Source organism: Gymnogyps californianus, chromosome 3 (genome assembly GCF_018139145.2).
Source record: "Gymnogyps californianus isolate 813 chromosome 3, ASM1813914v2, whole genome shotgun sequence".
Taxonomy (NCBI): domain Eukaryota; kingdom Metazoa; phylum Chordata; class Aves; order Accipitriformes; family Cathartidae; genus Gymnogyps; species Gymnogyps californianus.
In genome coordinates this window covers 96,888,134-97,176,491 of record NC_059473.1, presented here as the reverse complement: position 1 = coordinate 97,176,491, position 288,358 = coordinate 96,888,134, and positions in this window count along the sequence as shown.

The following is a 288,358-nucleotide window of genomic DNA, read 5'->3' as shown; positions in this document are numbered from 1 at the left end:
AAGAAACAAAAAATGGTCAGGATATCGTCAGTTTGGGGATGGATTGAACAGGGCCCTGAAAGACAGATTAGTATGTGTCGTGGTTTAACCCCAGTCAGCAACTAAGCACCACGCAGCCGTTTCCCCCTCCCCCTCCCAGTGGGGTGAGGAGGAGGAAAGGAAAAAAAAGTAAAACTCATGGGTTGAGATAAGAACAGTTTAATAACTAAAGTAAAATATAATACTAACAATAGTAATAATGAAATATAATAATAGTAATGAAAAGGAATATAACAAAAAAGGAAGGGGGAGGAAGGAAAAAAAAGCCAGTGATGCACAATGCAGTTGCTCACCACCCGCTGACCGATGTCCAGTTAGTTCCCGAGCCGCGATCCGCGCCGCCTGGCCAACTCCCCCCTGTTTTTGTACTGGGCATGACGTTCCATGGTATGGAATACCCCTTTGGCTAGTTCAGGTCAGCTGCCCCGGCTCTGCTCCCTCCCAGCTTCTTGCACACCCGCTTGCTGGCAGAGCATGGGAGACTGAAAAGTCCTTGGCTTAAGATAAGCGCTACTTAGCAACAACTAAACCATCAGCGCGTTATCAACATTATTCTCACACTAAATCCAAAACCCAGCACTGTACCAGCTACTAAAAAGAAAGTTAACTCTGTCCAAGCCGAAACCAGGGCAGTATGTAAAAACCCTACTCAAAGTGCACAAAAGAAGCTTCTGACTAAAGCAAACTTGCAATCTAAAAATGGTGTCGAAATTGCAGTGTCTATGGAAACTGCGACACTAAGATACGAAGAATTTTATTCAGGGACAAGCAAGTGGGCAATGTCCATAAAATATGTACCACATCGAAAGCCAAACAGTAAACTGGAAACAGCAAACAGCTAAAGATCCTGACATTTGCTACTGCTGTGGAAGAGGGTCAGACATCCATTCCAAAATTGTAGAAACTGTAATAAAAAGGACATATCTGAAGTGTAAATGATCCAGCAAAGACTACAGTAGAGAATAAAAATTATATTGCTATTGATATATGGATGATATCACATTAGCTAAGAGGCTGATAATCCCAAAAAGCTCAGTAAGAATAAAAATTACAACTGTACAATTAATGGTTAAAATAGGAAACTAACGTTCAAATTAGGAAAATGTTCAGGTTTACCAAAAGAGTAGGTGAATCTCATTTTGACAGAATCAACCATGGACTTACAGTTTACTCAGAATGTACTGAGAAGCATGGATTTGATTTTTGACTGTGTTCCATCATCACAAAAACTTTGTTTCTGATTCAGAAGACAGGGATAGCATGTCACTCTGCACAGGTGTAAGGAATTGCATATGGCTGATTCAAGTCCTCAGCATACTCTCCTCAGTGTGATTGAGAAATAACGCAGCTTTAGATTAACTGATCCCGTCTTCCATATTTTTTGAGTGAAAAATTTACATTAAATTCACAATCATATCTGCTTGAAGAGCATGTATAGTACAAAGATTACTATGCCATCCACAAAACTGGGAGGGAAGAAAAAAAAAGAAAAAAAAAGAAAAATGTTATACAATTGAATTATATAGAGACAGGAAGCTGTTTTCTTGCTGTATCACACTGATATCATTTTCACTTTCAGCAGATCCATTTCCTACAAAAGTTATTCTTCCTGTTCAAGGCCAGAATTAGGATCATTCATGTAATGCTTTGTTTTTTGAGGTTTTAAACAGACGCATTTTTAATGCAAACATGCATAGATATGCATAATAACAAAAAAAGTTTTATGATTGAACGTAAATCACAATCTTTTCATTGTTCTTTGAAATGGTATAACTCCAAATTTTACTTTTCCAGAAGAGTTATCTAATTGTCCTAGCTTTTCTTTTATGCCTGAAAAACATTTCAGTTTCATGAACAAAAAGTTCACTTGTAAAATAATTTCTTTCTTCATTCATGCAATTTTCTTTGAATGCAAAACTTTCCTACTCTACTTTCATTGCCTAACTATGGGATATTGTAGGGTAACAGCTCTATTGATGAGTCACATCACGTAAGTAGTAAATACATGTCCTTTGGATCAGAGACTGGAGATCAGAGACTAAACGTCTCAGCCAGTACTCTGGAGAGTAATTCTTTCTCCTAGAGGTTCAACACTCACTTCTGTGTTTCCAACCAAGTTCTATATCTGCAATCACTAAGGATTTTCTCTTTAGAATATGTAATAATTTGGTAAGTGATGGGTATAAAAAAGGTATAGTATCGGTAATGGGTATACTAACACACAGGCTTGTGATTCCTATGAAAATTATCATGTTCATTTTAAGAACAAGGAGATTTCGCAAGATAGAGCAAAGAAGAATTCAAAAGGAAGAATAGGGTTTTGGTGGTTGAGGTACAAGAAGTTGAGGTATATTATATTATTAGAAATGTATATTACTGAAAACACATTTTTCACTGAACACAGTAAGTGATTGAATTTCTAAGATGATGATTACAGTCCTTCTGGGCTAAAATAATATTAGGGGCAAAATATCGGTTCTTACATGTGTACGTTGGGGAGGCAGTACCAAGAGTAATATGGTTGAATCTCACTTTTTTCTACAGTCACAATCATAAAGTTTCTTCAGGATTCTAGCAGTCCTCCACAGTAGAGGAAACCATACCCTGACCTTGAAGATATTGTCAGGAGATTATTTTTAATTAATTTAGAATATATAGAGTCATAGCAAACTGTGGAGACAGGTAGCAGACAAGGGACACTCCCTCCAAAATCTTTTAGATGCCAGTATACTCACTACAGTTACGATAAGATGTGCTTACTTCCAAAGAAATGTTCACATAGTTAAATGTGGATTTCAGATGCCGCAATTGTGCATCTTAATGGGTAGCTGTACAATACCTGTTATGAGGGGTTTCAGCATGGACAACCAAAAGAAATGAGATATCTTGAGCACTGAAGTGTTAGATGGAAGTATGCATGAAGGGAGGCCCCAAAAGTATATTGTGATTCATACACAGCTGCACATGAGGATATGTCATATTAAAATCAGAGTCATAGAATCATAGAATGGTTTGGGTCAGAAGGGATCTTTAAAGATTATCTAGTCCAACCCCCCCTGCCATAGGCAGGGACGTCTTTCCCTAGATCAGGTTGCTCAAAGCCCCATCCAACCTCACCTTGAACACTTCCAGCAATATTAGAGATGCTGCTAAATGGTGTTATAATTAACACGTGTCCCCTACTTTAATATTGGTTTATGTGACTGAAAGACTGCTCAAAACTGTTCAAAGCTGTAGAAATATTTCTTAACTCTGCTTTTCTGTTTTTCTGTTTCACTGGGTAAGATACTTTGCAATCAAGACCATTTATTGAAAATGGAAAATGTGTAAAAGGGCAAATCCGTGAAAACAGAGAGAGAATAAATGGACAACATCTGCCCATTTCAGTTCATGAATTGAGCTCCATCAATCACTAAGCTGTCTGATGGTTGCACTGAGTGTAGGATGTAATAACAGAGAGTGAAGTGCTCTTGCCAAAGCAGCTGGACTGAACTAGGGCCGTTGACCTTTGATCACCAAGATAAGAAGATTCTTCTGCTGCTGTCTTTTGTTCCTCATGTTTCCTCTCAGATCTGCCACATCTATTGACAGAAGACATTTCCTTTGAAATTTTCCTTCTGATATTTTGGATGTGTGCAGTGAGGGTATACTGTAATCTAGATGATAGTATATAAATTTAAGTTTACTGATTTCTTAATTTAAACTTCAAGGCATTTTCAAATATTCTTTTTTCTCACAAAAACTATGGTTATTTTCTTATTCAAGCAAAATAATGTAGAAATTAAATTCTGGTGAGAAGAAAAGAGAAGAAAAGAAAGGAGAAGAAAGGAAAATAAAAAGATGTGGCAGCATATGTATTTGAATTAATAATCTTTTTAATTTAAATTTGATGATAATTAAAGTTTCTGTCATTTTAATTTAGTACCGTGCCATTGTGAAATACACAATATTATAAATATTTGCTACTTGCTTTAGATTGATTTTTTTTGCCAAGATGAATACTTTGTAAGTAGTACTCAATTAGAGTTAACACTCTGACATGATATTTCAAGAGAGTGTTACTCTATAATCCACTTTATGTTAGGTAATTATTTATTACTCTCCCCCCCCCCCCCCCCAAGCCTTTAGTTGCTAAAATGATCCCAAAGATTCTTCTTTTATTAGGACCTATGTTCCTAATTCAGTGAGGTTACTTTGTCATTTATATAATTTCCTGTAATGAGGTGAGAGGAAGGTGTAAGTGCATGCTTTATTTTTCATTACTTAAAGTACTGAAAGTGTAGTAATTCTAGTGTAGTGGAATATTTGTAAAAAGTTACAGGCATTTTTTATTTTTGCCAAAAAGTTTATGAAAGAGATAATACTTAATCTATAGAAATATGGATATTTAACAAAAAAAAATGGTCTCTATGACTAAAGGAATATATTCATACTCTTACACCACATATGAATAAGAAATTGCTTCAATTCAGAACTACTTACTTTGAAAATCTAAAACACAACCCATCAGACAGGAAGAGAAAATACGCACAGATGAAAAAAATAGGTTAGACTACCCGTGGACCAACAAACTTTTACTGTTAATTTGATTCATATCATAGCATCTTAAAAATTCCCCAGAGTGAATCCTTGACAAATTATGTAACTAATCTAGAATTGATGGAAGCAAAACTGTAGTCAGAAAGTGTTATCAATGGATCACTTTCAAACTCGAAGTACATACTGAGATTCTCTTCCCCTGGGTTCTATCTGGTACTATTCAATGCTATTCATTATCCTTGAGAGTAACTTGAATGTTGGAGCAGAAGTGTAATATTTATTACATCCATATACGGCACCACATTGGGGGAAACTGCAATTGCAGGATGACTGGATTAGTATTCCAACCATTTTAAGAAACTAGAAAACTGATATGAAAAAAAGGAACAGTCTTTAATGAAGTCAAAAGCATAAGTCTACACTTAGATGGGAACAAATTATTTCACAAACTGGAAGAACAGTGTGAGGGTAGACTGCAGTTCTCCAGAGTAGTATTTTGGGATTATGATACAAAGTAAACTATAGTGAACTACTGTTGAACTAGCCTGCTGTTCTGAAAAAGACAAATATTATGTTGGGATGTACAATTATGTGGTGTCTGTAAAGGTAATGTCTCTTCTCTACCTGAACATGTTAAATTATAGTGTATACTCTGTCTCTAATATGTGGATCAGCTGGGAAGAGTCAGGGGTAGAAAAATGTGACTTGCAAGAACAGTCTGAAAACATTTGGATTATTCGCTTCAAGGGGGAAAGTTACAGCCTTCTTCAAATACACAAAAACATGGTTGCAAAGACCAAAAATAAAATAAACTGTTTTGCATACCCACAGTGGAGTGAACTGGAAGTAATGGATATAAATTGCATCAAATGAGAACTTTAGTTACAGATTAGGAAAAATGTAAGCTATTTTTAAAACCTGTAATAGACTGCCTACATGCATTATGGGCTTTCCCTCACTAGAAATTAAGAACATGTTGATCCATCAAAAATCATTCAAGCAGATGAAGAGGTATAGGTTTGATGCCTTTTAAAACCCACTTGCCATATTTTGTGAGCCCTTTGTTTTTGATCGTTTATATTGTGAACATGCTAAATATGGATGGTTCTTATCTATTACAGTGCTAATAGGATGCACCAAGATACACATTGAGAAAGAAGGTGATTGATAAAAATGATTTTCAACAATTTGAAGCTTTTAGATATTGTTAGATCTGTTTTTGAGTGAAATGGTTAAGAATCAAAATGGATGATTTAAATGACTGGTTTTCTTAAAGTATATGGAAAGAAAAAGGAAATGCAAAGTTGCACAGCTGTGGGCTGGGAGAAAAAATATACATTCCAAACAGAAAACTGTATCAAAGACCCTTGGTTTAAAAATTTAATTTTCTTGGTTAAGAAAAATATATTTGCCAATGATTTCTCAATAAAGAAAATCAATATTTTAATTAGATGATAAAATAAGAAGTTTTTCCATTCAGAAGCTCTGCTTATTCTGTGTGAAATTCATTCCTGTGCAGGTTGTAAGGAAAATGGGAGAATATTTTCCTCTTAAAATGGTGGTATTTTCTTTCTTATAGTGATAGCAGTGCAGGGAACATCTAGCAGAAGATAAGTAAGTGAAATATAAAACAAAGTATTCAGTACTGAACAATAATACTATCTTTCTGCATTCTGTTAAATAAAGGAAATCTAGCATCATGCCATTTTAATATAAGCAACAAAGGGTTACTGTTAAATTCTGTTTCAAAAAGGTATATCTTTTCAAGACATTTTTCTTGTGGGTGGAAAAATGCCACATTTGGCCTCTGAGATTGTGACATTATTTCTGTGCTTGAGAAATACTCTAAAACCTTTTACTTGTCTAGGCAAAGGAAAGCTTTGACCTTTTTTCAGATGAAGTACCTGAATAATATGGTGATGAGGACCATATAAAGAACCATAATGTGAATCTTCACTTTCCCTGAGGGGAGAAGCTGATCTCACAGGTTACCTGTTCCAGATCAGAAGCCAAAATAAGATAAAATCTTTTCCAGCTCCACTGTGTGCTTAGCTCTCTCCTCTATAGTTTATGCTGTTAAATGTAACTTTTTAACCTGAACCTTTAGCTTGGGACTTTAGTTATTATTTAAGAACCCATGTAGCAGAATTTTGAATAAAAGTGTTACATTAAAATTTTAACCTTTTTTTGAAACTTCACTGTTCATGGAAATTGTTTAAGGAATTTAGTTCTTATTTTACATAGGTATACAATAAAATAATCTGTATTTACTAAATGTTTCCTGGCTGCTGATACTATATTTTGGATGTTTGTAAATGTATTACATTCATGGAGTCATTCACTAGAAGTGAGTTGAAATCAATTTTATGCACTTAATCCTTTACCTGACTAGACGAAAACAGTATATTAATATGGAAATCTTTTTATTTTACTTTTCAATAATGCTTTTCAAAAAAGAATTAGCTTATTGAATATTTGGTCAACTGTACATAGTAGGGATATAGCATATTTTCCTATTTAGGCTAAAGTAAGACATTTACAGGTGTACAAAATAAGTGAATTTCTGGTCAGTAGATTTAAAGTTAAACTTGCAATGTCTTTACAGTTCCAATTTCTAAAATGTTTTAAAATTACTAAAGTGTTTATTGATTTTCTTCTTTCTAAGTTTCAGTTATACGTTCCACTGTATTTCTATTACACATAGCTTATAATAATGTAATGAATTATTAGTAGGAAGTGTGTCAGTATCATGGGGCAGAAATGGCTACAAACCCTCGAGAAAAATTTATGTGGGATACTTACAGGCAATGATCAAAGCAATGTATCAATGTTTTGGGTTCTGTGACACTCTCCTGCTACTGATCTGAGAGTAAATCACATGTTAGCTATTTGTTATTTATAAACTAGATCTAAATATACCTTTAATATGATCCAGGACCATCTGTAAAATACTTTATTACTTAACATTAACTAGTCTTCCCCGATTTCCAGAAATGTGATTCTTAATGTCTCGTCGTCCATGTAACCTACGGTGGAATTAATTTCAAGGGCTCTGAAGCAATGCACAGCAGCGTTTGCTGTGGTGTCAGGCACTACTGTGGTTAGTAGCACCAGCTGGCCGGTCTCACGGTGGGGCTCTATTCCTGTTGAATAAGCATCCTATGACCCAAGGAGGCCTCCCATGCTGCTGTCAGTGATTCAGCAGCCTGTAAGTGACTATCAATACACAAAGAAAAAGTAATTAAAGTCCTTGTACCACTCTGCTCATGGAAGGGAAATTTGACTCATTAAAAGTAGTGACATTGATTGCATTGGTATGTCTGAATTTTGTTCAAGGTCTTCCCAAAGTCCCGTTGGCTATGTTCGCTCATAGCATAAGAAAAAGATGAAAATTCAAAAGAAGGTCAAATGATATTTATGTTAAAATTTGATTTTACCTGCCTCATCTGGAAGTAAACTACCCACAATTAAATTAAAACATTTATTTTCTTAGTGAGAGACATGCAGAAAATCAGTGCTTGCTTCAGGCATTCTTCAGGCTTCTTCCTGCATTTGTTAGTCCAACATGATCAAAGTTTAAACATTCTTTTTTTTTTTTAATCATCAGCTAACAGGCCATGGGAGCATTATAAATAAATAAATAAATAAATAGGAAATAATATTTATAAATAATACAAACACATATTTTGTAATAAATAGATCTATCTTTCTGAAGTCATAGCTGACTGCAAACAAAATTAACAAAAGCTTTTGCTTCATATGGTAGTTTATATTTTAAGTGTTGTAGGAAACCAAAGTTTCTCACTCATCTGCAGAGGTAGCAGTAAAGAAGATCTGCAGTATGTGAAGGCCTGACTGATACTGGGAGAGGAAAAAACCCATGAGCAAATCATGTGTTAAATTGCCATAGCCAAAAGCTGACTGTATCATTAAAGTAACTGAACTCTCAACATTAATGTCCAGTGCTAAGAAGATTATTAAATTCTTGGTCCTGTGCATATGTGGTGTGCAGAGGTAGCCCAAGTACAGGAATCCTGCTACTTCTTAAGTTAACTCTGCATTATTGTTCTAGTGTATTTGAACAGTGTAGTGGGAAACAGAGATCACAAAGACTTCTTGTACTGTCTTTTCTTTTTACATTTTCCTGGAACAGTTTATCACGACTGAGTCATAAAGGGAACAGATTGTAATACTGTCTTGCAAAAATCCATTGACCTTGGTAGAATGTCTTGTGAAAGAGAACTCAGCTTAGTGTAAAACATAAAAGCAGGGGCACTGAGTGAGTTTCCTACACAGAAAGAAGTGGTCTTAGGATATGGGGTTTTTTTCCTACAACAGAGCAACCAAGCAGCATCTTTCAATTAATACAACTATTTTGAATTTGGCTTAAAAAGATTGTATCAAAAAAATTAACTCCTTTCTGTTCTCATGCAAGCAAATATTCTATTTGTCTACTGGAAAACAATCTATCAGATAAGTAAAAATATGAATCTTGTATTCCTGAACCAGTTACTTATGCAGATTTTACTCCAAATGAACATAAAAAAAAAAAACTTCCTTGTCAGTTGTAAAGTAGGAAAAGAGAAGTAAAAGCCTTTATTCACCACATTAGTTGTGATTAAGAACTATGCAAACCCTCATCTTCAATCAGTTGTTTCAAAATTAAACCTAAAGCAAAATAACCCAAAAGCTGCCCTGCAAATCTCTCATTACAGTGCCATTTACAAATGAGATTTCCAGCTTAACTCCAATTGTGTTTAGTTAAACAAGCTGTCAGATTGCAATTGGTATTTTCAATGTGGAAGTTATTCAAGGGTAACATTCTGAACATATGCAATAATTATCAGAAGGAAAGATATGTGATGTATTAATTTGGTTTCCATTACAGAAAAAGCAAATGTGAACTACAGACTGCAGTAAACAAAGGAGTTTGACTTGTCTGTATTTGATCATTTCTTATCTGAAGAAAGGAAAAGAATACACTGGGTACTCTTGATCTTTATTTTAAGTCACCAGTCATCAGTGTAAATGGCTGTCTGTGTTAGGGATCCACTGCTGCAGGAGAAGGTCAAACTACATATTATGATTCTCAGTGGAGAAAATACCTGTTTTACTACAACAGTACCTATTTCACAGTTGGAATCTCTTTCTTCTCTTAGGTGTCCAAAAACATCTGAATTTATAATATGCTGTTTCTTTGATTCTTATCAGAATTTTAGAGCATGTCTAGTATATCCCCTAAATAATTCATACTTAAAAATGCCAATTATCTAAATGCCAGTATTTTGAAAGCAGGTTGACCAACTCAACTGCCGTTGAAAAAAAAAAAATTAAAATAATAATAGTAAAAAAATCGTATCTCTTCAACAAACAGGAATGTAAGCCCAATCTTTTTCTTAGTGTTTAAGCTCCAAAATGGAATTAATGGTCTTGGTAAAACTTATATTTTAAATAATTACAAAGAAAGAGTTTCTCTGAGTTGTTTTTTTTTTTTCCCCATGTGATACATGTGGTTTCCATTTCTAGGTGAAATGAATCAAAGATGAAGTATATAGTTGTAATTAATATAGTTGTATAGTTGTAAGTTGTAATTTTTGTAAATTTACAGTGCAGAAGACCCCACTGTTTTATGTATTTCTCAAAAATGCATAATAACATTTCCTGTTTTCTTACAAATATTCTTCACCTTTCACGAAAGAGCTTCTTAGAAATTGTTCCTAAATCACTGAAACAACTATCAGCTGGGCTTTCAGGGTTTTTAAATAAAAGTCTCCATATTTTCTTGCTAATTTCCTTTCTACCTATATTTTTCCATAGGATTACACTATTTACACTACATTGTATTATCTATAGCATTACATGTATTATGATCTTTCCAGTTAAAAACCACGATCTTCAGTATTAAAGACTTATTAAAATACAATACCTAAAACCTAGTGTTTCCCTCTATAATTTTTTTTTTTTTTTTTTTTTTTGGTCTGAAATCAGTGGTATTCAGTTAAGGGTTCGAACATTCCAGGTGACAAAGTAACATTTCTCAGGCAGCAGATATTTCTCATATATAGCATAAATACAAAAAAATAAATGATCAATGGCACTACTAAGGTGTCTATAGGTAATAATGTGTATATGAGGTTGTTACAAGGTTGACACCTAAGAAATATGTATTCCTCCAAAATCAAATCATTCACATGAATAGTTCTTCTATTACTTCAATGTATGTTTGTTTGTTTGTTTGTTTGTTTTGTACTAATAACAAATATTGCACAATTCTAATCAGAATAATAGTTCTATTTTGGTGGGGTTGAGTAAGTTTGGCTTGTGATGGATGAATATATGTAATAACTCTGTGTATATAATCAATTTTTGATTGCTTTTACGTGTATGCTAACAGCATATCATATAGATTGGGATAATTTTACAGATTGTATTTCACATAAAATTTTACAGAAAGCTAAACTGTAGATTGGCAGGCTTGGATATTGTGATATTGAGTACATGTACAGATGTGACAAAAACTTTTTAAAATTTGCTTAGATAAAGCTTACAACAGTTCATTGCATGTTTGTCCAAAGTTAATATAACAAGTATTGAGAAGGTACCAGTAATGATCAGAGACACATAAAGTTATAGCAGGCAAGTGAAAGTTTTAAGGACAAGCATTGAACTTGTATGTCTGTGGAGTCTTTCCATTCCTCTGCAAAATAAATCCCATTTGCTTATCTTTTCATAACTTCTGCTTTCTAATACAAGCCAACACGTTTTCTGCATCAACTTATGTTACTAAGAAGGTTTTCTAGGGCTGAAGAACTGAATACTTCGGTTCCTTCCTCAATTTGGAGCTGATAAGGTGTTTAGCTTTGAGGAAACCATATTCAGTAAATGTATATTATCTTGGGGGTCTTGTTGTTGTGGTTTTTTTCTTCTGAGAAACATAACAACTTTAAAAATCTTCCAGTACTGAATTTTTGAAAGGGGAAGTTTGATCTGCTAGTAAACTAAGAATCTGTTACCTTCAAATGTCATCTGGAAGAAATGCTAATAATATATTCAAATGTATTTTCCCATATCTGCAATAGTCCAAATTCTACAGATCTTGTTCACCTGATGATTAATTATTCAGGGAGCTATACAATCAATCTGGTCTTTTGTAATGACAGCATTATAAAACAGATGCTGGATTTATTTATGTGTGAGAAGAAAGGGAGAGGTGGACAAGGGGAAATATAAAAAACAGACAGCACTTACTTTGATTAATCACAAAAAACAGAAGATTGTTTCCAATTATCTTCCGGTGTCCAAATATTTCCTGTCTGAATCTAGCTATTTATTAAAGTATGATGACCAGAACTGATATTATAAAAATATCAGCCTAAACTGATTTAGAATTTCCTTTTGTCTATGGCCCTGAGATATCTGAAAGTTTGCCATTTAAACCCAACACTTCAGTTCTGAATTTCTCTTTAAGTACAAATCTATTAATTCCCATTTCCTGCTGTTACTTTTCCCTTTCCATACATCTTCTGTGTTTTCTTCTCTCTCCCTCTTTCTCCCTCTCTGTGTATACAATCTTTGACATATCTGTCACCTGTGTAAATTTCTACTTAAATGGAAAAGTGCTCATATAACCATTATTGGTTGTTGCAAAACACAAATAAAAGGTTCCTAAAATTTCTCAAAAGAGCATGAATCAGCTGTGTAATTACAGGAAGCCACAAGTAAACAAAAAAACTCCACAAACTTTTAAAATATAATAAACACTGAAATACACTGATCACATTATATAATTTATAAATAGCTGGTGAACAGGAAATAAAGAATTCTTTAAATTGTATCCTTTGTCCAGTAACTCATGCAAAGTAATATCCCTAATAATAAATTTGCTTAATATAATATCTCCTTCTAATTTGCATATGATAGTTTTATAGCATGAAGTCCTGCAATTTCTCTTTGGGGGGAAAATAAGTGCTTACAGTGCTGCTGTGTCCTTGCTATGACTGGTCAAATTTATTTTGAGGCTTCTTATTTTATTAGTATGTCCTTTGTTACAGCAGTGACTGGCTTAGAATATTCCATCTCTGTTTTCCCATTCATAATATTCCTGTTGTACAAAAAAGGTGTTGTTTACTTCTTATGTGATACATGAGTACAATGCTTTATGTAAGACTTTCATTTGAGTCAATTTTGTTTAATTTAGAGTTCAACAACTAGTATTGTCTATTTTCTATGTTCTCTCAGTGCCATTAGTTAATTGCACAAGTTTTTTAACTCTCCTGAAGAAAGGGAGAGAGGTCATTTGCTTCTGTATAATAGGACTGAGAAGTTTCCCACAAGTCATATGAGGTTTGTACCCTATCTGTCAATAAATTAAAAAGAAAAAAAAAAAGAAAAAGCATAATTGGATATACCATATATGTTTTGAAGACTGGTTTCATAAAACAGTGTCCTGCTATTAGGTCTGATATAATACAGTGAAGAAAGAAAAACCCTTTTCTTTTGATTAACATTAGTAGATTTCACAACCCATATGTATACAAAATGAATAAAGGAAATTATAAGCATAATTTTTAATTTTTTTTTTTTCAATTAAACTCACAAGTATTTCTATGATAGTTTTCTGGTTTTGATAACCTCATTTCATCGCATTTAGGTACACAGTTAATCACAGAATCACTTAGGTATTTTTTTTCCTAAATAAAATAAATTGTCCATAGCACCATAATCCTGAGTCCCAACAGCAGAACACTGATATTACTAGCTAAGTGAAAAGAAATGTTGGGGGTTTTTTTCCTTCATAGAAGTAATGTTTCATATTTTCATCAAATTTCCAAACTAAATGGTTCATAATTTCATCAAATATACCTACTAGATGGAAGTCTTTCTTTTAGGGCAGATCTCCTTTGCGTCTGAGTGTGCATGTATGTATGCAATGTGGAATATGTATTTTTTTATGGAAGCTTTTTTACCTCTTATTCTAGTGTCTGATGCATTGCCTGAATTTGTAATCTTGGAAGCAAGCGAACTACACACAGTGGGGTGCTGAGCTGTCTGAAGGAAGGGAATCTATGCTGTCACGTGAGCTGTGTGGAAAAGCATAACAGCTTGTAAAAGCACACAACATTTAATGAATAAAAGATAAAGCCAATTCAGAAAGGTGTTTGTGCTTTAGACTACAACTTTCAAGCTGCTGTGTATAAGATATGTCACCATTTTTCTTAACTTTTAATATTTTGTGATGCAAATTTCCCATCTACAATACCTTTTTGTTTAGTTTTATTGTAATATCTCATCTTTTCATTGAATCCTAATGATTCATTCAAGAAATTGATGAAATGTAATAATGAAACATAGCAGCATATTAATGAAACATAGCGGTAGAGACAGAAGTTACTGAAATTTAAGAATATCAAGACCACAATGCACATACGTGTTGCTTGCCCCAATAATTGTGACATTCAAATATATGCCTACTTTACCTATTTTGTAAGGATGGATGCCCACCAGAGACTATTTTCTTAGACATAAAATCCATGTGCTACTATACGTGCTTAAACCTTTAACAAATCTTAAAAAAAAAGAAAACACATCTTTTTCATATCATTAGAAAGAAATACTATCATTTAGGATAATGATTAATCTGCGAAAATGAGACGAGGACCCTAACTTTAATGTGTGTTCTTGCACAAAATCTCACTGGGCTTATCAATCCTGACAGCTTTAGTAGGCTTCATTAAGCATTAGTTAAATTAGCCATAACTTCTTAACATTATTGGCTAATTGCTTTGTGAATCTGAGATAACTCCAGAGTATACTAAAGCTCCATATCAATACAATAAACTTGTACTTCTCAGAATGATATCACACTATTTAAATCTTGATTGATGGTTGGTCTTCAGAAGCTGGAACGGACTTTATTTAATCCCTAAATAGAAAGAACTGAATAGTAGAGTGAAGATTTTATTGCCTGGTGCAAATATAGTTTTCAATATGCTGAAAATACTGGTGAAGATGACCAGTTGGAATTTGCAGAAGTGGCTATTGGAAAGTATTCCAACACAGAAAAAAACCCACAAATACTAAAGATAACAATACCTTGCATCATTTGTTGACTACAATATTGTGGTCTTCTTCTAACATAAAACAGTATGGCACAAATTCCAAGTTGATATTTCAAGCAACAAAATGTTTCTGAAGAAACATTTCAGTTCTTTCTAAAAAATGTGTTGTAGCTTGCCCAGAAGTTATGAACTTGACGAAGAAATTACTGAATGAGTAGTCTAACTGCTTATACAGGCAGACAGGTAGAAGAGTTACAGTTACTTATAAACTTGCTACAAAAATAAAGCAAAGCAGGGATGATTCGCTTCAATCAGGAAGAGCAGAGCATTTATCCTGTTCTTGTCTTTAGGAATTATTGGGGTAAAATTTTGAAGATAATCACGTCTGCATATGAACAGATCAAGGATGAGTCCACTAATGCACCTTGATGCCAAAAATGCCTTGATATTACACTTCAGGCATCTTAGAGGGTTTAGAAACCCCTCTAAGAGGGTTTCATCATAGAATCATAGAATGGTTTGGGTTGAAAGGGACCTTAAAGATCATCTAGTCTAACGCCCCTGCCATGGGCAGGGACATCTTTCACTAGACCAGGTTTCTCAAAGCCCCATCCAGCCTGGCCTTGAACACTTCCAGGGAGGGGGCATCCACAACCTCTCTGGGAAACCTGTTCCAGTGTCTCATCACCCTCATAGTAAATAATATCCTTATATCTAATCTAAATCTACCCTCTTTTAGTTTAAAACCATTATTCCTTGTGCTATCACTACAGGCCCTGCTAAAAAGTCTCTCCCCATTTTTCTTGTAAGCCCCATTTAAGTATTGAAAGGCCTCAGTAAGGTCTCTCCAGAGCCTTCTCTTCTCCAGGCTGAACAATCCCAACTCTCTCAGCCTTTCTTCATAGAAGAGGTGTTCCAGCCCTCTGACCATTTTCGTGGCCCTCCTCTGGACCCACTCCAACAGGTCTATGTCTTTCTTGTACTGGGGACACCAGAGCTGGACGTAGTACTCCGGGTGAGGACTCATGAGAGTGGCGTAGGGGCAGAATCACCTCCCTTGACCTGCTGGCCATGCTTCTTTTGATGCAGCCCAGGATATGATTGGCTTTCAGAGCTGCAAGTGCACAGTCAGCTCATGTCTAATTTTTCACCCACCAGTATCCCCAAGTTCTTCTCTGTAGGGCTGCTCTCAATCTATTCATCACCCAGTCTGTACTGAACAAATATGAAGTACTTGGTTGTTTTGTCCATGTCTTTTTGGTATTTATGAAAACAACTCATGGCTGCAAAGTGTATGCCGGTCTATATGCTGGTCCTTTTCTGAGAATAAGCACCTATCAGTGCTTCTAAACAGTAACAGTTCCAGTCCAGGAACATGAGGTTCAAACCGATAGCTTGAAACCCAGTACTCTGAGAAGAATTCATTAATCACCAAATTACTGAAATGCCTTCCTACTTCCCTGTTGCAACTGTGTCATGATACAGCAGAGAATTAAAGCTTTGTGGCCTGAAAATAAAAGCAGAACCCTGGCTCTGTTGCTTAGCATTGAGCAATGTGCAGTTGGGAAGTGAAGAATCTTTGATTCCAGTCGTTGGTCCTGGAGTACTAATGCACGGTACGAACATTTTTATCAAGAGGTGGCTGCAACTGGGGCAGCCAGGGAAATTGTATTGCTTGCTGCTCTTTTGCTAAGAAACAGGACACCCTGGCTTCTATAGCTACAGCAGTGCAATCACTACAGCACTGCAAGCAGTGCTGAGGGGCAAAGCCAACAAAGGAATGGCACAGAGAGGCTGACCTCCTGTATCTTCTGGTAGATTAGAATTTGGTCTTAGGTGTCCTCTGGTACCTGAATTCCTCCACTCTTCAAACAAAGTTGACAGTGTTGTGTGGATAATGCTCAGGCGATAGGGGAGTTTTATCACATCCTTTCGGAGTTGTCCGAATTCTCAGCCTTGTCATTGTATCTGGGTAGCAGAGGCATTCCAGATAGCTAAACAACTCCTGCCAGCACTCTGGGCTATGGCAACAGCTTCCCACAATGGGCCAGAGAGCTTATCCTTGCTACCCATGCCTCAGGAGGCAAAGGGCAAAGAAGGAGTAGGAATGTCCCTGTTTTGGTGATTATCTTTGTAGTCAAGGAGCTCAAGAAGACAGAAGGTCTCACATGAATATAAATGGTTTCCTAGAAATAAAGGCAAAGGCTAATTTCCTTGCTGGGAAATCAAAAGTGGACAGAGGAAAGTACCAAAAAGAAGGTTGAAAAATTTCTCCGCTATTTTTTTATTCTGTAGAATGGCACCTGGTAACCCAAGTGAAGTTTTAAGAACTACCCAGTGAGGATTTTCATGTGGCAGAAATAAGTGAATGAGATGAGGGCACTGGAACACTGAAATGAAAACAAAGGAAAATCAAAGCTAACCATGTGTTTTGCTTAATCACCCATCATGTTAAATCAGGGATGAGGTTACACAATTTGATTAGAGAAATCTGAATCAAGAACTGTTAAATATGGGGATGGGCAAGGAAATGACAGAAAAAAAACCCGTCTTCAGAAATAGGATACATCTCATAAGAGCTGTTATGAAGGGAATTGTTCCTTAAATGAGAGCTTGGGATGTATGGCTGGAGACTGTGAGCAAATGGCCCCAGGAGGTAATCCTGTGAGACTTCTGTCTGGGAGGTGTGCCATGCAGGTGTGTTACAGCTAGCACATGTCCATTACACTAGAATCAGGCTTCAGAGGTAAAAATCTACATCCTACAAAAAAATAAATATATGAGAGTGTGTTGGGGTGACTTTGGCTGGCTACCAGACCCCCACCCCTCTGCTCTCTCCCTCCTCTTCCTCAACAGGACAGGGGGAGAAAGTAGGATGAAAAGGCTTGTGGGTCAAGGTAAAGACAGGAAGATCACTTACCAGTTACCATCATGGGCAAAACAAACTTGACTTGGGGAACATTAATTTAAATTACTCTATTAATAAAATAGAGTAAGATAGTGAGAAATTAAGACAAAACTATAAACACTTTCCCCCCATCCTCCTCTTCTTCCCAGGCTTCCCATGACATTGAACTTTGTTGTTGGCTATTATGCAAGAAGGCAAAACTATCTAGGTGATACCATGTTAGCTGTAGTATAGAAACAACACTGACTAAGACTTCACTCCCAAAATTCATTACAAATTCAAGGTTAGGTTAGTAGCAAGAATGTAAATCTGGGACACTGATAGGCAATTGGACAGATGTCTGGATGTTGTTGTGCTATGCAATGGAATAAGGAATGAGAGACCTGATACCAGTGAGATATACATGTTAAAGTCCAATTCACTTCAACAATGAAATAATTGTGTTTGAATGGTGCACTGTCAGAGAGAGAAAACAAGAGGTGACAAGCCCTCCTAGCCCTACTGAATAAACATGATTATCTTGAATCAAATGCAGGTAGCTCAAATTTGTGTTACCCTTTTTCAGTATTTCACAATCACAATTAGTGTGGGCAGAGGGAGCTCAGGTCAGTCTGTCCGGTGGTGGTGTCACAGGCAGAGTCCCTTACATTTCTTTGTGAATCCAGTCTTGAATAGCTGCAGTTGTTTGTTTTTTGAAGTGATGATGAAAAATAGATTTTGACATTGTAATTGCCAACACACTTCTTTTTTGCTTAGGTGTGAATCAGGGATGAATTCAATACATAGCTTCAGTACATGTTACAGCATCCAAAAGTGAAGACTTTTTTCCCCCTAGATGGCCAATAATTCATCAAAATGGTCTGGGTGGGCAAGTGTGTATTATGTCAGTAAATACACCTATTAAGTTGTACATGTGTCCTGGTTTCAGCTGGTACAGAGTTAACTCTCTTCTTAGTAGCTGGTACAGTGCTGTGTTTTGGATTTAGTGTGAGAATGATGTTGATAACACTCTGATGTTTTAGTTGTTGCTAAGTAGCGCTTATCTTAAGCCAAGGACTTTTCAGTTTCCCATGCTGTGCCAGCAAGCAGGTGTGCAAGAAGTTGGGAGGGAGCATAGCCGGGGCAGCTGACCTGAACTAGCCAAAGGGGTATTCCATACCATGGAATGTCATGCCCAGTATATAAACAGGGCGGAGTTGGCCAGGAGGTGTGGATCGCAGCTCTGGCATCAGTCAGCAGGTGGTGAGCAATTGCATTGTGCATCACTTGTCTTTTCTTATTTCTTTTTTTTTTTGTTGTATTCTTTTTCATTACAATTATTATTATTATTAGTTAGTAGTGTATTTTTATTTTTACTTTAGTTATTAAACTGTTCTTATCTCAACCCATGTTTTACTTTTTTCCTTTTCTCCTCCCCACCCCACTGGGAGCGGGGAGGGGGAAGCGGCTGCATGGTGCTTAGTTGCTGGCTGGGGTTAAACCACGACAACATGAGACAGGTTACTTGTATATTCAGTCACACACATAATTCCAATTCTTATCACAAGCTATTGTTCATAGCGCTTTTTCTATCAATACGTTTTCTGCCTGTTATTCTTATGTATCCACATTCTCTATACGAAGTGAAACTGCACTTAAATACAATGTATGGAATCTTAGAAATATAATGAGGTTTTTGGTATGTTTCACTATGTCACCACAACTCACATTAGCTACTGCTAGAAACAGGCAATTCTGAAGAATGCTTCAAGCTAGTGTTGATGTTAAATGTGCGTGTTCATAGATAAAGATACGTGATATGTTTCTTAGCAAAGGGCAAAGAAATAGAAGAGCATGTGGCTTTGTTCTTATACATTTTCTAGTAGTGAACTGAGCAGGCCACAAATATTTATTTGTTTAAAATGGCAAAAGAAAAAGAAGCTGAAAGAAGTGAAAGTTGGGGACACTCAACTTTGAATGTCCTCAATTTTCACTTTCCTTTTAAGATTTTTAATTGAATAACCTCTTTATTACCGTTTTAACCTTTCAAATGCTTTCCAAAGACAAAATATTTTCACTATAATCTCTCTGTACATTTTATATAAACCTGATTTTATAAATTGGTAAATTAGAATATTCAGATCTGATTTGTTGAAGAATTCATATCTTTATATAATATCCTAAGACTTAGCACTTACACCCATATTCTTAAACAATATTGTTGAAGTATTTTGTGTTATGAGGAGTTTTACAATGTGAAGGTGGATAAGTGAAAAAGAGAGTTGCAACATGCAGGTTTTAATTAAATAAAAATCACATTGGGCCCTGTGGCTTCAAAACCTTTGTAGCTTTTCCCATGATCCTCTGCAGTAGCAGGAAGTAGGAGGAAGTGAAAAGCTGCTATAATGCAGAAGCTATTCCTTCAATACTACATTGCAGGGTTGCTCATTAAAAAAACCCAAGCCTCAAAATGTTATAAATACAGAGTATATCTGTGAAAAAAATGAATCTCAAATGAGGAGACAATTCTGTTTCTCAAAGCAAAGCAAATCAGTAAAAAGTTGAAATGGCGAGAAATTAAAAGATGTAGGGTAATACATTTCACTATCTGGGCTTCCCTGAGGTCACAGTCTTTCCAATAGATCTTCAGTCTGAGATTGTAGATAATAGACTTTCAATAATTTGTGAGACTAGGAGGATTAGTGGATTAGTGCACAAGTCTTTGGACTCTGAAGAACTAGGTTAAGAGATCTGCTTTGGGTCAAAAGAGAAATGAGTTTGATAATCTTTGCTTAGTCCCTGGGAAACATTTGTACAAATCACAAAACCACCTTTAAGCATTTTCTACTATTGAAATTCTTTACTTACAAAGGTCAAAGCTGGTGTTACATGCAAAGAAAATCATCCAGCAAGACCATGTCTTTCTGATTGAAACTGAGCTACGAAGCCAAGGCGTACTGAGACACTCGAGCTGTACTCAGATGGATTATAACAACTCATACAAATCAAACATCTCTGGTTAAATATCCTTTTTGCTTTTTCTTTTTTAGAACATCCATTTCACACTTGTTATTTTTCAGTTCATGTAGTGAGGCAGCCAGTGGGATTCACTCAGTCTGTAATTCCATTTAGAAAATTGGCATTAATATTTTTCAGTGTAGACTAAAACAAACCCAAGCAAAACACTTCTAGCTATCTGTACCGGATGCAGGTGCCCAGGTACTGCCAGCCGCGGGGGGCTGCAGGGCGGCCTCTGTGAGGAGAGGCCAGGGCTGCCCCATGTCGGACACAGCCGGTTCCAGCCAGCTCCAACTGACCCATCGCAGGGCACAGCTGAGCCCAGCAGCCAAGGTGGTGGCACCTCGGGGAAAGCGTGTGTAAGAAAGGGCAAAACACTGCACCGGTATAGTGAGGAGTAAGGTGGGGGAAAAGAGTGAGAAACAATCCTGTGAGCACCAAGGTCAGAGAAGAAGGAGGGGAGGAGGTGCTCCAGGCACCAGAGCAGAGATTCCCCTGCAGCCCATGGAGGACCCCATGCTGGAGCAGGTGGGTATTATTTCCTGAAGGAACTCTGGCCCATGGAGAGCCCACGCAGGATCAGGGCTACAGGACTACAGCCTGTGGAGAGGACCCATGCAGGAGCAGGGAAAAGTGTAAGGAGGAGGAAGCAGCAAAGACGAAATGTTATGGACTGACCACAACCCCCCATTCCCTATCCCCCCTGGGCTGCTTGGGGTGGGGAGGAGGTAGTGGAGTCTGGAGTGAAGGAGTGAAGTTGAGGCTGGGAAGAAGAGGGGGTGGGGGAAAGGTGTTTTTAGTTTTGTCTTCATTTCTCACCATCTTACCCTATTTTAATTGGCAATAAATTAAATTAATGTTCCCCAAGTCAAGTCTGTTTTGCCCATGATGATAATTGGTAAGTGATCTCCCTGTCTTTATCTCATCCCATGAGGTTTTTCATCCTATTTTCTCCCCCTGTCCTGTTGCAGAGAGGGAGTGAGAGAACAGCTGGGCAGGGGTCTGGCAGCCAGCCAAGATCAGCCCATCACAAACTATTTCTGAATTTTGTGAGTCCAGCTAAAAACATTTTAAGACCACGGCTATGAAAATAAGCGCTGTACCAGGAGTTGTCCTCAGACCACTGCAAACTTATTCAAATGCTCTTTTATGATGGAATCCTGTATCACAGATAAAGGAGATCAATCAAATTAAACTAGAACCTACCTAGATTTGGAAGTCTTCCAGATCTGCATGTGGAATCTATTTCAAAGTAATTATATTCTCAGGATGAAATACTGTTTTAAAATAATTATTAATGATCTGTTATGTCAATAAATTTGACAGCTGTAGACAAGTCCTTACAGGCCCACCTTTTCAAAAGACAGTATTTCTGGAATCATTTCTTTAATCAGTAATGAAAAAGGGAATAGATTCAATAAAATTTGAATTTGATGTATGGTAAGACAGGATCAGTTACACCAAAATAGCATTAATGCCAAAACTGCTGTTGTCATTTGGGCTTCAAGTCTAGTAACGTATTTAGCAGTCATATGAATAACAACAAATGCATCAGAACATAATCCCAAACCTTTCTGAAGACATTGTCTTGCTGTTAATTTCACTGGGCACTGAAAAACAAGTGATTCTGTGACTGTTATAACTAATTATTGCAGAGTATGGCATGCAATAGCACTAGAAACAGTTAAAACCTGTTTTATACTAACAGTGAAGTATCAGGTATCTTATCATTATAACAGTCCAGGAAACAGTCCATTTTTCTTTAGGGATGATTTTTTTTCTAGCTGTGTTTATATTTGCAATTCAGTAAGAACCAAAATATGAATCCCGTTACCAAGGCTATTAAATTAAACAAGCTTATTTTTATTAATATTCTGCTGCCTTGAGCTCACTGTTGCATCACTGTGGGTCAGATGACAGCTTCAGTTTTGAATCCAAAAAAGTGTTAGAACTACTGTAGAAATGGAGCTTTATATAAAAAACCCAAACCTTACTTATGTGAAAAAAAACATTTACTAAATCAAAAAGACTTCTGTGTAACATGGTTATGAGGCCATATGTGATTGTATATAAAAAGACATCCTGGATCAGACTAATAAATTGTTCAATCTTTCATTACACACTTGGGATGTTTGGTGAAGGAGCCAAAACTTCAGAAGAAAACTCTACATAAAGTAGAAATCAGTCCCACTCTCAATGTTAACAAGTTAAAATAAAGATAATTGCAATTATATATAACTACGTCAAATACAGTAACTTAGTTATCTTGAGAAAGACTCTGAAAGATTAAAGTGAACTATGGTTCTTGTGAAAAATCAACATTAATTATAATCACAGGTTGGACTACTTCAGACAGTAGATTTATTCATGTTTTCAGATAAGAATATACTTAAGAATTATCAAGTTCAGGACACATTTTACTTATGTGGAACAATACTAAAATAGTTAAGTAACACCTATTTTACAAAAAGATTTTGCTCTTAAAAAATTCAGACTCAGCAAGATCACCTATGTTCTGAAAACACATTTTTAATTATTTTAGGAGAAAAAATGTCTGTACTTTTTGTACAGTACCTTTTTACATCTGATTTTTTTCTGCATAATCTTGTCAGTACACTGTTAGGTTCATTAAGCTTTTTTCAGTTTTCTATTTTCACCTAAAAATAACGTCGTAAACATTTTGTTTACCAAATCTCCATGAGAAATCAGCCATTTCAAAAAATAAATTAAGCACAAATATTAATTCAGTTATTTTTAAACAATATTAAAAATGGCAATATTACTGGTACAATCATATGTAACAAAATGGTATTACTGTAGGGAATACTTTCAAAGAAACAGAAGAAAATCATAACAATTGATTTTCAGCGTCACAGTGAGATGTACTGAAATTGAACTGTGCTAGTAGCAAAGCTGCAAAACAATGTATACTGTAGCAATACATCAAAGAAATTATGATACCTTTCATAGGAACATAAAATTTAAAGTGGCCTTTGAGGTCATGTAGACTGGTCCCTGGCGGTGGCAATTCTATTGAATAGAAACACTACCCTTGTAGGAGATTGTTCCCAGATCATTCTTATCCTAATAAAAGTTCTTATCCTAATAAGTTCTAATTTCCAAACTGAATTAATTCATGCTTATGTTATAACCATTTCCCTCATGACATCATTTCTCCATCAGCTTAAATAGCTTTTCTTCTTCTTCAGTATTTGTCTCCTTAACGATTTTGGGACATTCATCATATTCCTCTGATCTTTTTTCTTCCCTGGGCTGAACAATCCAGGTTTTTTCGGACTGCTTTCTTAACGAACAGACCTGTTTAGTAGTTTACCTGAATATTTGCTTTACTTTGAATATTATTTTTTTTTTAGTTTTCTACAACATTTCAATGTTATTACAGGCTTGTAAAATGGCATGGTACTTCTGCTTTTCTTGGGTTTAGCAGCATCCTAAGATTATTTGCATTTTTCGTGGCTATGATGTAGTCATGACACTAGTAACTGATAACACGTCCGGAACTTTTTTCCTTTTTTTTCTTTTTTATGTGTGTGTGTAACTCAAGGTGTGAATCCCCAGTTCATTTGACCCACAATGCTTGAAGCCACATGTTATACTATTCAGTCTCATTTCCTTGCCTCAGTATGATACAGTTTCCTGAGGCTAATATTACTCCTTAGTTTTCTGCCATTCTCGAACTTCATTACACAATTGTAGATTATGTGCAGAGCAAGTCAATGAAAATATTAAGTATAAGAGCTGCTCCATAGGGAAAGAACACTCTCTTTACTAAGAGAGCGAGTATTTGTAAATTATTGTCATCTCTTGGTTTCTCCTAATTACACTAATCTTTTCTTCTCTAGGGAACTGTAATTTCTGATCCTTATTGTATCAGAAGGCCAGCTGAGATATATTGTACTGGTCATATCTAGTCATCAGGAAAAGATTTAAAATTTATCAGGCACAAATTACCAGATATAGTAAACCTCGTATTTTCCTCAGTTCTATTTTCATGTAAGTTTACAATGTAAATCCTTAAGTGACTCATGCATATCTCTTTTGTTTGAAATGTACTGTTGGAGAAATTATCTATATGAACATGTTTTAAACAGAGATGCTGATTTCTTACATATATTTATTACCAATGCAGATGTTTAATAACTCAGCAGTGTACCATACTAAAATTAGGATTATAAAAGTAAGAAAAAAGTAGGTATCAATGATTAAGACCTCGACCTCCAAATTTTTTGGAATTAAGCTTCCATAAATAACCTTGTTTGACCTTCTGTCCTTATTCACATTCCTAATTCTTCAAGACACTTAACACATGCCTACTTTCAAGCACACATTAGCCTCACCACAGCTAATAAGGTTATATCAATTTAAAATTAAGCATATGTGTTAAACATCTTGCTGGATTGTAGTTCCTTATATTGTCATGGAGTTTTTGAAGAAGGCCTTTTGAAATTCAGGCAAATTTTCAAACCTGTAAGTGCAATAGTTCTCAAAATGCAGTACTCCATACTGCTTTGATGTTTTGACTTGATGCTCATCTGCTAGAATTTTTGGGGATGGGGGCTCTTACTCATAGTGAATAACCTCTGGTTTGATTTTCTCTTCCCACTGTATAGCATCCTTTTACTGGCTATGTGGAAAGAGAATGGTGGTAATACGTTTCAGTGGAATCTGTATTACTGGTGAGCTAATAGGAATTCCAAGAAATTCAGCAAAGGCAAAAACAATGTCTCACAATGAGGACAGAATAGCTTCATGTACCAGCACAGGCTGGGCTTGCAGAAAAGGCACTGGAGGTCAGCAACTTGAACATGAGCCAGCAGTATGCTCCTGCATTGATCAAGGCCAACGGCATCCTGTGCTGCATTGGAAAGAACATTGCCAGCATGTCGAGGTAGGTCATCCTTTCCCTCTGCTCAGCACTGGTGAGACACATCTGGAGTGCTGGGCCCAGTGCTGAGATCCCCAGTAAAAGAAAGGCTGTCAAATTAGAGCAAGCTGTCTGGAAAACCAGCATGATGGTTGGACATCTGAAGCCCATGAGGTACCAAGAGAGGCTGAGAGAGTTGGGATTGTTCAGGCTGAAGAACAGAAGGTTGAGGCAATGCAGCTTGTCTTCAACTCTGTTGCGGGAGGATACAGAGGAGACAGAGTCAAACTTTTATCAGGGCTGTACAGAAAAGTTTGAGAGAGAGTGAGCACAGGCTGTAACAAGGAAAATACCAACTCAGCGTGAGCAGAGAATGTTTTACAGTGAGATTGGTTAAGCCCTGGAATAGATTGCTCAGACAGCCTGTGGAAAGTCCATCTAGGCCAAATCTTACTCACACTCTTCAAAATACTATTCTTTAAAAGCTATTCATCAGATATATTTGCTATTAGCACCTCTACAGAGAGATCTGTGAAAAATAGATTTGATTTGATTTGATTCTAGAAGTAAGATCTGAGCTTCACTGACTAGTTGGGAAAAAAGTCCTATTTAGTTGTATTATATGGTGTGACTTGCTAATAACAATCAGCTTTATATAATCTAATGTATCTGTTAAGACCCTTATAGTAGGGGAAAAAAAGATGCTACAGCCAATTTGTAATAAAAAAATCAGCTTAAATATGACATTAAGTGCCTAGTAAGTCATTATTTCATAGCCTGGATGAAGATCTCGTTCACTTCTGGATCCACTTCACAGTTCAGAAACTAACTTTCAAAATGTTAATAGGATTTGTCAATTAATTCAAAATACCTTCTGCAATACCACAGTCAACTTTGATCTGCTTTTGGTTTGAAAACTTGAGTCCAGTCCAAAGTGAAAAGAAGCCTTGGCTCATTGACTTTAGGAGGTTTTGGATCAGTTTTATTAAAACTAATAGGGCTTGGATACAGACAGGAGCAAGAGACAAGCTTTCTTGATAGCTGGCTTTACACAGAGGAATAACTTGATTAAAACTGAAAATAAAGCGCACAATGAATCACACACTTGGACAGACATATTTTTCTGTAAGGCGCCAGCTAAGTGCTTACTTAAACAGTACCCTTGTGCAGTCCTTGGTGGTTTAACCCCAGCCGGCAACTAAGCACCACACAGCCACTCGTTCACCTCCCTCCCGCCCCCATGGGATGGGAGAGAGAATCAGAAGGGTAAGAGTGAGAAAACTCGTGGGCTGAGATAAAGACAGTTTAATAGGTAAAGCAAAAGCTGCACACACAAGCAAAGCAAAACGAGGAATTAATTCATTACTTCCCATCGGCAGGCAGGTGTTCAGCCATCTCCAGGAAAGCAGGGCTCCATCATGCGTAACAGTTGCTTGGGAAGACAAGCGCCATCACTCCAAACATCCCCCCCTTCCCTCTTCCCCCAGCTTTATATGCTGAGCATAGCGTCATATGGTATGGAATATCCCTTTGGCTAGTTCAGGTCAGCTGCCCCGGCTATGCTCCCTCCCAGCTTCTTGCACACCTGCTTGCTGGCACAGCATGGGAAACTGAAAAGTCCTTGGCTTAAGATAAGCGCTACTTAGCAACAACTAAAACATCAGAGTGTTATCAACAGTAGTCTCACACTAAATCCAAAACACAGCACTGTACCAGCTACTAAGAAGAGAGTTAACTCTGTCCCAGCCGAAACCAGGACACACTGAGTCAGCTGTGCCTATCTTGGCTACTTTTGCTTCATCATGTACCAAAGCTATCTCAAAAGTACTTTCACCTCCAAGTATTTCCATGTCACTGCTCCATAACGTGTGACATATATCCTTAGCAAAACATTGCAGAAATACCACAATATAAAGCTGTAACACAACTCTGACATTATTTAAAGTCTACCCAACTGAAAACAATAGACTAAAAATCTCTCAGTCATATGCTCATTGCAAGGGTTTGAGAGAAAAGGCAGGTTAAAAGTGATCCAATGCTGTCATAGCCATTCTGCTTTAGAGGTTCACATTGAGACTATGAATATGAGACCCTGTGCAACACTAGTCTGAGAATAGGACATTTCTCTGTTGGTATCCAAAATGAAAATATTTTAATATTTTAGTCACTGATTCTAAATTTTGCTGGTGTAACCTCCTTGTGTCAGAATGCTCATGCATTTCATTGTGTCCACATTTAACTCCAATCTTGGCAAATTATGAAAATTATAACCTGTATTTGTTTTGAATGACAAGCATGAATATATTTCTGACTTTGGCCTACAAGGAACAGTATTATTACATTATTCATTGTTCCCCACAGATGGTAATGTATAATTAGCAAAATAATAGGATATAGCACATTATAATTTTTATGGGAATTGTCATCACTGAACACATGTAGCTGGTCACAAAATATTTAAGTAAAATTTAGATCTGGACTTTTTCCCTTCCCAATATTCCCATGTAGAAGAAAACAGATGGTTGAAATTATTTAAGTATTATAGAATATGATTTATTTCTATTTTATTCTTTGAAATTTACTATCAAAGTTTTAAGAAAACCAAAAAGGCCAGAAAAGGGAACTTGCATTCTGTGGAAACTTTTTTTTTTTTTAAATTCTTCTATACTAGATACCATTAATTTATTTAGGAAGCAGGCAATCCAGATTAATAACTGGATGTAGAAACATAGTCAATAGTAAATTTAATCTTCAACAACTTTGTCCCGTTTGTATGAAGAAGTCTTTTTTAATCAAATCAACATTCTCAAAGGAAAAATATTTTACTGCAAAATTTTCTATTAGCTCTATTAGAAATATGTGCTCCTTTATAAGTGAGTTTTTGACTTTCAGTTTGCGTGGCATGAAACGAATAGCATTCCAGAGGCAGATGTACTAACATAGCAAATTCTTAGATCAAACCTAAAATTGGCACCTGAATCATTATATACGTATTTGGAGTGGGACTTCCACCATCAGTTCCTCCAATGAAAAAATAAACAATTCATTTCAGAAACTGCATTTATCTCAGTACTTCAGCTAGCTAGTTTAATTAGAACTTTGGTTAGTCTAATGTGATAACATATTAAGTGACCCGAAATCTGGTTTACAGGCAATTTTGGACTCCTTTAAAAATCGATAAGAAGTATTTGGTCTTATTGTCAGATGTGGGAGCCATGTGCTGCAGGGTATATCACGTATTTCTTAAATAAAGCATCTATTTTGGATTGGATATTTTTATTTTATTAATTTACAGAGCCTTCAGATTAGTTCAACAAGATTATTGCATATGGAAATATTATTACCAGTAAAATACTCACTTTGTTCTCAAATTTCAGTACCCTGGTGTCTAAGGTACAAAGCTATGATGAAGTGAGTCCATTGCATATAATCTCTTAAATTCTTTACGTGCCTGTAGGCACTCTGTGCTCACTCTGAATCTCAAGTTGACATTCAAGTATATCATAATCTGCTTAGAATATATATCAAGTGTGTTGGGGGAACAGGAAGAATGATTTTGGCTTCACAAACTTGTACCATAGCAAAGCTCAGGCTATCTATAATCTTGGAAGGACTGTTTATTTCAATTTTACATTCAGGACTAAAAAAATTTCTGGAAAAAGGTCTTGATTCTGCACAATCTTATTAGAAGAATGTACTGCTCCATTAATGAACAGACAAGTGTACCAGTCATGATCTATCAAAATTTGATATGATGCTCCATTATTAACTAATAAAAATTACAAAACCCAGAAATAACTAAATATAACTGAATTGGCACACACATAATAATTAACTTTTTTCCTGTTGGCTAGCTTGAGAAATAAACACCTAGGGCTTTTTTTTTTTTTTTTTTTTACATTTGTATAATATATCTATGAATGGTTTTATTTAGGATTATATTTTCCCTTTTTCCCAACATTCTACTGTTTTCTCAGTTCTACTGTCTGGGCAGTTCAAACATTGTTGCTATCTAGACTGCAACACTATCATTGTCATCAAATAGATCTGTTTTTCTGGGATTGGAAAATAATGGAGATGGGGAAAATCTGAATCAAACTAAATCCAAGCACTTTTTAGGGTTGTGAGAAAAAATTTTTCCAGGGGCTAGTCAGAAAAAAGTTTTTTGTAACTTTATACAGGTCTGCCAGATAAGTGAGGTTTTGTGACTGTGTGCAAAAATGTAAACATAAAAATGTTTAATAAATCCATCCAATTAATACAAAATTTGTTACACAGATAGAATACTGCCAGTCAGAATCAATATCATATAAAAAACAGAGGGTCATAAGCTGCAAGAAATACTTCAAAATTTTCTAAACTGCATCTTTTCTGAGTGGGGAACAAGTCCTTATAAAGACAAGAAAAATTATTTATAATTGCATTTTAAAAACTCAGTATTTTTGGCATTTTATTCAAAAAAGCCCCAATATCTTAAAAATACAAACAATTCTGAACCCAAAAACGTAACAAGTACATGAATGTTTTTTCACACCATTTATGGATAACAATGGTCTAGGATCATTTCTTATATCTATACCTATGTGAATTGGATAACAGTGTTAAAGACCTTCTTTCTCTAACAGGTTCAGGGAGCATCACAACCAGAGTCTTTTGATTCTGTCGGAGCTTTTCATTTCTGTCTATACAAGAAAAAGTTTTGTGTTTTAAAAGGGAGGTAAGAGTGTGGGAGAGAGAGGGAGAAAGAGCATTAAAAAGGAAACCCATCTCAAGACTGACTATTGTAGAATATTAGTTTAAAAATCTTCCCACTGGATTTAACAAAATTTTCATTTAAAAGTATTTTCATCTCCAACATGAAATATATGTACAGAATTAAAAAAAAATCTAAACTCTTTTTACTGTCCTTTTCTTTCTTCAGCATGAATGAAATACTGTGACTGGAGCATTTGTGTTTAACTTGTGTGACTCAGGACATTAGTCTGAATTGCTCAGTGTTCAGTATTCAAAAATGAATGATCCTTCTAAAAATCTATAACATTATCCTTTGTTCAAGTTGCTTCTCCTTAAACATATAACTCATATGTACTGCCACATTTCAGATTGTTCTTACTTCACTGCTTATCTAGTATAAACACCGTGCACCTTTCCTGTTTTAATGTTTGATATTTTAATGTGTACTGGAATATGAAATTTATTAAATATCTAGCAGAATTTTTTTCTTTAGCAATGTTCACTGCCAAAAATATTTTCAAGTATTTCCAGGTTGTATACTTTATTAAAAATAATTTCCAGTCCACCTTGTTACTACAAGGCTAAGTATTTATATTTTAGAACTTCCACATTCCACCGTTCTGCATAACCCAGCAGTCTTATTTTTTCTTGGCACACCAGTAGCATTACTTGAAAATACACTGGCTACAGCATTGGCGATAACATCTACTGGCTATGGTTTTCTATGCACTTTTCTTCAAACCAAGCTAGAACATAGCTGTCTAGAATATTGGCCACTGCAGCATCTCTCCAATATCAATAACCATACGTATCAAATTTAACCTGGCATATTGTAATATAAACTCAACATTAAACATTCAGCATTCTATAGTCTTTTCAGATTGCGGCACACACTTGCATTCTCTTTCTTTTGACATTCTGCACAAGGAAGAACAGAGTGTCAAATGATTATAAAATATATGCCTCCTGTTACATTCTTGACATGGCACAGCTCAACCTAATAATTTAGCAGTCCTTCAACCATAACAAAGATGTATATCACAATCATTCTTTTTGGCAGAAGTTCCGTGCTTTCAGCTGAAGAACACAAAAAAATTGGTTGTTCTGTACTATCAATGTTAAATTTTATTGACTATTAATGCTAATATATTTGAAATATTGAAATTTAATTGGAAGTTAACTAAGTTTATTAATATTTTGCTGTTTATAGTATCCTTGTTGCATTTTTACTTTGATAGCCTAACTTGTACAACTTCTCTCTTTGGTTTTGGGTTGTTCTTTTTTTCAAACTTAGGTGTTGATAAAAGTTCTTTGCTCACTGTTTTTTAAAAGATGTATTAGAAAATTCACTCTAAGTGTTACTTGTCTTAAAATATCCACTAGTGCATGGCAGAGGTAGCACTGACTTTAATGAATATCCAATCAGCTTCTGTTTCCCTCTAGTAGAACAGAAGTTAAAACAACCAGATGGAAAAGGCCAAAAAAACAAACAACAAGAAAAAAGAGAATGTGATCCAGTGATCTGAACTAAACTCAGGAGTTCACATCTTTTGTCAATTCTGCTGTCTGTCTTGTGTGAATGGCTTATATTATCTTCCTTAGTTACCTCTGTGAAATAAGGGCAGTTGTACAAAGCCTTGCACACATAAGGCATTTGCTTCATATTTCGAGATATTGTATGACAGAGAATGAAGCATAGATTCTGAATTTATTATAGATATATTTCTTCATGACAGGGCCCACAGCTTCAGTTCTGTAGAAAAGACTATAACCCATCAACTTCTGTTCCCACAGTGATTTATATCTGGGTTTATCTTTGTTTCTGGGGAGTCGTTTTCCTGAAATCGATACTAATATTGGAACCTTAAATAATATTTTTCTCTTGGTGGTATCCTTTCCTCTCCCCTAAACTTTTTGGAGATTAAAACAATATATGCTGTTATCTTGAGATAGCCCATAAAAGTAAGCTTTTCTCATTTTTAAACAGTATGAAGTACTGTACATATGTTGTGTAAGAAAAATTTAAAAGGTTTATTGGACTTGAGAGATCAATATATTCTATTTCTCTGCATCTCCTCTTCTCTGTAATAGAGGAATTCCATCAAGAGCATCATAGCATCCAGATCAACAATCAGTTGCACAAGAGTAACCAGTTTCAATGCCTTTCTTCATCAGAAATCTGTGACTGAATAATTTCACGAAAAGGAGATAGCAATAAACTTAGAACACTATAGAGCATCTACGGTAGGAAGAGGCAGAACTGATACAAGCACAGAATAGAATGTGCTCTATAGAGCAGGATTAATTAGTGCAAATGTTACCACCAACTGGTAGAAGAGGCAGGGCAGGGAAAGTTCAGTAACATTGAGTTCCTAATAAAGTTTTGAGCTATTTAAACATGTCAGACGAAGTTATCAAAGTTAAGTATATTTTTTACCATTGGATTTTCTAGTGTTAAATTTTATCTGAATAATAATGGGGATAACAAAAATAACTTGCTTGATTTGTAGACAAACTAATATAAAAAAAAAACCAATCAGTTTGGAATTTTTATTTGCTCACTTGCAGAAGTTGCTTCCCCAGGTAGAAGACGACAATAGCAAAGACATGAAAGAAAGAAAATGAGAATTATTTCCTCAAGTTCTACCTACATTACGTACTTTTGAAAAATTGCAAGTTTTCCATGAGCATTTTTCCATTTATTCATTTCAAAGTGAGAAGATAGCTATAAACCACTCTGGGAAAGATGTGTTAAATTAATTATTTAACAACTTGATGGAAAGATATAACATTTATTTTAGAGAATATACATTTACCTAGAAATAGGTTGTGTGTTGCTCTGTATTTTGGAATGAAAGAAGGTTAACATTGCGATGCATTTATTTTATTTTTAAAAACAGAGAATCTAGTTTTGATGCACAAGTAGAAGATACTGAGAGGCTGCAGTTGTCATGTTTCTATTGAATTCCTCTCCGCTAAAATGAGTTTTTAGTGTAAAGTTAATTACTTGCTCTCTACTGAGTAGCAAAGTTAAAAATGAAATTCACAAAGCATGTTTACAATTTCTTTTGGACAAGAAAGAAATGCTTGAATACTTGTAATGTCTTGATATGCTGTAAGTAGTAAGCTAATGTTGATATTCCGTTTCCAAAGAGTCATTGTCCATTCCTTTGTTATTGAACACGAAAAGGGTGGGATGACAAAAGCTTGTCTTCTAGGCATTTGAGTTCTGGAATTAAAATATTTTCTTACCTTCAATGTGTTTCTAAGGAGACTGCTATATCCTTAATTGTCAGTAAACAGTATATGGGAAATTTTGGGGACATTACCTACTAAACCTTAATTGTTCATATGCATGCACCTATACAAAACCTACAGATAAGGCCATGTAGAAAAGTTGAAGGACTTGCAGGGAGAATCCCAAAAGCAAAAATCTAGTATACACAGATGTAATTTACTTACTCCACCTCAAAATATCAATAATGGCTTGATGTATAATTCAGAATTGTTCCTAATTTAAAGTATTATAAAATAAATCAGTCAATAAGGAAGTGATCATTAGCCTGCTTTTCTGAACCTCTTAATCTTTTTGTCTTTCACTTCTGATTACTCCTATCCAAGGACCTAGCATTGATTTGACTACAACAAAATTCAGTAGGAAACCTGCTTGTTGAACTCAAGAAGTTCATGAGTGAAAATGCTGGAATTCTGGGGAACTAGCTTAGCCTGTTATACTATTTGCCTAAACTCCCCTTGTCTGGAAAGAGGGGAAAAATTTGTGATTGGAAGTCTGGGAGTGATATAATCCAGAACTGCAGAGGGAAAGGATTTCGGATAAAGAAATTGTTGAAGGTAGATGCACATGAAGGTGGACAAAGGTCTAGAGAAAGAGGAGCATGAGGAAAAGAGATCTATAAGGTAGAGTGAGAAAGGACAGGAAACAAGTTTGGAATGAGGAAGAAACTGGCTGGAAAAGAAGTTAAGAAAATACATTGGGAATATGAACTTCAACAGGACTAGAAAACAGCTGAAAGGGTGAACATGTCTGAGGAGGAATATCCAGGGCATATAGGCAATAGATTATTAGATGAAGACCCCAGAGAAGGAAAGAGCTGAAGAAAAAAATGGGCAAGAATGAACTACATAGCTAAGATCTGAGAGTTGTTAAAGACTGAAGACTAGAAAGTCAATAGCAGGAGGAGGTTAGAGAATCACATTACCATGAGATGCTAAAGGTGAGTGAAAGTCAGGAGTGGGACAAGAATTTCTTTATCCAAGAAAAAGCACACCTTAAGCTTAAAATGAAGTGTTTCTGATTAGACTGTTACTTTTCTTTCAGTAAACATCTATGAATTCAAAACTGTTCTGTCTCCATCTAAAGCCATTCCATACACTCTCTTACTGGTATTACTTACTCTCTCCAGTTCAGTGGTGTTGGTTTGTGTGGGAGATCCTAAGTTTTCAACCCTGTTGATGAAACCTACCTGGAACTAAAAAGACCTGGATTCTAGAGCTCAGTTTTGTCTCAGTGACTGTTCATATACTTATGGCAGGTACACCTGCCCTGATTGAAAGCGAAACTTCTCAGCCAGTGAAAAGAGAAAAAAACAAGAAGCTGTGGTTTGGGGGTTGAGCCACTCCGCCCGCATGGTAGAGTCGGGATACGACCGCCAGGTACACACTTCGGTCAAGGAATAAGGAAGTGTTGGCCCTCGGCCAGTGAGGGCTAATGTGACATTATTTGACCACAGATCAGATTCTACTAGGGCATAAATGGAGCCCTGCCGGGGGGCAAATTGAATCAGTCCTTCTCGGAGCAGCGGGTCTGCAGCCGAGGACTCTCCCCTTGGGTTGGGACGCTGCCCAAGGTAACTCCTGCAGGCTGAGAGCCCTCATCTTTTAGGTGAGTGATATGCGCATTTTGGGTTATCATTTCTAAAGCTTAAGAATTCTTAAGTTGGTTGTGTAGTATTAATTTCCCCTTACATCATTGATCTTGTGGTTTACTAATGTTGTAGGAGTTCTAAATGATTTTGATTGAAGAAAAAATTTCTATGAGTTTAACACCTGTTTAATTTGATTGTGTGAGCCTCCGTGACAATACTGGAAGCTAAAACTATTCTCAAATCTATTGTCAGACTTAGTATAAATTAATTAATTAGTCTGGACTAAAAATAAGTCAACAAAAAGATTTAGACTGATTACTCCATCCACATGAACCACTCTATAACTTGCAAAATAAGATACCCTAGATAGAATCAGGACTTGAATCAAGATTTCAGACATTCTCAAGTACAGAAGAAAACTAAAGCCAAAAATCCTTTACTTCTCATGTCCTACTTTTCAATGGGCAAGTCACAGAACCAATCCTTTATTTGCTATACATTTAAATAAAGCAGTTAATGATCTTGGTATTTCAAAAAAAGTGGATTTCTTTGGAAGAAATCTTTGTCTACAGGAGAGCTAAGGTCAGAATGCAGAAATTATACTTCTATATCTCTGAAAAAAATATTCTGAAATGCACTTTTTCCTAATTCCTATTCACAGAGTAGCTTTTGTGAATCATATTTTGAAATACATCATTTTCCACATAGCTTAGATAGAGAACATGTATTTAGCTTATTGTGGCAGACTGCAGTATAAGAATCAGATTCCTAAAACTTTGTCTTTGAAATACCTAACATCACCAGAGTTAATCCCCATGTGAATCTGAATTACTGCCAAATTTTCCACAGGTTTCTTGTTTTAAGGGTGCTTGATTTGAGGAATTTGGTCCTAATTTGTGGAAAAAATCAGTACTCAACAATAATTCAATCAAAACAGCCCTTAGATTTGCATAAATAATCTATATATCCTAAAAAAACCCCACACAGCTCCTAACCTGTGAAAACTGAACACTCCATATTATTTTTTTAATGCTAAAATTTTGCTGCTTTGCTATACTTAAATTATCCATGTGTAAAAGGGCGATAACATCTTTCATACTGAATAAACTAACAATGGCAATTTGGTCACTGAATATGTCTCCTGCAGTTGTCAGCACATTCACATTAAACGTTGAACTAGTGATCCCCAGAATCCTACAAGCAAATGTGTATTGTCGTTCACAGGACAGAGAAACAAAACAGCACAAAAGCTTTCTGAAGAGATCAAAAGCTTAGCCAGTGCTTTAAAACCCAGAAAAAGAGTGAAATATGCCCAGATGATCCTTGGAAGTGAAACATTCTTCATACTACAGATAAAGGCACAAAAATCCTAGTCATTCTGCTAGTTTCAAGTGGAAGAAAATTCTTTCTTCCCCAATCTCTTGTGATCATTTTAACAAAGTGCTCAGACTAACATAACATCTCTTGGGATGGTTAATCTTTGATCTGTCAGTCTTAATTTCTAAAAATAGGAGCTTTGTTTTCTGTCAATAGCATGCAGCCTCAATAATTCTTAAGAACAAGATTAACCAATTCATAGAAAATAAATATGATTCAGCAAGTACTGCAAACTCAAAAGTGGAGAAGTATTCTAATATTGATCTTTATGAAGAACAGACTAAATGTCTATAAACTAGCTCATGAAAAATAAAAAAAAATGATTTTAGATCACACAAGATTTGTATAGTAAGGCCTCATGCTACATTCTGAATAATACATAAAAAAGAAATATTCAAGTGCTGTACTCATAACCTTTAAATCTGCAGTCATATTTTTAATGATTATATGATACTACATTTATACAGCTGGACAGATTTGACTTTATTAGGCAAAAGACTATAAGATATGTCATGGAAGAATGTTGGCACAAGCTACCTAATATGTAATATTGTGTAGCTTATGTTACTATGCACTGCAGTCTACAGTTCATCATACACTTTATATATAAATACGTATGTAAGAATATTCAGAAACATTCTGGTAGAATGGAGGTTTTGTCATAGTCTTCAAAGGGATCCAGTTTCTACTGTCCATTTCTGGGCAATTAAGTGTTGAGGTATTTTCTATCCAGGTAAAGGATCTATTGATTTTTTTGATAACTGAATTAGTTAAAATGTTTTAACTACATGAAAAGACAGATTTTCCTCCATTAGGTCATTGCCTTGATCTAATGCAAATCTATATATCCTCTGATATGCCAATATATGGTTGGAAAGCAGCCTTGCAGAAAAGGACCTAGGGGTCCTGGCAGTCACCAACTTGAACATGAACCAACAATGTGCCCTTGTGGCAAAGGCGGCAAATGGTATCCTGGGATGCGTTAGGTGTATTGACAGCAGGTTGAGGGAGGTGATCCTTACCTTCTACTCAGCACTGGTGAGGCCACACCTGAAGTACTGGATCCAGTTCTGGACTCCCCAGCACAAGAAAGACATGGACATACAGGAGACAGTCCAGCAAAGGACCACAAAGATGATTAAGGGTCTGGAGCATCTATGCTCCTATGACAAAAGGCTGAGAGAGTTGGGACTGTTCAGCCTAGAGACGAGAAGGCTCGGGGGGATCTCGTCAATATCTACAAATACCTGAAGGGAGGGTGCATAGAGGACAGAGCCAGGCTCTTTTCAGTGGTGCCCAGTGAGAGGACCAGAGGCAATGGGCACAAGCTGTACACAGGCGGTTCTGTCTGAACATCAGGAAACACTTTTTCACTGTGAGGGTGAATAAGCACTGGCACAGCTTGCCCAGAGAGGTTGCAGAGTCTCCATCCGTAGAGTTACTCAGAAGCCATCTGTACATGATCCTGCGTAACTGGCTGTAGGTGACCCTGCTTGAGCAGGGGGGTTGAACCACATGACATCCAGAGGTCCCTTCCAACCATTCTGTGATTCTGTCATTCTGTGATTCTATAAACACAATTTTCAGAATTTTCAAGAAGTTTGTAATTTTTATGTTTATTAATTTTGTTAGTGAATATAACAAGATGTGGGCTTGAAAATTGATTTGAAGAGATTGGAAGTTACTTTTAATTACTTTGTTGTTAAAGGAGTGAATTGAAATCACCAACATAGAGTTGACTGGACACATTATAGAAAATATGTATGGTTCATCATTTGACTTAGGCATCCGTAGTGGGTTAATACTGGCTAAGGGACAAACTGCTACCCCACTGCTATCTCATTTCACCTCCTCAGTGGGACAGTGGGAGAAAACAGGATGTGAAAAGTCATGGGTCTAAGTAAAGGGAGATAACTTGTCAGTTACTGTTGTAGGCAAAAGAGACTTAACTTGAGGAAAATTAATCTAATTTATTGCCAATTAAAATAGATTCAGGTAGTGAGAAACAAAGACAAACGTTAAAACAACACCTTTCCTCCTGGCTCTCCAGAGTTCAACTTCACTCCTTAACTCCCAACTCATCTAGCCCCCGCTGAGCAGTGTAGGAGGTAGGTGGCATGGTTAGTACACAGCTGTTTCTTTCTGTTGCTTCTCCCTCATAACTTTCCCCTGCTCCAGTGTTGGCCCTCTCCACCAGCTGCAGTCCCTTCAGGGAAAAAAATCTGCTCCAGCATGAGCTCTCCACAGGCTACAGTTCTTTCAAGAAATACCCAGCACTCTGGCGTGGGGTCCTCCATGGCCTGCAGTGTGGTTATCATCTGCTCTGGCATGGAGAGCTTCTCCTCCTCCTCCCGCTCTGACCTTGGTGTTCCCTCTGCTGTTTCTCACTCTTTTCCATTCTTCTCTCTCTGTTTTTCCTGTGTTTCTTCACTTTTAGCATTGAGAAATTTTACTTTCGATTTTAGCATTAAGGCCTTCACTAAACATTTCCTTAACAGTACTTTCCAGGATTGGGCTAATTAGCTGATATTATAAAAATGTTTTCTTTCTTTACATTTCACTTTGTTCAAAGCAAAGCATGTAAAATAAAATTATATAATCTCTCGGAAAAAAATGTCAATATAAACTTTATTATTAGACTAAGCAAAGGATAGGATCATTTAATTTCATTTTATTCATCCATCTGAACTTTTGTTCCAAACTATTTTATTAAACTGTGGAGTTATTTTTGTATAAAATTAAGAAGAAAAGGAGTAACCACTGAGGAAAAAAAAAATCTTCTCTAATAGTAACAGAACTTTGTTTCAGCAGCTTCAGAGTCAAACTATCACTATGTTCTGGCACTCACAGATTTGGGTAACATTTGTGGGGTAGTTAGAAGGCTATAATGGTTTGTAATGTTCTTTTGTAATGTTCTGTCTTGGCAGGGATTAATAAAATTAAAGCCTCTCTGAGTAAGATTTTATTTCTTATATATTGTTAAGTTGAGCAAGAATCTGAGTTTTAGGGCCAAGTCTTTATTCCAGAGACCATCAGTAACTCTACTGGCACACTTACAGTCAGATGAAGTAACACAACAATTTTGAAGAATAAGCGTAATGTGTCATAAGGTATGTTTCACATTATGATGAGTTAAAATCTTTTGGACTCAGGGCTAACCAATATTGAATTCAGCCAAAAAAGCCAGGATAAATACTTGACTACTTTCTTGGGCTCTCAGGGCTTGAAAGGTTTATTTTCTTTCTTTGGTATAAGAGCAAGAATTGCAATTTGCCTATAATAAATGATCATTTGCTAATTTTACTTCAGCTTAAGGTTTAAAGTATTACCCTCATCTTTTGGTTTGTTCTCTGTTGCTGTTCAAATGAATAACTGTATAGTCCTTCCAGGTATGTTCTTAATATTATCAGAATTATGAAGCCATCAGATCAAAGTGGCTTAGATAAAGCCACAGACTTAACAGCAACCTAATCAAGCAAAGGCACATGCTTAGAAAAGTGGTTGTCATACTTTGTGTAAAAAGCTAAACAGTGAGCAATGAAATTTCTTTTCTTCACTAGCTTTTTTCCAGACTAGTAATTTCTACAGCAACAAAGAATGAGGAGGATTTGTAGCCAGCCTCAGAGAGCCAAATTAAACAATGCCTGTTACAGCAAGGTCCATTTTTTTCTCGCCTGGTTTGTTTCTTTTCACTGAATATTATCCTTCAGTCAAAAAGAGCCTCTGCAAGTCTAGCAAGACCTGGCAATTAGTGAGCTGAAATATAGGAGATATTCCTTCTTGGTAAATAAAGAAGGAATTCAAGATACTAAATCAAACAAACCAAGGAAAATATGTGCTCAGAATCTTAATTGCTATTGTCTGCAGTCTTCACTCATTCCTAGGGAAGGTAAAAGCTTTTCAAATGAAAGGAGTAAATAATGAAGACATTGGTGTCATATCAAGAGGAGATAGATAACAGAGAATTAGTCTAAAGACATTCCCTATATGAAAAAAATATCCTAAGCAGCTTGACAGAAGAGAAGGCTCAAAAGATGTATTTATTTGAAAAATATTCATGTCAGGAAGCTTTTGACGAGTAGTACCAAAAGGACTAAGGGAAGAAAAGGTGCCAAAGCAAAGAGAATTGTTGATTTAGTGTGGTATGTGCTTAATATACAGCATCTGCTCTTGCCAATCAGCACAGTCATTTCAGAAAAAAATATCAAAAAGGTATTCTTTTTCTTGCTGTCATGAGTCTTCCTTCAGATCTTAATTAACAATAATGTTTTCAAGTTTTCAGTTTATTAACAAAAGATCTAAAAAGATCAAGGGAATGCACCAGGGCTTCAACTCTATTATATCAGTGACCTTGTAATTCCCCTGACAGATGTGTTTGAATATTCTAATGGACCCTATCTGATCACAGGCACATCAACAGTTCACAGATAACAGTTCCATCATACATTGATTGTGGGTCTTTTCTGTCTCCCCTTATCATATATAAGAGTATTTAGAGGTAAATCTCTGCAAAGTGAGTGTATTGAAGTACATGCACTTACATAAAACCAAAATTTCTTGCTCTGCATTTATTTGTCACACCTTCCCAGTATAACTACGATTTTCATTGCTTTTGCTTTTTACAAAACAACTGAATATATCTAATGTAATCCTGTGAAGCAGGGCATGCACTTACATACCATTTCTTCCCTCAAACATCAGCAGAGCTTTGTTTCCATATGCAAATAACTGAATTTTTCCAGCTGAAAAAAAAAAATCTATTTTTTTCTGTGATGTTGTTATGGGGAAATAGTCAAAGGAAGTTTACTTACTGTTCCCTTTAAAATATGTGAAATATTCATGGAGCAAATGAAGTATCACATTTTTTTCAAAGCAAAGTCTACTTAATAATAATTAAATAATGATGTGATTACTCTCTAAATGAATATGAATTACTTCTTGCTAACTACTTTTTTGGTAATGCCAAGTTTAATTACATGATTTACAGGACATAAATAACAAAGTATGGGAACAAAGGAAAGGCAGGGATGATATTGCACTAGCGTATGGCCTGAAAAAGTTACACAATTACAATCTTAAATCCATGATGAAAATATTTAAAAGAGAAAAAAAAAAACCAACAACCCTCAACAATGCTTTCAATTATTACTCCTATTTTCACAGATCATTTCTTCTTTTGAAAAGTCATTGATATGCATGTAAAATGCTATGATAAAAAGCCTGAGTTCCTCTATATACCTGGAGAAAGACACAGTGGGTCCTGAGGCAGACTCATAAATCTCATTTCTGCATTGGAGAGAATTCATCTTTTTAGGTAAGAACAAAATTCTTTGTTCCTTTAAGGGGAAGCATCAAGGACCTGCATAGCAATTTGCAAACACTCTTGTGTAACAAGATGCATCCTTACTTGGCAAAGAAGTAAACTGAAGCATGACCATATTAATTTTTTTTTCCATGACATGAATGAAGCCTTTCTGTTTAGAATTGCATCCTGAAAGGCTCTGAATGCGTATATGGTAACTCAGTTGCTTCACCATTCAGCCCTTAGCAATATTATGAAGAGTGGGAGAATGATTACTTTTTTTTTTTTTTTAAAATATAAATGTTTTTCTTCTGTAAGTAAGATTTTTGGCTATCACATAATTTTACATAGAAATGCACGAAGCACTGACTTTCATTCATTACCAACCAGGAATGGTTTTATCTACTGACCTAATTATAGTCCCATTTAACATTGTCATCATCCCTTCTGCAAAGTAATCCCTCCTGAGCTGTTTCTTCATGCATGTTTTTAGTGAAACAAAATTTCTAAAGGTTCAACTCTTCCTGCCCCCCATACCTATTTATCTATCTTATTAGTAATTGGCTTTTTTATGTGGAGGATACTTGTGGATGTAAGCAGATGATTTCATTGTAATTACAATGTGCCATATTGTGCTATGGACATTGTATGGTGACATGCACTTGCCTTTCTAAAGATCATGTGTTTGCCTTTTTTTTGTGGGCCAGACATCAAGAGCTATAACCAATGAACTCTTTACTCAGCTGTCATTTAGTCACTTTAGTATGCAAATGGCTACAGCCAGATTAAGGCAATGAAGCTTTGGGTTCTGACATATTAGTGAGCATGGCTTTCTACAGGAGGGTTATGGTTGTTCTTTCCCCACTTGTTTTTTCATTTATTTTGTAGTTTCCCCTTGCACAGTGTAAAATTAGCTCAGGACTTCATCTAACAACTTCTGAACCACAGCAGTCTAAATTCATCCTGTAAGGTGTCCCAAAATTTTTGCCAGCTTTAATACATTCACTCGCAAACTGCAATGGAATGGCGCGACTGCTAATTACAGTTGGTATACCCCTGTAGTGGGAGTGAAAATTGCCATGTGGGTAGGACAGCTGAATACTGAAGTTATGACTGAAGTTTTACATCCTCCCATAGTACCTGACATCAAGGATGTGTGAGGGTGCATGTGTGTGTGTGTGCTTGTATATATACCACATGTTCGTACGTTATTGGGACTTAATTTAGTTGCCACATATGGGCATCTAACAGCATCTCTGATATTGTGGGGTGTCCAAAATTTCTGGACAGGGTTGGCAGACATGACACAGGAACTGTAGGTAACCCTCTCAAGGTATGTCTGAATGACAGCTGGAGCTCAACCAGTGTACACTAGGACAATTCAAATGGCACTCAGTTGTCTGTATGTAGGCAGCTAAACTAAGTTTTACATGTTCAACATGGGATTCCAGTCGAGGTTAAGACACCTACTTATAAACGCCTACATGTAAGCTAGGTGTTTAAGTTCCTATTAAAATCAGTGAGAATCTAGGACTGGATTTCTTTGCTTAAATGTAGACAACTATCATCCTTTTGTTTGAGGCAGTATATCCTTTTTGGCTTCTAGATTTTACTGTAGAAAAGTATAGATCTCCTGTAAGTCCTGTGAAATATTTGCCAGCCTGCAGAAACATTTTGAATACAGGGCATTTCATTCAGCACCAGTTCCTGTATATATGTAGGCAGTTGAATTCCACTCCTAGTCCATTCAGTCAGTGGAGCCTAAAGAGTGACTCAGCTCACTGCATAGACAACACCAACTAGTTAGTCAGCTGAATGACTGTCTAGGATCTATCAATTGTATTGATGGGGACTTTTGTTGCCTAAACATAAGTATGTGGTGACATTTTAGATGGTCTAGGGTGTCTGATGCATCAGCATCAGGCTGACAGGTAGGACACAAGATCCATGGGAAATCCAGGCTCTTCTGGAGCTGGAAGCTAGACAGTATATGCTAAGTCATCTCACATAACTTTACATGCTTCTATGTGTTTAATGTTGAACTCAGGTCTGACTTCAGTGTTTTATACTTTAAGAAGAGGTAGCCAACAGAAATTATCTTGGATGCTGTCCTGGTTTCAGCTGGGATAGAGTTAATTTCTTCTTAGCTGGTACAGTGGTGTGTTTTGGATTTAGTGTGAGAATACTGTTGATAACACTCTGATGTTTTTAGCGCTTAATCTAAGTTAAGAATTTTTCAATTTCCCATGCTCTGTCAGCAAGCAGGTGTACAAGAAGCTGGGAGGGAGCATAGTCGGGACAGCTGACCCGAACTAGCCAAAGAGATATTCCATACCATAGAATGTCATGCCAACTATATAAACAGGGGGGAGTTGGCCGGGAGGGGCAGATCGCTGCTCGGGCATCGGTCAGCAGGTGGTGAGCAATTGCATTGTGCATCACTTGTCTTTCCTTAGGTTTTATTTCTCTCTTTTTTTTTTGTTATATTCCTTTTCATTACAATTATTATTATTATTACATTTTATTATTATTATTTTTACTATTATATTTCATTTTACTTTAGTTATTAAACTGCTCTTATCTCAATCCATGAGTTTTACTTTTTTTTTCCGATGCTACTCCCCATCTCACTGGGAGGGGGGAAGGGGGAGCGGCTGCATGGTGCTTAGTTGCTGGCTGGGGTTAAACCACGACAGATGCCTAAGGATTTCAGCCTTATTGGTAACAGAAGGCTGAACACTAGCTATGGGACACTATGCATTACCCCTAAAGAAGATCTTGTAATTAAAACAAATTTTTTGTTTGCTTTTAAAACTCGATTAGGAGAATTTTTTAAAAGAGGAGAAAAGATGTCAAAAGGTGTGATTTTAAATAAGAATCTTTTTCAAAAGAACCTTCATCTACATTCTGCTAATCCATCAATTTCAAAAAGAATTTATGTTCTGATGTCAATTAGAGATTTTTATTCAAAAAAATATCTCACCCAAACTAGTAATGAAAAGGTGATGAAGCATAAGACAGTATTCCTGAAACACTGGTGAGAGTGACAACACACTTTAAACAGATTGGACTAGATAAGTACTGACAAGCTAGTTTCAGCTACTGCATGAGTTCAGTGTCACAAAACTTCTGAAACGTGTATCTTAATCATGTACATTGGATTAAGACCTTTTTATATCGTTATAATGAGGTAAGCACCATAGTATGTCACTGAAATGTAGCCTTGGAAGTCTGACCAACAAGAATTGCTCTTTCTCTTTTCCAAACAAATTTTTTTTTAATGTTTATGTGCTATATATCCATTTTCAGGGGTGATTTCTTTTGATGAAAGTTAGAGACTCAAGATGATATTTTGGTTTATAATACGAATTCCACTCAACTGTTCAACAACAGTACTGACCTCTAATAATAATCTGAAGTCTATATTTGCCACATAGTATGTCTATGTATAAACTACTTTGTTTTGTGTAGAATAGAATCATTTAGGTTGGAAAAGACTGTTAAGATCATCAAGTCCAACCGTAAACCTAATACTGCCAAGTACACCACTAAATGATGTCCGTAAGCACCACATCTATAAATAGTTGAAAAATATTTTTATTAATCCTTCTCACAGTCCATAGGAATATGTAACATAAAAAACATGAAGTGATACAAACATGATGCAAACTGTTTATTCTCAAGTATGTAAGCAAACTCTGCAGCTGAATCAAATGAAAGCAGAATACCATTGTAAAGTAATATGCAAATATTATTGTGAAGGCATCAAAAGCTGAAGTTATTTCTTGTGCACTGTAACATTCATAATTCTAAGAATATTTCATCCCCAAAGGATGTAAAGGTGAGTGGAACAGAAGTGAGGTATATCTTCCTTACGTTTACTGGAAGTATTAGCAGTACAGAAGTGGGAATTGCTATATTATTATATATAAATGTTAATATTTATAACTCTGGACATGATCACAGAATAAGTTAAGGCAGCAAATGAAGTGCATGTGTAAACAAGACAGTAGTCTCCTGGTGAATTATAGAACTATTCACTTTTTTTTTCTTAATTCCTACACAATGGCTTTTACTGGATTTTACACCTATAATATAGTCACATAGAAAACTATGTATATACTATATTGTAGCTACTACAAGTTACAGAGTATACTGAAAAACTAGTATGGAAGTAAGTATTTATTTAGAAGATATTCTATCTTTAGATAAAGAAAAACACTTTTTTTCCCTTTTCATTGAATAATGGTAAAGGCAATGGATAAAAGTCAGTCGGTATTTATATAACATTTGTTAATGTTCCTAGATAGCTAGAGCAAGCCATATCTTGTCTTGTACCTAATTTAGTAGTCAACGTTGTCACTATTCTTATAAAAGTCTAATTCCATTTAGATTCATACTATTCCTCTCTTTACAATAATTTACTTTAAAAGTACTTTTACTGTCCTAAAAATTGATGCCATTTCAATTTCATGTAAACTGTTTCTGTTCTGTGGAGAAGACCAACAGGAATACCCAATCTAACTTACTTTAGTCAGTTAAAGTAAAATGAAACTGTGATTATTCTTGATAAGATTAAAATGTTTAAAATAAACAAGCAAAAAAACCCTAGGCCCTTCTTTAAATTTATTTAACTTGGTACCTATTTAATTCTTTCATTTCCTTCATGTTTGTTTATTAAGATATTAAGTAAATTCTAAAGTACAGCTTGAAAAATGCCATGTACTGTATAAATACATGTTCTCTTCTGAAAGGATAAAAGTCATATGTAAAGGGTGAACAAAGGAATAAAATATACCACAAAGGCTGAACACTGTATATTTATTTTTGCACCATCAACTGGAGAGACTACAGTTGTAGCTTTAGAAGAAATGAGAAATTGTTACAATTCTTCAAATGACTTTCCCTTCTCAGCATAAGAGATTCAGTGATTATGATTTTTTTCACAGTTAAAAAGCATCGGCTTCAGTCAGTTACTGGCAGGGATAAAGTAAAAAATAAAAATATGATAGGCAGACAGTAAGACAAGAACAAAGAAACTAGTAGGTTTATAGGGACTAGAAAATTACAACTGGTTTCTTACAGATTTGTCTGTGGTTGACTGACTTGAGTGACTAAGAAAGTGCAAGTTTTCCCAGAAAGCCTTCGTTACCACTGGGACACTTACAAGAGCTCTCTCCCCTCTGCCTAGATGGCTATTTCTCTGAAATTTTTAAGACTTGATACTTCTGTTCTTTGTAACGATGTAATTGGTTAGAGTATTGCCATAAGCCTTGTACTGAACTCGCAAGGCCTCAGGTCTGAGGCTCATCAGGCTTGTTCTGTCTGTGCTTTTCTTGACCTGCCTGCAGCTTGAGAAGTTTCCAGAACAAACTATGAAGGGATGTGCTCAGTTTAGTTCTCTAGATGGACAGTATTAAATAGGACTTCTCTTTTACTTTATTTCTTAAGTATTCTTTTGGAGGTAGTTGTTGCTATATAGAGTTGTTATATTACCTTGATTCTTGACTGTTGTTGTACTCAGAACCTACCCATTCTACCCACCTATCTAGCAGGCTGAAGTCAGCCCAGAGAAGGGCTCCTGAGTTGATGGTATGAATAAACTCAGAAAGAAAATAGCAATTAAAAATGTACTTGGAAAAAACAAACAAACAAACAAAAACAAACAAACAAAAAAATCCAACCATGACAAACAGTTACAGCCATGTTTTCAGAAGTCAAGAAAGGTAAAGAGAAACCTGAAAAAAATCAACCTGAAAGATCTTATAAAACGTATAAAATACAGCTAAATGGCTTCTAGACCTATAAATGAAAATGGAATAGAGATATCTCATCAGAAAGGATGGACTAGAGGTGAATGATAATCAGAACTAGATCAAGGTTTTCAGGAAGAGTAATAGTTACGGCTGGACACTAATGGAACTAAGTACACAGAAGCAGAGCTTGCTACATTTAATGAGACAAGTGTTAACTCAGATGGGGTAGGTAGTAAACTGTGCCCCACCTTTCACAAATAACTTGAATTGCAGAAATGAAGCAAACTATTTTATAGCTACCATTCTGTTAGATTATGCATGATATGATGGGAAAATATGTTGCACTTATGTTTATGAAATAGAAAACTGTGATCTAGGTAAGTATGGTCATGTTAGTCCAATATTAACAATATGACAAACTTTAAAACTATTTTGAAGGAAAAATAAATATTTTTAATATTTTAATTTTTTAAGAGAAGTTTAACTGGAATTCCTCAAAATGGACCATTGTATTTAAAACTAATTATAATTCCATATTGATAAACATTTCTGAGAAACAAAGCTAGATGGCCATCTGTAGAATAGGACTGCATACACAATCTAAGAACTATCAAAAAATCCTGAGAACCTTTCATAATAGAATTGAGTATTAGCATGCATTTAGGAATAGATATAGTAATATACCTTTTGCTATATCTACTTACCAATTTCAAATATGTGATAAAATAACCTACACCTAGCCACTCATATCCAAATTCATAATTTGTCTGTTTGAAACTCCAAGTATGGTGCAGTCAATGCACTGTAAAATATCTGCAATAAAAAAAGGATGAGCATGCATAAATACACAAATCAAAATAAGGTTATACTCAGGATAGAAATGGCTCTAGTCAGGATCTTTTCTCCATTCACTCTTTGCAATTTATTATAATCATCCTGTATGGCAGCACCCAGCAGAGTTTCTATGCTGTGCTTCAAGCTGACTTGCTGTTTCCACCATAGCACTTTTTTATTGATTTTCACTTCACCGTTATATTCATCTTTTCCTAAAATTAGGCACATATATTTTCAGGTTTATAGTCTTCATCCTACATCTCACCCTTCCCACACTTCCTTCTAAATCACTTTACTAGTGCTTAGCAGTAAAATGGATGTTTATCATAAATTGGCTTAGCATTTACTGTTGTTGGAGTTGCACATGGAGAGAGAGGAGGTGACTGTAGTCTTCACCACAGCTATTTTATAGTCAAAAATACACAAAAAATGATTTAAAAATGCAATATTTTCAGTTCTCTTCATTTTGAGCACATTAATATCATTGAATCAAAACCTTACCTCATACATTTAACACAATTCTGCTGTATATGAAGATGTACCTCCTTCCTCTCTAGTGAAACCTACAAGAATCAGTTAAAGACATGTTTTGATTAATTTCACTAGGATGATTAAAAATGACAATAAAAATGAATAAAAGCTTATGCATAATAAAATCATTATTCAATTGCTTGCCCAAGAAATAAGATGCTTCAAATCTGAGCTTTTTCTCAGTTCCAGCACTCATTCTAGGAGTGTTTGCCTAACCGTGAGGCTAAGTGATATGCAGGATTGGAGTACTTCCATTCTTGCTGTTCAAATGAAGCCCATCTGTACCCAGGAATGCCCAAATACTGGAAGTAAAGGGAGGCAGATAAGCAGAAAACTGACTTCAACCTACTAGATAGGTGGAAGTACAGGAACAGGTAGGTTCTGAGTACAAGAACGTTCAAGAATCAAGGTAAAATAATAACCCTATTAAAATAATAACCCAACAACTACCCCCAAAAGAATACTTAAGAAATAAAGTCAAATAGTAGTCCTATTTAATACTGTCTGTCTACAGAACTAAAAAATCTGAGTACATCCCTTCGTGGTTTGTTCTGGAGACTTCTCAAGATTGTACCTAAAAGATTATGCCCAAGACCAAGGTCTCAGGTTCTCTGTAAGAGGTTTCTTGAGAAACCTAATGCTATTAAAACAACTTAAAATGACCTTAGGTCCACCAGGAGAGCAACTCGGGTCACTTGCAGCTCGCAATTCAGGAGCCCTGAAGTGCTATATTGTCCCAGTACTACTCCATTCAGGTTAAGCCCCCACTCTGGGTTGCCAGACAACTAAATTTCTGAGGTGGGTTGCAATCAGGACTGAATAAGTCTCTACTGGCTCATCTCCCATCTCTCCAGGATTTTTATGTATCCTATTTAAAAATACTCTTAACATACCTTTGTTTAAGTTGTGGTTTAACCCCAGCAGGCAACTAAGCACCACACAGCCACTCGCTCACTCCAATCCCCGCAGGATGAGGGGAAGAGAATTAGAAAGGTAAAAGTGAGAACACTCGTGGGTTGAGATAAGAACAGTTTAATAATTGGGGGAAAAAAAAAAATTAACAATAATGTAATGAAAAGGAAAATAACAAAGAGAGAGAAATAAAATCCAAGAGAGACAAGTGATGCAAATGAAAACTATTGCTGACCGCCAACAGAATGATGCCCAGCCAGTCCCCAAGCAGCAGCCCCCGGGCTGACCTTCCCCCTAATTTTATCGCTGAGCATGATGTCATATGGTATGGAATATCCCTTTGGTCAGTTGGGGTCAGCTGTCCCAGCTGTGTCCCCTCCCAACTTCTCACGCACCCCCAGCCTACTCACTGGCGGGGTGGTATGATGAGCAGAAAAGGCCTTGACTCTGTGTAAGCACTGCTCAGCAATAATGAAAACATCCCTGTATTATCAACACTGTTTCCAGCACAAATCCAAAACATAGCCCCATACTGGCTACCATGAAGAAAATTAACTCTACTCCAGCCCAAACCAGCACAGTTTAAAAGATTCACACTCAAGGTGACACAGTGGAAGACACATCAGCAAAACAAAACACACTGGATTTTGGGTGACCTACTGTGTAATGCCAGGCAGGCTTACATTTCTTTGCAAGTTTCTTCTTCTATATGGCTCATCTATTTAAAATACAATTTCTATGCTTATACTAAGAAATTTAACTATAGGTTCATGTTGCTAGATATGCTGTTTTACTTAAGTTGGGGATTTCAGGGGATTATTTTTGTACAACTTTAAATATTGTTGCCTTTAAAAAGCAGTAACATGTTGAAGCAATAATGGTTTGATGTAATGAATATCCTCAAGCGTCTCACTTCCAGCTACAGTTGTCAGACAGCTGTTGCTCATTTTTGCCCATGGTTTTTCCCTGCAGTACCTAATCTTTACAGACACTGAGTGTTTACAGCAAAGCATCCTCTACCATGATGCTTAGGGAACTTGTTGCAATCTGTGAATATATATGTATTAGATCTTTTAGACTAAGACAACTGTGACTGACCAAAAAACCTCTACAATGGAAGAAGGCTCAGTGGAGAATGGGCAGGGTGATGTGCCCATGAAGGTCAGGGAATACGTAGAGTGTGACTGACCACAGGTGTTGTAATGAAAGCTGACTTTATCTCAACACAGAGGGCATCAGCAGGTAACTTTTGTTTTAGATAAAATGCTGTCAGTTGAGTAGATCAGCTGGTGGGGTAAATGTTTTTTCTTGTGTTCATTAAGAGTGTGAATGTATCCCTGAGTTAGCCAACCAGCACTGTGAGAAGAGTATATGTGGCTCAGCCCAACATAGAGTATAAAACCTGAAAAACTACCAAAAGTATTTTGAAGACATCAAGGGGGTTGAGATAGTGTCAGCCCTTGTTTTCCTTTGTAGCAAGTGGGGGCATCCAGTGTTGTGACAGTGAGTATATTATAGAGACTGGTAACAGGGATCACACTGGTTTTGTGATTGAACTGTGTATTGCCATTGCTATATTTTGTTAAGTGTATAATTTTACTGTGTTTTCAGTATATTTTGTATTACTCTGATAAAACAGAAATCCTGTATAACATCAACTATCTTCAAATAAGTAAATTTGATGTTAAACTTTGCACCCGTTACGCATGGAATATCTAAAAGACCCAAGTCAGAGAGTATTGGACTCTAACAAAGACCTAGAACCTTGATCTCCCATTAACTGAATATGTTATGTTAAACTACTCCTAGAGGTAATATTACAACCCAGATTATTGTATTCTTCTCTCACTTCAATTGTCTTTTTCCTCACGGTCTCCATCTTTTTCTAAGTCATGATATTTTGCAAACAGCAGTGAGTACTCCTGTTAATGCTGGCTGTGTTTCAACCTGAACTCAATGTTCTGTGTGTGTGGTCAGACATTAGCAAACCCAGAGAATCAACTTCTTATTGGTTTTGGCTGGAGTAGAATTAATTTTCTTCATAGCAGCTGGTATGAAGTTGGGGTAAAGTTAATTTTCTTCAAAGTAGCTAGTATGGGGCTATGTTTGGATTTGTACTGGAAACAGTGTTGATAATACAGGGATGTTTTCATTATTGCTGAGCAGTGCTTACACAGAGTCAAGGCCTTTTCTACCCCTCATGCCACCCTGCCAGCAAGTAAGCTGGGGGTGCATGAGAAGTTGGGAGGGGACACAGTCGGGACAGCTGACCCCAACTGACCAAAGGGATATTCCATACCATATGATGTCATGCTCATCATATAAAAAGCTGGGGGAAGAAGAAGGAGGGGGGGGAGGGGGATGCGGGATGCGGGATGCGGGATGCTCAGAGTGATGGTGTTTGTCTTCCCAAGCAACCATTACTCATGATGGACCCCCACTTTCCTGGATACGGCTGAACACCTGCCTGCTGATGGGAAGGGTGAATAAATTCCTTTTTTTGCTTTGCTTGTGTGCATAGCTTTAGCTTTACCTATTAAATTGTCTTTATCTCAACCCATGAATTTTACCTTTTTTTTTTGATTCTCTCTTCCATCCAACTGAGGGGTGGGGACTGAGCAAGTAACTGTGTGGTGCTTAGTTGCTGGCTGGGGTTAAACCATGACAGGGAGTTATCTCTAACCCTCAAACTACCTGTAAGAGGTGACAGGTGTCTGTATAAAAAGGCCACAAGCTAGCATGCAAGGCTGTAAAATTTTAGATGAGTCAAAAGGCTTTTGCTAGAAATATTAAATGATTTAGACAAACAGTTTAGCTAAAGTAAGGTTTCTTGCTTTAGTCTTCTGATTTTAGAAATTTTCACTTTGCCTAGAGTGTTTTTAAGATGTCAACATGCTATTCTTTTTTTCTTTTCACAGTTCACCTGCTCACAGTTCTCCTACTCCACTGCCTCCTGTTTTTTGGTTTGGTTCCCCCCCCCCAAGTATTATTCAGATCCTTCATGAATGATTGTGGTTTTGTTTCTTCTTGACATTACTACCAAGGTACCTAACTACCAGTTTAAGTAAATTTTATATGCTGCTTCAAGAAAAAGAATCAACCTTTACTGATTTGTCCTATTAATGATAGGACATTAGAATAAATGTTTTAGAATAATAATGCTAATTATTACTCTAGTTTACCAGTAGAAAAGTTAAACATGTGTATGCTGTGGTTTTTTACAATTCTTAGATATTAAAATAACCAGGAAATCTACACATCTCTGTGTTTTACAACTAAGTTTAGAAATTTTGAAGGGAATTGATTTTGAAAGTCCTTAAAAACTACTTTTAAAAACTCTTCTCAACTGTCTCAATTTCAATAGGAAGAAAAAAAAACAAACTTCAGATTATTAGTTAAATATGTTGGGCCACATTTTCAAAATGCATGTTACATTTAGTAATGTGTACTTAGACTTTAAAAAGTGCCTTTCACAGGGCAAATCCCTTAGAGCTGTGCCATTGCCAGCTCCTTGTGTTGAAAATATATATAATAATAAATTTCAAAGACTGCCTTGTAAGATACTAGGAAATTATTCTGACAGAGATTCAGAATGGAGTTCATGCTTAATTTTTTTTTTCTATTATTGTCACTGGAATGTATTGCAAGTGCTATACATCTTTGTATTGCTTTTCCAGTATAAAACAAGGTATCCTTGGGTTTTTTTCAGGGACTGATTTTGTGAATATGTACACAAAAAGAAGTGAAAACATTGTGATGATGTTCATGAACTCTGTGTTTAATTCATTTTTTATTCACTTACTGTAATGTCAAGTTCCTAACTGAATTTTTAATGCTGTATTGAAAATCCAAGAAGGGCTTGAGATGAACCACTGCTGTTCAAAAAAAACCCACAGAAATGGAACAGTCAGAATGAAGCGCTTTTTTTTTCTTTCCTTTTTTCTTTGAGAGCATGAGAATTTTACCAAAATGTTAATATGTAACTCTATATTATCTTATTCTTCTTATACTGATTTACGAGAGCTTCCTTAAGTAATATGTGAGTAAAACCTCACAGTATAGTTCAGGATTTGATCCTCTGAGATACAAAGAATGCATATACTAGTTTTAGATCTATGAGTGAAATCAGTTTCTGTCTCTTTTAAAAAGAGCTTATACCTCAACTTACTCTCTTTTATTGGTTTTAGTGTATAATTACTAAGTAACTGCTTCATAACTCATATATTCCCCAGTTATCAATTACAACCTCATTGTATCTTGCTAGTGGGTTCATATTATTAGCTCAACATTCTATGTACGAATACCAGTCTGCTGAGATGCTGATTTCATTTTGACTAGGACTGATTTGCACAAGTAACTGGAAAAGTATCTTCTTTCTATAGAAACTTTCCCATTTGTATACCTTAGACCTATGGATTCACTCTCACTTGTCCAAAAGTTTGGCTGATTCTTTTAGAGAAACTAAGACACCAATGGTCTTTTTCATTGCAAAAAGATCCCCCAAAACAATTTATTTGAACATTTTTTCCTATTAGACTTTTCTCAGGTCATGATTCTGCAGTCTAAAAGCCCCTATAGACCTATGGCTAACACCACAGGTATTCATAAGGGAAAAAGTAAAGACTACTCTTTTTAACAAATATTTCATAGACAACATTAAGTACTGTGTTTCCTGAGGGCCAAGTTGTTCCCAAAACAGTGCATATATGAATATTTCCAGATCTAAGAACTATACAGGATTTCTAGGTTCTATACAAGGAAATCTCCTCATGTATGTCTCATAAGACTCGGCATGTGCAATGAGAAATACATTGTTGAAGAAACGTGGACAGATCCACTGGCCAGTCACAGATAATCAGAAGCTACTGCAAACTCCAGGTTTGAGAATTCATTGGATTCAGAAGATCCTGGTTTTGTCACAGGGCAAAAATGCTCTTAACAAACAAAACACACATATCTTATATACATGGGCAAGAAAGGAAACACAGCCACTAGAAAAGTGCAGATCAAAAAGGTAAATTAGCTCAGCCAATCTCTAGTATAGTTCTTTCTGTCTCTATATTGTCTTTAATTCTGTGATATCCATCTGTCTCTTGGCCTTTTTATTAATCTACCTCATTGAAGGTTAAATGCCAAAGAGTAGTGTAAAAGCTTGCTCATTTCATTTTTCACAAGAATGATCCAGTTGAAGACAGCTTTTGGGACAGTAGAAAATAAGCAATAAAAAACAAGCCTTCAAACTACAAGCTTTATTTCTAAGCCTAGAACTATGGAAGACCAAGTATTAAATTAGTTGTAGCAGTGTGAATGTCACAGAAATCATGGCCTTGTCTACGCTAAGGACAATTTTGAAAAAAAAATCCCATTGCTGTTAATGTTAGCTTAGCTGAACTTACTGGGGCCTTAAAGATATCAGAGGAGCAAAACCCAGAGGAGCCAAGATCAGACAATAAATCATCTTTAGACAGAGCTTCAGGATCATCAGAAAAGCTAGCTTCTGTAATACAAATAGCAGGTGGAGAAATAAAAGCAGGCTAAAGTTTGTTCCAAGGTTTTAAACAGTGTTTAACGAATCAGTCCAAGACAAGAACAGAAACCAATGTTGAAAATTTTCAGCTAGTAGATCTTTTCCTTCTGGCTTCCCATGTAAAAAGAACATGACAATTTAACAATTGAAGAAAATAGATGTATTTTGCTGGCTTCTGACTTGGAATTTTGGTGATGAACATTCCCTTATCAGAAATTTTAAATTATTGAAAAAATAATCTATAACCTTAGGACTTCCAATACCCTAGCTGTTAGACAGAAACCTTTGGAATGACTGTGTTTGTTGGTGAAAATTTCTTAAGCCTTCATTCTTTTGTGTTTAGATTTTATCCACATCTCTGAAAACATTTATCTGGTGCTATTTTAAATCCCTTCCATTCAATAAATAAATAAATATCTCAGTTACATACAGATAAATAATACCAGCAGTTCAAAAATAAATTTTTTTTTTGAGATGAAGTATGAGTATGCAATCTCAGAGCCATCTAAATTTCATTTGAGATTAAACTTTCAAAAATCTATGCTGGCTTTGTGTGCCTTAGTTATGAGTACCAAGTTGGACACCTGGGAGTTGTTTCATTTTCATGTGATAGGTATTAAAAAATACGTCAGCTATTTATGATGTGTACTAAAGTAGCAGAAGGAATGATGGGAACACAGAATACCTATTTCACTGAACTGCTACATATCAAAATTTATCCTCATTCTGAATAAAAATGGATAGTTTAAAACCTAATTTTATATAGAGTTTTTAAACTTTGAATGTATGTAAAACTTGGAAAAAATTCAGAAACTTTCATTTCAAAAGAGCTTTACTCACATCTGCTATCTCCACTGTTCAAAATATTTGTGGCCTGGGGAAAGCTGGAATGTGTATCCCTTCCCAACATTTTGACTTGGACTCTGCAACTTCTCAGTTGAATCCTACAGAGTCGATATCAATAATAACAATCTGCAATGGGGTGAAGCCTCCCTGAAAGCACTGCTCATGTAGGTGGGACCTTGAGCATGTCTATCTAGCTTTAAGTCACTAGATAATTCTCATAAGTGTTGGGAAAACAAGGAAAATAACAACTTTAATGAGGTGAGGCTTTCCCAAAAGCTGTGGACTACATCTTCCATGTTCTAATGGTTTAGGCATATACCGGGGGAAAAAAAAACAAACACAAAACTAAACCCACAGATGAACTCTTAACAGCTTTATATCTGTATAACACATTTGGGGTAAGAGATGAGAAATTGATAGTAACTCAGGTAACAATTGACTTTTGATATAGAGCAAGTCACTGAGATTGGTCTGGGGTAATGGGACCAGTGAGGCTATTGGCAGCTTATGAGAAATTAGAAAGCAAAAAACAGGGAAAACAGTAGTCCCTTGCAGGAGACACATTCACAGACATCCAACAATGTGCTGAAGGCTGACCCAAGGTGGAAGGGCTATGCATAAAGTCCAACCCACTAGCCAGGACTGAGACTCCTCCACTGGTGGGAGTGAGTGCCCTGTCTCTCTGAGTCTGTGGTGTGGTCTGGAGGAGACAGGGCCTTGGTTGTTGTGAGTGTGTGGCTCAGAGTGCTGTGGCTACACCACTCTGAATTTCCCTGTGGCAATAAGGAGATTGTGGTATATGATTACGGCCAAATTTTTTTAAAGAATGAAGTCAACAGCTAAAACACAGCTCTAGAACTTTAGCTGTTGCAAGAACAGTCCTCTGCTTAAAAACTTCAGCTGCAAAGCAACTGTGCCTTCTAGTGCCCACCAGGTGCAGAATTTTCTAAATACTCTAAAAATGTCATCAGATAAACATATCCCTACTATGCCTAAAAAATTCTTATGTGAAACATGCTCCTCAAAGATTCTTGTGTCTGCCTCTTACAAATTTGGTAACAGTTTTGCCTTTCTTTATGTACTCAGTGGTTAGAGCGTACCCCCACAAAACCAAGGCTCTTACCACATCTATTTGCAGATAAGGGTGACTCAAAACCAGTTTCTGAGATGCAGGACAGTGCCTAACCATCCATTTATGGGGAAAAAAATAATTAAATGGATGTAGAATAATGCTCCTGCTTCCTGTTCAACCATGGCTATCGCGCAGAAAGTAACATAAGATTCAGTATGCCAGAAGGAGAACGAGTACTGGCTGTACTGAGAATCAGAAGCATGATTTTATTTGTCAGTTAGTTACTTAGGAAAAGGGAGGACTGGGCTGACCCTCTAGGGTTTTTTTATACATTTCACATTTAAATCCCTGGATTTAAAAAAAAAGTCAAAACCACTAAGTCAAAAAGTATTTTCTTTTTTTTGTGTATACTACTCTAGTCCCACAAATCTTCTATTTATTTCTGAAATTTCAACTGAATATTAACCCTTCCATTTTAGCCTTTCTCACAAGGCAGATGGGAGTTTGTGTTCTTGTAGAGATTGAATTTCACTTACTTAAATTAAACCTTGATCTTCATGGGAGGTATTCTAACTACTACAGAGTGTAGTTAGCATCATAACTCAGTAACTTCAGAAAAGAAGTCAATATTTTCAAAAAATACTTACTGGTACCTCGCCGCTGTAAGAAGGCAGCACTTTCTTCAAGTCCTGATTCAGGCACTGAGGCCCTGGAAAGACTGGTATCGGAGTTTGATGCTCATCTTTTTCCCTATTGAGTAGTTCCGAGTTGTTCCTCACTGGTGAATTTTTCAGATCATCTTTCCAAGGCAGCTGTTTCTTTCAGTGCACAGTAGTCTGATTCCAGTAGCTGCATTACAGGCTCCAAATTGTGTTCCAGGGATCGGTCACCTCACTCATAACTTCAAGGCATCTGGTTTTGGTTACAACACCTGGAAGTGTAACAGATCTTAACAGCTATATATTGAAAGATCGGGAATGAGCTATACATTAAAACATGAGGTCATGAAAAGATCTCTGCTATTCACCTCAATAATTTTGGCAGAAAAAAGGGAAACAGAATAAATCTAGAGGGAATAATGGAAACTCAGTTGTAATTGGCCAAGAAGTACTTTCTCATTACAGTTTAACAAATGTTTAATTAATTAAATGTTCTTGCATACCAATATCAAATTACATATTAGAATTTAGAGATATCTCTGTCTAACCAAACTATGTCAAAGAACCCAATCTCAAATAATAACAGTAATTTTCAGTTCATTGGTGAACACTATGCTTTCAGAACTGCTGTACTTCTATAATAATATACTACAGAGAAAGGCCGAAGTAAACCAAAGGGATATAATTAGAGTTAGTGATTCATTTCAGTTTGTACAAATGAGCTCTTAATTATTCTGGACATTTTCAAGACTGTATCCAGTCCCCGTGTCTCTGTGTAAGGACCTGAACTAGGTGGAGTCAGTATCCTCAGCAGCTGACCTGCATATTCTTCTACAGCTATAGAAACCAAATTCACCCTCTTAACTAGATTTGAAATTTCCTTTCCCTTTCTGGATGATACAGACTAATTTAGATTTCATAGTGTCTTTTGTTATGTGCGGATTTATTTTGCCTGCTCTGAGGTCTGATGATCTGGTAGTCTCTTGAGGAAGCCCAGATCACTGTACCTACCTAGGATACAACAAAGGCTACTGTTGCAGCCCTGTGGGTTATTTGGCTGCTGATGGATGAAAACACAGTATTTTAACTCTGGAATGGGTTTGTGCTAGAAACTTGGTCTCTGTCTAGCTGACCAAGGTGACAATAGGTGCTGTTTATCCATTGCCAGCCCTTTCTTGTGTGCAGTAGTGGAGACAGTTCCTAAAATTATAGTGGTTTTGTTAGTTTTGTTTAGAGAATCTGGAACATCAGGCAAGAAGAATAAGGATCATAATCATTTCATTGGGCTAGATACAATAAAGAACTTGAGTACTCAATTAGAGATTTAGGCAGAAACTAGGTCTGTCAGAAGCAAATCAGAAGCTGCATGCCTACATCTGAAGTTGTGAACTGCCCAGGAACAAGTCTGGTGGGGGAATCAGAGGTACTTTAGCCTGCTAATGGCAGTAACTCCCCGCCTGCCCCCTTCCCCACCCCCACCCCCCTTTGGCAATAGGAGGTTGCACATTAGAAATGCAGCGCTGTATCCACATTACAGGATAACTGAGAGCTCTGGGGCAAATTTCATTATTCAACCAAGGAGGAAGTTTTCAGGATAATGTCATGAATGGGTGATTTAGATTGCTTAAAGAACCACTGTCAAAGGTATTAGCAAAACTGGTTTTACTATAATGTTGTAAAAGTGCGACTTAACAAAGTTTGATGGCAAGGTTCACTCTATTACTGTATGGCACAATCATTTGAACAATGATTCAAAATTACTAAGACACAAATCAAAGTTACCAAGTCACAAATCAAAGTTACCATACTACAAGGTTATGCACACTATTGGTTGCTTACCAAAGATCTGCCGTTGGTAAAAGGTCTCTCTGCCTCAAGGAGCAACTTTGAGAGGTGTCCCAGCTCAAGGGGAAATCACCGCCAAGCAGCCACACTGCCTAGCAGCGAGAGCTCAAAGAAGGCTCACTTAGGCTGTCATATTTATGGAATAAAGTGGTTGGCTTGTAGTCAAATTACATGCAATGGGAAAGGTATGCATGAGACTCCTTGTACCCACAACCTTCTTTGTTCCTTGATAAATGAGTCTTGGAAAAGCCACCCGCTATTCATGTGTTAATCGCATAATCGGTGTTCCAAGCTCATATGCATTGGTGCTCACTGTGCTCTGCTCCTTTGTGGGTTTCCTAAAGGAGTTCTTGGCCCGGCTACGGCTCAGGCCTTTACCTACTTTGGAGCCTGTACCAAACTACTGGTAGTTTGGTTAAGGGGTCAAACGCATCCGTCACAGATAACAATGCAACCAATTGAACTATGCAGCAAATAGGAACTGACTCTACAAATTATAAAATTTCAAAAAGGATCAGTTCATATCCTGTGCGTTGTTCAGTTAATTGAATTACCACTTGACATTAAAATTAAAGGACAGAGTTAATTTCTACCTGACCCATGCCATTGGAAAAATTAGAAGTACAACTACAGAAAGAAAAACGTTAATTTAGATTTTATTTTACTGCAAGTGAGTGGTTTGTCCTAAAAGAACATTTAGGAAATTAATGTATTCTATCATATTCTTAAGATTAAAATTAAACTTTTTTCAGTACCTCTGTCAGGTACTTTGAGAATCAGGTAAGAGTAATCTTAGGTCCTCCCATTTATAGGAAGCCATGAGAGGAAAGGTGAGAGGAAGGAGCCCATCTGTACTGCTCTGTCCTACAGTATATTTTCAGATGTTCTATGTCATATTATCAATGCATACCACTAAAAATTATCAATCAGACGAATAAAATAATATTTGAAATGGCATTTGGAAATTTCAAAATGAAACTGCAAGTGTTTAAAACTCAGGAGTTTACGTTATGTTTCATAGTAACTTTTTTAAACATTTGCATGATTCTACAGAGGAAAAAAATCTAGTTTCATTGAATCAGCTTTTACTGGTAAAACAGTTTCTTTGAAATTTATTGCAATAAACTCTGTTATACGCACACTTAGCATCAAGATGTAATTCACATTCATGCCTGATAGATACTTTTCCCAGATTTGCCCTCTTCAGTCTCTTAGGTATGAAGTATGTTTGCGTGTGTCTGCATTAGTAATTCAGTGTACAAGAGTTCTTTTTCAGTGCAAATTTGTGCTCAATTTGCACTCAATTTGTAATCAGTGTCCTGAAGCACATAGTCAAGAGCACTCCTGATACATGCAAAGTAGTTTAGCTCCCAGTGGATGCACTACTGAAGCTGGACATCTGAGTACCACCTACAGTGGCACCTGCTGTGTGGACAAGAGGTCCTCCAGAAGGTCTTCCACCTCTACACTTGCCTGATGGAAGTGGACACCACTGGCGCAGATGCAATGTGGATTGGCAGTGGTGGAATGGATCACAGATAGTGAGCCCTAGCCTCACTCCCCTTTTGGTGGGAGGCAATATCCTATAGAGGTTTCTTCTTGTGATCAGACCAGTTTGGGAGTCTGATGTCTGATACCTTGAAGTCTGTAGGGTGGCCAGAAGCTCTCCAATGAAGATGTAAAAACATTACTGCATTCTGAAATACTCTCTGTTGTTCCACCTGTCATAACATGCAAGATATACTCTGTTCAAAGTTTACTTAACTAAAAACTGCTTTCTTGATTAATATTGTATCCTCACATCACTGCACAAATGTCTCAGTGATATCTACTGTACTTAGAGGCACTTTTCTGTGTCTCTCCATGGTTTCTGTTGGCTTGTGATTTAGCTGTACTTTTATCGTAAGCCCAGATATGACGAGAAAGTATTGTTGCACAGTAAGAACACAACTAACAGGTTTTTTTTTTCCTCTTTCTCTGTCAGTCCCCTGTATACAGAAAATTTCTGACAGTAAATGGTATAGACAGCTAGCTTTATGCCAGTGCAACCCATAAGCCTCTTTTGCTAAGACTACATGGTATTTTGGGCTTGGAAATAAGGTGGTAACATTCACCTCCCCTTTACACGGAGTACAAATTAATTGTCATGCCATTAGATGAGTTTATGCAAATCCTCCAGGAGAAAATACAGTTTATGATGTCACCCTCTAGGACACACTTATCTGCAGTAGACATTGTCAGGGCACAGCTAGGGACAGTGGCTCCCTGAGGCTGAGGGCTGGGAGTGGCAGGTGCTCCCCAGGGATCTGTGAGGGCAGGGCCTGGCAGCCAGGGCCTGTCCCACCACCCCAGCCATGAGCAGGGCAGCTGGGGGGCACTGGGGCAGCCCCAGCCCTGGGCATTGGGCACCTCCCTGGAAACAGGGATGGGCCAAGGCTAGGCCGGGACATGGGCCCACAGGTGACGATCAGGATTGGGCCCAGTGAGGGGAAACAGGGTTAGACACAGCCCCAGAATGGCTGGACAGGGCTGTGGGGAACAGAACAGGCCAAGGCCATGGGAGGAGGTCAGCCCACAGGTCGGGGTCAGGGTCAGACAGAACTCAGTTTCTTCTATGCAGCATGATTTAAGGAATTTTCAGCTGAAGCTGAAACAGGTATCTGCTCTTTCATATACTAATTCTTGGATCATTGACCTTTTCCATAAAATGTGTTTGCCACGTAAAAGATTCACAGGTCTCCGAACAATAGTCACAGAACGTGGAATCTTAATTGGCCATCTGTAGATATCCATACACATCCTAAAATTAGTGTTAGTGTAGTTTATTTTTAACTTCAGCTTGCTATGTAGTGTCCATCTCCTTGAAATACGTCACATGTTTCAGACTGTCAATAAGAGGTCATGGTAACTGTCCCTTACTCTCATGTCTATATGAATCTTCTGCTTCAATCATCTCTGTTGACTGCAAACATCCGGCATCCAGCAGAGCATGGTGTGTCTTTCTGCCAGCTGTTGTAAACTCCAAGCATCCAGGCTTCTGTAATTTTCTTAGTAGGATGGATTTTTTTGCATTTTTTAATCTACTTTAGTCCCATGTTATCTAATATGTTTATAAATCTGTGTTGTCAGGATTACTCATAGCTGGCTTTGAAGACTAACTGAAATCAAGCAGGTCACTGATCTATTGGTTGCAAATTGTAGCTTGATTGCAGATATAGGTGCTAATTGGCTGGCAGTTGCCTTCTGCAAAGCATATTTGTTTAACTACAGGATCAGCTAGAGGCACAGTGACAATCATGCTCACTATTTGAAACATTTCCTTCCTCAAGCCGTGAATATGTTTTTTTTTCAGAACCCCAACACCGATGTCCATTCACTGAGTATTTTTGTATCTGATATTAGTGCTGTTTTCCTAAGCACTGGTTTATGATGCATTGGGCACAGCTTAACCAGCTTTGTGTTGTTGCCTCTTTTGCTTTAGCTTCAGCCCACATATGCATTCTGTAGTACTTGCTGTTTTCATACTTTCCCAGCATAGTTCATTACTTTGGGGAACGTTTTTTCTCGTGAAGAGAAATAAATCACAGGCATCTCAAATTTGCACATTAGAATATCTTCAGTATTTTAAATGTTACATATGGTTGTGAACACTGTAACATATCTGTTTTCTCTTCTAATCTTCTCTTCTACTGTCTTTGATGTCACATTTAAAAACACAAAAAACCAAAAATGTTTATGTCTGTAGTGTTTTTCTGGCATGAGTCATAGAATTTATCAAAATACTTTCATCAACTGTTTCAATGTCTGAAGGAGGAGTTTTTGGTAAGAATTGCCCCTTGTAATGTAGGAGTTTCTCTATTTCACTCTCTAATCTCACAGTTTACATTAAACTATATACTGTTACTTTTCTTGCCCTGTATATATACTCTTAATGTGGGATGCAGGACTTGAGGCTGATTAATAGTTCTTTGTACATAGAAGACCGTCCCGTTATGGAGCCTATATGAATCTGGAATAGAAGCTGTTCCACATTTCAAACTTTAAGAAGCTGTCTATCCTCCCTGGAAACAGCTTCTTGTTCACTTTTGTTCTTTTCTTTTGCTGGAGCAAATAATAATAAAGTTTTGCCTTTTTTCCTTTTTCTCCCATTCATCAGTTCTGTAAAACTCATTTTTTCCTGATAGAGTTTCTATGCTTATGCAAGCCTTTTTGTTTGTTTGTTTTTTTAAATGATGATTCAGCATTCCTTGTGCTCTAAGTTTGACCACATTCTTTGTTCTGTTTATAGGAGATGCTTTGTTTGCCTAGTGTACTCTCTTGCACTGGGATTAGCTATGCTGAACATTTCTACCTTACTTTAAATAATGTTTACTGAGTAATAAGATAAAAGTTTTCTGCGTCCTAAAATTAAACAGGTTCTTCATTAATTGTTCTTATTACACATTGGCCACAACTGCTGACTGTTTCAGGCCACATATAGAAACTTACTGACTTGCTATTACCCACTACAAATCTTTCTTTTTGTAGCCTACAGGCTTTCTTCCAGCTTCCAGAGAGATTACTGCAGATGAACCTTTAAACAACCTGCCCTGAGCTTCCTAAATCAGTAAGTCAGTCAGTAAATTGTGATTCACTGTGGCTCAGCAGCTCACCTACTCAGCCTGATCTTTCCACTTACGACCAGTTTTCCATTTCTACACACTCTTATGAGGACTGGAGGGTGAGCCCTTGTGAGAGAACACAGGTTGCCTAGTGCAAAGTTCTCACCGAGAGCAATTTCCCCATTGGGTGGCTATAGGACACGTGTCAAAAGGCCACAAGACACAATTCTTCATAGGAAGTTCCTTGGCCTGATTCACATCAATGTCGTTTAGACCTGGAATAAGAAGCCAGTGAAAATTATGACAATAAAAATTATATATTAGCCTTCTATCATGAGTGTTTGCTACTTCCTGACCCCTTTTTGTTCTCTTGAACTACACAGTTTCTGAGTTGGATGATAATTACAGTATCTCACTATTTAGTACAACGTGCAAATGTCATTAATTCTCTAGCACTTAGACATTTTAGGAAAGACGTGATTTTCTGAGCTGCTGACCAGTACTGAACCATAATTCAGTGTGAGAAGACAGTGACTGTAAAAGTCATGGCAATCCACCTTTTAAATGTTATAGTAGCTTTTCCTTTTGATTATTGTTAAAGAAATATGAAAGTCAGAGTGTATTTTATGTAGCAACAATGACAGATGAGCTTGGGAAACTGCGATGTGCATGTGAAGTCAACCTTAAACGAGCAGGAGGATTGTAAAGCACTTGTCAGAGCAGCAGCCAAGTATCCAGCATGGTTCAGAAGGATGCCTCAAGGCTCCACCAAAACCAAGTTCATTCAAATTTGATCTTCAGAACTAAAAACATATCTGTGAATGTCCTCACACTTTTCACCTATGGAATGAGGAATCAACCACACAGTATTTGTAAAGCTATAAATCTTCCACAAGTTCTTTGAAGTCTTGGGGGTGGATGTATACACACTTCTTTTCCATCTGCTAAATGTTTAGCAGGTAAATATTATCCCAATTCAGCCTGTGAACACTTATAGATGAAGTCAGAGTGCATGGTTGAAGATCATGCTGCTAGAGACAGCCCTGCCTCCTCTTACTTTGTCTTGTTTTACCATTTTGTTGTTGTAGGTTTGGAAAATCATTTTGGTGGTACAATAGATTGTTGCCATGACATCCTCATTATTTGCACTGCAGAGGAATTAACAGAAAATAACATCCCTGCAACTGCTGTTGTTGCAACATAGTAATCCTCCCATTGCCCTTACTCTAAAGCACTGCTAGAAATGTGGGCAGGGTCTTCAATTCTTTCATTCTAGACTTCAGACCCTTATTATACTTTATATTGTGTGTTTGCCATTCTTTTATTCAGCTCTGTACTAGTGGCACACGTATATATACGTGCAAATACCTGAACTCCCTATACGTATTTGAGCATCAATGTATTTTATATTTTATGCTACTACTGATTACAGCTCACATCCCTTTTCCCTCCCAGCTGTGTATTCAGTGCTCAAAGAGCTTTTCACAATGCTTTACTTGAGCAGAGGAATAATAGACCACATTTTTCAACCTTCTCTCAAATTCTTACTGCTTGTTGCCAACTACCTGCAGATTTTGCATGTCATGGCTAACATCTTATTAAGATGATGTTTGTCACATAGAAATTAAAAGCAAAAATCCCAAACACACAACTCTGCAATGCAGAATGATTCAGGCATGATGAGGAGGTGGCAATAAATATCCGACATTCTCTGTAGTTATCTCCTCCACCTTATTGGGTGGCATGTTTTTCCACTATATTTTATGATCTTTATCCGTATTAGTTGGTGAGGCGTGCAGCTGCAGCAACACTAAGTTCTGTGGCTGAGCGCTAGATTGAGGTGTACAGGGTGGTTCCTGGAGCCAGGGAAACCCAAGGAAGAGCAGAGAGCCCTGCCAGGAGCCAGCAGCTCTCGTGAGAGAGGCTGATGCGGCTTGGGCATTGCCAGGAGCAACTGCAGGAGATTTATATGGCCCTAGGGAGCACTATTGACCAGGAGCGCTGTGAACAGGGTGTGCAAACAAGGATCGAGAGGGTGCAGCAGCTTGTGCAGAAGGGAGCGTGAAAAGGGACGTGCACACTGCATGTAGGCCCACAGCCCAGGGAAGTGCTCTAGGTCTCTGCCATAATGGTGAGCACTCTTCTCAGAGTTAAAACCAGTGTTTCTACACAGAAAGCCCCTGAGATGTCTGATGCTTCCACTCAGACAGAACTGGTAAGGAAGAAGACTTCAGTAAGGACAACAGATTGTAGTAAGCGCCCCAACCCTTATCCCGGAGAAAAGGTAAGTACCTGCAAAAGATATGCACAGGTTGATGATCTGTTGCATCAGGTGGCCGAGTTGAAGGAAACACTTAAAAGGCTGTGCAGTGTTAGAGGGGCTGAGACAGAGATAGATAAGTGGTTTCAGAACCACGCTCCTGTGTTGGACACCACAGAGAATGAGGCACCTTGGACCCTGATGACCCACAAAAGCAGGACTCTGCTTCAGTCCCTACCCTCCAGCATTGCAACCAAAACCAGATATGAAGCTTTAACAGCTGTAGACACCCACAAGCAAGGTCTGCAAGGAGAAACTCTACCAGCAGCACACAGTGGATACTACAAAAAGAAATGATGAGTGCTCGTAGTGGGTGACTCTGTTAAGGGGCACTGAGGCACCCATCTGCCAGCCTGACAGGGAGTCACAAGGGGTATGCTGCCTTCCGGGAGCTAAGGTCCAAGATGTTGCCAAAAGGGTGCCACAACTTGTCAAAAGCACAGACTACTATCCATCACTACTCTTTCATGTGGGCATGAATGACACCGCAATCTGGAACCTGGGCAGAATCAGGGAAGACTACAAAGCCCTGGCGGTGCAAGCGAAAAGTATTGGTGCCCAAGTTATCTTTTCTTCCATTTTACCAGTTAGAGGAGAGAGTACAGCCAGAAATAGACGTATAATGCAAATCAACTTCTGGCTTTGTGGCTGGTGCCGTCATGAGGGTTTTGGCTTTTATGACAACAGGACATTCTTTGATGACTATAGCCTGTTAGGGAGGGATGGGATTCACCTGTCTAGAAGAGGGAAGGGAATCTTTGGCAGCAGGCTGGCCAACTTGGTGAGGTGGGCTTTAAACAGAAGGACTTGGGGGATGGGGTCCAAAGTGGCAATGCTCATGCCATTGCAACCAACTGGGGAATAAGCCAGGCCAATCAGAGCAGCAACTAATGTTCCTTTGCTGCTTCCCAAGATGAGAACCAGAAGGCCAACCACCTCAAGTGTATGTATAGCAATGCACCCAGCCTGGGGAACAAACAGGAGGAACTGGAGCTCTGTGAGCAGTCAGAAAGTTATGATATCATAGGAATAACTGAAACATGGTGGGACAACTCACATGACTGGAGGATCGTGATGGATGGCTACAGGCTATTCCATAAAGACAGGCAGGGAAGAAGAGGAGGAGCTGCGCTCTGTGTTAAGGAGAACCTTGAATATATAGAAGTCAACTACAGCCATTGTGGAAGCCTTATCGAATGCCTCTGGGTCAAGATCAGAGATGTTGTCTCCAAAGGGGATCTTACAGTAGGTATCTGCTACTGACCTCCAAACCAAGATGATAAGGCCAACAAAGCAATATTTGGGTCACTTAAGCAAGCTTTGGGTCAACAGAACCTGGTTCTTATGGGTGACTTCAACTACCCAGACATTTGTTGGAAGAACAATACAGCAGCTCACATGTCATCCATCAAGTTCCTGGAATATGTAGAGGACTGCTTCCTCATATAAATGTTAGATGTGCCAACCAGGAATGAGGCACTGCTGGACTTGCTACTCACAAACCAAGAAAACCTGCTTTGTAATATCTCAGTTAGTGATAGCCTCGGCTGCAGTGATCACAACTGTGGACTTTGGGATCTTGCTGAGCCTGCTGAAGGTTAGTACTAAGACAAAGGTTTTAGATTTTAGAAGAGCAAACTTCAGCTTGCTCAGAGCTTGGTTGGGAGGGATTCCATGGAAAGTTTCCATGGAGGATAAAGGAGCTACTGAGTGCTGGGAGTTTTTCAAGAACGGGCTCCTGGAAGCACAAGAATAGTTCATCCCCTTTAAAGATAAGGGAAGTAGGTGGAGGAAGAGACCCGCTTGGCTTAACTGCGAGCTTCTGAGACTGCTCAAAACCAAAAAAGAAGCATACCAGAGATGGAAAAGTGGACAAATACCCGTTGAGAACTACAAAGGCATTACCAGGGTGTGCAGAGATGCAGTTAGAAAAGCAAAAGCTCAGCTTGAATTGAAATTGGCCAGAGATGTCAAAAACTACACAAAAAGGTTCTTCAGTTACATAAACAAAGAGCAGAAACAGAAGGAAAATATTGACCCACTGTAAAACAGGAGAGTTGAATTAGTCACCAACAACGCTGAAAAGGCAGAAGTTCTCAACACTTTCTTCACCTCTGTCTTTACCAGCACTGTTGGGCCCCAGGCCTTGGGAAAAAAATCCAGGTTGATGCAAACACAGACCCACCATCAGTGAAGGAAGGGTTGGTATGTGAACTATTACAGGAGCTTGACCCCTACAAATCAATGGGCCCTGACATTGTCCACCCAAGGGTGTTAAGAGAGCTGGCTGATGTCATTGTGAGGTTGCTCTCCATAATCTTTGAGAAGTTGTGGAGATTGGGGGACATCCCAGAAGACTGGAAGAAGGCTAATGTCACCCTCATCTACAAGAAGGGCTTAAAGCAGGATCCAGGAAATTATAGGCTCATCAGTCTTACTTCAGTCCCTGGAAAAGTTATGGAATGAATCCTCCTGGGGGCTATCACAAGTCACATGAAGCACAGGATTGGGAAAAGCCAGCACGTATTCACCAAGGGCAAATCATGCTTGACAAACCTGATCACCTTCTATGACAAAGTAACCTGCTTGGTTAATGTGGGGTGAGAGGTGGACATTATCTGCCTGGATTTCTCCAAGGCTTTTGATACGGTTTCCCACAGCCTCCTTCTAGAGAAACTGATGTGTTACGGTCTAGATAAGTGGTCTGTGTGGTGGATGGGGAAGTGGCTGACAGGCTGCACCCAGACAGTGGTGGTAAATAGCTCCTTTTCGAACTGGCAACCTGTCACAAATGGGGTCCCCCAGGGACTGATATTGGGCCCAACGCTGTTTAATATTTTCATAAGTGATCTGGATGATGGGATCAAGTGTACCCTGATGATGTTTGCTGATGACACCAAACTGAGTGAGGAAGTGGATGCTTTGGAAGGGAGAGCCACCCTGCAGGAAGACCTGGATAGGCTGGAAGAGTGGGCTAACAAGAACCTTACGAAGTTCAACAAGGACAAACTTAAGGTCTTGCACCTGGGAAAACATAATCCAGGAGTGCCGCACAGGCTGGGATCTACCTGGCTGGGGAGTGGCTTTGTGGAAAGGGACCTGGGGGTCCTGGTGGACAACAAGCTCAATATGAGTGAACAGTGCACTGCTGCGGCAAAGAAAGCCAACAGGATGCTGGGTTGCATCAACAAGGGCATCACCAGCAGAGAAAAAGAAGTCATTATCCCACCTCTACTCAGCGCTTGTCAGGCCACACCTGGAATATTGTGCTGTTTTGGTCCCTGCTATACAAAAGCCATGTGGACAGGCTGGAGAGGGTCCAGGGAAGGGCCACAAAGATGATCAAAGGACTGGGAAGCCTGCCATATGAGTAAAGGCTGAGAGAACTGGGCTTGTTCAGCCTTGAGAAAAGAAGGCTTAAGGGAGACCTTATCACCATGTTTCAGTATTTAAAGGGTGGCTAAAAAGAAGATGGAGACTCCCTTTTTACAAGAAGTCACATGGAAAAGACAATGGATTAATGTAAAAGTAATGTAAAAAAAAAGTAAAAAAATGTAAAAAAGGTAACGGGTACAAGTTACCCCTGGGGAGATTCCAATTGGACAGAAGAGGAAAATTTTTCACAATGAGAACAATCAGCTGTTCGAATAATCTCCTCAGGGAACTGGTGGATTCCCCAGCATTGCATTCTTTTAAGATTCAGCTGGACAGAGTGTTGGGCCATCTTGTCTAGACCGTGCCTTTGTCGAGGAAGGTTGGACCAGATGACCCTTGAGAGCCCTTCCAACCTGGTATTCTATGATTCTGTGATTCTATGATTCTATATTTGTAACTGTGAGAAGAACCTTAAAAACGGAATACTGAGTGGATAATTTTTTTCAAATACCTCGCTCTAACTTATGCTACCATAAGCTGATAATTATATTAATCCATTAGCTTAATCTGTCACAGTCATTAACAATATGAACACCATTTTTTCCTCAGGTTTGTGAAGTTTAGTAAAAAGGCTGGGTCCACTTGCATGAAAAGTTGGAATTCCTGTGGACTTGTGACTATATCACATGAGATGCAGTATGTGTACCTCTCGAAATTTTTAATAGAAATGTTATAGCTCATTTAGTTCCATCACTGTCTGTGCTGGTTTTGGCTGAGATAGAGTTAATTTTCTTCATAGTAGCTAGTATGGGGCTACGTTTTGGATTTGTGCTGGAAACAGTGTTGATAATTCAGAGATGTTTTCGTTACTGCTGGGCGGTACTTACACAGAGTCAAGGCCTTTTCTGCTTCTGACACCACCCTGCCAGTGAGTAGGCTGGGGGTGCATGAGAAGTTGGGAGGGGACACAGCCGGGACAGCTGACCCCAACTGACCAAAGGGATATTCCATACCATATGATGTCATGCTCATCATATAAAAAGCTGGGGGAAGAAGAAGGAAGGGGGGACGCTCAGACTGATGGTGTTTGTCTTCCCAAGTAGCCGTTACGTGTGATGGAGCCCTGCTTTCCTGGAGATGGCTGAACACTTGTCTGCCGATGGGAAGTGGTGAATGAATTCCTTGTTTTGCTTTACTTGCGTGCGTGGCTTTTGTTTTACCTATTAAACTGTCTTTATCTCCACCCACGAGTTTTCTCACTTTTACTCTTCTGATTCTCTCCCTCATCCCGCCAGGGGGGAGTGAGCGAGTGGCTGTGTGGTGCTTAGCAGCCGGCTGGGGTTAAACCATGACACTGTCCTCTACAAAATAAATGAGAACTTGGTTACAAGCACATATAAGAGAGACATGAAGTTTTTCTGTCAACAGACAATTCTGAGTTTTCAAAAAACTCTCCCTTTTTATTGCAAAAATATTGAGTTTTTTTCAGAATCTGAAGGACACACATGCCCTCTTCAGAATATCTAACATACTAGTTATTAAAGGATAAGAGAAATACAGGTGCAAGTTCTTGTTTGGTTTACTTGTATATGATGAAACTGATGAAAGCGTGCCTCCTATATGCCATATGTTCTCTAATCTCCAGGTTAGTGAACAACTAGATGGAATTATGCCTGTCTTTGCTGATGACGCTGTTTCACTAGGTATGAATAATTAAATAGCCAATACTTGAGAAAGAACAGATTCAATAGCCTGGAAGTTAGAACAGTTAAGGAAAATTGAGGTTAACATCCTTGTTTCAAAAAAATACAATCCATTTTCTTTAGAAAAAGAACTCAAATACTGAGGTTGAGATTAATCATTTAGAGCTAGCTCATGTTCATTGATTATTAGAGACTAAGTCAGAATAACACCAACTATAAGATGGGAACATGTGCTTTCTATATCCTGTATGAGGATATAGATACCTGGACTTTTCTAAAATTAATGAGGGTATATTTCTCTGGGTTTATGATTATGAATTCCATTCTAGTGTTGAGAAAAAAATCCTAATTAAAAAAATATTAAAACCAGATGTTACAGTATCTCTTAGTAAAAATGTTTAGGAGGCCATAATCTTAAATTCAATACCACTGCAAATGTTTGATTATCATGATGGTATTTCATGTCAATATCTATGTCCCTTCTACCACTTGTAAACTTCTTCTTTGAGGATATCAAGGTAACAGATTACAAATAATTTTGTCTTTGCACAACAGTCTGGCAAACAAAAAATGAATATACTGGGACAATGAGAACTGTGGAAACTGTGTTATTCCAAAGTTTTGAAAAGCTGTGGGGCTTTTTGTTGGGTTTTGTTTGTTTTTTCCCCCCAAGACAATGATAAGGCCAATGTATATCAACTTGAGAGGTGGTTTGCAGTTTCAGGAGAGAAACAACTGTCTTCCAGGGAGCACTGGCAGATGAGAAGACTCTTTGCCACAAAGATTTTGGAATAACATCCTAACCCCTAGAGTTCATGAGAAGTTTCTGACATATGCTCCCACAGAGTATTTAGGTTTGATTAATTTTATAAAAAAAAGTCTTTGTTTGAAAAAATTCTTGATTGATTCCAATTACAAATTAATGGAGTGACATGTCAAGAAGGGTGTAGGAAATAATGGGAATTAGGGCCTTCTTGCTAAAAGATTAGGTATTCATGTATTCATATATGCAAGTGTAAACATGATCACGATGTCATTTTCTGGACCTGAGATATCCTGAATTTCATGAACAAGGAGTTCAGGCACAGGAAGCTTCTGTTTGTCAGGAGAGATAGGGTTTTTGCTTTAAATGAGTTTGAAGAAAAAATTGAGAGAAATTGTGTGCACCATTAGTCTGAAATGAGAATGATAAAAATGAAGACAGGAACATATAAGAAAGCTTTGCCTTTAGGAAGCATCAAGGCCAGCTCCAAGCTCAGGTGAATGAGACAGTTGCCTTGGGAACAGACTGCTGGGGCAGCAAAACTGTTGCCTGCTTGCTCCTATCAGACATCAAGGAAGGATTTCTCTCTGTCGCCTATGAGCTGTGTAAGCTTGGGGTACATAAACTGACATCTCCTGATGAAGGACGGGGAGAGAGGTGTGATCCTTCCCAACAGCTGCAATCATTGCCCAACTCCCATAACTTCCCTCTAATGGTCACAGAGCAAGCTAAGTCTCCAAAGCATTTTCTCCTGTCTTCGAACTTCCCTTTCTCATGGCAAGAGAAGGCTGGTTCTTCATCTCCAGAATAGCAATGATAATTCTTTGTCATACTTCTGAGGAGCCTTGAGCTAGTTTTCTGAAGTAGTTATTACAGAAAAACAAAAAGAGAAAAGGAATTCCAATTGTTAAGTGTTTAATAGTATAACCCCAGATTTAACAACAGGCAGTAATCCGATCCAAGAAATTATAAGGGTACACTGAACATCTCTAGATATGAAAAATTTAAAGTGGCAGGTCCCACCTTCATGAATTTGATTGAATTTTCTTAAAATATCTGAAACAAAACCAGGTATGCCGGTTACTATTTATTTTAGCACTTGTGTATATGTCATATAGTCCGTCCAGCAGCAGGTCTGCCTTGAGAAGTCAGAGCCATCATTGGTAACCTATTCAAAAAACTTTTCATGTGCAAATCCTTAATGCTAGCATTCTGTAGGCTTGGGTGAAATCAGACAAGATTTCTACAAGTCATGTACCTTTTCCTAAAGGCAAACTCAGAACTGTCAGCTATGACATCTACAGCACCCGAGTCTATAGATTTCTTCTGGAATTCACCTTTTTCAGGCAGGAGGCAGATGAAATGATCTTTTTGCATTCGATACGTTTTCTAATGTGTAACAATACTACATTCCTGACACTTATATAGTTGAAGAATTACATTTCTTTACTGACAGGTTCTTGAAATATCAGAAAAGAGTTTTTATCTAAAAAAAATAACCCAGTTAGACAATAGTGCAGCTTATTTAATTTTTATTATAGTATTCTATCAGATTCTGGATCCACACTGGTTACTTTACATCAAAAAATGACAAAATGTAAATTAATTTTCCAGGTGGGTGTAATCTCTTGCATTGCCCTAACATCATACTAATTCTTTACTTTTTAAAATGTTTGGAGAAAATTGCATCTGGATGAAGCATGGAATACTAGTATGCAAAAATCATTTGGCTTTATATTCTTAAAAATGTATATAATTATAAATAAGCTAAACAAGATAGATATAGAGATATATATACACACATGCATAAATTAAGTATGTATGATTGATAAGAATGACTCAGCAGCCTGGATAGCAGAAATTGTTCCATAATATGATTGCTGCAGCTCAGTCACTTCCTTTCATTTCATCAAGAATTGGAAACAGATCTTATTTTAGTAAATATGTTGTATTTCAAAAAGGTATCAAACATGCTGTACTCTGCTCATGAACGGTGCGCAGAAAACAGTCACCAAAATTTTGGTAAGTATATTTAAACATATTCTTAAATGTATTCAGATACATACATTGCCTAAACCAAGAATATAGCTAGGGATCACATTCACTAATATCTTCAGAAAACAGTGACATTTTACCTGAGAGACATTTTGCCTTAGATTTCTCCTTACGTTTTGTTCCAACAAACTTTGTTTCTTTTTTGAAAATTGTGTCAGACTCTATCAGTTTTAAATCATCATAAACAATTCAAGATAGCTATCTCTGGGCTACATCTGACAGTGATGTAAGCAATGTTGTATGTGTGCTAGCGGAGATAGATTAACCCAAAAATAGTTGGGGCTGTTAAAGTGTATATTGTAAGTCAGCCAGGCCTTCCTGGATTGTATACAGTAGATGTAGGTTTTTTATGACTGGAGGCAAAAGGAAAAAAAAGGGTGCAGCAGAAAAGACACTAATCTTCTAGACAGAAAATGATAGGAAACAGTATTTCAATTATCACAGAACTGAGGCTATGTCTCTTGCATATCCAGGGAAGGGCCAGAACAGCAGTGACACTTTGTTAAAGAAAACTATCCCCAAGTCTAATAATCTAGGAAATTCTAGAATTAAGGTTGCTTTTCAACTCCACACGTCCTTGTAAATTTGCAACTATAGATAAATTGTGCAATTGCATGCTTTCCTCCCCACCACCTCCTCTCCCCCCAGGACTATCTCATGAAGTGTGCAAAATGGATGATCCTCATGGAAGAAAAAAAAAAAAGGTATTCAATATTTTGTCTTATCTTTTTATTTTCACTCTACAGCTGTATATTTCATTTATTAGACTTTATTGGAACCATGTCCTCAAGACAGTTACTGCTTTTCTCGTAGCTTTTTCTATCACAGTCATCACTATAGCAACAGAGTACTTCACAAGCATGAAGAAACTAATTTCACAAATTTTTGCAGAAGTGAGGTTTGTAGCTGAAGTTCTGTATTTAAAAAGGGAAAATTGATAAAGTAAATGAACTAATAAATTAGGTCAGCTGTACTGAAGATCTTAGTCAAATAAATATAAAGAAGGTTTTGAGTTTTTCTTTTAAATTGAAATTTGAACTGATTGTATCTTAAAAAAATAAAACTTGAACATTAGAGCTACTTGAATATGTAATATTGTAAAGAAGAATACTAAGAGTACTCAGAAACCTGTAACAACTAAAAGGAAAATTGGGCAGACATCAGAAATTATGAGCAGATAGTGAAAATTCTCAAAAGTCAAAATGAGTCATTTTTTGAAGAGGAAAATAAAGCAAGCACTAGAAACCATATTAATACTTTTAGTAATATAAATACAGTGGGAAAAGTAGCATAGCTGCTATGCATGAAGTTAATAAAGGCTAAAGGGACAGGAAAATGTTATTGACCGTAGGGTGACATAGGCAGAATAGGAATGAGAGGTGGAAATGGAAAGTATCGCTTAGTAAAACTCAGAAGCATAATAAACTCAAAATTACAATACCCCATCATATCTATTGCTGAATTCTGTCTAGGAAGCAATCAGAATGGAAGGAAGTTATTACAGGTATTCTTCAAAGACAGTTTAGGAGCAAACTTCATTTGATATTTTCACTAATTAAACATAAAAAGTAGGAATGGCTGAATGAGATTTAACGACAAAGTGTGATCAATGCCAAGTGCAACTCTGTTATAATGTAGAAAAAAATGTGATGACTTTAGGGCTAAAATAGTAGAAGCAGGTTAAAATATGATAATATGAAATGAAATGTCATGAAATCAGACATTCAGAAAAAGAATGTATAAAGTTTTCTTGGAAATATTTAAGGAGAAAAAGATATGGAGGTAGATTTGACTTACAAACTATGAACCACCTTGTAAAAAAAAAACCAACATAAAAATGCAAATGATGTATTTGTTTCAGAAGAAGGAAGTTCTAGTTCAAGAAAATGAAGTGAATTTTCAGTGTTTTGAAACCTTTTCATTTAATTTGTCTCACTGAACAGTTCTCAGTCTTCCCTGGGGAGGGGGAAAATTACCTATCTGCAGTTATTAGACTGCATTCTAAAAATATCTTTCCTAGGAGTGTGGAAACTATTCAGTATCTTTTGGCATGCTCACTTTCAGAAAAGTGAAAGTTTCCACTCTGATGTTTAGTGTGATACCTGCTTATAAGAAGGATAGGAACAGGAGGTCTACTTTTAAAATAGAACCTGACAGATCTATGAATTGTTTATTTTGAGTGGACACCTCCAAAAGCATGGGATTAAGCTAGCTGGTTCTTCCAGTCCTCTACATTACTTCAGCTAAAAAGAAATATTCAGCTGACAAGTGGAAGTTTCTTTTATTCTTAATCAGAGTTTGATTACATTTTGATTTCTTCAGTTAAAAAAAAATTCCTCAAGAAGTAATAGTGCTGGCATAAAACTTTAATTCCCAATAATCAGAGAGGATTCAAAAATACAGTAGAAATTGCATTAAAAGAGTTCTAAGTCAGTATGAAATGCTATATAATGCCACTCAGAGATAGTTTATGGCATGTCAGCAGTGCAGGCAAAATTGCATGTTGTTGTTAAGAAAGAGGGAGCTAGAGGCTCTCTGTAGTAACCTGCTTCTACCACAGGCAGGGGAGAGAGAGGAAGAAAGAGCTTGCAAAAGGACTGAGCGGAGGACTCCTGGAGATTTAGGCTCACTGTTCCTATTGGCCTCTAGGAAGGGATAAAGTTGAGATATACTGAAGGGAAAGCTGATCTTAAGCACTAGCTACCATCCTACAACTGTATCCTCCTTTCTTGGGATTCTGGTAGAGACATCCCAAGGGTTATTATGCCTTAATAATAGCCTACTTTGCCTATGCCTGTTTGTCCTGATGCTATTATAATTGAATGATGCTCCTATATACAAGTGATAAAAGAATTGCAGTTATTTTATATTACACATAATATTACACATTGCATGCTACATTACATACGAGTATTATATTACATTATATTATTTATAACTGTATTTACAGGTAAATACATATAATGTTGCCCTGAATTTGCTATAAAATAAATAATCCACATAAGTCTTTGAGAGTTTGCTTTCCACAGAAGTTGACCTAGACCATCCTACAGCAGAAATGTTGTATAGTTTCACTGTAAAACTAAAAAAGAGTAGACATATCCATCTCCCTTGAATTTCTCTTTGCCATGCCACAGAAAAGTACTATGAGACTCATCACAATATTAACACTATTTCTAAAAAAGTCTCATATATTCTGCATGTCTAAGTTTGATAAATCAGTCTGCTGAATTTGAGTCTGAATTCAAGAAGGGAATTCTGAAGTTGGAAAGCATAGTCTGCTATTGATTTCATTAATAACTTCATGTTCAGAACTGAACATATCTGCTGTGTTGGGGATCTAGGCATTAAACAGCTATTAAACATCATCCCCAATTTAATGCATAAATGGAGCATTATCTCACTGGGGTCAAGATGAAATATTATAAACATTATCTTAAATGATGATAGTTTTAATTATTAAAATTACGATGGAGGGTACATTTGTTAAAGATAATTTGATTGATATTGTAACCTTTAACATGCCAATTAAAACACTACATTAAATATATTCAAAAGAATGACAGCATTAATTGTTAAAACAGCAAAATATAAGATGTAGTCTACTTATTTTTACTGGTTATAATAATAGCTTTTTGGTTCTGGTTTTGTTTGGGGGGGGGTTGTTCCTGTTTATTGGAATAGTTAGTAAATATAATACTGACATACAGGCTTTATGCATGCTAGAAAGCTTTTGCTCTTACAGCTGTTTCAGCAAATCCCTCTTCCTGACACTATTTGCCTTATGTAGGCAAAAGATATTTATATCAGTATAAGTTATATATATATTTCCCTAATTAAATTATTACATCAGAAGGACTTTGGAGTGTCTTTGATAAAATAGCATCTATAGGAAGTAACAGTTTGTCTTGGGCAGCTGTATTTGGTGATTTGTGATTGTGATTTTTTTCCAAAGTTAAAAAAATTGTGATTTTTTTTCTTATATCCATCAAGAACTCTGATTCTTCCTTCAGTTTAGATTTACATTGAGTCCACATCAAACCCAATGGTAACTTGTGCCAATAAGGGACTAGGTCTCTTTCTCCCTCTCCTAGATTAGCTGATTTGCTAGAAAATTCCTGAGCTTTAATCAGTTTCCTGGCCTCTTAGAGACCATTCTCTCATTAACTGCTTGACCCATTAATAGCTAAAAGAGTGTTAAAGCACTCCTTTTACTGAAGTTATACCACTTTTCTGCTTTTGATAATCTACTTTTTTACAATACTGTCTACTTTGTCATTTACTAGAACTGTCTCTAATAGTGCTCTCATCCCTGGTAAATAAAAACATCCATAGACATTATGACTGCAAGTTTGATTTGCCCTCAAATGCAGACTGTCTACATGAATGATCACTCACTGTCTTTAGCTCAAAGAAAATAGCTGATTGATGGAACAATTTCCTGGAATAGGGCAAAACTAAGTTCTGAACCTTGTTCACAAGAGCCATTCATGTGTTTTGTTCACTAACTGTTAATATAAAATAATCCCTTAAGCATTTAATGGAACCAAGGTCTCCTCTTTCCTGAGTGAATGCCTTAGTTGCTTTATATCCTCTTCTTTCATCTAACTGACCTTAGATTTTTTTATTCTTATTTTGCCTAGGGAAAAGGATTTAGACAGAGAATTGGAAATATCATTCCCAACCTCAGAACAGCATATAATTTAATTCAGTTATTCTCCTAAGAGATTAAAGATGAAGGCTAGAAATCCAAAAGACTGGGGAAGGTTTTAGTACTTGATCTTCACATGTTGGACATATCCTTTAATCATTTGTGCTTTAGATTACAACTGGACCAGTACTGCTATTTCTTAGGCCTGTTGTGAATCTAGGCTTGAGATACCACAGTTATGAGAATTCTTGAGTTATGTCTGAGTCTTACAGTTATGATATCTCTTGAGAAACAAAGGCAGAGCAAAATCTCATTAGAATCAGTGATATTCTTTTACTGCTTTTGAACTGCCTCTTATACTGATGAAAGCAACCAGTGACTGAAACCTGATAATGATAACATGTTTTTGTGTTATATGCCATATCAATGATGGCATATGTTCTGGCAATTTAGAAGCATAAAACAGGTACGTTTGGAAGTCCTAGATGATGTGTGAAAACATATGAAAAACACTGGATGAGCAAACCCAGAAGATATTTTGTAGTTGCATGAATAATCTGCTTTTATTTTATCACTGTAGCCCACTTAGGAAAAAAGTAGAAAATCCCTGATTGCACCACTGCAGAAAAAACATGTCAAAACATCAACTAATGCAGGAAGTTCCAGCGTATTGAAAATCTATTTATTACATGCTTGAGTGACCTTGGAAGCAAAGGAAAGATGCAAGTAGGCAGAATAGTACAAGATAGACAAGGCTGACAGTGTACTGACTTCTGCTGTTTTTAATCTGCTTGCCATTTTGATTATCTCTTCTATTGTTGCGATGGCCATTTGAGAAATCAATTCAATTATGTATGTTTATGCTTAGCAGATCCTTCCAGACATAGTTTTACTTGGCAAAACTTGGACCTTATCTGAGAAGGAACAAGGTCCCTAAGCAGTAGCTTCAGCAGGGAAAAAAAGCAGAGGGAAGAATAAAAGAAATACTTTATGTATTTACAGAATTGTGAATAGTTGTGATCCACTTATCTACTGGCAACATTTCTAAATTCAGATTTAAATAAGAAAATTAAAACCACATCTCAACAAGAAGCAGTTTTCAATCCACTTCTATCAAAGAAATGATAGAGGCCATGACATCTTTCTCCAGCTCCTCCTTCACAGGCAATACATGCATTCATTTCAGGCAGGAATTTCCTGATGCAGAACATGAAAAAGTGACGCAGAAAAAAAGTTGTACCTGTTAAAAACGCAGAGTGTGTTTACAGCTGTATTGATTTCTAAGGAAAAGTGGTGAAAAAAGAAGTGATGGTAACTTTTATTAGATAAAGAGAAAAGGGCTAATGTCCCACTTTAAACATATCAGTGTTCAGTTTCCCACATGGCACTATCATATAGAAAATCTTTAGGTGTTTTGTGGGACTCTGTTGAAAGGTTATCATTTGCTATTAAATTTTATAAGTGGCTTGGAACAGGTTTTGTACAGAAAAATGGAGTTTATTACATCCAGAATGATGAGTTTCCCTGAAAATGTGGCTATTCTTTATGAAATGCTATTGGGAGTTAGATTCTTTTAAAACTTAGTCTAGCTTGCAGCTGCTGAGCCTAGTTGAATATTTGGTATATTGCATGGACTATTCCATAGACATGAAAAAAGGCTGCAGGATCATGTCAGCTAAATTAGGAATTCATGACAAAAGAGCATGGTACTTCTATTAGTTTGCCAGGCTGCAGGGATGTGAAGACTCACTATCAAAACTTCCCATTTTGGCTGCATATTAATACCTTTAACACTCTGTGCCCCTGCTCATTTTCAATGCAATTCATCTAATTTTCATGTCTTGAAATTTGTAATGCAGCTGGTTTAGGCTTTGCTTGGCACTCTATTTCGTGTTAAATAGTTTAAAAACACATCCAGCACAATAATTCTATTGTTTTCCATAATTATTCCTTTTCTTTAATTCAACTAAAATAATAAATTATATCTGCCTGTCATGGAAGTATTTTCTTTTTAGTTCAAATAGCTGAAATTAATGTAATTGCCAGTAGTTCTTTCAAATTTAAATTCAATATACTTGTCCTGAAATAGCTAATACACTGATTTCTTCAAGCCAAATGTTATAGAAACTGCTATTTTAGGAAAAGTGCAAGTAATATTTTCAGTTATACCGGTTATCGATGCTGTACATCTATGCCATATCCAAATGTAATGTAAACCTTACTCATTTCTTTGATGTTTTAAATATATTTTATATGTATGCTGTATGTCCATACATGTACACATACATGCTTTGTTCTCTCTATATAGAATTAATAACAATCCAGTTTCTTCATGTGTTTTTTCCTGTTTAATTCACATTTTTTTTATAAATATTTTTTCCCTCTGATAGTCTTTTTACAAAGTTTTCTTGTCACTGATGGTTTCCTCCTGAAGGGTCTCATAGGAAAAAAGTTTTATGACTATAAATCACATGTGTGTTTAGCAGTTTTCTCACTGCAAACTGCTGCTGTGTGGATGTCTAACTGTCATCACAGAGTCTACCCCTTGGGCTGGCAGTTCTCTTATCACTGACTATACAGTAATTGATCTGAAGGAAAATAACTTTTACACACTGTGTTTTCTCTTTTTTTAATGAGTGCTCTCAGGCTGTCTGCCTTATAAATGATAACTTGCTCCAATGTAAAACATTAAAAAGAAAATATACTATACATTAATTATTTTATTAAAGATGTAGTATGGTTTTAAAAATAGTAATTTATTATAATTAATGTTTTGGACCATTTCATTTCCTTCCTCAGGGATGAAATAATGAACTCAAAAGCTTTCAAGTGAAGTTGAAACTTGAACCAAGCAACAGCATTACTGTATGAAGAAATAAAAACACAATATTTTCTTAGTACATAGATAAGGCACTGAGGATGATTGCACAATCTTATCAAGATTCAGCTCTATCGGTTATGATTTGAAAATTGTTACAATAAGTGTTGTATGGATAACTAGCATCTATACTTATATTTAATAAAATGATGATTCCTTCAAAATACTACATGTGATAGCTATTTAATTCTTTATTTCATTATAAAAAGGTTCTGGAATGATCAGATTCAAATGCTTAGGTTACAGTATGGACTACAATTTATTTCCACAATAAATTACACTTTAAAAATTGTAATGCAAGTTGATTTGTATTGGTTTCATGATTTCTTATGTTAAGCACTTCTTTTTAAGCCATGAAGCAGACACCACTGAGGACTCCTGAAGAGACAATAGACAATCAATTGTCCACAGACTGTTTAAGCCAGCAATGAAATATTTTGAACTTAATGGAATTTCTGTATATTTCATGCTGTAGGAATGTTTTCATTTGATTAATATTTTGTTGACTGAAGAAGAACAATAATGAATGAGATTTTTATGATGGGAGACTTGTTTTCTTTCCAAGTTTGAGTTGTTTCCCATAGAAATTGATAAAGGACCAGCCAGTCTGCTGGCCTATCAAACATAAAAGGTTTAATTGTCTTTTCTGGCCGTGTTGGCATAGTGGATGGAAAACCTGCTGCTTTGGGAAAGGAGCCCATGGCAGGGCAGGATACTGCTCCACTGAATTGTTTCTTCTTTTCTCCTGCCTGACCCTCTTAACTCTTCTGTTGAGAGCCTGTGAAAAAATATGGAGGGAAAGAAGGTAATCAAAGCAAAGACAACAAGAAAAAGAGTTTAACAGTTGTATGTGAAAATGTCCAAAAGCTCCAGAGCTTGATGGATCAGCTAGATCTGACTTTATCTGGCAGCTTTATCTTTCTCATTGGATATAACAGCAAGAATATCAAAACAGTTGTTGCTGGTGTGCTCCTCCCCCACAACCTGCCCTGTATTTCCCGTAACCGTGTTCAAGTGATAACCACCAGTGGCAGTCGTAATGGGTGCGTCTGGTCCTGATGGCTGCATCCAGCTCAAAGTTGATTCGGGGGAGACAGATAACAACACAATAGCCAAGGGCTAACTGGAACAATGAGCCCACTTAACCACAGTGCTGGTCAATGTCTGACTCAAACCAAATTTGGAAGAAACTATCATCTGTAGTCAGTATGCAAATATGACTATGAGTCAATTATCTTACTCTATAAATAGTGGACAACCCAGGGCCTGTTGAGCTCTTCTGAACAGCAGCGGGCTGCACACCAGGATCTCCCCTTGAGTAGGGACACCTCTCAAGGTTACTCCTCGAGGTTGAGAGATTCCTTGCTGCAATAGATTCTTGCTAAGTGATTAATAACATACTAAACTTTGAAATCTTATCTAAGTGATATAAAGGATTGATTGTGCATATATAATCCTTCAGACATAAATCATTGACCAAGTCTGGGACTGGGAGTGGATCCAGCCACACCTAGACTCCTCTTTGAGAAGCAGTTTAGAAAGCAATGGGCTCCATTCTGAACCTCGTGACTCAATGGGAGGGTCTCCCTGACAGTTTTGTCTGACCCTGTCCTCTATGCAGTAAATATCAAGTGAACCTTGCCGTCTTGTTAAACCACAGTTGCATTTACTATCAAACTTTGTTAAATCGCTGTTTTATATCAATAAACATATTGCTACTTCTCTCTTATGAGTGAAGTGAGTCACTCCATCCACGACACCGTTATGTGTCAGATGTTTGTATTTGTTTCTGACATACTAGTCCTGCATGGTATTTTACTGGGAAAGTTTAACTGTGAAGAAAATGTCAAAGATGATTACCTTCAAGGCACACAAAAATTGGCCTCAGCTACACTGAGGTAAGCTGTGCTTGCAGGTATTTTGATAGCATGGTTTGATGACTATAGGTAACATGAACTGTGGGTTACAGCTTCTGTGGAAGACAAATGATGTCCTATTTTTTTCAGAAGAAATAGTTTTGAAATAGCTAGCAGGAGAGCATACAAAGGAGGGGCTTGGAAATAAAGGTAATGGGGGAAAAAAAATAGAAAAATTAAATTGCCTTTTATACATTTACCCCTTCCCTATGTTTTGTTCCAATAAGGAAAGTCTCTGGGACTCAAAAGAACAAAAGATTTAAAATTAAGTGTATTTTTATCACAAAACCATTTTTTTCCCCTTCAACATACATTATATAAGACATGCCTTTCAAAAGCATGAAGAACTCCAAGTTGCTGTTCAAAAAAACAGAAATGTAAACAGGCAGAAAGTTGTTATCATAAACTACTACTTCTAGAAAAAAAATAAGCATTCAAAGTAAGTGCTATTGTTAAATGCTTTTTTTATGATGCATTTCTTTGTTTAGAGATATTGGAAAGAATTTTCTTATTTCAATAAGAAAATATTTTCTAATTTCTTACTCATCTTATCTGAAAATAAATACACCTTTGAGGTAGATGTGTAATTACAGGATAAAAGGGGATTTTTCAGGGAAACCCTTGCAAAAATATTGGCAGCACATCACTATCTTTTTGTATACTCCCCGAATTTGTCTTACACAAAAGAAAAATTGTTCTGGATGAAAAAAATATTGAGAGACACAGATAAAAAGGAATGTCACATTAGTATTTACTTCTGTGATTTCTTTGTACTTGATGGAAAAAACTGTGCTAATCTTAAATTACTTATATGAGTTTATCACTATATCAGAATTCCCTATAGTCTGATGCACATGTATTTATATATATAAACATACAAAAGTGAAACTCATAGGAGGCAAGTTATTTGAAAAGAGAATATGCTTTAAATTTTCAATATGAACTTTACAAATTAAATCAGAAGAACAGTTCTGAGTATTTATTGCTCCTGAAGTATGGATTCTCTCTCTTCTAACTTTAAAAAGAATTTACTTTATTTGTAGAAACATTGAAATCTGTGAAACAAAGTGAAATATGTCATATTCAGGAGCATTGAACAGGTACTCCATAGCCAGTATGCTACATACCCTATAATTAAATAAATTAGTGAGAAATGTATTCTACATGAATACTTTCTTTCCCAAAGTGAGCATTGCAACTGACAAACCTTCTGTTTGCCACAGAAATGTCCTATAGTCAAGTACTTTTCTTGAATGACTGGAGATAAAATATGATTGAGAGACTATAATTCTACAGAAGCAGCTTGGAGATTAAATAATTAAAAGCATACTGGAGACGCTAATACTATTATATATTATTAATTTTTAATGCCAGAAGGTATAACTGAGATCACCTACTCTCACCTTCTGTATGACACACGTAAGAGGGGACTGCAGATAAGTTCGAGTTGCCACACCACGTTTTCATATATTACCTTCAAGATGTTTCCTAGTGTTCATTTAAGATTGTATTCATATCATCTAATGACACCAGAGACTATGAAATGATGCCAGAAAGGGACTTGCAGCTCATGGTACACAGCAAATATTACGGCCTTGTGGAAAAGGTGGTCAGATGCATTCTGGTCTGTGTCAGCAAAAGTGTTGCCAGCAGGTCAAGGGAAGTGATTATTCCCCACTATTCAGTGACTGTGAGGCTGCATTTGGAGTACTATGTCCAGTTTTTATTCCCTGGTGCAAGAAAGATATTGACGTACTGGAGTGAGTACATCAGAGAACCACCAAAATTATTAGGAGGATGGATCACAAAATGTTTAAGAGACCGAGAAACCTGAGTTTGTTCAGTGTGAAGAAGATAAGGTTTAGGGGAGATAATGAAGTTTTATGCGGAGGACAGAGACAGACTCTTCTTGGAGGTGTACAGTGATGGACAAGAAGCTCTGGACACAAATTACAATGAGAGAAACTCTTATACTAGGAAAAATAAACTAGATATTAGGATAAAGTTTTTCAGCACTAAAATAATCAAAAACTGTGACAGGTTGCCCAGAGAAGTTGGGGTGGACTCTCCATCCCTGAAGAGACTTTAAACTCTACTGGCCAAGCCTCTTAATAACTTGATCTAGTTGGTGCTGCTTGGAGTGAGATCTTAGACTAGATGACTTCCAGAAATTCTTTCTAAATGATTCTATGATTCTGAGATACATTAACTTAGGTGTCTAAATTAGGAAAATAGCTTCCTTGTATAATGTCTTGAAAAGCCAGGCATCTCTGGAGGGCTTAAGAGAAATGTAATGTAGATGCCTCAGATGGCTTTCTGGAGGATTAAGTGTCTCTCCAGGGGTAATAAAGGAAGACTGGGAAAAGCATTGCCCTAATTTAGAAACATAGATTTTCCTGTGATTACTAAAGCAAGTACAGTGCGCAAAGGATTTTTTTTAGACTAGTTTCCAACTCTCAGTATTTGTGTGTGTCCATTCTTTAAGAGCTTCAGCTGATATGAATATAGCAACTGCATCAGTGAGATGATGAATGGAATATGGAAGGCATACAGGGTATAGAACATATAATACAGAGTAGAGGAAGAAGACTATAAGGGAGATGATTGGATTTTAGAATCTCCTTTTCTCTGGCTGCATAAGGCTTGGTATGGAACTTGTCACATTGACCAAAAAAATCATGGATAGTACACATTTTTTCTCTTACCGGGTGGGTAAATCACCAGAGGAAATAACATCATATTTTTCATTTTTCCATTCTGCAACACTGTTTTGTATCACAGGTTATTGATTGTTCATTTTCTTTTGTATTTTGGTAAGAATATTCTATTGAGTTAGAAAATGAAGTTTAAAACAGGCAGAATCACAAAAGTGCAACAAATGTATAGTTTAAGTTCTGTCTATATTCTAAGATAAAGAGTCCTAGCCATGCTTTGCAAAAGTATTTCAAACCAATACAAGAAATGTTATGTATACATGGTCTAATTAACAGATTAATCTTCCTGACACAAAATGAGAGTAACCATAAAAAATTATGCAGAGGTTTAAGAAATGAGAGACCATAAAAAGAAAGGACAGCATATAAAACCTCCCAAACCCCCTGAAGAATATCCTCTTGGGTTTTGTTTCCTCATGTATATTGCAATTAGGGACAGAGTAACTATTACCTCCCATGGAACACAGGACAGAACTACTGTTCAGTATAGTGTCACATAGTGACAGAGAAAAATGCTGACCCCACATATGCCAACAGCTGACATTTCATTGACTGGACTCATATCATCATTTCATCCTTTAGTCTCCAGCATCCCAAACACCTTCCTTTTCCTTGAACTTTCCTGATTTCCCGGAATCAACCAGGAAAATTTATTTTAATTGAACTGAAAAACTATTGAGATTTCAAATGTTTAATATGCTTTGAGCCGTACAACACATCTTATGCAACAGAATCCCAGTAAGGATCTGATTTCAAGAAACTTGGGTCATATCACAGTAGGCAGTCACATTTGCAAGCTAACAAAAGCAAAATGAGATGAACAAAGTAAACTAAAATTAGTAACAGCATGTTTCTTGCCTGTGGCAACATATATAATAAGTAATGGATGATGACAGATGACTCCTAATTTTTCCTCTTACTTCTACTAATGAAGCAAATAAAAACATTTTATCAGTAACACTGAACCTCTCCCTCTCTGTGTGGGCCAGGAAACAGAGAATTTTAACCCACAGATCTTTTTTTTTTTTTTTCCTCCAAGGTGTAGAGCAAAATGCCACTGTAATTAGTAGTAGTAATATGGCTTTGTAACACCTGTGCTAGGTGAGAATGAGATAGCCAACTTTACTAGTTGAAGGAACTATATATAGACACCATCAAACAGCAATATTTCCCTTCTCATTCTGGTGACAACTCCATAGTTGTAGAGATTTTTCTGAAACACTGCATTCTTATAATTAGCTCTTTATCTAATCTTAATGTGATGTTTTGCTTTTACAGTTCTTTCTAGTTTATAAAAAGCAATGTGGCAAAACACTAAACAAAACCCAAGAAATGTATCTTAGTCCACAAACCAAAAACTTTCAGTCTGAGGCATGCTCGAGTAGGAGTTTATGGTTGGAGGTCTAAATATAGAGATGAAAAAGTTATTATGCACCAAGAAGATTGCATCAGAAATAATAAAATTATTCCATTTTCACTAGCTCATTTATACAATACATTTAAAGAATTTGAAACATAGAATTGTTGGTTGCATTGAATACCTCAGTTTTGACTATTGCATAAGTCAGCCATGAAGTGTGGAGCCTATCTCAGCTAATTCCAAGTAGGTAATCTCACTACTTTCCTTGATAGTTTCTTTCCTTAATAGTCTCACTGCTTTCCTTAATAGTATCATTGAAACTATGGTGGAAAATGATAGGAAAAAATTGTAGGAATTCCACAGTAAAACACTTAGGATAATCAAAAGTTACCAATTTGAGAAAATCTAAATGTTAATTATAGAAAAATGCACTGTCCTAAATTTTAAACCTTATCACAGTAAAAATCTTATCATGTTAAAGTACTACATTTTTGTTTTCAATTGTATCACTGATACATATCATCAAATAAAATACTTGATTAATAATAATTTTCATTAGTGCATCCATCATCATTTTAATAAAAATATGGAAAAGACAAGGTAAATGTTATAGCAAGATATCTAGGCAAAATTTACAGGCTTTTAAGTATGATCTCAATGGATTTACAGAATACTTTTTCTGAGTGCATACATTTATTAAGATAAAAACACAACCAAGGTATATACAGTTTAATCTTGTAGGAACTTCACTGAATAGGTGGGGTCTGATTCTCTTTTCTTCTCTATTAACCAGTATGGAACAATTCCTGATTTACTTTCCACTTTTGCTAATAAGAGGAAATAAAGACTATATTGTTGTCCATTTAGTTCAAATCAGTCCAATTAACTCTTAATTGTATGAAAAAGTGTTTAATCAATATCTTCTGGGTTTTGCAAAACCGATGATCTCAACAGTGCTTTCATTGAGGAATGGGGTGAAAAGTCATGAAATCAGTGAGGTTCCAGGGTGGGCTGTTTCCTGTGGAAGCAGAGTATCTGGTGCCTGTGGAAGGGCCTTTCCTGTGAGAATTGCATATAGTATCTCCTCATTTCCATTGCGCCAGCTGCCTCTTTCCAGCCCCCGACTGCACTCTGTACTCTTTGCTGTATGTTCAGAGCAGCTCTGCAAGGGAGCAGTACTTTTCTGTCACTAATGGCATTTTACATCTATATCAGCAAAAGGAAAAGGACCAGAATACAAACCTGAACACTAGTACAAAATTGTCCATACAGTTTAATTGTAAGGACAACCCTTTGGCTGTGGCCCAAATTAGCTGGCATTCTGTTGAAAATGCTCAGATTTTGTCTGGGTAGAATATTACTGGTGAAAAACCACTTCTTATGGGCAGTTTGGATGCAGCCACACAGACTTTTTTTGGATAGTGCTGAAAAAAAGGTGAGCTCTATGAACAAAAGTTGTTACTATTTTGATAAGGGCCCCCAAAATAGTCTTTGACCTATTTTATTTATCAGACATTGTTATTAATGGACAATAACATCTTCGGAGATAGAAAACTTCCAATAGAAAAAAAGAAAAAAACCAGTACCTATAAGGCTAGATGAGTCTTCTCATATTTATGTACTTTGGCTAACATTATGTCATTAATATGCCATTCATCTGGTCTTTGGCTGGGGAAAATTTTATTCATGCTTCTTCATAGAAATTGAAGACATTAAAGTAATATGTATTATTAGAATATTATTTTTCAGCTGTTTCTATAGCACTTCACTATCACTTTCTTCTACTTTCTGATCTTGTCCTTATACCCCAGAAATAAGTACAGAATACTATTCTATCTTCAGGATTAAAGCAGTTTTCTTTCTGGCACTCTAAAGCTCCCCTTCAGGCCAAGGAGGGAATTAAATCTAAATCTTTTTCTGCCTGGATTTTTTAGCCACTAATCTGCTTTATTTAAAATAATACACAATAGCATCCACAGCTTTTCTTGTGCCTGTGCTGTTTTCTAAAAAGCAGCTTCTACTGGAAGAAAATGTATACTATTACTTTCATTAGGCATGCTTTGAGCACACACACAGCAAATAGGGCACTTCAAAACCCTTTGTACTTCAACCCCAATCACAAGTAATTGTAAGGTAGGTGCTAGACTGTACGCAATTTGGATGGTCTTAAACTGTGCAAAAAACACAATAGGAAGCACTTAAAATAGGAGTCACATAAAGTAGAAGCCTTTCAATCTAACTTCAGCCATCTAAAATTTAGGCAAGCAGTCTTAAAAAATATCATCTAGACTTCCTTTAGAGTCTTAGATACCTGTCTTAGGAGAAGTTGACTTGGTGACTAGCTGAGAAAAATGTATAACTATTAGAGGGTTAAAATGAAATTATATCAATCCTATTCTTAGAAAACAAACTCAGAAGAGTATCTATTCTCATCCTTTTTGTACAAAAGCTAGTTGTTAGTGTTCTACATCAAATAGGAAATCCAGATTTGACCTCAGAGTATTCAAAGCTACAGCTTTCATGATGAAAGAGACTCAAGCTGCTTTGTGGGATCTGTTCCTCTGTACAGAAGGAAATGAGATTCCAAGAGCAAGATGATAACCAAGACAGAAATGAATGATGTCGATAGCTAGGACACACCATCTGTGAGTACGGGACTCAGGTCTCTAATTATTTCTAATTTTTCTCTGGTGACTGCTTAATACAAATATGTAAGTAATCCAGACAATAGAAACCAGGACCCTCTTTATCTTGGCTGAGAGTCCTAGAGATAGACTTTGCATTCTTTATGGTTACTTTCTCTAACCTCTTGATTCTTGCATTATTTATTTGATAGTAGTTTGACAGGAAAGATGAAGAATTCACCCAGATCCTTCAGCCTGATAAAAGTAATTTACAAATTAGTGCTGAGAATTTCTATTCTCTTTAATTTTTTTTTTTGTTCTTGCAGCCTGCAGACTAGCAGCCTCTAGACTCTTATTCAGCTCCAACCATACATTGTTTTAGAGGAAGGTGGTTGTGATAATTGTATTAAACATTGTTTGGGGTGTGTTAGGTGTACTAAGAACACAGTAAAAGCACCAAAAGTTAGGAAAAATGTACTGCTGCCTAACATGAAACTTTAAGAAGCTTAGCTATGGAATGGGTTCTGAGATGCTTAGCTCTACTCAAATGGCAGCAGCTTGGGCATGACCAATTTTTTTTCAGAAAATTAAGCATCATAGGCAAGCTTATGGGTGAAAGTTGTGTTCCTATGGACCATAGAGGAATGGTTGAGAGGTTCATTTCTGTTCTGTGATCGCACCTTTGGCTTTAAGTGTGTTAAGTCTGAGTAAAATCTAGTGTAGATATTTAGGTTCTTCACGTAGTATGTCACCTGAATCTTCATATTAAGCTGAACTACCTGTCTTTTAAATTTGCATACAGATCTGATTCTGAACATTAGTTTTCCTGTGTAGAGCATCCATATATTTCAAAACATTGAAGAGTGAAATTAACAATATAATTAAAATGCATTTAATTGACTCTTTAAAATGTCATTTATTATTCTCTTTTGTAATGTTCCAGTAAAATAAGAATATATTAGGTACTTATAGAGTAACTGGTGAATTAGTTTACATATGCTCCTGCTGATAACCTTTATAAGAGAACACTTGACATTTGAAATGATTTGTTCACACTGGAAATCTAAATGTGGCAAATCTCTGTAGATGTGTCAGCTAGCATAATTCTAAAAAGAAATAAAAATATATTTTAAAGGAGAATTTGGAAACTGGATGGATTGGAAACTGTGGGTGCTGTTTAATGAAGAAAAATAGTTCAACCAAATTGAATATATTCTGTCATAATACTTGAAGAAGAATCTAGACTCCTTAACATTTATTTACATTAGTGTTTTGAAGAAATTATATTATTTTGGGAAAAAAACCCAAAATTGCAAACTGCATATGAATGGACAAGACAGTTCATGTAATATTTTTAATCCTTCGTCAAAGCCTGGCATTTGTGGAGGTGGAAGGTCTTGATAAACCATGATTTTAGACAAGGAGTTAAGGCTCTAGCACCATTTAGGAAAACAAACACATGCTTTTCGCTTTCAGCATGTACCTCTGCTGTTTTAGTGGGACTTAAGTGTTTGCTTAAATACAATAAGAATCTGCAGCTGTTCTTTTTGACTTGAAATATATCACCACCTAGAAGATCAAGAGGAAAGAAGTAAAAGTAACATTTATAGTTCTACCTATGGCAGTATATATGGCATATATAACATAGTATATATGTTAAATGCAGACTACATTTTGTTTTTTCATTGAGCTCACAGTAAACAGAAGAAAAATAGGCATAGCTCTTCTAGTCTGTTAAGCTAAAACATGAAAATTGTCACTTGTTAAATTAAACTTGGTAATCTGTTTAAAACTGCTATGCAGTCATACAAGTTTGCATTTATAATGAGTAAAAAAAGTGTACAAAATAAACCCCATAGAACTATGCCATATTTCTGGAAGACTAATTTTCCATGAATCTCTCCAGGAATCACTAAAAGGACTTATAATAAAAAGATATTGTCCAGATGTCCTTGGAAGTGCATTTGTGTGAGAGATGAAAACAAACTTGACAGTAAATACCAATAGCTTCTTGAAAGTTATTCTTCTTTCTTTTTCTAAGGGATTGACAGCTATAGAGCTGCAAACAAACAAAATTCTTAATATAATGTGTTTTTCTATTTGATTAAGTTCTGATGAAAAATGGAAGGAGGAACTTTCACTTTCCCCCCCCCCAGAATGAAAATTCCATTACAGATAACAAACCATTCAGTGTCTATTCACCTCTAATATGAACAGCACTTATTCAATCTTCTTTTCCGAGAAATCCATAGAATCTACTACGTAGCCAAAAGTACCTGATAGTGTTATTTAAAAGTGTTTTGTAATAAAAACCCAAACAAACCAGTAGTGATATATATAAACACTTCGGACTTTAATGTCATGTTTTGACAGAAATGGCTGTAAAACCACAAATGCCTCCCATATGTTGCATGATGTATATTTAAATAAGAATATGGATAGACACGAAGCTTTATACTGTGCTGATGGTGCTCATTATCACAGTGATATCACTGGAATGTATGATGGTTTTTGTTCACTATACTAATGGCTGAGGCTAATAAATCACAGTTTACAATCACAGCTGTATTCTCTGTGTCTACACAAAACTTTGGTCTGGAAGGCACAGTATAAGGACTAAAAATAAAATAACCTGAAATAATAGTAGACGGAAGAAATGTTTGTTAGAGGTGAATCTACTCACTCAATGTGCCGCTACTTAAAACCTAATTAATGGAAGTAACAAATTGTAAACTCACTATAGGTGCTAAATCATACTAGACTGACAAAACAGTGAACCAGACAGCAAGCAGCAAGTAAAATGAAAAAGGACTGCCTATCAACTGCTGATATACAGTATTAGTAATTAAGTCAAATTCTGATTTAAGATATTGTGTGGTCACCCAGGAGGAGTTTGTAATTTGTGAACACAGCAATTCCATTATAAGCTTGATAAATCCTTGTGTGTGCTCATTTCAGCAATGACCACTGTCCACAGAAGTCTCTCTTTATTTTACCTTTCAGTAGAGGCAGAAGGTTAGGGGATTTACATTATCAGCACACTTGTAACTGACAAATATGAGTGGAATAATATTAGATACATACAGTGTGAAACTAAAAAAGGAGAAAGAAACAAAACCAAATCAAATTATATTAGAATGTGAATTCTTCAAATTCATATTGAGTTCTGGGCTAGTATTCTTAAGTCAGTCAGTTTTTTATATTATTGTTAATTTTTTAAGGTGACTTCTATTAAATTGTTGAAAAGTATGGAGGAGGAAAATTAAGATAATGAAATGAAAAGAAATGGCAGCAGAATACTTATCAGGAAGAAGTAAGATTACACAGCTCTTTGGTAAGAGTCATCTTACAGAATATTGTGTTCCAATCTGTTACTAGCAATTTTTTTACTTATTGCAACACTTGAAATATCATGAAGAAGTTCAATAGAGGGGTGCAAAATATGAACGGTGCTTTGAATAACCTATGTATCCTAGAGGAAGAGAAATCATAAGAAGCTTTAAAAATTTTTGTAGAATCTTCAGATAATAAAATGGTACCAGCTGTAACTGGTATTTTTAAATTCCAAAATGGAGGAAAAGAGGATATAATTAAATTCTTATGATAAATAAATGTCAGAACAGGATGGTTTTATCTATGTGGAGGTATAAGTAGCTCAAATAAACAACTAATTATTCCTGTTGCAGAAGATAGTCTTACCACGATGTGCAGTATTCTAGTTGTGGAAACTTCATTCCCAGCTCCAATGCACCCAGTAGAATTATGCTTTGTTTCTTTTTTTTATCTCTTTCTTTTTTAAAATGAGTTGATTGAATGTTTTAATGTTTGAGGTAAATTTATAGCACATGTGTAAGGTGATTTGACAGAGCGGAACAAATTGTGAAAGGTTACAATTATCATGACCTTACTTTAAGTTCCCCTGGGATAATAGAAAAATGTTGAATGAGGAATGTCTTCCACACAAAGAAGACATGTTTTTCTGAAATTTAAACAAAGCAGCATTTTTCTTATCTTTCATATTCAGTGTTTCAATGTATATCAAAATCTTTCATAATAAAGCCACCTGTCTTCCATTATTCCATAAAGTCCCTTGCTTTTGCCACTGTGCTTTGAGAGCAGGTTGTAGCTGAAATCACAGTCTCATAGTCTCATGGTTTTTTTATGATCCTTTTTTCAGAATAAAGAGAATTAAATTCTAACATTACATCTTCATCCAGACTTATCTCATTTTCATCCACTTAGCTTCTTTCTGTGAAATTCAGGGAATTCTAGAGTGAATGAGGCAGACTAGAGTGCTAACAAACCCTTCTGCCTTTACCAGCCAAGATCTTGTGAGTAGAAGATTCCTTAACTCATGAATAGTCAAAATCCAGTGTTAAGGAAATTGCAGTCTTGCAAGATTTGTAGACACACACACATACACACACACACAGAAATGAGAGAAAACAAATGAACTGCACAATTAACCTGCAACATACTGTAGGCTTTGCAGAGGTAAAGTACAAAGCTAACTTGCCCTATGAATTTATATGCAAATTTATGAAGCCATGGCTCTCAGAGAAGGCTTCCGATTTCAGAACTGTAGATTCAAAACAATATGCAGAATGCTTTAATAAGAAAATTGTGTTAATAGGATAGTTGTGTTAAATGAGTTGCTTTTATCAGGAGGAAAATGTAATAGAACTGAGGAGTTGATTGAAATTTGCAGTGATAACTCAAGAAGATTAATGTGTTCTTTTGTGTTTTAAAGGAAAACTCAGAAGCATAATAGATAATTTTTTCTGACTCAGATACTGTGATGTGACTGGAAGCTGAAGTATGTTTCTTAATATCTTATTGCCTAGAACGCTGATATGCCAGTGTAAAATCATCCTAACTTGCTGTTTTCTTTCATAGGCCCAAGAACATTTCTCTGTTTCATAGTTACAGAGGTTTCCTGGATAATGGCTCCAATAAGAAGAGGGAGGAGTCTAAAAGAGTTCTGCAGTGCATCTGAGGAAAATGAAGGTCATAACTGGTTTGGGATGAGTGATCATATGAAAATCCTGAGGTTGTTCAGATGAGAGCATTTGAAAATAGAAAAACTATTCAAGATGACCCGTTGATAATGTGTTTTTTGCTTATTTTTCACGTATGATTTTTTTTTTCTGTGGTTGGATTCAGTTCAAGATTGATATCTCAATTCAGGTATGTATATGGGAGCTAAGTATTTAAGCTCCCGTTATGGTCAATGGCGATGAAGTCATTGGACCATGGAGAAACTCAGATCACATACAGCGCACACCTTGGTTGCATCCCTGCAACCTTAATAGTTTCAATGTAAGGAGAAGTTGCTTTGGTTAGAGTCTTATCTAGTACCATGGCTAGAAAAAGCCATTAACAGTTGAAATATCCTAGGTCTATTCCTGAAATGGGTCTTTCAGTGTAGTTTCAGCCAAAAGGAATCAACTTTGTGAGCTCCAAGACCATGCTAGTATGCAAAATAAATTGCAGTATGTAGATACAGTTGGGAGATTTGTTGCTTTTTATGTAAACTAGAATATTAATGTAATTAACTTGTGGTGCCCATCATTGCAACTGTGACACTGTTCTAATTTACTAGCCTACAGATATCTCTGTGCTTAATCACTGAAACAGCTTCCTGCAATTCGCTGACTGTGTTGACCAAAATCAAGATTCAGTCATATAAACATAGCCTTTTAAAGATATCCAAGACACTCTACTGTTCTTTGTCCAGTCTCTAGTTGCTTCAAAGCAGTGTGGCTTCTCCATAAAAGTCTTGTGTCATATCTACCTATTCTAGAACTCTAGTAGCAATGTATCCCACTACAGCCTAACCAATAGAGATGCGGTGATAAAACTCCTCGTTTTAATCTGGGTTTTGAGGAAATTTAGCAGGTATTCTCTGAGTTATAACTTGTTGTTTATATTAGGAGCTTGAAAATAATGAAATACAGGAAATATTCTGTATCTCTTGGTATCATTACTTCCGGGGGGGGGGAAAAAGTGCATTTTTTCTAGTGAGAATGAGATGTGCCATTGGCTTGTCATTGATCAATCCATTAGCTAGAGGGCCTTTATAGCTTTACTTGTTAACTTTACTGATATCATGTAAATACAAGATATAACAATACTTTAAAATTATATACATTTTTGTGAAAAAAATTAGAATGGTAACGTAATGAAAAATGACAGTCTTCTTACAAGGACATCTTATTATACAGTTTTCCACTAAACACTCTTGACCAAAACCACTTCAAAAGGTGCCTCATTATGTAACTCACTAATGGCATTTCAGACCCTCAAAAATGTCAGGAACTTCAACATTGAGTTCATATGGGTTTTGAACTCAACTGAAACAGGTTCCTCACAGCTTGTGATCATTAATTTGCAAGCTATTTGTCAGTTGCATGGTAAGCAGATGGAATGTACTCATCAGGGCGCAACTTAAATGTGAAACATATAAAAAAAAGGAAATTGAAAATTGTGTCACCAAGCTGGCAGGACATCCAAAGACTTCCAATCACAAGAATTAAAGAGAACTGAAGTTGATATAAAAAAAAGACAATATACAGAATGAAATAACTTTTTCTAATCTAGTTCCTAGCTGCATTTTGGGAGCTCTTCCGTAAAAAGTTCTAGCTACTGACTTAGACTCAGGACAGAAAAAGGGCTTCAGTAATGAAAAATAGCTTCAAAGATTTAATCCTTTAAAATACAACACATATTCTAACTTTTTTTTTCATACTAAGGTGAATTTTTAGGCTTGATATTCTAAATCTGAATCAGCAGTGCAGTCTTCAGTGCATTCTCAACACTGGACAAAGGATGAACTGGCTTTGTAAAATTAATTTAAACATATGTGACTCAGAAACTACTGAGCTAGCTATGAAAGCAGTTTTCCAGTCCTTTCCTGAATTGTTGTGTTGATTTAAAATCTAACCCAGCATCTTCTTTGATCCTATACTCTTATGTAAACCAAATTGTAACAAAGTCATGAGCATTAATCTTTTCACTCTTTAAACTTTTTTCATCAGCACTTAGTACCCTTCAGAACTGATGTGTAGAAGCTGAAGTCTTTATGTTGGTCACCTCTTTCTTGACAGTTCCTGTTTGTAACTTGTTGTCTCTGATAAGAATAGGAGAATGTACCATAAAATATGAGAATACATACTAATAAAGTTGTAATCAGGTAAATTTAGGGATTTCTCTTTTTTTTTTTTTTGTGAAATATAAAAGTTTATATATATTCTGTTTATGCCTGTGTATGTAAGCACATGCATATGTTACAATGTGTCTCTGTGTGTGTGTTTAGGTAATTTATACAGTTCTGAAGGCAGATTAGGCTTCAATTCTTCTGTTATCTGTCCTGCAATGTATCTTTTTTTTTTAATAGAATAGATATATTAATTAATTAATTAATATGAGACCCTAATTCCAGTGTGCTCCTAAATTAAAATTTTTAGTCTTATGATTTAAAGGAGAAAAAAAAAATAATCCTAACAATAAAATAAAGTTGTTGTAGGATTTTTTTTCCAAATCTGTATTTTCTATTCATAATTCTAAACATCTGGCTAATTTAGGGGACACTATAGGACAACGGCAAGTTTTCATTTCACTATTTCATTAAGATATTATATCTGAATTTAGTCACTTATCACAAATATAAAATGCAATTTTCATTAAAATCAAAATCAGCTTTGGGATTTCATCTTTCTTGATTGGTTGGAACTTCTACAAAGTTTATATGGGCGATGAAATTAGATATAATTTATCCAGTTTGATATATCTCCCCAGTCACATTTACAAAGGAGGAACTATGTTAAATGAGTTACATAGATGAAGAAAAGAGAGGTCCCTCAAGAAATTCCCTTTGATGTATATAATTGAATGTCTTGTTAGAGACAACTCTAGTGATTCTCTTCTGTTAAAACAATATTTTCTCCTAATTTATTTTAATTAAGCAGATGATTGTCATGAGGTCACTTATTTGGCTATTCATCATTCTTTGAAGTTCTTTCTATGAACCAAACACAAAGTGGCACAATTATTCCTGTCAAAGCAGAGATTTTCTACTTCAATATTGAATAAATTGAAACTATTCTTTTCCATTATTTTCATTATTTCAGCAGAAAAATCACTGAACTAGTCATGTCAAGTGGTGAATAATTTGGAAAGTGAACTATATGACACATATTGCAGAGGAAGGAACATCATGTCTAACACAGGAAAACCTCAGTAGCAAAACGGGAGGAACTGTTGCACAAAACACCCCCTCCCAGGAGGACCCCTTCTCTCTGGGTTATCCTCATGCCTCCATTGTCCTCAGCCCCCCAGCCCCAGGCACACAAAGGGATACGGTTTGTCAGGCAGTGGCTGGGAGGGGTTGGGTGTCACCCCTTCCCAGTGGGGCCAGTACTGAAGCTGGAGCGGGGAGGCAGCAGTCACTGGCCCTGGTGTGGGGGTTAAACCAGCACAGGGGTGAAACCAGCGACACCCAGCTCAGGCCACAGCGAGTCTGAGTCCCTGCACTGCCTGGTTAGTGCACAGACGGGCCTCCTTCTGCTGAGGGCAGAAATCATATCTACTGGGCTACAAGTGAAGTGCAGTAGATATTCCTGAACACCTCAGAAAGCAAATTATGTGCACTTGAAGGAAGGAATTTAAATTTACGATAGTCACAGTTAGATAGGCTGATTTCCTATAAAACTTTTGGCTACTTGCAACTGACGTGAACTGAAGCGCTAGAAGAAGGAATAGGAAAGGCAAGTTCAACTGAAAAAAAATATCTTCTTGCCTGATAATTTAAAGAGTTTGAGAGTCCTCAATCTAGTTGCATTGTTACTAATTCAGATTAATAATCTTCCTGTAAGATATGTAATTTCCAAGTGGAATAAGTAATCTGAGGAGAAGTAAAAAATAATGAATAAATGTGAATAAAGCCATTCTTGAAACTGTATGTTATTTATCAATAGTGTAGCTATGTATAGGTCTTCTTCATCTGGCATTAACATCGTTGGTTTTTGCTAAGGACTGAAATTGGCAAAAGAGATAGTAGGTGTTCACACTGTGAATAAAATTAAATATTGTACATTGAAATGAAGGTTACAATGGCATAGAGAGATGATAATAGGATAGTGGACTAACTTTTTTAATGTCAAATATTTTGTAATCTAGCTTTTGCAATGAAGATGTTAGTGCTTTATCTACCTGCTGATTGAGGAAACAAAATCACCAGCAGTTTCCCAGATGCCTTCTTGCTAATCTAATCAGAAAACATGGATTTGTCTTTCTCATCAAAACACTTTCCCACTCAAATAGTAACTTCTACTCAAAAGGAAGAAAGAGAGAAATAGAGAGAAAGAAAGAAGGAAGGGTGGGGTGGGAAGAGAGGGAGAGAGAAGGTTAATATTCATGTCGGAAATGTATTACGCCAGAACATGTTTGTTGTAGATCTTCCCATCAGATACAGGTCTGAAAGAAATCTTACCTGCATCCATGACCAGTCCTCTTCCATCACTGACAAGCATATCATGTACTCCATTTAGTCATAATTTACCCAAGCTCCATTTTAAAAATAGCAAAGATTTTTTTCCATAGTAATCCTGTAGGAAAACTGTTTCTGAAACATACTTATACAGTGTTTTAAAATTTTGCTTTAGTCTTCAGCCTAATACAGACATGATAATTTATGTTCATAGCTTCTTTTTCTTTAAATTGTTCTTTATTCCACTGATTGTTTTGAAGCATGTATAGAGAGTATTGAAACTGAATATTTGCAAATATATACCTCTGTATGTATTAGGTAATCAGAGATTACTGTGATGGGAGTGTTTTGGACACTGATAAGTGAGGCTGGTTTTAAACTTCTAACTTTAAAACTTTAAGACTAAGTTCATTCATTAACTGCATTCTGTGCTGATGGTTAGTTTTTGCACAATATTAATCATCATCACTACGTACACAAAACTGTTAATCATTTATATCTGAAATTAGCTGTTAGTATACAATACCATGGAGCTGATACCATATAGTTAGTGCGATGGCTACACTCCTTGGTGGTTCTTAGTTATTGAGGTTAAAGTGATCAGGCTTGAGAAATCTTCAACAAGTGAGCTTGTCTTCTTTTTCTCCATTCTTCCCCTTCATGCATGATGTTTTTATGCTCCTTGCCCCCCTCTCAAAAGGGAGAGCTTAGTTGTTCCCAAAAGGGAGATCTCAGCTGCTCCCAGTATTGCTTCTCCTTTTTGGTTCTGCCAGTCATGCTTCTTGTGTATTCATCAACATGTTCTGCCTATTTGCAGTCTCTTGGGGTTTTTTTGTAATTCTTATCCTGTTCGTTATCTTGAACTTTTTGCTGCTTGGATGGCTCTATGTGCAAGTACACATCCTTGTTTGCTCCATTGGTGGCCAGTTTAACAGTGTTCTTCTGCTAATCTATCAGACCTCTCAACAGAGTTTAATGGTAGGAAATTATTTAAATATTATTGGATATCAACATAATCAAATAGATTACACAACTCTGTCCAAGAATTATTTGTTAGCAGAACATTTGTCATTTTGAATCAGGCCAAAAGTTCATCATGCTCATATATTGACTCCTAGAGTGATCAAAGCTAGATATATGGAGAACAGTATTAGAAAAGGGCAAGTTTTCTTCTGTGGGTCTAGTTCAACTTCCAATCATTTGTAGATCAGGGAGTTTCTGAATCAAATGTAGTATCTATGTATTCACTGTCACACAATAGATTTCTGTGAACTTCTCTGCTGTCCCTGGAGCCCATTTATACTTTGACCATCCACAACATGCTATAACATTGAATTCCACAGCTTATCTAGACATCATGTGAGGATTCCTCTGTCTTTGTTTTTTGGTTTCTTTCTACTTCAGTCTCCTTAGGGGTAGGTAATGTAGCCCATCCCTCCACTCTAGTGACTCTAGCTTTATTTGATGTCCCTGTTAGTGATTAACATTAAAAGTTATGAAATCTGAGCAGCTCCCTAATTTTCACTGATACTTGTTAGTCCCACTGGTCAATCGCTTAAGAGTGGGAACAATTCTTTACACTGCAGAATGAAAAATCTGAAATCAAGGGGAAACACAGGACAAATGCACTTTTAGTCAAAGGAAATTTACACTTACAAACACTTATTCACATGGGAAAACATTCCAATAGTAGTAGTTGATTTGATTATATGTATTTATCTCATTAACCTAGTCTGTGCTCTGATTGATAGGGGGACTGGAAAGATTATTCTTAAAAAGGAACACATAATTTTTTAAATATGTCAGTGTCCATTGTTTTAGGAGGTGAAGTGACAAAATTTTGAAATAATTCCTTGTCAAAGTGTCCGCTATACTGTTAATTTCTTATTTTATGATCTTCTAATGTAAACATATCAACTAATGCATTATTCTTTTTGCTTCTGTGTTTAAATTTTTTGTTTCTTGGTTCAGTGAAATTCATTATAAAAATAATTTGTAGAGTGGAGGTGAGCTACTAGTCTATTTTTAACTCTGTAGTTGTCGATTAGTAACCTCTGCGGCTGGTGTTTCCTGGTTCATAGTGAAAAAATGTTTCAAAATTTTGTTGTTGTTGGTATTTGCTAAAATATTGTATTTGGTATTTTCTTTTATTTCTAACTAAGGAGATAAAATTGGTGTTTCTTTGTGCTTCCAGTATATCTTTTCTGAAAGACATTGAACGTTCAAGGAGGTTTGAATAGTCACAAAACCAGTGTTAGAAGCCATAGATGGAGAGACAGCAGTTTGTGTATAGCTTCAAAGTAAGAAAAAAAAGCTACTTTTGAAGGCAGTCCATTCCAGACTACTGGCTACAATTCAGCAGTTCTTTCTAGATAGCTCTGCTGATCTGGGACCTGACCTAATACCCATAAAGGTTAGTTGTAGTTTGTCAGTGTAAACATTAGATGAGTTCTGTGAGGATCTTTTGCTGTGGAAGAAAGCCTTAAGATTGAAATTGGGCATCTCTGATGATAAACTGTTAAGCAAATATTGGTTACATTATAGAGTCGGTGGAAAGAGAAAGATATGATCAAAACCAGCTGTAAAGAAAGGCTGGGAAGAATGATAACTCTAGAAAATCATGGAGGTATGCTGTAGGGCATAGGGGAATTGAGTCTATTGATTTTTATCTTTTGCACTATAACTTTTGTTCACAGCTAGATGATATTTCCCAATATGGAGTGAACTATTTGCTCTTCTTTTTTTTTTTTTTTCCCAAGAACACAAGATATTATCATATGACAGTAGTGTGTGATTTCTTACTCATTAATGTCTGTCATATTTTGTTGAGTGAATTGGACACTGGAATCAAGATCAGCATTTCTTAAGTTGTACCAAAATGCTCTGTGAACTGTCTTAATTAAATGGCATTCTAATGTCATCAGTAAACTGTATTGACTGAAGCTCAGAACACAGAAAGTTTTAGAACACAAACTCTATGAATTCACACTTTAACAATTTAACACGGCTTTGCTAAGGCCACTATCATTTTACTTTAAGCTACAAGTTCAAGGTGTGAAATTCTCACACAGACAGGAACGTTATATGCTTATGTTGGTTTTGATGGAATTTCAGCTCACAGGTTCGGTAAAGTATACATCCGAATTCCAGGATTATCATGGAATGAATCAGATTTAAAGGGGAGGAAAACCTATTTCTGATAAATAGATTCCACTTAACATGTATGAATTAATGAGTCAGAGAGTGGGAGAATGAGTAACTTGCTCTTGCACTCACCTTAAATGCTTCAAATGGAGACATTGGGTAGATTCAAGTCCTCAAGGGCTAAGCACTTCAGCATTGGATGTTATGTGAGACAGAGGAATGACTAATCCCTGGATTCCAACAAAATGAACTGTGAGATGCTCAACTCCATGAAGTCTGAGACATTCTTGACAGATAAGCAATCGAAACTTAATTCCTCAGAAAACTGCATGTGAAAGAAACTATAGGACCCTCTTTTGGGGTCTATGTTTTTTGTTTTTCATATTTTGGTTTGTTTTGTTGTTTGTTTTTTTTTTTAATTCATTTTACTAGCTGGGCTGGAGCAGCGAGGAAAAGGTTATTTAACTTATTGTCCTGGTTTCAGCTAGGACAGAGTTAATTTTCTTCCTAGTAGCTGGTATAGTGCTGTGTTTTGGATTTAGTAGGAAAATAATGTTGATAACACACTGATGTTTTCAGTTGTTGATAAGTAGCGTTTATACTAAGTCAAGGATTTTTCAGCTTCTCATGCCCAGCCAGCAAGAAGGCTGGAGGGGCACAAGAAGCTGGGAGGGGACACTGCCAGGACAGCTGACCCAAACTGGCCAAAGAGCTATTCCATACCATATGACATCATGCCCAGTATGTAAACTGGGGGAGCTGGCTGGGAGGGGCGGATCGCGGCTCGGGAAGTAACTGGGCATTGGTCAGTGAGTGGTGAGCAATTGCATTGTGCACCACTTGCTTTGTATAGTTTAATTCTTTTAGTATTACTATTGTCATATTATTATTATCATTATCATTGCTTTTCATTCCTTTCTGTCCTATTAAACTGTCTTTATCTCAACTCATGAGGTTTTTTTCCTGATTCTCTCCCCCATCCCAGGGGTGGGGGGGGAGTGAGCGAGCGGCTGCGTGGTGCTTAGCTGCCGGCTGGGGTTAAACCACGACACTTATTTGTCTACTAAAAGCTCATCTGCATGTTAAGAGTTTCTGTACAACAGCTGCGCTTCTAGAAAACTGCTTCCTGCACAAGCACTAACTAATAGCACACCTTTTCTTACCTTGACTTCCTTGCAGATTGATACAGATTAATACATTTATTCTATTATGGAAATTCGTTCTTAAAAAATATTTTCAGGGAAATTCATTCTTCACTTGTTGAAAACATGAATATATTTTTCAGTCATTAAATAAAATTCCTTTCCCCTCATGTCTTTTTTTACTTGAAAATGTGCCTGTTGTCCCTATTAATTTTTTTTTTGTTCAAGGGCTAATACAGTAAGAGATTAAAGGTATTTCTGTATGATACATCTTTGACTTTACTACTGCTAATGCCCTGCCTTAGCCATGCTGTATTGGGATCAGGTAGAGCTAGTCTGGTTAGACTTCTTCTGAAATCTACTTGTCCAAAATTAGCCTACCTATTTCTACACAAAACTTCATTGTGCCGTTTAGACAGGAATTTAATTCCTCCAAAATGTTGGGACACTTTGGAGAGAGTGAAAAAAGAAACTGAGGATGAAGAAATTGGCTTGAAAGTTCAGGGGCCTATCTTGAGTATAGGAGTATAGATCTGTAGGTAATAAAGTTGCACCTTTCAAGCTACAGAAAAAGACTTGTGGTTTATCTGGCATTGATCATGTGGATATGAAAGAGCGACTGATCCTCCATAAAACTTCAGGGTAGATGTATTCATTAAACAATTAAGTGAATCAAGGGCAGACTGAGCATTCCCTGTAAAATAGCGGGGGAAAAAAATGAGAGGCAAACTGTCCTTGCATTTAGTAGACAGCAGTAAGAGCTGAGACTTAAAGTGCAAAATCTGATGTTCTTACTTAAGATGAGAAAAACTTTATTCAAGAAACAGAAACAACAACTGTAGTCAGGAGTGAGGTGGTTTTGGGTATCCAGTTAAAAAAAGGGACTCAGCATGACTCTACATTGGTGGTATCTTTGTAAAACATGTATTTCCAAGTTAAAAAATATGTCTTTCAAATGCTCCCCTCCTCAGACAAGTGGCTTGGCACCATTTAGTTAGAGAAAAATCATCTGTAGCAAGAGTATTTCATGAAAGTAACAGTTTAAATGTTTTTGTTGTTGTTCCCCACGCCCTCACCCTCCTCCCCTCAGTTTATGTTAACATATGATAACTTAATATGAAAATCACAGTATATGCACAGAACCAATGGGAAGAAGATAATATTATGGAAGGTCAGGATGCATCTGCTTCACCACACAGGTGAAGCTCTGCTCCCCACACAGGATCCTTGGCAGGATCTCTGGACATGGGAGCACAGGTGTAATGATATCCTACTATCAGAAGAGCGAGAGTTCAGGACGATCACTTCTCGATTCTTAAAATAAAATTCACTTCTCCTGTAGTATGAGACTGGTCTGTTACAAATAGTCTTTCCTTCAACAACAACAAAAAATAGTCAAAATTAATTCTTTTTTCTGATTTACTTGAACATACTGATTTTGCCTGCTTTTAGAAGTAATTAAGATCATATAATAAACCTTACTGGACAATTTCTGCATTGGATTAGTCCCCAGGGTATTTCATTCCTACCTGAGGTAGAATTTTGGAAATCCTCAAGTATTCCACTTATATATAAATCAAAAACTGTGGGTTTTTTTGTAAAACAAATATATCGCATCATCTTTGTCTCAACATTTGCTGTGGTTACATAGTCTGAATGGTGTAATAGAAAAAATTAATATGCCTCCTACTTTATGTTTCCTTAAGTTTGAGTAACTAACCCAACAGGTACTTTCCAAAGGTTTTCAAAAAAGGTTCTTTGTATAATAATTCAATATATTATTGTTATTTTTACGTAATTATTTATCTTTCACAACTGAAGAAAAAGTTTGACATGTTAATAAGAAAGGATAGAGAAACTTCAGCAATTAAAGGTGAATCATCAGGAGATGCCTGTTCTCTAGAGTACCACAATCCATAACAGTGTGTCACCACCAAATGAAAGAGAGTAAGTGATGTTTAATGGCATACAAAGAAGTCATTATTACCACCCACTGTTGCCTCTAATGTATCACAGAGGTATTTATAAAACAGCTCTGTTAATCCTATGTCATTTGCATCGAAACATACAATGACTACTACAATTCAAACATTTTGCCTATAGTAGTTAAGAAAAGACGAGAGAATACACCTCATGGGGGTTTTACTGAAATAGAAAAAAGGACTTACTTTTGTTAAAACAGAAAAAGATTAATTCAAGTGTAAGATTATTATTTTCCAAGGAACCTAAAAAAAACTAGTGAGCAATAGACAGAATTTCTACTATTAATATTTGTGTTTTTTTCTGAATCTAAAAAATTATATAGATGCAAAATAAATCTTCAACATTATTGATTTATATATAGATATAAATAATATAAATAAATACATACAGATACTTTTTAATATGTAAACATAAGTTAAAAAACCATGGCTGTTAATGACATGGTCTCCATCAGAGGGAATGAATAATTTCCATAACTTGAGAAGCTTATGGACTGGCTATTTTCACTGTATGTTAAAATGTGTTGATATGCGATGACAACTCTTCAGGATGGTGAACACACTGAAGTGACAGCTTTCTGGGTAAAAGAATAGGTATTCATTTAGAAGTTTTGCAATGTGTTTTATTTTAAAATAACATTTGCCCTCTTCAGTTATATCAAAAGAAAAAAGCAGGTATATTCTCTGTCCAGAATGAGGACAGAGAAAGATGTCTGGGCACAGAAGAGTTTTTAAACATATTAATGTTTAAACATACTTCTCTCTCCATTAATCATTGCACTGTGATCCCACTGCTCTTCATTTAGTTTTTTTAAGACCTCTCTTTCTATGCTAAAACCTTAGGCAGGGTTAGATCTTTTTTTGAAAGAATCAGGTACCAAAAAGTTATTGCAGCACCTAAGTTTAGTGTCTAAGTTGTTTACCAAATTTAACAACCGTAACTCCCTACATTAATTTCAGTTTATGTTTCAGCCCAATATCTGCACATATGAGAACTCTCTTAATAGTCTAATTGTTCATAACTGAACCCTGATACTAGTTGCAATTAAAAAATACCTCAAAATATCATGACATTGATGTTAAAATTGTGAAAACTTGAAACACATACTTTTACAGGAAATGTTCTAAGTTGCATGTCTTCCCTTGCAGGGGTAATGCTTATGCCATATGTAGGTGAGTTTTGACCACTACAGAAAAGTCAGAAGCATTCAAAACTTGAAGTGTGCCACCTTTGTTTATTGATGATTCTCCTCTCTTTAAAGAGGATACTACTTCTACATTCTTCACAGTCAGAGCAGGATATCATTATGATCATCTGTACTATTATTCTGAGCTAGAAAGACACAAGGCTCAACCTAGGTAAGGTATAAAGAGGCTAAAAAGGTGACAAGAGCCTGAAGTCTGACGCTAGGCTTCAGGAACTCAGAGTGTGTACAATGTGATTCAGACAGTTCTAGCTTATATGAGTCTTGACAGTCCCTCCAGGCTATCCACTGAACGGTACCATTGCCCAAACCACATTCAGCTTTCTATGCCGAAGGCTACCTTCCATGCCCAAATCCACTGTTTGATCCTACCATAGGAATTGTGGTGGATTCCTGACAAGACTTTTTTCCTTATGGGTTGAAACTGGGAAAATACCCCTTCCAGCTGAATAAGTAATCGCTTGAAGAAAAATTGGTTCTTATCTTCAAGGAGCTTCATGGCCTGGACCTAAAATTTCTCAAAGTTCTTATAAAGCTTTAAAATTAAGATTTTCATTAGCAGCTAATTTATTAGACATTACAGAGCTAATTATCAATGTTAAAGCTAATCTTACAGATGGCAGACTTGAAAGGAGTCAAGATCTCCCTTCCCTTCCCTTCCCTTCCCTTCCCTTCCCTTCCCTTCCCTTCCCTTCCCTTCCCTTCCCTTCCCTTCCCTTCCCTTCCCTTCCCTTCCCTTCCCTTCCCTTCCCTTCCCTTCCCTTCCTTCCCTTCCCTTCCCTTCCCTTCCCTTCCCTTCCCTTCCCTTCCCTTCCCTTCCCTTCCCTTCCCTTCCCTTCCCTTCCCTTCCCTTCCCTTCCCTTCCCTTCCCCCAAAAAATCATCTTATAATTAAACACAATATCATTATGTGTCTGTCTATGTGAGAAATTGCAGTTGTACCACTAGCCTTAATTTTGGCATTTCCCAATTTAACTGTTGACTTTTCAGCCTTAATATTGCTTTTCTGTACTCGTACATATGTTGAATATATGGTTTTATGGGTAAGACAGCTTTAATTGTTATGAATGGGGAATTTCCAGAACACTAAAGCCAAACAGAACAGTAGAATAATCCATTTAATATATTATAAATAAACGAATAAGCACTTAAAACTAGTTCTTCAATTTAATCAAGGTTTCCATGAAATGTCCATACAGAAATCTTTACTACAAGACATTTTAAATTCACAGCTTTTAAATGGAAAATAAATGCCATTCAAATAGTTTTGCTCATATTCATGCATATTATCGTTTCTTTGTTTTTATCAACACTACAAGCTTTCTCATTTTTCATGGTTTCAGTTTCTTCATGGTACAATGAATAGATGTTCTATGAAAATTATGTTAAAATAACAGAGGAATGTCCATGAATATTCATAGGACTAATTATTATTCTTGTTTCTTGATTGTGAGGGAACATGGGAAAGCTTGTACATGCAGGAAATAATATAAAGAGGGGTTTGGAAAAAGGAATTTGTGTGTTTTGTGTGTAGTTTTCAACATTTAAATTTCTGTTCAGGTTTAGCTTTTAACAAAAAAGTGCCAGTTACTTTGAAGGGGAAAAAAAAAGAACAAAAAGCCCATCAACAAAAAATATGTGATACATCATTCAGATAAAATGAAAGAATCACAAGACTATCATAACTCTTTAGAACTTAGAAGCTAATATAGTAATAATGTTCTTGAATGGATGTGGTCTTCCTTCCCTGTTTGATGTGCCACAATGACCTTCAGAAAGTACTGAGGTCAGCTAAGAGGCTACAGAAAAAACACAGAAACATAAAAACAGAGCCAATCAAGTGCTAAAATAGCATATGAAGTGCAGTTCTGATCTGCATGAGGAAAAGGGATCTGCTCAGCCTCACAGGCACTCCTGCAACACCTTCTTCATTTGGATGGTTTCCACGCAAAGGATAGGTCCAACTTTCAGTCCCATCTGCTGGGTATGCCCCGGGCTGTGTCCTAGCTGCTGTTCAGGGTGGGACCTGGCTGCATGCTATACTGCCACATGTATTAACTGCTGTTGGGAGGCAAACCAAACATCCTGGAATGGTGAATGCTTGTATACAATCCCTTTATTAAATGACAGGAGGAAAAAGACTGTGAGGCACATTGTACAGCATACTTGCCCTGCCCCTGTAGACAGTCATGTTGTGCAGGAGAGAGCTAATGAAGATATTAAAGTTCCTTTGTTCCCTTGTACAGCTAAATACCAGATACCTGTAACATCACAAAAAAGAATCAATAAAATTCCCTACATTAGTGCATTCATGTGTGTGTAATTAGTTGTGTGCATGAAAAAATGTGTATGTGTTTATGTACATATAGTTAATTTACTTCCTTTATGGATTCTTATTGTCCAGGGATTAAAAAATTTTCCATTCTAAAAAAAAGTGTTCATGAAGAAATAGTTGATGAAGAAATAAAATGAAGAAAATCCATTGCCTATAAAATGTCTATACAGATTGTGATTTTCAGCATGAAAAAAACCCTTTGCCTCAAGATATATCAGTGATCAGCAGGCTTTAATACATACATTTTTGAAGTGATTGTGTATCATTGTGGCTGTTGCTAGGCTAGAATTCCCAGTTGTTTTATCTCTGTAGCAATCTCATAGCAAGAGCTTTTCTTAATTCCATCGTCTAATAGAAGGTGGAATGATCTTTTAAGACAGCTGAAGACATCTTTTTTGTCAATGCACTGGGACAGGTATTTGCTTATGGTCTTGTAGAATGACATCACACAATCAGTATCATCCACTATGAAATTCCTTAGCTCTATTGTAATGTAATGTCAGCATAATTTTCTGGTTTCTTGCACCTCGTGTTATCACTGACATCACACAAATAGCGTGCAAAATGCTAATGGGTCAAAATTCTTGGGTGTGGTTTATCTGATGTAATTTAAGTGTCTGCATCTGAGTTCATCACTGTAGGCTCCCTTTAGAGCCAGTGAAAGAAACAGGTATTTTGAAAAGGAAATTATTCTTGGTTGGAAGTAGGCTTCTATATTTGTTCCAATGATTTTATCATAAAACTACACTTCCACTGACTGTGCAGATATGTACAGACTGTGTTAGGATGACTAGCCCATATATGGATACCAGCACTGGAAATTACTACAGTTAGGTGAGATGCATCCAATCTAGATGCCCTTTATAGTCAATGGAAAGACATGACATTTCGAGGGGATGATTCACCTTATTTTAAAGTAGGTGTCCACAACAGGTGAATAGATGAATCATGCTTCTGCTTTTCTATATGGCTTTCTTTCCTTGGATTCTAAAAACATCACCCAGGTGGAAATTATTAGACCCATTTTCCATGTGGCTAAATAGTGGTTAAAGGGCAGATTTGAGAAAACTGTGTACAAGCCCTGAATACCAGTTCTTTCTCAAGTTCTCCGCTTTAATTGTATTTAATATCTTTTTTTTTACTTAGATGTAAAAAAATATTTACTTATTTAATGGGTTAGGGTTTTCTTCATGCATGCATTCATAACTCTTTCAAGCAGATATTAGTACAATCTTTCTTAATCATGTATTAACTAATCATCTGTTACTCAACACTACACTTAAGTCAGACAAATTAGCAGGAATATTGATCAGAATTTGCAAGACAATGAAGCACAGACATAATTTTATTATTAACAGAAATCTGTGGATATCAATATTTAACTTTGAGGGTCAGAGAGGGTCTTGACTTGCTTTCTACTATGGCTCATAACAACCATTGTTGTTATTTATTTGTAATGTTAAATGGCATCTTTGTCAAACAATCAATATTCAGATTTGATTATCTTTAGCCTTGCATGACTGGATTCAAGTTACTTTGTAGTCCTTCTGCCTGCCTAGCCATGAGCTGAAGTGTGAGAATATATGAAGAATATCTCAATCCCTGCAGTTACAATCTCAGTTCCTTCCTCCGGATGAGTACAGTTAATCAGATGTTTCCCAGGAACCATGTTTGCTGTGGCAGGTTGTTGCTTCTACTCAGCACTAGCTATGAAAAGTGACAAATTACTCATAAACAAATACATGTATTTTAAAAATTCTTTTCTCACTCCTTTTTCACCTGAAGATGAATCTCTGTGCTGATATGAGGAAGATAAAAAGAAAGGAAAAAAACACTTACCTGTAAAGAAATTCCAGCCTCAGTCCACAGACTGGAAAGTAGACAGGCTCAAAATATTAGGAAAAATCAGTTTCAACAAAAACACACTACAAAGAAGGAAGGAATATAGCAAATACAACATAGGGGCAGCCAAGCTAAGCTTACCAGTCAATTAAGCCTCTTCCTTCTCCACTGCCAACCAGAGAAGAGCAAGGAGTGCCAAGGAATTCTCTCCTTCTTCACTCCTGTTAAAACACAAGAATAGACCCAGCCACTTGTAGGAGTAAAGACCTGGAACAACCAGGCCTGTTCCACCCCACTTCTTCAAACTTGGGAACTGATTCCCTGGCAATATAATCAAAGGATGGGGAAGAAAACAATTTAATCTCCATCAAATAATGTTATCAATTTTGCTGATAGCAAAGTTTAATTGTAATTATATTTATAAATATCCAGTTTGAACTTTTCATCTGTTTTTTTTTTCTTGTTTGATTTTTTTTTTTTTTGAAAGCTACATGGAAAAGACATGTCACTGGCAATAATTTATCCAGTTATCCTGCATAATTTACTGAAAAGTGTGTTTCATTTACACAGATATTTTTCTCTTGCTGTTAATGGGCACCAGATTATCAAGGGAAAAAAATAAGAAGCTCTTATCTGTATGGATACAGAATTTTTGTGACTTCTTTGTAAGAGGTGAAGCCACAGCTTTTCAGGAAGATCACAAATGAGTTTATTGATCCCAAGGACATTTAGAGAAAGTAAAGTAGTGCAATTTATGCCTAATCTTGTCTTAAATCATATCTCTGTTTCTATAGTATTTTTTATGATCTGCATGGCAATACAGCTTGGTTCTGAATTTTTAGATATATTTTACACTGGGGAAGGCAAACAAAGAATATTGCAAACTACTCCTTAAACATTTGCCCATACTGATTGAAAAGAAGCACCATATTCCTGTAGAGAAACTGCAGAAAAGTGCACTAAATTTATTTCCATGATCCTTAAAATTATATGTAGCAGTTTTATCAAAAAAAGGTATCCCAATCTAAGGGATAATCTTTTTGTCTTTATAGTTATAAAACTTTACTATGATAGAAGGTGAATGTTAACTGAAATGCAGTAAAGGAAGAATGTTGATTTCATCTTTATCTTTCCCTACTCAACATCTGCATGCCTCTTATGTCTAAAGGTCCATCTATGTCTATTGTGTCCTTTGCACCTCGAACAACTTGACAGTGTGCCTCCAAACCCAACTGTGATGCCTCTCTCACTTCAGAGATGTTTGTCCTTACTAGTTCTAACGTCACTCCACATGATATTTCAGGAAAAGATGTCTGTGCTAGACAAAACAGCTTTGCTGCTGTTCCTCCCCTTCCAGAACATAAAGCCTCTCCTCAGTAGAGGGGAATAGAAATCTTTAAAGTAGTTCAATTATCAGTATAAATGCTCTGATCTCCTCTCTATATACCCTGTCCCTGCTGAGCTATAAAAACATGTGCCTTCCTCTATATACAAACATATAGAGCAACATGGTTCACTTAGTAAACTGAAAAGTGTGCTTTAATATAGCCATGGATGGAGGTATACACCAAAGAATGCAGACTGGGAGTCTGTAACCTCCATTACAGTGACAACACAGATGGACGTTATAGGGAATGAGCAAAAAGCCAAGTTATTGTGTGGATACATAGGTGGGAAGTAGGAACACAAAGATGATTTTACTTCTGTATGCAATACATGTGTTACATTCAGTGTCTACATTTTAAAATGTTGAACAATCAGAGAAAAGCTTACAGAATAAAGCCATATAAATTATTTAGGGACTGGAGAAAATGTCTGACAGTAAGAGCATTAAAGAGTTCAATCCATTTGTCTTATCGAAAGAAGATAGAGAGGTGAATTGATTACGGTGTATAAAAAACCTTCAGGCAAAGAAGAGTGAACAATGGAACAAGGATTTTGTTTTCTTTTTCCTCTCTTCAGTAGATTTCATGTTACTTGTTCACTTTAGGTAAAAAGCCTGAACTTTGTGAAATCTATCTTAAAATAATCATTATGAAATAGGATCTAATTTTGTGAAATGATGTTAAACCCTTTATTCTGAGCACGGTGATTTTCCAGAAAGTTTTATATAATCTGAGAAGTATATCATTTAAGAATATCCTGAAACAGACAACATTATTACTGCTAGCTTGAGACCAGCAAGACAAGAGATCACACATCTTGGTGAAGAATACTTTTTTGATAGCTGGAAACTTACATTTAAAAAAAGAGTAGATTCAAAATAATGAGTTCCCTCTCAAAAAAGGAAGCAGAATTCGGAACAATATGAACTACTGCAAATGTGAACATTTGCTGAACTGTGGAAATTTGTATGAATGACCTAATTAAAGCAGTTAATATCTCCAAATGGTGTGCCAGTTCCTAGGCTGCCTTGTCTTCAGCAGGGACCCTGGGAGCCTTGGCTTCTCAGGGTTTTATGTTGCTGGCTCTGCTGTAGGAAGCGTGGGATCCCTGAGCCCTGCCTGAAGCCTCATCTCCCTGGGCCTGAATGAGGAGCCAAGTTCTGGTGAAAGCCAAGGCTCCATAGGACTGTATGACAAGAAATTAAAAAAACTTACCCAAGACAGACTTTAGAGCATGTCTGTCCTGGCACCACAGATCTCAAAAGTTTCTATTGTAGTCTGCCAGCGGGCTGGCATGAAAACAAACAAACCTTTTGCTTCTTTTGTGAACAGCTCATTAGAAGATGATGTTCTGTGGAATGTTTAAACTATACTAAAACACCAATATGTTTTTCGCATTATGTTTTTTTAAATTATTAATTCAAAGATTTCTCACTGTCTTTTCCTCTAACCCTAACAGTTGCTCCTCCCCTGGTTCAAGAAAGAACAAGACTTGTTTCATTTGAGATATATAACTTGTTTAAACATGTTGTTCTTGTTACTAGCTCCAAGGAGAGGGGTGTCCTTACAACATATTCCAAAGAAGAATCATTTATTTTCTTCAGAGTCGTAACTTTCTTATAGAGAGTAAAAACCTGTCAATTTCTCTTGAGACCCACAGCATGCCAGTCAGAATTTCACCAAGAAATATAACTCTTAATCTTCAAGGCCACACTGTGTTTCTATCTCATATACAATGTAGTATGTGCTTAAACCTTATAACTTTGATTTTTAAAAGAAAAATGATCTAACTCTGTTCCCATTGAAAGGTGCAGCATTGACACAAAACCCACCTTTTTTGTTGAAATTCTTAATTCTAGATCCCTGAAGTCAGTTGACACTTGCCATTGAGTTTGCTTGTTGAAGAAGGTGGCTGTGAGCAATAACTTGCTAAAAATATAATATTTGCTCATGATGAGTAGAACAGAAGTGAGACAGCTACTACCTCACCATTCAGTGTTTATTGAAAAGTTAAATAGGAAAAATTGCAAAGCAAAAGATGCAGTCCTTCATTTTGTGAAGCAGAAAGCAATGTGACTGAGTGATAATAGATGACATAAATAAACCGCACACACCTGAAAACTCCAAGGGAGATAACAATCTATTGATCTACATCATTTAACAAAAAAGTTACAAAAAAAAGCTGGTTATGTGTTATGTATGAAAAGTACCATAGAACAGAGTTAAACTAGTCAAGGCAATAATATGCAATTTTTTCTTTTCTGCTCATATTGTGGTGAGAAATACAGCAAGTTTACTTAAATGACAGCAAAAATTTTTTTTTCTATGCCACACCCATTATTTTGTTTTATTTTTCATCATTCCTTTTTCTACTATGTAAGAAACTTTTTTTTTTTTTTAAATATTTGAACACTTGTTCTTTTCTCTCAATGATGTAATGTCCTGGCATGGTAACACCAGCATAGCCGTATATAAACTAGAGGTTCATTAATGATTTGTTCACAAAAGCAATCCTGAATAGTCTAGAAGGGTCACAGAATGTAATTATGTCCGAAGAAAAGGCACTTGGGTCTGAAATACCAAATAATGCTGCTTCAGAGGTTCAATGAAAGTCATAAATCTGATATCATTTGAGAGCTCTTTCTGAAACCCAAGTAGAAGAGAGCCTAATTCAAAGTTTATCTTACAATCTTTTTCACCCCCATTTAATGCTCATTAAGGATCCTGAATGATAAAATTAAATTGATTCTGCACTAAAATTCTATGATCCTTTACAAAGTTAATGTAATGATACCATATTGTTCAGATTTTGGGCACCATTAACATGGTAATGTAATTAAAAAGGAAGTTACATATTTTCTAGTCTGTATTTTTAACTGCACGAAAACCTACTAAAACCATAGTCTGAGGAAGTGAAATATGATTCTGCAGCATAACTACAGAACATTGGTTGTCATTGTCCAAATGTCCAATGTCCAAATTACTGAGTCTTTTTACAGTGGATGTGACATTAAGCACAGTCTACATTGTTTTGCTCAAAGGTGTAAGAATGTTTCTCAATTAACATGCCAAGAATCTATGTGTCCTATGTGACTACATGATAAAATGGCCAAAAATGACATTAGATCATTGTTTAGCATTACTAGACAATTTTAGCCATGGTTCACTCAGTAAACATTTGAAATTTCCTCAGCTGTAGAAATGTGTGTGTATGGTAAGAGCTAAGGTATTTTACCTGTGGGTAGCAGTACACAGATACATAGATGACTCAGTAGAAGAAACTAAGTGTTTGATGTACCTGAGATATTTTGACGGGAAAGTTATGATGCTAAAGAGAATACAACTCTGTATTAGCCATTAAATTGAGAGAGAGAAAGCAAGAAAACCATCATGAACATAAACACAGAATTCAACAATCTGGTTCAATAATTAAACTTGAAGAAATGGACAACACAAAAATAAAAAGATGACACGGTTCAATTAGCAAAGTGATCTGCTATAGAAACGTCAGGAAAAATGAGATAATTCTAAGGACCTACTTCTACTTTGAAGTTAATGGCAGAAGTCCAGCTGAAATCACTGTGAGCAGAAACAAGCCCTAAACAATGAAAGGAAGAGTCTGGCAATATTTCAGGACTCCATTAGTTTTAATGATTCATGCAGTGCCAAGTGTTTGGGTATCTGGGACTGAAAAATAAACAGTTTCTCTTCTTACATATTACTGCTGCAGGTACAGCCATTTAGGAAGGACTGCAACACATTCATATGCATAGATGTCCTGGTTTCGGCTAGGACAGAGTTAATTTTCTTCCTAGTAGCTGGTATAGTGCTGTGTTTTGGATTTAGTAGGAAAATAATGTTGATAACACACTGATGTTTTTAGTTATTGCTAAGTAGTGTTTATACTAAGTCAAGGATTTTTCAGCTTCTCATGCCCAGCCAGCAAGAAGGCTGGAGGGGCACAAGAAGCTGGGAGGGGACACCATCAGGACAGCTGACCCAAACTGGCCAAAGAGCTATTCCATACCATATGACATCATGCCCAGTATGTAAACGGGGGGGAGTTAGCTGGGCGGGGTGGATCGTGGCTCAGGAACTAACTGGACATTGGTCAGCAAGTGGTGAGCAATTGCATTGTGCATCACTTGCTTTGTATAGTCTAATTCTTTTAGTATTACTACTGTCATATTATTATTATTATCATTATTATCATTATCATTATTTTTCCTTCCTTTCTGTCCTATTAAACTGTCTTTATCTCAACCCACGAGGGGTTTTTTTTCTGATTCTCTCCCCCATCCCACTGGGTGGGGGGGGAGTGAGTGAGCAGCTGCGTGGTCTTTAGTTGCTGGCTGGGGTTAAACCACGACAAAAGAGTAAGTATTGTGAGTATGCAAAATTTCCGGTTTGGAAAATAGGTTAATTGGCCTAGAAATACATTAAAGTAGAAAAAAAATCAAAACATAAAACCAAACCAAAATTGTAGAATAAATTTTCTACTAGAATTAATTGAGAAAATGCCATGTTTTTGTTTTTTCCACACCTGTGTCACACAGTATTTTACAAAGCTGAACCTAAAGAAAAGAAAATTTTGTTTTCATAAACCAGCCATATCATGAACAGGAACTACCTGCAGGTATAATTCTTAGGATATCCATTGCAGATTAGCTGTCTGGTTTGACAGCAACCTCTTGAGAAGGTTGGCAATATTTCTGCTGATACCATAAGTGGAAAAAAAATCTGATGGTATGGTTATGATGACTGATAGCATGTTGAGGCATTGAGAGGAAAATTCCAGGCTCATTGAACTAGTGATTTCAATGCAGCCAAGTTTTCATCCTTTGTATGTACAGCTATGAGATATTCACTATATGTCACAAATTAGTATCCATAAGTCAGAGATAAAACATCTAACAGACAGGTCATTTATGCCATAAGTATGTCTGTTTTCTCAAGAAAATATTATTTAAACATTCTTATAAAATATTTAGAATTTCTAAAGAAGGAAAGATGAAGAATATGGTCAGGGTTATTATTACTAACCTGTTAAAATCTTAATGAGAAATAATTTCTGAAAGCTTTCTCTTTAAAAACAGTATCAAAGCTTTTACTGGCTTAAGTCAAATCTCTCTCTTTGTTGCAGAAATAATTCATATCTGCTAAAAATTATATGACCATTCTTTTCTGATAGCTCACACACCCTGAAAGGAAATATTGTGGTCCTGGAACAGGGTGAAAGATTCCTGCTTCGTGAAAATAAAGGCAGAGTACATGACAGGAAACAAGTAATGTTGGGTTAGATAAATCTCTGCTCTGATTTAATGTAGAAATTCTGAGGGAGGATTATAGAAATACTTTTAATGGATTGCATTACTCACCCAGGAAATAAACAATGAAATATTTGGGTTTATTAGTTTGATTCCTTTTTTTTTTTCCAGTATTGCAATCAATTGATTGATTGGTTTGTCTTGTCCCTTATTACTGCATCCTGATTACAAGTTGTGCTGAGAAGCAGGTTAAAGATGGAAAGTCAGCCAAACTGGCATTTTCCTAATAGTGGATTTCATTGATATCTGCCATTCATTTTAGCTACTCAATAATAATGTCATTTATTACTGTCTTTACTTAAAAATGAGTAAAGGGTATTCCAAACTTTACAGATTTTCTGCAGATTCTCCAATGGGTTGCCATTGTTTCAATTACAATAAACATTTTTTTTAAGGATAGCACAGTACTAGACTCTGGGTGAAATAAGTTATGGCCACAATGACATGGGAGGGGCTAAAAAGGCTAGTTTGCCTTCATACACTGTAATACTGCTTTAGTATTTCACACATTGATCATGGGTGGCATTTTAGTCAGTGAAACTAATATTCTGAGTCTTTTACAGTCAGACCCAAAAATGACTAAAGGTTCGGATTGACAGGTGGAAACACCATAGCTTGGCAAATTCTGGATGGTAAGGCAAACTGAAATCAGTTTATTTTTAAATGCTACATTACAGGACAGTTCACATGCCAAGTCACAATTCAGCTATCCATGCACCAGGGAGTCAGTGCTGTAAGTGGGAAATGGTGAATCAATCAGCCAACTCAAGACAAGCCATTTCTTTTCATAAATCAGAGTCCAAGAGTACCCAAGGAAGGAATTAAGGGGAATTCTCAAAGCCCTGCTCAGAATTAACTTTGAGGGAACTTTGTTTTCAAAACTGAAGTTATCAGGTACCTAAAGTTCTTGTTATGGGTATGGTGAGACTTGCCTCCCCTCCTGACTCCACAGTCAGAGTTGTTGAGAGAAACAACCTCAAGGAAAAGCCTTGGGACATTTTCAAGAAGTTTTATAGCTACACAGACAAGAAACTCCTTTGCATAGAGAAGAAATTACTGTAGCATCAAAGGAAATCAAAGGAAAATTTCCTTAGGGCAGACTAACTCAAGGTTGTAAGTTATGTTTTGTATTCTAACCTTTTTCCTTAGGACAAATGGGGTTTTCTTGAGATAGTCTTTCTATGGTCTCAATCTCAACAAAATGAAGAAGCTGGATTTCTAAGCAGATGATAAAAGATTGTCAAGCTCTTCAGTGATAGGAACCAGAAGTATGAGTCTTAAACTTTCCAATAAGATAAATTATGTTATGTTATATTCTATTGCATTTGGAAAGAGTATCATAGCATTGACATATATCATAACAACAGAATACACTTAAAAAAAAAAGAAAATAAAAAAGAAACTGTAACTTGGTTTCATGGAAAAAAAATTACTGTTCTCATGTGGAAGAACTGTTATGAAAGATACTTAACCACTGAAGCTGTGGTAATACTTGTGATAATTTCTTCCAAAGAAGTATTTCTGCAGTTTCTTCTTTCTGTAGAGAACTAATGGTTATGTTTGGAAGTTGACCCGGGTAGGCTTTCAGCTCCATTCAGACATACCTGGAAATAGAACAGTGAGCTTAAAAGAATGTATAAAATGAAAACCCTGACATAAAAATCATGCAAATTACTAAAATACCATTTTATCTAGTAAATATCTTGTGATTAGAAGTCATTAGTCACTCTTTTAATACCTCTTCATAGCTTAAACAAAATTGTTTTTTCTGGAAAAACCCTCCATGTACTGATGCTACTACTTGATTTTTCACCACAAGCATGTTTAGTTCCCACCTACCTCCAACACTCACATCAGTGGACAGCGAGGCAAAGGGGAAAAGCTTCAGGGTTCCTGACATCAGAGAAGTCTTGGTCAACCTGTTTAAGTTGATAACACATCATTTTCAACTATAAAAGCATGAAAAGGAAAGATTTAGGTATCAGCCAAATGGAAGGAAGTACCTAGATATCATTTTCTGTATGGTATGCAGATTACTATGTATTAGAACATCAAAATTGGGTAAGTTCATTTTATAAATGAACTTTTCAACATCTTTTCCACTGGTAGTCTGAAAAGCGACTTATATATCAGGAAGAAGCTTGGCTTTTCTTATACCTGTTGTATATTTTTTATAACACTATGTACAAGTCAGGACACAATAATTTTATACTATCATTCCCCTTTCAGGAAATACTGCTTCATGATCTACATCTTAGAAGTAAACCTAGACTGAATCAATGGGCTTGACTTTTTTTTTTGCTCAAACCCAATTTTGGGGTGTTTGAGTTGTATCCATGTATGGGGATATATATATTTTGACATATAATATAAAGTTTAAACTGCTAAATTCTTTCTAGACTGGAGTTAATTGACACCAGCTAAATTGTCCTCTTTCTTTTGTCACATTCTGTGAAACTCCACTTGCTATTTATTGCTTAAACATTTTGCAAGCATGAAAATAACTTAAAATAAAGCTTTATATGCCTTTTCACCTTGTGTATTCCAGTGAAAATTCTGGATTTTTCTTCTAGAGATTTTAAAAGGTTAAAAAAAAAAAAAGGTGGGGAAGAAGGAAAAGGGAAAAAGGAATATAAAGGACTTTATCCTAAATTTTCTATTTTTGCTTTCTTTTTTTTTTTTCCAGCAACAAGGAATGTTCAGATATATTCCCTTAATTATACTTGTTTTCTTAGAAATTTAGTTATGTTTATATGAAAATTTCCTTCAGTTGGCTCATCTATAGGCAAAATATGTATTTTCTGAGTAATTTGTAAAAAATGCCCCAGCTCATGAATGTTGAATATAGTCTTTTCTATTCTGCAGCTATCCTCTCACGCTCAGCTAACAAAGCTGACTATATCAATGAATAGGGTCGTCAACTCCCAAATGTTTTTTTTCTCAGGACACTAAAGCCTGTTTATGTCTTTGGCTTTGGTGGCTATAGAGTCTGCAGCATTATGTATGTGAGGCTTGAGTAGAATGTTAATGATATTAGGTATTTTAGACTACATTACATCACAAAAACACAGCACAAGTTTTTGATAAGCTGTGGTTGCACTGCCTGGTTTTAATACACATCTATCAAAGCTGAATGTAAATGACGAACACATAGTCATGCTGTTTGTAATCATATACAAACCGTGCACAGTAAACAAATCTTTGATTTCTTTGTTTTGTTGCACAAAAGGCAAATATATGTACAGAAAGGTTAAAGTGGGGGGGGGGGGGGAGAAAAAGAAAAAAAAAAAGGAAAGAAGAAAGCTGCTTTTCAACCTGAAATCCCCACCCCCAAGAATTTACATATGGTTTAAAGTATGATTGCTTGTGGGGATGTTTCTATAAAATGTTAATGCTTTCCCAAAGAATAATAATATGCTGCTGCCTTTTTAGTGATACAAATTCTGCATTCCCTAATTTCATAACATCATTTCAAGTATTGTCAGATCTGTTTAAGCTTTCTGTCATGGATGGCAGCTTTCAATCACACTGCTGAGTAGAGCACCTTGGTGACTAGGTGACATTGTAGGTGAATTCACAGACTTTCCCTTAGTTATCCTTTCCTGTACACATATAACACTTTTGGGATTTAGAGACAGCCTTTTCTTTAACATTTTTAAATTTAATATTGTATTTTTCTTTCATCAGGGCATTGAGTGTTTGACCATGCTAAAAATCATATTATAAAAAACGACAGGAGTAATGACCAAGATCCATAGACATATCACAACATCACAGCACACTCTTCCAGCTTTATGATCATGTTAATGTTCAGAGTACGAATTAGAAGAAATAAATATCTATTGGTCAAGACAGAAACTTATGTACATTTTAAGGTATTTTAATAAGAGATTTTACACAATATGGTAAACTTTTCACTGTGAGAAAAATACAGTAAACATTGGTTTATTCATCAAATTTAAACAAAGGTGCTTACAAATAACAAAGCAAAGCTAGATTTATTCCTGCTGAAATTTAAAAAGCTATAAAACCCATGGAAAAAAAAAACAAAACCAAACCAGACCTGATTACCTTGTGATCTGCAGCTATTTTAGGTAGTTGACAGAAATTTGTGACATATTACCATGGCAACAATGGACTATCTCAATAGCTGTATTGCTTGTGAAGAGAATAAATTCTCAGGATGCATTATAATGCTTATAATTATTACTCAAACTTCTACATATTCTGTAGAAATTGAAAGCTGTCTTTGTCTTTCTTTTTTTTCCCCTTCTTTCTTCTTTTTTGTTACAATAAGGATTTTTTTCCTTGACACTTCTTAAAGGTATTCTACCTGTGATAAGTTTTGACAGTGCTCAATTAGTCCACTAGATGGAGCATATACCATTTCCAGGGGGAAAAAAAAAGCTATTGAGGAAGCTAATTTTCACAAGTGCATGTTAAAGCCACTGAAAGTTTAGGGGAGGGAGGAAGTAAATTGCAATCTATTTAAACTTCTGTTTACAAGGCAGTCTTTTGATTCAGCCTCATTTACCAGAATAAAAAATGTTTCACATCTACATAATGTATGATGGAATTTATTTGAGGAATGATTTAATTTAAAAAAAAAAAAAAAAGGAAAGTGGGAGGAGGGGGGAGGGAGAAGAGAAATGCTTTCAAGATTCTCCAGTAAAATTTCAGTGCTTTCCTTAATTCTGTGTGATTTCATATGTTTTGATTTAGATATGCAGCCTGCAGAAATCTTTGGAGGACTGTTTGCATTAATGCTGCAACAGAGTTATTTCTGTGGAAAAGAAAAAGAAATGATAATGAAGCCTGTGTAGACTAGTGTGGGTGAGAAAAGGGGGGAAAAATGAAAGATGCGCTTCAGTGAAAAGGAAACAGCAGTGGACATTGTACTGCCATAGGATGGCTGTGAAAATCAGGCAGGAGCTCCAAAGCGTTCTTTCAGTTCAGTGAGCACTGAGAAAGTAAAGCTGAGCAGCTGTGAGTTCGGAGGTAGTAGGTCAGCGCTGATCTGCTCAATCCACAGGCTTGGGCAAACCAATGATGTGCATCATTTGTGAGGTTCAAATCAATAGGACGCTAAGTAAGAGTTCCCTTACTCTCCCTATCTCCTTCCCCTTACCCCTGGAGACAAGAGACTTACTTTCAACAGCTAAATAAGAATGGATTTCCCAAAAGCTGGCTTGTGGCCAGGTTAATTTATGCATACGTAAACTTATGCTTCACCAATTTACTAAACCCCATCATTTAAGCCTGTTCAAATGTGCAGCTGTTTAAATGAGGTTGGAAGCAATTTTGCCACACGATGCTGATGTCAGTTAAAAGCTCAGTATTAGCAAAATGGGAAGGCATCAACGGAGTGTGTCTGCTACAGTGATCTGTGTTCCCCAGTGTCTAATGGATCAGGGAGACAGATATGCCTAGCTCATCTGCCTGTAAAGCTAAATTCAGATCTATTACCTATTACACACACGCATGTATACAAGGGGAAGCATTTTAAGTAGAATGAGAATTAGTTTGGTTCTGGCGAACATCCAGGGTGAATCTGAATGGAGACTTTCAGGAAAAGCAGGATACAAAACTGCCAAGTGTGAAAATGGTTACAAATGATAGTTTATGTGAAAAAAAAAGGTACTCAGAAATCTAGACATATCAGTAAGACAACCTGGGTAAAGAATGCATTTCCCAGTGTGTCATCCCATAAAAAGAAAATGCCATGCTGTATAAAAGCTGTGGGTAAGATCTGCATCAGTTCTGGATACTAATTATCAGCCTCATGAGCTGATGAAAATGGAAATTTCTTTTAGATAAAACAAAATGCTCAGAAATAATTGTAAACTGCTCTGCATTATGCAGATAAATGGATATTCTTGGTTTCTAAGAAAACAGCAAAGGTCTGTTGATCTGCAAATGGGCCTGCCTCACTCTGAACCACATGAGAAAATCTTTTCTTTTTCTGGGTTTGTTGTATCTATGACAGATTTTTATTTCCATTCCACATGATTTAAATACGAGGAGAGAGGTACAAAGCTACAGGATTTTTTTCTTTAAACAATATAAATAAAAACCACCACGACGGATCTGCTTTTAACTATCATTTTGGGCAAATAGTAGACTAAAAGGGAACTGAAAATATATAAATAAATATTGACCAAAGGCCTTTTGTTGCAAGCTTGAAATTTTATGAAAAAGGGTTGAAATTTGTATTAGACTATTAAAATTGATTGTCTAATAACACTATATAGATTCTTACTGCTATCTCTGACATGTGGATAATGATTTTAATATTTTGAAGGCTTAGCTGCTATCTTTTATGATCTTAAAATAAGTAAGATGAGAAAAAGATGGAAAGTTAGAGGAGTGTTCTTTCTCCACAGGTCCTGCTGAAGCAATGTTTTTCAATTCCTGCCTTACAGTACAGCACTCCTATCTACGCAATTGTCAGAATATTTAAGTGTGGCTGACCTGAGATGTAATCTTCTTGAAATCATTCTGTTCTCCAGATTCCTTTGGGGTGAATTAAAAAATAGAGTAAAAACTTCTACTTCTGATTGTCTTTGGTTTATGTTTTCAGAATTTTTTTCAGAAATTTATGCTGTTCAGATTGTGTTCAGTTTTGATAAAATTTAATGGGCTTATTTTCAATATTTTCAGCTGCAGCTGGGTTGAGACCCCTTGAATCTAACACGCTTCTATACTAATTTAATGACAGGTAGTTTAAAATTATGGTTAGATAGAACAAAATTAGTTACTTTATAGAAACACAGAATCTGAGTTAACTGAGAAGAATGTAACAATTTCTGGAATTTTTAAACATGGCTTGTTGACCTCCTTGGTCATAATTGCTTCTTTGGAGCTATTATGATCTCATGTAAATACATATTTAGAGGCATTTCAGAAATGAGATTATTGGCCTAGTAGACCATGACTATGCCAAAGGATTTACAGCACATACTGCAATAAAGCTGACAAAAGTAATGTATAAAGTATTATAAGCCACTCCGAATGTCTTAGCTGCTTAACTTCCTCAAGACAGAGAAAGCACTGTGACTTTGGACAAAATCATGTTTATATTAATCATATAAACAGTTTTGTAAGCTTTAAACTGTGTCATTCCCACACTTTCACAGGGACAGGACAGTAGCTAATTCTGAAAGCTACTTCTCATCAGAAAATCTAAATTGAGTGGAAGTAATATAGCAGAAGGAAACTCCAGAGCTTTCTCATCTCTTATGTAGTTACTCTACAAGAATGTATTTGGAAATGTAGGAATAAAAACAGTTTGGCAAACAGGCAGAGTCTTAATAGGACAAATTTATCTGTAGAGAAGAGGGCTGAGTTCACAGTTAAGGCACTGTACTGGGATTCTAGGTCAACAATAAATCTTAAAATTTTGTGTGTCTCAGAACCACATTATCATTAAAATGTCATAGCATAACATAACACTGGTGATTTTACACTTGAATTTAAATGATTTTTTCAATGGAATTTATAGTTAGACATGGTAAAATAGTATACAGTGTTGTTCCTGACACAGCTCACCAAATTAGAACACTGGATTTGACTCAGTTGCTTAATGATCTTTTTTATTCATGAACATTTGTTTGATTTAAATGGGCTTCATATGAGCATTCAAGTGAGGTTTGCTTTTTTGATGGCAAGGATATATTCAGCCAAATAGTTGAATGACAAAGCAAAATTATTTTTTAAAGGAAATAAAGGTAATTTAGGAGATCATCTATTCATGGAGCACATGAATCAGTATCATGTGACGTACAAAAATTCACAAACTGACCTAATCAATTCTGAAAAGCAAAAACTATCTATTTAAAGGAGGTTTAGTTTAGAAGAAGGTTGATCAATTAAACAAAGGGTCATAATCTGACTTTCATGGGCAACCCACATCTAAGAGATGATCTATGGTTTGTCTTAGCCATTATTTTTAATAAATTGTTTGTCTAATCTTAATCATAATTATAAATATGTTAAAATCTGTCATGTTTACAACAATGCTGGATATAATGTGGTGGACAAGCAACTTTTCGAATACTAGCTGCTGAAACAGGTGGTTCAGGCTTGCTGAAAGTTTGCTTACCGCTATGTGTTGCATGCTTGGATGATCTCTTATACTCCAAGTTGTATACAAGAGCACAATATGCTAATGAGCACAGGGTAGACTGGCAGATGTAGGGAGTGACCCTTCGCTAAAATTGGTTCACCATTTTGGCTGCCCTTCTTTAATTATCAGAGTGAATACTATGAAGATGGCATTAGATAAAACTAAATTTCTCGTATTTTGTGGTAACTGGAAATAATTATTCTTTAGGCTAACCAGAAATTTTTGTGATTTTTACTAACAACTGAGTTCTTATAAAACCTGGAAAGAATTTCATTTAGATTCTTCTAATAACAAGCAAACTCAACTCTCTGGTTTTCATAGTTTAATTTCAGTCACCAAACAAAGTAAAGAAGGTATCTTCTCTAAACTCTTCCTATAGGCTGTCCAAAACACAAGTAAATGCAATTAAGTAATGCTTCTGATGTTTATCTGCTCTGGAAGAGCCTTGCTTGCTTGCTTTGCTGGCATAGCAGTGCAAGAGAGAGATGCTTCCTAATGCACCTGGTTTAATATGCCAGATTTAAGCAGTACGGCTCCCTCTCACAGTGGACAGTTGTATTTCTCAAAGTCAACAAACAGTACACTTCAATATAACATCAAATGTAATATTTCTGTATACATCGCTCTAAATAATGTATACCAACAAAGGGTGAGTAATCAGCCCAGGAGCTACTTCAGTACTGCTACATCCATGGGATGAAGAGGATTGGGCTGCAGAACAGATATGATGTTTCTCCATGGAAGATTTTTAATCTCAACAACACAATTACCTTTGTAATATGTTAGGAGGACTCTTTTGCTACATTCTCTGGGAATTAGTCCACTATGTAGTCCCTTTAAAACCCAGATTAATTAACTTTCCAAGCCTGAAGTGTGTCCTATTGTTTTTATCTTTATGTGTTCTTAGACTTAAAATACTATTCTACAGCTGCCAACTTCTCCTTTAATATCTCACTTTGAATATTTTAACTATTTAAATTCTTCTTATTACAGGTTTACGAAAAACAGCTTTAAAAATCACCTTCAGGGATGATCTACATTCAGCTATCCTGCTATGGGGCAAGGAGGTAGACTACAAGATCTTTTAAGAACTCATTTCTATTTCATGATTAGGTGATTTTCTCCAAAAATTAGGTCATTTTCTAGTAGCATTTGAATTATTAAAAAATATATTATACACAAAGTTGCAGTAATTCAAAATGAGTTTCCATTGCATTAAACATGGAAATTTACCAAGGAGGAATAGCTTTTATTGCAAGTGTTGAAATAAAATATTTTGAAATTTCTCCCAAAATCACATTTTTATGTCACAATGATATTTTTAGTTTCAAAATTAATTTTAGAAGTGGTATTTAATTTCAAAGTGGATGTTATTTAAAACAGTATTTTAAAACAGAAAGTTTGTTTCTTTGAAAATTTGAATTGAAGCCCATTTTTCCTTCAATTCTCCTAATTAAGAAATCACAATGTTTCTCAAAATTATCTGTTTCCTATGGTAAAATGTGAATTTTGACAGAAAAAGCAGTTTTGCTTCCCCTCTCTCCCCCAGGAAATCTGGTTAGTGAAGGAAAGGTAATGGACATACTGGTTACTGACTCTGCAGTTCTTACTAATTCTTCATTTAATATTCCATCCTTTTGACCTAGAAATGAGAGATCACAGCATAGCATATAGTAAGATAGTAGGATCCATCATGTATATATGCTATATAAGTATAAAGTAATTAATGGGAAAAATGGCTCATTTGAGCTAAAAAAAGGCTTAGTAATAATACTGTATTTTATATCTGGACAAAATTCCCATTTATTTTGAGGAGAATGAAGCCTTCATGCTGATAACTGCTAGGCACCCTTTTAAACTGTGCTAGAAAAGAAAAAAGAAAAAAAAAAAGCCAAACAAAGCCAACACACATACAAAAAAAAACCCCAAACCCAAGGGCACGAGGAGAAATCCAGGAGGAGAAAAGAAGAGGTAATTTTGTGAGTGCCCAGCTAATGAATCCTGGTTGCCATGGATTTGATCCTTATCCCTGTGTCTAACAGGAGTCCAGTCTAAAGCTTTCCCTTTAGCTGAAGTATTCACGATTTCTTTTCTGTGTGGATTATATGACATCGAATAAAGGTTGTGTTTATACTGCAGCTTTTCTCTCAAGAACAGCTCAGCTGGGACTATATCCTTTATTTGGCTGTCATCTTTCACAAAAACTACAGAAACTTAATAACCTTTTGAAGACTAGGAGTTTGCCAAATTTGACTGAGAATTTGATTGAGATTGCCTAGTTGTGCAGCAGTTATTTGAGGTGCAGACAGTCAGACAACTAACTAGGCAAACACACACCAGACTGTGATTATACAGCACTCGTAGGAAAACAGGTTAAAAAGAACCAAATGGAAGGGCTGGTGAGATAAGAAAAGAGCGAGCTTTGACAAACTGCAGCCAAGAATAGCTTGATAGACTTCTTCAGTACTGGAAGCAGTCAAGTCCGGGGGACCAATTCTAACCAGTTTGTAAGGGTAGAATCTATGAGATCAAGTACACACTGTGAAAGTCCTACCTTCACATAAAACTGCTGTCAAGGACAAGAGAAAATACTACTTTACCTTTGCAATATAAAATGGGATATATCTACTTCTGTCAAGACAGCATTACTTACATCCAAAGTGTGAGCAACAGCAGTGTGTGAGAATTTCTATTAAGTGATCTTTGCTAAGTAATCACTCGTCAGAGCAACATCTCATTCTACACATGCTTCCATCAATAGAATAAGTGCCTGAGTTCGTTATGAAACTAGAATAAACCTACTCATTTTTGACCAGGGTTACTTTGGCTTTTTGCAAATAAAGCTTTGACTGAATTTAGTTCTAAGACGGGTTTGTTACTGTTGTTGATGGACTAGAACAAGAAGAATTTTCACAATTAGTTGAAAAGCCAAGCAGCCACTCAGCTGGTGCAATGAAAGTGTTCAGTTAAGAATATTGTCACTCTACTTCTTCCTTTATTCATATCAACTACTAAGACAAGAGACATTAAAATGCTATGAAAGTTAGGTGAATAATCACCTCAATGTAGTCTGACTACGAAGTAGCTGAACTGAGGTATTTCAGAACAATTCCATAGTTGGCAATTTGCATATTTGTTTTGCCATATTGCTCAATGATTAACGTGTTTACAGAACTCAGAACTGGCTCACAAATTATTTAGTAACGGAAAAAAAAAAGTCCTAAATTAATCAGATAGTCAAAATTCCAGAAAAATTCATTTATTATTTTCTTGGGAGAAAATGATATTTTACAAGTATTAGAATTTTTTTTTAAAGTTCACCCACAATCAGTTCAATTTAAGTTTACACCATAAAATAATATTTCATATTGTAGCATTGAGAATGAACCATTCTGCCTCTTCTATTTATCTGTTAGCATCTGTGAAGCTATGGAAAACAATGTAAATTGTTTGCCCGTGCTTCTGTTGTGTAATAAGGCAGGCACCTCCAGAAGGCAAACTACCGCTAAGGTTCTTATCTAAGAGGGGCTGCCTTCTGGACATGAGCATCTCTCTCCATTGATACTAAATAAGCCTGGATGACTAGCTTAGTCCACATGATTTTAAGCCAGATGATAAACCTGGATGGTTGAATCTCATCTCTGGAGTCTATACTTGGCATGTACATAAAGGAAAAGATGGATTTGAGGAGGGAAATGTCTAGACCCTACAACCTCCACATATAATTAGATTAATGACAACTCTCCAGAGACTCTGTCACAGGAGGAAATTATTTGTCTGATCCAAATCTCACAGACAGCAGCTGTAAGATTCTTAGTGCTTTCAGCAGAATTTGTATTGTGCCACAGCTTACAATGTTTCTTCTTTTGTTCATTTGTATGAAAATGTTTACACCAAACTGTAAAGCAACCAAATAAAAAAGGCATTACAGGTAGGATTTATCTTACCTAAGTTTAGACATGAAACAATTAGTTACCTTAGGCTAAGATAATCATCCTAGGCTCTTTTTGTAGCTTAGTGAAGATAAATAGACACCTGCAAAGGGCAATTCATCTCACTAAGTTTAGACAGTCATCTTGAGCCAAGAAGAATCTCTCCTGGATGCGTCTACCTTTCTCCACTGAATAAAATGGGAGCAGGCAGTGATTAGTTCAGAATTCGACAATTCACTGTTAAGAATCTAAGCCAGGCAAACTGAATCCCAACATAGACTGGATAATTTTCTAACTCTTTCCCTTAACACTTTCATTACTGGCCATTCAGTAAAATGACCAAGCCTAGAAATAGAGCAAATTTTGTCAGCTAAAGGGTCATATTTCATAAACTTCCCAGGGAAAGCAAAAAATAGGCATTTTAGTCTATAAAAGGGGATTATAGGAATGCTTCCTCCCTGCCGACCCCCAAAGATTGACATTTCTCATAGATAGGACAGTTTCCCACAAAGCAGGGTCCTTTCCTTGAGGTCTGCATAGCACAGATGGCCTGACCTGTATTCTGTTGAACAGACTCTCAGGCTATATTTAATGAAAAGCTTTAATCAATCACAAAAAACTAACACACCAACACAACCTTGTAAAAATACAAAGCATTTATGTGAATCCAACATTTAGGATTGTGCTATTGTTGTATTTTTGTTAATAAATAATATTCTTCATAATTTACAAAATTCAGAGTTATAAGGCTGTACATCAGTCCATCTCTATGCTCCACAGAATATTTATACTGTATCAGCCTTTCCAGACGCTCATTAACTGTGTTGTAAAAACCACCAGTGAGAAGATAAAAACTTTTCTCCTAAGTAGAATATAACTTTTTCAATTTATCAGAAAAGGTTTTTTTCCTCATTATATTTGATTATATATGTTTCAGTTGTTGAAAATTAGGCAATTTTTTCTTGTTCTACACCTAAACAAGTGTTTTGCATCAATTGAGGGCTGCTGCTGCCCACCAGTTCATTGAGTGAACACCCTTACTCACCAGCTGGACTGGAAGGTTCTCAGACGAGGTGAGCAATTAAATTCCTGCAGAAGGGATGAACAACTATTCCACTTCAAAACATGAATATAGTGACACTCAATGTTGCCTAATGTGTGATTTCTTTATCAATAACTTGATGTCTACTACAAATAAGCAGAAGTATGTTTAAGTTGGATTTGAACATACCTGGCATGTCTTCACAGAGAGTCTACGTTTTCTTATTGTTTCTCATTCCTGGTGTTGCTTCTTGATGATAAGGCTAGGAACCACTTTTCCATTGTTTTTCTTTTTCTTCCTCCATCCCTCAGTCAGTCTTTGTAAGGCCTTAGTTGCTACAAAAAGCTAATTTCTTCAGTCAAGGTCTTTACCACATTCATCCCAGACAGCTGTTTTCATTCCCCCTATTTACTTTAATTCAGTTTTCATTCCTTATACTTACTGTGATTTTCAACATTGCTTCTACTTTATCCTGATATTAAAATGCTACCTTATTTGGCCACATGGTTCTTGGTGCACTTCAATACTGTATGAATAACAGTGCCTCTAGCTGATTAAGCCAAGTGCTTTTGTAACCTCCAGTGTGCTGCAAAACTTTTAGGAATTTTCATTAGCATAGGCATAAAAAAACTCAGCTCACTGCTTTTTTTATAACAACATATCTTTTGAACTAGGAGATCACTGGGTTTCCTCTGAGCCTTATCTTCAACTTCTCTTATGAATTTGATAAGCAAACTGATAGATTTTGTTGCTTTCCTCTCTGTGTTCTCTAATTTGCCTCAAAGTTTCTTTAAGTAATCTGCTAAAGTATTCATTTGGAGGCCTCACAATACTTATTTGTATTCTTGGAGGTTTTCCTGTTCCAGTGCAGTGCAATAGCTACTTCAAATTTATGATAAATTATGTTCATTTTCATTCCTCTCAAACTGAAGTTAACTTTTGATAATCTGTATCAGGTGTTAAACTCTATTAGAAATCCTGATCCTTTTCCACAAGTGCTGCCTACACACTTACTCTTTGTTTTTGATTTCTCCTCCAAATACTTTGCCTTTGGTTTTATTGAATATAAGTTTGATAATTTCATATCACTTCTCCAAGTTATTAAAATCATGTTGAATTTTCACTCTGTTTCCCAAAGAGCCCCCTCACTTTCTAGAGACTTCCACAGATTTTTTTAACTACTCCCTAATGAGCCACCTCAGTTATTAAAGAAAATACTGAACAAGGACAAAATCCCAAGGAACATCAATTACAGGAGTTGAATACTGACATCAAGTCATTGATATATATCCTTTAAATATATATTTTTTAACCAGTAATGCCCACATTGATCAGTTTATTCAGATTTTATTCTTTAGTTTTCTAATGACATACAGGGCTGCACCAAAATCATTACTAATGCAATGACAGGCTAAATTCAAATTATCCACTTGTTCTCATAAAGTAAGAAAGTAGGTCTGTTAAAAAAAAAAAAAAAGAAAGAAAGAAAAAAAAACGCTCTAAATTCTCTTGAGGTAAGTTGCTCTTGACAAATCCATGTGGGCTGTTTCTTTCTCCATCACCATTTTCTAACAGAAAAATGAGTCAGTTGTAATGAATACCATATGAATTTTTTGAAGAGGCAGACAGGATATTGAAGGTTTCTTTCAGGCTTTATAACATCTGTACAAATTAAACTTTTCTGTTTTTCACCAATAATGAACTACTGAAAGTCTCATGTGGGCTAACTGGAAAGGATATTTACTTATAGTATGGTCCAAGATGTTGACATAGACCGAGTTATGAGATGCAGATTCAGTTTTCAACTTCCTTCAAGACTGGATATAGAGCCAGAATTGTCACCCTTATGTTCATAGCAACAGAACAACTCCTTTCTGAAAAAAAAAAAACAAAACAACAAATTCAATATCATTAAGAAGCTAATGGATTTCCAGCCACATATATTGAGTCCTAACAAAATGTTTTTTACTAGACTAATGGACCTTCATCCAACTTCCCATTATCTCTTCTGGTACTAGTTACTCTTGGCCTGTCTAATTTAAAAGAGAAACCATTCTGTTACTTTTTGAGGATGTAGGATGTGTTCAGGAGCTTGGCCATTTGGTAATATGTCCAGTTTGCAGAGTTGTCAAACACCTCATTAAGGAGAGCCATATAGTAGCACAATTTCTTAATATACTCAAGACATGTTAAGATGAAAACATAAATGCAAGTCTTTTTTATACTATCCAAAACAGGTGACTTTGTCACAAGTGTTTAAAAAAAGACATAAGTAAAAAATACAGTAAAAACTGGGCTTAATTTGCTTAGAAAAGATTATTTCAGAAATCTCTCTCTCTCATTCACCTCATTTACTGTTTTCCTTCTATTTAGCTGCTGGTACTAGCTTTTATATCTAACCTTTACTTTGGTCATTGAAGGGGTCCAGAACTGTTTAATATTTGTCCTGAAACTCCTTCTATCAAGTTCCTAAATTAAATATAATTTAGAAATAATCAGAATAAAGGCTATTTTTCTTCACAGATAGATAAATGCATTTTTGTTAACTGGGAATCATCTAGCTAGTAAAATATTCTCTGTTTCAATGAAGTGTAACTCTAGCCTCTTTAGTGGTTACTTGGCCTTTTTTTCAGTGGGGAATGTATATTTCACTGGATCTTTCATTACATACCAGCCAAGCGAACACTTTAGAAAGAACAGTAACAACCTCTGACTCAATTTTTTTTTCTTTTTTTTATCTTTTCTCCAATTTTCCACCTCTTTTAATATTCTTTCACTTGTTTTCACTAGTCAGGACATGCAAATCTTTCCTCCTTAGTATTTACTAATCTCTTTCTCACTGATGTTTTAAGATACAAGAAATCCGTTCACGTAGCCAATAAGGCTATGTAAATAGCTGCACATCTCTTTGGGTGCCTCATAAGCATTCCTTTTTCACTATTGTCTATGTAGGAAATGGCAGACTGCTTCATTAGCCATCTAATACTTAAGCATACCTATGCATCTCATTCTGCATAACCTCTGAATCAGTGGAATTGTAATGTGCATAAAGCAAAATCTTTCATTCATTTTATTAATTTGAAGATGAAACAGAACTATATGGTTTGGTGAGGTTTTATTTGGTTTGGTTTGGTTTGGCTTGGTTACTTCCAGAAAGCTCCATAAGTAATTGAAAGCTGGTTGACTAGAAATCTAAGATGTCAGACAGTTTTAGACATTCACATTTCAGTTCACTGTTTTGTAGAACTGCTGAATGTAAAACAAATGCCATTTATGCTTGCTCTTTCTCATCACATTCAGTTCCCATCTCCTGCCAACCCGTGTATTTGTTCCTGCTGCTGCTGTTGCTTCCCTCCCCCTGATAGTTGGTGTGCCCCTAAATGACGTTACAACACAGATGTCGACAACTGTCCACTGTTCTTCCCATTAGAAAACACTACGCAGCAGATGGTTCAAATGGCCCAGCATACATTTACTGGAAAGAGGTAAAGAAGAGCTGCCAGCTTGCTGACTTTTTGGCTTTATGCCACGTGATATGAATGACAGGTTTGTAAAACAGAGATTACACCAAAAATAATTTAATTTTTTAATGACAATTTGCCACTGGACTTGGTTTGTTTGTTCGCTTGTTCCTTTATCAAGACTATACTAGCAGTGAATTTTGCTGCTGCTTCTTCTATTACTATGAATACTGACAAACTCCATTCCACCTCAGAGCTACTGTTTAGACAGATTATTTCCATAAGAAGGAAACTGGAATAAATGAATCTATCACAAACCCACATTTACATTTTCCAAGCAAATACAAACTAAGGCTGCAAACATCCAGGCCAGTGTAGGTATAGTGTCACATGTTATGACTAGACTTCAGAATATGTAGCATACCTGAAAGAATCTATATTACCCTATTTAATTATCTATCTATCTACATCTACCAGTAAAAGGGTCTAAATCTGTCAAAGAAAGGTAAGTTTTCAGGAATTATTGGATCTCACTGGAGCACACAGAAAGTAAACAATTATGGTGCTACCTACATTTTTGCTGATTTGGCGTATGTTCCATGCTTCATCATATCATAGGCATCCTATCCAAGATTGTACCAGTGACTTTCTGCATAATGGACATAATACCTACCTAGCAAAGGTATTTTAAAGATCAATATATTCCAGTTTTGTACAATATCCTCAGATTCTGCAATAACCAAAAGCTTATGAGTACATTAGAAAGAGCATATAATGCAAGTGTTCTTATATTCACATGTTTAGCATGCTGGAGAACTTGAAATTTTTTGAGTTTTTTTTAAAGACTCAAAGACAAAATATGTCTTCAGGATGTATTTGAATAAGGAGAGAGAAGTAAACTTATCACGCATGCCAAATAGATGTGTGGAATGAGAAAGCAAAACAAGATGTCTTTCGGGTGATACAGATGAATGTCCACTTACGACTGGCATCACAAAAGAACATGACAGGTGTAATAAGAGTTTTTGAATAGCTGAGCAGTTTTTTTCTTGAATAGATGAACATTTTCATCAGTTTTTTCACTGTTATTCATTAATACATTTTTTTTGTTATACAAAAATTTTAGAGGCAGTTGAAAAATACCCATCAAATACTGGGGTTTTTTTTCCTTTTAACTAATGATTGTCTCTATTAGTCATTCATTTTCAAAGTTACAGATTATAGGGTGGTCTTGGTGCCTTACTTTCCTTTAACTTCTTTTTCTTCAGCTCTGGGTAGAGGTAGATCTTTATCAGTTTACCAGTTTGCATCTTCTGATGATCAAATACGTAATAACTAAGTACTGATCACTGTAATTCTTCAGTCAGTTCAGTCTCAAGACACTTTCCTTATAATTTCATCTGAGAAGATTCCTCTTTTCAAGCTCTGGAACTGCTCTGCAATGTGAACTGGTGCATGGTAAATGGGAATGATGGAGAGATTCGCTTCAAAAGCAGACTGTTCATAGTATTTTTATTTTTTTTTTTAAATCCATGTCCTCCTCCAACTGAGGGAAGTGGGGAGAAATATCTCATTTCTGTATGGCATCATTTTTGCTATATTTTTGCTATCCCCTCACCAGATATACTGGTGGATTTTCCTTCTCTCAGGAGTTCAAGGATTCCTGAAACTGAGGAGAAAATCTTGAGTCTACTCATGTAAGTAACAAATTTGCCTTTTAGCTTCACTAAAGACAGGATTTCACCAAGTGTGAGGAAACCTTTAACTTAGGTCCTAAGTCATATCATCTTTACTTATCTTGAGTGCATCTATATTTGTCCTTTACCAAGGACAGCTGCACTTCTGGAGTTAATCTCCCAGTAGTCCTCACAGGCTGTGTTTTGGTTCACAGAGCTGCTCTTGCTGAGTGTGTAAACTGCTTTCCTTTTTGAATGAAGTTAGACTGGAAGATGCCTTGAATGACAATGTCTAACATGCTTCAGGTGCTTATGGCCATTCAGTCCACAAGAACAGACTACAGCTAATCTGAAGTAAAAATGCCCACAAATATCATGTGGATGCCGGGTTCTCTGAAATAACTGTTTCACCCTATGAATATTGTGCCATACTATTTGTTAATATAGACAGAATTATTTCTGATTAAAGTATGATACTGTTTAATTTCAATGGTCAAAACTCACAGATGGTGATATGATTATCACTAGCGTTAAACTAAATCAATCATTTGATTTAGGTAGGGACAGTTAGAGGTTTTAATGACACCCATTGTTACTGTATCTAAATACCTCCCATGTGGAATAAACTTCAAACAGTGAATTCTGTACTGATTTCAAGGAGTTTCCAGACCTTACCAGGTTATAGAAATATCTGTTTGTGGCTTGTTCTTATCTATATATACTTTTTAAAAAAAAATATATATACTTTATTATAAATGAATACCCACTCAATTAAGATTTTTTTTCTTTGCCTGCAGATGGAAACACAGGCAGGAGAACAGTTTTTTTTTATTTCTACTTGTACTTCTTGGTGGTTTTCCCTGAAATAAACGTTAGTAACCTAAGTCATTTTTCACTCTGTTCCATGATTGACAAACTGAGTAAGGGATCTGAGAATTTTATTATTTTCTAGTGCTGACCAGAAAACGATTTTTCAGTTTCATAAAAGAAAAGAGAAAGTGTGCAGTTTCAGAATATTTTATTATTGTTCTGATGTAGAATCAAAATGACACTTTTGGAGAATATATTTGTGAGAAAGCTGTGATAGATACTATCTCAGCCTACCCAATGCCCAGACAATAACCCACTGGCTAGAACATTTAACTTGGGTGTGGGAGTAACTGATCTGCTTGTTTATGACATATTAGGCTCCCACAGACTCCATCCCACATACCAGGCAAGCTTCTTGCTCACCAAATTATACCATCAGCCTCTTTTAAAATGTCAAATTCTCCTCTTGCATATCTTCCTTTCTATATAAACAGCTAAATGGAAGACTAATTCTACAGTATGGTGATTATGGGTGATTTGTAAGAAGAGGAGCCATATTCCAATATCTCTTCTATCTGATTCAAAGCGGAGATTAGACTTTAGCCTTTCTATGCCCCTTGAGTATTTTGTGACTTTTTTCCCCCCTGAAAATGTTCTAGCCTGAAACAATGAATTGAAACATTTCAATGCAACTGTTCTTACCTTAATTTTATTATCTTTTTTTAAAGGGGGCAAAAACGTTGATTTCTGTAAAGCTACTTCTCACCTTTGATGGGCCACTGTGATACCTGTCTCATCTCATTGCCTGCCAAAATGGAATCCATAGCCGTTATTCCTGCATTATTTTGTAATATTTCAGCGATGGTAAGCTTATGCATGTGAATATACTGGTGCCATTCTCTCCAGAAGATAAAGTAGATCTGAGCTAATAAGGGAAACTGGAAGCTTTATGAAAATGAGCAAGTGATTATTCTAAACATCATTAACTGGTATGTATACCACAACAAATTTTATGTCCTGGAATGTATATTAATAAATGGAACTGTGATTAAAATATAAAGTTTAGAGTGAATATCACTGTGTATGTTAGCAAAGGGGCATTCCATTGCAAAATACACATAAATAGGAAAGGATATAGGAAAGTCCATTAAAACAGACACTGAACAAAAGGTCTTCAAAAGCAAAACATCTGTCTTTGAAAATGAAAGAGTGCAAGTCAATCAAAATGTATTTCTACAAAATATTGTATTAACACTAATCAGAAAGCAGAACAGAGAGACAAGGAAATATCTTACAAATGCATAAATAAACACTGTCAAATAAGTTAATGCCTAGTACGTAACAGGATGGTTAAATGCACTGAGTATCTGTAGAACACACAGAACGAAGACAAATTGCATAGTCCTGCAGTTGTCATTTCTGGTTTCAGCACACTGGTAACTGGCAGGAGAAAATTAAAAATTAACAAGGAGTAATGGTTAAGGCAAATAAAACTAATATTGAAGAATACTGAAACTATATGTAATTCTTCCTGAATTACCCAGTATAGAACATGTTGCTTGAAATGGCCTTGAGACAGCTAGCTGAGGTGTGCTTCAAATATACCTATACAATAAAAAAAATTGTGATAAATTACCACCAATTTAAGTTCAAAGACGCATAAGAGAAGCTAGTTTCTGAACTTGGTTAAATGGCAAAGGAAAAGAAGATGACAAATCACCATTCAAAGGGAACTAACTGGTATGTTGTTCAGATACTTTTGTCTCCTGACAAGCACAAAGGTTTATTTTCCACCTATTTTCACATTGGCTTTGTGTAAGTCTGAAAAACAAGCAGGCCAGTTGTGCTTTCTTTCTCAGGGAATAGCTTCTGTCTACAGAACTCAAAGTGGACCAAAGGGCTAAAGCTGCAAAGCAATGATCCCCCTTCTGTGAGATGTCTTGGCTAACATAGAAGCCTATTTTCAGGAAAGACTGGGGTGCTGGCCACATTATGAAATTGCATTCTAAGATGTCTGTGATAACGATTCATATTTATATTATAAGTATCTCTCAATCATGCAATTTAGTTCCCTGCTATAATGAGGACTGCAAATATGGCAATTATTTCCCCTTTAAAAAAAAAAAAAAAACATCAGGGTGAGATCTGAGTTCTTCAAAACACAAAGGACTTGCAGTAATTTCTTTAATATTTAATCCATGTAGGGAACAAGACTGTCTTTCTACTTCAGAACCTGAAGTATTTAATTTAATCTTAAGAATTTTTCCACTGACGTGTTTTCTAAAACAGAAAATGCCTTTTTATGAAAGAAATGTCCATGGGAAAATTTCAGAGATACAAAAATCATCATCATTGTTACCATCACTTTTATGCCCAGCTAGGAAAAATACACTGACATCTTCTTGGCTGCCCTCCTGGAATGGTCTTGTCACTTTCACTCTCTGCTTGCAGGGAAAAAGCAAAGTGAACATAAGCCTCCAAGGCAGGGAGCCACACAATCACAACCCACTTTGAGCAAAGGAAGCTGGAGGGAAGCCCTGTGCTGGCAGTCAGGCCGCTGGCTTGGCAAAGAGGCAGCGAGCCTGTGTGCCAGTCCTGCCGCCGACTGCCTTGGGGGTCCTGCTCAGTCACACTCTCCCTCCCTGAGACTAAAGAGGCACTCGCTAGAGTCTTCCAGGATGGTCCTTGTCAAACCAGTAGTTCATTTTGGTTTGCTCAGGAGTAACCCTGTTTTGGAAATCCCAGCTTCTGAGAAGAGAGTAGATTTTTTTTTTTCTTTTTTTTTTTCCTTCTCTGTTTGATTTTAATCTTTGATCTGGATTAGGGATATAGTTCTTTGTCTCTTTTTTTTCCCTCTTCCTAATATATGAGTCCTTAAAATGTGCAAAGTTTTCCTATTTGTCTAGTTTTATTTTGAGAAACTTCTTATTTGTGCATCATGCGTGTGTACATAACGTGCACATATTAAAATATATGTATGTAGATAAAATATATATATTGTATGTGTATATATATAAATACATATTTATTTATAGAAAATAAACTTGTACACTGATGAAAGGTATTATATCCATACACCATATCATGCAGTATCTGCATAGAACTTCTGGTGTAATGCTTGGCCCATTACAGTTAGTATAACTTTTGCTATTGGTTTAATTGAATGCAAGATTCAAGAATTTTATATTAGATCTGAAGAAAGAATACTTTATTTTAATGAGTAAAACTAAAATTTAGGGAGAGGGGATTGGTTTATGTTGAACAGAAACAGAATACCTCACACCTTACTTGACAAAATTCAAAATACAAGAATAAGATAAGGAACTTTGCTCCTGAAAAAAAATTGGCCGACTCCAAATATTCTGGGTCTTGTTTCACAATTTAAGCATTACTTTCAATATTAGTATTAATAATCATAACACTAAAAGTAAAAAAGCAAAAGACACATTTCACAATACAAAATTAGATGTTTAAGCATTACTAACATGAAACATTTATTTAGAATATGAGAAAATGGAAGATTTTCAGATAAAAGGTTTTGCTGAGTGCAGCATAATTGCCTCCAAATTCCCAGTGATAAAATTCAGATTGACTGGAGAGGAAAGTTAGATCCAAACTGCGTCCTTTTGAAGGCATGTTCATATTTAGCTGTTTACTGTACTAAATATCTATGCTCTATAGAGAAACAGGATAGCTGTCATCTTTATTTTTAGTTCCATTTTTTGTATTGTTGATTTGAGCTTTTTATGTGGGCAGTTCATTTTGATTAGGAGTAATTTTATTCACATACATTATATGAGTAATTTCAGCTTATTTTTAGCTTGATAAGCTAGAAGTGCTTCCATATTTTACATGAAGTGTTAACATCTGATGATACTGTCCCTTTGTTATCTGTAACTTGGCAGTGGTAAGAATCATTTATCATCATCAAAGTAATAAAAATATATTTATTCTTACAAAATTCTGTCATTTTGGAAGTGATGGGACTGCTATTTCTACAGTTAAGCAAAAGCTGATTTTTGTGCAACTAGTCTTCAATATCTAATCTATTCAGAGAAGGAACAAGATTAGAGAAGTTATAAAATATTATCAACAAAGTCCTTACAGTATAGGGAATAGCTCTTTCATACAGTAAAGTGATGGAAAAAATTGTATATTTTTGTGCCCACCTTTGTTATATTGTTTGTTCCTTAGTGTATTAACAGACTAAGGTGGAAAAAGGGAAGCTAAGTGTACACTATATGTTGAACACAGGCTCAGCTCTTTGCTTGTTTCCAGATTCCCTCTCCTCTGGAATATGTAGATCAAGTTTATGCTTCTTGAGATTATGACATCATTTAACAGGATCATAATGGTGCATAAGACCAACTATGGACATGCTGGGCACACTATGACAAGCTTGATTACCTTTTTATCGTATCCCACCTACATTTGCAATGAGGCCAAAGAAGGTCTAGTGTCTTTGCTAGAACACATACAATTTGCCATCTGCAGGCACCCTACAACAGCAATACTAAGATTTGAGCTTTACAGCATTTCTCCAGCAATGTTTAGACCATGCTAAAGTGTCAAGTAATTAAAAAAAAAAAAATTTGATTTATTGTTGGTAGATGACTCAAGTCCTACATTTCAGCACTGCTAACACAACTGTTGACATGGCTGTAGACTGAAAACTTCATTGGAGTACAGTGGGCTTCAGAACACTTTCCAGCCTGCCCTGGATTCTCAGAAGTCCTTGGGTGTGATGTTACCTTTGCTGAGATGAATGTGGAACACGCCGTAAAATCATACTTTTTATATACATTATATTTTTACTGTTATCAGCATAACACACAGAAAAGCTAAAGCAAGATTTTACAATAAAGATGTCTTGCTTCACTCACAAAATAGACACACAGGCTGTGATATCCAGAAAGAAACAGGTGAATCTGAGCTATTGAGCTTTCTTCAGACAGAACAATGTGTGGTTGAAGTACTTAGTCTTTTTTTTTTATTACTTTGGAAAGTGTCAAAATTTGACAGGTGGATCCATTGTGCAAGTCCACAGTGAACCATTTCTTTAGTATTTTTTGTTCAAAAAAATCTTTTTTCTCTCAAGTAAGTTGAAGTACTTCAAATTCTTGGAGGCAATTTTGATCAGAGCAGTACTGTATACGGGAGAGTAAGTCAGCTAGCTGAACAGCAGAAATAAAGGTTACCAAGCAAGCTAGCAAGCAAGCTAAAAAAAAAAGGATTTTTGTCTTTCAAATTTAGAAAATATCCACCAAACCCATATTTTTTCTTATAAAGAAATATTTTATGTGCGTTTTACATGTGTGTATTCATGACCTGTGAGGAATTTTTTTTTTTTTTTTTTTTTTTTAAGCTAGAAAAACCAGAAAAATACTAATGGAATTAATTCTTTGGCAAAGCGTTTGCATTTTCAACATTGAAACACTGTCAGAAATGCAAATTGATAAGCTGTTTTATTATTAAATGTGAGTAGCAGTATAAGGAAATAGATGAATGCTAACCTGTATACATCATAAGGTAAGAATGCCACATCTTCATTAACAGTCTAGCTAAGGACTAAAGGGAATGCAAGAACAAATTTCAAAGTGGCATACCCAAAATCAAAATCTAATGATTTTACGTGGACTTTAAAAAACAAGAAGGAACACTTGTACTTTTGTACAGTTTTAGAGGATTGATTTCTTCTTTGAAAAAGTCTCCTAAGAAGCAAATATTTCTCCCTTTACCTAAAATAATTCCCTCCTGCTGACTAATATTGTGACATCAGAAAACAGAAGGCAGCTCTTCACAAGAAGTCAAGAGCATAAAGATACTGAGCCTTAGTTGGTTGAAAAAAACAAATTGAAAACCAAGTTACAGTCCAGTTCAGACAAATTGCAGTTTAGAAGTTCTGGAAAACTCTATATGGGCTCTCTGCAAGGCATGTGTGTGCGTAGAATAACTAGATAATATTTGTCCAAACAATAAATAAAACAAGAGATCATTTAGAAGGTTAAGTTCTAAAGATTAGTAAAATGCTGTTACCCGTCACTTAGTAGTGCCTCATAAAGTTCCTGACTATATAGCATTTTATACGTATTTTCAGAATCTCAGAATCACAGAATCACAAAATGGTTGAGGTTGGAAGGGGCCTCTGGATGTCATCTGGTTCAACCCCCCTGCTCAGGCAGGGTCACCTAGAGTAGGTTACACAGGACCATGTCCAGATGGCTCTTGAATATGTCCAAGGATGGAGACTCCACAACCTCCCTGGGCAACCTGTGCCAGTTCTCGGCTACCCTCCCAGTGAAAAAGAGTTTCCTGATGTTCAGACGTAACCTTCTATGTTTCAGTGTGTGCCCATTGCCTCTTGTCCTGTCACTGGGCACCACTGAAAGAGCCTGGCTCTGTCTTCTTTGCATTCTCCCTTGAAGTATTTGTACACATTGATGAGATTCCCCCCTGAGCCTTCTCTTCTCCAAGATGAACAGTACCAGCTCTTTCAGCCTTTCATCATAGGAGAGATGCTCCAGACTCTTAATCATCTTCGTGGTCTTTCGCTGGACTGTTTCCTGCATGTCTTTCTTGTACTGAGGAGCCCCGAACTGGACACAGTACTTCAGGTGTGGCCTCACCCGTGCTGAGTGGAGGGGAAGGATCACTTCCCTCGACCTGCTGGCAATGCTTTTCCTAATGTAGGCAAGGGTACAATTAGCCGCCTTTGACAAAAGGGCACATTGGTGTCTCATGTTCAACTTGGTGTCCCCCAGGATCCCCAGGTCCTTTTCCGTCTTTCCAGCTGTGCAGCCTCCAGCATGTACTGGTACCTGGGGTTGTTCCCCAGGTGCAGGACTTTGCAATTCCCTTTTTTGAACTTCATGATGTTCCCGTCAGTCCATTTCTCCAGCCTGTATTTCTTTTTCTGGTGTGTATATTTTATTATATATTTGTACAAAAAAAGAATTGATCCAGTCTTTTCATTCCAAGTTATTCAAAAAGTTAATGTACATGGATCCTTTTTCATGTGATATGTAAAAAAAATGAAACAAAAGTATGTTTAAAATATAGTTTTGAATTTTCAAAGTATAAAATTCAAAACTAGCACCTGTTATTGTTTCAAGATATTCACAGTGAATATCTTTACAGTGATATATTTAATCACACAGATTTTAAAAAGACTACATAGATACAGTACAGGAGTCTTAAAACGGATTGTGCACAAAAGTGTCTCTATTCTAACTTTTGTGATCCTTACTGCTGCAGCAGAACTTTCAATATATTATGCTAAGGTCTGGGAAAACTATCCCAATGATAAGTAAACAAACACACATGACAAAAAATTAGAATATTGTATCATTGAATGCAGTCTGCTCCTTTGTTGGAGAAACAGAGCTTAAATTATTTATGATAGTACTTCACAGTATATTAATAAATGTATGATAGTATGTTCTGTACAAGAGATGATGCCATAATCATATGCAGCCTTTTCACAGTGCCATGCAATTAAATTATTACTGAGGAAGATATTGTGTAGGTCAGGTTTTGTGTAAGAATTGTGCTTAAAGGTTAGTAAAAGAGAGAAGGTTTTTAAAATTTAGTTTTAAAGACTTAAAAATTTAAATTCAAAGACTTAATAGATCAACACTCTTTACTGCTTTACAGGTTAGACAGAAATTCTAATATGTATCATATCATGTACAAATCTGGACCAAGTATCTTAAAAAAGTTTCTTAAAACATTTGTTTTAATATAAATTACATAGCATATATTTGAGCAGTTTCAGTCAAGAAAATTTTTTATTTAATAATGTTGATGTCATAGTATTCCAAAGTTTTCTAACTTCAGTAAAAAATTTGGGCTTATCTTAAAAACATGGTGGCTGACAGCAGTTTAGTTCAGGCACTGAAGCACAGTTACCTGCCAAAGACACACACTTACTGTAATGAATGTTAGTAATTTTTTAATATGGTCATTCTTCCGCGAGTGACTTTTAGAGCTGAAATAATTTATTCAGTTTTAAAAAATACATTTATGTTCACAAACACACAGTTTAAAGGCAGTTACCTTGAAAGCAGTGACATAGTTAGTAATTTTTTAGATCATCCTTCTGAAAACAGGTACCTATTGCCCTTACATGTCTGTGTAGGTTTTCAGTAACTATCTATCCAGTTATTTATTACGATGAGAACAGTCAGAATACAAAATGTTATAGACAGAATTTCAGAGTTGTACACAACATACATTCACCCAATAAACTTAAAACTGGAGTTTGAAAACCCTTTGAACTCACTTCAATCTTTACACATTAGCAGTTGAACCATTCTTAAATCACAACTTACGTGACTGAGAAATAAAGAGTGAAATACAAAACCCTGAACCTTAAGACTTGGCAGAATCAATTTGCAATTATTTTGTTTTGAAGATATGTATCAATATTATTTGTAACTTTTGTTGTCTTCCCTGTAGACATATGGAAGGCAAGAAAGCAAAAAAAAAAAAAGGGAAAATTACAAAGAACTCATAGCCTATGGAATGAGTACTTGGAAGAACAGGAGTAACTGTTTTATTTAGTTGTGTTAAAGTCTTGATGTGGGAATTTAGAATAATTGCTAAAGATATGGTGGAAACAGAATGAGGACAAGACAGGTACCCTGTCAAGCTGAACTTGGGAGCCACGGAAAACAGGGCTTGCACTGAACAAAACGATTTAGTTGAGGCATGGTCTGCAGATGCATAAATAGCCCAAAAAGTACACAAATCCACGAATGTGATCAACCATCCCTGGGTTGCAGTCATTCACTGTAGCGGTAGCTTTTCGGTCTGTAAGGTTTATACAATATACACATTAGACGATGACTAAGACAAATGCCTCAAAACCTAGTACTAACTTCTTGTCCCCAGCTTTCCATTGAAATAGGAAATGTTAAGTATGAGGGGAAAAAAAAAATCATTTTAAGATATGAATGATGTGAGTGGAAAGCAGACTTAAGGAAATGTTTTCCAGTAAAAAGTCAATGCCAATGAAACTAGCCCTTGATTTCTTAAGATGCTTGATTCTTTTTCTATTCCATGAAGCTGAGGGCTTTCCCTCCTCTCAGACACTAAGATGGATACATTTGAAGTTCTGAAGTTTCTTCATATTTTCAATTGATTTTTTGTTTTCTTCTGGATTTCACTTTAGCAGAAGAAAATAAATTTTATGTTTCATATTCTGTGTACAAAATGATGGTTGCATTTATTTGGTCTTCCAGTTGCATACTTTAGATGCCTAATAATTTTACTACATCTGTAAAGATAAATGACATACTTAGAAATCAAGCTGCAGATGAGTTTATGTGAATGTCACATCATTCATTTTCTTTTGAAGACTATCAGCCACTGAGGTAAAATAAAGCTGAAAAATTCTGCAGTGCACTATGTATATATTTATAAGAACTTACAGAAAATGTCATAATGTCTTATCTAGTGTAGTTAGCAAATGAATCAATAATGAAAAAGTCAGCATTCTTTTTTCTGCACAGAGCATATAAATCAACACAATATTATTCTAAAATCTAAGCAAGTTTTAATTGTCAGTAAATTATATAAAAGATAACTAATCATCTGGACTGGTAAGGAGAATAAATGGATTCCCTTAACGAATGGAAAACACATTATCTTTTTTTTTACCCTTACTTAAACATATATTTTATATTCTTCATAAATTAAGTTTTTAATACAGAGGTTGTATTCTTCTCAATTTCAGCTGCACAGGATGTTTGAACAGCCACAGTTCTGTTCAGATACAAAAATTAAGATGGGCACTAGGGAAGCAAACAGTTTATACTTGCAGTCAATTTGATACTGGCTTATTTAAGTTATCACAAAGCAGCTAAGCTGCGGTAACCAGTGTCTTCTTGGTCCACAACAAATGCAAAATACTATATACTTAGTTTAACTGCTTTTTCTTCAAAAAAATCAGAAATACAACTCTTTCATTTCACAGAATAATGAAGTTTAAAAAAAAAAAAAAAACAACCTAAAAGCCATGAGAAGTCCTTGGAGTTAAGAGTATCAAATATAATCCTGTCTGAAAAATGCCAACATTATTTTTAGGAAATAAAAACCTAAAATGGAGAGAAAAACTCTGAGATTAATGAGAAAGTTTTCATAGCTTGTGTTGCATACTGATTCCTGATAAAAATTCAGGAATTTGGTCTATTCTGCTACAGAGTTTTACATAAGAATCACTGCAGCCTTTTGTGTGTCATTCCCAAGCAGAGGAAGTACCATAGACTAACTGACAGTCCTAGGTAGAGTGTTTATTTCCATAAGATCTTTTCCCCTCAGTATATCTGTAAATCCTAAAAACCTTTTAACTTATTTATGTTGACCTATCATTAGCCACACAAGATTTACATAAAACAACATTGTTGGAAAGGCTATGCAATAGAATAGATATGTATATGTAGAGCTGTGATCTTCAGTTCAAATTGGCTAAATACGTGATCGTTTTTCCAGCATAACAATTTTGCTTCTTGAACAGTGACATTCTTATTTTTATATAATTTTATATAACAGCTGTTACACATTCCTAACTCCCAGAATGCATACGCACACACACTTGGATGTCAAGTCAAGATGGCCACCATTTAAGTTAGGGAACACCAAGAGATAAACAGGAAGCATATGTATTTTCTTGTTATACCTTTATAAATTGCAACTTTTTACAGCCCTGTACTTCACAGCATAATATAAAAAACTGCAATGACCGTACATATCGCTACAGGATTTTCAGACTTTGAATTCAAGACCTTTAAAATATATAAATATATTTCTGTATGTCTTTAAAATACCCCAAAGTAACATTTTATAAGTAACTTTTTTCAGAGAAATTGAAAGTAAAGTGCACAGAATAACAAGGAAGTGCAGTAAGAAATAAGGTATATATTACAAAACACTTAAAGCAATTTGAAAGACTTGAATTCAGTAAAGCTTTGTAGTTTTGGTTTTGTACTCTGGAAATATGTCAAAGTGAAAAATTACATTGCTATCTTACATTTCCATTGCCTGGGCTATGCTTTTTTTGTCTGTGACAGCAGGATAAAATAGATAAAAAATAGATTTTTATGGGTTTTGCTTTTGTTTTTTATTTTAGTATGTAACAGATACATTTTTATCTTCCCAGTATGTATTCTATTTTTATGAATACAGCTGAGATATATGTCTAAAGTAATCAAACCTTCTTAAGTACAGATATTAAAAGTGGCTTGAATTTTTCAGACTGCTGAACTGATGTCAGGCTTGCATAAATGTCTCATTCTACAGGCCGTGAGTGGGAAGTTAACTTTCAGCAATACATCTGAGATCAAGCTTAATGAGTAAAGCGATCAGTAGTCTACAGACAGAGTTTTACAAGTGGAATGTTCTGTTGATTGATTTGTCTTATTTCCTTCTTTCTATGCACTCTATTTTCAATCAGTCACTACCGAGTGTGAACAATTTTATCATGAAGATAGGACAGTACAACATGCAACAAACAAGTCTAGATTGTTGCTCAACATGTTGAAAAAAAGAGGCACAAAACTTTAACAATATGAACTATAATGATAACAGTATTTTAATACACAAAAGATTTCTGAAGACAAGGAAAAACTTTCTATATATTCATGCTGTATAAGCACTATTATTATGTCATTTGAGGAAAGAGGACCTGGATTATTTTAAAAGTTAGACGTGTTTTTATCCTGGTTTAAGCACATTGCTCTAGAACAAAAAAAACTACTCAAGAAATACTGCTACACATTTTTTACCACTTCTGATTTTATTCAAACGGCTTCCTTTTACATTATTCTTATCAAATATGGGTTTAAGATAACAGTTATTATTACTGGGGTTCATTTGTTTGTTTGTTTTGGGTTTGATGGTATTTTTTCCATCCTGAATGGTCCTATAAACTCTACAGGACTTTGTGAATTCAGACTATGCTTTGGATGTCATGAATAGACGTCAAAGTCCACTGTTAGGATATTAGTATTTACTGGATATAATAAGATGGCTACTACTACTGTTACTGCTACTACCACTACTACTACTACTACTACTGCCACCAGTTCTAACAGTGCTAATACCAACACTACCAGGCTACTAGCATAGCACAGTAAATGTGATTTCTGCTCTTAGCAGGGGAAACCCTGTTGGCAGCCCGAGAGAAGGAAGCGGGCTGTGGTTAAAAAAGTATGAAAACAAACCCACAGGGGCTCCAGATATAGAGGAAAGGAGGAAGAAATCCTGACCATAGACAGGACACTTGTCCCTTGGGGTGAAGGCTGGTACTGCTGAGGGCTCTCCCTGCCCTCCCCTGCTGTCCTCTCACCACCCTCCTGGGCCGGAGCTTGCTGGGGGCAGCTCATGCTTCAGGGACCACAGCAGGCTGCAGCCTGCACTGGGGTAAAGGGTGGTCACCAGCAAGGGTGTGCAGGTGTTTTTGTACAAAAAAGTGAGCTGTAGAATTCTTGAGGCTTTTCTGTGTTAATTGGGTAAATCAGACTACCCTACTGTTAAAATATTAGTAGGACTAGCCATAATTTCTTAGCTCCATGTGTATGGCACATTCACTTTTGCACATTACAAGCTTTTGAGCGTAACAATGGTGATCCCAGAGCTGAAGGTAAAACAGGGGAGGTAAAAGTCACTCGGACACTAACAAATTGTTAAAGCAAGCTGAAACCTGCTTAGGCCACAGCACATCCTGAGAATCTGTACTGCCAATGCAGAGCCTACTGCCTTCTACTAGCAATAGCAAAAATCAGAATTGATGAACTAATTGCTTTGGAGCAGATAGTCCCTGCCCCAAAGAATTTATTGTCTAAGAAAAGAAGACATGACAGATGGATACAAACAGACAGATGGGAGACTAGTAGGTAAACAGTCAAACAGTCAAACTGCCCTGTTCAGGGGGGTGTTAAGTGGTCCCAGTGCACCATCTGCCTAACTGTTGTCTACTCGGGTTTTGGTTTGGTTTGTTGCCTTCTCTGTGTGGAGGGGGGATAAGGGTCACAAAAAACATATATTTTGAAATGAGATATAACAAAGAACTTAGAGTGAGTCCTTGTTCAGCACCAGGTGCTGCAGAAGAGAAAGCACCAACATCCTTTCTTGAAAATTTAACGTGTGGATGATGGAGGCTGGCATCACTAAAGGATTGGAGGCAAGAGGTGACATCTTCAAGGTCAATGTATTTAGAGAGTGTGGGTTTGTGAGGGGAAGATAAGTGCTGAAGGACCTTGAGAGAGAAGAGAAGCAATTTGTTGGATGTGACAGAAAGTGGTGAGTCAGGAATGCAAAGAGGAAGGTGACATTGTCAAAACAGGTGCTACATTTACAACAGAAGTCTGATTGAATAACAACAGGTTCAGCTTCCATTTGTTAAGGGATGTAAAAAAGGATGTAACAAAGGCTGATGCTAAATGATGCCCATCTAGATTAGAGTTTTATCAAAATGCATGTACTGTAGAGCCTGCTTTTCTTCTTCCTATTTTCATGGAGAAACAAGTATCAGAGTATGTTACATAAACCTAGATAACCTGGATAGGAAAATCAACATAGAAGTTGTCCTGGTTTCGGCTGGGACAGAGTTAACTCCCTTCTTAGTACCTGGTACAGTGCTGGGTTTTGGATTTAGTGTGAGAATGATGTTGATAACACTCTGATGTTTTAGGTGTTGCTAAGTAGCACTTATCTTAAGCCAAGGACTTTTCAGTTTCCCGTGCTGTGCCAGCAAGCAGGTGTGCAAGAAGTTGGGAGGGAGCATAGCCGGGACACCTGACCTGAACTAGCCAAAGGGGTATTCCATACCATGGAACGTCATGCCCAGTATATAAACTGGGGGGAGTTGGCCGGGAGGCATGGATCGCAGCTCAGGAACTAACTGGGCATTGGTCAGTGGGTGATGAGCAATTGCATTGTGCATCACTGGTTTTTTTCTCCCCCCCCCCTTCCTTTTTTGTTATATTCCTTTTCATTACTATTATTATTCTTGTATTTCATTATTACTATTGTTAGTATTATATTTTACTTTAGTTATTAAACTGTTCTTATCTCAACCCATGAGTTTTACATTTTTTTTCCTTTCCTCCTCCTCACCCCACTAGGAGGAGGGACGGGGAAGCGGCTGCATGGTGCTTAGTTGCTGACTGGGGTTAAACCACGACAGAAGTTCAAATTGAATAGTTATTTAGGAGTCTTGGTGACAGTACTTACACTTCCCTATAGTGAGGAGAAAAGGAGAGAAGCATGCTTGAGAGAAAGAACAGCATCTCTTGCTTAGTTATGTCAGAACTGATGTGATGGCAAAACATCTACTCAGAGATGTCAGAAAAGCAGGCCAGATTTCAGTTTGGAAGATCTGCGTTTTCAGAAAGCAATTCTGAAATAAAGACATAACACAGATATAAATATGTGTGTTTGTTACTAAAGTTAGTTGTAATAAGCTATGAAGGAGGGAAACAATGGATGGCAGTTTGGGAGAGGGTTTTTTTTTTGAAAGAGATAATGGAAGAAGCAATGAAAAAAGAGAACCAGGAGAAAAGAGTGCTTAAATAACGGCTTTGCTAGATTTTTAATCCCTTATATGTCTATTAGAATAGTAGCCGGAAAAATCAGATGCCTGAGTTCAGTTCCTGAGAGAATCTGAACTATTTCCAGCTCCAGACTGTGGAAGAGAGCTCTCACCCTATGCGTGTTGATGCCCTCATCTGTACAATGCTCAAGGAAGGAGTACACTTTTGTTTATTGTTAAAGCTAGGTCACAGTATCAAGAACTGAAAATTCCTTTTTCTTCGTTCTTCCTTTATTGTGTTGAGCTGATGTACCGGAAGACCAAACTTTGTATCTCCAATCAAAAGATTAAAAATGCACATTAAATTCCAAATGCACATACACATGAAATACTTTTCCTTTAGTATGCTATCATTCAATACCATAAACCATACATATGATATCTCATTTTTCCATATGGGATGACAGAAAACTTTTTTTTCTCACCTTTAAGGTCAAAGAAAAAGGAAAAGATGTCCATCTTGCATTAATGAGCAAAAGAAAGTGAAATAAATATCTGTTTTATCCATTTCAGCTACTTGAATATACAGAATATAGACTATACAGAATAACAAATAAATATAATATTAAAATAATATTTGGACTTGTTTGCTATATTATTCCACTCCTACTCATTGCCTGAAAATTACTCTTAGTAATGCCAGGAATAGTTAGTATTTTTGTCTGTACTTTCCCTTTGCCTGGTACATTATGATCATGTCTCACCAGTAGCTAGTACTTTCAGTTCTGTGTGCAATATGAAACTAATTCTCAGTGGGAAGTATGTATCTATGAGAATACTAAGATATAAGGCTGGCTGGATTATTCATTGCAAACTACTTTCCTGACCAGTGATTCTGATCCTATTAATACAGTTGTTACAAGCAAATTTTGCCAAATTGTTTTTTTGAAAAGGGTGCCAGCTAGTAGATGGTTCAAGAATTATTCCCTTCTCTGTGTTTCTTAATAGAGCTAAAACAAAGCACATTAAACCAATTAACTGAAATCAGATTTTTTTCACTGATATCACTGTAATTAGTAGTTGGCAACTTGTTTGTTGATACCCTACATCCTCATGAGGCCAGGTTACCAAATGCTTTCACCTATTGAATTGTCTTTCTGATCTTTTCTCAAGCACGCTGTTCCCCCCCCCAAAAAAAAACAAACAAAAAACCAGAACAAGTTCTAGTACTCACAGCCCCATTGTTATTGAATTGTTTTATTGGACAGAACGTTCTTTTCTACCATTACTTCACTATATAGCAGTAGCTAATGCCATCATGTAAATATTTAAAGGTGAGATTTAGGGAATTGTTCCATAATGAAGTGTTATGATTCAATTACAAAATTGGCAGACTTGGCTACATTGTTAGATACAATACTTTTATACAAATGTTTTGTTTATTTCTCATTAAATGAATTCATTTATGGTTGTTGGGCTTTTAGTTTTGTGTTTTCAAATCACCAGGTGATTATTGTAACTGCCTGAGAAAACAAATCACTGAACTCATTTTTTCTTCATATCTAGATCTATTTGTACAATCCTGTGTTTGAAAGAAAAATAATTTATTTCTGATTCCTGTAGTGATCACTAAATTCCCTTAAGCATCAGATGTCATTATCTGCATCTGAAAAGGTTTATCAGTATAGAAAATGTAGCTTTAAACCAAATAAATGTTTACATTTTCAAAAGTAACCCTTGAATTTGTGTATATAACTTTACAGATCCTTCAATATGATTTGTAAAGATCAAATAAATTCTCACTGAATATTAAATCTGGGCATTGCTCCAGGAAGCTTACTGATTCCTACATTTGTTCCCACATAGAGAACCATGTGTCAACAGCTCAATCTGATTGCAGAGTCCTTCCTCTTCCTTGCAGTTTTGAACTCTGGTATCAGAGCATAGCTATCTATATTCAAGTTGATACAAAGAAGGAAAAAGTTAACTGAAGTTTATAAGATGGCTTCTACCTTCAGAGAACAAAGATTCTGAAAGAGTGTGGTGGCTTGACCTTGGATGGCTGCCAGGTGCCCATCAAGCCGCTCTAGCACTCCTCCTCCATCAACAGGACTGGGGGAGAAAACACAATGAAAAGCCAATGGGTCAAGATAAGGACAGGGAGATCACTTACCAATTACCATTACAGGCAAAACAGACTTAGGGAAATTAACCTAATTTATTGCCAAAATAAATGCCCCAAGCCTGTGTTTAAGAGGCATTTGGACAATGCCCTTAATAACATGCTTTAACTTTTTGTCAGCCCTGAAGTGGTCAGGCAGTTGGACTAGATGATCATTGTAGGTCCCTTCCAACTGAAATATTCTATTCTATTCTATTCTATTCTATTCTATTCTATTCTATTCTATTCTATTCTATTAAACAGAGTGGGATAATGACAAATAAGAACAAATCTAAAACCACCTTTCCGCCCGCCCCCTTCTTCCCAGGCTCAACTTCACTCCTGACTCTTCTGCCTCCTCCCCCCCAAGCAGCGCAGGGGGAAGGGGAAGGGGGGTTGCAGTCAGTTCATAATGCTTTGTCTCTACTGCTCCTTCCTCCTCACACTGTTCCCCTGCTCCATCATGTGGTCCCTCCCATGGGATACAGTTCTTCATGAACTTCTTCTATGTGGTCCTTCCCACGGGCTGCAGTTATTCATGAACTGCTCCAGCATGGGTTCTTTCCATGGAGCAGAATCCTTCAGAAAAAGACTGCTCCAGTGTGGGTCCCTCATGGGGTCACAGGTCCTGCTAGGACCCTGCTCCGATGTGAGTTCTCCAGAGGCTGCAGCCTTATAAAAAAGTTTTACAAAAAGACAGGGCAGGAAAACATAACTATTTCAAGTTGGAATATTTCAGTTGTATGAAAGAGTTTATCTACTTCCTAGCAATAGAAGGACAATAGATACAGTGGTGCAGATGGTCCCTCACAATGTAAGCTACTAGATTCCTTTGTAAAGAAATTTTAGCTTTAATTGTAAACATATTTAGGTATTGTTGTGGTTTAGGCCCAGCCAGCAACAAAGCACCATGCAGCCGCTTGCTCACTCCTCCCCGCCGGCAGGATGGGGAGGAGAAAATACAATGAAAAGGCTCGTGGGTCGAGACAAGGACAGGGAGGGATCACTCACCAATTATGGTCACAGGCAAAACAGACTCGACTTGGGGAAAAAAAAGGAATCAATTTAATTTGTTACCAATCACATCAGAGTAGGATAATGAGAAATAGAACCATATCTTAAAAAAAAACTTCCCCCCACCCCTGCCTTCTTCCTGGGCTCAGCTTTGCTCCCAGTTCCTCTACCTTCTCCCCTCTCCAGCAGCACAGGGGGGCAGGAATGGGGGTTGCGGTCAGTTTGTCACACGTCGTTTCTGCTGCTCCTTCCTGCTTGGCGGGAAGACTCCTCACAGTCTTCCCCCACTCCAGCATCAGGGAAGGGGTCAGCCCTCCATGAGTTTCTCCAACGTGAGTCCTTTCCACAGGCTGCAGTCCTCCACGAACTCTTCCAGCGTGGACTTTCTCACAGAGTCACGGCCTTCTCTGGGCCCAGCCACCTGCTCCAGCGTGGGGTCCTCCAAGGGCTGCAGGGGAATCTCTGCTCCACCATTAACCTCCATGGGCTGCAGGGGGACAGCCTGCTGTCTCACCACGGGCTGCAGGGGAATCTCTGCTTCGGCACACCTCCTCCCTCTCCTTCTTCACTGACCTCGGGGTCTGCATGGTTGTTTCTTTCACATCCCACTCCTCTCTTCTCTGCAGCTCTTTTTTAGCAGTCTTTCCCCTTCTTAAATATGCTATCCCAGAGGCGCTACCACCGTTGCTGATGGGCTCGGCCTTGGCCAGAGGCGGGTGTGACTTGGAGCCGGGGAAGCTTCTAGCAGCTTCTCACAGGAGCCACCCCTGTAGCCCCTCCCCTACTACACAAACCCCCGCCACGCAAACCCAACTCAGGTATGTACCTCAAAATCATTATCCTATGTGTACTTTCTGATGACGAGTAGGAATATGCTGTACCCTTTCCTCCAGTGTGTAAACTCTGGAGTTTCTTTTTGTTATCTGGCTAGCCATTTTCACAAACAAAACAGAACAAAAAAACTGAACTTCTCCAAAATCTCAGAAAATGTAATATCTGTAAAAGTTATTTTTTCACATTTACTTGTAAATGACCATTTGGTTTAAAAGTTATTTGGAAGACCATAAAGATGCATTGATAGGGTGGACCACTGGGACTCAACAGTTAACATGGCAGTTCGTTATTTGCAGTTTGGGGCTGTTTCGGTACAAAACAGACATTGACATATTGGAGCAACTTCAGCAGAGGCCATCAAGACAGTTGGAGGCTGGAGCACTTGCCCTGTGATGGGATGCTGATGGAGCAGGTCTTGCTCAGACTGGAAAAGACACAGATTTGGGAGGGAATTGTAAAGCTGTCTGACAACATAGATGGAGCCAAAGTCTTCTCAGAGGTGTGTAGCAACTAGATGAGAAGCAAGAGACACAAGTTGCAAAACTGGAAATTTATAGTATCTAACTGGATTTTTTTCATTGTGACGGTAATCCTACACTGGAACAGCTTGCCCGCAGAGGCTGTGGAGTTCCATCCTCCAAAACTGAACTGGACAAGGCCTTGAACAGCTTGCTCTGTGTTGGCCCTGCTTCCAGGGAAGGATTGAACCAGACAACTTCTAGAGGTCCCTTCCTGCCTAAGTTACTGTCATGGTTCAACCCCAGTCAGCAACTGAGCACCATGCAGCTGCTTGTTCACTCCCCCCACCCAGTGGGATGGGGGAGAGAATAGAAAAAAAGTAAAACTCGTGGGTTGAGATAAAGACAGTTTAATAGGATAGAAAGGGAGAAAGTAATAATAATGATAATAATAATAATTATTAATAATAATAAAATTACAATAATAATACTAAAAGAATTAGAATATACAAAACAAGTGATGCACAACGCAATTGCTCACCACTCGCCGACCAATGCCCAGTTAGTTCCCGGGCAGCAATCTGCCCCTCCTGGCCAAATCCTCCCAGTTTATGTACTGGGCATGATGTCATATGGTATGGAATATTCCTTTGGCCAGTTTGGGTCAGCTGTCCTGGCTGTGTCCCCTCACAACTTCTTTTGTCCTTCCAGCCTTCTCGCTGGCTGGGCATGAGAAACTGAAAAATCCTTGACTTAGTATAAACACTACTTAGCAACAACTGAAAACATCAGTGTGTTATCAACACTATTCTGATACTAAATCCACAACATGACACTATACCAGCTACTAGGAAGAAAATTAACTCTATCCCAGCCGAAACGAGAACAGCTACTCTATGGTTTTAACCTAATCCCTTTTCCATCAGGAAATAACTGTAAAATAATGGTTAAATGTAATTTTAATAATTTTGTTTTGTTTTGTTTTGCTATCTCTAATTCTGCATTATTAAACACCCACAGAAGCACTTTCAAGTCCTAGTGTTGGCACCACCGTTATAAAGATGGTTGTAACTGCTTTTGTATTTGTTATGGCATCTGTGGATTTATCGAACACCTAGAAAAGTACATTATCTGTGTTGCTATGTAGGAAGTTATGTGAGTTAAGACATAATGATATTTCTTTGAAAACCAAACCTAATTTATTAGGAAAAAAAGCACCAGTTTTTCAGCATCTTTTTTCATTCTGAAGTACTTTTTTCCGCCACTTAGTTCAACAGAGTTGTGACACATAAGGTGCAGGGAAGGAAGACTAAATTATGGAAAACTTTGACCTATTTTCTTGGAGGAATTTTAACATACCTATTCTTTTAAGAGCTCCTCATCAAAAGGCAGTATTCTTTCTTAAGTGACATTTGGTACAAAGTTCAATTTAATGTTACAAAGTTTCATGGGTATTTTTGTATTTGAATTTTGAAATTTAATTTATGGCCATTTTGTCTCAAAATTTCCAAAAATCACTCTTGTTAATACCATATGTTACGTTTGTGCTCTCTATTGAGGAAAAAAAAAAAACCTGCAAAAATTATGATTCATTTTATTTTCTCTTAAAGAAAATGCTTTAGCACTTATTTTCTTCCTTTTTTTTCACTGTTGAGGAAGCTTCTTACCAGTCCTTCTTTTCAGTACGTTGTAATGTACATACAGTGAAAATCTGAGCGATTAAGCAAGTAAATATAATTTTTCCAATAAAATATAAATAAATATTTAAAATATGAGGTAGCTGAAAAGCTAGCAGCTTTAACTCAAAGTCAACAAAATAATTTAGCAATTGCACCTGAAATTATGGCTTGACAAATCAGAACATCCCATTCCATTCCGTCTTTCATTTTTTAAAGTGTTTCAGGATTTCTCAGGGTTTTTGTTAATGCTAACATAGTTCTATACCATAAACATTTTGATTTAAGATAGTCAATACCCTCAGACATCCTTTATTACTAACAAGAAGCAGATATGTTCCCAGCGGTCAGATGTGAACATGTAATTTAGAATGAAATTAATCAAAAATGGTATTATATCTTTCTGTCCGTTGTCTGCAAAGGATTAGCTCAAATGTAAATATCTGTATAGAATAAGCCCATATTTGATCAGATGACCAAATGTTATGTCTGAATAAAAATTAAAATTTCAAGACATTTTGGTAGCAGATCTTTTTCCTTTCTGGATCAGAAACAAATAGCTTGTAAATCACCTCAACCCAAAATCCCAAATCAAACCACTTCCTAATTTTTAATTTAGCTATTATAAAAACTACAATTCAGGTTTTCAGGTAATGTTAACCAGAAGCTTTTCACATCTTCATCTCTCATTAGGTATTCACTGACCCAAAACTTGTGTTCTAGGTTGAGCTGAATAGCTTTCTACACCCTGCTAATCATATGGAATTCTCCATTGACTAATGAGAGCTTAGATAACTAGCTTTTTGTCTAGACACCTTATTGTGCCAACTGGATCCCAGCTATGAGCCTTTACTCAGCAAACGCCTTTGTGAAGAAGTTCCTTATGTGTTACCAAAGCGTAAGAGAAAAAAAAAAAAAGCTTGAGGAATTTGCCATAGCTGAATGTGTCATATTCAAACAATCTTTCAGATTAGTTGTGTCTGTGCCCATTTATTAGCTTTATCTGTTCTTGATCTTATGAGTAGATTAAATTCTATTGCATCTGTCTTTCTCTCATTTCTGTCTATGGTGACACAAACATTTTAATGACTTCTTTTTTGAATCTTCCATGATTGTTCTTCATCTGATTTTTTCTTTGTATCTTAGGATTTGGAAAAGAAATGGCTATCTATCTTACAGTATACTCTAAAACCTTGGCTACTGTATATATCTAGATTTGGCTTTTTTTAATCTATCTTCAGCATTTGATTTCAGCTTTATCCAAGGCCAGGGAGCAGAACCTGTCAGTCGATGGCTATCTTGTTCACCTTAACCCCACATATCACTGTTAAATGAAAAAACAAAAAAAGAAGAAACAGGAATCTGACTACACTCTCTATCTCTGACTACACAACAAATAAATTTATGTCAGTGGGATTCTTCTTGCACAGCTGATTAATTCTTTCTTTGCGTGCTTGTAAGTGTTTCTGAGTTCTCAAGTATTCTTAGATCCAATATTGATGTTTCTGGCCTAATTTTCTGAATAATTATTTCTTTTTTACTTAACCCTCAGAATTTATTTCTGCCATTTTCTTCCTTACATTCTTTTTCTCTTTGCTCATTTGGAAAGCTATTCGCAGTTTTGATGTTTGGGGTCAAGGCCCCCTCTTAACTGAGTCACTCCTGTTAGATTGCTAGCGTATCACCACTTATATGTTATCTGTCAGTATTTTAGTGAGATGTTTAAAGAAGAATTTTATACATTAAAGTAGACAAAGTTGGGACACAGTCTATTTTCTTAAATGAGAGGGAGACATCGTCCATTAACAAGAGAAGTCTTACTGAGCTGAAAGACTAATTGAAAGCTTCTGTTAGGAATTATGACAAGTGTTCTTTGCAGCATAGATACAATTAATACATAAATCCATTACTTGCCCCCAAGAAAATATTTTAGTGCAACACCAATCTCTCTCTCTTTAATTGGCTTCTTCAGCAATTCCCTTTCATTTATAAAAAGACAGAGAAATTCATTAGATATTTTATATGTCACCTCTGGGTTCTGACCTACATACATTTTAAGGGAAGCTCTTAAAAATTTGACTGGGACATCTACTAATGTTGCTATTGGAATAGTGCCCAGGACAACTCATGACTGGCAATTCTGGGTGCTATAATAATAGCAGTAAGTCTTCCTTCTGCAAAATAACTGCTGCCTGATACTCTGTTCATTACACAGTATTGCATTATCTGAGTCTGTTGAATTATATTTAATTAAATCCTTCTGTAGACTCTGGATTTGATGATGTGGTTAAACAAAACCCTATGTTGAACAGTCCTCCCAAATATATTTTGTTTATTGCTCTTGGAACATTGTACTCCCAGTGCCTTTTTTTTTTTTTTTAGAGGTGTTAGAATTGAAGGGAGCAGGAGATGGGATGCCTCTTCTGTTTCACCTTATGGTGTGGCAAGAGAGGAACTCACTTGGTGAAGATATTCATGTAACCAGCTGTTAAGCAGTTTTACTTTGAATCCATCCCTACGTTTTCTTCAACAATCAAACATCAGCTAATAACAGAGTACTCTTTCTACAGTTTCCATCACTTGGTAAAATTGTCCTACAGATTCTTCATTCTAGCCTGTCTTCTCAATGGCTGTGCCTCTGTTACATGGTGTTTGTGGTAAGACAAACTTGTGATAACTTGTGATAAGACAAACTTTTTGAACAGTACAAATATCAAAGGGAAAATACCTGTCTAGACACCATCCTGGAGAAGGTATGGGGATTTTGGCTATATCAACTGCTGAATAAAGATTCTTCTGGTTTTCATGGGCTCATTCATCTTCTATAAATGCGTATATCTGTTTGTTTTCAACTTGACATCAGTTAATATCTAAGGACAATACAAGAGGTAAGTGTATAGTGTGAGATAAGGAGCTTATCTCCTCTCTCCTAGTGTAGATTCAGTCTGCCATTCATACTTAAGCTCATTGAAAGGAAACCAAATGAATTCTTTATGCAGGGTCTTGGAGCTAAGTAACTCAGGAGATTTGTCTGTCAGTACTTCTGATTCTGGCTTGCAAAGTAATCATGAATCTGTCTTTACCATTTGGCATTTGAAACTATGCCTACTTCATTTAAAATGCTAATATGCTTTAGTTTTCCGTTGCAAATGCAGTTTCAATTTCAGAGGTAATGGGGAGAGACACATTGTAGAAAAGTCTGTAGGTAACTGTTTAACTCTGGTATGTTGAGATCTGGTAATTCATTATCTAAAATATTTCTGTTAAATAGTATTTCAGCTTAAGAATTCAGGTTTTCTTTTCCACCACTGTTAGAAACAAGCTGGCAATATGGGCCCAATAAATCTTTCTTTTACCGTTAGTTTATTTTTTGTTGTTTTTTATCTATTTTTGAAAACTTTTTTTCCTCCCCAGAGACTTATAGGACTACTAGTGATGCTAGTGTTTGTGATTAAAATTTAGATATCCATATAGACCATACTTTGAGGAATGTCGTAATCTAATACAACTTGTCTTGAAACAATTAGACAGATTAGATGCAGTCTCAGTGTATTTCAGTTTCTTTACAACCTGTCTCCTTTTTATTTAACATTATTAATTCTTTCAAGGTGGTGAGAACTAGACATATCTTTAAAGTAATTTGATTATTTTATGCTTGAAACAGTCCTATTCCTTATTAGTACTTCTAAACTCTTTCTCGATCTTAGTATAGAGAGGTTAAACCATTGCATCATTAATATTTAAGGCAGACTAAAAGGAAAGAGATGCTTATAAAGTCCAGACATCTTTGTCACTGATATAATAGTACATAGAGACAATTTTCTTCATAAGAACAGGAAGATAGTTCTGTCTGTTCCATGTTGGATCATTTATCTCTGTTACATTGATGAATTCATTTTGGTGACAATACTTTGTCTGAATAATGAAAAGCTGGATGAGATAGCCTGATGGTCAAGATGGAATACTTAAATTTTCTCCCAGTTACAGGAAAGCTTATTTTTAAGATTCAGTGTTCAGGTAATCCATCTCATTTTTCTCTCTGTTTCTTTCTCTCTGTACATTCTAGCTTTTTCACCACACTTCTAGAGAATCCATTATCATACTGTTTATAACCATTGGTTTACTATTTTGTTAAACAACAGCTTTCCTCACCCTCATCAACTAATATTTTTACCTATGTTATAAGAAATTTTTGAAAATCAGGTATTCTGCTGTAGCTTTGGTGCACGTTATTTTGTCAGTTACACCAAGTTTATCAGTACACCACAGAGCAGAATTTGTGACATTTTTTTTTTCTTTTGAAGAAGCTAGCAGTTCAGAAGTGGTAACCATTTGATTTAATGGGATGATAAATAGATTTATATAGTCAATGAGTGTTTAATTCTAGAAGACATAATTAGGTTATCTAATTTGACTTGCTGATTAACATAAACTGTAGAATTGGATGCCTTTAGTCCCGTACTAAACTCACTGACTTATATATAACTAAAGCATTTCCAAAAAAGGACATCCATTCATAAATTAAAGGTGTCAAGAGATATATAATTGGCCACAATTTGAGTAAATGTTAAACTAGTAACTCAATTTAAAGTTACCTCTATGTGAATTTGCCTGACTGTAACTTCGTTATGCTTTTCTCTCATGGACTACAGACCCTTTCAGTATTCAGATTTGTCTCTCTGTAAAGGTACAGAGTACTAGTAAAGTTATTAAATGTACTTCTTCACTGAAATGAAGAGTTGTCTTGAGAAGCTTGTCTTTTCATATACCAAATTGTTTGAATTGGTAAAAGTGAAGACCTAGAATAAAACAGATCATAGTAAGACATAAGGAAAAAAAAAACACAAAGAACCACACCTCCCTGTTTCCACTGATTTATCTCTTGTGGGGAGCTATTTTCATAGTAAAAAAAGAAAAATTTTCACATTTGGTAGTATTTTAAATCTATCATGTGCTCACTGGTACAAATAAATAACTTCTGTAAATCTTAGTAGCCCTATGTAGCATATATATATGTAGACTTACACAGTCTTAGCCTGGTTGGTAATGACAGAAAGGGACTGCCTTGCCTGATGCGCCAGTTCTCCTCCTCCTCTGAATTAAATTTTCAATAATTTTAATTAAAATGACTCATCATCATAAAGATAAATCTGTTAATGTATATAAAGGGGACAACCATAACTGAAGAGTTGTAAATGAAAGAGAAAGCTATTCATAGACAGAGTGAGAAAGAAGATGGAAGGGTGATTTGCAGATGTTTATATTCTTCCTGCAGTGTTGAAACAATAGTGCTGCTAGTGGGATTGAAACGTACAAACTGAAAGATTTCACAGATCTTAGAACAAATCTTAGTCAGCAGCAACTGCCTAACTAAATGAAATCGTCCATAGAAAACCAGTGACAAAGTTGCTTTTGGAAATTAAAAAAAAAAAAAAATCACTCAACGCAACCATCTTAAACAGAATGTACTTTGTATAGGTTTACCACTGTGTTTTTAGTTTTAAATTGAAGTCATTCTTCAAAATAGAATACAAATTCTGCTGCTTTTATTCGATCAAATACATAGGGATTATAAGCCTTCCTTTACTGTAACCTGTTGATTTTGTCTTGTCTCTGTATCAAAAAACGTGTTTAGTTCATAGAGAATGTGAGTTATTAATAGAATGACCTCCTGAAAAAAACTGGACAGAACAATTTTCTGTTAAAACCTGGATTTAGCCAACTATGGCTAAAATATGGCTCTCACTCTAGGCTATTGCAGAGTACTCATGTGGTCAACAGGACAATTCAGATTCTCAAATAGAGGCATGTGCTCTGCCAAACGTGATTCTAACAGCTCTTTTGTGTTGAATAATTTATGGTTTCATATAACTGATGTTCTCTCTCGCTGCTGACACTTCATGAAAAAGGAATTTGAACATATGATTGACTATATGCAGCCTGCTAAGCAACCTTTAACCAAATTGACTGAGTAGTGTCAGCTTGTCCTTGATAGGATTTCTAGGGTATATTAAAAAACCAGATAAACTTCACCTCTATGAAAATGAGCATCAGAGGTATTTTAGATAACATATCAACTAAACTCTATGTTTTCCCTGTTTAGGAAGATTAATGTGTTCCTGATATTTGTCAAATACCACTGCACAAAGGTGAAATTTTCTCTTGTGGAATGGTTGCATATAGTGCTTTGAACAGTATTTTTTTCTTAAGCAGTTAATAGAAGATTCAGATGGACAACTAGAATGCTGTCATTAAAGTTTCAGTGTAATTACAGATAGATGTTACACAGAAAATCCCCTCCTAACTTCAATTCTCCTCCTGATTTCTGGTTAAAATCCACTTATAGCCTGAGACTTTAAAAACTAGTATTTATCTTCTCCTTCAGCCTAATTTATTTAGAAGAACCAGTTCTTCTCCAGGAATTGTTTTTTAACATAGTGTGTTTCAAAAGCCTATTTCACTGGATAGTATAAAATAATCTCTACCCTTTTTCTAGTATGTAAAATAACCCTAAAATTGAAACCCATTAAGACCTTATATCTTCAGTTTCCTGCTGCTATGTGTCATCATCACTGGCTTCATCTATCTCATCTTTTGAAGTCGTGCCCTAATTCTCTTTCAAGACATCAGCATCAACCCTCAGACCAGGTTGCAGCCACTTGTGTAAGTCGCCTGCTTGTAACCTCCCCCTATGAATTTTAAGTAATCTCCTTCTTATCACCACTCCTTTTTGGGCTGTAATCACAATCTTTAGTACTAGCTTATGTCTTTCTGGTACCCCTAGGATCTACAAATAGAACTCTTAGCCTTCATATGCAAACTTTTAATAAATATTACATCTTTCTCTGATATCTTTTCTTTAAATGGAATTTTGCTAATTCTCATTAAATTTAAAAAAAAAAAGTTTCATTAACAGTATTAAAAAGAAAACATACTATTATCTTGCCCAGGCATGCTCTATACTTTTCTCTTTGAGATAACTTATGTTTGTCTCATTTTTTTCTAATAAGAAGATTAATGATTTTTGTTGGCAAATATAGAGAAATATATAAAAATATGGACATGATTGTCTGTACTTATTTCTGATGTTATCCTAGCCTTTATTTCTGTTGATTTAATTATGGAAAGCTTCAAGTTACAAAACCCAGCCTTAAACATTTCTTAGAAACTTTGAAGTTTCAACATCAATTCAAAATTCACTACAGAACCAGCCTCTTAATTAAAAGTGGATCAACATTTAATTTCAGGTAAAAATTGTGATTTAATTCTGGAATAATCACCCTTTTTATTTTTCATAATTCATTGTAACAATAGATACCTTTTTATCCAGAGGTTTAAGTATAACAATGTTATCTTTGCCAAAATTCTGTATGACATCTATTTCCTTTTTACTGATATTATTACTTATTCTACGATTAAAGCTCATTTTAGATATATTCATCCGAATTAATTTAGCATAGGTTCCTACAAAATAATAGTAAGAAGAAAGAATAAATCTACTATGAAACTTAATTTTTTTATTTCCATAACTTGAATTAGTCTTGTGCTTAGAATAATCATTATTAATACATTCGGAAGTTGGATTTCGCAATATTTTAACTGAAAATCTTTCAGACTGTCATCTTAGAGCTGAAACAAGTATCTTCTCAAAATATTAAGAATGTAATAGAAGATTGAGTAGAGCTTGATTTGCAGTGATAAATTGCTTTCTTGTTTTTCTTATAGAAAATGACAGGGGTTTTATGCAATTCAGGGAAAAGTAAGATATATGATGACATACTAGTGGTCATATCCTCTTTGTTTTTCAAAATAGTTCAAAAATATTGCGCACATATTAAAATACATACTGTGGTGGGTTGACCCTGGCTAGATGCCAGGTGCCCACGAAAGCTGCTCTATCACTCCCCCTCCTCAACTGGACAGGGGAGAAAAAAATAAAACGAAAGGCTCGTGGGTCGAGATAAGGACAGGGAGATCACTCACCAATTACCGTCACGGGCAAAACAGACTCGACTTGGGGAAAAATTAGTTTAATTTATTACTAGTCAGATCTGAGCAGGATAATGAGAAATAAAACCAAAGCTTAAAACACCTTCCCCCCACCCCTCCCTTCTTCCCAGGCTTAACTTTACTCCTGATTTTCTCTACCTCCTCCCCCCTGCGCCACGCAGGGGGACGGGGAATGGGGGTTTGGGTCAGTTCATCACACGTTGTCTCTGCCGCTCCTTCCTCAGGGGGAGGACTCCTCACACTCTTCCCCTGCTCCAGTGTGGGGTCCCTCCCACAGGAGACAGTCCTCCACAAACTTCTCCAATGTGAGTCCTTCCCGCGGGCTACAGTTCTTCACAAACTGCTCCAGCATGGGTCCCTTCCACAGGGTACAGTCCTTCAGGAACAGACTGCTCCAGCGTGGGTCCCCCGCGGGGTCACAAGTCCTGCCAGCAAACCTGCTTCAGCGTGGGCTCCTCTCTCCACGGGTCTGCAGGTCCTGCCAGGAGCCTGCTCCAGCGCGGGCTTCCCAAGGGGTCACAGCCTCCTTTGGGCATCCATCTGCTCCGGCGTGGGGTCCTCCACGGGCTGCAGGTGGATATCTGCTCCACCGTGGACCTCCATGGGCTGTAGGGGGACAGCCTGCCTCACCATGGTCTTCACCACAGGCTGCAGGGGAATCTCTCTGCTCCGGCGCCTGGAGCACCTCCTCCCCCTCCTTCTTCCCTGACCTTGGTGTCTGCAGAGTTGTTGCTCTCACATCTTCCCACTCCGCTCTCTCTCTGGCTGCAACTGCAACTCCCCTATAACTTCTTTTCCCTTTCTTAAATATGTTATCCCAGAGGCGCTACCACTGTTGCTGATGGGCTCGGCCTTGGCTAGCGGCGGGTCCGTCTTGGAACCCACTGGCATTAACTTTATCAGACATAGGGGAAGCTTCTGGCATCTTCTCACAGAGGCCACCCCTGTAGCCCCCCCCGCTACCAAAACCTTGCCACGCAAACCCAATACACATACAAACCCAGTGATGGCTAAAACAAATCTTAGGAAAGGATTCAGAGTGTAACTCCAGCAAGGGCAAGTTGGAGGTAGAAAGCAAAACTTGGATTTTTTTATTTTGTGGACAAGTGAACAACTTATTCTGCAGCAAATCAATACATATTGATTTTTAAAAGGTCTGAGCATGGCATAACCCATACAGTCAGTACCACTGTACCCTGATTCCTGAATTGGTCACGCCTTCATGCTCATTTGTATGAAGATCCTACTGTGCTGTTTGTCACAAACTTAATATTCCTGTTCATGTGCCCTACAGCAAATAGTCATCTCATTCCTTCCTCAGAGAGACTGAATTGACTATAGGAGAATTACAGTAGATTTAGGTTTTAAGCTGGAAAATGCTTCTCTCGTCACCAGAAAGAGAGGGAATTATACCTATAACAAACTTCCCCCCCCCCCCTCCTTTTTTTCCCAGGTGAGGACTTTCTCCAGATATATATATAAGATTCAATTTGCCTGAATAACATGAGAACGAAGAGCTGTACTTGGATAGTAAGTATTTTACGTGCAGGTCATGCTAGTGACATACATGCACAGAGGCTATAAATAATTTCATAACATTAATAAACCATGTAGTGTGTATAGCATATGCATAAAACATCATAAAAAGGTGTTCCTCTGTCCAAAAATGACTCATCTGTTTGCAAGAATTATGTTCTAAATCCTAACAGAAAAAAATACAAAGTGGATTTTTTGTCGTTGTTGGGGTTTTTGTGTTTTGTTTTTTTTGTTTTAAATTGCTTTCCATTTGAACCACCATTCAAAACCTCTGACATCACTGACAAGCATTTTGCCTGTCAGTCTCAACAAATTAAATACACCATCTCTGTCTGCCATTGTACATTTACAAAGGGTCAGTATACAAAATATCAATTCCTTAGATGTCCCTGCTAGGATTTACTTAATAAAAAAACTATCAGCTTATTGATATCTTCTGCTCAATAATCATATTTTAAAATCATTTTATGATATGCCTCATCAAGCTGCTGCTTCATTTCTTACTGCATAATTTTGACAGAACTGTTTGGAAAATCAATGCCTCAGAGCTGTGTTTGGATTTACTGCTGAATCCAATTACAGTGTATTATCATAAAAAGCATCAAAGTGAAATTTATTGATGGTGCTTGTTTAGTGAGCATGCAACTGTTAACTCTAAATATAAATATTTTAATGGCATAACAAAAGAGCAAAGAGAAATAAACTCTAATCTGGCACAACAAACCACTTACTTTCAGTTATAAACAAAGACCTTAAGAGCACTGTACTATACAAAGGTCTGCTCTTACCTGTCAACATTACCATACAGAAGCACAAGCCTTAAAAATGTTATCGTTATTATTTTATTATTACTGTTATTGATTTTATCTAAATAAGAGACATCAAGTATATGCTATTATTTATACCACTGAAAAAATACTATTTGATATTATAGGTTCAAGAGCACTTAAAGCAATGTAATTTGCCTGTCCAAAATCCCAGATGAGACTGATATGTTTCTGCCTCAGACAGCCATCAACCTAATTGCTATTCCAAATTAAAAACTGGCTTATAAGAATCAGTCATTTTGTACATTAAGAAATTGGGCTACTGAATTTGTTTTCATGTACATCTGAGGTGCCTCAGCAGTCTGTGCTACGCTATCTTCGATTCTGTGGATCTTTGCAAAAGGACAAATAATCATCTCTTTGTAAGGATACACAATGAGAAACCTTATAGAGCTTCCATGTCAGCATTAGAGTGAATGAGGGATCTTGCACAAATGGGTGCTAGAATAACCTGAGACTTTAAAGAGTAGGAGCAAACAGGAAAAGGAAAATAAAATTGAATGCAAAACTTAAATTACACAATAACTTTTCATCTCTTTTAGCATCTATATGAGATACCTTTTTGGATGAGTCTAATATGATTTTTTTTTATATATTTCTCATAGGAAGAATAAATATGTTTGGTGTGTTGATATTTTTTAAATTTTCAATAGTCTATAAAGAACTCTATACGTCAGTATGTTATACCATCATTTCAAAGGAAAACTTAAAATATATAAATTTATTTTTAAAAAAACCCAAACAATAAATTCTGATGTTTTGTGTTGTTCATACTTCTTTGTTAACAAAATTGATTTGATATGTTATCAAATGAACAGAGTTTAATAAATCTTTTGATGACTAGATCATTTCTTAGTTCTACTCAGACATATATTCATTTCAAGGTTACAGTTTTTACATTTAATTTTCACTTATTTTGTTAGTTTATTTTTACTTTTGGCTTTGCTATTCTGGTCCTCAACTGCTGTATTTATTACTTTGGGTCTCTGTTGAAGATTCCTTGTACTTTTAGATTCTTTAGATGGAGATGGGAAATAAATTTCTGCTCCAAAATCCTTTTAAACTGCCTGAAAAAATCTAAAATCATATAAATATCTAACTTGATAAATGGAACAGTCAGAATAGGGCATTTAAAACAAGTAATAGTGACTCAGGATGTGATTACATACCTGTAAAGATAGACATAAAATTGGATGGAACTGTCTCTAGCCTTGAAAGTAAAATTCTCTTCCTTAAGAGTCACTCTTTGACTACAAAACTGTAGTACTTTTCAGAGTATCATGGTAGAGCAACAATGTGATCCAGTGTTTAGGGTTATAAATCCCCCTCTGAATAGTACAGTACGTATCTCAGAATATTTTTCCAGTTTAAAGCTTCCAGTTTAGAGGTCTAAATTTGCATAAACCAAATAATTTTCCAAGGTTAACACATTTTACAGCGTTTATTGATTAATTTATACTAGTAATATTTACCTATTTGTTAGTTACCAAGGATTACTTGAATTTAAACATAGCTTGCCCACTGTGTGCTTATGGCTATTTCAATACAAAACTAAACCTTCACTTCTGTGCAAGTATTTTAACTTGCTACATATTGTCTCTCCTAGGGGATTGTATTGATTAAGGGAAAGAAGCCAGATGTTGGAAGTCAGGAATGGAATAGCACTTCTAAATGAAAATAGTATGTAACTGCTGATGGTACATAGTTACTTCTTTAGCAAAATCAGCATTTAGAGAATTTGAGCAAGTCACTTAAATTGTAGTAACTTAAAAAACTTCTAAATGCCTTAAACACAAATAATTGAGCTCCTCAAATGTATTTTCTATTTTGTGTAGGAGTCTACATCCTCATCCATAACAAATAAACAAAAATTTATATTCAGTCATCTGTTGAGATTTAGCAACTTAAAGCAATGCCCACTAGACAGTATTTATTCATTAAAATTGCACTACAAAACAATTGCACAAGCCAAACAGCTTCTCATTACTTCCTTTGCAGTGTCACACAACAGTAACAAGTCAGTGCACATATCAGATCAAAAACATTTATCCTCTCCTTAGTTCCACCAAACATAATCAGAAGTCTCAGTGTTGATGTCAGCAAGTAGTAATACTTAGTGGGACTTAGTGGTGGATCAGACCTTATAATTAATCTAAATTCCATTAAGAAGTACCAAAGTGAAAGAGATCCAAAGTTATACAAGTGTGACAGCTCAAATTGTGAATAATGGACACCAAAAACACTCACCACCTCTGCAAAAGGCTCTGCTTTTATTTTCACACCAATGAAAACACAGGAAGATACTTGAATGTTAAAGGTCTAAGGTCAATGACCTTTCTCTCCCTCTTTTTTCTCTCTAAAGTTCATCTAGTTACAGATGGTATTAGTGATTAGAACAAATAATATCTGTACAGCTGCATACAGTGATAAATACTATTAAAGTATTTCAATGTGGAAGGAAAGACAGAAAAAGCAGCAGAAGGTTCCAAGGACAAAATTTTAAAAGTATCATTCATTCAAAGGAGAAATGGGATATCATATACAAAGGGCTGGATGACAATAAAAAAGCTGTGGTATTAAACTAATTATTATAAAATGTAGGAAGATGCATTTAGGGAATAATAATGAAAATTAAATTAACAGCTTGGAGTGTCATGTTCTTACATAGGTGGTTCTTGGATAGTTTCAGTACTCAGTACAATAAATAAGATTAGTCTTTAGGGCATTATATTTAACCTAACAAATGTTTAAGAAAGATTTCAACAAGGTAGGAGCTGGATCTACAGGTCTTGTCACTTCAAAGGTCAGCACATCTCTGCAAACCCACCAAACTAGTCTACTAGAAATTTTGCAAAAATGTCATATTTCTGTACTAATGAACATTAGCAGTTGGTAACAACTGAGAAAGACCTCAGAATAGTAACCAATTAGTAAGTTATTATAAATGTAAGGCACAATCATAACATGTCTGTGGGAAAGGCAAATGTGGGCCAATGTTGTATCACTGGAGGTATTACTACACAGAAAATTATAAAGCCATGTCACAATGCTCAGTGAGATCTCATCTTCCAGAAAGATTGCAATTCTGCACCTGCAGAGGTTAAGCTGGAAGACATAACAATGCTAGATTGTTTTTATTTCAATTAAATACTTTCCTCACAATGTTTACAAACTGAAAATTTAATAGGAAAATTTCTCACTCACGTAACTTATGATTGATGGAAAACCAGGAACAAGTCTAATAATATATTTTCTATACCATTCTATCTATATCAGCTTTGGCTAGCCTTATCTAATTAAATTTTGTGTATTGATAAGATAGAAAACAGGGGGATTTTTTCCTCAGCATAAAAAATGCTGTATACTTCATAATATACTGTGCTATATATAGTCTGCTAGACTATAGTATATACACTATATAGCATACTATAAGGCATAAAGCAATGCCTAAATAGTGCCTCTGCACTGTTCTAAAAGTGCAGAGATAAGAATGTCTCATCCTGTGATGTAAATCAGAACTAAAGTTCATGGAACTGGGAAGCATGGCGGTGTGACACACAAGCTGCCCCTGCATAAGTCACTTCAGGAGCAGCAAAAATGTGCCCGTAATGATCTTTGTGTCTGTTCTGAAATGGAGGAAAATGTTTATTAGCCAAACTGTATGTGATAGTACAGGGAAAAGGCAAAGAGAGGACTCATATTTTGCCCATTATCAGTGTAAGGACAGTGTCAGAATGTTAGTCATGTCATTCAGATACCTCTCATTAAAAAATATTCAAGTGTTTGCAGAAATATTTGCCCTCTTGACTTATTGCACAGAACCCCAGTTTTGTACGTAGTTATGGAAGACCTCTTTGAAAATACATTCTTAAACATATATATTTTTATAAGTAGCTATTCTAAATTGTAAAATGTCTGTTCTTAAAAAGGAACATCAAGATATTGCTAAAAATTGGTGGTAAAATTTTGTGCCACACTACCTGTTAGAATGTGACTCGGTGTTAAAACCTTTTGACCCTGTGTCTACCCTGAAATTAATGATAATTAAGAAAGCTCTGTATTTTGTAATATGGGGATAGACATTATGAAACAAATGTTTATACATATCACGTTAATTAATACATATTCTCAGCAATCTCTTTACCACTTTGCATGAAGTAAAGGTTGAAATACAAAGCATTTACTGCATTCTGTAAGCAGGGCAAGGTATAGGAGACCTAAGGGAGGGCACAGGAACAAGAATCTCCCATATCAGGATAGACACACCCCTTGGGTTCCACCTATTTTTAGCACATACAGATAAGATGCAAACCTAAAGATTCCTTTCCTTATGAGAAACTTGTGCTGTAGGAATTTGTGGCTTTAGCATTGAGTTAGAGCCAAAGCACGTCATTGGATGTTGACTGGAATTTTTCACACTACACCAGTTAACGAGTAAAAATTCACGTACCCCAAAAACTATGGTGGTGGCTGATTTTGCCAGTGACTAAATGATGATTTTGATAAATTCAGAGGTGCCTTAGCAATGCCCAATACATATGATGATCTGAGCTTTAGGACCAATCCTGTCTAACTTACAGTGATCAAGACAGACATTCCCCAGTGGCTTGTACATTAGTATTGTTCAGGACACTGTGATAACGAAGTCTCAGGGAGGACATATTGAGCTTGAAACACAGACGAATCTATTAGTATTACTTCAGTAATAAATATATTTACTACTCACCTTTGCTGCAGTAGTTCCAGAACTGTACAGGCCAGTCATAAACTCCACAGCGCAGAAACGAGCAGATATCACACAGTTCTGGCTCAAACCTTGCCACGCCACCACCTTTTTCCGAAACATAAGAGGTCATATCTGAGATTTTGCTGTCTACAAGGACTCCAGTTTCAAAAACATTTCTGGGTGACTTAATATTTGCTTTCGTCAGTAGCTCAATAAATACTATGTCTGACTGTTTGCAAATCAAACACCACTGGGGTGTTTTAATGAACAACTTGAGTTCAGTAAAAGTAATTAATGGGAAAATCTCAATATACCCTGAAAGATTCTTTTTTCTTTAATTTGATGAATCTATGAATGGAACCACTGTAATTTAGTGGTTTAATTGAAACATACACAAGAACTGATGCATTGCAAAATGAAAGAGTTAAAAGATATAGTGAAAACAATGGCTAATGAAGAGTACTCCAACGATCAAAAAAAAAGGACATAAATGGTTAACTGTTCATGATATCATTCTCAGTTCTAGAAACCTAGTTTACTTTTATTGAACCCCACAACACTGTATAATACTGTATTTTTATTATATATGTATTTATTTATTTGTTTCTTATTTATTAAGAAACAACAAGCTTGATTGATTGTTTCTTAAAAAGTGAAAGCTGTACATTTAGAGGAGTCCTTGCTTGTGAAAAATGTATTAAAGTCTCACATAAACACATATTCAAACAGACCTGGTTAGTAATATATTAAAATAAATAAACTGGCAGTTACATAAAATACGCCAATAAAATATTAATTTATTTATCTAAGAATCTTACTCCTACTCTCTGCCTGTATAGACCCCAGAGGTCCTTGGTTGCTCTTCCAATTTGCTCCTGGTTCTTTTGACATGCATATTATTAGGAATTCTAGGTATGTATAAATAAATAAAAAGTTTTATGCTGTAAAATTTATGATACAGCAAAAAATTCCTCAGTATCTAAACTATCTATTTCAATTCTTTCAGGTACTGCTATCTTGGTATATTTTTTTGAACTTCATAGAGAAACTCTAGAAAGGGAATACAGTAAATTGTTCAGGGTATGTGTAGCTAGGTCAAAGACCAAAGCTCTGAGCTAACAAAGTATCATGATCGGTTTGTAACCCAAGGTCTGTTTATGTCTCAGTTTGTCTATGTTTAAACAGAGGAATTAGAAGCATTCATCAAACTATTGCTATTATTGTCAGTACTGTAGAAGGAGCTGCCAAATATTTTAGCACACTGTTGCGCAGTAATTGGTATTCAACTGTCGTTCTTCACCTAATGCTGCTGAACAAACTGTTGACGTAGTTCAAATGACGAGCTTTGATGATGGAGACAGCCCATATGGGAAGGGGAGCGCGAAAAGTAGTGTGGAATGAAACTGAAAAGGAAGGCAGCTGGTGCAAGTAACAAAATTTTTAACTAACCTTTCTTTGTAAAGTCTTAATTCTCAAGGCCATTCTCAAGGCCATAGGAAGGTATATTACAGCTAATTTTCAGAGGTCTCCTAACATTAATTTAAAGCTCCACAGATGCTCTGTTTTTACACAACTTCAGTAACCTTTCAACAGTTTTTTTCAAGTGACAGATGAATACTGGAAAGAATGAGCTAGCAGCTGTCCAAGAGGAAGTATGAAGCGGAGGAATGGGAAGTACTGCTTACGAATGGGAAGCAGAAGTAAAACACATCTTTGCAAAAGCAGCTTAGGTTAGCATATTCCGGTTGTAAAGTAAACTAAAAAGCTTTGTACAAGTTTGCCTAGTCTGGCATGGTTCCTCACTCCAAAGAAACAGAAAGTTTTGAAATCCATCATCATGATTGTGACTCAAGTTCTAGATTCTGAGCTGAGCATACATAGCTCTACCGGGATGAAAATGACTATGGGGACTGCTTCCTTGAATATGTTTACACTGTACTTTCTTATTTCCCTGCTTAAACGAATGAAAAAGCCTGGCAAGAGAGTATACACCCTGCAAGCTAACTGTGAGGCAGGTAGAAATGACTGGAAAGCAATAACAAGCTATACATGTTAAACTTTTTATCAGGTAAAATATAAGTATGTTTTCTCTTTAAATGTCAAATTTTTAAATGTTATTTTTTGTTCTTCACAACTATGGCAGGCAGATCAAAAGATGACAATCCTGTGATAAAATCCATATTTATTTATTAATTTACATTATACTAAGTCAAACAGTTGTAAAATAGTTTAGATGCCTCGCATACTTTTCCCTTCATATGTTCATTGTCATAGAGCCTGTGTGTTAAAATACAATAATGGACAGAAAAGTGTCTGGACTCTGAAAACAAAAAGGATAGATTTGGACAGACCTTCATGGATGTGAAACCTTGTGCCTAAAAAAAAAAACCTAATTCAAGAAGATTTTGATGGGTTTGTTCTATTTTTTTATTTTATATTATAAAAATTAAAAAATAATAATAATGTTTTTATTAAAAATATTTGTTAGAGAGAAAGAGATTATTTTTAAGTGAATATCATCAAACTGATTATTTGTCTTTTCATGTATTTTCACAACCTTACCTTTCTGAGTTATTTTGTTTAGACAACTTTTACTGTGAAACAAAAGGCTTTTCAAGTAGGACATACGCAACTTTAAAGACCAAAACAATTATTTATTGACTAACACACACAACAGATAGTGGGAATTAACAGGTTAAGCATTAATATGCTCACCACCCGTGGTAGGACACCTAATAAATCTTTGTTGGCCAGGCACTCATCAAGCAAATGAATAAATGTTGGCTGCTGTTACTTTTTGAACTGCGCTGCTTCTTTTACTTCTGCTGAGTTGCTGTTTTCCAATTCCCTGTCTTTTTCCTTAGGATTGTATACCTTTTTATGTCAGTGTTTTCCTTCCTGAATCCTTGAGCTGCTAACTACCCAGTCTCAACAGTCTTCTCTCTGTCTGAAATTTTACCTTTCTTACCTTGAATGGCTGTGGTTTATGCACTTTCTCATGGCTCCTTCCCACAGCTTAGCAGTTTTCTCAGAAATCTAAGCCAAGGTTGCACAGCTGTGCTCTATCAAAACCAGGCCTTGTACCACAGCCAGCTGAATCCCTGGGAGAAGGGTTACATACAGGTTACACCTATACTGGTTTATTTAACCTGGTCAGGGACCATCCCAAGGCACTGGAAGACAGCCAACTGTGTTGTTAATTACTGCCACACTTCTTAGCACAGTTTGGTCAGGGCCAACTAGCACTCCCCAAATAGTGCCTGCGCATGCTTTGAGGGGTTAATATTGCACAGGAACTGTTAACACCAGGTAGTTTTGATGTGGCTTCTGAGCAGTGGGGTGTAAGAGAGTTTAATATTGCAGGCTCCAACACCAGAGAGTAAATACAGACATGTTTAATTTATTAGTGCCGATTTAGCCTATCATTCCACCAATCTGGTGTCAGCAACAATGCAAAAGAGGAAAGGGGCATACAACCTAAAATCAGAATTAATATATTATCCTGGGTGCCAGCTATAGTGAATATATATATCTTACAGTGAGACACTTCAGGGAGACTGGGGCAGTGAGAATACTTGGTTGTCCAAAATGACCAATCTCACTACAATTCAATAACAAAATCCACAAAGCTATGAGAAAAAATCAGTTTGCCATACGAGGACAAGTTTATTTTAAACCATATACGACTTTTTTCCTGAACAAATATGCATGAACACGCACACATGCACACATGAAACTGAGTATGTTCCGCTGAAGGTTGCTAACACATTCCTCCCAAAATAACTTCAAAGAATTAACATAATGAATGTGTAAATTAAAGCAGAAACATGTTACATTTTCACTACCCTACAAGCTGAAAGCAGCTTGGCTGATTTGCTTTGAACTTTCAAGATATTCATCTTTTATAGTTTCAAACTAGCCAAAAGAACTTGCAGGCCAGACAGAATAGGTTGTGTTTGTTCTTTAAACAATGACAGAGGTGCTGAAAAGTAGGCCAACAAGTGGAATACTAGTTGCATCCTTAACTAGTCCCATTCTTTCAAGTTATGCAGACTCATTCCATAGTCCATAGAAACATGCAACATTTAAGTTCTTACGCAGGTTTGCTTAGCATTGTCACAAAGTGAAATTGGAACGTTCCTCGTGAATTGCAATGTATTTTACCCCCCCTGAATGCTCTGCATAGTTTATCTGCAGAAGCAGAATTTCATGTTTCCTTTCCTTGTACAAGTTTTACTCTGTTACTGGGGAAACAGTATCAACAGGGGATGAAATATCATTCTCAATATATTAATGAATGTTCTCCTTGTTCTGGATGTTCCAGTGGGCTTCCCAAAATGCGCATTTTCCTTTATATGCATACTTCTTTCCTCTCAAGAAAAAGAAGCAGATATAAGAGAACATTCACACATCCAGTGTTAATGCTGGATAAAACCTTTTGAGCTGACTAGCCCTGGACAGTCAAGGGAGTAAACCTATTTTAGTCCAATATGTATTACTCAATATTTCCTGATTCTGAAGGAAAATGTTATCCCTTCTAAAATCTCATAGCTTCCACAGAGGCATCTTGTCTTCCTATTTTGCTTTGTTTGTGGCCTTACTTATTTCCATTCAACTCATCTATTGCAGTGTTAAGATTGCAAAAGTTTAAAAAAAAAAGGAAAATATAAAAAAAGGAAAAGAAAAAAGAGAAAGAGAAAGAGAAAGAGAAAGAGAAAGAGAAAGAGAAAGAGAAAGAGAAAGAGAAAAAAAAAGGAAAAGGAAAAAGAAAAAAGAACTTTTTTGGTAACTATTCCATGTTTACTCGAAGGGAAATCAGATAATGTATATCACAATGCAGTTTACAGAGAAGGGAACAGAAGTAAATTAAAGCCAAAGAGTAGAAACTCCATATGCCACAGATTGTTGAACACCTGTTTTTCTCTAGTACCCTGGAATCTTATAGGAGGGCAATGTTAAAGCTGTGGCGAGGGAGCTGGTGATGTATTTTAATCTAAAGACAATAGACAGTTAAAACCACAAAATATATTTCATAAACATTTTGTTTGTAAGGCTAGAACTAGCACATCATCCTATTATGAGACAAAAGAGCAGAAAAGTTGAAGTTGCACAGGTCTATGATGGCTGTTTTTTTATTATTGTTATTGGTCTTATTGTTGTTACTGTTGTTGGTTTTTTATGCATTTCCTTATTTTGATTCCAGGCAGTTTTTCCACCGGTGTCTATTTTGCTTTCGTACATAGCAATCAATGATCTTGCTTCCTTATCTAGCCCTACAGGAGAGCTATGTTCTCTCACTCCATCTGCCATCAGCCTCTCTCAGGTAATAAATGAGAGAGATGATGATCACTCTGCTTGCCTTTCTCAGGTGCTGTGACTCACCCTCCTGGAAGCACTTTTTGCTTGAGGGATCCTGGCTGCTAGTACTTTCCTCCTTTCTCTCTCCTGCACCAATGAATAGCCAAAAGCGGACCATAGGACTGTAACTGCTAGCCATCTGCTTTCTCTGCAGACCAGAAAAAGCGCAAAAAATTAGAAATAATTCACTCTGATTGTGTCCTGATTTATTAAAAGTGCTATACTCTGATTATGCACAAAGAAAGGGGAGCAGGGGAGAAATAGAGAACAAGAGATAGTTAGTATTTATCAATGCAATTTTCCAACCATAAAGGAATCAGAAAATAGAAAAATTAAGTAATCTAAGCCAATTCACTATGAGTTTTGCAAACGGGTACTCTCTGTCAGCTACTCTGATCACTGCCATATTATTAGCATTATTTCACACACACATGTGCATGCATCTTTTAAAAGGTACAAAAGGTATGTATGAAAGGTATTAGCAGAGGATTTTGTTTTATTGTCACGGACCCTTCACATCCAGAAAGTTTTACAAAATAATGAAAAATACAGAGACACATTAGAAGGTGAACATTTTGCTCACAAGGTGTCAATGGAATACACATTGTTGGCTAACCTTAATGAGGGGCAATGCATGTTTTTTTCTTGATACCTCAGCCTCAGCTGAAGCACTTGTTTAGCTATATTAGTAAATAAAATTGGCCAAAGAACCTTCTCTGCACTTAGTAACAATTTCAAAATGTTAAAAATCATCTGTCTGCAAAAAAGCCTAAAAAATAAAATGGACCAAACACTTATCCTTTTATTCTTCATTGCTTTCACTGCTTATGAAATATTACATCAAAAGTCAATGTCTGGATTCAAAATGTACACCTATATGAGTAAAACAATGTCAGGGCATGAACCTGACCACCAGCGTGTGGTTGTCCATTCTGTTGTTATTAACATAGTGTCTGGAAGGCTTTCAACCGAGGACAACTAATATTCTCTGATACAATGCCTGAGTATAGTCCAAGGATCAAAGGTATCAACAAAGGATAACTTCTAGTGCTCAGTTTGTATGCAGCCACCCTGTTCCAGAAGGGAAAGAAAGTGTAATTGTATGATTCATGCCTTGCCAAGTGATATGGATTATCAATAACCTCCTTGTGTAATAAAGTGCACTTCTGTGGATGTGAAGTCAGTTTGTAAAAATGATGAGGAAAGATTAGAATTGGGTTAAAAACAGTTAGGAAAGTGAATTTGAAATGTTTTTATCAAAATTAAAGAATGATATTTTTCACTTGAGTTACACTCAGCATATAATGAGATATTGTGTGGTTAAAATTAACCATTTGTAATATGATTTTCAAGGATATCTGCAAAATATAGGATGTAAGTGTTGCTGATGGCCCAGCAGGACACCACTGTTTAGAAGCCAAGACAACAATATTAATAGTAAAAATTTCAGGAGAAAGAACGTTTTTGACTGAAGTCATGTTTGATGAGATTATTAGTGTACAAAAAAGGGGCTTCCAGATGTAGCATACAGGAGGATTATACACAAATTCAAGACAGCAAGAGTCAAAAAAAAAAAGAAAAGGAAAAAAAAAGGCATGACTACGTGAAATTAATTTCTGTCAAAGAATAAAAGGATATATTTTCAGCCACATAAATGCTAGCTCCAAACACAGGGCTAAATCTAAAAAGATCCCTACATCCACTCAATCTTGTCATAAGCATCAGGATTGACTATAGAAAATGAAAAAGTGCAGGAGTAGAACTTAATGAAAATTCAGGAGCTTTCATGTCTCATTGTTTTCCCGGAAGTATAAGAATGTGATTAAAAATAAACACATAACATACATCGATAACGTATCAAGGTTAAACAGAAAGACATAAATTAAAGAAGATTTTCTATATGTGTGAAACTCTTGTTAAACCAATTCCTGCACTGCAAGCCTGTATCTGCAACTATGCAGTAAGTCTTCGCTAACCACACAGTGCTGCTATACAAAAACACATGGGAAAGCTGAAGCAGTGAAAACACACATAAAATGAATGTTACTGAGTTTCAAAGACTGAAGGTTATGGCACAGCTCAGTGGGGGTTTGTTTCCTGTACATGGTTGATGATAGAAGTCAAAGTTTCATTCTGCTTCAGCTACCTACTGTTTGTTAGCTGTAAGAAGTCCCTGAATAGTTGCCCCCAAAGAATTTCTATTGCAGAAGGAAAGTCCTCAATTTTTAAGTTATTAGAGGTGAGTGTCTGACGGGGGACAGGAGAAGGAAAAGGCTCTGTTCTGCTCTCATAAAGACAGAAGCAATCTCTTTTAGTTCTTTCTGAAACTATGCAGGATATTGGGACAAATCTGTATGCAAATACTGTAGAGAAAATCTCAGTAACTAAACCCTGAAAACCCATCCACCCATCTATGTGTTTTGGTATGAACAAATTGCTAGGAACGAGGGAGCTCATCTGAATCATAAAATCATAGAAAGGTATGAGTTGGAAGGGACCTTAGAAGATCATCAAGTTTCAACCCCCCTGCCATGGACAGGGACATCTTCCACTTAAATCAGTATGATCAAAGCCCCATCCAACCTGACCTTGAACATTTCCAATGATGGGGCATCCACACCTCTGGGCTACTTGTTCCAGTGTCTCACTATCCTCATCACAAAAAATTTCTTCCTTAGATCTAATCTAAATCTACCCTCTTTCAGTTTAAAGCTGTTGTCTTTGTCCTATCACTACAGGCTTTGGTAAAAAGTCTATCTTTCTTATAAGCCCCCTTTAAGTATTGATATGCCACAATAAGGTCTCCAACGAATGCTCCAAAAGTGGAGTAAAACCCTGAGTTCTTCACCTTGCTTACTACTATGCAAGGTAACTTGCTTCAACATTTTTGACTGAACAACAACCTGATTCACCATCTTGATATGTTTTTTTCCTTAACAATGGCAATTTTTTTTGTTTAAAGTCTTGAGCTCATGTTAAACAGATAAGTCAAAAGTTCTCCAATAGTCCCCTAAACATGTGCTGTAGGCATAGCTACATAGTTTCAAGAAAAGGGTATTCACAAGTATGGCCATCTCATTTCAAGTATCAAAATATCCAAGAAATCCACAAAGAAATAAATGAGAGAGAAAAAAATGTGGTCACTGAAGGAAAAAAGGTGTCTTTGGTTCTGATTACAATGTTTTCAGACACATCTTTACAATTTTAAAATATAAATTTAGTGGAAGTTTTCAGACTTCACAAAAGGGCAATTTTGTATGCTTTAATGTCAAGTCAAATATTTTGCAAAGCTTTAATGATAATTTCATGTCTTTAACGTTAAACTGTGGATGGGAGATAGAGCTAAATTTAAAGGGTAAAGACTTGCTGGGCCAAGTGACATCTTCTTGTCCAAAAATTTTAAATGTCCTTATAAAATACATCTTTTATTTATATAATTTCAGCAAAAGCCACACTAGGAGACCTACCGAACTTACAACATAGGTGACATTTCCATGAGAATAGCTGACAGGTTCGAAGGTTAAATGACACCTGATGTAACCACAAAAAATGTAGACCCCTATTGCAAAAGTTATTTTTCTTCAGTTTGAGTCTATGAGACCTTAGAATGTCCAGATTTAAGTTTCCTCTTATCAAATATGTTAACATGATTGACAGTAAGGAAAATATATGTATAAATTCTGTGAACAAAAAATGAAATAGAAAATACAATTTAATTCACTTTAAATACATGTATAAACATATATGTATGCTTACATGTATACATACATATATATGTATATGTAAAAGCAAATATTTTTCAGCAATCTCTTTGATAAAGTACCTCATCATTAGCTATCAAAATGTGATAGATTTCCATTAAGATCTAAACATTTTTTGGTGAATTTTCCACTGAACTCTAAAATTATACCAACTCCTACTGTTTAAGATCTATCCAGATTATGAGTAACTAACTTATTTGAAATAAACATGTATATATATAAAATACAAAATGCAAAAAAAAAAACCCTATATTTTTTTTTAAATGCGTACTTCCTTCAAAAGATTGATTCATGCTGCATGTTGTTTTTTAACAAAGAAACCGCTAAAAGAAAATTAAGGACACACATACTGTGATAACTGTACAATCAGTTCTTTATGAATTGTTCTCATAAATGTTTGGAAGGAAAAAATATCACAGATTGCTGAACATTTTTTTCCACATTGCTTTCTTTTACAGATTTCTTTGGTTAAAAATTAGGTCAATAAGTCAATCTGTTAACATTTTAACAGCATGCTTTTAAATATTAAACATTCTTTGGAATAATTTCTTCTATTACATTTTAAAAAGTATTTACAGAACAGTTTTATTTTTTCCTTAAGAAAAACAACGCTCAATCTTGAGGCTTGATATGGTTAAAATATATAAAAGCCATGTGCCTCTGAAGTTTATTACAGTGATCAAGGAGAGCAGAACATGAACAATGACACTCAGTCTGAAGTTTCTATTTCCAACTCTGTGAATTGTAATGATTTGAAAGTTATTATTGGGTCATACTTTGGACAAACTCTTCCAGATCCAAATTTAAAAGTGTCTTCATAAATGCTTTAGATTATCAAGAGAGCTAGGAGATAGAATTTTTGATACTGTGAAAAAGTAGTTTTAATGCATCGAGTTTGACAACAATGTTACATTTTAAATTATATATCTGCGCAAGCCTAGTACATCACTATAGCCACAAATGACCTCTCCTTAAAAGCTGAAACTTAATTTAATCTGCAAATATAATACTTCATTTACTATCCTATAATTTCAGACCTAACTCAGTATCATTTGTAGGAATACATTGTTATTTCATTGCCCCCTCAAAAGCTGAATGAATATTATGAATTAGTTGAAGCTACTCTTACAAAATTAATACAATTTCCTTTTAGCAAAAACTGCTTATCAAAAGAGAAATGTGAGTCCTGAAGAACAGTAAAAATTTCAGCTGAGTAATACATATTAGCATTTTGTCCTCTAATATTTTTTTTTTAATAGTAGTTAATTAACAGGTGGATGTCATCTAAAAACTAGATAGTTTCAAAATGCAAGTTGCAATTACTGATGGATAGCAAAGGAGAATGGAGCATGCTCGTACTCCAAAATCTAAAGAGACAGATAAGCAGCACATACTTGATTTTGTATGAGAGAATGACCTTGCTTAATGACCTTGTTTGTTCCCCTTCACCTATTTTTTTTTTCTTATATGTGGAAGAGATGAATGTGAGATGATAGATACCATTTCATGGACACATGAGTATCATCTTTATTCTTCCTTGTAGTCCTAATGCTTCGCCATTTCCACATTTTTTTATATCTTTCCTGTGCTCACCCATCTCCTTCTCCTTTCTTCCTCCTCCATGTGGGATCTTGGTCATGAAAAGTGTACAAGAAGGAATAGACAATTCAATTGCCTTCTTATTAAATCACACTACTAGTCTCAGACTGAAAACTTACAAATAAACTTTTCTGAAGCTATAAGAAATTCTCTGTATATATTAGCAGAGCTACAAAATAGATATATTGCTATCCCTCTGTTTTTACATCTAATCCACCCTGTCCCACCAGTCCTCTCCAAAAAAAGATTAAGAACAATAGCTGTATGATGGTGAGGTTACACAGAAGTAAGGTGGGGAGAAATGGAAGGACCCAAAAAAGCAGTGAGGAGAATCTTGGCTCTGGCCCTGTTCCTTCACTGACAGAGAAAAATCCTGTAGGATTCCTGTAGGATCCTGTAATAATCCAGAAGGATTGCTCCCTTTGTTCAGAAGAAGTGAGTCTATGAGTAGAGTACTTACTGTGCCGTGAAAATACATTTTACACGGCCTGAAAATCTGTGTCTGGCCAGGTTTTCCTGTTGATACAGGCTCTTCTTTAATGATCCTTTTTTATTTTTTCCAAGTGGAACCAAAATGAATTTAAATATTTCTTTTGTATCAAACATAATAAACTGAACTAGTGAACTGAAGTCAAAGGAACAAAGTATTACATTTGTGAGAAATTATTCACACATAATTCACTGGGTAAAAAATATTCTCATTTTTAGGACAGTATCTGTTAAGGTACTTGACGAAGACTAGCTTAAGAAATGTATTTAAATTCATGTCATGTTGACTAAAACCTATAAACAATGATAGCGACAGAGAATGCTTAGCCAGGAACCAGTGAGATATATATTGTATATATTAGGCTAAGGATTTTCCATTTTAAAAAATCTGAAACCTTGGTTTTAAGGAAAGTTTTGTTGCAAGATCACCTATCTTAGTGTTCTATGGGGCTTTGTAGAGCTAGTTCAGGGAAAGTCATAGGGACCTCTTTTCCAAGGGCTTAATTTCCTTGGAGCTAAGAAAACCATCATAAGACACCAAGATTCCTTCTGCTCTCCATCCTGTCTATTTTTTTTTGAGTGATATGTTAAGCAATGCTTCACTTCCCCCAAACACTCTGTGGCTGTGTTATAGAATGCCTCAAATTATAACAGCTAAGAATTCATTTTTCAAGCCTGAGTGCAAAAAACATTTTAACGATTTTCTTATTTTATGGAAAGCAGAATCAAACTGAATGAATAGTGGCCATGTGATTGTGGCAGGCAAGAATCACCCTTTTACAGTCTAGGCTGGTCAGGAATGTAAACACTGACAGAAGATGAGCTGGTAAAATGGGAATATAGAGGTTTGACAATGCACAAAACTTCCCAATTTTGCTTTCATTTTTCTATTAGAACTAAAGGCATTATGAAATACACTATTTATGTTAATTTGAATTTCTTGAGTAATTTAATGTTGAGTTTTTTACTATATTTTCATTCATGTAAATTTATTCTTAAGTTTCAATCATTTATTTACATGTCAGGGCTTGAATTTCATTGAAGCATAGCCAATGCAGAAATTGCTTTCTTTGTTTCTCATTGTGTTGAGTCTTTCCCTCTCACATTGAATGCTACCATGTTTATGGACTTTTTGCCTTGCATTCCTATATATAGATAGATTTTCAGTTCCTGTAATTGTTCCTGGTTTTCTAGCTTTGTTTTATTTATCTCAATGTTTCACTGTGGCAAATTACATTTTTTTTTTTTTTTTTTTTTACATAGCTATGTCTTTCTAAATGTTTTCAGGAAGAATTATTCAGCAATTTCAAATGACCAGTAGAAGAATTTTTTGTGTCGATGTTTTTGTGTGGGGGGGTACTTTTTCAAGCTTAACATTAAAATAAGTTTTTATATTAAAATAACTTCTCTGTTAACTTTCATAATACAAGGTGTTTGTTTTTTTTTTTCTCAGATTTTATTTTCCTTTTAAATTATATTGCTTTTTTTTTTTCTCTGTTTCAGGTTCTATAATGGTCTTCCTTTCATAACCATTTCAGTTAGACCTACTTTTATCTGATTTGTACTACAACATATAATCGTATTACTAGACTCCAAAATTTGTGTAATGCATCTTTCTCTAGGTCCAATACCTGAACATAAAACAGTTGCATGAAACATAAATGGGATTAATTTCCCACTTATATGAATTTGGATTCCCTTATACCTGAAGCAAAAGCATGCTATGAGTAATTTTCTTCACGAGTTATAGATCTACAAATGTTATAGGATGAGGGTAAATAGCTTCTGCTGTCCTTAATTCAAGTACTCTATAGAATGCATTACTATGTGATTGCATCCAAATAAATATGTTAATGTACAGAGAAACAGTCACACCATGTCTGGAGCATCAGAGATATTTTTTAATGTAACATAACATCAAGAATATTTGGGCATGTGAAACTGTTGTATTGCAGAAATTATGAATTATATGAGTATTGTGAACACATTCAGTACAATAGATTTTTTAAATTTCTTTGTATTTTCAATGACACCATCATCTAATTTTTTTAGGGCTAGGAGTTTATTAGCAGAACAGTTTGTGTCTGGTAACTCAAATTAATTTAGAAAATGTCAGAGTGCTATTTTCTAAAAAAGCTCTTTGTGACATATATGACCTAAGGAGGCCTACTACTGTTGAAAAAATCTGGTCATTTCATATACATGATTTCTTGTTAGAATTTTCCCAGAGTGCCCTTTTTTCAGTATTATGTAACATCACAATTCACCTTTGAGATGTCACATCAAGCATAGAAAACACATTCAGAATAAAAAAAAAAAAAAATTTTTTTTGATGTGACATGCTTGAGCAATATAAAATGAGGAAAAGCACACTGAAAAATGATCTGAGGACCTAATTCTTCAACTTCACAGAATCATGAGTGGCTCCACCCCAAAGGAGCAAGATAGGAAAAGATTGTGATTCTTACTGAGGCAGCTCAGTAACCAAGCTAATTGGCAGAAGTATTTTCAAGGTTTCTCTAAAGACTAATGTACTTCTAGATTATCTGCAGTCCTGTTCCCCTTTCCAAATATCTTACCCTGAGGTTGCCGAACTACAGACCTGTAACTATGTTAGGTCTCATTGAGGTCCTCAGCAAGCAGTCTTAAAGGTGTGTTCCTCTATTTCAGTGTCAGAGAAGCCATTCATTCTAATGAACTGGACATTTAGCCACTTCACCATATACTAGAACATTACATAGAAGGATTGAGGATCTGTATTGTTAAACACAGCAGATAACATCATTGTTCTGTGTTATTTGCTACCCAGAGGTGGGAGAATAATATGCTCTGTTTGGATGTACTCTTTCACTCAACATTCAATGAAAAACAAAAGATAAGAAACAGGAAAAGCTGTAAAATTTAAAAGATTGACAACAGAAAATCTTTAACCTAACCTAAATATATTTTCCACAAAGAATAACCAGCGTGTTTCAAAAATTTTACTGTTGTCATCAATCTTACATGGAAGAGATGCTGATATAGTGATAGGCAGCAGTCAGGCTTTGATGTAGTATTTGACAAAATGAAATAAAATAACTTCCAAGGAGGTTTGGGAAGTACATTGCTATGCCTTAAAATTGGAGAATACTTAATAAACAAAAAGCAGTCATAAATGCATCTAGCTTTAAACTAGATTTGAAGAGGGAAAGGGATAAAACCAGGCTTGCTAGAGATGAGCATGGGTGCGGCATGCCAATGTTTGAGGTACAGTGTGCTGGCGAGGTCCTTCGGTCTGCCATCTCAGTGGAGGCAGGGGATGGAGATCCATGCAGCAGCAAAGACACAAGGGTAATTGATGTGTTAGAAACCATGGAAGGGCCTGAGAATGGTCATGTACGAATTAGGGCTTCTCCCCCCAAAAAGGTGGTGGGATCAATAGCCCAACTGAAGTGCATCTACACCAATGCATGCAGCACGGGCAACAAACAGGAGGAGCTGGAAGCCATTGTGCAGCAGGAAAACTATGACATAGTTGCAATCATGGCAACATGGTGGGATGACTCGCACAGCCGGAGTGCTGCAATGGATGGCTATAAACTCTTCAGATGGGGTAGGCAAGGAAGGAAAGGCAGTGGGGTAGCCCTGTATGTTAGGGAGTGTTTTGACTGTCTAGAGCTTAATGATGGTAATGATAGGGTTGAGTGTTTATGGCTAAGAATCAGGGGGAAGGTCAACAAGGCAGATATCATGGTGGGAGTCTGTTATAGACCACCCAATCAGGATGAAGAGGCAGACAAAATACTCTATAAGTAGCTAGGAGAAGTCTCACAATTGCTAGCTCTTATTCTCATGGGGGACTTCAACTTACCAGATGTCTGCTGGAAACACAATACAGTGGAGCGGAAACAGTCTAGGATGTTCCTAGAGTGTGTGGAAGATAACTTCCTGACACAGCTGGTGAGTGAGCCAAATAGGGAAGGCACCCCATTGGACCTGTTTGTGAACAGAGAAGGACTTGTGGGTGATGTGATGGTTGGAGGCCGTCTTGGGCATAGTGGTCATGAAATGATAGAGTTTTCGATTCTCAGAGAAGTAAGGAGGGGGGTCAGCAGAACTGCCACCTTGGACTTCTGGAGGGCAGACTTTGGCCTATTTAGGAGCCTGCTTGACTGAATCCCTTGGGAGGCAGTCCTGAAGGGCAGAGGAATCCAGGAAGGCTGGACATTCTTCAAGAAGGGAATCTTAAAGGTGCAGGAGCAGGCTGTCCCCATGTGCCAAAAGATGAGCCAGTGGGGAAGAAGACCGGCCTGGCTGAACAGAGAGCCTTGGCTGGAACTCAGGAAAACAAGGAGAGTTTATGACCTTTGGAAGAAGTGGCAGGCAACTCAGGAGGAGTACAAGGATGTCATGAGGTTATGCAGGGAGAAAATTAGAAGGGCCAAAGCCCAGCTAGAACTTAATGTGGCTACTGCCATAAAAGACAATACAAAATGTTTCTATAAATACATTAGCAACAAAAGGAGGACTAAGCAGAATCTCCATCCCTTATTGGATGTGAGGGGAAACATGAGGAAAAGGCTGAGGTACTTAATGCCTTCTTTGCCTCAGTCTTTAATAGTAAGACCAGTTGTTCTCTGGGTACCCAGCCCCCTGAGCTGGAAGACAGGGATGGGGAGCAGAATGAAGCCCCCCTCATAATCCAAGGGGAAATGGTTAGTGACCTGCTACACCGCTTAGACGCACACAAGTCTATGAGGACAGGTGGGATCCACCCAAGGGTACTGAGGGAGCTTGCTGAAGTGCTCACCAAGCCACTTTCAATCATTTATCAGCAGTCTTGGCTAACCGGGGAGGTCCCACTTGACTGGAAGTTAGCAAATGTGATGCCCATCTACAAGGGCCAGAAGGAGGTTCCGAGGAACTACAGGCCTGTCAGTCTGACCTCAGTGCCGGGGAAGGTTATGAGCAGATCATCTTGAGTGCCATCACACGGCATGTACAGGACAACCAGGGGATCATGGCCCAGTCAGCATAGGTTTATGAAAGGCAGGGCCTGCTTGACTAACCTGATCTCCTTCTATGACAAGGTGACCTGCTTAGTGGATGAGGGAAAGGCTGTGGGTGTTGTCTACCTAGACTTTAGTAAAGCCTTTGACACCATCTCCCACAGCATTCTCCTGGACAAACTGGCTGCTCATGGCTTGGATGGGCGTACTCTTCCCTGGATAAAAAACTGACTGGATGGCTGGGCCCAAAGTGTTGTGGCGAATGGAGTTAAATCCAGTTGGCGGCCGGTCACAAGTGGTGTTCCCCAGGGCTCAGTACTGGGGCCAGTTCTGTTCAATATCTTTATCAATGATCTGGACAAGGAGATCGAGTGCACTCTCAGTAAGTTTGCAGATGACACCAAGTTGGGCAAGAGGGTTGATCTGCTTGAGGGAAGGAAGGCTCTACAGAGGGATCTGGACAGGCTGGACCAATGGGCCGAGGCCAATTGTACGAGCTTCAACAAGGCTAAGTGCTGGGTCCTGCACTTGGGTCACAACAACCCCATGCAACACTACAGGCTTGGGGAAGAGTGGCTGGAAAGCTGCCTGGCGGAAAAGGACCTGGAGGTGTTGGTTGACAGCCAGCTGAATGTGAGCGGGCAGTGTGACCAGGTGTCCAAGAAGGCCAATAGCATCCTGGCTTGTATCAGAAATAGTGTGGCCAGCGGGACTAGGGAAGGGATCGTCCCCCTGTACTTGGGCACTGGTGAGGCTGCACCTCGAATACTGTGTTCAGTTTTGGGCGCCTCACTACAAGAAAGACATCGAGGTGCTGGAGCCTGTCCAAAGAAGAGCAATGAAACTGGTGAAGGGTCTAGAGCACAAGTCTTATGAGGAGTGGCTGAGGGAACTGGGGTTGTTTAGTGTGGAGAAAAGGAGGCTGAGGGGTGACCTTACCCTCTCTACAACTGCCTGAAAGGAGGTCGTAGCGAGGTGGGTGTTGGTCTCTTTTCCCAAGTAACAAGCAATAAGACAAGAGGAAATGGCCTCAAGTTGCTCCAGGGGAGGTTTAGATTGGATATTAGGAAAAACTTCTTCATGGAAAGGGTTGCCAAGCATTGGAACAGGCTGCCCAGGGAAGTGGTTGAGTCATCATCCCTGGAGGTACTTAAAAGACATATAGATGTGGTGCTTAGGGACATGGCTTAGTGGTGGACTTGGCAGTCCTAGGTTAACGGTCAATGATCTCAAAGGTCTTTTCCAAACTAAATGATTCTATGATTCTATGATTTTGGACATTTGTCAGTATGATAATTATGAATATTATTAGTCTAGAGTAAGTAACAAGAAAATGGTAAAAACTTCTTCTAGCTGAACGTTCTACGTTATAAAAAAATAACTAGAATGAACAGAAGAAACAAATTGACTTTTGAGTAAAGACTAAAAGAGCTAAGTTTAACAGGTAGGTGATGACAAAGTAGGTCATGATATTCTACAAATATTTGAAGGCTGTTAAAATGTAAAGAGAGTGAGTATTTAGTATGGTACATAGTAGAATAACTAATAAAAAATAAAAGAACATTTGTAATTAATATCAGGGAACACTTGCAATAGGGAGATACAGATGTCTGTTGAGACCTTTACAGATAGATTTTGCATAGGATTAGAAAATATGCAGTAGGGAACAACCTGACAGGCCAGTTTATAAATCTTTTCCATCTCTTTTTGTAATCCCCTCTAATTTTTGTTTGAATAAATAGGATAAGGTGTGGAACACTCTTCTGAAGCCAAAGTTTGAGATCACTGTACGCTAATATTTGAAAATCCTTGGGGAGATATTAGAAGGTGCTGGTATTATGTCTGATGCCATCCTAATGAATCTCTGTTAATTGAATCCTCTTCTCCCTTTCCTGCTTTGCTCTGTGTATCCCAAAAGAATTCTGTAAGCTGTCAGCCAGATATCTGTATAATTTACTTGGGACTTGAAAGATATCCAAGGGCTGAAGCAGTACAAATTCAAAAGGAATACTCATGCAAATCAGTAATTGTTTAATTCTCATCGGGGTAATGAAACAACGTAACTAGAAAGACCCACACAGCAGGTGGATAAAATCTGGGTCTTTCACATATCTGGAGTGGAAATCACCACTAAGAAATTGTCTGTGATGTAGTAAGCTCTTATTCATTTTATTGTGATTGTTCATTGACATATCTCAGCTCTCCTGGTTACAATGGTAAAAGGATCCATTGCAGCAATAAGGAGAGCCATCCACAGAGAAAAAGAACTTTTTCAAATCCAAATTGCAATGCACGGAAGAAATGAAAAATTGCAAAGGGCCTTGGTAGATCTTCTCCAATATCAGAAAACCATGATATACAGGAATCTGAGCTATTGTCTCAACTGGGGAAAACATGGGTTTGTCCCATTGTGGCAGTTTCTAATTCAGTTGTCAGCTTTTTTATATAAACAAATTACTGCTAACCAGATCTTCAAGAATGCTATAATGATGTATTCTGACAAATTTCCATGCCTTCTGTATTCTGTGGCTTCTAAAATTCTATTATTCTTACTATTCAAATCCAGTCTATATTATCTTATTAATTGTAATTTTTATATTCACTGGAGTTCTATCAATATTTTCCAAAAAAGTTCATAAACATTTTTAATATATTTTATTTACAATTCTCCTTAAAAGAAAGTTGTATATTTTATGTTCTGCTCTTTTTCAGTCCCCCTCGTCTTTTTTGTTTGGTTGTTTGTTTTCACTATATTCTTTTTGCTGTGGGTTCATAAGAGACCAGAGAATAAAATATGTCTTCCTTATATTGCAGTTTCAAAAATTATCATAGTCCTTACCCTTCCTGAAGGAGCTCAGACTATTGTTGGACAGATTCAAAAAATGTTTTCCTCTGTTGGCCAATTTTAAACTTTTAAAATTTCATTGTGTTTAAATGATTGTGCTAAAAGTCACCCAAGAGGTTATGCAATCCCCATGCTTGGAAATTTTCAAAACTTGCCTGAATAAGCCCCTGAGCAACCTGATCTAACATTGAAGTCAGCCTGCTTTGAGCAGGAAGTTGTACTAGGTGAACTTCAGAGTTTCCTTCCAAATTTTTGTATGATTCTGTAAGAAAAGTTGTCAGGAGGCTTTATTTGTTTTAACATTGAAACTCAAGTGGGTGTTTTGAGGGCTCAGACACTGGCAGAGCTCACAGACAAGGCCCAGGACGCTGGATTCTGGAGGCAGAGAACAACCAGACAGGTATTGTGTGTGTAGAAACTGGTGGCTCCTAAACATGGAGAGTGTTATGCAGAGGTGTCTTTATATAGCAGCTGATGAAAGTCTGAGTCACCATATACAAAGTTGAGGATTGGCCCTCCCACATTTCCAGAATGATAGAAAATGTTGGTCATGACCATTGTTGTGTGAGAGCTCAGCCAGGAGCTCCAGCACATCTTGAAACTGTGGCTGGTACTTATCAGCTCTGGGTATGACTTTAGCCAGCCTTTAGGAAAATTCTTCAGTTGTGGGAGGCCTCCTAAGCTGAAATTGGAAATGATCCATGGACCATTTGGAAGGGTCTTTGCTTGCAGTTTCACTCCTAGTACACAATTATCACCAAAATTGTTTCTGTTTTTGAGTCAGATATTTATGAATGTCCAAGTTCATTCAGCATTCTTATATAAGTTTAAACCAGGCAGATCTTCCATTTTGTCAGCGGTTATCCTCTTTTTTTTTTTTTTTTTTTTTTTTTTTTTTTTTTGTGCTAGAAGAATAAGATCATTCTATCTCAGAAGTTTGGAATCCTAGTGATTTGGACTTCCACATCCAGATTTCTTACTTTCTTTTGAGGAATTCCAAACTAGACTCAAACAGAAGGACACTATGGCACACCTCATTTTGCCAGTTTTTTTTGTTGCTAATGCATGTGGAACCAGTATCTTTATAAAAAACCACATGCAACCAACACTCAAGCTTCTCTGTTGCACAATGCATGCAGAATCATGCAGAAAGACGTTAGCACAAGAAATCAGGAAAGGCAGTTCAGGATGGTGTTATGTTAACTAGCCTTATTCTTTAACTGTAGGCATGGATATTTAGCTGAACACAGAACCATATTCAAGTAACCATATTGTGTGAGTCAGTTCTGTTATAGTTCATTTATCTTCATGATGGTCTAAGGCATATTACTGAAATACTCATAGGCAGTTCAAAATACTGAATAGCCTGTCGGGTAGGGTAAAATACATGCAATTTTAAAGATCTGACTGACATGAAATAGTGACTAGATGCTGTTTCTACCACATTAATCAATTACCAATGAAAGAATAAGTCTCTCTCACTTCCTCTGATCAGAAATTCACCCTGGACCTGATAACTAAATGCTAACTAAAGATCTTCCAGACAAGTTACTCTCTGAAAAAGCTTCTCTCCCCCCCCCCCCCCCCCCTTAATTACAATAGCATTTTCTGAAGGAACAAATTCAGCTGTTACAGTAGGTATCATGGGAGTTCATGTGAGTAGAAAGTAAGATAGAAAGTTTCTGGTGAAAGCTTCTCCGAAGATTTATTTCCTTGAGCATGTTTGATTTGCAGAATTCATTCTCACATGTTGTTGAAAACTCTTAAGGAGACTATGTTGAAAGAATATAGTGTTTGGAGAAAAGAGCAGGACAGTGGTAATGAGGCTACCTTCTAGCTGCCATGAAGAAGGAGATACTGAAGTATATACAGGTGAAGAATTTAGTAAACATCTGTCACTAATAATGTTTTTATTGCTCATTTGAACTTACTTACAAAATCTTATGAACTTTTCAGTTGTTTTATCACTGTTCTCAATCCCTATATGAAGCTTACAAACCTTTAAAACATATGCTTATTTTGTTAGACATATTATGAAGAAAAAAGTATTGAAAATTTTTATCCACTCTTTTGCAAGAGCACACAATCTATCTCTAGATGTTCCTTTCAATCAAAACAGAAGGCAAACAAGACATTATTATTTTTTTGTTTCTTCTTTTTTTGTTTTTAATCTGGAAAATATTTTTGTGTCCTGATTCTTTTTCCTTTCATGTCTTTAAAGAGTTCACAAATCTGTCACATTAGTTTGTGGCTAGGTTTCCAACTGTGATTCAAAAAACAGATTTTAAATGAAAGTAAACTTTACACTCAAAATTGAAACACAACAGTTTTGAAGCAACATATTCTGTGTAAACTCCATTTATATACAGTTTTTACTAAGAATTCAGGGCTAAATCTGCCTCCCATTAAAATATGTGAGGATAATATCAATGAATTTAATAAGAATTAGGTCAGGTTGCTTATGAATGACTGCAGGTAACCCTTAGACTGTTTAGTAGAAGACATTTCATGAACTTCAAGATCTTGAAGTGTTATGGACTGTATTACCATTCCCCTTTTTATTAAAATTTTTTTTTTATTCACAATATTCTTAGACCTGGTATTAATAATGGAATCTGAATATCTGGAACTACAAAATTAGCTCTGATGTGTAACTGCTGGATCTTGTCCTCTTGTTCTTAAGATCTACATTATTTTATTTTCATATAATTAATTTATTTCAGCTATGAATCCATCTTGAGCTAAATTTCTCATACGGTGTTCTGAACACAGATTTCAGTGACCATTCTTTAATCTTTTTGACATTTAAACTTATTAATTTGGAACCTTAGTTGTCTTCTTTAGGACTTACCCTTCATTATATAATGAACTCACACGTAAACTCTGCGTAGTTACAAAAACAGTTTATTTGCTGAGGTTAGTGTTGTTAAGTATATTAAACATATTTTATTCTGGGAAGTAGCCAGCATGTATTTACAGAAGCAGAGGTCCATGGTGTCATATGAAGAGCTTTTAATGACAATTCCAAACAAAAGCCTTCATAGAAGTGTATGCTAACATTTGGCTTGTATCCCAGCAAATAATAAGTCAGAGTCCTGAAGGGGGAAATACAGAGCTGGATACAAGTAAATGCTTTTATATTTGTGTTCCCATTGTGAGCTGTTAACTATTTGTTTTGTCTTAACACAGAGATAGTATTCATTGAAAACAAAATGGTCATTTCCTTGCCAGTATGTCCTGAACCAGAAAAATCTATTTTCATTTCTTAGGCTGATGATACTCAACAGTTACTGTTGCTGAGAGCTGTCAACTATAAAATATTATATTGTATTTTTAAAACACCTGTATTTGAGGGAAATATTAACACTTAAACATATGCCAATAACAGTTCCTTGTCAGAGTTACTCAAGAACAATTGAAATGCCAAATTTAAGTGAGGGGTTTTGGTCACAAAGCCTGATTTACAGTTCAGCCTAACTTTGGAAGTTAATATGTTTCTCCACTTAGTTAACACAATTTTGGACCACAGATTTTCCTAGACAACTGTCTGGGCCTGATGTTTCAGGTTTTCTGGCAACGATGAATTCTTTATTCTATAATCACTTTCATTAAATACATGTGCATATAATTATACACACACATGCTAGATGAGAAGGATTTATCCTTTTTCAGTGTTGTTTCCTGGGAATTAAGCCAAGTTTGTAAATAAAATGTAAGACAAAGAAAGCACAAGTTTGTTCTAAAAGCTGGGATACTCACATGGGAGGAGATTCTGGTACCTGTTTCCAGATCTGCCTAGACATTTTATAATACATAGTCATTGGATATGAACGAGAAAGGAAGAAGGATTTAAGCTTGTTTTCTGAATATAAAAAACTTAGATGATGGTTTAAATTAGACACTGAGTTTTTCTAAGGTTAGTGGAGAAAGGGACCTTCATGAAAAATTAATTTATTGCAATGATAAGTGTGGTAACTTGTTTGGATGGACCTGTCTCATTTCTCTGAGTACAAAGGAAGCCAAGATGAATAGTACAAGGCAGATCTGTAATGTTGGATAGTTAATGTGGGTAAGAGAAATATTACCTATCATGTGTACTGCATTCTGAATTGTACTTCCAAGCTTGATACACCCACTTCCTTCAGTTGGCTGCTTAAGGATTGGTAAGGTTGGCTATTTAAGCTGGCAACTTTAAAAGTCTTTGCTAGGTCAAGGATGTACCTTTTTGATGAAGTAGATTTCATGTCTATACATTTTACCATTATGAAGCCTGAGCTGGGCCTATGTTGAAGTGAGGCTTTGGTCTTAAAACCTAGAAGAATACTGTGCTCATTTCTTCAAATAGTGGTCTTTTTTTTAATGCTAGTTCTCTAACTAAATAATTCAAAGAAGGCAGCTGAAGACATTGTAGTCTCCAGAGAGAGGAGTTTCATAGGAAGATGGATCTTCTTCCTTATTTCCTCTCTCCTGGAGGGTAAGAAAATGTACTGGGTTTGTGTGGCAAGGTTTTGGTCGTGGGGGGGCTGCAGGGGTGGCTTCTGTGAGAAGATGCTAGAAGCTTCCCCTGTGTCCAATAGAGCCAATGCCAGCTGGCTCCGAGACGGACCCACCGTTGGCCAAGGCATAGCCCATCAGCAACAGTGGTAGCACCTCTGGGATAACGTATTTAAGAAAGGGAAAAGAAGTTATAGGGGAGTTGCAGTTGCAGCCAGAGAGAGCGGAGTGAGAAGATGTGAGAGAAACAACTCTGCAGGCACCAAGGTCAGTGAAGAAGGAGGGGGAGGAGGTGCTCCAGGCACCAGAGCAGAAATTCCCCTGCAGCCCCTGGTGAAGATCATGGTGAGGCAGGCTGTCCCCCTACAGCCCATGGAGGTCCACGGTGGAGCAGATATCCACCTGCAGCCCGTGGAGGACCCCAAGCTGGAGAATGTGAATGCCGGAAGGAGGCTGTGACCCCTTGGGAAGCCCGCACTGGAGCAGGCTCCTGGCAGGACCTGTTGACCTATGGTGAAAGGAGCCCACGCTGAAGCAGGTTTGCAGGCAGGACTTGTGACCCCGCGGGGTACTCACACCGGAGCAGTCTGTTCCTGAAGGACTGCACCCTGTGGAAGGAACCCACACTGGAGCAGTTCATGAAGAACTGTAGCCTGTGGGAAGGACTCATGTTGGAGAAGTTTGTGGAGGACTGTCTCCCGTGGGAGGGACCCCATGCTGGAGCAGGGGAAGAGTGTGAGGAGTCCTCCCCCTGAGGAGGAAGGAGCGGCAGAAACAACATGTGATGAACTGACCGCAACCCCCATTCCCCGTCCCCTTGCGCCGCTGGGGGGAGGAGGTAGAAAATTCAGAAGTAAAGTTAAGCCCGGGCAGAAGGGAGGGGTGGGGGGAAGATGTTTTTAAGATTTGGTTTTATTTCTCATTATCCTACTCTGATTTGACTAGTAATAAATTAAATTGATTTTTTCCCTAAGTCGCATCTGTTTTGCCTGTGACGGTAATTGCTGAGTGATCTCCCTGTCCTTATCTCGACCCACGAACCTTTCGGTATGTTTTCTCTCCCCTGTCCAGCTGAGGAAGGGGCGTGATAGAGCGGCTTTGGTGGGCACCTGCCATCCAGCCAGGGTCAACCCACCACAGTAAACTACAAAAAAAAGTGGTAAACTGAATTTGCACAAAGGAGACGATCCGACTTCTATGATCTGTAACCAATGAATGAATATATAACATATTTCTACAGCTTTACTTGTATTTTCAGTCAGGTGATGAATCATAACATTTTATTCTACTATCTTTCATAACTATGTTGAAGCTATTCCTTCCTTACTGGAATTTCAGTCAAGTTAGCACATGTTCTGCTAATACCAATAATCATTTAATTTGATTCTCCTGTGCTACTGCTGCTTCTTTGAATTTTGGACAAGCTATGCTAGATTCTTTTCTCTTGTATAGGAAAAGAAGCAGAATCTTGGTTCTTCATGAATTTTCAGTCCGTCATCGTCTCTTTTCACACTTGGAACATGCAGGCTAACGTTTGTCCATTAATTCCAGGATGAATTCCATTATGAGCTCATGAACCTATATTTTATTCATTTTTTAATACTGAAAATAAAAGAAAGGACAGTATAAACATTTTAGAAACACTACCATTTTAAATATGAATATACTGTTTAAAATTTTGCAAGTAGCAGAAGCAGAGATGGAAAAAAAGGAGACTATGAAGTACAACTGTAATGCAAGAATCTCAAAATAATTGTTCATCTGGGAGGGTGTTAATGAACAAATATTGACCTATGACATGTAAAAATTGTAAGTACAAAGTCACTCTGTGTTATTTCAACTGTTATCTAAATTTTGCACTCAGCAAAACCTGTGATGATTTTGTATAAGCTGAACATCTATTTCTACATTAAGCAATCAGAATTAAATTTTATTCCTCCAAAGTGTCAGGGAATATGCCTGCTCGCTGAAGTGACAGCAAAGATTTTCATTGACATAATGGATCAGTAGGTTAGGCTTTGCTTCCTTTTTAACTAGAAACATTGTTTAATATCTTGATTTGACATAGGTCTATCCCTTAAACCAGAAATAAATAGCCATGTGACTGAACTGTAATAAATCCAGAAAAAAACAATACATGTATCTTTTCAATATTCTACTGAACAGATAGGTTTAAGGCAAATCTCAGGGGTGTTACTGAAGAAGTTAATTGAACAGATTTCAAGAACAGGATTTTAAACAGCTTAATCAAGTTCTGTTCCATTAGTATTTTCACATATTTCTGCTTTTAAAGCTCTCCTACTATAAGGCAAGACAAACTTCAATATATATGCAAGTGTGTTTAAGTGTGTGTGGGTGTATGAGTATGCACAATATCCATTAATTTCATAGTAAGTGCCAACTGCAGATGCCTTATGGCTCTTTGTACTGGATTTTACCTTTCCATTTTTATTTGATTTTTTAGAAATATGCTTTCCTTCTCTTGCCTTTTTCTCCAGGCTATTGTTTATCCTGATGGAAAAAAATTCCTTAGAATCAGGATTTGTATCTTTAACATAAATACTGACAACTTGCCTATGGCTATATTGCCTATAGAAACAATTACAAAATGACTGGATTGCACATAAGCAGTCCAGAATCAACCTTTTACTGCAAATTTCTTTTAAATAGAAATACATTTCCATTAAAACAATGTTGGTTTTGACTGCAAAGTTAAAGGCAGAACATCAACAAATCTAAAATGCTTTCAGCCCTGAGGGAAGAGAATATTCCATTTCATGAAATAAGAGTGGGGAAGTTTAAAAAAGCAGCTCATAAAAATCACTGACTAACCATGTCTGTTTTCCCATATCCAGCAACCTCCCTCCACTCTTCCCTCCGCTCCGAACTGAAACAATGCTTTCCATCTATTTTTTTCTATATTGGACAAGCATTTCCTTAACCCATTGTAGTTTTTTCCTCTAAAACTGCTGGATGCAGTGTTAGTTTTCTTCAATTTTTTTAGAACAAAACTGATTTCTACTGTACCTTTTTACACTCCCTGTGTGCCAAGGCTTCCCCTTACGCCTCTGTAAGATAAAAAACGATAAGATGACAGAGGCTTACTTTCATCATACTACAAGCACAGCAGTGATTAATATTATAGAGAAAATGCTTCAAAGCACAAGTCTTTTTAGAAGATACTGCAAAGCCAGATCTCTCATCTTTCAAAGAATTCTCCCCTCTCTGACTTTGAAGGTGCTACTTAGGCTGGTGAAAAATAACAAATAAATAAACAAAAATTTAAAAATTATTAAATTCTATTACAAATTTGTATTTAGTTACTATTTTTTGTCTGTTTCATTAATTTTTTTCAGAATTATTTGTTGTCTTGAAATTTTTTGTCAAGAAAAGTGATTTAATTTTATACACCTAATTTAAGTTTAATTAATATTTCTGTTTAAGGTAGATAAATTATCCTGGTAATTATAGCTGCATATAGTATTTTGTTCTCTATGTTCTTTTACATTAACATCGTATGACTATGCTGAGATAGGCAACCTTGTTTATATACAACCTGATTAACTTCAATTCAATGTTGTGCAGAAATTGCTGATATATGCCTAAAGATTGTTGTAGGATGTGTTGGATTTGTGTGGCGGGGTTTTGGTAGCAGAGGAGGGGCTACAGGGGTGGCTCCTGTGAGAAGCTGCTAGAAGCTTCCCTAGCTCCAAGTCACACCCACCTCTGGCCAAGGCCGAGCCCATCAGCAATGGTGGTAGCGCCTCTGTGATAGCATATTTAAGAAGGGGAAAGACTGCTAAAAGAAGAAGAAGAGCTACAGTGGAGAGGAGTGGGATGTGAGAGAAACAACCATGGAGACCCCGAGGTCAGTGAAGAAGGAGAGGGAGGAGGTGCGCTGGAGCAGAGATTCCCCTGCAGCCCGTGGTGAGATGGCAGGCTGTCCCCCTGCAGCCCATGGAAGGTAAATGGCGGAGCGGAGACTCCCCTGCAGGCCATGGAGGACTCCATGCCGGAGCAGGTGGCTGGGCCCAGAAAAGGCTGTGACTCCATGGGAAAGCCCATGCTGGAGCAGTTCGTGGAGGACTGCAGCCTGTGGAAGGGGACTCGCGTTGGAGAAGCTCTTGGAGGGCTGACCCCACACTGGAGCAGGGGAAGAGTGTGAGGAGTCCTCCCCCTGAGAAAGAAGGAGCGGCAGAAACAACGTGTGACGAACTGACCGCAACCCCCATTCCCGTCCCCCTGTGCCGCTGTGGGGGGAGGAGGTAGAGGAATGGGGAGCGAAGCTGAGCCCAGGAAGAAGGCAGGGGTGGCGGGAAGGTGTGTTTTTAAGATATGGTTCTATTTCTCATTATCCTACTCTGATTTGAGTGGTAACAAAATTAAATTGATTTCTTGTGTTTTTTCCCCAAGTCAAGCCTGGTTTTTGCCTGTGACCATAATTGGTGAGTGATCCCTCCCTGTCCTTGTCTTGACTCACAAGCCTTTCGTTGTATTTTCTCCTCCCGGATGCCTGGTGCTTTGTTGCCGGCTGGCCCTAAACCACAACATAGGATCAGGACCTTTGAAGTAGATTGAACTGGCAAGCAGATACCTTTTCCATTTAAGTAATTTCTACATTTCTCTATTAGGTAGCTTGATTCCTCATACAAACACCTGAATATGTTCAAGTATGCGCATCTGCTTGTGGTTAGATGAACAAGTAAGGAGAGAAAGAGAATTTGTAAATTACTTTGGGGAGGAAATTTTAACATAAAAGCATTAGATTCAACCATCTTTTTGAACTGTACTTGAATAGCTAGGAAATTAATTTATTAATAATAAAGCCAGCAAATGCTTGATAGTTGAGATTTTATTTTTCAACATTATTTCAGAAAAATTCCCCAAATCATGTATAAACCTATAATTAAAATATTTCTGATAATAACAACCCATGTAGATTAGATTAGATCTGTTAGTCAGCTCTGAACAGAAGATTCACAAGCCTCTGTTTTAAAGAACATTCCCATGAGTCCAAGAATTCAGCTTTCCAAAAATCAAATGAGAAACAGGCCTTTTAAAGAAAGATGAAGTCCTAAAGGACTTCTTGCTTTTTCAATTATTTGTAACTTTTTAAACATTCATACCCTTCAGTTCAGATCTGTGTCTCTAATTTATAATTAATATGTATAACAGATCTAACCCCCCCCCCCAACAAATAAAGCACCTTGTGCTTTTTTTCTGTATTTCACTGAGTCCACTGTCAATGACTCATTTTAGGGAGAGAAGTCAGTGTTCTTTAAATGTCAGTAAGCAATAGAAGTTTTCCTCTGTTACCTCCACTTTCAACTCTATGCTGAATTATTTAAATGTAGAGAGCTTCATTTGTGGTTACTCTGGATACTATTCAAAATTCCCTGAAAAGACTGTTTAAATGATATATAAAATCTCCATTGCTTCCCACTCAATTAAACCCTTTATGTTTTATTACAGAAAGTGTAACTTGAAGATCAAACTGGAGATCAAACTGTCACTTTAAATATCCATGGATTTGACCATGCTTGTTGGTGATATCAACTAAAAGTTAAAGAAAATAAAATTTCCCAATCTAAATAGTAAGGACTGCAAAATTTAAAAGAGTTACTTATGAAAGATTCTGCTACTTCTCACAGAAATTCAAATTCTATCCTTTTCATAGTTAATTGACATTTTTATTAGATAGTATTCAGTGCAGCAGAATGTCATCTTTTTGCAGATTCCCTGATATCGTTTCAAATAATAAAAACATAAGAGATCGGTATTAATAGTCTGAGCACCACAACATTTCAACTTTTGGCCTCAGAGAGAAAATTTACTTCCCTGTGTTAAATACATTTCTAGTACTATGCCTGCTAGGGGATCCCTGCCTGGACATGAGTATGGAATTGAAAAAAAGCAGCCACTGAGGGACACAAACAAACTGTCCACTAGTAAATATGACACCTGGAGGGGTGTTTTAATTACTTTTAGTTAACTAATTAGAATTAATGTTTTTAAGTACATTTTACTTGGAAATGTTGAGAGGCCCACAACACAGAGCTGGTTCCCAGAATACACCTTGCTGACACCCCAAAGTACTTTCTTAAAAAATTCCTTTTCCCCCCACTACAGCATTTCCAAAGACGTGGAGTTTCGAGAAACTATGTTCAACTACAGTCTACAGTGCGTTTGAGAGATAGGATGCTGTCAAACTTTGATGATAGATAAGGGCTCGAATCTCTTCAGACACGAGAGAAAATTAAACTTTGGTCTGAACTATGTTTAATTTAGTTAAATTAATCATACCCTGACTTAGTTACAGCTAGTGAGATATTATTTAAAGGGGACATCATATCTACCCTGTGTATATTGGCAAGGTTTAAATATAAACTTGACCATGGACTGTCTAATGTTGTAAAGACTGAAGTTCTTGTAGCATATCAAGATACAAAGTTTTGGCATGAGGGAAGTTTGACATTGGAAAAAGGAAAAGACATCTGTTTATCTCAGGAGCTTTCAGGAACAGGTGGCAATTAAGCTGTGGTTGTGAGGATCTACAATTTGAATTTAGTTATCAAAGTTGAGGCATTCTTTTGTGGTTAAAGCTCTGGTTGCACCAGATATTGCTTGATTATCTGACCAATGTTTAAGCAAAATACCAGAAATAAGAGCTTTATAAGAAGTATACTTATTTTAATATTTGAGTTGTAGTCTTTCATAGATCTGCTATCCAAAATGAAGATCTTATGTAGTTTACTTTTTTTTTAAGTCCTTCAGAACATGTAGTCGTGCCTAACTCTAGAAATATTTCATTATGTTTTGTCCTCTAAAAAAAGGACTATAGCAAGTTTCTCACAACAGAAAGAATGTCACCTATTTTCCAGAAAAACAAAAGGGTATCTCAAGCCTAAACTAATTTTAACATTAAATCACTTGCAGCTACAGTACTCTACAAATGACCATTCTGTCATTCTTAAGTCACTACCAAACAAAATCAAATGATCATATCTTATTGGCCATTGTACCTTGAGGAAAGGTAGGATCTGATTTCAGAGCTCAAAGATGCTACTGGAAAAGAAAATACTAATAATCCATCCTGAGCCTCAACTGTAAAGTTTGAGAGAGTAGTTTTTCCACTCTCTCAATAATGAGTGGTTTTGGCCTAGAGGCAGCTTAAACAGACCGTAATTCAATATGAACTTTGGATTTCAGCATGTATCGTCTAGGAGTTCTTTACTAAAATTTGCTGCAGACAGAATATAACGGAAAAAGGAGAGGAAAGATAATGCTCTTAAATAAAAAACAGACTCTGTTACTCTTTGACACTGTATTCTACAGTCTTAGTCTGTACTCAGAATGCGGCACTTGCAACGAACAGTGAGTTTCACAACTTCAGTACAAACTAGTAGCTTTCATAATTTTAAATATTATCAGTTATGTATTAAACGTATTTCTGGTTTATCCAAAGTAATATTAATATCATTTTTCAGTGAGGCTTGATGCATACATAGAATACTGACTTTTTCTTCAGTGGTAGACTTGTATTTTCAGTTTATTTGTTGTTACTTATTCATCTAAGCTCCTTTCTGTGTGGGTAAATTTTATTTCATTACAAATGTCAGATAAAAGTTGACTAAGTTTCTTTTAAATAAAAGACTTGTGGATCTCAAATTATAATGAGTTAAAATGAGTTTTAAACTACAGTTTTTGACTGTAGTATTTAAGTAAAACACACAGACATTTTGTAACACAAAGAACTGTTCTAGAGGGAGATTTTAATCCAGAAAACCCTGTCAGATAGATGAATTATTGTGTTTATAAACTAAAAGCAGAATTAGAATTCACTGTGAAATAATGTATCGATACTTGCATTAAATTACAAAATTCCCATCTCTGAGAATTATTCTAAATTTATTTTCTGGAAAAAAGCAGTCAGAGAAAAAATAAATTACACTGAATAAAAAAATTAAAGCACAATTAATCCCTAGCTCAGGTTCACTGCCTGTAGAAGGAGAGTGCAGTATTACTGATTGCATCAAAGTAAAAAGTCTTGTCTCAGCAATGAAATGGGCTGCAAATATTTTCGGTTTCAGTGGTTTAACGCATATCAGGGATCAACCTTGTTTATCTTGTGGCCTAGAATGCTGTGGTGGGTTGACCCTGGCTGGATGCCAGGTGCCCACCAAAGCCACTCTATCACTCCTCTCCTCAGCTGGACAGGGGAGAGAAAATATAACGAAAGGCTCGTGGGTTGAGGTAAGGACAGTTTAATAGAGCAAAAGCAAAGGTCGTGCACGAAAGCAAAGAAAAACAAAAGATTTTATTCTTTACTTCCTATCAGCAGGCAATGTCCAGCCACTTCCCGGGAAGCAGGGCTTCGGTACGCGTAGCTGTTGCTCTGGAAGACAAACGTCATAATAACGAATGCCCCCCCTTCCTCCTCCTTCTCCTAGCTTTTATTGCTGAGCAGACATCATATGGTATGGAATATCCCTTTGGTCAGTTTGGGTCAGGTGTCCTGGCTATGTCCCCTCGCAAGATCTTGCCCACCCCCAGCCTACTGGTGAAGGGGGAATGTTGGAGAGACAGCCTTGATGCTGTGGGAGCACTGCTTAGCAGCAGCCAAGACACTGGTGTGTTACCAACACCTTTCTAGCTACCAATACAGAGCACAGCACTATGAGGGCTGCTATGGGGAAAATTATCTCCATCTCAGCTAGACCAAATACAAATGCTCTTCAAGGAAACCTTTTTTTTGCTCTCCATGTTGAATTTTACTGATGCTGTGGAATTTTTTCTACACAACAAGTGGCCACAATATTCTTGTCTACACATTGCAGGTAAATATGGATAGATCAGAAGCTCCTTTCCTGTCTTGAACAACAGGAAAACAGAAAGTAAAGTTGGATTTTTAGAAGGTCTACATGATTTTTGATGAATGTCCCAGTGATTTTCAATGGATTTTCAATTGAACTAGCTTGGGGACTGGAAGTAGTATAGCTCCATTAAGCTTAAGCTAATTCATGAAGCTGAGAAATAGGTTTGTTAATTTGAGTGAAGCATGATGATGGCTGACATAACACTATAGTCTGCTGGACCAAGACCCTGTGGCACATATGACTGAGACAGCAGGGTGGCTGAAAGCAGTTAACATGGTTCCTGCAGCATTATTAGATAAGTTTAGTTTCTCTTTTGCAAGCTCCATAAAAATTTTAAACAGCTAGACAGCCATTTAGCGCTTGCCACCCTGATGAATACTCAGATCCTATCAGTATGTGGTTGCATCAAATTCATAAAAAGTACTCCCAGGAGATCTCAAAGGCAAGGAAGAATATGCAGCTATCAAGAAATCCACACCTCCTGGGTGAAGATTTTGGACTGGCTGTTGATTGACGTTCAGATTTTGCAGGTAGTGGGAGGGTGAGCAGGTCACTGGATAAGGGGTAGTGCTAGCCTGCTCATTAGTATTCATGTATTGCCCAGTGTGAGGGACTGAAAGAGTTAATGTCTGTCTCAAACATTGTAGCAATTAAGGTACAGTCTGCATAACAAAGAGGGACCTTAGCAAGAAGTTGGGTGGCATGGGTACAGGGGGCATGCCGGAGGGTGTGCAGTCCTGTGTTCTGGCAGAACCAGCCTGGTAACCCACCACATATGGCCAGAGGCCACACAAAGCTTATTTGAGGAGGGGGCTTGTAGCTCCTTAGAAAGTCCCCAAGACCACCACCCCAATAAGCTGCACATGCTCAGTAGACAAAGAACCCTCTGGAACACTACCATATATGTTGAGAACTGTCTAGAATGAACCCATTTAAGTCTTCAAGAGGCGTGACTGTGGACGGAGATTTAGACTATGAAAGACACAATTGCAAAGAGCCACGTTGCGTGCGCCCATCACTGGAGGATTGCCACGCTCGTCGTCGACGCCATGGGATCCAAGGGTGGTGACTATCTCTTTTCTTTTCCCCCTCTTTTTTTCCCTCTCTTTTCCTCTTCTTGTGAATGTTTTGCTGCAACCCATGCTGCCCACCGTTACGCCTTCCATAGTTTGGATTGTTCAAATAAAGCATTCAAAGTGATCGTTTGGTGTCGTTTCACCTTAATTTAGCCCGGGGGGATCCCAGAACCTCTACAACCCTCTGGTCTGTCTGGTCTGGGTCGTAACACCCAGTTATCAAGAATTTCCTAGATCCTCATATCATATGTTCCTTTGGCCCTGGCAAGTATCTCCTTAGAAGACTAAAAATGTCAACAGTGGAATTCCCTTTTCATCATGAGAATATACCAACTCTCTGGTAAGAAAGCTCCCTCCCTAATTTATTCAGCTAGAGTAAGGGCGAACTCTAACCTCATATATATTCCAAAATACTGTATGCATTGCTCTTCAGATTATCAATATTTATGAATTTTCTGAGTTTTATTTTCTGAAAATATACTGACAAACTTGAATATATTTGGATGTGATACAGCAAAAACGGTTCAGTGTAGATCTACATGTGTGATATATGAGATCATCCAGAATGTACAGCTTTAGTGAATATTTCCAAATACATTTAATCCTGAACACTTCTTTCTCTACCTCATATTATTGTTGGATATTATAAAAAGAAAATATCTCTTTATTTTCTTTTTGCTTGCTCACTTTTGCTTAGAATTTTGCAATTAAGAAAACTTCCTTAATTAAATCTTACTCTATTTTTAATTTGCAATAAATTAAATTAATGTTCCCCAAGTCAAGTCTGTTTTGCCCATGGTAGCAACTGGTAAGTGATCTTCCTGTCTTTATCCTGACCCATGAGTTTTTTCATCCTACTTTCTCCCTCTCTCCTGTTGTGAGGGGGGGTAGTGAGAGAGCAACTGGGTGGCGGTCTGGCAGCCAGCCAATGTCAACTCACCATAGTCCTGTTAATCCTGGTGTTCAGAATTGCAGATTTTGAAATAACAAAACAATTCAAAGATCAAACCAGATAATTTTATAACAAATTCAGATCATACACAAAGAATATTAAAGTATTTCTAAGACATTTCATTTAAATCTGTTGGAAAGAAATTTGGATAAAATAGTAAAAATATTAGACAACATAACTATGTCTACCAAATCTTCTCTAATGCAGATGGACTTTAAAAGTTTACGTATTAAAGTAATTAAACAAACACTCATGTTCTTATTCTGTTGCAGCTATACTCTACAATAAAATATAAACATACTGCGTTTTCTTTGGCAAGTTAGATTGTCTTTATGTATGATAGATTAGTAATCATGATATTGTTTCTGTAAGAACACCAGTGACACACGAAACTTCTGCATGAACCTATAAAGATGTCTTGAAAAGTCACCATAAAAAGATTGAATTATATTCTGTGTAATTATTTTAGAAATAATCCAAGAGGGATGAATTAGTACTATGTAAGAACAATATTTGAGAGAAGGATGGTTGATCTTGCTTTCGAGACTTATTCTCTGGGTTGACTTTTTAAAAATGCCTTGCAATGCAAGAAACTGAACTTAACTACCAGGCTGAAAGTATCAGTTGCAGCTTTACTGGCCTCTGATGCTTTGATACATATTATTTACATGACAACTAATATCACTGCTTTCTGATACAATTTTGTTTTCCCAAGCAGCCAAAAATCATAGCATTTACCTCATAATAGAAGCAACAAATATAATCAAGCACAAGACTTTCAATTTTGTTTGTGAAAGTCAGTGTATATTTGAGTCTATGTATATTTGTGCTGATAGTTTGCTTCTGAGGTATAGTAACAGGATCCTTAAGACTAAACTGTCTAAAAGCAGCTTAATGCTCTTTAAAGTAAATAGTTATCTAGTAACTTTATCACCTGAAGTAAATGTCAGCTTTCCATAAAGCACTGTGCTGTGACTACTTATGCACTGTGCATCTCACGCTGCTGAGCCCCTGCACTCCCCTATCTCTGCCAACAATGCAACAAGCAGCCGTGACCTCGCGGTGTGCACCCAGACTCGGGGCCCTGGTTGCTACCCATGGTCTGGGGCTGCGCCTTGGCTGATCATCATCTTCACAGTCCTCCTTCGCTACAAAAACACACCCTCAGTTTTAATTTCTACTCAGCCTCCCCTTTTTACCTTTGTTAGTGCCTCCAAGTTTTCATTTCTGAGCACCAACATGCAATTTCTTTCTCCTGTCTGAGGAGAAATTCCTTTTTCTCAAGCACTGAGCTTTGGAGATTCAAGCAAAAACTGATTTTTCCAGTGCCAGAAGAGGCAGAACAATTCAGATAATTGGCTTCACTGCTTAGACATGCATCATTCCTTGCTGAGAGCACCTGAAAGAAATGAGGCACATGGCTTGTGATGTGCTGCTGAGGAACAGAGGTAGCAAGAGATCAGTATATAAGCCTTAATTTGTTGTTAGTCAGGAAGGGAGCAATGAGGCTTGTAGATACAAACTTTAAACTAAAATTCACTGTAGTGAAATCCCAACAAGATCTATTCAGGTACTGATTATAACATTCAAATTATTCATAAATAGCCTTCTTGTGTTCCATTGAGGTACTGGAGCGTGTCCAAAGAAGGGCAATGAAACTGGTGAAGGGTCTAGAGCACAAGTCTTATGAGGAGTGGCTGAGGGAACTGGGGTTGTTTAGCCTGTAGAAAGGAAGGCTCAGGGGTGACCTTATCGCTCTCTACAACTGCCTGAAAGGAGGTTGTAGTGAGGTGGGCGTCAGTCTCTTTTTCCAGGTAACAAGCGATAGGACAAGAGGAAACGGCCTCAAGTTGCACCAGGGGAGGTTTAGATTGGATATTAGGAAAAATTTCTTCACGGAAAGGGTTATCAAGCATTGGAACAGGCTGCCCAGGGAAGTGGTGGAGTCACCTTCCCTGGAGGTACTTGAAAGACATGTAGACGTGACGCTTAGGGACATGGTTTAGTGGTGGACTTGGCAGTGCTAGGTTTACGGTTAGACTCAATGATCTTAAAGGTCTTTTCCAACCTAAATGATTCTGTGATTCTATGATTTAAGAACTTTTAAAAACCTAGTCCATCCTAAGTTATAAAGCAAGACAATGAAACAGCATACTTATTTCTCTTTTCTTGGTAAAAAAAAGAATTTTCTGTGCTTTCTCTGAGTCAGATACCAGTCTTTTTTCTTCCATATTCCAAACCATCTCAAATTGTAGATTAAAAAAAGCACAAAAAATGAATTCCAAAAGGCAAATAATGACTTTAAAAGACACTGTAAATAACAGTTTAAAATTCAGAGTTGTTGCTCTTTAACGTCCTACATACTATTTGAGAAATTATGTAATATTGGTTTAATTAATTTACTATGTTGCTTGTACAAAAAGCTACCAGCTGTTTTATAAAACTTGTAAGAGTATAGCTCACTCTTGTGATTTTTCTAATTGAATACTATGATACTACAATTGTACATGAGTAATTATATGCATCACTAATCCCTGTCTTGCTCTCAATAAGGCTGTTCATACGAATAATGTTTACACATTTTGCTTCTAAATAGGAAACCAGACAATTAAAAAAGAGGAGGCAATGCAATAAAAATTTAATAATAAACCAAACCAAACCAAACCAAACCAAACCAAACGCCACTAGAAAGAGCAGAAAACTCACAAACAAAACCCTGCTCCAGGAACCAAGTTCAGATTTTTAAACAGCTGGTTTTCCATTCTTGACTATTTTGTCCTTTCATCTTCTCTACATGTAAGAAAGTTATTAGCTACCCTATATTAAGCCTTGACCCTGCAAATGCTTGGAAATATGAATAAAGTTTATGGGAAATGAGATTACCAACAAAATTAAAGCATGGATTTTTGCATGAAGAATTGGCAATGTTGTGGTGGTTTGTGGGTTTTTTTACAGAAAAGTTTTTGTTAAGATTTACTTGCAATAATCTGAAAAATCACCCTATAAAATAAATATTTGTAAAATTCTTTAAGAATAACCCTACTTACGTTGTACTAACAAGCATTTTTAGTTTTCCCCAAAATTATATTTTTAACCAAGTTAAAGTAAATAGCATTCCTTTTTTCAGGAGTTGTATATTAGAGCTGTGTGATAGGTCATCTCTCTGTTTAAAGACTTAGTAATTGCATTTGGCATAGCACAAATTTAAAAATGTCCAGTCTTAAGGACAAATAAAAATACTGCTTTTCCAAACTAAAAATTACATTAAACTATTTCCATATAAAGTAACTGAAGGAAGTTTTGAATGAAAGATAATTGTAAACTTAAAAAAAAAACCAACATAAGCCTCACAAATTATGGAAAAAAGGTATTTTTTTCATAGAAATCACCAAATTTGTATTTTTAACCAAAACAGGGTTTAACCTGAAAAAATTAACTCAGCTCCTCAAGATATCTGTGTTCAACTCAGATTGTGCATTTGCCTGCTATCAATATATCATTATTTCAACTTAGAGTATCCAGAAGTTTATAGCTGAAGAAGGACTTTTATTTGAGGATAAGGGACAAAAAAATAAATAGAGTTACAGCAGGGGAAAAAAAAGACCCTGGTTTTATAACAGCTATCTAAATCTCATGTAGGATTTGAGATCCTGAAGATGCAAGTGCATCCTTCATGGCCATGGACCTTGCACTGTTTGAAAAGCCCTGCCTCCTAACTCCCAAATCCCTAGTAACTCTTTCCAAGCAAGTGGGGAAGTAGCGATGATTGGCTAGTCATACCAATTGATATTGTGATTATTCATGTGGGTGCAATTATCTGTAGTATATAAGTGTCCGCAGAATCAAATTCACAGTTTCAAAAGTGAAGCATACTAAGTGCATGATTTTAAATATTCATAATTTGAGGCTTGTTCTTAAGTTTCACAGTACTCAGTCAAGCAGACGTCTGCTTGTAGAGGGACCACAGAAAGAGTTCAAAAATGCTACCCTTAGTTCAAATCAAGAGTCCATACAGTCTCTTCGCATGACTGTCTCTCTGCCAGGACTTTGATGAGTATCATCATGTTCCTGTTGGCGCATCCCTCCATCCTGTCTGTGTCCTTCTGGGTGGCAGCCCTGCCCTTGCATATATCGACTGGTACCTGCCCCAGTTTGATGTCATTTGCAAACTTTATGAGCAAGCACTCCATCACCTTCTCCAGGTCATTGACAAAGATGTTAAACAGGACAGTTTTCAGACCATGTATTCTTCTTATATAAAATAGCTGAACACTTTTTAAATCACAATTTTAGTACTAAAATGGCAGACAGTCCCTGATACCATTTTCTTAATATTTCTTTGTGGTTTTTCATTTGCAGAAGAAAATCTATAACAAAATATTTATACTCACAAAATGAATGTTGTTCAAAGAGGGAGAGAGAAAGATGTAGAATCTGCTTGGAGGGTTTCTTTAAAGATATTAATGAAATTAACTGTCCTTGATTTTATGTTATTTTACAGATTAATTTTTTTTAAGATTATTGTACAGATTCACTTTTTTTCCCTCAAATGTATCATTAGATATAGTATTAATATGTTTTGCAACATATAAATCTCAGCAGAATCTATGTTGGTGTCTTTTATATCAGCTTGTCCTTTGGTCAAAATCAGCTGATGCGGTCAAACTGAAATGGTAATCTGCTGATATGCTCCTAAATGAATTATCCGCTGTCTTAGAAGCATCTTGCATGCCCATTTACATTTAGTTCAGGTCAAGGAGCTTACTTCAGTACATTGTCTTTACTGGATATTTTACATTCTTTATAAATTAATCTATATTAATGATTTCATATGTGAAAACATTTGTATACAAGGACTTCACTCACTGAGTGGGGATTTAATGAACATCTGTCATCTTCATATAACCTCATAAAACAATGGGCATCTCAGGTTGTTAGTAAATGGATCACATTACACAGAACAGACTAAAGTACAATCATCCACTGAAACATTATGTGGTAGCCATTACTGTTCTGGTTTTAAATTACAGCTAATGTGACATTGTAATCTGCATGACAAACTCCTGGAGACTGCTCTAGGAAAATATGAATACCAGCGGAAGAAGAAAAACTACCAGAGAAATTCCTCAAATATATTTAAATACAGTAACAAGCAGGAAAGATGTAATTTCAGTTTTAATATAGCTAAATCAAAGCATCAATATGTTGTTTATACTTGTAGATCTGTTTAGCATGACAGAAATCTCCTTTTTCATATACTTTTCATCAATGTATCGAATGTGGTTTCTGAATCTCTAGTAACTAGCATGAAATTTCTAGAGCATTTTATGTTTCTTTCATATTGGTTCCTGCTGTCAGCTAGCAGAATGAAGACTGTAATCTTCCTTCTAATACTTCCAGTCTTCTAGTATTAATGCTGAATTAGGCATTGTTAATTAAAAAAAAAAAACCACAAAAAACCCAAAAAAACAAACAATGACAGAAAACCTAAGTGAAGACTTCAGTGTTTTACACATTTAAAAGGCAAGAAGGATTCCAGCCTGCTGTATTCATCAAGAACTTCACTTATTAATCATGTCAAAACAGACTTTAGGAGGCATAATAAAATTAAATTTATATTAAAAAAAAAGGTGGAAACTAAAATAGTATTCCTAATCTCCATTCTGTAGGCTTACTTTTACAGTTATGCAATATTTTTTTTAAAAATACATAAATTACATCCATTGATAAGTATAAATAAAACAATTTCTTTAAATGAAGTGCTTCATTAAGATAGATTTTGATGAGAAATAGCAAAATGCTTTGTAAGACTCAATCACTATATTGACAGAAAAATTAACATTTTTTTGAGCATTTACACATTAGAATTAATGATAAGCACACCCTTTCAGTGGAAGCCACCACTTTCTATGAGGTGGTATAAGCTTTGCCTGTTTAACAGACACACAGATGGGTTAAAAGGTTTGCTAGTGGGAACTTGAATTCATAGTCATGAACTTCAAAAAAACATTTCAGACAAACAGATTATTCTATACTCTATAATTAAAAAAAAAAATGTGAAATTATTTATTATATCTTCTGTTTAAGACAGATTTAAACATCTCAAATTTGAAAAATCTCTTTATAGTTCTTTACTAAGAAACCAATACTTTTAAAATTATCTCTAGCGGACTATTTTAGCTTTCCTTGATAATCAACAGTGACATTCACCATCACCTACCTTTCTTGACTACAAATTGGATGCCTAGTTTAGGACAGTTATATAAGTTTCCTTTATAAATAATGGAAAGAAAAGGGAAGATACAGAGGGCAATTCATCCCACATGAGATGTGTAAGGTAGGTGGGATGAATTCCCCTTTAAAGATCTTTCTGGAGACTTTGGAAAGGGCTTAAGCACCTAGTTTTTAGACAGTTATTGTCAGAGAAGGTGAATCCAAGCCCAAGGTTTCAGCAAGTGCAGATTATGACTCACACTGGGATAAAAATTCTTGATACTGTTCTGCTCTGTGGTGTGATACTTCATTAACTGTGTAGACCAAGCTCATAATGAAGTTTTTACCTGACACATGATGTCAGGGACATAATGTCAGCTCTGACTTTCAGTATCTTTCTGCATTGGCATTTCCCAGGTTTTATGTGTAATTTAGCCTAATTAAATTTAAATCAAATTTTGCCAAATTAATCTTAGTTTCTATTATTTTTTTTTCTACTGGATGTCTTATTTTTATTTCCCATTTTAGCAGGTGTTCACATTACCTCCAAGTCAGTATCTAAGATGATAGCAGCATTTGATTTGATTATTTTTAATGGGCAATGAGATTACTGATGACTTTAGAATATAATTTAGGACATAGTGCGCTTCTGAAATTATGCCTGTTATTAGAAGTACCTCAGTTTCAGCAATGTAATGTACACAAATGTTTTGTTTTAATACTGTGCAAGAAGGGCCTGAATTTCACTTGGGAAGAATTTTGTCTTTTACTATAGGTCATTAGTGTCATTTAGGAAATAGTATGCTTTAGTGTTTTATATTAAACTTTTATAAAATGTTATGCCGGAATGCGTTTAAAGGCAATATTGACTCACAGCTCATTGGGTTGATTGGTGTTTTTTCATGGGTCATTGCAAGTAAGACCATTTACATCTTGTGTGATCTTTAAGTACATACGATGTAATATATTTAATATATGTTTACTGCAACTATTATGTTTAAAAGAAATGTAGTGATGAAATTCTAGAAATTTTGATTAAGCTAAAGCAAATTTTAAAAAAAGTATTCTACAGATCTACTGTGCATAGATATCACAGAAGTCTCGCTGATGAGATAGAGCTTCCCTAGCACTCAGAAACTGGTGAATGATTCACTGTGTGGAAAGAGATGTACTGCCCCGTGAATGCATGGTGTGTTATTGAGTATTCAGTGAAGGCAAAGCTGTCTATTGAAGCAATATCCACACTACTGCTTTGGAATTTTTATTTAATCCTTATAAATTCAGACTATGCATACAGGCTGAAATTTGTCAACTACATGAAGTTAGTTGGCAAAAGTAGTTACTAGAATGAGATTTAGAAAGAACGTGCCAGAATAGTGGCAGTGATAGTTCCTGTGGCAGGCACTCAAGCATCAAATCAACATCAGCATGTTCTCTTAAACTTGGATTCTAGGGTATATAGAACATATATTGGTTGTATGGTTATATGATTTTTAATGAAGAAATAAGTAAATAAAGAAAACTTTTAAACTCTTTGGAAAGAGTTAGGCACAGAAATAAATATTAAAGGAAAAGCAGAAAATGAAAAACCCGTGTGTGTTTAACATTACAATACTGAGCAGATGATACAGAATTCTGTGAATACTCAATACAGTCAGTTGCATGGTTCACATAAGATATCATATTTCATCATACCTGCTTCTTAATATAAACATCGAATACTTAACTCTACGCAAAGAAGTCTTTAGTTAAGCATTGTGACAGATTGCCTTTGCAGGTTCTCCAAACAGGCCAGTCGGTAAAATACCAGTGTCTTAAAATGTACACCTAGAGAAATCACCTGCACAGAATGAGCCAGGTCATATCCATAACAGAGATCTCCATAACAGGGGATCTTTAAGAACAGATTTTCAAAACCTGTCAGTACAATAAAGAATGTCCTTTTTGGGGTCAGGGATGCTACATATCTTCAGATCTCTTTCCAGTACTATTTACCTGTAAAATAATAATCACTGCATATATCTCACGCAAGTACATTAAAAGGACACTCATAACACTACAAAATGTAGTATTCCTCTCTACAAATGATTGTAATTTATTATAGAAACATAAACTCTGATTTTATCCATTAAAAACTTCTTTTTTTTTTTTTTTTAATTCAGATTATAAATGATTTAACTGCTGTATGGAAATCTACAATAACATGTCCTGGTTTGATGAAAGCTTCAGGTTTTTTTAACTGCTATGGACTAGGTGAGGAAGAAGAAAGTGAATTTACACTAGTCTTCTCCAGGAATGAAAAACACCTGCACAGCCTGAGTTTAACTACTGAGCAGAGATCTGCAAGCCTGCAGTGCTCATCAGCTGGAATGAAGCATCTGTTTTTCATTCACTGCTATTGGGTTCTGCTTCAGCTCTTCCATAACAGACACTACCTTAGATAGGTCATCAATATTTCAATCCACAACAAAAGGTAATAAAAAAGAGGAAGTATTAGGGCTGAAGAACTAGACTTTCTTAAAAAAAACCCCAGTTTCTGCTCAGTCTAACAAGAAATGTTGTATTGTGGTCTCTCATCTATGTTAGATAACTGGGTTGGAGGTTGGGCACAAAGGAATCCATTTCCTTTTCACAGCTACATGCAAGCTGATGAACTCAAAAGGTCATACATCTCAAGCATACATATCTGTTACGTTTGTGCTAAATATTGTCTTTGAGAATTACTCACATGGGTAGAAATGGTGCATGAATCAGTGTCCTGGGCAGCCAGATGGCATCTGGCTAATGGCATGAAGACAAAGCAGTCTAAAGAAGCAGATGAAGGGAAAGGTGATACTATCTCCTGTTGGCAAACTCTTACTGTATCTGAAATTATCTTAAATAGGCATCCCAATACCTTAACATGCTTATATTATGTTTCAAAAAAGAACATTTAATGACAAATATTTCCTTGGTAAATAACCCATAGATAGAGCTGAAGACTGGCATCCTACAGCATTGCTGGAGCAGGGACTGACATCCAGGGCTAGGCTAAAATGGGATAGGACTTTTGGTCCCATAAGCAGCATGGGGAGAGGGAAGGATCAGCAGAAATAGTCAGGCCCCTGTGGTGCCCTCAGGGTCCTGGCAAACATCTGAATAAAAATGGTGAGTAATTTCCTCACCTGGTGTGTCTTGTCTTGATGAAGTTAGTGAAGCTCTGCTAGATCTAGCTTATGACTCTCCTTTGTAAGTGCAAATCTCTATTTATTTATTTCGGTTGTTGAGCGAGTCACAAGGGTATTTCACTTTGAACAGGTTGAAGCTTGTACTGTTTCAATCATGGAACAGTTTTTTGGGATTAAAGAACAAGCTGTAGTAGTATAGTAAAGTCAGTTTTGTGCATTTGACTGCACAATCAAAAAGTATGAACTTGAGATCTTTTTCTCACTTTTACTATAGGAACCATATTACTATAGGAAAATATTATAAAATCAAAAAACCTCCATATTTATTCCCACCTATTTATTTCAAGAGTATAAAATATAAATTGCTAGCACTTTAAATGGTAAGTTAAGGATCAGAATAAATACAGATCTCTTCCAATCTTATTATGATTCCATAAATCATGTTTTATGCAAGTACATTTCAATTTTTTCTCTTAGCTACACTTCTCATTCACAGGTGTAAGCTCTCAGAAAGAGAAGTTGAAATTCTTTGTACAAATAAGCATATAACCTTTTGTAGTTATGTTAACATTCATAATTATGAGATTAATGGTCACCAGTCAGATACCTCTGTGACTAAATAATTAAGTCACTAATATCTTTTGTCTTTCAGAAGTACAAAATCTAAGGATACTATCAAGATGTGGAAGCTTCTCAAAAAAAAAAAAAAAGAAAAAAAGGATTAAAATAACCAATGCCTACTGTTTTTCTAGTAGAAGGACCAGAGAAGGGACTGCTAGGACATTATCAGATCCTGTGCAGAAACATGGCCTTGCAGTGTTAGAAGGAAGCTAATGATACCTTTACCTACCCCTGTCTGTCAGTCACTATTCATCAGTAAGGTAAGATGAAGTAAGTCTCCTATTATGTCCTTATATTGTTGATAAAGTGAAAATATGAAAGCCAAATTACTTTGCCAAGGGGCATTCTATTTGCAAAAAGTACTGACAGAAAAATGCTTTGGGTAGTCTGGAAGACTTTAGTAGTTAAGCCAACTGCACTCCATTAGTGACGTGATTACTGTACCTTAATGCGTAGATGAAATGTCCTGAGGCTCCTTTGCCAAGGATCTTGAACTTGGCTCAGTAGACCTGCTCCTAATTCTTTCTGCGATGCTGGCTGCACAGTCTATTTACTCATTCCCTGTTTATCTTTCTTTTGCAATCTAATGGAAAGAAATAAGATTACTTGGCTCATTCTGTGCAGAAGGTGGTTTCTCTGGGCACATGTTTCAAGACACTGACATTTTCCTGTCTTTTGTTTACTATGGGAGTCACCTCCTAAGTTAAAATACCTCATTATCATTATGCTCTGAGACAAAGTTTGTAGGGAAAGGTAGTAGCTGACAAACTGATAGAATTGGAAATAAGCTTTCAGGAACACAGCCTATGTTTATGTCTTAAACAGAAACAGCAATCTTACAAAATAGCAATGTTGAGAACAATTTTTCTGTGTTTAGCTTGATTGTGTTCATCAGTTAGACACTAAGTAAAAAGTTAAGTAGTAGCTGCAGACCAGGGACCTTTGTAATGGGAAAAATTATAACACTATTAGTTTCTGTATGACAAGAAAGAGAGATCATCTGTCCTGAGAAAGGAATGAGTAAGGTGGAAAGTCTAAACTTATGAAACAAACTTGTCGAATGAGTTGATTTTGTTTTTTCTCCCCTAACATTCAACTACCCTATGAATTTTAATTATCAGGATCTTTTGAAGATGTTCTGCTAAACTTCATTCAAGATCAGTTCTGAGAAGTCAAATATTAAATAGATATTTTGTGAAAGATGTTCTCCCATTGGTAACTAGGCATCTCTACCCTTTATTGCCTTTTTTTTTTTTTAAATTCGTTTGGGTATGTAATGGTTATACCGTTTAAACTTCAACAAAATTATTCAATGCACTATGTTGCATTCTCATACTTTGTATATACCGATTCTGAAAACTATTTTAGTAAGGTCAGGGATTGTTTGAGTGTTAGGAAAGAGCCTTGTTCCAAGACAGGATCTCCTTTCAGTGAATATTATCACTGATTTCTCTAGGAGGAAATAAATTCCAGCATACAGCATACAACAACTTAAGTTTAGCAAAAATGTGGTTTTCTTTTGCACTTCTGTCAGTTTACAGGAGGAGTATAATTTCTTCAAAGGTGTTACCATAGAGAAAGACCTCTTATGAACAAAGCTAGTTTTTAGAGTTTTTAGACTTCTGAGAGAAACTAGCCCTAACTAGTTTCTCTAGTTAGGATATGGCATCAGAACCATAGTCAAAATTAGAATAGTAACACACAAGTTACTATTAATATTACTATATTAATGTATAGCATTGACAGACCAATACCAGAAGCTCAAAAAACAGTTTGTAATATATAGCTAGAGACTTAGATACCAGCACGTTTCATTTGAGGATAATACTCAACAAAATAACCCTTTTAGTTCAATAGTGTTTTATTAGTAGGTGAAACTAACCTCCTGGTCCTTGATAGCAATGTAGTGACTTTGTTACTTGCAAAATAGATGCCAATAGCAACTCTACATAAATAATTAGTATAGTCCTTGCCAATTAGCTATGGCATCTTTTGAGAAAGAAACTTTAACAATTTTGCAATTGTAATGTTCATGTTAGGCCAAGTCTCCTGAAATTTGGTGGTTTTCAAGTTTTAAAGACTTAAAGTAGCACAAATCCTTTTGCCTCTTGAAAAAAAGTTATTTCAGATAAACAGTAAGCCAAAAACATTGACTGTCATGGCAGTGCACCTCTTCAAACCAAAATAAGGGGAAATCCATTGGAGGGTTTTAGTTTTGTTTTTAAAGTATATATAAAAATTAAAAACTAAAATATTAGGAAATACTAAGTCAAAATAAGATCACCAGGGAATTTCATTAAAGTAAAAAGGGAGGGAGCATAAAGTTGTATGTTGGGGTTTTTAAGTAAATATAAAATGTAATTAAAGCAGATTTTTTTTCCCATGAAAATTTGTATTTTTAATTTTTCAGTTCACGATATTTCTCATGAAGTTAGTAGTTCAGTGCAGTTCTGATTTCTAGAAACCACTTCTGTTATGAGAGATTTGGCTAAATGCCAGTACAAATACAAGCACTGTTTATTTTTTTCTCTCACTGCTTGCAAACGTACAAACATGTTCAGAAAAAAAAAAGTACTTAAATTATTCTAATAACTTCTACAAGCAATTTCAATATAAGTGTTCTCATTAGTGAATTTATTTAGTGATTTAAGGGATAGCATTTTCATTTATGTTTATTGGCATTAGTAGTTTTTTGTTGTATTAATTTTGGTTTTTCCCTTTACTGAATGTATTTCATCAAGTTAAACTGAAAGCCTGTGTTCCTGCAAACTTAGTAAATAAAGAATTTACATTAATGTTTTAGTTCAAATCAGGACTATACTTTTGAAGTGAATCTCCTAATTATTCTCACTTATCACACACGCTTAGGTTCACATCACAGAGTAGTTTCAGAGAGTGTCAGCTGGATTCATTTTGGATGAAAGTGAGGCCAAACACAGAACAGAAACATTTCTAGTCTTCTCTAACAGCTAAAATTGCCTCAATCCAGGGTACCAGTCCAGAACTAGCAAAAAACCTCATATAACATGGACATTGGATCTTCAGTATTTACTGTTTCAGTCTGAAGGCTAGCAGCCACTGAGCTGCACTACTTACTAGTGTAGACATACACACTAAATACTCCAAGTAGAAAGCTGGCAGGGAAAGAACAGAATGTCCACTTGATATATAATTCACTCAAATGGAAATAACTTTAAAATCTTTTCCATAATCCTGATGCAAGTATGCATCTGCAGCATTTGTAGTACGGCTTAGCATTGCCATGCAAGCAAAAGGAAAGGAATCCTTATTTGGGGGCTTTGAAAAAAATTTGGGACCACTATATTCCATCATCCGACCTTGAGTGTATTTGGAATCATACTTTTCAAAGATAAGGTTGCTTATTCTGTCTTGTTCTCTGCTTATTCTCTTATTCTAAGAGGCAGACCTTACTTTTAACCTGCCTATTTATTGAGAAAATCATGTCCTAGTTCCTCATTTGCCACATTTAAAATGCCTTGCAGATTAAGTGTATGGGTTCCTTTGCCTCTCGCATGGTGGAATCATGTGGTTCAACAACACTGGAAAATGATTTCTTAGGTGTTGCTATTCTTTTCTTTTTTTTCATACAGGTTACTAATGTGTTTAGTACCTTTCATGGATTGCATTCTATTTGAACTTCAAAACAATAAACAGAGCTTCAAGATCAGTTTGAGCTGTAGAAAAAAACCAAACAAAACCCCCCAAAAGTACATCATGTAGGGCAGAGAAAAACAAAGACAACCTAGAAGTATTCTTTTCATATCCAGGCTTTAACTGTTCAAATTTTAGTAAGTTCCAGTCATCCTAGTTATTGATATTTCCTGGGGAAAAAAAGAAACAGATTATACTTCTGTAATATGCTTTCTCTGTTTGTCTGCTTGAGATTCATATCCATCTCTTGTTATCAGCCTGAGCAATATCTTTTTCCTCTGAAGAAACCTTTAGTGGTTTTAGCATTAGTCTTTTGTACGCTTGCCCAGAAGTGGGACTTTCAAATAAAGAGATTCTCTTCTCTGATAAGGCTCTCTGTCTTTAAGTAGTAGTATTGCTGTCCTCTCTTTGTTTGCTTTCTCTTTTCTCTAATCATATCCTTTTATTTCTGTGTGTACAACAAGGCAGCATAATACTAATCAGGTAAACTGTAAGTGATGTGTGCATTAAACCAGCACGCATTCTCCCCTTTGTTTTCATAGAGTCTCTTTCCTTACATTGGGGCTGAATAGCAATTTCAATATTTGAAAAGGTGTTCTACTGTTAAATGATAGGAGTGACACACAATGAAGTCCTTAAGTTGTTGTTATGGAAGATATAAAGCACATATAAATATTAAATACTGCTAGCAGAAAAGCCTTCCAACCTGCACAGGAATAGCTGGAATCAGCAGGCAAAGGATGCTCAGGGTAATGTGTTGCAGACTAAGCAGTGATACCTCCCCCTTTGTGACCCTTGGGAATAGGGTTTTAGCAACAGAGTGGCAATATATGTACAACTAAATTATTTTCTTTTATTGTCGTTCCCTCTTTTCTCTGCTTCATATATTCTTCCCCTTCTAGAGCAGCCATATGAAGGGTTCTAGTTCAGTAAGGCACTTCAGCAGGTACCTACGTATAAATACTTGAGTTATCCCACTGAAGACTACTGGTGTATTTAAAATTAGGCACCTGCTGAAGAACTGTGTTGAATTAGGGCCTGAGTGATTGCACACGCAAATTGTAATTGATATCAACAGCAATGGTAGGAATCCATCTTGGCAGCCAGCTGGTTTGTCTATGCCTGAAAGCTCCTTCTGACTATTATACTCGTTTTATAAATGCAGACAATGACAGTTACATGTTTTGGACATGATAACAAAGTTTTGAGTAAGAAACATTGATTCCAGAATTATTGCACCCTAAATTTCTATTTTGAAAAATAAGAAAATCAGTACAATTGTTAATATAAAGGTATGTTACAAATATTCCCTGGGCTTCGCCAAATGACTGTGCATGAAAATAAACTATAGTGGGCATGAAAATAAACTATAGCATATATCAAGTGAAATACTATTGCCACAAGCCAGTATCCAAATATTTACAGTGGGTTACCGTAAGCATGTTAGCATCTATTTCAGTACATTTGTATTGCAAAAGGGTCTAAAACCCAAGAATTTTGAACAGATTTTAAAGATTGAGTTGAATCAGGAAAGATACAGAGGAGAACATCTGAACTGGCAGAGAAAATGCTTGCAATTAGGCAATTTTAGAAGAAAGCACCTGAAAAACTCATCTCAACTCCTATAAAATTACATATTTCATATTGTAACCTTGCTGAGATGAGGAATGTTTGGATAGCACATGGAGGTAGGAGGTATGGAACAATTTACAAACACATGCTGCCTTCAAATTATAACACTCTCCTACTAAGTAATTATTTGCACATTGTCTCTGTCAGTATTGATTACACTAAATATGTTATTAAAAGACTGCATTTTTTGAGAAGAAGAACATGGCTCAGCGGATAAGATTTTCATCTCTAGAAACAGCAGTTCATTGTGTGAGTGTTTGGAAATGAATATTAATTTGTTGGATTTTGGTTGAAATTTAACTATAGCGTAGAATCCTTACACAGTTAAAATGATTGGCTAGCAATAGGTTTTTGCAATGACTATAAGGTTACAAAGTAAATAACAAGTACAGAAATACATGACATACAGATTAACTATATATTTCTGAGAGGTTAAGAAACATGAAATAGTGTTCGCAGAACTGGTGATCTCTAAAATCCTTTTTAAAGCATACATTTTTATTTTCTGTGCAATTATTTGTGCCTAGATTAACATCTGATATGAATGCTGAGCCCCTTCCGCTATTACCTCACTAAACATCAGTTATTTCATTGAATTCAATAAAGCTAAGATTTCACCTCTAGGAAATAAAAAAACGATTTACTCAAGCTGTCCATCATTATTGTAGTAATTAGGTGTATTTCAGGTTTAAAAAAAAGAAGAAAAACATTCTCCAGCTGTCTTCATCTAACCATTGACCCTTGTTTTCAATATGGAACAAAGCCAGTTTTGTTGACTGTTATTTTGGCTGTAGGAATCAATTGTCTATAGAGTTTGCAAAGCTCCTGACACAATGAAAATTTGGTACAAGTCTTGCGTAGAACACTGCATACAGGTAGTACATCACAAAAAAAATTTAGGCACACATTGTTTCCTATAAATAATATTCCTCTGATGTAGAGAGAAGTAATCCACATCCTTAGAAATATGTTATTTTTACAAAAGAACAGTGATCTGAACTCAGCCCACACTCCTCTAAAAGAGTGCTCCATTTTTATTAAGGTTAATGATACTATTAGTACATACTAGCAAAATCGATACTTGTGGGCAGTTACATTCTGTGGTGCATTTGGTTGTCTGAATACCAGGTACATATTCTGTCCCGGTGCGTAAACCCAAGTCCATGTTGACACCTGAATGGAACATATCCACCTGTGTGCCTGTTGCCTTTGGAATAAGGTTCCAGGACATACCAGGAAAGTTCCACAGATCACTCAACAGGTTTTAGACTGTTGAGCAAATCTACCCTAAAATGTAGACACTGAAATTCCTCTATGTGCAGCTTAACTTACATGAAAGACACATCTAACATTATACGGAACTTGGTCTTTTGTCCTCAAAAGACTGTACGTTCTGGGAGAGAGAGAGAGAATACAAATACACTTCAACCACTGCTTCCTTTGGGCTTCCCACTCATTTAAATGACATTAGTTCCAAGTTGCTTTTCTAACTACTTCAGACAGAATAATTCCTTGAAACTGTCCTCTAAGATTGAACAATTGCAACCTAGGAATACCCTAACAACAGAGTTGATCAGAAAAACTCCAAGGAGTATCAGTAGATTTATCAGAAAGGGCCAAATACTTGAAAGTGAATCTTTACCAGAAACATACTGTTAGACATTTTTAAAAGCAAAACACTGCACAGTGTGACAGAGCTCATGTTTGCCATTTTAAAAATGTATACTTTTATATTAAGTAGAAGTTGAAATCCAAATTATTGTTTCAACTTAGTAATTTATGATTTGGATCAGAGAGTATTTTAAGTTTCATTTTACAAGGAAATTTCACTTTTTTTTGTGTTCTTGTTCTGTGCTAGCATTAAAAAAAAAAAAAGGATAAAATAGCTGCTGACCAGTTGTTATAAATAACCATCATATTTTATCCAAAGAGATGAAGACAAGAGGATGCACCATGCTTACCATTATAGAAGACTACTTGGAAGATGGAAAAATGACATTGTGTTATAGTCATCTCAATTCACATTACTTCTTGTTAACTTTCAATAGTGCACAAGTATTAGCAAGTTAGAGTTTAATGTAACAATTTATCCTATTCAATACACATTTACAGCTGAACACTTGTCAAATGAAGCATTAATTCTTAGTAATTACCAAACACATATTTAGTATTTATAGTTCATCAATATTTGCTTAGTAATTCAATTTTCTTAATTAATATGGCTCATATTAACAACAGGTACTAACATACATGTAATAGAATAAAACAAATCCATTTTAAAAGTGTTCCCTAATGCTAACTAACAAATAATTTATTAAATTCCTCCTTCATGTATGTTTTCTTTTGATGAGGAAAATGGATTGCAGTGAACAGAAAGGGAAATTACCTGATTCTGAGTTGATTAACAATTTCATCACATATATTGTCTGGACTTGTTTATAAAACAAGTAATGATCAAAGCAATCTACCTCTAAGCCTTATCTGTTCTTGATTATGAGTACCAGAACTCTCCCAAGACTTGGGCATCTCACTGTGACAGAAACAAACACTGTAGCTGCATGTACTTGATCAAAACTGAAATCTCACCTAAAGACATGGCAGCTGCTTCTGAACCAATTAAAGCTGAAATGGAGCATCTCCTCAAGAGATCTCTACGCTGCCTTACAGTTCTTGACTAAAACTCTGGAAAGCACAACACAGTTTTTGCAGTTTGTGTACATATTCATATTTTTTTCTCCCAGGGTAACGTTTGGTAACAATTGTAACCAAATGTTACCAAAATATGGTAAAATTTCCCTTCTGCACACACAAAGCCTGGTGTTCCTGATGTTTATTTATAAATACATCATGTTTTCATCAATTTCTGTGGAGAACGCACATTTTCTTCCCCACTTTGAGTATTAGTATTCTTAAGGCACTAACTCTTCACAGTTGTTTCATCATTGTATACATCACTGCTATTGTCAGTATCTTCAAAAGTCTCTGTATCGATCAACTGCAGTTGAAACAAAACAAATTATTATTTTAAAGCCCCACTGGCATGACTGCCCTACCCATGTGACCTGCCACCAGGAATGACAAGAATACACTTTAGTAGCCTTTCTCCTGAGACTATCATAGTGTTTATCTCATAAAAACTAACTGTTTAAAAGTCTTACTTTAATAGCATGTAGGGCTATCTCTGCCAAAACTACATGTAATTCAAAAGCACTTTGATAATTTGTTGTAGAGGTGATAAAAAGGCTAAAAAGCAATAAATCTATGTTACTAAATCTTAATTAATAAGATATGTCTTAATGTCTATGTTAATTGTATTTATTCATGATGACTTTTCCCGTTTGATAGAAGTCAAGATGCAGTGTGATAAAAATATAACATGAAAATATCATGTCATATAAAATGATCAAAAGCTTATTTACCCTGATATACTTGAATCTGATAGTAGCCAGTAACACTAAAGGAAGATTGTATGCACATCACAAGTGCATAGTAGTGGGATTTTTTAATTTGCTCTTTCAGTTTATAGAAATTTGGGGTTTAGAGATTTTTTGGACTCACAAATTGTTATCTTAATGTTTAACACCAGTCAATAGACTTATATTTCCTAAAATTGCCTAATCACTTTTTCAACTCATGCCTACCTGCAGCAGTGTTTTCTATTGTTTAGTTATACACAGTATTCCATTTGATTTATTTAAATCTGTTACCATTTTTTCAATGTAGTCTTCTCATTTCATGTTAATTTGTTTTACTTTCTGACTGTTTTTTACCACTGAGCTAATATTTTCAGTTAAATCTCCTTAGTAATTCTGCAATATCCTTCTGGAAAAGTAATAGATAATTTCCAGGGTATCATTTTGTACAGATTTTTTAGGGTTGCTTTTTCACATGTGAATCACTTTGCAGCTATTAATACTGAATTTTATCTGCCAACTTACTGCCTATCACAACGAGATCCTCCTGCACCTTTTCACAGTCTTGGTTTTTTTTGCAATCCTGTAGTACCTTGTATTAGTATCAAAGCCTGTCACCTCATTAATTATGCCTTTTTCTAAACCACTTATGAATACGCTGAATGTCGGTTCTGTTAGGATATCCTCTATTTTCATCGGTTCTTGAAATTTCTTGAAATTTCTTATCATGCACTTGCAGGCCTTATTTCATTTTATCAGTCAAAATTGTTGTCTTAGGACTATATGTTATTTGTTCAAGTTTTATTCCTGTGACAGACTGTACTATGTGTTTATCAGGAATACATATTTCAATTAAATGAGACTTTAATGTAAGGAATTCAACTTGGAAAGAAAAGTTGAAGAAGGTTATAACTATTCTTATTGTTCTTGTGTTTGCTGAAAATTATGTTTGTTAAGCATTTCATTTAGAACATCAAATTATCTGCAACAACAACAAAAAAATAATTCTCCATTCCAGGAAATACATACATCATGCTTTTAGTTAAAATGCTGGCAGTACCTATCTTATTCACATATTGGAAGTGTAGTTCAGAGTCTAAAATATCTATTTTGCAAGCTCCAAAAATAATCCCATAAAGGTATCAAATAACTTTAAAAGTATGATAAGGTATGTATGTGTCAATATATTACAAAAATGATTACTTAATTTCTAACTGTAGGCTGTTTTTATAGTCAGTGGAATACGATAAGTTGCTATTTTTGTTGGCCATCTATCCTCTCCTAGACATCTATCTTAAAATAAAGTGAATGTCCTGCTTGATTGGCTAGTTCTCATTAATTATATTGAGAATACATATTCTTCAGCTTGGAAAAATGCATAGCTTTCAGATGGCTGAAGTTAAAATTCTGTCATTTTTCTTTCAGTTAAAATTAACGCTAAAGTCTTCTTACTAAACGAATTGTCTGCCAATGTTACCAAGAACATATACCCACAAGCCAGAGGATAAGAACTCTTCTGGTCTACAAGGCATGAAAAACTTATGGGCGTGATACAAGCAGTGTAAGGTTTTGTACAAACTCAAATGGATGGAACTAGTCAAGATGAAGAGAATTGTGAGACTGGGAAAGAAACAGAGGAATCTTTTTTTTTGGTGATGTACAGCACCCTGCACATAGATGGAGTGAGAAAACTTTCCTTTCATATAATTGTGTTTTAATGTTGAAGTGTTCAAATATCTCATGGTGACTTTGTATCATTAACTTCCACTAAAAGGTAATTTAGAGAGTCAGTTGCAACTCCCTTGGATATGAAACATCAGGGAAATACAGAAAAGGAGAATTACTTTCAAAATATGTAGTACAAGAAATATGAAATACAAAAGTTGAATTAACTGTAGAAAAGGTGTCTGTACATAGACAATATTTGCACTGTCTAGGTTTTTTTATGTCTGTAGAATAATGATGTTGCATTTGCATGGAATGGGAAGTAAAAAAGTTTCACTATTTACAAGTCTCTCCTGCTTTTCATATTTATGTTAATATTTGTGACAGATAATGTCTTAGAACAACAAACACTTCAACTCTGAGATTTGATATTCATGTACAAAATCAAATGTTTGATATCCTGACCACATCTCTCTCTAACAGTCATGACTGTGGATGGAATTTTTAAAGATAAATTACACTGAAAATGTTATTTGGTGCTGTTCATTTACTAATTATTTACCTAATCCTGATTATGATATGTAGAAATTGCAAGAAATTGGCACTTCTGATGTCTTTTATGCAAACAAGAAGAGCTAATGTGTCTCTTTTTTGGAAAGGATCCAGAATGGAATAATGAATTTAGTCACCCTCTTGCCATATAATTTTGAGGAAATTTAGTGGAAATATTGATCTGAAGTGTATGACTGCTGGATATATATTTTCTTCTGTTTATCATCTATATGGAGATGATGGTGATTTTGACTACACGTATCTCCATACAGTGATAGGTATAGCACTAGGTTATGTGATTAAAGACTTGGCTCCACACACTAGAAAAGCCCACTGGTATGATGGCAAGCAGGGGCACCCCGATATCCCAGTCAGAGACATGAGTCCTCTCCCTAAACCACCAGAGCTGTCTTAGGGGACCCTCAGCCCCATAGGCCAGGGGACACCCTGCACCAGGAGTCAGCAGGGGAGGCTCCCTGGGACATCTCACAAAGTAAGGGGAGACACTGTCCAGGGTTATGGAGCTCATCATGGGAAGAGCATTTTGAGATTGGAGATAGGGATGGATTGAGGCAGTTTGGGAAGGAAAAAGTGTGGGGAAATGGATAAAGTGATAGAAGGGGTAGGTTGCATGTAAATAGGGGCTGGTCAATACATTTATGCTTGATCAGCACAGTCTGTCCTTTCTTCTCATTAAACTTCATTTCTACTGTTTTTTTCTTAGTGAGGTACTGTTTGTTCTGCATACACATGTATGCATGGAGGTCTAGCAACTAGACTACTAAATGGGACCATGGGTCACAGGGTCCCTTGTGTCTGGGTAGCAGCAACTGGAGAGAAACTGGAATGCATGCATGCTGTGTGGGTATATATGTCAATGCATGTAATCGCTAGTGGGAATTGAGGTGGCCTTGCTGGCAAGTAAAATAAGAGACTTGGAAGACAGGTATTAAAGTTGCCATAAGTTGTTGGCTACTGGAGAGACTAGCAGGTCCAAGCCAGCTACTGAGGATACTGTAAGGTCTAGCAGTCAACTGGAAGACCCATTTGCATGTGTCTGTCTGTGCATTAGGCAATTGGAGACCAGAAGATACAGAGGTCAGCTACTGGGTAGACTAAGTGTCTAAGGCCAGCTGCAGGAAAGATCCGTATTGTACATATACATAAGCATGTTTTCCATTGATGAGCATTCATCCTGAGCAGCCAGAAAGGGGAACAAGATCAGGCCATTACTGCTGTTCGTGTTTGTCTAAATGCTGTGTGTTCCATCTGTGTTTGTCTGTGTGGCCAGCCATGTGTACATGCATATATGTATTGTGAGTATGCATGCATGTGTGCCTGCTAGGGATGCATGCTCAGCCTCATTACTCATTACTAACAGCACCTTGGGACACGGGGCTGCTGCACCCTTGTGTTTATTGCATCACTGCATTCAGCAACTCCTAGCAGTAAGCATGACAGAAAAAAATTGATAAATTTGATTAACTATGTGCAACACTTAAATGTTAAATAAATGCATATAAAATAGTAATAGATTCTAACTCCCATTTCTCTTCCAAGATTTTTTACAATCTGTTGCTATGGCTGTGCATCACTGAGTGCTACATACTGTCCTTCCTCATATCTGGCAGTGGCCTTCTGCAGGATAATTTGTGCTATTGCAGAATGAAATTATGCAACTTGAAGCACACCATTAACACTGTACAAGGTTTTCCAGATGTCCAAGTATCAAAATGATTTGTATATAGTCTGTGGACGTTACAAGCCAAATGTTATTAATCAGCTGTAAAGAAGACAGAGATGAAGAGACTGTGACCAGGTTCTCTGGAAATATTTGTTCTTCCTTGTGAGAATGTAAGTCCATCCTGTCTATCACAGATGTAAATAGCAGTTAGAGCTGACTAAATTTATAGTTTCCTGAAAGAAATGTCTGATTAATTCATATTTCTAACACAGACGGAAGATGTACACTTATTAGATGGAACCAAGATGCTTGCCTGGTAACAGCAAGATTCTGTATTTGGCATACAGTAATGATTTTTCTGTTTCAGCTATTTCTATTCATATATTACAGAAGGTAAAAATAATACTTTTGAGCATAAGATGCAGCAAGAACTTGCAGAGAACAAGGAAGAGAAACCAAATACCAGCTTGCCCCACAATGTGAAATGGAAAATGTCATGTTAACAACAGAGAAACAGTAGCCAAAGAACAGATATGTGCATACAGCTGGTAACAAATGTCGGTAGGATATTGCAGGTGTGTTGTTATTTCTCTTTTAGACCAAGAAAAACATGCAAAAAATTGCCCAAATACTATGATTAGCGACAAGGGGAATGAAAAAAACTCACATTAAATGCTAATGTTAGGCACTAAAAAATGAGGAGTGGGCTTTTACTTCCAAAATAGTTATGGAGAAAACATGGTGCTGTCTAACAAGGTGATTCAACCCACCTGAGATCTCAGCCATCCTTCAGAGATGTCTATCAGTGTGCATTAACTACACAAGCATTCTAACATGATTATGTTCCAACCTGGAAGCCTCATTTTGATGCCATACTTAGATGAGAGGCATCCTGAACTCTTCACTCAATCTTTCTCTAGAGGGAGCTGATGACAAAGCTCTTACTGTCTTTGCTGATGACAGAGCTATTATTGTTTTCATCCTAGGATCTTCAGATATATCCTACTCATTTTCTGCAGTCTGCACTTGTAGTGCTGTAATTGAGATGTCATCTTTGAAATATATGAAATCTCACTGGTTCTGTGGAACACAGAATATGCACCTTACCTTGTCCTTTACGAGTTTGTGATTTTAGTTAATAATGCTAAATGGAATAAGGTGTTTTGGATTATTTGATTATTTTGCACATATTAATTGCAAAGAATCCAGTAAAATTGTTATATAAACAAAACACATTTTTAGACAAGATCTCATTAAACATGACATATCACAATAAACTGGAAACAATCATGGTTTAAGAAAAGATGAAACAAATTCAAACTAACTTGATTTTTAAAATAGAACAGTGGGGAAGAAAAGAATTATATTGTTACAGTCTTTTAAATGTCAGGCCCACTGAATACATTTGCTCATATGAAACAGAACTATTTATGAATATTGCCTGGGAACAGATTTTTAAAGTGTCACATGCCAATTAACACAGTACATGTGAACAGAAGCATAATGAATTTGAGAGGATAATATTCCCACATGCAGAAAATGTCAACAAGAACATAATCAGCAGCTATAGCATATGGTATATTGAGCTCAAAAACTTGTTTATACCATCTTGAATCTCCCATTAATAAGATCTCTCTGTATTAACAAAATACAAAGGAATATAGCTGAAGTGCCATTCAGAAGTGTCGCTTCCTTTTTGAGATTCAGGCATGAAAATTGATTGATGTGCTTTCTAATGTCAAGCTTGATATTATATAATCCAGTGGGTTTTGTGTAGCATTAATACTATGGAGTTTAATTCATAATTTACTGAAGTTGCATAAAACTGCTCACTAGCTAAAATAGATGTTGACCAAGGCATTTATGTGTGTGTGTGCATGTGGGTGCATATTTCTGAACTCTTAGTATCTGAAATCACAATGATCAGTATTTTCAAAAACAAATAAGCAGGGCTGAATTTATAGCTCTTCTGGACTGTGCTCTAGTCATAGTTTGTTCGTACTGAACATAACTGACCAAAAGAATATTTCTCCAGTGTTCTAGGCAGGAAGTTTCAGCTAGCAAAGCAGGTTTTTGAGCCAAACTATTTTTTTCTTCATTTACATCTGGCTAGCAAGGGGATATAGATCTGGCAGCAATGAAATATCAGTGTTACACTGGATGATCTCTCTTTCACCTTCCTGATGCTTTCAGAATGTTTCATGTCAAGGAGAAGGTGAGCATACCAACAGTGTCTTAAAAACCCCAAACCCGTGGACAAAGAAAATAAGTAGGTATTAGGTGGACATGAGATCTGAGCCTTAAAATCAGACTGTTGATAATTCCTTGTGCGTTTCTGACTCTTTACCTTTTATAAATTCTTAGGAGACATGAGCTTAAAGTCAAGTAACTTCATTAATTACAATAATTTTCATTTTTTATATAGTTGAAATGAAACAAGCTTTAATCAAAACCCTGGAATGTTTCCCTCTAATTTTACCAGAAATTTTCGTCAAACCCTTCTCTTCCATCTTCTGTTTTTCCTCTTCCAACATCCCTATTAACAGTATTAGTGAAAAGTAGTTATTAGTTCTTATTAAAGCCATGCAAGCGTCACTGTAAATCACTCGGTTTCTTTCCAAAGCTTCCTCTTTTTGATAGGATCGGTCAAGTTGAATTCACACATAATCCAAGAAATACTGTCCATGAAAGTGGATCCAGGCTAGGCTCAAATACATCTTATAAGGATTTAAACACTCTGCTGAAACAAAAGTACACTGTTTCTCAAATTTGATATAAAGGGGTGGGCACTGCCAGAAGATAATATAGATTCATACCACCTACCTCTAATGCTTAACTATGATGACTTTTTCTGAGTTGGAAAGGGATGTCCAAAAGGCAATCAGATCTTACAGGCTCTAGAATTTTCCTCTAAAAATGTTTCTTTATCTGCACTGAATACAGAGAGTCCTAAGGCTTCTTTCTTAGACTAAGCTCTTAATTTAACAATGTCAGACTATGAAGTTAATACAAGTTGGTTGTTAGATATTCATGTTCTCACTTTCACTCTGTGGCAGTAGCCCCAGTCAGAGGGTCCCTTATCTTATGACACTTCATTTAAAAATAGCATAGGTTACTTTTGCTCGGTCTCTACTGTAGTGTCTTTTCTAAATAAACACATTTAGAAATATGAAAAAGACAAAGCATGTTCTAGGACTTATTTGAAGCTATGAAAATAAGCACAGAAACATAAAAACAGGAATAAAAATCAAGAACACTTTTAAAAACAGTCATTTAACAGTGAAATGAAATACTGATTCTATTTGAGGGGTTTTATGCTTTTTGTAACTTTATGACTACACAATCCTAGAAATTAGAAATTAAGAAAATTAGAAATTAAGAAATTAGAAATAAAGAAATACATACAAACTATCTTTTAGGTCTACAATCAATTTTTAAATTACAGAAAACAAAGTTGATGGCAATCACAATGATTTTGCAAAGATAGTTATAAAGGAAATAAAGAGGAATCCAATATCCAGTTGAAATTGCAGAAGAACTGCATATAATTTGAATTTGTCTTTTTAAATTCATGATGAGGGTGACATTGAGGTGAAGAGTGTCTGAATTTTTTAAAAGCCAAAATGTTTACACCTCCCAGTTTTACAGGTCATCTGATATTTCTCACAACTTCCTAATGATGTTGCATTGGCTAATTAAGAGCTATTTAAGAAAACAGTATAATTAATTACTGTCATGGTTCCCGATAGCTTTTTCCAGTTGTTTTTAGCAGTCTTGCATCCATATAATAGCTGTAACACAATCTAGTTTGTGAAGATTACCTAGAAAATATTTGAAATGATACTAAACCAGAAATTACTGTTTTCAAGAAATGGCTCTAGTCTTATATGAGCAAGGACTTTGGTGGCTTTCACTTGATGCTTAGCTCCACCAGTATACAGAAACACCTAGTTTTCTCTATATATCCCTCACTAGACTGGGGACAATCTAGTATATAATCGTAAAGTTTTCATTACAGGTCAGATTCTCCCTAAGTAAAGGAGGGGCAGTGATATCCTTTGAACCAATAGCTAAATGCTTAAAGAATTCAGCCTGCTGATGATTGAAATCCATATTTCCCCTGGAACAGAAGAGCTGACAGCCTTAGTGAGTTCTGGTGAGTCTGTTCTCCTTTGCATTTTGTTGGAGACCCCAGCCAGCAGCTAAGCACCACGCAGCCGCTCCCTCACTCCCCCCACACTCCCAGTGGGATGGGGAGGAGAATAGGGAAAAAAGGTAAAACTCATGAGTTAAGAACAGTTTAATAAGTAAGGCAAAATACAATACTAACAATAATAATAATGAAATATGATAATAATAATAATAATAGTAATGAAAAGGAGTATAACAAAAAAAGAATAGGAAAGGGAAAAAAAAAGAAAAAAAACCTAACCAGTGATGCACAATGCAACTGCTCACCACCTGCCAACCGATGCCCAAGCAGCAATCTGCCCCTCCCGGCCAACTTCCCCAAGTTTATATACTGCGCATGATGTTCTATGGTATGGAATATCCCTTTGGTGAGTTCAGGTCAGCTGCCCGGCTATGCTCCCTCCCAGCTTCTTGCACACCTGCTTGCTGGCAGAGCATGGGAAAATGAAAAGTCCTTAACTTAAGATAAGCGCTACTTAGCAACAACTAAAACATCAGCGTGTTATCAACACCATTCTCACACTAAATCCAAAACACAGCACTGTACCAGCTACTAAGAAGAGAGTTAACTCTTTCCCAGCCGAAACCAGGACAATATCCACCCCTTATTCTATACCATTTACGTCATGCCCAGATTCCACACTTTCTGATACATTTCCAATTAATCACTACCACTTTTCCTGTCTTTTAATATATACATACAGATATCATTCCTGCGGTCTATGGGCTATCTCTATCAAATGTCTGTTGAGTTCATTCAGTCCATGACTTTGGGCTCCATCTGTTGCAACAGTCTGTCTGGGCGGGAGGGATGGAGCAATACTGATGCCGGTGCACCATTACGGTAGCGATTGGCACCTGCTGTTCTTCAACCCTCAGCAACCCCACAACAGAAGGGTCCTCCGAGAGACCAGGCAAGGTGGACAACTGTTCAATTTCCTCCGTCTCCAATGCAGCTATACCAAAGGCCCACTGGTACCCTTTTGGATCCTTGAAATACCCTCTCCTGAGATAATCTATGCCAAGGATGCATGGAGCCTCCGGGCCAGTCACAATGGGGTGGTTTTGCCACTCGTTCCCAGTTAAGCTTATTTCAGCCTCCAATACAGTTAGCTGTTGGGATCCCTCTGTCACCCCAGAAATACAAATGGGTTCTACCCCTTTATAACTTGATGGCATTAGGGTACACTGTGCACCAGTGTCTACTAGAGCCTTATACTCCTGTGGATCTGCTGTGCCAGGCCATCAGATCCACACAGTCCAGTAAAACCGGTTGTCGCTCTCCTCCACCTGGCTGGAGGCAGGGCCCCTCTATTCCTAGTCATAGGATTCTCCACTCACTCTTTGTAAAAAAGGATTAGAGTTTCTTCTCATAGGATCAGGAGTAAGATCAGCCCTTCCACTTTGTCTGGCACACACCTCACACTGCCCACTAGAGACTGGAGCAGCAATTTTCCTGGAAGAACCCTCATTTGTGATTGTTTTTCCTTGCAATCCACATATCCACGCATCTAGGACCGAGGTAAGTTTTCAGCCATCTCCAGGAAAGCAGGGCTCCATCACACATAACAGTTACTTGGGAAGACAAATGCCATCACTCTGGACGTCCCCCCTTCCTCCAGCTTTATATGCTGAGCATGATGTCATATGGTATGGAATATCCCTTTGGTCAGTTGGGGTCAGCTGTCCCAGCTGTGTCCCCTCCCAACTTCTTGTGCACCCCCAGCCTACTCGCTGGCGGGGCAGTATGAGGAGCAGAAAAGGCCTTGACTCTGTGTAAGCACTGCTCAGCAATAATGAAAACATCTCTGAATTATCAACACTGTTTCCAGCACAAATCCAAAACGTAGTCCCATACTAGCTACTATGAAGAAAATTAACTCTATCCCAGCCAAAACCAGGACACATTTTAAAAAAATCAAAGTTAACTGGGCCAGGAAAAAGATCACACAGAGGTAAGCTCCACAAAGAATATGGCAAGCTCTGCTGAAGTATTTAATTGTTTAATGTTCTGTGTTCAGTGGAGCAGGAAATAAAATCCCTATCCCAGAGGGATGTCTCAGGTAAGTTTTTTATGTTTACTTTCACTCTATGGTCCACTGTATCACAGCAGATCATCTTCATCCTTATCATGCATGAAACAGGAAAAAAAAAGTTTTGTAACTAAGGATTTATTATTCAAGTTTGAATGCATGGGTAACAATAAAACAACTCCTAATTTACACATGAACAACCAGTTTTGGCTGATAAAACAGTGTGATAAAACACATTATTAACATCTGTTAGAGTTGCTCTCCAAGGATTTTCGTCTTTTCAGTTTCCTCTGGTTCTTTCAAAGTGGTATCATTGTGCTTTTTTTTCTCATGCTTTTACCAAATAAAGACTTTTTACAGATTTCAAAATTAACAATTTCTCTTAACTGTCTTCATTTTTTCTTAGTAATTTTGTTTTAAACTTTCAAGCACTGGCAGAAACCTGATTTCTGTGGTAGTTCTGGACACTTAACTAAGACATTTTTATTACTGTGCTTGCTTGACCTTGCCATTTTCTTGTCCTTGAAGTGCTTACTTGACAGTTGAGTTCAAGTCTCTGTTCCTATTTAGTGACCTCTCTTGATAATAATTTGAATGTGTTTTGCATGAATAGAACCTCCCAGAATTTGTGAGTGACAATGCTCTTAGACTCTTCTGAGGACTTCGGTGCTCTTCAAGAAGCTGGACTCTCACTGCTGTGCCTAGCAGTATGCAATAGATTAGATTATATTGCACATTGAGTGTTACTAAATGTTCTTAATGTTGCATAAATGATAACTGCAAAATACATTATATATACTCGTTATACAGTCATGTGCTTTATATAGTCATATGCCTGCAAGCAGACAGGTCCCAACTTTTCCCAACAAGCAGAAATTTTATGTAAGATAAGAAGAAAAACTGTGTGAAAACAAAGCCTCAGAGCAGCCTGTCATTCAGGACACTCTCATGGGAGATAAGGGTTCGAATCTCCCTCAAGAAAAACAGTGCTGAGCCCAGGACTTTCATATCAGGTGAATTTTTTAAACACTAACTAAATAGGAAAGGTGTTTTGAAAAGAAGTCTGGACCTTTTTCAAAAGATCTGATGACCCAATTTTGCAATAAGTAAACAATTTTAAAAGACAGTTACAATTCCATAAATATTATGAACCTTGAGTTGAGGAAGGTCCTTCCTTGAGTCCAAGGAGGAAAGCATCTTAGTCCTGAAGAATGGTAGGTGTTAAAATAATCCATGCCTCAGCATATGCAAGGGATTAGTGTAAATAGCTTTCTGCCAACCCTTGTGAAGACCATTCTGAAATTCTTGACTCTCCCTAGGTTGCTAATTTAGGACTAATCTGGTAAAGCTGTACTTTACCCCTGCAAATTCCTAATGACACACTGGATCTATTTCTGACTGCCCAAATCAGGACAAACAATGCAGAACTAATTAACATGTTCTAGTTATTTTTAAAGCTTATGGTTCTTGATGGTTATTGGCAAACATATCCTGAAAAATAGTTATTGCAACATTTGTCATGAAAATGCTTCTCATGTAGTCTAATTTATCATTTACTATTTGATAGGGCTTTTTTGTTATGGTGAGTCTTCGGTTGCCTGTGAGATCTTTCTGCTTAGGGAGGTAGTTTTCTTATACAAATGCCATATAATTCCCTAGAGGATTGTACACGTTGGCAAGGCAGTTGTTCACACTGTAAATATTTTTCTCTTAGCTAAATTATTGCTTCATTTTGTTTGCAAAATTAAAAAAAAACACAAAAGCAAAATAGATCACGCCGAAACAAACATGAAAGAAGAAGATATTTTGGGGGGGTGTTAACAGGTTTTGTTCTCTCTTAGAAGCTGGTAAGTCTCTGTGTTTCAGAATGCAATAGAACTTCATATTAAAACAAAAAATAAAATACCACTGGAACTGGAGAGTAACTCTCATGGCTGACATCTTCTCTCTTGGTCTCATCATGTTACACTGGCAAACTCCAGTTCCAATTGCTCCTAGGGACTCATCTATTCTTTTACTGGAGACTGAAATCATATGTACTAAGGCTCAAAGCTTGAAAGAGACTTTGCTTATCATTCTGTGCTATGAAGACTTATGAGCTTTCATGATGTGGTAGAATAGCAAACACCTATTAACATAATACTGAGTTCTGATAATACGAGTCCAACATTCCTTTTTTTACTAAATATACACAGTCTTGAGTCCCTGTTTAGATCTGATTTAAAAGCTGAAGAATTACCCAACAAATATGTCTGCTTCTGAAAAATGTGTCATTTGCAGACAAAAAAGAAAGAAAGAAGAAAAAAGTGACGTAAATATCTAAGCTTAATTCTAGATATATGAATGCATTATAATGAGATGGTCAATATATTTCAAATGTAAATGTAGTTTTGAGAAGATGGTCTTTTACTTCTTTTGAGAAGTGAAAGTAATTTCAGTGTATTTTGATCAATATGTTCTGAACATGGTTTTATTGGCAAACAGAATTATCTAACTGATTGGCTGCACTGGACATCTGAATGCTTTCAGTAAATGTTTGAACACAAGTGTTCCCTTTTTGCCTGTAAATTTCCTTCCTACTTAAGGGTTAAGGTAAGAAGCAAAATTCCCCTTTCTTGTAAATTATATTTGCTAATGTCCCTTTGTAGTATGGTGACCAGTAACACTCAACTATTTCCTTGTTAGCCCCTCTCCTGTTTTGTTCTTATACTTACATTTTTAATGAATACATGAAGTGAAATCTTTTGCTCCATTAAAGATAATTGACACTTCTCTTTTTGCAAGATGTTGTTACAGTTTGCTATCGAGAAAGAAAGTAGAGAAAAAGTTGCAGCACAGATCCATTACACCATCTCAGCAATTACTCATTCCTGTTACAGATAACATTTAGACCAGTGTTCAAGGAAAGGAAAAGCAATGGGAATGCATGTTACCAAAAATCATCTATCACTTGATGGATATAGTCATGATGACATAGAAGGTAAATTTAACCAGTATCAACTGGCCAATTCTTTATATCCCTGTCATGGTTTAACCTCAGCTGGCAACTAAGCACCACATAGCCACTTGCTCACTGCCCCCACAGTGGGATGGGGGAGAGAATCGGAAGGGTAAAAGTGAGAAAACTCATGGGTTGAGATAAAGACAGTTTAATAGGTAAAGCAAAAGCCACACGTGCAAGCAAAACAAAACAAGGAATTCATTCACCACTTCCCATCGGCAGGCAGGTGTTCAGCCATCTCCAGGAAAGCAGGGCTCCATCACGTGTAACGGTTACTTGGGAAGACAAATGCCATCACTCCGAATGTCCTCCCCCTTCCTTCTTCTTCCCCCAGCTTTATATGCTGAGCATGATGTCATATGGTATGGAATATCCCTTTGGTCAGTTGGGGTCAGCTGTCCCAGCTGCGTCCCCTCCCAACTTCTTGTGCACCCCCAGCCTACTCGCTGGCGGGGCAGTATGAAGAGCAGAAAAGGCCTTGACTCTGTGCAAGCACTGCTTAGCACTAATGAAAACATCCCTGTATTATCAACACTGTTTTCAGCACAAATCCAAAACGTAGTCCCATACTAGCTACTATGAAGAAAATTAACTCTATCCCAGCCAAAACCAGCACAATCCCCTAAAGAATAATTGTTGTGCATATTCCATTCCATTATTTGTCTCTTACTGTTGTCCATTTCTCTGGGGAAAAATTAATTGGGCCCAGCCATGTAAAACATTGCTATGTGCAATCTCTTGAGTAAAAATAATCTAGACAGTATGCAAAAACATGAAGATAGTCTAAATCTGAGCATTACCACCGAAGCCTTTTCAAAAGCTATTTGTGTGCAGTATGGACTAGAAAAATTCATCATTATGAGTATAAGCAGGGTGAAGTTGTAAGAAGGATGATTTTATTTTAATACTAGGCCAAGTTGTTGAATCATTTTCTTCTAAAGAAAAAAACAAAAAACATGGACACAGTTTGTTAATATGCTTTACACATAATATGAATCTTCTAAGTCATTGGAGTGGCACTTAATAAAGGATCATTTCTTCTGATAGCAGTTGGTTTAAATGACATTGCCCAGCTACAGAAGTTGCAAACATGCTGCCATGGGCAATGCACTTGAAAAAAATGGCTCCATCAGTAACATTGATACCCACAAGAAAACTACATTAGAGTAAAAGAAAACCAAGTTGCAACTTCTGAGCAATTAGCAGATTAATGGCATTCTAAAACAAGTGCTGTTGTTTTGAACAGCCTTAGAAAGAACAAAGTCTAAAGGAAAGTACTATTTTTAAAAGGTGTCCAAAGGGGAAAGATGAACACCAGGCATTGTATGAAGATCATAAGAAAAGTCAAAGGACAAAGCAAATACACATAAAATGGGCCAAAAACCCCACTCCCAAAGTAAAGGTACTGGATGAAGGTTCCTCTAACTGATGAAAAGGTCAGCCCACTGTCAGTAACTTCCCCACTAGTATTAAATATTCATATAACCAGAATCTTCTCACAACCTGGATAAGATACGGTTACTTCAAAAAATAGCGGAAAATACAGAAGTAGTGAGTGCATAATGTGAGATATTAGCAGTTAAAATGGTGTTCATGGGGAAAAGTAAAATCAAGAAAATAGTGCCCATCACTGCACTGAGACCAGTGCAGCCAATACAATCTTTCTAAAAATCAGAAGTAGTGAGTTTACAGAATAGCAGAAAATGATATGTACTTTGCTACGTCCCTGTGACTCAAAAAATGTTAGCTTTATAAAATGAAATCCAGATATCTTTCTGATTCAGATGGCCCCAGGAACACACTCTTTCGAAAGTCACTACCATGGATGTTGATCGTACATGACCAATCATCCAGATGCAGTTTTTCTTTTCATATTTTTCTTTGCTTTTTTCAAAAACTGTATTTTATGCATTTCATTGAAATGATATTTAAAAAAAAAAAGTCCAAGGTTGGTTTTGTTTATTTTTCACCAATTAATCTAAGACAAGTATATATTCTTGATAAATAAGCAAATATAGATATTTGAAAGAAAAATTAACCTTATGTCCCTTCACAGACTCTATATTAGTATTTAAAACATACCAGATTAATTGTGTAGAAAAAAATTTTGATCCCTTGATCAGAATTATTAACAACTGTTAACAGAATAATATTTGATAGCAATAATAACTAGCAGAGAATGTCCACAAATTATCTTTACACTGATTTTTAAGTGCACATTTTTTGTTCTGTAAAATAAAGAAGATATCTAGATCTGTGGTCTCTTAGACTGGACATGAAATTTTACTGTATTTTAGTAGCAGAGATAACTGGAAGCTGGGAAGATATGCTGAGGGAAATATTATTGTATGCCTGTCCCATTCCTATATACTTCACAGACATTTATTTCTGAGCGTGGTCAGGAATAGAATACCAGGCTAAAGTGACCTTTAGTCTTATCCCTTAACACTGTTCTTAAGTGCCTATATTAAGCTTATAATATGTTTTATTGCACAGTAAAAATATGGAAAAAAATAATGTAGCCTCAAACTTGTAGTTAGCTTTGAACTGCTGTGACACATATTTCTATGACTCTTCATATAAAGAAAACTTTCTGATCATCTTAAAAAATTGAGTATGTGTTGTTTCTCTACTGTTTTTTGTTAGGTTCATGGCTGTCAGCTAACTTTGTTTTCGTTCCATTGTTTGCATGTGTGCACGTGTATGTGCATCTATTTGTATCTATATCTACGTCCATAAAAACCAAACCAAACTCCTCCTTATTTCTTAAAGTATTGAAAATTTTCTGACATCTTTGCAAAATATGTAATTTGATTTTTATATATTAACTTCATGAATAAACGTATTGCTTTAAAATTTATCAAAACATACAGATCAGCAATAATTTCTGATTTCTTTCATCACTAAGGTTTTGTTCACTTAGTATGCTTTGAAAGTTGTACTACTGTGCAATATTTTCATCTAACAAACATCTGTACCAGAGGTATAAAAATGAATAAAACTGTGAAATAATCATAAATATAAGCAAGAATATGCTAATGATTAAGATAAAAATTCATTAATATTTGTAGTAGTTTGTCAGTATCATCAATGTGTATTTAATAACAGTGTTGGAAAAAAATTCTAATGTGATCTTCTAAAGTGTTGAATAACATGGAGTAGAGTCATTTACAAAATGTTTAGTTACCCCTACTTTTTGCTATGCATTTTTGTGAATCAAGGGTTTCACCCAAAATATTTACTCCATTGCTGAATAACTCTAAGCACTGTCATAATACAGTTAAGACAGCTTTGATGATGACTTGGATAAGAAATCATTCCATACAAAAAAACTATTGATTAACAGACAAATTTTGTATTTCACCAACAAGGCAAATGACATTTTAAATCTTTTACCCTTTTTTACCACTTTCAAACACTTGCTCTGATGTTCAATTTTGAACAGTTGTCACCAGTACTGTAAAAGATTAACATGGCTGGGATGTTTGACGTATAAAAGTATCAGCACCTATTAGTGATAAACACCATGTTCTCTCCTTTCGTGATGGATTATACGTCCTTTCATTAAATGTAAAGGAAGGATGACAGGGACAAGCAATAATCTAGATTTTTCTGTTAAATTGTTGCTGGCATTTTAGGTGGCTTTTTATATTTTTCTAAAAGAAAAAGTGTCATTGGTAATTGATTCTGTTGGGAAAAGTATGAAAAAAGTGTCTCTCCTCCCATAGCTTAGGGGACTGTCAAATTGTGACTCCATCAATTCTCTTCTAGACTTGTCAGACAGAAATGTTAACAAGAAAATGCTAAATAATTTAAACCTTTTAAACTGCTATTTAGGGAAAGAAAGGTTGTAAATGTCAGCACGGACCATACCAATAAGCCAGAAATGGAGATTTTTTTATTACAAGATTTTAAAGAACTCACAACAAGAGAGTAACTTGGTGTCATGAACCTAATGTGGAATTGCAACTCCATATTGGGTTTAACAATTTTAATTGTGAATCTATAAAATTTGCAACCTTATTATTATCTTATTTACTACTATTTCTGTCCCAGATTATCCTTGTTTGTCCTGGGAAGAAGTTAGGAGCATAATTTTGGGGAAAGGGACCTGACTTAACTATAGTTCTTTCAAGATGAAGCATCTCAGCCAACTTCATTAAGAAAAAGCTTGCACATTCTGAATTGCAAAATTGAGCATAACTAAAAAAATCTAATTCTTCATGCAGCTTTGGCAGTTATTCCACACTCTGGTACAAAGTAGGTCATCTACAATTTTTTTAGTGTAATGGATATTCTGTTGTACAATAGCATCATTTACCTCTCCATTTACTCTAATTGAGGGCAGTTTAATTTGAATTAAATTTAGTTTTATGACTGAAGCACCACAATAGCAGAGAAGTCAAGGTGAACACAGTCCTCTTTTTTGTTTACATGACTAAAGTGCATTCCTATGCACTTGCAACTAAAGAACAGAAATACTATATACAGCACCTATCAAAGGCAATACTAATAAAGCAGAAGCCATTTGAACGGATTCCCATTAAAGAAAGGAGACCTAAAGGAATATTTTATGACAGTGAGGTATTTCTCCCACAAAGTCTCCCTGCTGCTCAAATGGTTAAAGGAGATGGTTATAAAGAATAAATAATAATGATTGGACCGTATATTAGCAGATAGAAATAAAGAATTGAGACTGCTACTTATGCAAATCCATCTGTATTTAAGTATACCATCAATAACTATGTCATTAAATGCCTATATTAATCTGACAAATGTTATTCTAATTGACAATCTTCTGCCTCTACAGTCACTTCTTTCTTTTTGCCCTGTCTTGTTGCTATCAGACAGTATGCCACATCTACATTTTTTTCCCCTCGTTGCTTCATAAGAAAAATTAAGAATAAATTGGCCACTGCAGACTACCTGTGAGGAAGCTTCAAGTTCCCTCTGATTCAGGATGAGGAGATGACACGTTAGAGTACCAAGCTAAGCTCTGGAAGCAAAGTTTTGTGACTCTGTGCCAAGGAAAGCAGTAGGATGGCTGAGAATTCCAGCTGGCTTTCAACGTTTTTCATTGACTTGTTCAAGTAGCTTTATGTCTTTATCCCTTCTGGCTGATTTCTTTTTCTTTTTCTTTTTCTTTTTCTTTTTCTTTTTCTTTTTCTTTTCCTCTAAGTTTCTCCAGGCCTTAATCCTCCAGTATCATTTCATCTATATGCTTTGCACTTCTCTCTTTTTCTGTCCTCTTTATTAATATTTTTATCTTCTTTCTCAGCATTTATTCCTGTTTGATCCTTCACTGATGTTTTTACAAGCTCCCTCTGCTTTTTCCTTGCACCATTTTTCTAGTTTCCTTTTTGCCATGTAATATCCCTTTTCACTGCCTTTTCTGATGTTTTTACTTATAAGCTTTTTGTTTCAGCTCTCTCTCTTCCTTTGCAAGTTTCCATTACACCGGGTACCATGAAGCAGTGACCTTGAGCATTTCCTACGCATCCTAATGAAAAATAAACACTATGTAGAGTGAGCATTTATTCATGGCTTCTGTCCTTATTACCAGCAGAGTCCAGCTTGTGATAGTCTTTTATTTTTCTCCTCTTTCTACATTAAAAATAAAGTTCTATAATGCTAGCTTTTAAAAATTAATCTCCAAAAGTATCTTCACCAGGAGAAAGTCCCTTAGCATCATGCAGAAATGATTTGTCAGATACCTTTTAGCAAAATAATTTTGCTGCAGATATATGCTTACTGCAGGTCTCCTCATGGTACAGTGGAGGGACTGATGAGCCTGTGAGAGCCTCAATACAAGAGGCCGTAGTTGAGGGTCTTGCTACCAGGAAAATTATTTCTTTTGCAAGGAAACTTTGAAATATTTTGTGAACTAAAGAGCTAGTTCACAAGGGATTATTTTTCATATTCACTTTATAAGTGCAGTTATCTCACTGCTTCACACACTGGAGGGATAAAATTGGGTATACACACCAATAAAATTGTACATGGAGGCCAAACCTGTTTCAGTTTTTCTATTGGTTTTAGGGGGATTAAATGCAATCTTCAGGAGGGATTGATATGAGGATGAGGCTTGTAAGAGAACTTGTTGCCCTGTAACATGGTAGGGAGTACACAACATAATAAACTATGCTAATTGAGAAGAAAAGAATCCTAGACTTCTTTATTCCCCTTAGCCATGCCTGGCTTCAGTCCTCTAAGTTCCCCACATAAAGAAAAATCTGTTGTGTTGAAACATCAAAGTTATACTCACAAAGGCTATTTGTCAATGCTCCTTCTCTTGCTCTCAAACTCAAGTAGTGTGTCAAATAAGCACTTCTTTATCAGATCACTGGAAGGTGACTCCAATGTATAAAATTATTTATTTATTTATAACATGCTGATTTCTTTTTTATGACATCATGCATGCAGATTGTCTGATAAGGTATCATGGTCAGCATAATGTAAGAATTAGTTTCAGCATGGCCTATTCCAGACTTTTTTCAATGAGCTTTAAAATCTAACAGAATTAGATAGGGATACTTTTGAAATGAAATGAAAGCACTACTTTGTAGGTGGTCAGCAGTAGGCATTGTCAGTCTAGGACTGCCAGAACTAGTTAATCTTTCATTGTTGAAAATAGAAGATTTCCACAAAAAGGAAGATGAAGGAGGAGTGTATCAGCTCTTTGCCAGAAAGGTCTATGCAAAGTGCCTCTTTCAGGACTCCTTTACAGTTGTCTCTTTGGTATGGGACTCCAGGATGCCAACAGATCTCCAGTTTACTCTTTTCTACTTACTAATCATGATAGATACTACTAACAGCAGCCTGGACACTTGCAAGCTTTATTCGGTGGAAGGACTAACATCAGGATGTAACACATAAGCAGTATTTTAAAGCGAAATATTTAAAAAAAAAAAAAAGCCTGCTATTTACAACAACTGGTTTAAAATCTCAGACAACTGTCCTATCTTACCTGTGCTCATTAAAGCACATCCCATCATAATATGTGCCTTCTCTACTGGGAAACAAGTTATAGATATTGTTTTCAGCTCAGGCTCTTGGTTAGCTGTCAGTCTGCTGCTGCTAACTTCTTCTTACCTTTGTTCTCCTTGAATAAGCTTTTTCTCCATCTGTAACCATGATTTACATTGATGATGTAGAGATTAAAAACATCTAGTAGTCCAGTGTCACTGAGGTGACAATTGTATTTGTCCTGTGCCTGACAATTACACTTCTTCTAAAAATACTAATATTATTTTTAGTAGCAGTTCCTACCGTTTGGGAATATTCTTGAAACAACATGGTGAAAATGAGCCATTAGGAGGATTTAAAGGAATATATGACTGTGGCTTTATGGATCCATTTGGGAACAGGGTACCAGGGAGCTAATGAGATCATTTATACTGAGACTCTAAAAAATGCAGCGTAAGGAAACTGTGGACCTAATGCACAGCCTCTTATAAGTTGGAAATCATAGGAATTATACAGAAGCTTTCAGATTTCTGTTGTAAAGAGCTGGTAAATAAGCCAAATAATAGTGTTACCTTAAAAGATGGATTTGTGAATCTTTGTAAATTCTCTACAATTAATATTAATCCTTTTCTTCACCTCTTGCTGTTGTATGTATTCTAAGTTTTTATTTGTCTTCCCGTCTTTCTACTCTGTCCTTCTTGTCAGGCTCTACTTTCATTTCCCCCTTCTCTGTTATTCCTCTGGCCTCTTTTTGTCTCTTTTCTCTCTTGGTTTTATTTTTCTCTCCCTGGAGATACTCCCAGATCACTTTAGAAATGTAGGTTGCATTTCTGATGTCATTCTTAGAGAAAGAAAAAGAAATTACAACCTTAGTGCTCAAGGCTATATATGGAAATCCTCTTACATATCTCCATAGCAATGCTTTTTCATGATCCTGAGATGCTTGAATATGTATTTGTGGGTAGGGAAAAATGCAAACTTTAGGAAGTTATATCTTTCCGGTGTCTGACAATTAGACACAGTTGCTTGTCTGATTATAGAGTTGGTGTTGTGCTAGCCATCCAGTGGGAATAGATTTCAGAAATGTCACTTAAAAATAAATGAATACCCTGAGTCTGGGATTTAAGATGCATTTATTCCCTCAGCTCTTCCTTGTTTAGGAAGTGTGTGTGCTATGTGCTCTGTGCTATGAATCCCTTAATGAGATGCTTCCATCCCTGCAGTTACTATAGGGAATGTAGGTGCCTGTCTCAGTTTCATGGATTCTGTTGCAGAGCCTAAAGGAATGAAATTTAGGGCAGTCAGGTTCCTTCTATGTCGGACACCTTTCTGAATAGCAATAGCTAGTCTTCAGAGACTGAGTTGTGTAGGTGGTTTTGTCTAGTCAGGGTCAAATCTTACTGTTAAACGATACAAGATATTTTATATTACTGTATTTCTGTAACATATGCTCCATACATAGAAACAGCAGTCCCATATAAGTTAACACAACTCTTTTCAAAACCAAAGATCTCACATTAAGCTGTCATTCTTTTCTAATTGTCATAATTATGCATTACTCATATGGTTGTTGCATGGCTTATTAAAGTTTACAAAACATATTGAAAATCATCCTCTGAACTACACAATGCAAGACATTTTTTCCAATTCTCTTTTTTAATTGCTGAACACACTTATATAAGAACCGGATCTTTGTTTCTAACAATTCACTTACTAGACAGAAGATGTTATTTTGTTGTAGAAAGTGATCAGGTTAGTCTGGTATGATTTGCCTTTGGTAAATTCATGTTGGCTTTTTCAATCACCTTCTTCACTTGGTTTGTATGGTGCCTCAAGAGTTTAAAACAGGAAAGCTTTACATCTCAGGCATGTAAGTGACTAGGCAGAGGGGGTTTTTTTAGTGCTGTTCAGTTTAAACAATTATAATTTTGCCTAAATTATATCATATTCACCTCCATGCTATTTTAAATTGTGTCTTTTTTATCTAATTCTCTTGTCTATATAGTCTGTTCAGTTGGGTCTAGTCAGTGGGGTAGCTCTCTTTGTAATCAACTGTTGTCCCTGTAAATCTATAAGCTGCATTTCCCATTTCCCCCTCAGTAGTAAATTCGGATGCACAGGCAGAGTTGTAGTTTGTTCTAGTACACTATCTGGTCTGGACAATCACACTACAGAATACTTTAGCCACTCCTATCAACCTCAGCTATATGCACCACAAAACACACAAGCTATAGCAATGACGAAGTCAACAGGCTTTTCAAAAACCTGTTCCTAATTACCATAGGCATTTTTATTACTTGTTTCTATCATTGGAGAACCTTGTAATCCTAAGTGTATTTATATGTGCAAAATCCCACATGATGGAGCAATGCTTTGTTTAATTTTAATTCTCTCAAGGGTGCAGTGGTAGGAAGAGAGTATGGTCACACAAAAAGCTTCTGGAGGATCTGTGACGTTGTCCTTTTTTCAGGAGGCCTTCACAAGAGTGCAGAATCACTCCTTAGCAAGCTAAACTAAAAGAAAAATGGAGAGGAATTCACAAGAATCTTCTCATATGGCTTTTTTCATACTGACTTTATTATAATAAATAATATTGGTTGTGAAGTTAATATTATAGAAAGTTACACACAATGTATTTTAAAATGCTCTTTAGTAAATGATAATTTTATCTAATGAATCTGAATAAAATTATTTAACTGTCTGGGAAAAAAAAGACAAAATGTCATTAATCTTTTGTCAGTGATGTTGTTAGCTAATCTGAATTATGTTGCTTTTGGTGCAACAGCTTGCTTCATCCTAGCTTGAGTGAATGACTATAATGGTACATTGATTTATAAATTGGTCACCTAAGCTCACTAATTTTCTTGTTCAGTTCTAGGGGAGGAGTTCCACATGCCAATCAAATATCTCTCTGAAATACTAGAGAAGGTGTAAGTAGTTACTATAAACAAGATTGTTGTATGAAGTATTAGAGAATTCCACATTGTATTCACAAACTGCTGAAACCAAAAGTATTGAGATAATTGGACTTATTAGCTGTAGGATCTCATTTTCTGGTGCCTTGACTTCTTTCTTGATATTGCTTCCATATCAAAAAAAGATTTAAGCAAAACAGCAAGAAACAGTATGAGTATTGTTTCTTTCACTTATGTAAGTAGTTTCCAAGAGAAAGGTGAGCAGAAAATAAGTTATGGCTGTATATGCGGTAGCTTGATTTCTACAGCAGTCTTAATCTATAGTTTAAACAAGATTGTTTGAGGAAGTCAAGCTTGTCACACTACTACTTGTCCTCAAGCAAAGATATTTCTAGGTTGTTACAGAATATACCAAAACAACACATGTATTCAGAGATGTTTTCAAACTAAAGAATTTAATTCATACACCCTGTGTAGATATTTTGGATTGCCTGGTAAATTTAATTTTCTATATGGCTGATATTAACATTGGATAGAAAATCTTCACACTGGAGGAAGCAAATCAGAAAAATTACCTGGAGTGCATAGATTAATAAGGTTCAGCACTAAGATGTAAATTGGGGCGGGGGGGGGAGGAAATAAACTATATTTCTTGTTATATATAAGGAACTTAGAGATATTTTAACTTTTTTCCTCAATATAATTTTAAAACAACCTCTATTAGTAACTAGGCAACTGGAAGTAGAGGACAGGAAGGGAGGAGGTGGGCTTATTAAAAGCTAATATGAACAAGGTTGAAAACCAGTGCACTAAAAAATAATTAAACTTTCCATCAGAGAGAAAAAAATATCTACCTACATTTAGCAGGGCAAATAAACTTCTAAAGTGTTGATTTGTTCTATTTCTCAATCGTTAAACTCATATTTTAACACTAACAAGCTGAGCATTTGTTTTAGTATATATCAGAAGCCGTTCTAATAAACTAGTAATAAACTTTTTTTTTTTTAAATTGCAAGACTCTTTTCAGGAAAGAGACACTCAAAGTTTGACTTCATTTTGCTTGATAGTACTGCAGTTGAAGAACCGATCTCATTAAATGTTTTTTAGTGGTCATTAAACTTTCTGTTGGACCAGTCAATGTAAGACTAAGACATGAGGACACTTTCACTGATTTTGTGGATTTTGTACATTTCTCTAGTTCCTTAAACAACAAACCAAAAACCAGCATTCCACATAATGCCTTGATGCAAACTCTGTCTCACAAGCTCAGAGATTTAAGACTTCTATTGGTGGGGGGAGGAAGGTAATTCATGAACCTTTTAAATCAGTCTTTCACGTTAATGTTGTTGAGAGTTTTATGTGTAGATTTTCATGATCATTTGGATATCGTATGGTTATAAAGATGAAGAGCTAAATATGTTTGTATTCAAGGTTCCGCACTAGATGAAGGAAAAAAAAAGAATTGACTCAGCTGACATCAGCTACTGTTCAGGCTGAGGAAGAGAAAATTTTTTTAGAGGCAGCTATAGGGTTTAGAAATCCACATTAGCATTTAACCTGTTGTGGTAATCTGATCCCTAATTCTCACAAGGATTTCAAGTGTGGCTTTATGAGTTTATGCTCCTTTCTCCTACCTTTCTCATCTACCTGCATACATAAAAAAAAAAAAATAAATTTTTGTTAAATTATTTTTTCTAAGCAAGTCAACTTTAGCAGTTTTTGAAAAAAATAGAATACCGTGTTTGTCATTCTGATTTGAAGCATTTTGAAATATCTGTTTCTATGTGTAATATTTCTGTTGTTAAGGGATTAGAGTTTTGCTATTCCTGCTACACCTCTTGTGTGAAGCCAATGGAAGCCATTTCTCTTCAGCATTGTGTTGGGTTTGTGTAGCGGGGGAGGGGCTACAGGGGTGGCTCCTGTGAGAAGCTGCTAGAAGCTTCCCCGGCTCCAAGTCACACCCGCCTCTGGCCAAGGCCGAGCCCATCAGCGATGGTGGTAGCGCCTCTGGGATAGCACAGTTAAGAAGGGGAAAGACTGCTAAAAAAAGAGCTGCAGAGAAGAGAGGAGTGGGATGTGAGAGAAACAACCATGCAGACCCCGAGGTCAGTGAAGAAGGAGAGGGAGGAGGTGCGCTGGAGCAGAGATTCCCCTGCAGCCCGTGGTGAGATGGCAGGCTGTCCCCCTGCAGCCCATGGAGGTTAACGGTGGAGCAGAGATTCCCCTGCAGCCCATGGAGGACCCCACGCTGGAGCAGGTGGCTGGGCCTGGAGAAGGCCGTGACTCCGTGGGAGAGCCCACGCTGAAGCAGTTCATGGAGGACTGCAGCCTGTGGAAAGGACTTTCATTGGAGAAGCCTGTGGAGGGCTGACCACCATGAGAGAGACTCCATGCTGGTGCAGGGGAAGAGTGTGAGGAGTCCTCCCCCTGGAGGAGGAAGAAGTAGCAGAAACAATGTGTGATGAACTGACCGCAACCCCCATTCCTGCCCCCTGCGCTGCTGAGGGGGGAGGAGGTAGAGGAATGGGGAGCGAAGCTGAGCCCGGGAAGAAGGGAGGGGTGGGGGGAAGGTGTGTTTTTAAGATATGGTTCTATTTCTCATTATCCTACTCTGATGTGATTGGTAACAAATTAAATTGATTTCTTTTTTTCCCCAAGTCGAGTCTGGTTTTTGCCTGTGACCATAATTGGTGAGTGATCCCTCCCTGTCCTGGTCTCAACTCACAAGCCTTTTCATTGTATTTTCTCCTCCCCATCCTGCCAGGGGGGGAGGAGTGGGCGAGTGGCTGTGTGGTGCTCTGTTGCTGGCTGGGCCTAAAACATGACAGGCATATTTTTTTATTTCACTGTACTTGACTGCAAAAAAAGAAAATAAAGTCAATGCAGTTTACCTTCTTGTGCTTGCCTTGTTTGGTGAGAAACAGGTAAGTACTACTAAGTAGTTATTTTACAGCAATAAGACTATGTAAAATAGGTACCTTTTTGTTAATGAAAAGTTTTAGTTGATATTTGTTATAGTGTCTTTCTGTGACAATAAAACTGTCTTTTTTTTCATTGGTGTGAAATGTTTCTTGAAATTAACAAACATCTTCTCTTCAAATGTCTCTTTTCCAAAGAGGCATTGAGTTGTCTTCACCAAAGAGTTGCTAGATATTTTGGATTTCTACTTGCTTGTCAATCCCAACAATGTTGACAAATATAAGATGTTACCTACTGCCCAGTCCTATCATGGAAAATAAAATATGTGATAGCATTTCCATAAAACAGTTACTTCACAGCAGTTTCAACTTTAGGGTAAGCAATTAATGCAATATAAAGAAACTTCACTGATAACACAGTTATAATCCAGTCACAAAAGTGCTATAAAACATAGTGAAAAACTATCTTAATTGAATGCTTTAAGTTCTGACTTTAGAGGGCCTGTGAGACTGACTGTTCCTGGTGGCCACCTGGCTGGAAAATCCCATTTTATGTAGGGATTGTTTTGACAGCAGCCAAGCATGAAGATGAAAAAGTAGCAGCTGCTGATTTAGTTTCCCCTAGCGTCTTCCAGGGGAGGATCCAAGGCTCCCTCAGCACGTTCGGTAAGTTATGACACCGTAATAGCTTTAAGTTGTGAAGTCCAGAAGGAGGTTATCAATGATCAGACTGCAGTCTTACTCTGAATTTATCAAGGCTTATTATTTTAATGAGTCTAATAAAATGTTTTAGAGGAACATGTAAATTCCAGCCAGCTTTTTAGTGACGAGATCAGCCTGTGCAGCACTTGAACTTAAGATGAGAAAGGGATTTAGTTCAATTTAGTCTGTTGAAATTCAATGTATAATGCTCCAGAATAGCAAGTGAAAAATGAACTGCTTTCTTTTCAAATGCAGAAACTTTTGAATGGTTTGAAAATGTTGTACTGTGCTTTCTGTGACTCACTCAAACGGGCTTGGAGTGAAGGTGTTTAAGCAGGATGCTTCAGTGGAGAATAAACTTAAATAATAATTTTGGATTATTGCATAGAACATAGGTCTGATCATTGTTAAGGAGACCAGCTCTGCTTTTTCTTCTGCCAGTGGTTTCTCATAATATCATCTGCTATTTTTTATCAGCATATCTTTTTTATAACAAGCTATAAAATGATGATATGGAACTCACTTTTATCATCTGGTGCTTTATTTTTTATTATGATATATATTATATGGAAGTTATGCATTGATATTATTTTTTACATATTTTAGGTTTCTAGCCACTTAAAAAATTCAAAAGACTATGATCTTGGAAAAGTCTGTAAAAGTGGGTGGCACCTAGGTGTGGGGTCAAGCTAGCGAGGAAAAGGTCAGTCAGCTAAGAACAAGAAGAAGTCTAGAACAACTTAAAAATAATTTCTTCACTTCTATGAGTAATTTCATGCTATGAGGGTGTACTGGGTGCAGGTGCTCAGGTGCTGGTTGCAGCAGGTCTGCAGGGCGGCCTCTGTGAGGAGAGGCTGGGGCTGCCCCATGCCAGACACATCCAGTTCCAGCCAGCTCCAACCGACCCACTGCAGGGCACAGCTGAGCCCCACAGCCAAGGTGGTGGCACCTTGGGGAAACCATATTTAAGAAAGGGCAAAATGCTGCTCGGCAGAGAGGAGTTAGGAAAAAAAGAGTGAGAAACAATTCTGCAAACACTCGAGTCAGAGAAGAAGGAGGAGGAGGAGGAGGAGGTGATCCAGGGCTGGAGCAGAGATTCCCCTGCAACCCATGGAGGAGACCATGGTGGAGCAGGGAAAAGTGTAAGGAGGAAGGAGCAGCAGAGACGATCTGTTATGGACTGACTGCAGACCCTGTTTGAGGGGGTGGTAAAGGAGTCTGAAGTGGAGGACTAAAATTAAGTCTAGTAAAAGAGGGAGGAAAGATGCTGTTTTAATGGGATTTTTTTGTTTGTTTCCCACTACCCAAACTAGTAATTACATTTTTATTTTAATTAGCAGTAAATTTTCCCCAAGTCGAGTTATGTTGCCCGCAACAGCAATGGATAAGTGATATCCCTGTCTTTATCTCAACCCACAACCTCTCTTGCTCCTATTCTCTTTTCTCCCCATCCCATCCCACTAAAGGAGTGGAGAGAACCAGTGGCTGGGTGGGAATTTGGCTGTTGGTCAAGGCTAATCCACCACAGAAGGCCAAAGGACGTGGTCCTAAACCTGTGATATAACAAACAGCATTATTAGTTTGACGGTAGGTCTAAAATATTCAAATGATGACTCGTAGTAAGACAACAGGGTAGTATGTCTTGTGTGTGTGTGTGTGTGTGTGTGTGTGTGCAAGAAAAGGCAAAAGGCTGTATTAATTTCTAATGCTTCCTGAGGCACTCCTGGGAGTATTTAATCATTGACCAGACCCTGAGAGGATGAAAATTTAGCTTCATCCAGCCCAAGTCATCCATGCTTAGGAACATAACTTTTATTGTCAATGTAAATATGTTAGCACAGTATCTGGATAATTGTTACAATTCTGTCACACTAGCTACATACTGCTTACGTTTCTAATAGTGTTCTTTCAACGTTAACAAAATATATTAAAATGTGTTAATTAATTCTTTTAATATGCAAAAGGTGAAAATGGAAAAAACACTAAAAATGGAAATAAACCATGCAGTCGCTTATCATCGCTCCCTGGAGTTTTAGATCTACTACAAAAAGGCAGTGTTTGTGTGTGACAAGACTGACCTAAGCTCAATAATGGTATCACTGCATGGCACAACAGCTTTAGCCAAATTCTTGGCTGCCAATAGGATTCAGTTATTACCAATATAAGGCCCATATCTCACTCAGTCATTGTGGCTTAGGCTTTAACAGACCCTGTTTCTCAACAAAATCAGTCTTTCATGTATGTGCAAGCCCTTTTAGTCTCCTGGTAAAGGTTAGATTCAGCTGCCTTAGAGTAAGCATGTACAGGTTTAGATGCACTAGGATACCAAAACTGGCCTTTGGTCAGTATTTCCTAAAGAGTCAAGTCTTTCCTGGGTCCTGTGGCATATCCATTAGTTCATGTATGTATAGCTAAGATATCCAGCGGAGAGTATGACAGAAAGGTTATTTCTCAAAGTATCATAATAAAACCCAAGAGAGTAAGCATACATTTCTTAACCATGCTTTATTTTCTGACTTGTTAAAAAATAGAGCTTACAAGTTAAAAAAAAAGTTCTAAGAGTTCTAAATCCTTCCATAATCATATGGAAACAATTAATAGCTACATACTGTTCAGCACTTACAAGTTATACATGTGTACTGCAATCAGTGCAGAGCCACAGATTTTTGGTAGTATTGCATCTCAGAAAACAGAGCACAATTTGGACTCTCAAAGTACATTTAAGATAAAGCTGGGTATGGACATATTTTTATAGATGCCAGTAAGAAAATAAATTGTTTGGGAGCTTCACACAAAAATTCAAGTTCTTGGTAAATTAAAAGTCCTTGGCATGCAAGCTGTCATTTCTTTTAGTCAAGGTTGTTAATACTTTTTTATTGAATTATTCCACTTGCTGGTTTAAATGAGCATTTGCTGCTTCTAGTCTGCTAAATAAAAGCTTAAAACAAATGTCTATGAAAAACTTGAAACTATTCCGAATCTTTAGGCTCCCAGCCCTAGGCTTTCAAATCTGACAGATTCAAATGGAACCAAATTACTATTCAAAACCCAGTTTACAACCTAGAAAAAATGTGTAAAATAATCGCAATTCTTCAGTATAGTGTTATGGCTTTGGGAATGCACTTCCAGAAACAAACAAACAAAACTGGTTTTGCAGATAAAAGTATCTAAATTCCATCTCTCCATGCTGAAATTGTCACTGCAATAATACCAGATCTGCACTTTCTAAGCAAGCCAGCAATTCACTGACCTTAAAGTTCAAATGGAAATTCTGAAGCGTTTGGTAAAACACATTGTTTGTAGCATCCAATCCTCCTTGCAGTGATCCATTGCAACGTTCCTTCAGTTCTATGCAGTATACATGAAAAGCCAAAAAGTAGATGTGCTCTAACTTATTTCAAAAGATTTGATGCTGAATGTAGAACAGATTTGCTTTTCTGAACATGATGTGTTATTTCAAATGAAAGCTATTTTTTCTGCCATCTGTGGAATTGCATACTGCATAGTGTGTGTAACCTGGATAGTATGTGTAAAGAATGATATTAAAAATGGAATTACAAACATACTAGAAATTAAAGGATTTTAGACAAGAAATAGAGCTGTGTTTCTACAGCATAGGCAAAAAAATACTTTTAGCATACACCAAAAAAGAGCAAATAGAAGTAAACCAATGTTGCAGTTCAATTGGTCACCTGCAGGCTTTATTAAGCAGAGGAATGGTGGATGTATTTCAGATGACACTAACTAGATTGTGCTCTGACCTGAAATATACAGTACTTGAAATTTCATGGCTCTGTCCCAAACTATTAGTAATGGCAGCTTGTATGCAACAAACTCAGCATGTAGCAAATGATAGATAAGCTAAAATCTGGGCACCTGTCCATAACTGAATTGTAAATACAATCCTCCGTCTGCCTTCGGGAAAGTAGCGTCTGTCGTACACTTTTTAGCATACAATTAAGAGATGGCTTTTAATTAATATCTCCCATGGTCTATTGCATTCCATCTCTTTGTTGATAAATTGATACTATAACTGCAGAATTTATAATGTAGTCTGAGTAAATATTAAATACATTTACTGTGAATATAGTTTATTTTGGAATGTTTGAAAATGCAGTCAATGCCATTCACAATTCACATTGATTTGAAAATGTATATTTGAAATCACATGATTTGAAAATACTTCAGAAGTACACTTTGAAGTTTTTCTTTTAGTGAGATTTCTTGTAATATTTACTTTAGTAGTTGAACTAATAACAGGTAAATTGAAGGTCAAATCCTTAACTTTTCTTCAGATGAGTTTAGTTCATTCTGAGGTTTGCTTCGTGAGGGTTTGGTGCTTATTTTTCGTTTATTTGTTTGTTTGTTTGTTTGTTTGTTTTCTCCTGAGAGAAAAGAAACTGTCTCTGAATTTGCAAATAGCAATCTTTGTCTTTAATTTGCATGTTGTTTTTTTTTTTTCTCACTATATCAAATTTGGCTTTTATATTCTTTTCCTTATTTTTGGCTTCCTCTGCTGATTGCATAATGTTAACACTGGAGGCATGGGGGGGAAACAAAAAAAAAGAGAGGAGAGTTCTGTTCCAGCTTAGATTTAAATTTTCTTTCACGATTGCAATATAGTGAAGTTATGTAGAATTTAACAGATTCCACATTTGCTCTTGCACCTTTCTCCAATTTCACAATATTGTGCAAAAAACATTGCTAAAAGGCAGATCTAGCATTTTCTTCATTGATTAGAATTTGTCCTGATCAAGTTTTTCATCTGCATACAGCATATGCCAGCAGCCTGATAACTTTGAAATTCAGACAATTGTTTCATCTTTATCTATTTGTAGAGCCTAAATTTAATTCAGTTACAGTAAAGCTGAAACATCCCCTTCCTTTCCTGAAAAAAAGTAGATGCAGATTGGATTCAGACAAGATTCACCAAATCTGTACTTGTTTAAGTGGGACTTTTTATGTCAGTAACAGTTCTGGCATGAAAATTAATTCCAGTGTAACAGATTTTCAACAACAACCCTTGCTGAATGTAAAACCACATTCTTCACTTCTAATGAAATTCTGCAGTATTTTATCCTAGTGATAGGTGTAACATTTAAATGGGATGATATGTATGAATGACGTACTGTTCAAAGTGCAAGCACCATAATGTAACTCTTGACAATAAAGAAGGAATGATAGGAATCAGTAGCAACAGAGCTAAACCAAAGCTTATGCTCCTGACAATCCCAGCTGAAACCATTCTATGAATATTCCAAGTTGAAGTTTCTACTGATATGCAGTAAGAATGTATTAATTTTTAAGATCTCTGAAATACCATTGACAGGAAAAAAAGAAATCCCTTGTATTCAGTGAGGTGAGAAATCGTGATATTATGAGTTCCTGCAGAGCTATGGAACAACCAAGGACCCTTACATCAGTCAAGAAGGCATTTTCAGCTAGAGAGAGCTCCATTTTGAAGCAGTGAAGATGAGACAAGCTTCATCTGCTGAAGAAAAGGAACTAATTATTCCACTTGACTGCAAAAGAAATTACACATTAAAGACAAAGATAATTCTGCAGCTACAGTACACAGGCTTAGAATAACAGCAAGGCAGATAAATATATTTGGCTCATGTGAAGGAAAAAAACAGTTAAAGGGAATAGTGTGGGGTCTGAGTAATTGCTGTAGAAACAAGAAAAAATCTTACATTAGAGAAGGTGATACAATTGTAAACTGGAGTCATTTAGCCATATGCCTTTTCCAGGTGTTTTACAAATTCAGATACTTGAGACTGTGCAGAAATATTTTAATTTGCATAGGCTGAATTTTATGGGAAAGGCATTTGCATTTATTTTAAAGCAGCCAGCACCTTTACTCTGATTGTCAGCTATCTGCTTTCTTGGGGGCGTATAATTACAGGGGGATGGTTAAACAAAAGATTGACTGATCAGACAAAGCCAGACAAAGCAAGAATTTTGAAGAAAGAGATTATGATATTATGAGCCTAACTGAGCAATGCAAGCAAAATAAAATGACCTACCAGCTGTGCAGAATTATCCAATATCTGTTTTCTGTGTGTTCACCAGAGAAAACTGTTCTCCTTCAGAGCTTTGTGTGAAATGTTATGTCCAAATCTACACAAAACTCTGTCCTGTGTTTAACAGAATGTCAGATGTGATGATTGCAATAGTTCATTTGGTCTTATTATTAATGAACTTATATTGAAGGCAATTTTGGATGCTAAATGATTATTAGAAGAATGACTGAATGCTTATCCATTCAGAAAAAAAATAACCACAAAAACCAAATATGCATTTAATCTGAGATAAAGCTAATAGAAAATCCTTTTACTTTAAACTAGTATAGGTATGTACATAGCTATCACTGAACCATCTTTGTCCTTAGTGTGATAAAGATCTCTTCCCATTTCTTCCTTAATGACCTCACCCTATCAAAGGACAATGGGTTCACTATTATGCAGTGATATACATAATGTATTTTAATACATTATTGTTAATATAATCTTAATACAGTAATCTATAATACAGTAATATAATACAGCATTATACAGGCTCTGCCATACCTAGGTTCTTAGAAATGGAAAAAAAAGTTTTAAGGGAAATTTCTTAGAGGAAATCATATGGCAAATTCTCTCACTCTCTCATAACCAGTGTACTGCACATCCAAAATGCCTGTTTGCATTTGTCCCTGGGCAGACTCCTGAATCATGCACAGGGTACGCCTTAGAGGGTGCTAGGTGGCCTAGCCCAGGGCCAGGACCACTCTAACAACTAATGAGAGCAGCCATGGAACTCCAGTGCACTGGAGCAGTCCAGAGCCTGGCACTGCTTTATTTGCTAGTACAGACATTGTCTGAACACCCTGCTCTACCTGTGGTTCTTCCTGAAACATCAATATTATAGTAAGTGATGCTAGTCTTTGGCATAGGGCTCAATGATCAAAATGTCATTTTGTTTTGTTAAAGCCATTCTGTAGTTTAATTGCATTGAATAAAGGAATTCTGATGCTACAATCTATTTCCATACTTTTTTTAATTATTATTATTTTGATTTTGTGTTTAATCAGATTTTTTGATTAAGGATAGGAAAGTTTTTTAATTATTGAAATTCAAGCCAAATAAACTCTGTCCAACGACTGTACATCACTATGTCAAACATATAAATATTTTTCCATGCTTAAGAAAGATGGATTTAACAATCAAGAGAGGCACCAGTTTGTATTCCAGCTATTTCAAGGAACTGAAAATGGGAGACAAGAGGTACTACATAATTTTTTTTTTCGGTTACTATATAAAAAAAAAAAGTTTATTTTTCTTCAAGAGACCATTGTTTTCCACTGACCCCTCCCAAATGATCTTTTTCATGTGACTAATCTGTTAATGACCACAATATATTCTGTTCCATACATTTTTCTCAGCAATTGCAATCTTATCCTCTTCAAAAATTGCTTCTTTAATGAGGCTATACCATTCACAATTCTGTGGTAAAACCTTAATTGCTTTCTTCTAAGTTTCACATTGTGGAGTAGATCTGGCAATCACAGTTCACATCAAACCCAAAACCCAAGAGATCTCTCTTATTACACTGATATGTACAACGTTCAGATCGGTACTTCACTCCACTATGCTTTTTCAATCCACAACTGTCTCATGGGTAAATCAAGAATAGTGCTGGAAAAAAGTAATCTCTTCTTGTTTGCTAATCCTCTTTTTATAATGCTAGTGTTTTGGAGTCGGTTTCAGATAATATATGTTTCACTCACAAAAAAGAAAAGATAGTGAAGTTTTTATATGTAAGAATTAAAACCAAAAATTCCTTATTCATTAAGCATATTTGCATTCAGTTTTTGCTTGCTTCCATTGTAACTTATCGATTAATTCCTTTTAGCTTTTGCAAATACATATCAAAAATGTAAGCCCTTCTCTATTTAACAGCTCTGTAGAATAGTTTCCCTGGCTTGAAGATTCACTCAGATGCAATACAAATAACCCTACTTATTTCTCCATACAGAAGAAACTCCTTACCTCTTTCTCTTTCAGAAAGCAGGCAAGTAATACTCTCAGTCTTACTTTGACTATCTTCCTCACTTCGGTGTGTTAACTCCTCCCTACACCCAGTTTTAGTCCTTCTATTGCATTTCACACTTTTGTTTGTCTTTAATTCAGGTGTTCTTTTCCTCAAATCACTTTGGAAAAAACTCCTCATTTTCTCTGTTGTTTTTGCCACAGTAACAACAAAAAACTGCACAAATCTTAGTGCCATTTATATAATCCAAAAGGTAGTTTCTAGTTAAGTATCCCGTGTGCAGGCATATTTCTTAGAATATCTTGAGTCTGTATGCAATTGAATGTCTCAATATTTCCATCTTTTAGCTAACATTCTCTTCTTGCTCTGTGATACCTAGAGTAGGAAACTGATTTAGTCCATCTTTTAATGTTTGTCTTAAGGTAAGAAGAAATTTAATAAATGTAAAACAGTGAAGTGGTTGTTTTCTTTTAGCCCTGCACTATGTTGAAAACTTTCATGTATTTCTCATTCTGTCAGGTCCCTTGATTCTCTAAACCATGTTTTCTTACTGAAGGATTTATATACCCATTAATTCACATGCTCTTCTGGTGGAAACTTTATCTTCTCTCTGTTCCATTTATTGCTAGTATTGTTCTGGTACCATTGTTTCTAGCACCACATCAATTTATGCATCTGTGCCCAACTTTGAAACAAACAAATATTCCATTTTATTTCAGGCTGGTAGTCTATTCATCTTATGCAAAAATGTTGAGTATGGTTGCTGTGAATTACTCCTCTGAACTAACGATGTTGCTTAGATCGTCCTTGTCCTGTTTGCCACACTCTCATGGCACTTGCAAATTCTTGAAAAAATCCCGCAAATCACTGCAGTTCTCACTACCTTTCCTGCTGGACATTGTCTTGGGTTGCACTATTTCCATCACCATACAGTTATACGTGCTTTTTTGTTGTTTGAAAAATTGTAGCTTGAATCTCTGCATACTTTTCTGCTTCAAAATTGTTTTCTGTTTCTATTTAGAATTTGAAGTAATATTCACAGTGTCGGAATACAGTCTGTATTTCACAAGATATGAAAGCAAATGAGTCGTCTCTTATGTTTAAAACAAATTAGCTGGCTTTTGCCAGTTTGAATTGGCTTACTCACCCTGTGTTAGTCAAAAACTAGCTTAGTCATAAACTCTTTGTTTTTATCTTTCCTTTCACTATGTACTTAAAAACATACTGCTCATGTATCCCACTTCAGAATAAGTGAAGTTCTCTTCATCTATATTTTAGTTTTCTTTTCCTGTCTTGCTGAAAGCTACTGAAAGCACCAAATACTTTGCAATAAACTAATGTCAGCTCTATATTTTTTTTAACATTTTGTAAAAAGCTGTTTAAACATTTTCCATTTTTTAAGCAGTTCCTTAAGAGCTGGATCTCTTTTCTTTCTCTCCCATTCAAATGATGTATTTTTAGTTTCCATGTTTTACTCCTGATCTATCTTGTGGTCAGAAGTCACTCAAAAATAGTCTACTTTATTCTGGATTTGTGTATTAGCAGACTAGCATAGTTTAAGACAAGCCTCTACATAATACAATAGTTAGTTCTAAGTGGCTCTCACTGTAGTCTCTTAAACATTCATATGATTCCCCACAATTCCCACAACAATTTACTAATGAAGATTTATCATTTAGACTTCCATATCTGTCCACTCTCTTGAACAGTGATCTTTCACCATGCACAATATATTGACCTAACTGCATTTCTACATACTCAAAGGAGAAAACTTTTGCCATCTACCTATTTATTAGATAGAATTTATGTTTAAAATTTGCAAATATCTTTTTAATATCTTTTATAAATGAATAATAAAAATATTTTTTTTGCTGCATTGCATGCAACTGATTTAGTAAGCATAGAATATCTTGTCAAAATCTGAGAGGTGAAATGGAAGCCTTTACAGGACAGGAGACAGGATACTCTATTCCCTACATTGATTCCAGCCAATAACTTCAATTACTGCAATGAATTTTCAGTAATAATACAACCATTGTAATGCAATAATAAGTGATAACTAATTTCCTCCATAAACAATTTTAATCCAAATTGCTCCCTAAAACATTCACTAATGCAGTTAAGAAATACTAAGAAATGAATATGTAAAGTAGATGGAGTAAGATATATAGATATGGTATGGGCATTGTTTCTTTGGCAAACAGCTGCTTTGGTTCTAGCAATACAGAATGTCAGTTCTGCCTCTTGATTCCTGCTGAAATATGTCTATACTATAGGAAGCACTTATACGCTAAGGTGGATTTCCTTAGGCTGAGCTGACTTGATGAATATATCTAATATGAACTCTTGGAACATTCCTTATTCTCTTGTTCCCATATCTTTACCTGTGCTCTTCTCCTGCTACTTAAAATGTGCTACATAACTGGTGAAATTAACTTTTCTGTGAAGACTCAAGTAAAGAAGAGATAGAATACCTCAATTGTCTTGGCAACATCTGTCATTTGATCGCATTTCCTATTAAGTAACAAATGCATAGTTCCTTTTGCCTTCTTACTCTAATGTTCAATGTACAGTATAAGATGGTTCAGAAATTGGACTTGCAGATACCCTTTTTTGAATAGCATTTACAAAATATTAATAAAAATAAAGCTCATTTGTAGATTTTTGTATAATAAGGATAGAATTTCTAGGCAAAACCAGAGAAGGAATGCAAGCCCTCTACACAGCAGACCAAGCCCTGAGGGACAGATCAGTCTTTTCCCCATTCTGTTTAAGTCAGACTAGTGACTTCAGTCAAACCTCAGTGTTTCAGCTGAACGCCCTTAAACCATTACTCTTGCCTAGTCTGGGATTCAATATTTTTCTCTCACTCTCTCTCCCTTTCCCTATACCCAGCCCTGAAAAAAACCCTACCTTTGAACAGGAAGGGTAAAACTTGTGTGTTCCTAACATCTCTAATCACTGTTAGCCCTTTGTTACTCTCATATCTAAATTGTAGTATATGAGAGCTACGGAAATAACTTGATCTCCTCATAATACTAAGTAAATATATTTTATATTTTCTTTAAGATATTTATTGCTTAGTGGGACTCTATTAGGTTTGATCTGCCTGTGCCTGTATTACTCAAACTTCTGGGAAAGCACAAATCATGCCACATCTCCCCAGCAAAGTATTTTTTAATATACTTTAGTGGGACTGTGTTGCTACTAAAAATTGCTGCTAACAGAAATTACTCCCTTCTTGCTACTGAAAGTCTCTCTAAAAGGATAATTGCAACAATTCTATCAGTTTATCTTAGTTGGGCAAGTAATCAAGGATGGCATATTGTGGCAGTCCAAAATCAGCACATTATAGCCATTCAGCAACACCTCACTGCATGGCCAAAATAATAGAAAATTGAATGGCACAGCTGATGGGTGATTATATTTAAAAGTAGAAATAGTGAGGAAAACAGATTTGGGAAGTGCTATCAAACTTTTTTAGGGAAATAGAAAATATTCCTGGATTAATATTAAAGGTTTTATGTGGTTTTGAACTGGCAAGCTGAAATATACAACCCAAGAAGAAGCAGAATTACTACAAATAAGGGTTTAATTGTGCTGCATGGAGTGGATCTAGAGAATTTCAGTTCTGAGGTAGTAATTCTTATTATGCTTAAGAAAAAGTTGCATTTGGTATAGTTTTACTTCACAGGTCACTGCTTACATATTAATGAATTTCAAAACTGAAAATTTGAGTGGAAATATTAGGAAAAAAGGCTTAAGCTTCTCCTTGGTGACTATAGGAATGAAAGAGTAATGTTTGAATTCACTCTACAACAAAAGACTATGACTTTTCAAAGTATATGTATACATATGTATGTTACAAGATAGTGCAGAACTAAGAGCAAATCCAAATGGGCTTTTAGGGACTCCTCACAGAATCCCAAATTGGTTGAGGTTGGAAGGGACCTCTGGAGGCCATTTGGTCCAACTCCCCTGCTCAAGCAGGGCCACCTAGAGCTGGTTGCCCAGGACCATGTCCAGATGGCTCTTGAATGTCTCCAAGGATGGAGACTCCACAACCTCCCTGGGCAACCTGTGCCAGTGATCAGTCACCCTCACAGTAAAAAATTGTTTCCTGATGTTCAGACAGGACAACCTGTGTTTCAGTTTGTGCCCATCGCCTCTGGTCCTGTCACTGGGCACCACTGAAAAGAGCCTGGCTCTATGCACCCTCTATGCACTCTCCTTTCAGGTATTTATATACAGTGATAAGATTCCCCCTGAGCCTTCTCATTTCTATGCTAAACAGTCCTAGCTGTGTCAGCCTTTCTTGTATAAAAGATACTCCAGTCCCTTAATCATCTTTGTGGCTCTTCGTTGGACTCTCTCCAGTATGTCCATGTCTCTCTTGTACAAGGACGGCCCGGAACTGGACACGGTACTCCAGGTGTGGCCTCGCCAGTGCCAAGTATAGGAGGATTACCTCCTTCAGCCTGCTGGCAATACTTTATCTAATGCTGCCAAGGCTTGGTGTACACCAGTACCCCCAGGTCCTTTTCTGCCAAGCTGCTTCCCAGCTGGGTAGCACCCAGCATATATTGGCGCCTGAGGTTTTTCCTCCCCAGGTGCAGGACTTTGCAATTCCCCTTGCTGACCTTCATAAGACTCCTGTCAGCCCATTTCTCCAGCCTATCCAGGTACCTCTGGATGGCGGCATGACCCTCTGGTGTATCAGCCATTCCTCCCAGTTTTGTGTCATCAGCAAACTTGCTGAAGGTACACTCTGCCCCATCAACCAGATCATTAATGAAGATGTTAAACAGGACTGGACCCAGTATAGACTCCTGGGGTACATCACTAGTTAATGGCCTCCAGATACTGGCCAGCTCCTTCAGCACTCATGGGTGCATCCCATCAGGGCCCATCGACTTATGTACATTCAATTTGATCCTCTTCCACCAAGGGTACATCTTCCTTGCTCCAGCCTTTCCCTGTGTTCTCTGGGACTGGGGATTCCTGAAGGCCAATCTTGCTAGTAAAGACTGAGGCAAATAAAGCATTCAGTACTTCGGCCTTTTCCATGTCCTGTGTAACCAGGTCCCCCGTCTCATTGAGCAATAGGCCCACATTTTCCCTTGTCTTCTTTTTGTCACCTATTTACTGACATATTTACTGAATATATACTATTCAATTATATTTGGGCTTTAGCTTTCCTAACCTCATCCCTGGATGCTCGGACAATGTTTCTGTATTTCTCCCAGGTTACCTGTCCTTGCTTTCACTCTCTGTATGTCTCCCTTTTGTGTTTGAGCTTGGCTAGGAGCTCTTTATTCATCCACACAGGCCTCCTGGCATTTTTGCCTGACTTCATATTTGCTGGGATGAAATTCTCTTGAGCTTGGAGGAGGTGATCCTTGAATATTAATCAGCTTCCTTGGGCCCCTCTTTCCCTCTAGAGTCTTATCACTTGAGACTCTTCCAAGTAGATCTTTGAAGAGGCCAAAGTCTGCCCTCCTGAAGTCCAGGATTGTGAGCTTGTTTTTCACCCTCCTCCCTGCCCTCAGGATCCTGAACTCCACCATCTCATGGTCACTGATGCCAAGGCTCACTTTGATCTTCACATCCCCACTAGCCTATCCTTGCTGGTGAGTATGAGGTCCAGCAGAGCACCTCTCCTCTACTGCTTGGAGGAGGAAGTTATCATCAATGCACTCCAGGAACCTCCTTGAGGAATATCCTCATTTTATTTGATCTTATCATGCTTGTCTGTTAAGTTCTTTGGGCAAGAAGCTGGCATCTCCCACTTACATAGGAAGTGTCTAGCTGCTGCTATCCACATACATAGTTAAAAGAGGCACATAATGTTTAGAATCACTGTGTTTCAAACAACACAGTCCTTAGCAAATGAACGTTTACAAAGAATTAATTCCAGTGAACACCTGTCTCCATTGAAGCTAATGACAAAACTCACCTTGACTTCAGATTCATCAGAATGCCATTCTTACAGAAAAGGTAGAAATGTAAGGCTGACCATTTAAAGTCTTCTGGAGTAATCTGAGAAGATATGAGAATAGAAAGGAAGAGAGAAATAGCCATACTAAGATGACAAAATAGAGTCCAGAATATTATTGGACGCTTTATTCTGTTTGTTTGGAAAATCCATACGGTCTTGGATAAAATGGAGGAATTGGAAGAAAGAAGAAAGGAAGGGAAATAGAAAAGAGAAAGAGATCACAAAGAGCAGTGCTAGAGGAAGTGAACATGTTGAATAAATAAGTTTTTTTTATGAGGTATGAAAAAAGCAGTGGAAGAAAACAGATACTCTCAGAATGTTGGAGGAAAAAATCCTTTGAGACAAGACAAGTCTGCAGAAAAAAGAAGATTGAGAAAGCAAACTAGGTTTCTTAGTGCTAACAATCATGAAGACTAAAATAATAAAAGGGTTAAAATGTTACAATTACAATATCAGCTGGCAGGTAGACAAGGAGTCGGATGAACTAGTGAAGGACAAGAGTGAGATGTTAATGACAAATGAGGTTCATATTGCCAAGAGGCTGAATGAATCCTTTGCTAGTGTATGCATGAAAGAATTTGAAGGTCATATTCAACAGCCTGGGATAAATTTTCCTGGTGAAGCAAGTGAAATGCTAAAAGGCTTTATGGTCACAATGAAGCAGGGAGTTAGGAAATTAGACCTATTAAAACTGACATAGTACCAGGCCAGGATAAATTACATCCTGGACATCTCCATGAAACTCTGTAACAAGCAGCAGGAACATTTCTGGATTAAATATTTGGCTGAATATGAAAAAGGAAAAGACCGAGTGATTCACCGCGAGCAGCTAAGACAATTTATCATTTAAGTAAAGGATCTAAATGTTACATGAGCACTACTAATCAAAACTAAACATTAATTGTATCTAATGTTCTGGAAACACTGATATGAGAAACACTCCATCATAAGAAATTGCAACTTACAGAAATTGCTAAGTACGATAATAAATATGTGAAATCACACAGGCACATCTTCTCTTTGATAGCAATTTTAATTCATTTCATCTGTGCTATATTCTGCAATGTATTTTGTCTTAAGTTCACGAACAATTATCTCTGGATGTTCTTTTAACCAGTGTTATTTTGAGGGATTGGTGGCTGAATGGTTAAATTATTTGTCACATATCCCAAAACAGGAATTTATGCCTTGGTCTGTTCACTGGAAAAGATTACTTTAATCAGTCTAGTTATAAGTGGTTACTGGATAGTCAGACACAGCAGTCAAAGGCAGCCAGGTATAATGACCAACTACTTTGTTATGTACCACTAACTTCAGAGGTGAGTTCTGGGTTGAATTAATCTTGTTAAAGTTCTGAACCACATAGTTTAGAATGACATTTAATTTAATAGGGCATGTATGTGGTCTTTTGTGTGTGTCTATATGTATGCATATGTACTATGTATGTGTATATATAGATAATACATATAACAGAATTTGCATTTCTTCTTTTAAAAGTCATATTTATATTCTTGATAAATTGCTATATTATATGTTTCCCTAATTACATGAATATTTAATTTATGATTAATTTAAGCACTAAGCAAGTTTTCAGCAGAAGAGCCCCACTAGAACTCTACTTCCCCGTCATGACATCATGAAGGCAACAGTATTAGAATCAGGGTTAAGAAATATACTGTAGAAAATATGTACATAACAGAAGAACTCGTGATAAACTATTCAGTTTTACTAGTCAATAAGCACATTTTATGGCAGAAGAACAGTTTACAGATCTAGAAGTCAGTACTTTGACTATCATGAAGTATGCAGGGTGGTGAAGCATATCAGGTTCCAAACATTTTTAAAAGAAGAGTAAGACATGGACAAGTGAGGAAGGAAAGAGAAGGTGATTCAAATTCAGATGTAATGCTTAGATATTGGTCAAATATAAACAATGGAAATTTGGGTAGAGGTTAGGATTTGGGTTGCATTTTATATTACTGGGATGACATGGATTGACTGTGAGGGAAGGTTTACGTCTACCTAAAACAGCGTTTGTGACAAAACATTGCCATAGTTATTTAAAGATAGTTTAGGCATTGGAGGGTTGAACAGCATTGTCAAATAGAAGAAGATACATTTCAGTATTTCCAAATCCAGCATTGGTCCAAGGCTATGACCACTCCAACAGTGATAAAGGAGCTGAGCCTCAAAGTTACATAGTCAGGTGGTTTGCATATCACTCCTGGATGGAGTTGTCAAGGAATCAAGGTACTCTTATGATTCTGAGGGCTCATTTACAGAAAATATGATAAGCATACAGAAACTGTCACAAACATATCAAAAACTGTCTCTGAACAACTGAGCACTGGAGAGGAAAATACGGCTCTGGAGCACCCTAGCGAAGATAACTAGCCTGATAATTTTTGCTTAATCTATACAGGTTAATGTGTGCATATCATTTTGAATATGTGAACCAATTCATTCAGAATGATCTTAAACATGTATTTAATTATGATTTGCTTAATTCTGGACCTGCCAAAAGTCACAATAAAGAAAAGCCTATGGGATGTAACACTAGGAACGTTAATGGACACCGAACAGACAAGATGTCCAACAAGACATTCAGCCACATATCAGGGAAACAGGTAGCAATGCAATAGGGCAAAAAAATCTAGAGAAAAATCAGTGAAGGCTCCTTAGTAGATTTCTGAACTTTATTTCCATTTCTGGAGGTAATTTAAAGCCCAAACAATTAAGGTGAAACTTATAAAATGTCAATTTATGAGTCAGTTCAATCTATCAAGACAGCTGTAATCTCAAACCAGTTCTTCTGGAGATTTTGGGCCTGTAAAATTTGGTCATCTCATTCATCAATAAACATCTTCACATTCAGTTGGTGAAAGATCTTTCAGCTGTAAAAAGTGATGACAACTAGTTTAAAGGTGAAGCAAAGATCAGGCTCATCTTAGAAACTGGAAGCTAACTGGAGTCTTAGCCTTGGGCTAGTGTAGACAGAGGAGTAGAAATGAGAAATAGATGGGTACTTAAAATCTAACCTGCCTGAGAGAAAGAAACTAACCTTTAAAAAGGTCTCATTCCCATTCCCTTCACATAAAACCACCTGCAGATGCATTTTATACGCCCCTGGTAACTTTCTCATTTTATACTCAATTAGTTAGAAGCGTTTGCTTTCTTTCAAATTTTAAAAACTATTACTGTTACAAAAAGTCTAAAATTCTAATATCAAAACAAAAGCACAAATGCACCATATGACCAACATGCTACAATTTGTGATTTCCTATGTTGTGTAAAAATGAGCAATTGAATATTTGTCTGCTAATTGTATTGTCTGCTGAGAATGTTCTTGGTATATTCTTGTAGAGTTATGTTTCTTAGTTCTTTTTATTTACTAGTATACCTATATTGGTGATGTTATTTGAGGCACAAGTTCAAGCCAACAACACATATTCATATTAAAACTTGCAATGAAGGTGAGGAGTTTTGTAAACGTTGTAACCTCCTTTTTGATAAATTGTATCCTGTATCTACAATATGGTGATCTCTAAACTACCTATAAATTTGTTTATGCAAAAAAGGGAATATACACATAAGTATGTAGAATTTTAATGAGAACATTTAAACAAAACCATGGCACATATCCTTCTTATTTATTTCCCTTTGTCTTTTTCCTATAGTAGCAGAAGTCAGAAAAATCTCAACATATACAAAGATTAAAGATAAAAATAAACTACTGTATTTCTTCAGAAAGTTCAGAGGTGTTTTCCTGGTGTTCAAGAGCATGCAAAGATTTGGGTCAGTTCACATCCTATACAAATAAGTTCATTTACCTATTATAAAAATACCAATCTCAAATAATTAAAAATACTTGCTTCAGCAACTAGAAATGCAAGAACTTTTTGAACCAAACATATAAGTTAGCAAAATAAAAATGTAGAATTAATTTTATTGTATTAAAATATGTTTCTGTTCTGCTCAATTTTCAGGTTTTATTCCTGTCCCCTTTGATTCTCTGTGTTGTCTCATACATTTTCTGAGAATTCCCTTATTTGTAGCTCATTTTTCATCCAAGTACTGCATACAGTGTTCTTGTTCTAAATTGATTCACAATTATAACACAACTTTCATTATAATTCTGTCTTGTTTCCATGTGATGAATCTATTTTCTGTTGCCTTTACCTTGTCATTCTTCTAAAGTCTGATTCCTTTAATTCTGAGTAGAAAAATGTTCATAGTGATTTATCAGGATGATACATCTGTTGTTAGGTGCGACTTTAAAACCTACTCTTTGGCCCCTTCTGTTCTGAAAAAAAAGTCTTCATAACCCTAGTGGATTTAGAATGAATGGAGGGCTAAGTCTTATGGTAAGGTCTGTTTCTTAAACTATATATAGTCTCCTATATATACATTCTCCTTTGCCATCCTCACCAGAGAAAAGATGTTACAGAAGCAAAAAGGAAAAACTTATTCCTTTATGAAAGCAAGTCTTTTCCAGTAGAATCTGAAAAATGTCCCCCAATGAATTGTACAGAAGTAGCAGGCACTTCCAATACATTTTTGAATGTAGATATCATTTATAACTCAAAATGGTGGCTCATGTTGAGGTGCAGGAATCCAATGAATCACAGATTCATTTTCCACAATAAAGTTTGTCTCAGGTTCCTTCCTTCTCAGCACAGGTCATAAGCTTCTATAAAATCACACAATCCTCTCCCCAGTGGCAGCAGTCAGGACCTCTTCTGACTAGGGACAACTTTGCAAGGTGTGGTCCTGTTCAGTCTGCAGCTTTATGGCAATTCAGAATATGGAAGGCTTAGCTCTTCGGCAATGCTCTGTTTCATTTTCTTTTCTGTTTCAATTATTTATTTGTGCTACCTTAGCAGAGGACTTGAAAGAGACAGCCCTCTATCCTGCTTTGTGATTGATGATGGAGGAGGCAGAAAAACATACCTGCTCTCGAGGAACAATGGCTGTTTTGAAACACTGGAACAGAAGTGGCAGAAAGAAAAGATGCTACCTCTTACTGGGCCCAGGGTATGCTGTAGGTTTTCAGTGCTTAGCATGCATAAATCAGTGTGCAACTTGATGGTTTTAGTCTGCAAGAGGTTATGGAGACCTTTCTGTCAAGCTTTTTGTTCTTGGATGTTCGCATCAGCTCTGACATTAATTTCATGTTCAGCAGAAAATGAAATGCCAAAGTGCAGTTCAGGTGAAATCAATATATTTTACTTGGTCTTGTATTAAAACTGGGAGATTTAGGTTGATTTAGAAGAAAATTTCAAAAAGCCGCGGTATTTGAAGAAACAACACATGGGCAATCTTTGGAGGTATGAATCATTGAAGAAATTTAGAGTCAACTAGATAATGTTTGAAAAGCGAAGCAGGTGTGAGCAAAAAGCTGTAAAGATTTAAATATATGTAATTAAAGAGTTAGTGAAAAACAGAGCAGAAGCCCAGAATCGTTTTCTATTTGAAACATCCCACTGTGTGAAATGCAAACTGAGTTGTTCAAAGTTCCATCTATACCTTGTATATCATTGAGGTATGCTAAGGATTAATATGTTATAGAAGGAAAGATAAACCTCATCTTGGGTTTATGATAATACTTTTCTTTTTCTCTATGCAGGTGGTTCACTTAAGAAAAAAGCTCAATAATTTTAGTGGGAGACTCATTTTTTTTCACTCCATTAGCTACTTATATTTTTCTTTATTGCAGCTCTACTTTTCACCATTTATTGGGAATAAATTGCTACACGGTCCTTGGGAAGAGGAAAAAATCCAAAATTGATACACAAAAAAGACTGTACATGGAGGGGGGGGGCGGAACCAAGCGACCTACATCTACATTATGATGAGCTCTAAGTTACTTATTACTGTTCATGAAAGAAATGATAATATGAAAATATTAATGCTCAGCAGCAGTCAATAAATAAATATCTGGTGTCCTTGTATCTTGAATGCTACATTCAGCTCTGATCCCCTTCTTCAGAAAAGGACATAGTAGGATCTGTAAAGGTACAAAAAATGTCAACAAAACTGATTAGCACTATTAAACAGATCCCTTATGAGGACAAATTAAATAGCCAAGAATTCTTCAGGCCAGGAATGATATAGCTGAGGGAGAATATGAGAGATGGCAACCAAATAATAAATTCAGTCACGAATGCAGCTAATAATGTACAATTATTCTATACTGTCCAGAACATCAGAAGCTGAGGAATCAAAGTCATCTGAAAGTAGGTAAGTAGGTTCATATGAAAAAAAGGAAACTATTTGGTTGCTTTTTTTTTTTTTTTTAAATAAGACACTGACACTATGGAACTCATTCCTGCAGGATGTTTATGAAGGTGAAAGCTTACAGACTTCAAGAAGTAACTAAAGGAAAAAACCTCCAACAAAGACTACTAAAAATTAAAAAGATCTCGGTATGATTACCCTGCCATATTGCACTTCCCTAAGTACCTTCTACAAGCAATTACCAGAGACAGGATACTGAGCTAGGCAAACATTGAATGTTACCCAGAAAAGCAGTTATCACAAAACTAAAAAAATGTGTAAAAAAATTAAAGCATTTGAAGAAGCAGGGTAATATTCAAATGCAAACAGAAGTAATAGCCTAATGTTTGCAAACATGGGAAAATGCAAGTAGATTAATGAGAAAAACAGAGTGTGAGAGATGATAACCAGTAAGCTTGCTCATGCTCTATCTCTACGTATACACATACACCCCCCCCAACTACTCTAGAGTCAACAAAGAAACATACTGACTAAATATCTTAATTAGTAACAACAGAATCATAGAATCATAGAACCATAGAATCACAGAATCATAGATTAGTTTGGGTTGGAACGGACCTTTAAAGGTCATCTAGTCCAATCCCCCCTGCCATGAGCAGGGACATCTTCAACTAGATCAGGTTGCTCAGAGCCCTGTCCAGCCTGACCTTGAATGTTTGCAGGGATGGGGAATCTACCACCTCTCTGGGCAACCTGTTCCAGTGTTTCACCACCCTCATCGTAAAAAATTTCTTCCTTATATCTACCCTAAATCTACTCTCTTTTAGTTTAAAACCATTACCCCTTGTCCTATCGCTACAGGCCCTACCAAAAATTCTGTCCCCATCTTTCTTATAAGCCCCCTTCAAGTACTGAAAGGCTGCAATAAGGTGACCCCGGAGCCTTCTCTTCTCCAGGCTGAACAACCACAACTCTCTCAGCCTGTCTTCATAGGACAGGTGCTCCATCCCTCTCATCATTTTTGTGGTCCTCCTCAGGATCTGTTGGTCCTGTCTGGACCTCTGGAAAGACACGTCCATGTCTTTCCTGTACTGAGGACTCCAGAGCTGGACACAGTATTCCAGGTGGGGTCTCACCAGAGTGGAGTAGAAGGGCAGAATCACCTCCCTCGACCTGCTGGCCATGCTTCTTTTGATGCAGCCCAGGATACTGTTGGCTTTCTGGGATGCAAGTGCACATTGCTGGCTCATGTCCAGCATTTCATCCAGCAGTACCCCCAAGTCCTTCTCCGCAGGGCTGCCCTCAATCCCTTCATCCCCCAACCTGTATAGATATCAAGGGTTGCCCCGACCCAGGTGTAGGACCTTGCACTTGGCCTTCTTGAACCTCATGAAGTTTACATGAGTCCACTTCTCGAGCTTGTCCAGGTCCTTCTGGATGGCATCCCGTCCCTCAGGTGTCAACCGCACCACTCAGCTTGGTGGTGTCTGCAAACTTGCTGAGGATGCACTAGATCCCAATATCTATGTCATTGATGAAGATATTAAATAACACTGGTCCCAATACGGACCCCTGAGGGACACTACTCATCACTGTTCTCCATCTGGATGCAACCATCCAACCAATTCCTCATCCACTGAACAGTCCATCCATCAAATCCATATCTCTCCAATTTAGAGGGAAGAATATTGTGGGGGACCGTGACAAAGGCCTTACAGAAGTCCAGACAGAACTGAATTTATTCCCTTCCAGAAGCAGTCAGAGGATGACTGACTTAGTTCAGGGCTACCAAAAGAAAAAGTAAAATGTCACAGAAGTCATACTTTAAAACAGACAGAATGGTCAACTCTCTTACAAATTGAATAGTCACTTATATAACTGCAAAGCAAGAGAACATATTTTTTTCCCATATCCAAGAATGTATAATTAAGCTTATATAAGTTTTAAAAGTACTGACTGATAATCAGTCAATCTAGTACACATACAGTGAAAAGTTTTTAACATACAATGGAAAGGTTTACCAGAAATTCAGCATCTTGTAAATTATGCTAGCAAATGTGTATTACGCTGCCTTCTACACATTGATCAAAGAACCAGTGAACAATGCTTATTACTAAGGAGAAAAATTAGGAAAATAACCATTTGTAAAAGCATTTTCCTACATGAATGTGCTTGCTTTCTCTTACTTACTTACGTAAAAAGAAAAATAATTATGGAAAATACGGGTCATAGTTGTTTCTGGTGGAGGGGGTGGGGTGGTGATCTTTCTTTTCTTCTTTCTGTTTCTCTGCATTAATTAATACTTACTAAAGTTTTGTGGATGCAGTCCATAAACAAGTCATGTACAAACTGATGTTTGTCCAGGTATTGAAAAAGGGAACCAGAAATGAAAAATGGGTAGAAAGGAAGATTTAAAAAAAAAACCAAACAAACCAAGAGAAGTTTTTACTGGCTTGAGCCGGAGATATGCAGATGTTAGAGAAAGAAATAAAAATCTTACTCTGAAAAAAACAGGACACATCTCTTTGAATATGAGAACTTTATGAATGACCTGGGTGCATGAAGATGGTAGCTGAATATCTATTTTTTAGGCATTGAGAGGGACGTCAAAGACAGAGTACTGAAGGACTTGCAGGAAAAATTGGAAAAAAGAGGAGAGGGAAAGGGAAAGAAAAGTTCCTCTCCGAGGGCATTCCAACAAAGTAATTCATATAGTAGAAGACAATGTGGATGAGTTCAGTAAACAAAATACATAGTGAAAAGTATTTCAAAAAGAAATGGTCAAAAGTGTTGCGAAAAGAATGACCTAAAGGTGAACAGGTCATATGTATTAATATTGAGTATAAGAGAGCAGAAAAAGGAATGATTGAGAAGCAAAAGAATGGGAGACATTCAGTTTAGGATGAGCTAAATTCAGAGAGGAGAAATTTTTAGTTCCAGAGAACATCCACAATAACGTACAATGCCTCTGGTTATTTTCTTTAGGCTAATTTCTAAATAGTTAACAACAGCAGGCTAAAAATGCTTAAATTAGTTACCTCTGAGTGTTACATTCTCCTTCATTCCTTCATTTAAGGTCTCATAGTTGTGGCAAACATGTCATTTTTAACATATGGACTATCACTGAGGTTAATTTCAGATTGTGTCACCTGTTTTTTAACAATACTGAAATAGCAGGAGACATTCAATGTTAATATTTTTATACTTTTTTTCCTCTAATATGCATCTGAAAAATAGGTTTTAGGTTAAATTAAACGAATATCCTAATATCAATACATATAGGAAATACTTTACATGTTGTCACAAGTGTCATTCCACAAAAGAGAAACACTGCAACATCAAAGAAAACATTAGACATCCATCATTGCATAAGAAAATGTTTTTCTACTTAACGGCACCAAGCAAATTGCTGCAAATTTATTTAAAAAGAAGAGAGTCATGATCTCTTTTTTGAGGAAGTTTATAGAAATGCATATACACATTTCAACATTTCTCTGTATTCCAGAGAAAAAAAAGTGAGAAAAGTAAGCCTAAGAGGACTGTGCTAATGTAATTTTTTCTGATTTATGTTCAAGAAAGTTTTTTTTTCTCTCCTTCTTTAACATTGTTCTGCATTTATGGATTTACTTCCTACTATCTACATCTACTGACAGAAAGTCCACAGTATTTTTATTTTTTAGCCTTTATAATAACCTTGGAAAGAAAGAAACTGAAAGAATGGGAATGGGGAGGAGAGACATGTCTGTTAAAATATTTAAATATGTAATCTCTTATGAAGGTGGAAGAGATCTGATGTTCACTAGTTCAAACGCAATATTCATGCTCATACCTTGTGCCATCAGTTACAAGGAATTCAGCTTCCAGGGTGAAAGAAATATTTTGTAGTAAGTATAATTTTTATTTTTATTTTTGTGTCAGTACACTGAAACCACTCATTCTGATTTATACATCGGAAAGAGTACCTTTACAGAAAAAGTTATGAGATCTAAGTGGTCTGTGTAACCAGCAGCCTTCCTGTCTGCATGTGGAATGGGTATATCTATCTCTGTGTATCTCCTAAGCAATCCCTCTTGTCTCCATCTTTCAAACAGCATTAGAAGTTAACCTCTTTATTGATTGTAATTACTGCTAGTGATGAAGTTATAGGTTTGTTGAGTGTTCCACTGACTGGTCAAGTATTCAATTGAAACGGGTCAGGAATTCTCATTAGTATGTCAACTATTTGTGTTTTTCTGTAAGACTGTGGTCAACTGATTGAAAGAAGATCAATAAAGGCCTGTGGGATTGAAAGAGTTTGCAAGGAAGTAACCAAATTGTATAGAATTGCTATTCTATAAAGGCTATCACTGAGTAATAGCATAAGCCTCTTTCTATGTACAGCTCATCAAGAGAAAGGAATTACTATGATATAAATAGCAAATGGATACAGCAAAAGTAACCTGTTATTGTACAGTGCAATGAACAGATACACTCATTTTAAACTCAGTCTTTTTCTGTACTTTTTGTATTCACTCAATGCTCCGCACAATTCTTTTAAAAATACAAGATAGGAATGAGACATCTTTGTTAAAAATCTTCCCTCTTATGCCATAGAAGAGTATAACCCACTATTTTACCCATTTGAAGTATTTTTCCTGGACGCACTAAGATTCCACTGAGAACAGAGCTTCTTAGGGCTGTACACAAACTTAATGCCAGTTTTGCCCTGAAATCAGAGAGAGAACAAAGGTATGGAGAAGGGAGGCAAAGGCATGAGAAGGGAATCTGATCCTTCTCAGTTCATATAAAGAAACTGAAGCAGAAAGCTACCATTGCCTACTAATGCTTTTTGCCTCGAGCCTCATTGGGGAAAAAAAACCCAAAAAACCAAACAGGCCTACCTGAATTCAGAATCCTACCTGGATCCACCTATCTAGAAGAGGAAGGGGAATCTTTGCTGGCAGATTGGCTGACTGACTTAGTGGTTCGCACTTTAAACTAACAAACTTGAGGGCTGGGGTCCAAAGCTGTAACACGTGTGTACTCACAAGCAACAGGATGGATGAGCGCACCTACCAAAGTAGTGAGGAATGTCCCCCAGTGTGGCAGGTACACCTGCCCTAATTGAAAGCGAAGCTTCTTGGCCGGTGAAAAGAGAAAAAAACCTAGAAGCCGCGGTTTAGGGGTCGAGCCGCCCCACCCACACGGTGGAGATGGGTTACAACTGCCAGGTACACACTTCGGTCGAGGAATAAGGAAGTGTTGGCCCTCGGCCAGTGAGGGCTAATGTGACATTATTTGACCACAGATCAGATTCGACTAGGATATAAACAGAGCCCTGCCGGAGGGCAAATTCAGTCAATCCTCAGAGCAGCGGGTCTGCAGTCGGGGACTCTCCCCTTGGGTCGGGATGCCGCCCAAGGTAACTCCTTGAGGTTGAGAGCCCTCATCTTTTAGGTGAATGATATGCGCATTTTGGGTTATCATTTCTAAAGCTTAAGAATTCTTAAGTCAGTTGTGTAGTATTAATTTCCCCTTACATCATTGAACCTGTGATTTACTAATGTTGTAAGAGTTCTAAATGATTTTGATTGAAGAATAAATTTTGTTGAGTTTAACACCTGTTTAATTTGACTGTGTGAGCCTCCGTGACACCCAATCCTCCAAAAAGGTTCTACCAAAAAGGTGAGACAGTCAACAGTGCAGCTGAAGTGTCTCTATACCAATGCACATCAGTATGGGTAACAACATCGAGGAGCTGGAAGCCATGGTGCAGCTGGAAAGCTATGATCTGATCACTGTCACTGAAATTTGGTGGGATGAATCACATGAATCACACTGCAATCGATGACTATAAACTGTTCAAGGGGGACAGGCAAGGAAGGAGGGGTGGGGAGGGAGGCAGTTGCCTTCTATGTGACAAAAATGGACTGACTGCACAGAGCTGTCTTCGAACAACAATGATAAACAGGTTGAGAGCTTATGGGTAAAAAAATAGAGGCCAAGCCAACAAATCTCATGGTTGGTGTTTACTACAGGACAACTGATCAAGGGGAGCCTGTTGACAAAGTATTCTTACTTCAGCTACAGAAAGCGTCATGCTTGCAGGCTCTGATGCTGCTGAGGGACTTCAACCACCCTGACAACTGCTGGAAAAGCAGCACAGCAAGCTGTAAGCAGTCCAAGAGACTCTTGGAGTGCATTGAGGATAATTTCTTAATCCATGTGGTAGACAGCCTGACCAGAAGAAAAGTGTTGCTAGACCTGTTGCCTACCAACTCAGAAGAACTAATTAGAGAGGTTAAGATTGGTGGCAGCCTGGGCTGCAGTGATCATGCCCTGGCCATGAAAATGGTCAGAGGGCTGGAACATGTCTCCTATGAAGAAAAGCCGAGACAGTTGAGGTTTTTCAGCCTGGAGAAGAGAAGGCTCTGGGGATACCTTATTGCAGCCTTTCAGTATATAAAGAGGGCTTAAAAGAAAGACAGAGAGACTTTTTACCAAGGTCTGTAGTGACAGGAGAAGGGGCAACAGTATTAAACTGAAAGAGAGTAGATTTAGATTGGACATAAGGAAGAATTTTTTTACAAGGGTGGTGAGACACTGGAACATGTTGCCCAGAGAAGTTGTGGATGTCCCATCATGTGATTCATCCCACCAAGTTTCAGTGACAGTGATCAGGTCATGGCTTTCCAGCTGCACAGTGGCTTCCAGCTCCTTGTGTTAACAGCGACTAATAATTTTAAAAAACTGACTACACACAAATGTAACCTTCCATACATAGCCATGAGACAGGAGATCCACACTTTCCCTGATCCAGTCTACTCTATCCAAAGTTCTTTATTCAGCCTGAGAGGGCACAATTTGATATCTCCAAATTTCTTGTGACCTTCTAGCTAGAGACCATACCATAGAGGCATCTATTTTTTATCCTTCCTTTTTAAAGTGTTACCTTTCTTTCTGGTGGAGAAAATAATTCAAATTATCTTGGGGTGGAAAGAGAAACAATAGGTAATATGATTTAACCCATCAAGTTAAATTCTGTTCCTGTTTCCAAGTCCATTTATTTGTGCTACATAAAAAAAAAAGCACTCACAACACAAGGAAAATAAGATGCTGGACTGCTCTCTCCAACTGTTTGAGCTATACATTTGTCTAAAATTGCTTTTGTTTCCTTCCTCTGCCTTAATTAATTTTGATATTCTCTTCTTTTGTCATGTCCCACTTAAAAAAGATTGAGAGAAGATTTTTTGATTGATATCTCTGATGTCATAATATTGTATAGCTTGGTGGTTAGGACATTTTCTAGGAAAGAAATGCTTTATAAATAGAGTATATACAAAATTATGTCTAAATATTCAAAAGGTTTTTGTTTTCTGGGAACATTGTGAAACAAAAATCACCCCTGGAAGTGCTCCAAGGAAATTAATAAAAGTAATTACAAAGAGTAACAAAGTAAATTTCTGTGTTTGGGGTTTTTTTTTAATAAAAAAAAAAGATAACATCTTTTACAGTGTCTCCAAACTCTCTTCATCACCCTGAAAACATTATTTGTGCTGAAAATCCCTTCTGTATTTCATTTCTCTGTCATATCATCTAATATTGTATAAAATTGTGAAGATGTGTTGTCCATGTTTCTGTATGGTGCTTTTTCCAAAATACAAAGTATAACATTGTACCATATAGCTGAATTGATGGATTCAGATTAGAATCAGATAAAATGAACAAGCCAGTAATTACACTGAATCATGTAATGTGTCTCTAGAGCCGCTCTATTCTAGTTTGCTTAAAGAGCAGCTGAGTCGGAAAGCATTCTGTTTACAAGCCATTCTGTTTCTATATTATATATTTTTCAATATTTATCTTCCATTGTTCTTTACTACTAGGAACATTTGCATGAAAACAGGATCTTTGTTTTTCAGGAGTCCATCTGCTACCACTGCTTATTCTGAGCCTGAAGTCATAATCCAGTGTTTATGACATCATCCTAACATTTAGAGGAACCAGACGAATTGTCATTAAAAACAAAGTGAAAACGCCCTCAGATTCTGTCTTCAGATGTGGTTTAAAAGGAGAAACTAATGGACTCTCAATCACAAAACCTTTTTTCTTACAAATGCACATAATAATGCACAGCTAGGAAAACAGTAAGAAGAATCAGCAACTCCTTTAAAAGGTATGAAAGGTACTCTAGGGAGCTAGGGAACTAGATTGCAGAAAGTGGATTTTGCTATGGTAACACCACCTACACTTCTTAAATTCTCTAATGTCATCAAAACCTATGCTGATTTTACTTAATTACATGAATTTCTTACTCAGACAAATTGTCACTTATCAAGTAGGATACCAGGAGCAATATTGTCACGGCTTTGAGGGGACAGAAGCATTTGCACTCCAGACAAGGTGCTTTCACTTAAAATAAATCATACTTTTACAGTTGGCTTTGGCAGAACACAGATTTATGTTTGGATTCAGAGTATTTCTGATGATGGCTAATGAACTAGAATTGTCATTCCAGATGATGATAGAAACATTTGAATAAAAACACTATTTTTTTTTTTTTTATATTACAAAGAAAAAAAGGAAAAAATTGAAAGTAGTTGTCTAAACTCTTTCTCTACTTGGCACAGAGGGTACTCTCCAGTACCTGCAGAGGACAATCCCCCACTACAACAACCTATCTTTCTCTACTGACTACCACAGAAACATACATGACTAGCTTAGGGATCTTCACTTTTAGTTAACTGGTGTCCGGTGAGGAAAGTCACATTCCAAGCAATAAATACAAAATGCAGTCTGGGAAATAGAGCTGTTTTTCACTATTTCCGTGATGCCAGTAAAACAGCTGTGTGTATATATATTGTGGGCCAAGGGATTACAGCTGTACATACATAAGTCTAGAGAGCATGCAAGTTTGTGGGTAAACACATAAATAATGTTAGGCAGAAGGCTAACGCATTGGTGATTTCTTTGTCATGGCTGCTTTCCATGTATTTATATTGATGAGGAACTGAACATTCAAACCCCTGAAATATTTAGGCTGAAAATATTTAAATTTTATTAAGATGACAGGGTGCCTCAAACAATAGCAATTTGATTGCCTCCTGTCCATGTTCTGCGGTTTTCATTCTCCAGTTAGATTAAATTTTCAGCTGGATTAAGAGGATGAAACATGGCCAAGGACTCCCATAATTAATGCAGTTTCCTACTTGTCCACATATAAAAATCATTATTCATCACAGCAAATGTAGTCCAGCTAGCAAATGTGCAGGGAAAAGCAACCTGGGAGAATGATATTATGACGTTTTAAATCTGCAAACTATACTAGGCATTCAGGAAGCATTTCTAAAATTAAATTCTATGAGAACTCTTAGTATTATTTACTTCTGAAATATTTTTGCATTCAGATGTCTTAGAACAAATTATAATTCTACTGAGATTTTTCCAACCATCATGGTACACTTTATCAAACTAAAATTTAAGTCCACATTCAGCCAGTGTGTGTTCTTAACCATGAACAGTTTCACTGCTGTTGACCAGTCTGAATAAGGATCGTAAAGAGTAACTTAAAGTTGCTTTCATTTGTTTTCATTTCATCCTTTATCTTCTGTGTTTTCAGCTGTGTTCACTTGCTCCTTCCCCCATCCTCCCTTTTCCATCTCTTGTAACTTGGTCTGCTTGATTTCTCAGCAACCTGATGTCACCTGCAATTTTGGGGAGGTGATTCCAAGGGATTTTGCTGCTAGCATTTCAGAGGGCAACATGGAAGGAACTAGGTACTAAAATGTATGCGAACCCCAGGGGAACCTTGGTGTATTGTAGAGAGCTTATGAGGACTTTCTATTATCGAGTGATTACATGAAATTTCTGACAGGTACTTATTTGCAACAAAAAACAACTAATAGCCTTTGTCACATGTCAAAATTCTTTAAAGCCTTTCTTTGTCAAACTTAAGTTACACCCTCTACAGTATATGATCTGTCAATGCCCTGTAACTACATTTAAAAAAAAAAAAAAAAGTTCTAGGCTTAAGGACAAGAATTTCTACACCAGTCCTTCATGTAAATGTTAAAGCTGGATTGCTATCAGTGTTCCAACTGCTTAACACGTATTAGTGTATAATCTTGAAAACAAAGAAAAAGCTCCCTCAATTCTCAGTTTATTGTTTATGTGTTTCTTTGTGTCCTCCTCCAAAAACTTGTTGAGCACACTGCTTTTTGTTCAGATTTTGTCTTTCTTCAGGCACATGACCTAATAGACCGCCTCTTTCATTTCAGGTTTAGAACTGACAGCTTCATCAAAAAGATTTTCTAAGAGAGATTAATGACTTTCATGAATCCACAGCGGACACCTGAACTGCTTTAGTAGTTCTCGTTTTCTTTATCTATAGTAATGCATACTTTCTTTTACATGCTAATTAAAAATGATGTTTTAGCCACTGTATTACCGGTTTTTGAGAGTTCTGAGTTTTGATCTTATATTAATAATAACTTTTTTGTGTTATATGAGGTCCTAGCCAATTATTACTTTGCCTTCTAGACCAAGTTCCTTATGGGCCAGTATTGAACACACGCTTATTATAGAGAGATAATAGTTTCCTTCCCACATGTAAGCTGCAAGTAAGTTCAATTATTAACTCTATTTTTGGGCTCATAAGGTCTAGATTTTCAGTTCATTTGCAGCATCTTTGCAGCACTTACTTGACACAAAGGGTTTCTAAGCAGTCTCAAATGTTTCAGTTAAGATGTCAGGATGTTTTAGATTCTCCGGAAACTTCTCTGTTTCCTAGCTTTCAAACACAACATTCCAAAATGTCTAATAAAATAATACATAAATATCATTTACTCTCAGATTTATTTTTTTTTATATAATACAACAATATGACTTTTATATAATATAATTCTATACTTAAATATAATGTTGACATAATTAGAATGTGTATTTTGCAAAATAAATACTATGGAATGGTGTATATATTTAATAGAAAATATATGTAATAGATTTTACTAAATATTTTATTTTCATTAAATGTATTTTGTAATGGGAAACATGTTCCATGAGCTTTTTTTTTAATCAATTCTCAACATAGACTTTTCCTCAAAACTCTTTGGTGACATATTTTTCCTCATTCTATTTCTGCGCTCCTGCTTCTCTGTTCTCCTAATACAAAGTGAGAACACTTTCTGTTCTACCAATATTTGCCAATCATAAGAGCCATTTAAGCTTCTATAGTACTGCGCCATTCAGAGTTGTCTGAACTTAAACATCAGAGTTCACATTTCTTTCCTAAAACCCTTAATTTCTCACGGTCTGCAAATATATTGGAGATAGCACAACGAGATTTTTTTTGTGATCAAAATGAAACTATAATTTAAAATTATGCAAGATTTAACTCATATTTTGCATGCTTGTTCAAATGTGTTTGCTGGATAGTAGTACTTGCTTGTAATGTGGAGAGGAAGGTGCTAATTTAACACACGTTATCTGGCATTGCCCTAACATTTAAAACGTTAGAAATAGTATGGTATCATAAGTCACCACGACTCATCTATTTTTGCTATACTTGACCTAAATGCATGTGAATGTAGTCTTCTATTGAATGGATTTTGATTGCCCTTAGCTGTGCAGAGTTGAGTCCTTTGAATGTAAGAAAGTGTGATCACGTTTCTCTAAAAGATTTGATTACTGACACATTCTATAACATCCAATTTATAAAATTTAATTTAAGAATTGAGGATATGTAGAAAATTAGTTGCTTTTTAACGTGTTCCTTCTTTCCTTTTCAGGTTCAAAATTTAAAAGCAATATATTTGAAACAGAGCTTGGATTTGAATTGTACACAGACTTGTTAATGCAGTGCTGCAGGAGTAAGAAGCCTTGTTTGCTTGAATTTTTGTAGCTTCTCTGAATTTTACCTTGTTGTTATACACATTTTCTATAGCTGTTTGTCAAAGGCTTTTAAAATAAAGTTTAAACCCAAGGTTGTGATACTATCAGTCACACTGAGTAGCATCTTATGCCATAGTCGGTCTCACTTAAATGTATTTAAATAAATTAACTGTGTAGAAACACAATGGAATCTAGTCCTATATGAGCTGTCAGTTTCCATATTTATCTATTTCCCCTTCAATCATTAATCCTATTAATGGCCAGTTGCAATCAAGCTTAGGTCTCCTTTAAAAAAAAAAAAAAAGAAAAAGCCACAGTCCTCTCCTCTCCTCTCCTCTCCTCTCCTCTCCTCTCCTCTCCTCTCCTCTCCTCTCCTCTCCTCTCCTCTCCTCTCCTCTCCTCTCCTCTCCTCTCCTCTCCTTTTCACTTTGCTTTGCTTTGCTTTCATCAGAATGTTTCTTATTGACTTATAATGCTTATGAATTCAGTCTTTTTGGTGGACTAGCGAGCATGAGAAAGCAACTATCCTTAGCTTTCCAAGCCAATCAAGCAAATTCACTATAAGTGGATCTTTCTCCAATCTCCACTTTGCTATCCACAGAGTAGTCTCAATGGCTCTGTTGATTCCTGGAACTCTGTTCTGTTCGATATTCCAACTTCCAAAAGTGAGGCTTCACCAATTCCATTGCCCTCGAATCCAATCTTGCAAAGTGAGCTCTGAGCAGACTTTGATGCTTGGAGGTGGAAAAAACAAACAAACAAACAAAACCAAAACAAGGAACCCTACCATGTCTCCTTATGCTTTTGACTGCAGCACAATTTACTGTAATGCAAATGCTTCCTGTTCCATAGCAAGATGAATTCATAAGATGACTGACCAGCTTCCCCTGCATTTTCTACTTATGTTTCTTTCCAAGAATGTATATAAAACAAATTTGAAGCAGTGTAACTAAAAAGAGGCACCAAGTCAGAACATAAATTATCTTGTCAGAGGTTTTTTTTCCTTCCCCACCAGAGGGAGCGAAAAAAATCTTTTCCCTTTAGCTCTGCTACTTGTAATAAGTGTCTATCAAAAATTAAAGGTTCAAAACAATGTAAGAAAAGAGTACAATGTATATCCTTTTATATATTCTTGTACAGATTTCAGATTCAGCTTCCTCAGAATTTGTCACTTCGATGTTTTTTTAAGCAAAGGAGAAGGCTTGTTTATGTGATCACTCAATTTTATGTCTAAGATTTATAGGATTAAGATTTAGATTTATGTTAGATACATTTTCCTCTTATAAGACTACTTATCACTTCCTTTGGTGCCTAGGAAAGTTTCCACATTAATATAAAATCTATATGAAATGAATCTTTGCTACCTTTCTCCAGTGACCTACAGAGGTATTGTACTAGATTCCTGATGCTTTTTATCAAGAAGGCAGTGGTTCCTGAACAAGATGGCAGATTTTAATTTAGTGAGAATTTCTGGATTCTAGTTTATAATTTTCTACCCGTATTTGTACTTGAACAACATTTTAGGTAACATCATTATTGACTGGTTAGTCCTTCCCAAAATACAAAGATATTTTATTATGCCAGCTGGGAAAATCTTTGTCCAAACATTTGTCATCTTGCATCTGGGCTATTATAAACATCTCTTGGCCAGCCTTCCTACCTCATCTATTTCCCATTTATATTCCATTTAAAACACACCAGCATGGTTGATATTTTCCACATCTCACAACTCCCATGTTATGCTCTTATGCAGTCAATTAAACTTTTAGCCTTGGGATAAAATTTAAACTTATATTATTTGCACTGAAACTTTTTTTTTAATAATTTGATTTATGTTTATAATTCTTGGGCATGGAACTCTGGGTTGGGCATTTTGGTTGCTATACCATCTGTACCCTGTTTAATTTCTGGGTACAGAACATTTTCACATCTGGCTTCTAGCTGATGACAAGCTTTTGCACATAATTTCTGTTCCAGTGCATTTCAGCACTTTTCAGGAAAGATATAAATGCTTTTTTTTTCTTTACTAGTTATTTTTGCTTAATGTTGTATGTAATATTGTGGGTAAGGTTTAGATAAAACGACTATGATGACAGTTTTCAGAATCTGTAAAAAATCCACAACAAGTAGAGCAAGTTTTGAACTTGAACAAAGGAAGGTAAATAATTAGCAACTTGCCTGGATAACTGTATTTTATTATTTTGTATATGCACATTTTCCATTGCATATTTTCTATATCTATGTACATATGAAGAGTGTGGACTGCCTGAAATAAATATTTATACAATGAACAACATCAAATGAATATAGCAAATATCTTTTCTCTTCTTAGGTTGTTAATTTTGCGTATTAGCTGAGCAATAGCTGTCCAATAGTGATAGCAGGTTCTCATTCCCTGTCACATGCTAAAAAAACCCCTAAAATATTCTTTCAGTCTCATCCAGAACATTGACTCTCATGCTGATCTTGACAGAGCAGTCATCTCTGTTTCTTTTAGGACTTCTCACTTGATGCCACCATAAAAAAAGTTTAAAAAGACCTTAAAGAAAAAGAGCTACTACAGGTTCTTCCATTGCTTTTGTATGAATTAGGGTTGTCCCATTCTTCACTGAAAAATATGCTAGATCTCATGTTCTTTATATGAAGAAAACAATCTCTGCCTCCTGAAATAAGTTGTTCTGTACTAAATATTAACATTCTTTAATGTTTCCTATATTTACTCTCAAGGTTTATGAATTAAAAAAAAAAAAACCAACAAAAAACAAACCAGCAAAAAGTGACTGTACTGACTCACCATCTATATAACATTTTTGGTCTCTGAAATGCTTTGGGATTCTTTGAACTGAATTGTGGCTACAGCAATGTATGGCTATTATTGTATATGACATTCAAACACACATCAATCATAAACAGTCATAAATCCAAATACTTGAGCAACATAAAAATTATCCAGTAGCATGCAAAAACTGAGCTGTTGAGTCCTGAAGTTTTGGAGTAGTTTTCAGTCTCTATTTTTTAAATTAAAAATGGTTTAAAAAGTACTTAAGAATCTTTTTTTTCTGACCGCAAATTTGCAGCTGTCAGCTGTAGGTGAATTGCAGAAGTTAC